The 288,358-nt window shown below is 42.0% G+C and overlaps 1 protein-coding gene across 9 annotated transcripts; it reads right to left on the reverse strand.

Moving 5' to 3' along the window:
• Positions 1–311: 311 nt before the first annotated feature.
• Positions 312–169,779, reverse strand: SH3GL3 (SH3 domain containing GRB2 like 3, endophilin A3). Of its 9 annotated transcripts, none has more exons than XM_054451688.2 (9): positions 169,499–169,747; positions 62,869–62,937; positions 57,016–57,088; positions 53,530–53,673; positions 49,490–49,623; positions 45,432–45,590; positions 35,085–35,188; positions 33,391–33,500; positions 312–976 (listed from the first exon to the last, which is right to left on the reverse strand). In XM_054451688.2, exons 1-9 carry the CDS (start codon positions 169,541–169,543, stop codon positions 771–773), a joined length of 1,044 nt encoding a protein of 347 aa, XP_054307663.1. In that variant the 5' UTR covers positions 169,544–169,747; the 3' UTR covers positions 312–770. The 9 variants fall into 9 exon arrangements, with proteins under 9 accessions (XP_054307663.1, XP_054307662.1, XP_054307666.1 ...); XM_054451687.2 differs by lacking the exon at positions 169,499–169,747 and adding an exon at positions 132,607–132,904; XM_054451691.2 differs by lacking the exon at positions 169,499–169,747 and adding an exon at positions 65,782–65,800.
• Positions 169,780–288,358: the final 118,579 nt, after the last annotated feature.

The raw sequence follows: 288,358 nt of genomic DNA on the forward strand, positions 1-288,358 counted from the left end.
CTTGATCACACTACTTCCTGAGCACCCATAACACAACTTTCTCGAAAAACCTATCCAAAATGTGGCAGCAGCAGAAGCTTGATTTGGGGTCTTTTATAAATAAACTTGAAGGTAGGTAGAAGGGCTTTCCATCCCCCAACTGGAAGGAGGATTAGTGTCATGTTTGAATCAGGTGGAAAGTGAAGGCTCCCATCAGGAGGCATCATCTAAGCATCCGCGCTGTGACACTTTGGTTGGCCATGGGGTGTGAGTTTGCAGCTGGAAGACTGTGCTTAAAAATCAACAATTCAACATTAAAAATAACCAAGGCCTTTTGCCAACACAGTATGTCATGTTTATTGGGCTATTCACAGGTAAGCTTAAAATACAATGAAGAGAAAAGACCAGACATCATCACAAATGTCGAGAAACAAAATATTTAACATTTCTTAGTTTCAAACGTTACCATTTCGTTGCAGCTGAGGAATATAGGCCATTCGTTGATATAACTGCAATGGGTGAGACTTATTTTTAGCAACAGGAAGCAAATACATTTAACCAATGACTTTTAGGACAAGAAGCAAAAAAGAAAACAATATTTTCATGTAGCAAGGACAAGAAAATCATTTATACAAATTAAAGTGATATAAAATACATTATAAAGAGAACACACATAAAAAAGTCATTAAGTTGGTCAGAGAGCAAAGGATGTCACAGAACACCACACTGAGAGCACACTGGTGTGAATTCATTTCAGTTATGAAAGTATGTCCAGAGTTTGTGTTACACATTTACTGAGGTAAAGGCACGATCACTTCAACATAATTAATGGGGAAGAATCCGGATTCCCCGTGTATCATTCCTTCATACCAGTTTTCATCTATTTGATTGGTTAATGTAATGATGTCCCCTTCTTTAAATCCTAATTCTCCTTGGTTTTCTGGCTCAAAGTCATAGAGACCACGACAGCAGGGCTGGTCCACGGGAATGTTAGAACCTGTCCACATGATATGGAGACAAAAAGTACAGGTTAACATGATCGATTATCCATGGGAAATTGGAAATGTGGAAAAGCTTAGAGAGACCCTTAACAGCAGATCCTGCTTCCTTCCCACAACAAGGCCAGCTCCACCCAGCTCACGGTGCTGTTTGTGGTCTCTGGCTGCCTCAGCTCTCCCAGCTGCCTGTGCCGACCCCATAAGCCCAGTGTCTATCTTTTCAGTACTCCCAGGCAGAGAAGTCATGCCCAGCCCATCTCCCAAAAGCAGCCAGTCAGCTCCACCTGGAGCCCTAAGAGAGGGACAGAGGAATCACAAGGCCCACCTCCTTCTCTCTGGGAGCTTACAGTTTCTTTGTGGGGACTGGAAAATACACCAGAAACTTTTAATATTTATTTATCTATTTTTGAGACAGAGTCTTGCTCTGTTGCCCAGGCTGGAGTGCAATGGTGTGATCCTGGCTTACTGTACACTGCCTCCCAGGTTCAAGCAATTCTCATGCCTCGGCCTCCCAAGCAGCTGGGACTACAGGCGTGCGCCACCACGCCCAGCTAATTTTTGTATTTTTAGTACAGGTGGGGTTTCACCATACTGGCCAGTCTGGTCTCGAACTCCTGGCCTTAAGTGATCTGCTCACCTCGACCTCCCAAAGTGTTGGGATTACAGGCATGATCCACTGTGCACAGCCAAAAATCTTTTTAAGAACAAACATGAAGTGTGTGTCACTCATGGTTCAGGAGCTCTGGGGAGAGGGCAGTAGGGAAGACCTTGGTGGTCAGCAAGATCTTCCTAGTTAATAGGCAGGACGAGGGCCGGGAGGAGAGAAACCAGGACAAGAAAGGCAAGAATATTTACAGAGCAGAATTTACAGACAAGAATATTTACTGACATCTAGTCCCAGAATAACATCAAAAACAATTTTTTTCAAAACAAAATCATGCTAATTGTAAACAAAAAATACATGTATGCAAAGTGGAGAAAGAAAAGTTAGAGCTGTAACCCATTACCCCAGAGATAATTGGGCTAGCTTTCAGATTCCAGGTGTCTTCATGTTATATTTGTGCATATATTTACATATAGTTGTTTTCACAAAAGATTCTTCTTGTACATGCTAGGGTGAATATCTTTCAATTTTACTTTTAGTTACTGACTAGCTGTCAGCTCTCACAATGTAACATTTCTTCAACTAATCTCCTATTGTTGGACATTTACGGTTCTTCTTTCTTCTCCTTCCTTCTCTTCTTTTCATCTCTTCTTTTCCTTCCTTCCTTCATTCTTTCCTTCCTTCTCCCTCCCTGTTTTTCTCTATTTCTCTTCCTTTTTCTTCATTTCTTTCTGTTGTCTCTTTTATTCCCCTTTGGCTTTTATAGACAATTCTTTGGAAAAAAAAAAAGCTTATACATAAATATCTACAGATGTGCACTATTAATTCCTGAGGATAAATTCCAAGAAAAGGATTTCATGGTCATAGAACATGAATTCTTTCTAAAATATCTGACATTTAGTGTCAATTTATTTTTCTATTAGGTTGGTGCAAAAAGCAATCACAGTGGCCGGGCGCAGTGGCTCACGCTTGTAATCCCAGCACTTTGGGAGGCTGAGGCGGGCGGATCACAAGGTCAGGAGATCGAGAACACAGTGAAACCCTGTCTCTACCAAAAATACAAAAAAAATAGCTGGGCATGGTGGCGGGCACTGTAGTCCCAGCTACTTGGAGAGGCTGAGGCAGGAGAATGGCATGAACCTGGAAGGTGGTGGTTGCAGTGAGCCAAGATGGCGCCACCGCACTCCAGCCTGGGGGACAGAGCAAGACTCCATCTCAAAAAAAAAAAAGCAATCACAGTTTTTGCCATTACTTTTAGTGGCAAAACCTGCAATTACTTTTGCACCAACCTAATATCACTATTTTTCTTAAAATGTTTAGAAGTCCCTTTATACTACACATATTTACCCTTTATCCGTCATTTCTGGTACAAACATTATTCCCAACTTATCATCTGTTCTTTTTTTTTCTCATTTTGTTTTTGAAGTTTGTGCTGGCGGTGGGGCAGGGAAAGGGGTTTCTATTTTGTTTTGGCATGAATGTGCAAATTTAAGAGTATAAGCAGTCAAACTAATCAAACTTTCTATTCATGGTTTATTCTCCACAGTCCTATATAAATACTCAATTTTATTACAGTATTTTTATTTAATTTTTTTCATGTTAGAACTTTTACTTATATAATCCATTTGGATTTTGGCAAAATGAGGTAAATATCTATTATATTTAATAATGCTTATGCACTTATAACAACATAATTAAATAATCCATATTTTCTCCAGTGATTTCAAGTATTGCCTTTATCTTTATCATATATTTAATTATCATGGGACTTAGATCTATTTTTGGATTTTCTATTTTGTCCCACTGACTCATTTTGGTAACAGTACCATATCATTTTAAATACTGTGGCTTTATAATAAATGTTAACAGGCCGGGTGTGGTGGCTTACACCTGTAATCCCAGCACTTTGGGAGGCCAAGGCGGGCAGTTCACTTGAGGCCAGGAGTTTGAGACCACTCTGGCCAACATGGTGAAACCCCATCTCTAAAAATACAAAAGTTAGCCAGGCATGGTAGCACATGTCTGTAATCCCAGCTACTCAAGAGGCTGAGGCAGGAGGATCACTTGAACCTGGGAGGCGGAGGTTGCAGTGAGCCAAGATCACACCACTACACTCCAGCCTGGGTGACAGAGTGAGACTCCATCTCAAAAATGAATAAATAAATAAAATGTTAATAACTAGTAAAACTAGTTTATAGTCATTACTCTTCTATTTCAATATTTCCTTGCTATTCTCATGAATTCATTTAACTAGGTATATTTCAGTATTAATATGACACATTTCTCTCACAAAAATCTCACTTCAATTTTGACTGGTTCATACTTTTTTTCTTTGAGTATTAATAAGATTAATCTTAGGAGTTTTTTTTTCTTAATAAGTGACTTTTGCCATCCTATTTGATGATTTCCATTTCTATTTCCTTTTTCTGTTATAAGACATTTTCCTCCCTCTAGACTTCAAGTGAGAATTGAAGCAAGTTCTGCTAGAGATTATGTTCTTTCTCCACTAAGTCTTCCAGGTCCAAGTAAAGAGAAAAGGTACATTGGGGTATTTCTGTGACTGGCCAAATGAGATGCCCCTTCGTCCTGGGGAGGGGTAGAGAAGTGACAGCATTGTGGGAGGAGGAAGAGAAGAGTTGGAGCAGTGGAGATTCCTGTTGTGAGAAGGATTATATTATATTTGTTTAGACAGCTTGCAATTCATGGAGTAGCACCTATTTCTCTAAGGAACAGGGCACTCTAAGGAGCCTTCATCAGCGAAGTTCCCCAGGTCGTACCAAGGTGGCTTCCTGTTGCCTTCCTATGGCAGTGGTTCTCAACTTGGTGGCACACTAAACAGCCCACTGCCCAGGTTGAACCCCAAACCAATGAAATCAGAAGCTCCGGCATCAGTATTTTTTGTTTCTCAGGTCCTTCCAATGTCCAGGGGAGGTTGACAACCACCAGTGAAATGATCCTCCCCTCTCCTTCTCCTAAGGAAGTGTTAAAGGTTGAAGAGACGCAGCTGGCGAGGAAAGGGAAGGGGGTAATGGTAGGGGAGCTCTTCTTCCTCTTCAGGGAGGCAGCTCCTGTCCTGGGTGGTGACTTTGAAACTCTGAACCCACCTGAAATATAACCTGTACGATCTACATGCTGTTTCTAGCCTCTGGACAGCTCCTTCCATGACAGACCCCACCCCTGCCTAAGTCTGTGTATTCCTCTTGTCATAATGATGAAAGCTAGGGGGTAGAAGGCTGTAAATATTGGGGCTTAGTTCACTATTTTGAATTTGAACAGAACAACATTCAACGATTTCAAACAAAGCATAGGGGAATAGAGGGCTTACAATACAGAACTTTTCATTTTCCTTGGGTCATGGAGTGTGTATATGGGTGGGCAGGCGGGGGCTGAGCACTGAAAACCAAGGGCAACCTGAGCCATGAATCAAAGTCTACTTTATTAATGTATAACTGTTTTAATGTGGATTATAAAAAATAATTCTTGTTCTTTTAGCATTTCTCCCACTACTAGTTTTTAACAGAGAAGGGGTCAGGTGCCAAACCACATGGTAGTCTCGGGAAGCATTTCCTTGAACACAGAATGTTAATGCTAGAATGGAATTTGGCAGTCCTCCATGAGTCCTCCCCTTTTCAAAGAGAAGCCATCAATGCCTCTGAGAGGCCATAATGGCCTGGCCCCAGGGCTACTGGCTGAGCCAGAAACAGGAGGGCTCCAGACACTAGGCCATCACCTACCATGCTCCATGTCACCTCCTACACGATCTATGACACCACTAAGGGTTGCCAAGACATTTCATACGCTGACACACTGATTACAGGGCTAACAGATAGATAGATAGATAGATAGATAGATAGATAGATAGATTTATATATTTCCCTCCCATTTACTCTATAAGCCACCTGCAATGACCAAAATGCTTAGTGGCAGGCATACACTTGTCCAAGTGTACGTACCACCTCCATGTGTAAACCAGGCCACCACCTCCATGTGTAAACCTGGGTTCTTGCTGCACACACACACAGAACAAATCATGGAAAAGCTGCATTACTCTCTTCTCATGTCATTCATTCTTGGCAAGGAACCACTGCCACATTGCCCACTTTGATATTCTGAGAGCTGGAAAGAGACCAGCACTCATATCACACTCCATCAGCACCTAAACCCAAGGCAGGGCATCTCTCCAGAGACCACTGAGTAGAAAGACCCTGTTCAAGAACTCCCTGACTCAGGCAGTGCAAGTGCACCTGGCCCTCCAGCCACCACTGGGCTGGCTACAACACTAAGAGCAATTGGCACTTGCTAAGTAGGCAGTTGGTAAATCCACCCCAACCAGAGCTCAGACTGGCTGCCCTGAATTATACATGCAGCCGGACGATATTCTGAAGTATCAACGCATTTTTCATTCTGGGTCATTTCTGTTGCCTGGGGCCCTCAACCCAAGGAGCTGGGGCTTGCCTCCTTTACTTGAAGAGGAGGGTGGAACCCAGACATGAACAAAGCAGTCAATGTTTAGCTTTTAAATTCCCAAATAATACCATTTCAGTTGTGAAACATTGTGAAAGCCAAGGCTTTTAGGCTTTCATGCTAGAGCCAGGTAGGCTTTTATAAGATTTAAGAGCGAGAGAGAGAGCGTGAGTGAGATAGAGAGAGAGAAACTCCTGGGTTCCAAGGAACTAGAGCTTGAAGAACTCGGAGCCTAGCATTTTGATCACAAGCCATGGAGAGGGAGGAGCTGTTTCTTGCCATCCAGAGAAGAGATACAAGCTCTTCCTGGAGGCAGGGAAGCAGGGAAGGGGCCTGGAGTGAGAGGAGGGTGAGCAAGAAAATTGAAATGCTCCTTGGATGCCACCCGGGGGAAGGGGGTCTTAGACTCCACTTTCCACAGAAATTCCGGGAGAAGGCAGCTGTCAAAGCTCTCTGGACTAACACGGGGGCTGGAGCCCAGTGGAACCCATGTGGTGTCACTAAGTACAGATGGGGCCTGAAGGCTGGTCGCTCCCTGTGAACTGTGAACAAATTCCCTCAAGTCCTCAGCAGGAAGTGCTGAGGGGCCACTGAGGCCAGAGGCTGCCTGGGGACGGTGACACACGGCTCCAAATACAGAGATTCAGCAATCCAGAGAGGGAGGCCTAAGCCACAGATGTCAGCAGGTCCTGGCCCAGGCGCCAGGCCTCCTGTGACGAGTCACCTCAGCTGTGGAAGCGAGCCTCCCTACCTGCCACCATGATGTTCTGTAAACCCCCCTCACATCTAGGCAACATCTTAGGACTGGGCCAGGGAGAGGAGAGAAGCTTCAAGAAAAACCAACAGCTCTGATAGGGAATTTCTACTCTGAATTGACTGTGTTTAAATGCGGAATCGCCTAAGTCATAAATGGATAGTCTATGCTTTCTATTGGAAGAGACTGAACTACCTTGAAATGGCAAGATTATGCTATTTTCCACCACTAGAAGAAATGGAAAAAAGATTTTAAAACTTTTTTTTTTTTTTGGTCAACAGCAGAAACGGAAAAAAGATTAAGTTGTTTCCGCCATTGGTCTACATAGAGCTTGCAAGCAAGTTCAGTTCAGCTAAAGAGAAATTAAGTTGCTGCCCGCCTGAGTGACAGTGTGTGAATTTTCCCTTGACACAAAAGTCACCATGGATGGAGCCCCAAAGTCCAGGCAGAATGGGCTGGATTTCCTCAATGGAGGCTTTCCAACTCTGTTAGATATAAGCCTCTCCAAGGGACCTGAATGCCTAGTTTCCCACCATCAGAAGCCAGCACCTCGGCTGAAAACGTCTCGTAAGAAAAGACTGGTCCTACCCAGCAACTCATCTCTGTTGACAACCCCCTCCCCTTGCCCCTGTGGTCCTGCAGCTGGCAGTTCCTCATCCACCTCCACCTCCTTGCTCTCTCACATTCAGTAGCTGGCACCTGGAATCGCTGGGCATAGTTGGGCAGGAGCTCCCAGCTGGCTGCTGTGGATCTGGGTGTCCTTGAACAGGCGGCTGAAACCCCTGACCCTGGGCTGTCCAGTGAGACGGCTTCAGCCAGCACTGCCCTCCCCAAGTGGCCTTGTGTTTATTTTCTCTTACTCCTGAGAGCTGGCTTCAACAAAATGTGAGAGCAGAGGTGGGAAAACACAGTCTTCCTTGTTAAAGTATTGAAACAAAGATTATTTTAACAGAGAAAAGGGAGTGTCCCTGTTAAATATTTATTATTCAAGCTCTGTTCCACACCATTAGGAAAAAGAGAAAGAGAGAGAGAGAGACCCTACCACAAGAGTTTAAGACGGCTGGTCAGTAAGTACTGTATCAGTAACACAGTAGGAAGTAGGAAAACCACATTCCCCCTGAAATAAACTGAACTTCCCTCTTGGCATTAATATGGTTCAGTCCCTCTTATTTTAACAGCAGGAAAATTATTTGCAGTGCCCCTCCCCCAACTCCACTTATTTTATATATATATAGACACACACACACATACATTTATACACACATATATACATATATATATATATTTTTTTTTGGCTGAAGTCTCTGCTGCTGCAAAGGGTTACTTGCATACGCAGAAATGCTGAGCACATTTTATTAAGGTAGAGGTGGTCCAATCCTACAATTCCTCAGCCCTACTCAGCTACAGGGACGAAATAATAACTGTCAGGTGTTAGTGTTTACCATGTGCCAGGACAATATTTTAAGTGTCTTAGAGATATTAGTGGATTTATGGATTTAATTCCCAGAGAAATCCTATGAGTAGGTACCACTATTTCCCCCAATGTGAGAGATGGAGAAATTGAGGATACAAATTTAACACAATTAAGCCACAACACTGAGACTTGACCTCGGGCCAGGTAGAGTCCACGTTCTTGATCCCTATGCAATATACCCGCTCTGAAAATTGTTAGTTTGTGGTTTTATCCCCACTCTTTTTCTTTTTCTTTCTTTTCTTTTTTCCTTTCTTTCCTTTTCCTTTTTTCTTTTTTGAGACTGTCTTGCTCTGTTCCTCGAGCTGCAGTACAGTGCCCTGCTATTGGCCTGCAGCCTTGACCTCCCAGGCTCAAGCAATCCTTCTGCCTTAGCCTCGTGAGTACCTGGGACTACAGGCACCATCATGCCCGGATAATTTTGGTATTTTCTATAGAGGTGGGGTCTCACTATGTTGCCCAGGCTGGCCTCAAACTTCAGGGCTTAAGTGATCCTCCTGCTTTGGCCTCTCAAAGTGATGGAATTACAGGCATGAGCTACCACGCCCAGCCTTCTCCCACACCATTTCTGAGCCAATCCCAGCCAATGGGGTGGCCCATCAGCTGGGCTTGGAATGAGCCTTTGGGTCCTCAGCTCAGCATACTCAGGATGCTCCCAGGCCTTGGAAGGCTCTCTAAGAGCATTCTCTACCTAAATCCTACGCAGATCCCCAGGAAGGTCTGTCCAGGTCCCACCTAGCCTTGCCTGTCGCACTTGAGGGATAACTTCCAGGCACTTAGTCTCTGTCCTGCCTTCTTCAGCCTGAGTTCCAGCTTCAAAGTGAGCAGCTCAGGCTTCAGTTAAAAACAGTGCCCACTCCAGGTGGTGGATTAGACACCAGAGTAGAGATGGCATCAGAAGGGACTGGCATGTCTGCAGCCTGGCGGTCTCATTTTCTCTCTCTCTCCCATATGCCAGGATCTGGAAGCCTGTTCTCCAGGGCTCCATCTGTAACCCTGACTTTAAGTGAGGTGAAGGTGGAAGGAGTGGTCAGTGGCGCAAGGGGCATCCTTCTCTCTGTTGCACTAAAACTCACAGCTCTTTTGTGGAACTTGGGTTCTTTTCAGACCACCGAAGGAGCCCACTGTGCTTGCTCCTTTGCTGGCCTTGACTTTGGGAACTTCATGACCTGGAAGCATTGGGTCAGAGCATCCCCACTGAAAGGCAAACTATGAGCCCACCCCCATAGTTATTTCAAGGGGCAAAGGGGATGGAGAGAGAAGTAATTTATACAACACTGTCAACGTAAGTCCCTGTTGGGGTACAAGGTATGGAGTCTCCCAGAAGCTACTGACCTGAGTAGGGCTCTTTGTCTTTTAGTAAATCCCCCAGACTGCTGTGTCTTTTGAGTGTTTTTGTTCCTGCTTTTTATAGTTTTTCTCTTGCCTCCCTTGTAGTCTGGCTGCGACCTGTCACTTTTTCCTGCCGTCAATGGCCTTCCCGAAGCAGTCCCTTGGGCCTTCCTAATCTGCTGGTTCCAGTCTGCTGTAGGCTGGGAAATCAGATAACCGATTATGTAACATTAACAGTGCTGCATTGTGGGCTCCTACTCTGTACCGAGTCCCTTGCCCAGCACCCCTAATTCACAAGATCTAATTTAATCCTTAGAATAATCCTGTGAGGTAGCAATGAGAATCCGCACTCATCAGATGACGAAATTGAGACCCAAAGGTATGAACTGAGCCAGGATTTCGGCTTCCCTCTGACTCCAAAGCCCACTTTCCAGCAAGGCAGGTAACACCCCTTTGGGCTGGGTGGGCTCATATTCCGCTCACTTCCTGACCTGAAGTCAGGAAATCCAAACGTGTTCCCTTATTACTTATACCACTTGTAGAGCAGCTGATGAACAGAGAGGAAGGTAACCATTGATGGGGGGAGTCCATGCCCCAGTCAGGAATGGGACCCCAAGTCTCCTAGAAGCTTCGATTCCAGAACCCAGGTTACCTTGAGGTTTGACTGTACCTGCACCATCAGACTAGACAGTTCATCTCCTACCACGGGCGGTGGGGGGGGGGCGGGGGTGTAGAAACCCCATTTGGAACTTTCAGGTTTATTTCTGGTTCCAATTCATTTTCAAACTCTCACCGAGTGTTTGAAAGCATGGAGCCAGGAGCATGGAGCCAGGCACCATGCTCAATCTGTGAGATACCATCTCCTCTGAGTTCAAACGAGCATATCTGGTTTAAACTCCCTTCAAAAGTTTCTTTTTTCCCATTTATAATCTCAAATTCTTATAGCAGAATTCATTTGAAGCACATACTTTCTCTCTATCTGACCCAGATACAACACTGGTGTCTAATGCTGATAGATACCACAGACACTATCTGGTTCAACATCTCTAACATATTGTTTTTGTCCATGGGTAAGAGCGCACTGGACAGAAGCTTCAGATCCCTGCATCTTTGCTATGGATTAGGTCATCTTTGGGTCCTGATTTCCTTATCTGGAAATGTTAAGTGTTGGTCTATGAGGGTTAAGTTGTGCACTACCAAGTAAAATCTAGTAAAAGTCGATGAACTGCTGTCTTTCTAGGAATAACAGCCCTGTATTTATTCACAGGAGATGTGATTTATTGAAATTCCTTGTCAGTGGAACTCAAGCTTAATCATTGAAATCTGTAAAAATAAGCATGTATGATTTATGTTAACCTTAATGCCAATCTTCCTCAATTTACTCGGGTTATATTAGATGGGTTTAACTAATAAAGTTGTGCCCTCCCCCACCTTACAAAACAATGACTTGTCTACTGAGATGACATTTGCAGATACCTCAAAACCTGTGGCCCATTTATTTATCAAAATAAACTTTCTGGCAGGTGACCCCTCTATTGCAACCAGGTCCAATGTGTGTGGGTTGTTTTTTTGTTGTTGTTGTTGTTATTGTTTGTATTATTATTATTATTTTTTTTGCCACTCTGAGTTCTGGAAAATGGAAATGCAAACAGCTGCCTTAATTAGAGTTGGCTTTCTGGCCATTGGCATAGTGATCAGCTTGCAGATGATACCTCGTCTGGCCTGCTCCTTGCTTTTTCACAATGTGGATTAGTTGCCAACATCTAAAAGTCAGGAGATGTCACATAAACATAGGCTTTCTGGCTTCTCTTGAAAAATCAGAAAGGCTAGCTATGATGGGCTCACATTCTCAGGCAAGGGGCACTTGCCATAGACTATCGGCCACCCCCTTCAGAAAGAACAAGTGTTTTCTAGTTATTGAAGACACACCTCTCTCTGTCATGATCCTGACTTGGAAGCTTAGAGTCAGCCATTTATCACCAGCCTTGCACTATTTTCTTACACTTTTCCTATGTCTCTCATTCCTAAAATCTGGCATTCAAGTTTGCACTTGCAGCCACATCCACTGGACAACTCTAGGGGCTGTCATTCATATGGACTCAGAGTCCTCTGGATGGTGCAACATCACTGTTGCCTGGTTTGTAATCCCAGGAAACAACTGACTTCTACTGTATTTTTTAAAACAAGTACATAAATTAATATTTAGATGATGGTATTTTACATTTTAGCTTACAGATCAAATGTATCATTATAGAGTATACGCTAAGATTTTAAAATATGCAGCATTTGAGATCATTTCAGCAAAGTCAAAATTCCCACAACTAAGTTAGAATTTATGTCTTACGGCTTTTCAAAACTCTTTTTACAGACTGTTTAGAATAATTACAGAAAACCATTCCCTGCAGTGAGGAAAACTTCCCTCTCTAAATCTTCCTTCAGATTGGAAAATAAGAAGAGACTCTTCCTGTTCACCACACCAATGGCTACTGATCAACAATAATAATCATGTTTCACACTTTAATTTTTAAAACATTTTTTAAAATATAGAAAATATTTAAATGTTCAACCTGTCCATGTTTCAAATTTTTAAGAATGCTAAGTACTCACAAAAGATAACTACTACAGCCACAGAACTTACAGCTAGAAAGTACCTTGGAATGTATTAAGTCCAATCACTTCCTCTAGGAACAAGTTCAAATCGGTCTAGAGGTGCTAAGAAACTCACCCCAACTCATACAACTAAGAAGTTCCAGAATCTGAACTATAAAATGGGACTCTTGTTTCTTTATTTATTTCTCTCTTGTCAATAACTCTGACTCTGAAGCACTACTTATAATATATAGAAATGGATCTGGGGGGAAGGCTATTAGTGGAGAAGGGGAATAGAAGAAAAGAGGAGGAAGGAAAGAAGGGAAATGTAAGAAACAACCTGCTGACTGAACAATCACCATTGTCACTGCTCTGTGAAATTTTAATTTCCTCTTCAGAAATGTAGGTTAAAAAAATTGCATATACTTCTATTTGCAAAGTGTTCACCTTCTTTAATTTTCAAACTTCACATTTCACTTTTGAATAAATGTTTATTTTCTAACGTAATCCTAGACATTTTGTACCAATGAGGGCAAGGACTTAGGCTCTAGAAATTATTTCCAAGCTGCCTTAGAAGTGTCAAGAAATTTATAAAAGTCTCTTTTATACCTAAAGAGAGTTAGAAGGTCTTAATACAAGCCATTTGGGAGATTTATTTCAACTCACTCTGATGTGCCTGTAGCACACATTTGGAATGCATATTTGTTAACTAATTTCAGCCTCCTATATGTTTAAAGCAGGTCCCAGTTTGAGGCATATTAACCCTTAGTTGTGATTACACAAAGTGGTACCCCTTTTAAGAGTTTCAGCAAAAAAAAAAAAAAAAAAACTTCATAAAAAATGAGTTGATAAAATACACTTTGTCCTCTAGTCTTTAAATATATAATTCAGGAGGTGACAACCTGGGACCCGATACAAATTCCCCACAGGTGGGGAAGATACTTGAGCATGGCTCATAAATTCCTACACTGTTTTCTTCAAAATCAGTGGTTTTCTGGGAGCTACACCGGCACATGTTTCAGCTCAAGGATGTTTCTTGGCCTCCTTTTTTCTTTGGGGACAGAGGGGCAGCTTACACTGATGAAACAGTATGATCCCACACTCGTGGGCTTGGACAGGCACTCATTTCTCCCAGCCAGGACCTAGAGTTGGATTTTGTCTGCAATCTGTCATTTCAAGATGTGATTCTCCCCCTTCTCCATTTTGGCTCACTTTATTCATTCTCTTAACTACCTAGCAATGATATTATCAAAGATTCCATCTCAGTCCCACGATGCATTCTGCTTAATTGACTTATGTTCTTTCATCTCTCTCTTTTTTTCTTTAGAAAGAAGAAATGATGAAGAAAATGTTCTTGGAATTCATTTCTGGCAGAGTCTCATGAGCTTTGCTTTCATTTGTTAGTGAAATGCTTGACATTTTTCCTTCACTTTATAAACATTATGTGCAAATCATTCAGAATCCTAATGGAAAGTAATTTCCCATTAATGCAGGCTATAAATGCCATTTTCTTTTGAAACTGTGCCTCAGAAACAAACAGTACAGGACCCCCTTTACACTCACAAATTCCACCCACAAATCAAGGAAGCCCAATGCTGGGTGTGTGAGATGAGGACTTGAAGCTACTGCCGAGGAAAACTTAGAAGCAGCAGCCTGGGACAGGCACAGGCAAGAGACACACAGTGGCACACAGTAGAGTTTGCTGCAGTGGAGAATATGGGACACTGAGCCTTCTTAAAAGCCAGCTTCTACACGTCTGTGATCTCTGTCTGAACATCGCCCTTCTAGGAACTTAATCTGTCTAGGGACCCAGCTACTGGCCAAGAAAGAGGCGACAAAGCACTGACATGCGCGGCCTCAATGAGGAAGCCAAAGACCTCACTGTCCTCTGTTTTTCCCTTCCAAGTCAGATGCATTTAGAGGGCTCCCTGTGCAACCACTTGCTTACCACAGCTTCCCTGTAATCATGAATCTTGGAAATAAATCATTCCCAATGCTCTTGGCCATTTCATAACATCCTCCTAGTATTCATTCTTAATGATATAACATGAAATATCTATAAGGTAAAGTACCCAGCTCTGCTACTTCCTGGCTCTGTGATCTTGAGAAGATCTCACTTAACCTCTCAGAGCCTCTACTTACTTATCTGTAAAATGGGGACTAAAAATAGTACTAGAGATGTCTACAAAGTATTTATACAATATCTAACCCATAGTAAGTAGCCAATAAGTATAGTTGCTATTGTCATTATCTTATTATTTGTTACTTTTTTTATTATCACTTCCTTGGAGTACTGTTATGAGGATGAAATGAGTTATGTCTATGTCTACAAAGCACCAAATAATAACTCCTGGCATACCGCTGGCCCTCAAAGGCTAGGTCCCTATGACCTTAAGGGATACTTTAATTCAAATACCTTCTCATTTTTATAAGGGTTAACACTCTCTACACTGCCAGTCTGTAAGCTTAAATCAAAGGAAAGTTGAGTTCTCTTTGGTGGAAAATGAGAGAATGGTGTCTTGGGAGCTTGACCTGAGGTCCTGTCTCTAAGAACTACTCAGGTGCAAGCTGGAAAGATAGAGACAGTGGGGCAAGGACTGAGCCCTGGGGTCCTGGGTTCTCGTTTCCTCAAATATAATATACTGGCATTGAAGGAGGGAGGCTGAGGTTGAACTCACTGTCAAAAGTTTTAGTTAATTTGCTTATACCTAGTTTCTTTTTTTTTTCTTTTTAGACAGAGTTTCACTCTTGTTGCCCAGCCTGGAGTGCAATGGTGCGATCTCGGCTCACCACAACCTCACCACAACCTCTGCCTCCCAAGTTTCAAGGGATTCTCCTGCCTCAGCCTCCCAAGTAGCTGGGATTACAGGCATGCACCACCATGCCCAGCTAATTTTGTATTTTTAGTAGAGATGGGGTTTCTCCATGTTGGTCAGGCTGGTCTCAAACTCCCAAACTCAGGTGATCCACCCGCCTCGGCCTCCCAAAGTGCTGGGATTACAGGCGTGAGCCACCGCACCAGGCTGAAACCCAGTGACCTGTTAGATTATGGCAAAACATTTGAAAAACTTTTTGCCTATAATAACTCTTAAAGCAGACCATATGCCAGTAGCTCTAAAGAAAGAAGGTGAATAAAGCCAGAAGGTTAGATGTTAGCTAAACCTTGGTGTGTGTAGCAAGTTACTATAAGAAAGACAAAAGTTGCCCAGTCTACAAGCAAAGATAAAAGAAAGAGCAGAGGTTGGTTCCTAATGCATTAGAAAAGCAGTTTCTGTACCCCAGAGAAAACACGATAAGCAGATTGCTCTTCCAAATCATTCTCAGAGACCTCCCTAAACTAAAGGAACTCAGCTGTGTGGCAAAGATGAAACAAAAGGTTTCACCTTCCTACTCAAATCTGCTGTTTCAGGTGGACTCAAGGTAGCCTCTGTAAGTTAACAAAGTGAAGCATGGGTGAGACAAGGAAGGAATGAAATGAAAGTCTTAAGAGCTATATCTAAGAAAGAACTTTGAATGTGTTTACAGGCACATGGAACTGCCTGGAAGTATATAGATCAGAAGCTCATTATGTTTTTTAAGAAATCAAGTTGTGGCCAGTGTGGTGACAGCAGTTTGGGAGGCTGAGGCAGGTGGATCACTCAAGGTCAGGAGTTCAAGACCAGCCTGGCCAACATGGTGAAGCCCCATCTCTACTAAAAATACAAAAATTGGCCAGGCGTGGTGGTGCATGCCTATAATCTCAGCTACTTGGGAGGCTGAGGCATAAGAATTGCTTGAACCTGGGAAGCGGAGGTTGCAGTGAGCCGAGATCCCACCACTGCACTCCAGCCTGGGCAACAGGGCAAGACTATCTCCAAAAAAAAGGAAATCAAGTTGTGATAAGAAGCGTAAGCCTAACCTGAAAACATCTGTGTCTACTAAACTGTAAGGAACCCACAAGGTCCCTGAGCAGCAATAAGTACAGATGTCAAAGAAGGTAGCCCTCCAAAGCCCACTTACAATGTGGTCTTGGAAGACACATTTCTCAGAGAGCAAATCTAGGAGCCCACAGAATAAAAGACAAAAGAGTCTCCCTGATCCAAAATCCAGAGAGCAGAACCAGGGTCTAATCAAGACACTTTCTTCACTGCCAGGGTAGGGGGTCCTTGAAATTTCTGTCCAGCAGGAGTCCATCATTGTTATGGACTGGTGAATGCAGTGTATTTCCTATTTGCTGTGGCCTGAATGTGTGTGTTCCCCCAAAACTCATCTGTTGAAACTTAATCTCCAATGCAATAGTATTAAGAGCTGGGACCTTTAGGAGGTGATTAGGTCATGAGAATTAGTGACTTGGGGGTGATTAGGTCATGAGTAGGATTAGTGCCCTTATAAAAGGGACCTGTGGGAGCTTGTTTGCCCCTTCTGCCATATGAGGACACAGCTAGAAGGTGTCATCTATGAGGAATGGGCCTCCACCAGGCACCAGTTCTGCTGGCACCTTGATTTTAGACATCTCAGCCTCCAGACTGTAAGTAAAAGCTACCCAGTCTAAGGTATTTTGTTACAGCAGCCCAAACAAACTAAGATGCCATTACAACCGGATAGCAGCTGCCTAGCTAGAGGTTGTACTTCCCAAGTTGCTTTGCTACTAGGTGTGGCTGTTTGAGCGCTCATCCCTGGAATGTGTGTTTCATTTCCACCTTGCGGATGTAAGAGGAAATATCTAGCCTAAATGTTTGTTCTTTCTCCCCTTCCTGCTGGCTGGAGTGGCAACAACTAGGAAGCCATATGATGAAGATGGCAGAGCTGCCATCAGCCTAGACCCCTGAGAGACTCTATGCATTAGAACCACCTATCTTCCTGGAATATTCTCCCTGGACTGTGGTAGGAGTGAGGAAATCCTATTTTACTGCATTTTGGTTTTATTTATTTATTTTTTTTTTGAGACACAAACTAGTGTTAGCATAATACAATACAAAAAGTCTTCAGAGAAACCCTGAACAGACCAATAACAAGCAGCAAGACTGAAATAGTAATTTAAAAATTACCAAAAAAAAAAAAAAGTCCAGGACCAGACGGATTCACAGCTGAATTCTATCAGACATTCAAAGAAGAATCGGTACCAATCCTATTGACACTATTCTACAAGATACAGAAACAGGGAATCCTCCCTAAATCATTCTATGAAGCCAGTATCACCCTAATACCAAAACCAGGAAGGGACATAGAAAAAAAAGAAAACTACAGACCAATATCCCTGATGAACACAGATGCAAAAATCCTTGACAATATACTAGCTAAATGAATCCAATAGCATATCAAAAAGATAATCCACCACAATCAAGTGGGTTTTATACCAGGGATGCAGGGATGGTTTAACATACGCAAGTCAATATATGTGATACACCACATAAACAGAATTAAAAACAAAAATTACATGATCATCTCAATAGACATAGAAAAAGCATTTGCAGAATCCAGCATCCCTTCATGATTAAAACCCTCAGCAAAATCGGCATACAAGGGACATACCCCAATGTAATAAAAACCATCTATGACAAACCCACAGCCAATGTAATACTGAATGGACAAAAGTTGAAAGCATTTCCGCTGAGAACTGGAAAAAGACAAGGATGCCCACTCTCACCACTTCTATTCAACATAGTGCTGGAAGTCCTAGCCAAAGCAATCAGACAAGAGAAAGAAATAAAGGGCATCCAAATCGGTATAGAGGAAGTCAAACTGTCACTGTTTGCTGATGATATAATTGTATACCTAGAAAACCCTAGAACCCTAAAGACTCCTCCAAAAAGCTCCTAGAACTGATAAATGAATTCAGCAAAGTTTCAGGATACAAAATTAATGTACATAAATTAGTAGTTCTGCTATATACCAACAGAGACCAAGCTGAGAATCAAATCAAGAACTCAACCCCTTTTATAATATCTGCAAAACAAAAATAAAAACTTAGAAATATACCTAACCAAAAAGGTAAAAGACCTCTACAAGGAAAACTACAAAACACTGCTGAAAGAAATCATAGATGTCACAAACAAATGGAAACACATCCCATGCTCATGGATGGGCAGAATCAATATTGCGAAGATAACCATACTGCCAATAGCAGTCTTTTGAATACGAATTGCACTGAATTTGTATTCAGTGCAATTCCCATCATCAAAATACCACCATCATTCTTCACAAAACTAGAAAAAACAATCCTAAAATTCATGAGAGACCAAAAAAGAGCCTGCATAGCCAAAGTAAGACTAACCAAAAAGAACAAATCTGGAGGCATCACATTATCTGATTTCAAACTATACTATAAGGCCACAGTCACCAAAACAGCATGGTACTGTTACAAAAATAGACACATAGACCAATGGAACAGAACAGAGAACCCAGGAATAAAGCCAAATACTTACAGCCAACTGATCTTTGACAAAGCAAACAAAAGCATAAAGTGGGGAAAGGACACCCTATTCAACAAATGGTGTTGGGATAATTGGCAAGCTATGTGTAGGAGAATGAAACTGGATCCTCATCTCTCACCTTATACAAAAATCAACTCAACATGGACCAAGGACTTAAATCTAAGACCTGAAACTATAAAAATTCTAGAAGATACCATTGGAAAAACTCTTCTAGACATTGGCTTAGGCAAAGACTTCATGACCAAGAACCCAAAAGCAAATGGAACAAAAACAAAGATAAATAGCTGGGACTCAATTAAACTAAAGAGCTTTTGCAGAGCAAAAGGAACAGTCAGAGTGTACAGACAACCCACAGAGTGGGAGAAAATCTTCACAATCTATACATCTGACAAAGGACTAATATCCAGAATCTACAAGGAACTCAAACAACTTAGCAAGAAAAAAACAAACAATCTCATCTAAAAGTGGGCTAACGACATGAATAGACAATTCTCAAAAGAAGATATACAAATGGCCAACAAACACGAAAAAAATGCTCAACATCACTAATGATCAGGGAAATGCAAATCAAAACCACAATGCGATATCAACTTACCCCTGCAAGAATGGCAATAATCAAAATATTTAAAAAAATAGATGTTGGTGTGGATGGGTGAAAAGGGAACATTTCTACACTGCTGGTAAGAATGTAAACTAGTACAACCACTATGGAAAACTGTGTGGAGATTCCTTAAAGAACTAAAAGTAGAACTACCATTGATCCTGCAATCCCACTACTGGGTATCTACCCAGAGGAAAAGAAGTCATTATACAAAAAAGATACTTGCACACGCATGTTTATAGCAGCAAAATTTGCAATTGCAAAAATATGGAACCAGCCCAAATGCCCATCAATAAGTGGATAAAAAAACTGTGGTATATATATGTGGTAGAATACTACTCAACCATAAAAAGAAATGAACCAATGGTATCTGCAGCAACCTGGGTGGAATTGGAGACTATTATTCTAAGTGAAGAAACTCAGGAATGGAAAACCAAACATCATGTGTTCTCACCCATAAGTGGGAGCTAAGCTATGAGGATGCAAAGGCATAAGAATGATACAATGGACTTTGGGGACTTGAGAGAAAGGGTGGGAAGGGGTAAGGGATAAAAAACTACAAATTGGGTTCAGTGTACACTGCTCGGCTGATGAGTGCACTGAAATCTCACAAATATCACCACTAAAGAGCTTACTCATGTAACCAAATACCACCTGTTCCTCAAAAACCTACGGAAAAAAATTAAAATATCAAAAAAATAAAGAAAGGAAAGGGTGAGTGCTTCACATGGGAAGTTGAATCTCTCCCCCAACTATTGAAATATAAAGGGTGAAAAAATAAGTAAATAAGAAGAGATAGAAAATTGTTATGGCACCAATGAATTCTACCTTGAAAATATATCTGCATTAAAATCTTAAAAAACAACAAAAAATAGTCTTCAGAGAACTGGACCTAAGTATCCTCTTGACACATTTTTTATAAAATCAATTTTATTCAAATAACTTTCACTGAAACATTACATCAAAAAATGTAAACTGAAAACTAGTACCACATGCTATAAAGAGACTGTAACCATGAAAATAATTACAATGGAAAATAGACAATTTTATTACATCCAAAAGATACATTCTCTAGTCTGTAAATGACTTTTAACCGGAGGCCTCTCCTCTCTGTTAAAATTGAACATCAAAAATACTCCAGCACAAAACTGTAGCTTATCTCCTTGAAAGTGGAATGAATAAAAGAAAATTGAAAAAAAGAATATTTTCTCATCATGTGATTCAAGATTGTTTGTCTGTATCCATTCAGCACCTAAAGCCATCCTGGGGAGGAGCAAAGATGCAACCAGGGAGATAACTGGCATTGAATGTCTTAAGGGAAATTTCCATTAATACAGCACAATGAAGTACAAGACTGCAGCCTTCCTTTCATGTACCAAATCCCTATCACTTACAAAATAGGACTTTTTAAGGTTGCAAATAATGTTGGAAAATGAGACTAAATACTGCTGGTAGACCAGAAATTATGAGGAATACAAGAATGCCTGGAAGATGGAAAGCAGCAGATGGAGGAAATGAGGCTCAACATGGCTCCCAAAGCGGAATGCCATGACAGTGAAGTCTAAGGGCGCTCAAAACTCAGTGTAAATGGATCCTAAAAGCTGGCTGGCTTTCGAAGAAAAGAGCAGCCAGGTGAGTCCACTCATCCTGGATTTGTACCAGTGCCGGGAGCCCTGGCAACTGCCTTCAGGAAGGGGTACTGAGTGAGTGTGGGCATCTGAAACAGAAAGTCAGGGCAGTGCCATGGATGATAGAAACAACCAGAAAAACAGAAACCAGTCCACTGCACTCAACAGAACATCCCTTATTCCCCCTTAACCACAGGAGGCAACCTCATAAGCACTCTCAAATAAAAAGTTGTGCACAGAGCCAAGAATCATCAACGTATGAGAAACAACTTCATAAAGTAGACTCCAGATCCCAGCAAACACTCAAGGAGATAAGAATTAAGTGGAGACTTTTTAAAAAGTATAATTAAGGGCCAGGCATGATGGCTCACGCCTATAATCCCAGCACTTTGGGAGGCCGAGGTGGGCGGATCACGAGGTCAGGAGTTCGCAACCAGCCTGGCCAACATGGTGAAACCCCGTCTCTACTAAAAATACAAAAATTAGCCAGGTTTGGTGGCGGGCACCTGTAATCCCAATTACTCGGAAGGCTGAGGCAGGAGAATCACTTGAACCTGGGAGGCGGAGGTTGCAGTGAGCCGAGATCATACCATTGCACTCCAGCCTGGGTGACAAGAGTGAAACTCCATCTCAAAATAATAATAATAATAATAAAATAAAATAAAAATAAATAAATATAAAAATTAAAAGTATAATTAATATTCTCAGAGGAATATGAAAGGTCTAGTTACTTGTAAAATTTTTTTAAGATGTAAATTTGAACACTATCATGGTAGGCAGAGCAATAGCCTCCCCCAAAGATGCCCACTTCCTAATCCCCAGAACCTATAGCTATGTTACCTTACACAGTGAAAGGGAATCTGAAGATGTGATTAAGTTACAGATTTTGAGATGGGGAGGTTACTCTGGGTTTATGTGGGTAGGCTCAGTATAATCACAAGGGTCCTTATAAGACGGAAGCAGGAGAATCTGAGTCAGAGAAGGAGATCTGACAATGGAGGCAGGGAGATCTGAAGATGTCGTGCCACCAGCTGGGAAGCTGGAGCAAGGGGCAATGAGGCAAGGACTGCAGGCAGCCTCTAGAAGGCAGGAGAGGCAAGAAAATGGATTCCACCCTGTCTGGAATGCGAACACCTTGATTTTAGGACTCCTGACCTCCAGAACTATAAAATAGATCATACATTGTGTTATTTTAGACCACAGAGTTTGTGGTAAATGAAACTAATGAAGTGGTACTAAATGAAGTGGTACTTCATTGCAGCATCAATAGAGAACTAATACAATTGGAGTAAGAAATTCAATAGATATGCTAAAAAAAAATAACTGGATCAAAGAATAAAGTAAGAAGGTGAAATGTCCTCAGAGGGCAGAATAAAAAAACAGAGGTACAGAGAGCAAGGAGGAAAAGGCGAGACAGAGGAAGGACCAAAAGTTTCAACCTCTAGTAGTTGTTTACAAGAGCAAAAAGAAAGGGAATAGAGGAGAAGGATATTTAAGAGAGTAAAAAAAAAAAAAAATCAGTGGGATGCAGTGGCTCACACCTATAATCCTAGCACTTTGGAGGCCGAGGTGGAAGGAACGTTGAGCCCAGGAGTTGGCGACCAGCCTGAGTAACATGGCAAAACCCCATATCTTAAAAAAACAAACAAACAAACAAAAAACACACTTTCCATGTTTTAAAAAATGCAAGTAATCAGACTAAAAGGGTCAATGCGAATGAGGAATAGGGAAAGGAATGTAGCCGACTTCCCATACTTCGGGATACAATTGCCAGGAGAAATAAACAAATCCATAACTATAATCAGAGATTTTAATACCCTCTGCCACAAAATTAATAGGAAAACATAGACCAAAAAATCAGTAAGAATATGGAAGACTTGAAGAACACTATTAAATAATTTGACCTAATTGACATTTATAAAACACCCTTCCCAACAAGAATAGAATACACATTCTTCTCAAGTGTACACAGATCATTTACCAAGAGGGATCATATTCTGGCCCATCAAGCAAGTCTCAAAAAATTTAAAAGGGTATGATTCATACAAAGTATGTTATTTGATAAAAAATGGAATTAAATAGAAATCTAAAACAGAAAGAGATCTGAAAAATATCCACATACGTGGAAATGATATAACACATTTCAAAAGAAACCAAGAGTTAAGGAGGTCATCAAAAGTAAAATTAGAAGCAATTTTAAAGAGGATGAAAGGGAAAACTCAACACATCAAAATGCATGAGATAGTGCTCAAGTGGTACTTAGGGGAAAATTGATAGCGCTAAACACATATATCAGAAAAGGTGAAATGACTCAATGACAACAGAGAAAACTCAATGAGACAGAGATCTGGCTCTTTAAGAAGATCAATAAAATTGATAAATCTATAACTAAAATGATTAAGAAAAGACAAAAATTATCAATTTCAAAAATGATTGAGAGAAGTAAATCACTACAAATTCTATATATCTTAAAAGGATAATAACAGAACATTATGAACAACTTCATACAATAAATTTGACAACTTAGATGAAAGGGATAAATTCCTTGAAAGACACAAACTTCTAAAGTTCACTCAGGAAGAAACAGATAACCTCAATTGCCTTCTACCTATAAAGATGTTGAATTTATAGTTTAAAGCCTTCATGCAGGAAAAAAAAACAAACAAACAAGGAGTAACTTTACAGAGAGCTGACAAATACTGCCTCAGCCAGCAGACCAAGATCAATATCAGCAGTGATTAATCTTGTTGATAGGGCATATTCCTTTTTTTTTTTTTAACTTTTAGGTTCAGGGGTACATGCACAGGTTTTTTATATGAGTAAACAGTGTATCACAGGGATTTGGTGTGCAGATTATTTCGTCACTCAGGTGATCAGCATAGTACAGGGCAGGTAGTTTTTCAATTCTCACCTTCCTCCCACCCTCCACCCTCAAGCAGGCCCCACTGGCTATTATTCCCTTCTTTGTGTCCATGTGTACTCAATGTTTAGCTCCCACTTACAAGTGAGAACATGCTGTGTTTGGTTTTCTGTTCCTGAGTTAGTTCACTTAGGATCATGGTCTCCAGCTCCATCCATGTTGCTGCAAAGGACATGATCTCATTCTTTTTTACGGCTGTGTAGTGTCCCATGGAATATATGTATGTTTTCTTTATCCAGTCTACCACTGATGGGCATTTAGTTTGTTTCCATGCCTTTGCTATGGTGAATAGTGCTGCGATGAACATACACGTGTATGTGTTTTTATGGCAGAATGATTTATATTCCTTTGGGTATATACGCAGTAACGGGAATGCTGGGTCAAATGATAGTTCTGCTTTAAGTTGTGTGAGAAATTGCCAAACTTCTTTCCACAGTGGCTGAACTGATCTACATCCCCACCAGCAGTGTATAAGCTGTCTCGTTTCTCTGCAGCCTTGCCAGCATCCATGAGTTTTTGACTTTTTAATACCAGCCATTCGGACTGGTGTGAGATGGTAGGTGATGGGATGAGAATGGCACTTTACCTCTGTGATCTTCTTCCCAGAAACTCACAACTCCAGTCTAACCATGTAAAGACATCAGACAAACCTCAATTGGGGGACATTCTGCAAAATATGTAAACAGTACTCCCCAAAACGGTCAAGTTCATTAAAAACAAAGAAAGTCTTAGAAGCTGCCACAGCAAGAGGGGCCGAGGGAGATGTGATGACTAAATACAACGTGCTATTCTGGATAGGATTCTAGAACAGAAAAAGCACAGCAGGTAAAAACTAAGGAAATGTGTATGAAGTATGGACTTTAGCTAATATAAATATATGTTCATTGTATAAAGTAAATGTGCCATACTAATAAAATGTTAATATAGAAGAGTGGAGGAGTACATGGGAATGCCCTGTGTTACCGTCACAACTTTTCTGTAAGTCTAAAACTATTCTAAAATTTAAAATTAATTTAAAAAAACTTCCCCACAAACAGTTTATCCTAGGGATGCAAGGTTGATTTAACTAACAATGTAATTCACCATATTAACAAACTAAAACTAAAAAATAAACACTCATCTCAACAGATACCAAAAAAAGGCATCTGACAAAATTCAAAGACTGTTTCTCATTAAAACTCCCTTCAAACTATTTATGACTAGAAGGGAACTCCCTCAATCTGATTTTTAAAATCTATGAAGGCCAGGCCTAGTGACTAACACCTGTAATCCCAACACTTTGGAAGGCCGAAGCAGGCGGATAGCTTGAGCTCAGAAGTTCATGACCAGCTTAGGCAACAGGGCGAATCCTCATCTCTACGAAAGATACAAAAATTAGCCAGGCTTGGTGGTGTGTGCCTATAGTCCCAGCTACACGGGAGGCTAATGTGGGAGGATCTTTTGAGCCCGGCAGCTTGAGGTTGCAACAAGCTGCGACTGCGCCACTGCACTCCAGCCTGGGCAACAGGGCAAGACCCTGTCTCAAAAAAAAAAAAAAAAATTATATGAAAAATCTACACCTAAAGTCATCCTTAATTATAAAGTACTGAATGCTTCTCCCCTAAAATCAGAGACAAAGCAAGGATGTCCACTCTAACCCTTTGTACTCAGCATGTTCTAGCAAGTGAAAAAAGGCAAGAAAAACAAAGGCATGCAGATATTGAGTAAAACTGTCTTCATTTATAGATGACATGAACGTCTATGTAGAAAAACTATGGAATCTATTAAAAAACTACTAGACCTAAGATGTAAATTTAGCAACATGGCAGGATACAAGATCAATATACAAAAATCAATGGAATATTATGAATGCTAGACACAAAAATTCAGAAATGGAAATTTTATTAAAATGCTGTTTACAATTGCATAAAGATATAAAATACTTAGAGATTGATGAAAAAAATTAAAAGACCTGTATATATTCTAAAAATAGTGAAATATTGCTGAGAGAAATTCAAGAAGACCTAAATAAATGGGAAATACAATAGATTGTGTTCAAGACTGGAACACTCAATATTGTTAAGCTATCAATTCCTCTTAAGTTGACTTATAGATTCAACCCAATCCAAATAAAAATCTGAGCAGGATTTTTTGAAACATTGAAAATTTGATCTCTAAAACTCACATGAAAATGCAAAGTAACTAGAAGAGTCAAACAACTTTTAAAATGAAGACCAAAGTTAGAGGACTAACAGGACCTGACCTCAAAACTTACAAAGCTACAGTCATCAAGACAACTACAATTGTACAAGAATAGAAATGCAATGATAGTACACTATGTGATACTGCTGTGAATATTATTTCTGTGCTCATGACATTGTAAATAACTGTTAGAGGATGTAAAAATGGAAGCTTTGGATGAGGCCCCAGAACTGTTTTGTTTTTTTTTAACTGATGTGCAGAAGACAACTTATGCAGGATTTGGAAACAAACAAAAACAGAAGAGATGAGGGAAGCCAGTTTTATAACTTTTAATCCCAGCCTACATCTATGGCATAAATAGGTCAGAAGATGGAGATTAAAAAGGATTTTTAGAAAAATGTTTGGAGAGAGTGTGGAGGAGGCAGGATGTGTTGTGATCTTTTCATTTCACACCAAATCAAGAGAGAGGGACTTTTAAAAGTCCTCAGCGAGCTTAAAATACATTCCTCAGCGAGCTTAAAATACATTCTCTGGGGACTTAAGAACAGAAGGGGTAGATGGAGAAAGAGAAAAAGCCAAATACAACCTCTTCCCTGACACCAATGTTCCCACGGCAACAGGCTAGAGCTTAGGGAGGAGTGAAAGCCAAACTTTAAATCAAGATTATAGCTTTGACCATGACATGGGTCTTAGCATTTTGACTACTGCACGAGCCTGCACTTACACATTCAAGTGACTGGAGAACTTACGTGACCCAAGAGTAGTCAGAAAAGTCATGCAGCCTGCTCACATTTTCATCCATGAATAGGCAATTTAAAATAAGAGCAGGGAAAAAAGGGGGAGGAGGGCATTTTAAGAGTCCCACATGATGGAAGTGATGTTTACACAATGAATATTTATTTAACAAAAATAGTGATTATAAGTAAATTGGAAGGGTGAAGGGAGGGAGAAGTCTATGGAAGACCAAGGGTTAGGAAGCTAAGCCATTATCTTCCATATCAGGAAATCAATACATTTATCCAAAACTGAAGAATCAGAGTAAAAAAAGAAATAGTAAAAAACAAGCACCATGAAGTTAAGTACCAAATAAATATGTAAAAGAGTTGAAAGTGTTTCCTCTGAGAGCAGAAAATAAGCACTGGGAAAGGAGTCGAAGGGGAAACTGCCATTTCTCACGAAAAAGCTTGCCCCATGTTTTTTTCAAAATGTATACACATGGCCCGGCGCGGTGGCTCACACCTGTAATCCCAGCACTTTGGCAGGCCGAGGCAGATGGATCATAAGGTCAGGAGATCGAGACCGCGGTGAAACCCCGTCTCTACTAAAAACACAAAAAATTAGCCAGGCGTGGTGGTGGGTGCCTGTAGTCCCAGCTACTCGGGAGGCTGAGGCAGGAGAATGGCGTGAACCCAGGAGGCGGAGCTTGCAGTGAGCCGAGATCGCGCCACTGCACTCCAGCCTGGGCGACAGAGCGAGACTCCATCTCAAAAAAATAAATAAATAAAAAATAAAAATAAAAAAATGTATACACATACACTCTGACAATTTCTAGTTTTAATAATGAGAGAATTCATGGGGCCTGTGCATGTTTTCACACAGAGGTAGAGGTAACTACATTTGCCTTTTTAAAACCACATACGCATATTACCATTTTCTTTTTAAACTACATACACATATTACTCTGATAATTTTTGTTTTTAAATGAAAAAAAAAAAAACCTTTAAGGATAGCAATAAGGTTGGAAGAAAATTCACACTGTGATCCTTTCAAAAAAACATCACAGTGTGAAAATTGATAGACCGCTAGCAAGATTAATAAAGAAAAAAAGAGAGAAGAATCAAACAGATGCAATAAAAAATGATAAAGGGGATATCACCACCAATCCCACAGAAATACAAACTATCATCAGAGAATACTACAAATACCTCTACGCAAATAAACTAGAAAATCTAGAAGAAATGGATAAATTCCTCAACACATACACCCTCCCAAGACTAAACCAGGAAGAAGTTGAATCTCTGAATAGACCAATAACAGGAGCTGAAATTGTGGCAATAATCAATAGCTTACCAACCAAAAAAAGTCCAGGACCAGATGGGTTCACAGCCGAATTCTACCAGAGGTACAAAGAGGAACTGGTACCATTCCTTCTGAAACTATTCCAATCAATAGAAAAAGAGGGAATCCTCCCTAACTCATTTTATGAGGCCAGCATCATCCTGATATCAAAGCCTGGCAGAGACACAACAAAAAAAGAGAATTTTAGACCAATATCCTTGATGAACATTGATGCAAAAATCCTCAATAAAATACTGGCAAACAGAATCCAGCAGCACATCAAAAAGCTTATCCACCATGATCAAGTGGGCTTCATCCCTGGGATGCAAGGCTGGTTCAATATATGCAAATCAATAAATGTAATCCAGCATATAAACAGAACCAAAGACAAAAACCACATGATTATCTCAATAGACGCAGAAAAGGCCTTTGACAAAATTCAACAACGCTTCATGCTAAAAACTCTCAATAAATTGGGTATTGATGGGACGTATCTCAAAATAATATGAGCGATCTATGACAAACCCACAGCCAATATCATACTGAATGGGCAAAAACTGGAAGCATTCCCTTTGAAAACTGGCACAAGACAGGGATGCCCTCTCTCACCACTTCTATTCAACATAGTGTTGGAAGTCCTGGCCAGGGCAATTAGGCAGGAGAAGGAAATAAACGGTATTCAATTAGGAAAAGAGGAAGTCAAATTGTCCCTGTTTGCAGATGACATGACTGTATATCTAGAAAACCCCATTATCTCAGCCCAAAATCTCTTTAAGCTGATAAGCAACTTCAGCAAAGTCTCAGGATACAAAATCAATGTACAAAAATCATAAGCATTCTTATACATCAATAACAGACAAACAGAGAGCCAAATCATGAGTGAACTCCCATTCACAATTGCTTCAAAGAGAATAAAATACCTAGGAATCCAACTTACAAGGGATGTGAAGGACCTCTTCAAGAAGAACTACAAACCACTGCTCAAGGAAATAAAAGAGGATACAAACAAATGGAAGAACATTCCATGCTCATGGGTAGGAAGAATCAATATCGTGAAAATGGCCATCCTTCCCAAGGTAATTTACAGATTCAATGCCATCCCCATCAAGCTACCAATGACTTTCTTCACAGAATTGGAAAAAACTACTTTAAAGTTCATATGGAACCAAAAAAGAGCCCGCATCGCCAAGTCAATCCTAAGCCAAAAGAACAAAGCTGGAGGCATCACACTACCTGACTTCAAACTATACTACAAGGCTACAGTAACCAAAACAGCATGGTACTGGTACCAAAACAGAGATATAGATCAATGGAACAGAACAGAGCCATCAGAAATAATGCCACATATCTACAACTATCTGATCTTTGACAAACCTGAGAAAAACAAGAAATGGGGAAAGGATTCCCTATTTAATAAATGGTGCTGGGAAAACTGGCTAGCCATATGTAGAAAGCTGAAACTGGATCCCTTCCTTACACCTTATACAAAAATCAATTCAAGATGGATTAAAGACTTAAATGTTAGACCTAAAACCATAAAAACCCTGGAAGAAAACCTATGCATTACCATTCAGGACATAGGCATGGGCAAGGACTTCATGTCTAAAACACCAAAAGCAATGGCAACAAAAGCCAAAAATGACAAATGGGATCTAATTAAACTCAAGAGCTTCTGCACAGCAAAAGAAACTACCATCAGAGTGAACAGGCAACCTACAAAATGGGAGAAAATTTTTGCAACCTACTCATCTGACAAAGGGCTAATATCCAGAATCTACAATGAACTCAAACAAATTTACAAGAAAAAAACAAACAACCCCATCAAAAAGTGGGCGAAGGACATGAACAGACACTTCTCAAAAGAAGACATTTATGCAGCCAAAAAACACATGAAAAAATGCTCACCATCACTGGCCATCAGAGAAATGCAAATCAAAACCACAATGAGATACCATCTCACACCAGTTAGAATGGCAATCATTAAAAAGTCAGGAAACAACAGGTGCTGGAGAGGATGTGGAGAAATAGGAACACTTTTACACTGTTGGTGGGACTGTAAACTAGTTCAACCCTTGTGGAAGTCAGTGTGGCGATTCCTCAGGGATCTAGAACTAGAAATTCCATTTGACCCAGCCATCCCATTACTGGGTATATACCCAAAGGACTATAAATCATGCTGCTATAAAGACACATGCACACGTATGTTTATTGCGACATTATTCACAATAGCAAAGACTTGGAACCAACCCAAATGTCCAACGATGATAGGCTGGATTAAGAAAATGTGGCACATATACACCATGGAATACTATGCAGCCATAAAAAATGATGAGTTCATGTCCTTTGTAGGGACATGGATGAAATTGGAAATCATCATTCTCAGTAAACTATCGCAAGAACAAAAAACCAAACACCGCATATTCTCACTCATAGATGGGAATTGAACAATGAGAACACATGGACACAGGAAGGGGAACATCACACTTCGGGGACTGTTGTGGGGTGGGGGGAGGGGGGAGGGATAGCATTGGGAGATATACCTAATGCTAGATGACGAGTTAGTGAGTGCAGTGCACCAGCATGGCACATGTATACATATGTAACTTACCTGCACATTGCACACATGTACCATAAAACCTAAAGTATAATAATAATAATAATAATAATAATAATAAAATAAAAATAAAATTATTAAATAACAAAAAAAAAAGAAAATTCACACTGTGCAGCTTATATGAGCAATGTGTGTTTGAAAGGGCAATTGGACATCCATAGGCAAAATAAATGACTTAAGTCTCACATTTATACAAAATTAACACAAAGTGGATCACGGACTTAAGAAAAAACATAGGAGAGGTCAGGTGTGGTAGCTCAACACCTGTAATCCCAGCACTTTGGGAGGCTGAGGCAGCCAGATCATTTGAGGTCAGGAGTTCGAGACCAGCCTGGCCAACATAGCGAAACCCCGTCTCTACTAAAACTATAAAAATCAGCCAGGCATTGTGGTGTGCACCTGTAGTCCCAGCTACTCGGGAGGCCGAGGCAGGAAAATCACTTGAACCTGGGAGGTGGAGGTTGCAGTGAGCCAAGATTGTACCACTCTACTCCAGCCTGGGCTACAGAGTGAGACTCTGTCTCAAAAAAAAAAAGAAAAGAAAAGAAAAGAAAATCTTTACTATTTAGGGCTAGGCAAAGAATTCCTAGACTTCACACAATCTATAAAACTAAAAATGAATACATTGGATTTCATAAGAATTAAAAATTTTGATCTGTGAAAGACCCTATTAAGAGGATAAAAAGATAAGCTACAGAGTGAGAGAATATATTTGCAAATCACATATATAGAAAGAACCTGTATTTAGAATAAATCAAGCATTCTCAAGACTCAACAGTAAAAATGTAAACAATCCATTTAGAAAATGGACAAAAGACATGAAGAAACTTTCACCAAAGAGGATACACAGATGGCAAATAAACACATGAAAAGATATTCAACATCATTAGTCACTAAGGAAATGCAAATTAAACCCACAGTAAGATTAACTACGCACCTATCAAAGTGGCTAAAATAAAAAATAGTGACAACACCAAATGCTGGCAGGGATGTGGAGAAACTGGATCACTAATATATTGCTGGTGGGGATGTGAAATGGTAGCACAACTCTGAAAGATAGTTTGGGAATTTCTTTTCATTTACAAAAATAAATCCTTAGGATAAAGATCTAAATATTAAGAAAAGATTATTCAAAGTAGTAGAAAACTGTAGAAGAATAACTTCAGGGATAGGAAGACTTTTCACAACAGGGCACAAAATGTAATCATGACAGGGCACAAAATGTAAAAGTCATAAGCAAAAGATAGATACATTTGACTACATCAAAATAAAAGCTTCTGTATATGCAAAGCAAAACTAAACAAAGCAAACAACAGCAAAAGCAACAAAGGGACAAGGCACTCCATAAACAAAGTTTAAAGATAAATGACAAACTAGGAAAAAAATTATTAATATCCTCACATGAAAGGAGCTCCTATAAAACAATAAGACAAAGCAAACTACCCCCAAAAAACACAAATAAATGACATAAACAGACAATTCAGACATAAGGAAATACAAATTAAAATATAGAAAAGAAAGTTCGCCCTCACTAATAATCATGAAAATGCAAATTAAGACTGGATACCATTTTTTTCTCATGAGTGCTTGGCAGAAATGGAAGTCTACTGGCATGGGTGTGGGGTAGCAGGTGTTCATGCTTTAACAGTAGTGTAGCCAGCACAGTGGATAAAGGATACTCACTGTAGCAAATAACTGGAAAAAACCTTAATGTCCACCAATAGGGAAATGGTATAATAGAAAACTATGAAGCTGTTAAAACAGTGGGATAGATCTATATGCATGATATGGAAATAACTCCAAGAAACAGTGATACATTTTAAAAAGCAAACTGCCAAACAATATGCCTAGTATAATCTTGCATTTAAAAAACAGACAAAAGGCTGGGTACAGTGGCTCATGCCTGTAATCCCAGCACTTCAGAAGGCCAAGGCAGAAGGATTGCTTGAGCCCAGGAGTTGCAGACCAGCCTGGGCAACAAAGTGAGACCTTGTCTCTACAAAAAATTAAAAAATTAGCCTGGCAGGGTCACATATGTGTGTAGTTCCAGCTACATGGGAGGCTGAGCCAGGAGGATTGCTAGAGACCAGGAGGTCAAGGCTGCACTGAGCCATGTTCGTGCCATTGAGCTACAGCCTGGGTGACAGAGCAAGACCTTGTCTCAAAAAAGAAAAAAATAAAAAACAGAAAAAAATCCAAAACGCTGTTTATGTGTATATCTATGTACCTCAATAGATATGATAAAAGTTATACCAAATTTTTAACAGTGGCTACATCTAGGAAGCGAACTGGGATGGTGGGGGTGATCACAAGAGACTATAGAATGACTTATACCATTAAATTTTTTTTTCTGTTTGATTATTTTACCAATTTTTTTCTGTTTGATTATATTACTAAAAGACACATTTACATCACTTGTTTAATAAAAAATAATGATGCAGCACTTAAGGTAGTATCTAGCATATAGCAGTTGCTCAAAAATGCTAATTTCAACTTAAAAATAAATTAAGAAGATATTTTCAAAGAGTTAAAAAAATAAAGGATGATGTAGCCATAATGGTTCTATGGCCAAGGTTCTAAATGCCACATTATATAAGTGATAGAATTCTTCCCCAGGGAACAGAAAAAAGGGGCACATTTAGGGGAAAAGGAAATTTACCAAACAACCAAAGAAAGATATCCAGGGTCTGTGTGTATTCACTGACCCAGAAACAAGCAGTAAATAAGTGTTTCTAGAAGTGCTTTACTAAAGGCACACTTAGCATATTAGAATGGTCAACTTACCTGTCGTCTTCGCTACAGAGGTGGTGGAAACTCCATTGAGCTCACTAGAACTCCTTTTCACAGGCCTTGGCTTGTATTCTCGTCTGGGGACACTGGATGCAGCTGATATTCTGTAACACACATCATAAGATGAGCCAGACATCTGATGTTGAAAGCTTTCCAAACACTCATTCTCTCTGCCTTGTTGAGCACAGGAACTTAGGTTACAGCCAGTGGTCATGAAAGGGACGATTTTTACACACTGACTCTTGAGTAGCCCGAAGTGATGGAGGTGATATCACAAATGTAGTTTTTCAACTCTCTATTTGAGCTTGTGAGTGACATTCATCTTGAAGAAGACTAATTGGGCCAGCCATGGTGGCTCATGCCTGTAATCCCAGCACTCTGGGAGGCCAAGGGGCTCACCTGAGGTCAGGAGTTCGAGACCAGCCTGGCCAACATGGTGAAACCCCATCTCTACGAAAAATACAAAAATTAGCCAGGCATGGTGGTGGGTGCCTGTAATCCCAGCTACTCGGGAGGCTTAGGCAGGAGAATCTCTTGAAACCAGAAGGCGGAGGTTGCAGTAAGCAGAGGTTACGGTGAGCCAAGATCGCACCACTGCACTCCAGCCTGGGCAACAGAGCACGACTCCACCTCAAAACAAAACAAAACAAGAGACTAATTTTCTTCATCAAGTCTCTGAGGCATCCAGCAAGTGCCTGGGACGTGGTCAGCATCCAGTGATGGGAGCTGCCTTCTCCCTCACTCTACTCTTATAGATTACAATAGAATTATGAAAATACACTCCTGTCAGTAACAGGTAAACTATCTGCCTGCAAAAGTGGATGCTTCAGGGACTGAACACATCTTTGTCTTCCCTATGTAACTATGTCATTGATTTAAGTAAAAATCCCTCCAAATTTATGCATTGCCATAATCCTGCGTAAAACAATTTTCTGTTATCAAACCTAATTAAAAAAGGGTATTTTAACCCAATATTTTAATAAATAGGGTTGCCATGCAGACTATATATAATATTACTAATTTTCAGAAAAGTATAGACTACATCTATGATTAAATTCACAAGGAATGCAGAAACCTTTCTTTGATTGTTCAGAAGATATTTTTGACTCTTTCAATACCTGTCAATATTATGAACACAGCCTGAAATTTGTCAATATTTTGACTCTTTCAATACTAGTCAATATTATGAACATATCCTGAAATTCGTACTGGTGAAGTGAAAACATTATCTTTTTTTTTTTTTTTTTTACAGATATTTACATATTTTCCATACAACATCTCACTTTTTTCCATAGCTCTGGATGTTTTCCATCCCTTTGTGAATGGGGAGCTAAACTCTCATCAAATCAGCAATGAAGCCAGGGTAGTTCTGTAGGGGCTAATGTCCCAGGTGGGAGAGCAACTTTGGTTAGTTGCCCTAAACACGGGTCACAAAAAAAAGGGATTTAATGAAAAGAAAAAGGAGAAAAGCTGCCAGGTCCCTTTTCTCAGTTCTATCCTACTGGCCAAAGTCAGTACTTATTATCTCAGTCCCATCCCACATCCAACCACGAAAGCCAGTGAAAGAAAATTCAAAACAGAATGAGGCGGGGGAAGAGGGAGATGGAGAGATGGAGAGACAGACAGATGGATTTCAATAGATGTTACCTCCGCAGCCCTTGGCTTGTAAGAAACGTGGAGGTGCTTACCGCATCTGTAGCTTGCTCTGCAGCTCCTGCAGAATCTCTGTGGACTGTTTGTGATAGTCTAATGCTGCCTCTATGAACACAGCCAACTGGCTGACTTGTTCTACCTGCAGCAGAAGTGGAAAATTATTCCATGGAGGCCAGAGCCTGTGTAATGTCCAGAGAGAGAGGAGACCAGCAACAAAAACCCAGCTTTGCAGGGAAGACCAGTGTCTGCCTCGGCTCTTGTCCATTTCATTTAATTTCATCTAGGAGCTCTGTATAATAATCATACAGGTCATGGCATGGAGCTATAAATGCTGGAAAAACATGTTCAAATTTATTTGTGATTATGAATTTGATTTAACTCAATAAAATGCCTGTTTTTCCAATTAGATGATGATTTTTCTCAGGAGATTTTCTATGCTATAAAGCTCATGGATCTGAAAACAGACAGATAAAGCTCTTCCAGTTATAAATGAAGCCAACATTTAGCAAAGGAACTGCCTACTTAGTCAAGTATCTCTACACGTACTTTCTAGCTAAGCCAAATCAAGACATTAAGTAAATTAAACAATTAAGAACTGTAAATGAAACAGATAAGAAAGGGGGCCAGGGAGCAACATGTGAACGGGGGCAAAGATTTCCCTGTCCCCTATATGCATTTTGTTGCTATCCACTCAACAGATTTTCCCTGAAACGTAGAGCTAAAGGGAATGACCTATAAAGACACTGGCATCTCTGTTTCCCACAAATCAAGACATTCATGAAATTAATGACTAACTTACAATGAATTTTTTAGAGCTGTGTCTCATAAGAAAAACCTGGATGATATGGGGCTGTATAATTTGAGGAAGAGCAATCTAAGGAAGGCCTGAGAGCTTTCCTGCTCCCCCACGTGTCTGAAGGGCTGCTACAGGAAAGAGATTAATTAAGCTTATTTCTGAAAGCCCCGGAGGCAAGCTCCAGAGGGTTGAGGTGATGGGCCTCCCCCAGCAAGAATCCAATCAACTCTAGAGCTGGACAAAGACACAAATCAAAATCAATCCTACACTTCCCAGGCTTCCCCAAAGCCTATGCATCATTTCCATACTTCATTTTCTACTCAGCTTTAGGGCAAAGTCTGCCTGCTGATTCATTTATACAATCTCACCCTGCCTAACCAACCATGGACTTGTCAGCCTTCAAAGATCCAAGCTACTTTCATTTGTAGTTGCAAATCATCCTTTAGTTGCCTGTACTTAAATTTTTCTTACTCACTTATACTATTTTAAACACGGGCTCAATATGCATGTAAGATACACATGGAATTCCATGTCTGCCAAGCTGTGATCAGCATCCGAACAATGAAATCCTGTCGGGTTTCATTTACTTTACCATGCTCTGTGGCTGGAAAAGCAACAAGCCTAGCCTTAAATTTCCAAAAACCCAATAAACAAAACAAAGACAGCCTGGCCCCTACCAAATCCTAAGGACTTCTTAAATTTCATCTCTTTGGCTTTTACACATACTTTTAAATAAGTCCAGGGCCATGGCCTAGCACAATCATAGTAGAATTTGTTACAGAAACAATTTTTCTTCCTTACAGGGCTAGAGTGGTGTGCTTGGTAAAATCTATGCCATGCCTCTCTGCCTTTAGTAAAATTTATTTGTCCTGTCTTATTACCCACTTTGAAACATACTTGCATTTTATAAGTTCTAAAGAAATAGTGAAAGATAGCTAAATGAATATTTCTTGAAACATATTTGGGGTTGGGCAATGGGAAGCGGGCAAGGGGATTACCAGCTATCCTCTCTGTTGTGGCTAAAACACAAGGTCATGTAATCTAGAGATGCATTCATAACTGCTCATTGGGTGGCTGACTTTGGGAAGGAAATGAATCCTGAAAACCCTTAAACCTTGGGAAACAATGGCAGCACTGCCCAATGCCTGCACCTAGTAGGTGCTCAGTACAAGTCCTGAAGGGCTGGCTACTAGGCTGTAAGTCTCTTGTTGACAGTGAAGACTAGGTGTGCTACGATTGATTATTTTCCTCTTGATTTCAGAAAATGGAAGCTTCCAGCTGTCCCCCAGGTCATGAGCATTGAGCTGTGTGGTGGGGACCATGGAGACCAACACAGGTACATTCAACTTCCTGAACCACGATTAGAAATAAATACCTAGACAGGCAGAACCAAGATAAAGCAACAAACTCAGGCCTAGCAAGAGCCAAAACCTGACCAAAAGGTAAAACATTTCTTCCATTGTTAGAATTTTAGCAGTCCATCTGTTGAATCAGAGAAAGTCACCTGGGATGGGAAGAAAGGCTTAATTCCACTTCCAGGTTGAGACCTGGGCTGACACTGTGCTGGTGCCATCTTGAGAGCAAAGTGTGACCTCACCCATGAAAATGTTCACGTGATATACGCCAAGGAACTGGATTTCCAGAGAATCCACTCCCTTCTCTGAAAGTGAAGCACTCCAGCTCCTACAGATGGGCTCACACTCAGCTGATGTTTGAAGTGAGAAACTCATAATGCAAGCCGACTTCCATGTAGGTTAGAGGTCAAGGAGGCACAGGCCTCGGTGGCTGACAAATGTGTGAAGTGAGGGCTGTGAAGCTACTTGGGAGACACACAGAACCATAAAACCAGAGAGGGCCTGAGGTAGACAGAATCACAGAACCTGCAAAGATGTCCAAATCTTAATTCCCCAAACCTGCAAATATGTTACTATACATAGCAAAAGGGACTTTGCGGTTATGATTGAGTTAAGGATCTTAACATGAAGAGATTATTTTGGAATGTCTGAATGGCTCAACGTAATCATGAGGTCCTTTAAGAGGGAGACAGGAGTGCCAAGGTCAGAGAAGATGTGACAATGGAAGCAGAGGTCAGAATGAGATATGTGAAGATGCTGTGCCGCTGGCTGTGAAGAGGGAGGAAGCGAAGAATGAACCAAGAAATGCGCCTGTAGAAGCTGGAAAAGGCAAAGAAGCAGCTTCTTCCTCAAGAGCCTCCAGAACAAACATGGCCCTACCCAAACCTTGATTTTAGGACTCTAGGCTGGAAGACAATAAATGTGTGTTGCTTTAAGCTACAGTTTGTGGTCATTTGTTATGGCCCCAATAGGAAACTGGTACAGAGCTGCTTTAGCCCATCCTCAAACTATGTACAAACCTAGCAATGAGATTAGTGCTGCCCAGGGTCCCCCATTCATGGTGATGGGAGTTGTTACCTGGAGACGCATAGGAACCAAGCTCAGGGGGTAATGAGCCCATCATGGCTGGGCCCAGGGACTTCATTGTCAGTTTGGCTGTATCCCAGGGCTCCTCATTCTCTTCTGAGGGATAACCCCAAAACAGGAATTAACTCAATTTATCTCCCATGGCAGACTATACACAATAAACAATCCACAAGTGACACACATGTGTCACCTGTGGATGCATTTCATTCCAAACCTCTCTTTAGCTGGAAACTAATGGATGATTAGCAACATATATGGCCGTTGGGAGTACCTTAGTCCTGGGGATGGAAACAGAGAATAGATGTCCCCAACTACAATGGACTAAGGATACTAGAAGTTTCTAGGAGTTGTGGAAACCCCGGGGACACTTGCATAAGATCTGAGCCATTAGCCTGGCCTTGTGGGCCAACTGCAAAGGGCTTAGGCTGTACCCAAAGGAAGAGCTCAAAGGACTGCATATTGTTAACAAAGGCTGTCTTAGGCCAACTCTGCAAGAGGACTATGGAAACTGGGGTGCCTAGAAGGAGCAGGGCTGGGAACCCTCCTCCTCTGACCCTTTAGCAATCCCTTACCAGGGGACTTGGTGAGCAGCCGGGTGAGTAAGCAGAGAGTAGCACACCCTGAAGCCCATGGCGAGGACAGAGAGAGAACTGTGATGTGAGTAGCTGATGCCTGTCCAGATGCCTGGGGTCTGCAAGTGTGTTTGGCATGCACAAATAAAGAAGTGTACTTCTTCAAAAGACGACAAGCCATTCTCTTTCACAACTGAAAAGGCACGTTTCCCATAGAGGTCATCTTCAATTTACAGTGTAATAATACCAGTAATTTCTTGCTCTCTCATATCAAAGACCTCTACTCTTTTTGGATTCCTCAGAGAAGCTATGGAAAATTTCTCACGAACTTTGCAGTCTGGTCATAAACAGATGCCTTTTCCAATGGGGCAAAAGCCTTTATTCAGAGTTTCTGAGAAAGTTTGAGTAAGGCAATTAAATTAATAACATGGATAATAATCCCTTACACTTTTATTCTCCACTTTGTCCTTCTAAAGAATTTCTCAAATGCAGTTGTTAATTTTCCCAATACCAGTCAGGTGAAATGATTTTCCCAGAGGCTTAGCAGAAGCAAAATCAGAAACAGAATTCAGGTATCTCACGCCTTGCTGGGTATGCTTTCTACAAGTTCAGTACTTCCTAATGCATCTTATTCCACACATTACAGTCCCTGAAACATTAGTAATAATGTAATAATGTGACGGAATTCTGTGGTCAAATAAGTTTGGTAAACTGCCAACTGTATTTTCTCTTAGGAACCGCTTAGAGATTAATCTTTCATACTATCAAAAAAGACTCTGAAAAGTCTTGTGATAAAGAAACTGTTTAGTTTTATTTAACCCAGCATTTCCCAAACTTATGTGACCACAAAGACATTATTAATGCAAAACACACTAACATCTTATGGAATGGATTTTGGAAAATGCCACTCTAGACCAATGGAAAGACTCCAGGAATCTGGAATCTAGTAATTCCACTGGTCTTGGGAACCCATGTATGGAGGGAGGATCCCGTAGCTGGGGAATGTATACCAAGAGAGCCAGTACTGCAGGTGCCTGGACTCACTGGACTGAAATAGGCATCTTCTATGGAATATCTCTGATTTCTGCTAATGTCAAAGACCTACATTTGCTACTAGTAAGCTGTGAGGAATAATGAGGAATAAACTTCTCTGCAAAGACAGAAGAGGTGACAGTGTGTTAACAAGCCTATGGGTGATATAGTGTTCCCAAGATATGGCAATGAAGGCTGGTAACCAGTCTGCTGACTTTCCCACACTTTCCTCCAAGAGGAGGGCTGCCCTGGGTACTTCTCAGGACCCTGCCAGGCCCAACTTGGCCTGGCGAGAAATTGGTCATAGGACTGCCTCTCTTGGATCCCTGGAAAGTTGGAGAACCAAAACACCTCCTGGCTTGCATCACTGCCTATAGAATAACGACGCTGCTCAGCCTCAGGCAAGATGTGAAGAGATGCTCAATGTCTCCAATCCAGCTCCCACTCACAAGACAACCAAAGGCTACAGTGTGGGGCCAAAGGAGACTCTTCTTCATTCTCCCATTCCCAGTTCTGCCAAAAATAGATGAGAAAATAGATAAAACTTCTGCTTAGGAATGTTAGAGTGAGCACGTCATGTCTCTCTACCTCTCCTTCCTTTGGTGATTCATCTAACTGGTGAGATTGTGGGAGTGGCACCCACTTGGCCCTAATAACCAGGGTATCTAGACACTGCAAGGAAAGGCAATAGGGGTCTGGCTCTGGGCTCCGGATTTCTCAAGAAAGTGGGTTTGTGAAGTGGCCACAAGATCGTGTGTCATCTGGCTTTGTGGTCTCTGCACCCGCTGTCTCTGCAGGGGCTCCAAGGTCTAGACTTCAGGCCAGGAATAGCTCATTGGATTTCTACTGTGGGCCCAGGCCCAAGCTGCCCCTTCCAACATGGCTTTCTAGACAGCCCTGCTCTCTGAGCAAGTGGCTGGCGTGTGATCTCGTGTGGCTCCCCCAGTTTGTTTCTCAGTTGGGAGAACGCAGAGGTGAGGACAGATGAACAACCACACCCTGGAAATCCCTGCAAATGGCCTGTTGGCCAGAAAACCCTAGGAAGTATTACACCTGGAGACCCAGGAAAGACCAAGTCTGTTAACTCCAGTCAGGGTTCTCCTCACATCAGTCAGAGCTTTGGCAAACAGTTTCTTTTGAGGCATTCCCCGGTGAAGCTTTTATTGTGTCTTAGCCAGGATGATGAGACATGAGGGCTGGAGAAGGCACCAGCTCTTCCCCCAGGGTGAGATTTTGGTCTTGAATTGTCAGTGCCAAACAGAGATGGAGAGGTAGCACCAGAGCACCAAGCACACCCATCTCAGAGGATTTCCCTTCATTTGCTTCTCTGCTTATTCATTTTCTCTTTGGAGAGAATGCTTCTAAGTCCTCTCGCCAGGCCCTTCTCTTCCTCCTCTTGTGGATGAGGCTGGGGGTGCTCCCTAGTTAGTAGGATGGGTTGCTCTGCCTCAGTCACTGGCTCTGCAGGGTTGGGGCCAGCAAGGCTCCCACTCACCCAGCTTCAGCATCTCAGGCTGTGTCTGGGTGGTGAGACAGGCTGGCTTCCCCCTAGAGCTGGCTGTCATCCACCAAAGGTGCAAGAAGGAGAAAGTGCCAACAGGACTTTAGGCCCAGGCCATGTCCTTCAGCACGGTTGACCAGGAGGTCTGTATTCTACAATTTTCAAGCTTTCTCATCAGTTAAAGAGATGTCCCTTGATTCCAATCCGGCTTTTTTGTCACTTCCTCCATTGGTCAGAACCCAAAGGGTGAATGGCTGTGACTGACATCCCCAAACTTCCCACCACAGTAACAGAAGCATGTCCCACTTGTGTCTGGAGGAAGTGTCAGGGCCTCCGCTGTCTGCCACCAGGCTTCCCTTGCAGCCACTCATTTGACAGTTTGTGCACCTTGTCTCCAGCAGGTACCAGATCAGGTAGAAACACCATCCAATCCATCAGGCAGCAGCACCCAAAGACCCACTGTGTTTGACATGGCGATTAGAACAGGTCCCAGCCATCTTTAGTTTCTGCCAGGAAATCCAGCCCTCCCCAGCCATCCTGAAGCACAGCTCCTCATGCAGGACTTCCCCACCAGGAAAGGAAGCAACATGACACAAGAGGTTGAGTGACCAAGGTTGGACATGCAGGTTGTGACTCACAGGGAGCAGGAAGCCAGAGTCCCATGGGCTACAGGGCCACCAGCTCTGGCCTGGTTGTTGGAGATGGGCCAAACACAGGGCCAAGGGTTCAATGTATGCCCCATCCACCATGTATTGGCATTTTGTCTTTCTCCCAACTAGTCACATTCTCTGTTTATCCCCAAGCACCAGGCAGTATCGGCATTGGCATGTCAGGTCCAAGGAGTGACCAGCAGGAGATTTTTCTCTACCTTGTCTGGTCAACAGGAGAGGACGGTCAGACCACCTGGCTATGGCACAGACACACTGACATGGAAAAGGATGAGGTGGTACCCTCTGATCTAACTGCTGTTAACCCCAAGAAGAGAGTAAGATGGGCTTCTGAAGCCTACACAATCATCTCTGAGTCTCCTCAGCTATAAACCTGGGTAGGAGAAAAGGTAAACGCACGTGCGCCATGACAGGGACCATCAACAGCACCCCCTTAGCCTCTTTATCATGGGGTGTCAGTGAATGGTAGCTCTTGTCATTGTCATCATCATTATCACCACTGTCTTTATCATTATCACTATCACCACCATTACCGCAAGAACCAGCAGCCAGAGCACACCTAGTAGCCATTGCAGCTACAGATGGCAGGAAGGAGGAAGGAGGGAGGAAGGGAAGAGCCTAGTTCCCAGGCAGCCTGGGCGGCCCATCTCCGTTTCATAACGTTGGTCTCCTCTCACCTCAATGGCAGAAGTAGAAGCCAGACAACCCCTCCTTGTGAAGGTGAAGACCCCAGGATCCAGGCTGAGGGAGCAGCCCCAACTCCCAAGAGCTGAACAGGGGAAACCTCCACTCATCTGCAGGTCAATTTCCCACAGGAAGCCTTGGAGGAAACACTGCAACCAGGCCGGAGCAAGGCCAGCACCAGGGCCCCTGCGGAGCTTGGGCTAGGAACCAGCTCTTACTTCTGCTGGGGCAGGGTGGGAGGGCTTAACCCATTTGTGACAGGCAGAATATGTGTCACTGTCAAAACATGGACAAATGATTGAGCTTTTATAATGAAGGGATCCTTTTTGACTTTTGACTGACTGAGGGGGAAAACTGAGGTCTCGGGTCAACTGCTAAAGCCGGCGTGGCTGAGACAGGCTTCCCTCACGGAGCACTTCACAAAAATCCATCATTGTGGTTCCCGCATGAAGGTAATGAATGGAACAAATGGGTCAGATTGCACATCTGACACACAAGACACAATCTCAGAGTTTAAGCCATGAATGGGCCTGGAGCCAGCAGGGCAACATTCCATATGGCCCCACAAGGAGTATCTGATACATGTCACACTTCAAATACATTTTCTAAAGACTTCAAAATAATACGGCAATCTGAAACAAAACAAAATCGCTGTTGCTTGGGGACAATTTCAAGAGGAAATTTATATATTTAAAGAAAAACAGAGATACCAAACTGTCACACCTCCTCCTATTTCCCAAAAAAAAAATGTAAAAAAAAAAAAAATTAAAAGAAGAAACACAGTAGAGTGTACTTTTCAGGTCTCAGTGATTTAACGGGCATGGGAAATTTCAAATTGGCATTTCCAGTTGGGAGAATAAATTCTCCGGGATGAATGTCTTGTCAGTATTGGACATAATTCCTCCACACATCACCATGGTAAATAAAAGGTGCTCAATGCATTTTGACTTGACTCAAAAGATATAAGACCTCAGTGTACCTTTAAATAAACTGTTATAAGTACAACATGGTCTTGAGGATAAATAAACCTCCTGACTTGTTCCCACAGGTTTAAAAACTTAACAATTAGGTCCCATACTAACGCTGGGGCTGAGACAGCTCCTTGCATCACTGAAGCCAGGCCGAGGGCAGGGGCTCAGGAGGGAGGCAGATGGCTGACACCTCTTCCACTCAGGCAGTCAAAGTGCCAATGGCCCCTTAAACCCAAGGCTGAGCAGGGAGGCCACCCCCAGCTGCGTGTTGCCTGGTCAGGAGTCACTGTCCTCCTTAATTCCATTTCATTTGACTTTACCTGGACAAATCAAATCAAAGCAAACAGCAGGAACCACAGTACAACAGAAGATTGGCACTTCTGAGGGATAAGATCCAAGACCTTCACAATTCCCGAGCCCACAAGCACCACTATGGAACAGATGAAAAATTTAGGTGATGCTTTTGTGTCCTGAATGTGGGCTATGACAGGTAAAGGTGCCAGAGAGCTGGGGGATGACAGTGGCTCTCCGTCTCCCAGCTAAGAGAGCTGCTCTCCCTTAACCATCTGCCTTGCCAAGTACTTTTCAGTCTTAGCAAAACGGCAAATTACCACATAACCTGGACTTTTCATTCTTCTGTGAAACCACAAATGCTATGGCCTCACATACAGAAGCCAGTCTACTTAGCAATCTTCAGAGAGAACCTCTGAAGCAATCCTGGGATAAACAGGACTCCTCAAGATTTAAGATATTGAGTCAGGGGCTGGGCGTGGTGGCTCACACCTGTAATCCCAGCACTTTGGGAGGCTGAGGCGGGTAGGTGGCTTGAGCCCAAGAGTTCATGACCAGCCTGGGCAACATGGTGAAATCCCCATCTCGACAAAAAATTATCCGGGTTTGGTGGCATGCCTGTGGTCCCAGCTATCCAGGAGGCTGAGGTGGGAAGATTGCTTGAGCCTGGGAGGTCGAGGCTGCAGTGAGTCACAATTGTGCCACTGCACTCCAGCCTGGGCAACAGAGTGAGACCCTGTCTCCAAAAAAATATGTGAGTCAGGGCTTGCCAGATGTCTGAAGCAATCAATCTCTGAGGCAGGAGATAGGAGAAAATTCCAGAAACTTGCATAACAACTAAGGCTTTAGAGCAAGTTTGTCCAACTTGTGGCCCACAAGCCACATGTGGCCCAGGATGGCTTTGAATGTGGCCCAACACAAATTCATAAACTTTCTTAAAACATTATGAGATTGGATGGGGGTGATGGCTCACACCTTTAATCCCAGCACTTTGAGAGGCCCAGGCGGGCAGATCACGAGGTCAGGAGATCGAGACCTTCCTGGCCAACATGGTGAAACCCTATCTCTACTAAAAATACAGAAATTAGCTGGGTGTGGTGGTGCGTGGCTGTAATCCCAGCTACTCAGAAGGCTGAGGCATGAGAATCACTTGAACCAAGGAGACGGAGGTTGTAGTGAGCCAAGATGGCACCACTGCACTCCAGCCTGTTGACAGAGCGAGACTCCGTCTCAAAAAAAAAAATATATGATTTTTTTTTTTTAAGCTCATCAGCTATTGTTAGTATTAGTGTATTTTATGTGTGGCCCAGGGAAGCCAAAAGATTGGACACTCCTGCTTTAGAGTTTTTCAACATGCCGATCATAGTCATATATTCAATGTTTCATTCATTTACATTAAAATCTCCTATTTGGTTTAAATACTTACATCATTTTCTAAAAAGTTAAACATGCTTCTTTCAGCCAACTCCTTTGACTCTTCAAATTTTTCTACCGCTTGTCTGACTTCTTCATCTGGTATCTTACCTACTCGTTTCTTTTTATAATCATAATCCAGGCGGCGGCCTTCCAGCTTTTTCAGGTGATGCTAAAAAAAGAGAATGGAGTCCCTCAGAGAGGTGCTACATTCAAAACCTGGCACAAAAAATTATTTCTATTAAAATGTCATTGCTTTTTCTCGGCCTAGATTCCAGAGGGCAGGAACCCACCTTACACTGCTGTTGGGAGCACCTCAGCACCTGATGGAGGCTCCTCTCACTTCAGGTGCTCAAGGAATATTTGTGGAATGAATGAATGAATGAATGAATGGACAGATCGGTGATAGAATAAATGAGTGTCTTTATGGAACATAAAGATGCAGTAGCCATGCTCAGATATTATTTTCCAGTGTTCTTTACACGATCCCTCACTTCAGCCTTCTTAATGTCCAGATAATTTCTAACCAGGTTAACCAAACAAAACACAGTAGGAACATTTCTTTCGGCACTATTGTCAACTACTGACTAAGTAGTAGACTATAAAATCACAAACTTCTACAATCCCTTAGAATATTAACGGATCTCCATAAAGTTCCCAAACAATCAAGAAATAAATTGCTTAAAACGCTGTTAATGAATGCAAAGGAGATTCACAGACAACCTCTGAAACAGTAAAATTTCTAAACAATATTATAACCCCTTTAACAAAATATAACAGTTAGAACTGTCCACTCATGGAACAGGCTGCCTTGCGTAGCAGTAGGTTTCCTATCACAGTTTGTGTCCAAGCAGAGAGACCCTGTGTCAGAAACAGTGTCGAGTGGGATAGCTATACAGGACAAGGGAGGGGTCCCTGGAGAGTTTATGGCTGTAATCCTCGGAAATCAGATACTGGGCATCGAAAGTGTATGTAGAAACTAATCATCCCACTGAAGCACGGGGATAGCTTGCACTATTCATTTTAGCAGGAAGCACTGCTTCTGACTTCCATGACTTGGTGAAAAGAGCACACAAGACCCAGAGAGTCAGAAGCATCTCTCTCCTATGCTCTGTGACTTTGGGCTGGTCCCTAATCCCTCTGTACCTCTACATGAACACCTGAAAGTCAGCTGTATGTCAAATGGACAGGCTTCTGACCCCTGATTTCTGAGCGACACAGAGCATAGCTGAGACTATGAAAGGCTTCCTAAACCTTGGACTCTTAACTTTCCATCATCCACATAATTTAAGTTTAGATTTACAGTTCTATATCAAACAGCAGCTGAGTAACAAGATGGCATTTAGAATACTATTTTGTTGCATAGGGAACTGCAACATTTCAGAATAAGTGTATTTTACACATTTCACCCACTTACTACTCAGGACCACATATGTGTCTGTGGTTGGCCAGGTGGAGGAGCAATGCTGACTTTTCATATGACCTTCCTCCATGATGACAGCACAAGAAGAAATAAAACTTGCTATATGTCAGCAAAGGAGGCATTTGGTTTTACAAGTGTGCATTTGGGGGAGATGTTTTGGCATCCCCAGAACCCAGACTGTCACTTCTCTAGAATCAACCATTCAAAAATAATTTGTAAAAACATCTCCTGTACCCCACTAACATATGCACCTACTACGTACCCACAAAAATTAAAATTAAAAAAATAAAATAATGTGTGAGCACAAACCACGTGGCAGGCTTGTGACTACAAGGAACAAACCACGATCCCTCACCCCGAGGAATGGACTGCCCAACATGAGCAAAAGGTAAGCAACAGTGCTCATGGCACAGGGGCACAGAAGGGGTACCCCACGGAGTCTAGTGAAAGAACAGCTTCCCAAAGGAAAGCACATCCGAGCTGAGGGGAAAGGTGACTCAGCCAGGAGAAGGAGTGAAAGGACAAAGACAGCAAATAGCAAGAAAGCACAAAGCAAAACGTCACCAGGGAGCTGGAAATAACTCAATGAGGCTGGGCGGAGTTCATGTGGGGAAGGGGTGGCAATAAGGCCACAGAGGAAAGGAGGGGCCAGGCTGTGAAGGGCTGAGGGGCTGTATCTTCCCCCCCTGCCAGTGGGCAGCCAGGAAGGTTTGCAGGTCAGGAAGGGTGCCCCGGCTGTGGGCTGCAGAATGGACAGGAGGGAGTGAGATGTGACGCCAGGGGTCAAGGGCAGCTGTGCTGATGTGCGTAAATGTTAACAGGAAGAAGCCAACAGACAGAAAGGGAAAGAATGAAGATACAGCAGAGAGGACGATGGATGTCACAATGGCCCTGAGGAGGTGAGAGGTGACAGACCTTGCAGCCCAGAGGAGGACTGGCTTGAGAGCAACAGGGACACGTTTCCCCTGAGATGGAAGAAGAGGATGGTATGAGTGACGGGGCCAAGGGGTGTGCAGGTGGGGAGTGGGATGTTTAGGGAGCTTCTGAATGAGTGCTTTCATTTCTCACTCAAACTTCCTGAATTCTCCCTCATACCCTTTTCTTTCAGCAGAAACTCTAAATACATTGCCTGGACAGGCATCCAGGGCTTTCCATGACTCTCAGCCTTTCCTCCCTCCACAGCACCCCCACCCCTACACACCCTATCCCCTGGCCATACCACACAACCGAGGTTCCCGAGCCTGCCTGTTCTCACAGCCCTGGCCCTCTGGTCAGCTTGTGCTGGATATTTTGCCCACCCCAGTCTCCCAGTCTGCATGGCCAGCTTCTCCTCCTCTGAGAAGCCTTCCCTGACCCAGCCAGGCTGAAGGAGGTGCCTCTCCTTCGTGTCCCTGGGCTCATCTCTTCAACAACTGTCAAAGTGTATGGTATCTGTTGACTTGTCTCTCTCCCCTGCACCTGTGAGCTTCACAAGGGCATGCACCAGGTCTTGTTTAGCCATATATGGCCAGTGCCCACCACCACTGTGGCAGGGCAGAGCAGGCTCTCTATACACAGTTGATGGATGAATAAATAAATCAATGAATGAACAAAGGAAGAACCAATAATCTGACATCCATCAGTTCCTTCTCTGGCCCCTGGAATATGGAGCCACCTCAAGGCCCACGGTCCAAGCAGGGAAGGCCACCCAAGCTCACACATCCCACCAGCCTCATCTCTGTCACATAGGCTAGACCAGTGGGGGTTCACACTTCCCCCTCGAGTTCTGGAAAGGATGGGCTGGAACAGTGGTTTCTGAACATTAGCGTGCATCAGAATCACCTGGAGGACTTTATAAAACACAGACTTACTGGGCTTCACCCACAAGATTTCTGATTCAGGAGATAAGGGATGGGGCCCAAGAATTTGCGTTTCTCACAAGTGATGCTGATGTTGCTGGTCCAGGGACCACACTTTGAGAATCAATAGGTCTGAAGAAGGGAAAACAGGATATGCCCAAGGCTCAAATGACCTCCAAGCTGAGATCATGCTGAAGGCACCTGGAGGAACATCTTCTGTACATATCCATAAGACGGTGCTTGTACCTCCAGAGTAGAAGTCCCTGGTGGGGTAGAAGTCTCCGGGCTGTTTTTGCACATCTACAAAAATGCCACCATGCAAGTGGCATGCAAGTACCTCCAGGTACCTGAAAACTCCCATGCATGCCATTTTTAGCAGTTTTCCAAATGAAAAATTCAATTTCTAGGTATTGATCTTCTTGAGAAGTAATGGAAAATAATGACCACCAGGGCAACGCATCAAAACATGCAACTATGGTACGATTTTGATAATAAGAAATCCACTATAAAGCTATGTAATTACTTTGTTTAGCCTGGCTTAGAGCTGGCTTCAACTAAATACAGAATTTCCAGCTGAAAGAACATGGCTTACATTCCCTCCTATTATCCTGCTTCATCTCCAGGGCAGAGAGGGCTAATGGATCCTGGCACTCTTTCCCAGTGAGCCCAGGAAAATAGAACTGAGTTATTTTTACCCTACTCACAAGCATCATAAGATGATGCTTTCAGTCTGCTGAAACGTTCTAGTGATTTTAAATATAAACATCATCTTATGTAGCAACAGGTATATTTATACCCTGGAAGACTTACCCCAATCTCTTTTAAATCTTTATCTTGTAGTAACTGAAGTGGATCAATAAAAGTTTGCTTTACATTAATATCAAGAGAGTCTTTCACCTCAGCCATTAGCTTCATGGATTCACCAACTTCTATCAATGCATTGCCTTGAATAGAAAACATAAATACAAAAGGTTCTTTGGGAACACTACTCCAGGTTAACAGTGCTATTTATTTCATTCTTTACCAAAAGTTTGTGGATGATGGTGTAGCAAGGTCCTTGCTCCGGGACCTCTGAATCCTGGATCAGAATGAAAAAGAAAAAGCAAGTCTTCCTATTTTCTGTATTTTCCTCTCTATGTTCTGCACTTTCACCACCACAGAAAATGCAACTGAGGCTAGCAGACCGAAGTACTTACCATTTGGACCACTAGATGGAGATAAAGATCCTTTCTAAAAAACTGGTAATTTGGGAAACTGGCACGGAGGGTTCCTTAGAAGCTTGAGAATAAAATCTCTTTGTAAACAATGAAAGGATTCACTCATGGGGCTAAGTGTTAACCAGTAAAAATTACAATAGAAATAAACCAACAAAACATCTCAGCTTCCAGCCATGGGATCTTCTCAAGGCTACTCCCTGTATCCTTCTAGAAGGTTCTAAGCCTCCCTGCCCTCTCTGATGTCAAAGAAAGCCTGCTGGTGTCACATGGGACATCCTGTCAGCAGGGTGAGGTGGGGGTCTGCTGGTGCATTGGAGCCCAGACCAGCCTTCCTGGCTTGGGTAGTGGCAGGTAGTTTTTCCTGGATTACAGCGTGGTATCTCAGTCCAGTTAATCGGCAGTAATTTGCCAGATTATTGCAAACCAGGTGCCCTCTAGTTCTCTGTACAATGAGGGTTGCAGGGTCTCCAGAAAACATCTCTGGGAAATGCTGCACTAGAATGAACTATTTTTCCTATATTTGGGTTTTTCCAAATTGATCTTGTAAAAAGATGGAGATTGGGTTGCTCAATTCCTAGGCTTGAAGAAGACCGTAAAGCCCAGCCTAAGTCTGACCTTTGAGTTGTTTCACCCACCAGGCAAGGGCATGGACAACTTATTCACCTGTAAAATAGAGATGGCAACATGTGCCTCACCTCCCTTAAAAAAAACAGAAAGATACTAAGGAGGACCTTGCAAAACAGAAGTAGGAACCGTTACTCTAAACTAAGGCTTCCCAGGACTCCATACGGACCCAGTGGTAGTTTCATTCCTCCTTGGAAGCTAAATTTCCTTAGCTCAACTCTCTAAAGTGTGTCTAAATAATTCCTAAATGAAGATGAAATGTCCCTTCCTAGCCTGTGGACTCCTTCCTGCCCAAATGGTGAGAAATGGTATTGCCTGACCCCCCCACACAGCCCCTCCGCCACCAGTGCCAGTGCCTCACAATGTCAGCTCATTTCGCCTTGACAGAAACATTTTCAAATGCATTGTAGACTCCAAAGATGATGCTCTGAACATGGGCCGCCACCTCCCTGGAATCAACATTCCCTCTCCTTGCCTGAGACTGGCGCTGTCGAATTCCATGGGTGTGGGGCTCAGCCTCCACCCACTGAGGTTTCTGTACTGTAGGAGGTCCCAGCATGTGGCCCCCCAAAAGAAAACATCCAACGGCACAGCCTTTTCCTTGGAACAGCAGAAATCCATCTGTTCCTGATGCCCTGCTGACATCAGCTCTCTTCCTCATCCCAAGTTTTTTTCGGTTGCTGAGCACCTGGGAAGCTACCAAATTGTCTGGCTGTTGCCAAGGCCTGATAGATGGCAGGAGTGTCCTTGGATTTCAAGGCCTGCCTGGCAGTTTCACCTGCTCCCTTCACTGATGTGCCTTCAGAGTAAGAAACAGGCCATCTTGTCCCCATTGGCCTTTAGAATAAAATAAAATTCACATTATACTGCTCTGAGGGATAATATTACCCTTCGTCACTAATTAATTCATGTTTTAATGCTTGAGTTTTAACATTTTTTTCAAAAGATATTTCCTCCAATTTCCTAGAATGATTACTGTGGCCAAATATTTGATTTCTCAACTTCCATCTCTTCCATCTCCTGCCTTGTTACCACTACATGAATGGCAAATATGCCAAATTCTTTGGGAATACTTAATATATTAAATCCAATTCATCCTCAATGTAATGTATTAATTTAAATGAATCTCAATCAAAATTTAATGACTTTTTTAAATAAAAGGGACTTAAGTTTCACCTGAAAAAATAAAACCAGTAAGTGTGTCCGTGAACTTTTTGCAATACAATACCTAAATTTTTAGTAAAATATATTAAAGTATGTTTTAAAACTTCAATACTTAAAACAATATGACACTGAATCAAAACAGGATATAGATCAAGAAACGGAAGAGAAAGACCATAAACAAACTTAACGTATAATAATTTAGCCTATAATAAAAGAATCATTTCAAATCATCAGGAGAAAGTTGGACTTTTCAATAAAGTACTGAAACAAGCTATTTATTTGTTAGAAAACAAAATTAGAACCCTATTGCACTGTAGCTCCAATAAATGCAGGAGCTTAGAAATTTAAAGGCAATAAAAGAAAACACAGGATTCAAAAACAAGTATAAATAAACATTTATATCATTTGCCAGGGAGTGGGATGAAAAAGATTTTCTAAACATGATTCCAAAAAGCTAGAAACCATATAGGAAGACTAAAGAGCTTCAGTAAATAAAAAATAAAAATCTCTCTCCATTGAAATGACCTTCATATACAAGGTCTGAAGGCAAATGCTTACCTGGGACAAAGCTTCATCAACATACAAGACAGCCAATGAGCAAATATCCTGACCATTTAAAGAGCTCATGAGACAGGAGGGGGCAAAATGGACCTCCTAATGCAAAAGCAGGCTAAGGACACAAACACACAATTCACAAAAACAATGACAAACACAAATAAAAATTCCACCTCACACGTGATCCAAAAGATGGAGTTAAAAGAGCAATGAGATATAATTTTTGTATACTACATATCAAATGATCAGTTATTTAAAAGTAAACTAAAAAGATAATCTCTAGGGTTAGGAACTGTGTAGGGAAGCATTCCCTCACTCACTCCTGGCAACAGTGTCAAATGAGTGTAACCCTTCTGAAGGGTGGGTTGGGAATATGCTTTCAAAACCTGAAAAATAAGCATACTCTTGACTCAGCAATTTTATACTAGAAATGTTATCTAAATTATGTCAAAGAATATAATTTTGGATGTCCCCAAAGATTTACCTATGAAAATGGTTATTGTAAATGCTATGTAAAATGTTTTTACATAAAGAAACATTTATTTAGTAAATGGGATTGGCTGAACAAACTATGATACATGGAATATTATGTAGCCATTAAAAACAATATCATGGAAGATTAATTATTTTATGATATGGATCATTATATAGTCAGTGTTACCAAAGAGTATATGTACTATAGCCTTATTGTAGTTTTTAAAAGTACATATGAATACATATAAGAATAAACAAGGCATAAAAGATACACAACAAGCCAAGTGCAGTGGCTCACTCCTGTAATCCCAGCAGTTTGGGAGGCCGAGGCAGGCAGATCACTTGAGGTCAGGAGTTCAAAACCAGCCTGGCCAACATGGCGAAACTCTGTCTCTATTAAAAATACAAAACATTAGCCAGGCATGGTGGCTTGAGCCTGTAATCTCAGCTACCCAGGAGGCTGAGGCATGAGAATTGTTTGAACCTGGGAGGCGGAGGTGCAGTGAGCCAAGATCGCACCACTGCCTTCTAGCCTGGGCATAGACCTTGTCTCAAAAAAAAAAAAAAAAAAAAAAAAAAAAAAAAAGATACACAACAGAGTTTAATTGCGCCTATCGGTGGATATGGGATTATGGGTGATGTTAGTATTTTTCTTTATTTTACTTACCTATGTTTCCTAAACTTCCTGCAATTAACATGTATTACTTTGGTAATATGGAAAAATAACAAAGGTTGTTAAACTGAAGGGTTTGTGCATAACCTAAAACCATACTGGAGGAGTTCTCAGCTCCCCCAGGTGATCTCTGAATAACTCACCAAAGGTGGAGTCTTCCCCGAGCTCCTTCCCGTATTTCAGCATACAGTCCCCCAGCAAGCCTTCCGTCTGCGGGTATCCTGTGGTCTTCACCTGCCCTCGGATCTTCGACACAGTGTTCAGCATTCCTAGCTTAGCTCTGTATGCTTAAAAACATTGTCATTTGTAATTCTTTAAAGTTACAAGGTGGAGTGACAGGTACATAGCATTTAATAAACACAGCTGCCAAAACTGAGGTCATCTTAAACAAAATGCCAGAGACCTGAGGCCTGAAACAATTCTGTGTGAACTATTTAATTTTCTCACGTAATTTTCTAGGTTATTTACCAAGGTGGGTGCTAAGTGCACTGTTCCACAGCCATGATGAACCATAGAAATGATGCCGCACATCAGCTGGGCGCAGTGGCTCACACCTGTAATCCCAGCACTTTGAGAGGCTGAGGCCGGTGGATCACCTGAGGTCAGGAGTTCAAGACCAGCCTGACCAACATGGAGAAACCCCGTCTCTACTAAAAATACAAAAAATTAGCCAGGCGTGGTGGCACATGCCTGTAATCCTAGCTACTCAGGAGGCTGAGGCAGGAGAATTGCGTGAACCTGGGAGGCGGAGGTTGCAGTGAGCCAAGATTGCTCCATTTGCACCCCAGCCTGGGGGACAAGAGCGAGACTTCGTCTCAAAAAAAAAAAAAAGAAAAGAAAAGAAATGATGGCGAACATTACTGACTTGAAATAATAGTGACCAGGCTTTTGTGAGCACCACCCCTCAAGTGAGACCCTTTGGAAAGCTTGCAGTTGCTGACACGTGAAGTCAGACACTGACACCTGTGTGACACTAACATGCTTTTTTTGTTTGTTTAAATGTAAACAAAAATAGAATTGCCGAGGAGGATGTTTCAAACAACCAACTGGTCATTAACACACACCACATGCGCATGCGCGCGCACGCGCGCGCGCACACACACACACACACACACACACACACACACACACACACACACACTCTGCTCCCAAGGACTGATTCAGCCTAATGATTTTCAGTATTATGGCAGGCAGGTGCTGCTGTTTAGGAGGCAGAATCATAGAAGGAGACAGACCACCCCACCCCTAGTGAACACTAGCCTTGTGTGGCTGGTCCCAAGGTGTAGCTCAGCCCCTGCTCCCTAGGGAGGTGATGCGCATCACTACATCTTACCTTCCTTTCCTTCCTCTGACTCAGGCAATGAGTATTTACTCATTGTTGCACTGGGCCCTGTGCAACAACACACTGTGCTCATTACTGGGACTCCAGAGACAGCCTTTGTCCTCAAGGAGCTCAAAGTCTAGTTACTGGGAGGCAGAATATACAGGACATAATTATGAAAATAAAGTCCAGTGTGGTGCAGGGAAAGGGAAAGGCAGCAATATGCTGAAGAAAGATGGAAGGATGCCCTAAAAAGTATAGAGAATAGTGTCAGTAACGTGTAGAAGAAGGAATACTATGGCATAATCAGTGGACAGGGAGTAGGCTGGTTTGACCTAAAAAGATATTAATACAGGACAAAGTGGGAGATAGCTACGGGAAAATGTGAGTATGAATTGAACAGCAAGCTCAGGATTTGAGATTTCATCCTGCAGGTGAGAGAGCGAATCACATACTAGTTTGTGGTATTCGAGATACTTTTAGATAGTCAAGAGATACACTTTTTTTCCTACTTTAATAATTTTGTACTTATTTTTAATGTATTTTAAATCAGTGCTTCCCAAACTTGAATGTGTATGTAAATAACCCAAGGATCTTGTTAAAATGTACAGTGATTCCATCGGTCTGGGTTGAGCCTAAGATTCTGCATTTCCAGCAGTAGACCGCACTGTGAGTAGTGACATTCCCGTGCCAGCTGTGAGTGCCACTCACATTCACCTGACATTCACAGTGCCAGCCTTTTTTGTTGTTGTTTTGAAACAACAACTGTTTCCCAGGCTGTAGTGCAGTGGTATGATCATGGCTCACTGCGGCCACAAACCCATGGGCTCAAGCGATCCTCCCACCTCAGCCTCCTGAGTAAAAATAGGACTACAGACGCGTTACCACACCTGGCTAATTTTGAAAATGTTTTGTAGACATAGAGTCTTGCTACATTGCCCAGGCTGGTCTCGAACTCTTGGCTTCAAGCAATCATCATGCCTTGGCCTCCCAAAGTGCTGGGATTACAGGCATAAGCCACTGTGCCTGGCCAGTGCCGGACTTTTGAACCTCACATTTATCCTCAAAGCATTTATCCTCCAGGTCCCCAGGCCCAAAGGCTTCACTCCCACACACACACACACACACACACACACACTTTCTCTCTTTCTTTCTCTCTCTCTCTGCCCATCTTTCCCACTGTCAGAGGGGGGTGTGGGATGCAGCAGGTATGTGGGTGAGAGCCATTAAACTGGATAAGAGGTTGCTAGGGCTGCCTCTTCTCTAGGAATAACCAGAGACCTCTAGCCAGTGGACACTTTTATTGTTGGCCAACACCTCCTTATCCCATTCAAGAGTCAGCTGGTTGAGGGTGAAGTATCTGTCTGATTTCACAGTGTATTCCAGCACCCTGAAATCCTCTAGTGCAGAGAAAGCACTTATTAAATATTTGTTGACTGATATATCAGGAAAAGAAATTTGTATGGCTGATTTCAATCACTGATGTGGCCAGGGAGAAGATACATTTTTATGGTTTTCAAAGCTATTATCATCAATACAATTGTAAAGAACTTTAGACCTGCCTGGATACATCTGATAAAATTTATATTCTTAAATTTTTACTTTCTAAATTTTCAAATGGTTAGGTTTGTGCTGATTCCTACAGTCAAGGGAATCACAGGAAGTCTACGCAAATAATAAATTCGTAAAAAGGAAAGGCGGCGTCAGAAATCCACAGAACTCAAGGCTTGGGCGCCCTCTATTGGTTCCTATAATTTACAACCTGGGAAAATTTTATCAATAAATGCTGCTTGGGGACCTAGACACCCAGACCTTCAGTGGAGAAGCTGATGTGACACTGGATTTAAGCAGTCTTTCGTATTCACCACACCTTGTTTCTCCAGCATTTAAGCCATGAAGAGAAAGCTTTTTCAAATTAACATATACCTCTATGTATATGGTACACAAGGGCAGAATTTTTTAAAAAATTATAAAGAGGAAAAATAAGGGAGTAAGAAAATATTTGCCAAATGTTTAGTGGCTTTCTGAAGCAACTCATAAAAAACCTTTGTTCAGTGCTCTCTTGTTGCTACGACCAGCACTCCATTCGGATGATGTCAACTGAAGTTCACAAAAATAGCTGTTCTGTTTCTCATCAGTAGGACTGAATGCAACTACCTTTGGTCACTAGAGACTCAGCTTTAAAAACTGAATTTCATTATTGGGACACAGACGACACTGTTTCTACATTATGTCAACTAAACACCAAGTAAACATGGGTTATTAGGGTCTGTGACAGCAAATGAACAAGAGAATATTTCAACTTTACCTGGATTTGGCTGAAGATATTCAGTGGTTTTTGAAAGAATTTCTGCAACAACTTTATTGGTAACATCTATTTTCTTAAAAGCAAAATTTAAAAAAAGTTAGTAAATGACAAACTCAATAAATTCACAAAAGAACAAATAGAGGAGTAATTTTCATTAATTTAATTCTTCTAACACCATTATGATGATTTTAATCCAAATGAACATTTTCAACATTTTTGGGAGCGGTGGTATTTTCTCACTTTCTGATTTTTGGAACATCACTTCCTTCAAGTGATGTTGGAGAACATTAATTTACTTTTCCTTTTAACATTAAAATGAATATTAAGGTAATATTTAGAAAATCTGGAAAAGTTATTATGCTCCACTAGATTATTAGATATACTTGGAAGTCTCTCAAAACTATAGATATGAAACAAACTCTCCTTATCTGCCAGGTGAACTTGAATTTCTACACTTATATAAGGATGCCACAATAATGATTCATATTAGCAGCTGCCTCAGTAATCAACACTAAAAGAATCATAATCATTAGTATTATATTATAATACAATAAACATATTCATTTGTGCTATGGTCAGAAGATGTTAACATCAAAGTTTTCCCCAAATGTTCCCTGAAAGTTAACGCTTTCTGGTTAAGACTGAATCTTTCCTTCTGCAAAACCATTCCTGGACTTTCTGGTTGTTAGTTAACCAGAGAGTTAATATGGGAATAAACAATAAGGTTAAAATGCAAGTTGCAATAGCTTTATTTATACCATCAATAGCCCAAAAGAAAAAGATCTCATTCATAAAAGCAATAAAAATGCAATAACGAAGAATAACTATTATGAGAAATTCACAACACCTATTTGAAAAACCACATTCTTAGATAGGAAAACTCAATTTTGTAAAGATATGCATTCTTCCCAAATTAACATGCAAAATTCATTCAAATCCCATCATAATTTCAATTTTTTTCTTTTTTTTGTTAAAATTTGGCAAGCTGATAGTAAAGTGAGTCTTCATACTATATACATGATTAAAAATATCAACCTAAAAAAACCAGACTATAAAACGACTAACATATAGACGACAGTATTTTGAAATACTGGAGTGGGAAGAAACTTCTAACCAGGACCTGAAACTCAAATGTCATAAATAAAAAGACCAAAATTCTGACTCCATAAAAACTTAAAAACTTAACACAAAAAGACACAGTATGTGAAGTTTGACAAAAGTGGCATAATATTCTAAACTCCCATTTAAACAAACAAGAAAGAAGGAAAAGGCTGGGCATGGTGGGACACACCTGTAATCCCAGCACTGTGGGAGGCTGAGGCAGGTGGATCACCTGAGGTCAGGAGTTCAAGACCAGGCTGGCCAACATGGTGAAATCCTATCTCTATAAAAATGCAAAAATTAGTCGGGCATGATGACGGGTGCCTATAATCCCAGCTACTCGGGAGGCTGAGGTGGGAGAATCGCTTGAACCTGGAAGGCGGAGGTTGCAGTGAGCCGAGATCACGCCACTACACTCCAGCCTGGGCAACAGAGCGAGACTCCATGTCTTAAAAAGAAAGAAGGAAAAGAGGAAAAACACAAGCCGCCTACAAAAATTTGAAAAAAAATTCAGAACTGTAAATAAAAAGGAGATGCTTTACATTCTCCAGATTGATAAAAACATTTTTAAAATCAGTTATACTCAATATCAGGTATTATATGGGTGTGGAGTAATACACAACAGGAATGCAAAATGATATGTTTTTGGAGATCAAGGGAGAAGTGCTTATTAATGGGCATATTAATAAACCAGCTATTATACTTCTAAGGATTTGTCCTTTTAGAAACACACCAGCAAATTGCAGTGAAGGAAAAACATGTTTGTTAGGCCATTTTATGTAATATTGAAAATGGAAATCAATAGGAGACTGATGGATAAATTATGAAACATCCAAGTAAAGGAATACTCTTTAATCATAAGGAAAAAAAAATAAGGAAGATCGACATTCAAAGTACATACAAAGAAAGCAAGCAAGCTGCAGCGTGATTTATAATAGAAGACAAATCATTTTTGTAATTTAGAAAACTATGATCCTGCCAGGGTCACAAGTTTGCAACCAAGCCATCTTATCCAGCCTGAAATCGTATTTGTTCCCCTTAGCTAAATACATTAATTTGGGCTAAATAAATTAATCTGGAGCCCCAGGAAAGTTTTAAAAGACAGTACAGAAATGATAAAAAAAAAAAAGGAGTCAAACCTGTATTACTGATACTTGTGTGTTGTGTGTGCAAGTGGGCATGTGAGTGTGCGTTTGGCCTAGTAACAATTTTTGTGACTTTGAGCTCTCTTTGGTATGTTCAGCTATTTGCCAAGATCGTTGAAATGTTTAAGAGAATCTGATAAACTAAATATTTATGTCTTATTAGTCACAAGAAATGTAAGGGCTTAGGAAAATGCTGTTAATAGATTTTATGTAAAGTTTGAGGAAGTCCTGTACCTTGCCTCTGTGATTATAGCTTGAAATGTCTAAGGGAATTTGCTTAATTATATAACTGGTGGTAAATATTTAAGGATCGAATCTGTTAAGCTTATGTGTTAATTAATGCAACCTCAAATGAAAATTAACTATAACGATTTTCATCGTATAGCAAAATTACTAAATTTGGAAACAAGATTCATAAGTTCAGCTAAAGCTTAAGAAAAATGAGGATTTTAGATTTATAATGTAACAAATTAGATATTAATTCAAACATAACTTAGAGTGCTCCCTTTGATATATACAACCCTTTTTGGACATGAAAAGCCACCACAAAGCTAAGAGTCACCTCTGAAAGATGATGATGAGAGGAATTAGAATAGGGATATTTTCTACTTCAGATCTTTTTTATATCTTTAGAAACAAAAAAGCCCAAGAAACAAATGACCAAAAACTTGCAAGTGCCTCATAGGCCCTGACATGCACATACTGCAGCTGCCTCCACACCCGCCCAAGCATCAAAACTGGAAATAAACCCTTTACAAATTGAAGAGTAAACATATTGGCCAATGTGGAGTCAAGATGAGCATTAAAAACAAAACAAAACAAACCAAAAAAACAACAACAAAAACTCATGTAGCTTAAAACAAACAAAATCTCCTTCCTAGAATAACTAGGGACACTACTGTGTGTGTGTGTGTGTGTGTGTGTGTGTCTGTTCAAGTCAACCAAATGCTATGCAAATATCTTGCCAAACCATGAAGAAAAATAGAGGAAAGCAGAATGGTAAAAATTATTTTTGTGAAGTCAACCTGGTCTGGCAGCATCTGGGTTAGTTAAGTCTGGAATTTCTGTTTAATGCTGGCATCCTGCCCATGAGGTGTCCCAAGGCCTGTGCCACTGACTCCCTTAGGCCCAGCCCCTGAGTGAGAGAGCTGCTAGCAGCTCTCATTTCTGATACTTATTTACGGCATTCTCTTTAAAAAATGCTATCAGTGGGCATATCCTCTTTCTTCTTCTTTATGTAATTTATTTGTGTTTTTCCTTTTTCTCCCTCTTAGCCTCACTTGGTAGAGTTTTGTTGTCTTACAACTTTTCTAATGCTCTTGGCTTCATTGTTTCGATCTTTTGTGGTCATTGTTTTCTATTTTATTAATCTCATTTTTTATCCATATTGATTTCTACCTTCTACCTAGAGTGATTTAATTTGCTGTTATTTTCCTAGCTTCTTGGATTGCATGATTTATTCATTTTCTCCCAACATTTATTTTCTTTAAATACATTTACAGTTTAGCCACATATCACAGGTTTTGACATACAGAATTGTCACTCATGCCTAAATAATGTCATTTTACTTTCCATTTCCTCTTTAAACTAAGAATTATTTTTACATTTCTAAAATTTCCAAACATCCGGAATTTAGAAGCTGTTCTATGGTATCACTTTGGGAAATTTATCAAGTTTTTTTTTCTATAACCTAGTACATAATTGATAACCGTATTTGTTCCAAAGGAATTTGAAAAATATGCACATTCTCCATTTGGGGAATGCAGATATCTATATTTATTTATAATCAAAGTTATCAATCATATTTTATGAAAATCCTCCATGAGCCTATTGATTATTGTCAGTTTAATCTATTATTTTATGAGAGAGGTATGTGAAGTCTACTTCTATTTTTATCAACTCTCTATGTATTTCTGACAGCTTCTACCTTACAAATTCAGATGCTATGTTATGTAGTGCAGAATGGTTCATAACTATTATAATTTCCTGATAGACTACATTGACTGTATCTTTTTATAATTAAAAAGCTTTTTTAATTTAGTGCTTCTCTTGTATCAAATTTTATTTTGATTTTACTATTGCTCCTCTATTTTTATATGGTTATCATTAATTATAGAATATTTTTTCCCATTACTTTCTCATTTCTGTATCATTTATTAGGTGGGTCTAATACCATCTAATGCATCTCTTCTGGAAAGTTTTTAAAACTTCTGGTCATGTATTATATGTTTCCATGCTTTTCACTGCTGTAATAAAACAGATAATAGACTTTATATTTCTTCTGTAACTCACTGGGGTTTTTGGAAGTAAAAGGAGGTAAGCAAGAAGGATCTCAATCCATCAACCGAAACTAAAACTCTGGAAAAATGCTTTTAAATTTAACATTTCAACTGAATCCTTTTGTTAGTAACAAAGCTATACATCACATATTTGTACATTAAGAGTTTTTTTAAAGTAATTTAAGGTATGTCAATGGTGTGAACATGTTTCCATGGTTTTAAGGTTCAGAAATTAAGTTTTTTTCAAAAGCAAAAACAAAATAAGCTTTTCTCCCTCAAGGCATTAACATTTCTAGACACTTAATAGTTCTCATCCAGAAAACAGAGAACTCCCTGGAAGATGAGCTGGCCAGAGCCAAGGTATCCTGAGGAGATACTCTCCCAGGCAGTGCGCAGCCTGGGGCTGGACTTCCTTCCCCAGCACCTGCTGACATCTCTGCTACCTACTGTATCTGCAGCCTTGATGTTACACCTGAGGGTGGATGCCTTGCTTCATTTCCTCCCTCTCTCCTCTGGCGGGGTCGGGGGGGAGTCTAATTATTAAAACAAGGCTATGTTTAAAGGGCCCAGACAATGAGGAAAGAAACAGTGTGTTGTTAATACTGGTGGTTCTAGTTCTGCCTCCACATGAGCAACTCCACACAGCTGACTGGGAAACATGTTAAGGGACAGAGATGATACCATTTTTCTTTGGAGCATGTTACAATCATTTCTGTCTCAAGCCCGTCATATTTTTTGTAAGTTATTTCAAATATGTTAATGTTTGCATAATTCTCACAAAATCCATGTGAGACAAGCAGGGCACACTTATCATCTCTGTATCAGTTCAAAAAGATGAATTCACTTATCCAAGTTCACACTCTGGTTCTAGTGGCAGAACCAGGATAAAAGTTATTTGCTATGCAGCTCCTGCAACACATGGGAGCAGAGCCCAAGTCTTCCACACGGTAAATAAATCATTATGCATTTGAAAAATCTTGTCCCAGAAATACATTTTGATTCTCCAAAACATATACTACCAATTACTTTGGCTTTGCAGTAACTGCCAAGATTGCCCATCTTTTGCACATTCTGACTTCTGGCCACTAGAGGGTACCAGTTAGCCACATCAATCTCATTACTCGACCTGCTCGAACTGGATGTGGCTACAGGGGGAGGATCTGATTTGGGCTGGGACGTGGGAAAGTACTGCCTTGTAGATTGCATAACCCGCACCTATATTTAAACATTCTAGATTTCCACTCGAATATCCTTTACGATAGCAGTATATCTCATATCACAATGAAAGTCAGTTTCTAATCAATTTACGTATTAAAATGCTCTCTTACCCTTGCCATGTCAAGAAATTCATCGTCTAGTTTAGTTCCTTCAGCACCACTTATTTTTTCACTAAATAGCTGCAGAAATAAACATAAATAATTGCATTGTACAATGATTTCTTGTCACAGTTTTTGACCTAAATTATTAAAAACAGAAACAAAAAAACTTGGATTCAACTTGTTGGATTTTTTGAACTAACTCCTTTAAGAAAATTGCTGGAAGGGGTAACCATATCTAAAGGCACAGGAAGACATACATTTCTCATGCAGTCAACAGATACTTATTATGCACCTACTATGTGTAAAATACATGGTAAGTGCTGTAGGACATAGACAAGAGAGATACTTGTCATCAAGGAACACACAGTTCACCCAAGGAGTCAACACACAAACATTCAACTAAAAAACAAGAAAAGAACAATAAGCACCATTAAAAAATAGTAGTACTAGAGACAAATTACTGTAAATGCACTAAGTGGTAGTCACTTCAGTGATGCACAGAATGGACTCTGAGAGCCCACGGCACTGGGAGTGGGTTCATGAAGGATCTGTTTCCTAGAAGATGTGGCATTTGAGCTGGCATTTTAAGGATAGAGAACATTTCATTGGGCAGCATTGAAGGAAAGGCCTTCTGGGATGAGGCATGGAAAAAAGAGCCAGGGGCAGGAATGGATAGGACAGGTTTTCTCAGCCTCGGCTCTATTGATATTTGTAGCAGATAATTATCTGTTGTGGGGGCTGTCCTGTGCACTGCAAGATGTTTAGCAGCAACCCTGGTCTCTACTTGCTAAAGGCCAGTACTACAAGCATGGACACACACACACACACACACACACACACACGGTTGTAACAACCAAAAATGTTGCCCAAGAGCTGAGGACAATTTGTGTATGGCCAATGTGCTCAAAAAACAGCAATAAATTGTGTTTAACTGTGAAAACTAGTGCACAAGGAAGAATGGAGGAAAATAAAATCTGAAAGTTACGCAACGCCCAGAGCACACAGATTCTCAAATGCCAAGCTAAAGGGTACGAGTGAGAGATCCCTAAAGAGTCTTCATCAAACAGAGAAACCCTTTAGAAAAGCAAGTCTGGCACCAGTAGGGTTGGATTAAAGAACGAGGAAGACAAATTGGAAAAAGAAAATACGTTCAATCATTTTCTTTAGCAAAACACATTAACATAATCTATGCCCTTAAAATAGTAATATGAAGATGCAAATCCATAGTAAGGGAGGTGCCATCAATTAAAGGTGAAAAGATGGCAGGTTGTTTTAAATACAAGTGTAGTTACCACTACTATTACACATGCGGTATTACTATTTCATAGGAATAATGTAAGTGGAGATAGTATTTTACTTAAATTCTAAGTGTGAGAAGGAATTTCTTCAAGACAACAGATACAGAAGACTACAAAATGGCCAGGATTCTCCATCCTCCTTGTCCTGCGTCTTTACAGTTCCTCCCAGCTAGAGTTGGAGTCTATCTTCCCACCTAGTGAATCTGGGCTGGGCTTGTGACTTGTTTTGACCCCACAGAAACAAGCCTAGCTAGGCAGGAAGAGATGTTGTGTGCTTCCACTCACTCTCTAGAAACACTGTTGCTACCCTGTGAACAAGCCCAGGCAAATTAACTGAATGGAGAGAAACAAGTGGCCCAGACACCCCCTCCAAGGTACAACCAGTCCATCCCCAGAATCAGAGCCACCCAGCTGACCTGCAGGTGACTGCAGTAACGTGAGAGACCGCAGCCAAGATCAGCCCCATCTGCTGAGGCATGGGAACAGGAGTCCAATGAACGGTATTGCTTTAAACCACTGAATTTTGGAGTGGTTTGCCACATAATAGAAGTTATCTGGTACACTGAACAAGAATCCTTACTTTTCAGGCTGAGCACAGAAGTCAGAGAGAATTAACCTAACGCCTTGATACAAGGCATAACTTCCAATAGAAAAAATCAAAAATTTCATTTCCACACACCAAGCAGTGTTTTAACAGATGTATCCATCAGTTAACTCTCCTAAACATTTTCATTGTTGTTGTTCCGTAGTGACATCATCCAACATATTGGTTCTCAACTTTGGAGGTAATAGCCTGAGGATCTAAGGAAAGTCACACAATCTCTCCTGAGGTGGGGAGTGGCACCTTCACGTTTTGTTGCCATGGTAGATTGCAAAAGTGGCCACAGGCTTTGCAGCTCCTCCCATTAAGAAGTCTATTTTTCCACGCTTAGACTTGCTTTGGCCAATAGAAGAGTGTAAACCACACTGTATAGCTATAAATTCCAAATCAGTACTCACAAAGAGGCTCTACAGATACTTCTGCTCACTCTGTGAGGTCCACTGTAACCGCTTCCACCTGACTAAGTCTGGGCTGCCTTGTTGGAGAATGAAAGACCACGTGGATCAGAGATCAGCCATCCCACCTGAGCAACCTCGGGCCATCAAGCCCTCAGCTCACCTGGCAGCTGACTGGCAACAGGTGAGTGAGCCCAGCAGCGATCAACCGCACCAGCACACCCACCCAACCAGTGCTCCCAGCCCAAATTGCTGACCCACAGAATCATAAACTAAATGAACTTTTTTTTGTCTTAAGTCGCTGTGTTTTGGGATGGTGTGTTATATAGCAAAAGCTGACTGATACAGTGGCCTGCCATCTCCTGTGACTATTGAAACCACAGAAGCCCACACGTAGATCCACGTTTTAAAATAACCATTTGAAAATCCCTTTGGCTTGGAGAGTTGGACCCAAAATCTCTTTAATCCGAACCAGTTCTCACTTGTTCAGGTTTTACTTGTTCTATTTCAGAAACCAAAATGTCTAATAGAAGGAGTAGTGTTTCTACTTTCAAGAACAGAAACTAGTGACATGAATATATCTTATTTGAAAAAATAACATATGGGATCATTTTCAACATGATCTTACCTGAGTCACAGGTAAGAGTCATGATCATTCGTTTCTGCTTTTCCTGAATTTCCCAGTGATGTTTAGCTGTTTTGATACATTAAGTATAAATACACATATAGCATTAGCTGTTTAGGCCACTCAATTATATTTCGGAGGTCAGTCAATGAACAAATATCGTTTGTTGAGCATCTACTATGTGCAGGGACATGACTGGTACTTGCGATAGAAAGATAAAAAAGATAGACGTGATTCCTACAGGGCACCTGGCCTCCTTCCAGGGTTACAGGGTTATTTCCTCTAGGTGCTGGAAGCTAAATATAAATACTCAAGCTTCTATTTCTGGTGAAGATGACTATTCGAAATCAACTCTGATGCACTCCCCATGCTCTGAATACAAATCAAGGTTAGATTAAATATCAAAATATGCACTCCCCTATGCCTTGAATACATAGCAAGGATAGATTAAGTATCAAGAAAAGAAAACCAGAAAGATAAGCAATGCTCAAAAACAGAATAAACATATTTGTGAACCTGAAAATGAACAGAAACACAACATGATGAACAAGGTTGAAGCCTCAGGCCTGCTGGGCTTCTTGCCTGCACACAGGCTATGACAGCCAGCAGTCTGGTTCCTGCTGAGTACAAAAGGATCTAAAAGTGCTCCATGAGACCAGAGTCTGGGTTCAAGTTCTGCTTACAGCTGGGGATTGAAAAGCAAATGAGGCTGGGAAAAAAAGTTCAGATGTAAACTCCTGTCTGATGCTACCACATGTGGCAATCTGCAGGCCCAAGCAGACTGAAGAACAAAGAATCAGTCAAGTCACATCCCCACCCCCTCCAGCTCTGTGACTGGATCCAGATAGCCCCAATATCACCACAGAACAGAAACCACAGTTTTATACTGGGGCCTTGGGAAGCTGGGTGGAAGAAGCCACAATCACTAGAGAGAAGTGAGCACAAGAGGTTGAAATTAAAATTCATCCTAGATCTAAATTCTAAGGCACATGAATAAAATATAACACCAAGAAAGAGAGCCAACAAAATCACATAACATAACATGAATTCACTTCTAGTGAAAACGATTTTATGAAACAATATAGACTTTTTAATGTGTGTTTAGGATATTATTAAAATGATAGATAAAGGAATAATTTCTATTAATGAAGAGCAAGCAATCACACAAAAGGACAGAAATTTTCAAGATAGACATAAAACATTAGAAACAAAAATATTATATAGTCATAAAAATGTAAAACCCAATAGATGGGACAAACTCCAGCCTGGGCACAATCAGGAAAGAACTGGTAAGCTGGAAAATATTAAGGAACTTACTCAAAGAACATAAAATAAACATAAGGGATGAAGAGTTTTTTTAATGAAATATCAGTTAATCGATATGAAGGATAAGTGAGAGATTCCAAGATATATCCAACAGGCACTCCAGAAAAAAACAACAGAATACAGGAGAATCAAGATTTACAAGTAAAATAGCTCTTTTATCTTCTGTAATTGAAGGAAGATAGGAGTCTACAGTTTGGAAGTACACTCAAGTACCATGAAAGATGAATATTAATTCACACCCAGACACAGCAAAATCTCAAGAACAAACAATCCTAAAACTATCGCAGGGGAAAAAAACATCCAAAGCAACAATAAGATTGACAGCAGATTTCTCTTCTGCAACAGCAGATGCCAGGGACAATGAAGGAATGGCGTCAAAGTGCTAAGAAGAAATCGGCTAGGCACGGGATTACAGATCATGCCTGTAATCCCAGCACTTTGGGAGGTTGAGGCGGGTGAATCACCTGAGGTCAGGTGTTCGAGACCAGCCAGGCCAATATGGCGAAACCCTGTTTCTACTAAAAATACAAAAATTAGCTGGGTGTGGTGGCGCAATAAAAATCTAGAATTTTCTGTCTCCCTAAACTGTTGTTTAAGAGCAAGGCCGGGTGCAGTGGCTCATGCCTGTAATCCCAACAGTTTGGGAGGCCGAAGTGGTGGATCACATGAGGTCAGGAGTTTGAGACCAGCCTGGCCAACATGTAGAAACCCCGTCTCTACTAAAAACACAAAATTAGCTGGGCGTGGTGGCGCATGCCTGTAATCCCAGCTACTCAGAAGGTTGAGGCAGTAGAATCACTTGAACCCGGGAGGTGGACGTTGCGGTGAGCCGGGATCGCACCATTGCACTCCAGTCTGGGCAATAAGAGTGAAATTCTGTCTCAAAAAAAAAAAAAAAATCAGCTGGATGTGGTGGCACGTGCCTATAATCTCAGCCACTCAGAAGGCTGAGGTGGGAGAATGGGAGAATCACTTGAACTCGGGAGGCAGAGGTTGCAATGAGCTGAGATCACACCACTGCACTCCAGCCTGAGTGACAAAGTGAGACTCTGTCTCAAAAAAAAAAAAAAAAAAAAAAAAAGAGAAAGAGAGCGAGAAGAACAAAATAAAGACATATTCAGACTTCACAGACTCAAATAACAGTGATGCTAGAGTATTACATCAAGGAAATAAAAACCAAACCAAGAGGGAAAGTATGGACCATAGGAAACAACGGTGAGAATAGAAATTGAGAAACTATGGTGGTAAATTTACCACTGAGTAAAGGCAAACAAACAAGCAAAAACCAATGTGTCTGAACACAAGGGCAAAATTAAAACCTTAAGCAATAATAACACAGAAATGGGGAAGGGTGTTGAGTGGATATTTCAAGCACACTAAGATTCATGTGTGTTCAGGAGGAGGTGAGAAATGGGTATAACTTTAGACATCATTAAAATAATGCACAGCAGGTATCTGTGTTATATAACGAATGGTAACTCCTAAAAACACAAAACTATGATATGCATATAGAACTATGCATGTTATAACATAGTATCCATACCAGCACACTGTTAGAAAACCAGTATTTTTCAATCCAAAACAAAACAAGGGAGAATAAAGGGAGAGGGAGGAAGAAGGAATGGCAAATAGAAACCACAAAATCAGATAGTAATAAGTCTAAATAAATCAGTAATTATTATCTATACAATTGGATTAAATTCAACATACTAAATAATGATAGAGTGAATTTTGACAATCTAGCTATATACATCTTCTAAGAGTCACAACTAAAACACAACACATAGAAAGACCAAAAAGACAAAACGTACATACTAGGAAAATGCTAATCAAAATAAAGCCTGTAACAGTAATATCAGACAAGAGCTACCTGTCTTTGTTTTTTGTTTTTTTTGAGACAGGGTCTCGCTTTGTTGCCCAGGCTGGAGTACAGTGGTGTGATCTCAGGAGTAGCTGAGACCACAGGTGCACAGCAGCATGCCTGGCTAATTTTTGTATTTTTTGTAGAGATGGGGTTTCTCTATGTTGCCCAGGCTGGTCTTGAGCTCCAAGGTTCAAGCGATCCTCCTGCCTCCACCTCCCAAAGTGCTGGGATTTCAGATGTGAGCCACTGTGCCCGACCTAAGAAATACCTTCCTAAGGCAAAGCACTAATAGGAATAGAGACTCAATGTAATAATAAAAGGAGCAATCCATCAAAATTTTTATAATAATGATATTGTTTCCACTAATAGTATAACCTCCAAAAAATATAAAGCAAAACTGAAATAGTGAAACTGATAAACCCACAATTATAGCAGGAGATTTAATACAACTCCATCAGAAAAATGACATATCAAACATGATAAAAAATTGAAAAAGATATTGATTATCTGAATGACCAAAATAATAACCTTGGTCAAATATTATGCACATATACATATATCTCCCCAGCCAATAAATTTAAAAAATGTATATTCCTTGCAAGTACAGATAGAACATTACAAAAACTGACCATATATTATGTTGCTGCAAAATATTATAAGTAGTGGCAAAACCCACAATTACTTTGCACCAACCTAATACTAGGTAACAAAGTCAATCAATACCATATAGAGCATGTTTATTAGGTTTTGGGGTTTTTTAACCATAATGCAATTAAGTTAGGAACCAACAATAAAAATAAGTATATCAGCACAAAATTTTACAATTCTGTCCTAAATAACAGATTAAAAAGAAAACCCCAATAGAAATTACCAAAAAAATTAACAACAATAAAAATATTATACATCAAAATCTGTGGTATGCAGCTAAAGCTGTAATCAAAAACCAATGTATAACGTTAAATACATTTCAAAGAACACCTCAATTTAGTGTTTCAAACTGACACTACGTCATTCAATCTAATTTCTAAAACATCTAATATCTTAAGTTGGAAAGTCTACCAACTGTGCCAATTTGCTAGAGATGTAAAGATCAGTCACTCTCACAGGCCCACTGGAAAGCAGAAACACAAACAGCAATCCACAATGAGATCAATACTATTCTGTAATAGAGATGCAGAACTTGCCATTAAAACCCAGATGGAGAAGGGAGGAGCGCCTCTGCCCAGCCGCCACACCGTCTGGGAAGTGAGGAGCGCCTCTGCCCGGCCGCCCAGTCTGGGAAGTGAGGAGCGCCTCTGCCCGGCCGCCCTGTCTGGGAGGTGAGGAGCGCCTCTGCCTGGCCGCCACCCCGTCTGGGAGGAAGTGAGGAGCGTCTCTGCCCGGCCGCCCCGTCTGGGAAGTGAGGAGCGCCTCTGCCCGGCCGCCCGGTCTGGGAAGTGAGGAGCGCCTCTGCCCGGCCGCCCCCTCTGGGAAGTGAGGAGCGCCTCTGCTCGGCCGCCCGTCTGGGAGGTGAGGAGCGCCTCTGCCCGGCCGCCCCGTCTGGGAGGTGAGGAGCGCCTCTGCCCGGCCGCCCCGTCTGGGAGGTGAGGAGCGCCTCTGCCCGGCCGCCGCCCCGTCTGGGAGGTGAGGAGCGTCTTTGCCCGGCCGCCACCCCGTCTGGGAGGAAGTGAGGAGGGCCTCTGCCCGGCCGCCCGGTCTGGGAAGTGAGGAGCGCCTCTGCCCGGCCGCCCCCTCTGGGAAGTGAGGAGCGCCTCTGCTCGGCCGCCCCGTCTGGGAAGTGAGGAGCGCCTCTGCCCGGGCGGCCCCGTCTGGGAAGTGAGGAGCGCCTCTGCCCGGGCGGCCCCGTCTGGGAAGCGAGGAGCGCCTCTGCCCGGCCTCCCTGTCTGGGAGGTGAGGAGCGCCTCTGCCCAGCTGCCCTGTCTGGGAGGTGTACCCAACAGCTCCGAAGAGACAGCGACCATCGGGAGCGGGCCATGAGGACGATGGCGGTTTTGTTAAAAGGAAGTGGGGGGAAGTGTGGGGAAAGGAAGGAGAGATCAGATTGTTGCTGTGTCTGTGTAGAAAGAGGTGGGCATAGGAGACTCCATTTTGTTCTGACTAGGAGAAATTCTTCTGCCTTGGGATGCTGTTGATCTATGGCCTTTCCCCCAGCCCCGTGCTCTCTGAAACATGTGCTGTGTCAACTCAGGGTTAAATGGATTAAGGGCGGTGCAAGATGTGCTTTGTTAAACAGATGCTTGAAGGCAGCATGCTCTTTAAGAGTCATCACCACTCCCTAATCTCAAGTACCCAGGGGCACAAACACTGCAGAAGGCCGCAGGGTCCTCTGCCTAGGAAAACCAGAGACCTTTGTTCATGTGTTTATCTCCTGACCTTCTCTCCACTATTATCCTATGACCCTCCCATATCCCCCTCTCCGAGAAACACCCAAGAATGATCAATAAATACTTCATAAATTTAAAAAAAAAAAAAAAAAACCCAGATGGAAAGAAGCAATTATATAAATGAGAAGATGCCAAGAAAGTTCCAGAACAAAGCCTAGTAGGATATATGGAGTTCACCAGGGAGATAAGAAGAAAAGTGGCATTTCTGTCAGAAAGAATAGTATAAGCAAAGAAATGGCTGATTAAAAAATAAAGAGTCCAAATAGATCAGTAATGATTATCTACATAATTGGATTACATTCAACATATTAAATAATACTAGAGTGGATTTTAAAAATCCAGCTATATGCAGCTTCTAAGAGATGCATACAACATAACAGGAAACAGCATAATAATTCAGCAAGAGTAATGGATATGAAGACTCAGCTTAAATGAAAAGGAGCAGATAGGCATACACGCAGGGGCCAGACCATGGGGCTAAACTTAATTCTGGGGACAATGGAGACTTTTAGAAAGGTGAGTGATAAGAACAGATCTGAGTTTCAGAAAGATTAGTCAAGTGGGCCATGAGTTAATGGACTGGAGAGGAACCAGAAGGTGGACAGGCAGATCGGTTAGGCGACGACAGGGGACACATAGTTTGAAGAGGTGGAGTGGGGAAAAATGCCAAAATTACATTCTAAAACCCTCTTAATTACCTTCTTCAGCTTCAAACACAAGCTACCCTCACTCACCTATTCAGCTTCCCCATCACAAATATCGCACCTGACCTTGGCTCACTAGACAGAAGTTGCAAATCAAAAATACAAATGGGTGGCTACTCAACGTGGCTCGTGTGTTCTTCCCCTAGTGGAAAAGAAGATTTATGCTGCAAATTAGACCTATCTCAGGTTGCCTTGGTGCTACAGTCAGAGATAAAATCCTTGTTCACCATCTACTTCTTGGCAGCTTTAATTTTGTCAATAACAGGAAAATGAAAACTATTTTCAAAGACCACAACCGAGCAGTGACAAATTATAAAAGAAATTCATTTGGGAAACGTGAAGCTTTTGCATTTGGTGTTTTGTCTAGATGTGCTGGGTTTTTAATGGTAAATGTTAACACAGCCTTGGCTGCCTTCTTGTGCAAATATCTGTTTTCAAAGAAACCTTGGCGTATCCATCTTCTTCCCTTTCGTGAAGCAAGAAATTAAACAGCAAGAAAGCCGGAACCTAGGAGAAAATGTAAAAAAGCAAAATTTGTAATTTAGGATTTTAGAAAATGCTCCAGAATAGTATTTTCCAGTATGTGTGCCACAAAACACTAGCTCCATGGGATGTACCTAAGGGCCAAGCAAAGTAAAACAAACAAACAAAAACAAAAACAGCTCTTGACTATATATATTTGGAAACACAGGGAAAACAAAATTAAGCAGATTTCTTTACTAAAACATTTTCAGAGGCTTTAAAATGGTAATGGAGGGCCGGGCACAGTGGCTTATGTCTGTAATCTCAGCACTTTGGAAGGCCACAGCGGGCAGATCACTTGAGGTCAGGAGTTTGAGACCAGCCTGGCCAACATGGTGAAACCCCATCTCTAGTAAAAATACAAAAATTAGCCATGCATGGTGGTGCACACCTGTAATCTCAGCTACTCGGGAGGCTGAGGCACGAGAATCACTTGAACCCAGGAGGCGGAGGTTGCGGTGAGTTGAAATCATACCACTGCACTCCAGCCTGGGTGACAGAGCAAGACTCCATCTCAAAAAAAATAAAAAAAAATAAAATGGTAATGGGCACTGTGGATTTCCAAAGGGGCAGATATATGTAGATGTGGCATTTCCCACAGTTATTGAGCTGTGGAAGTTGTCTAATAGGAAAATCTCCAAGGACTGGTGTTCTAAGGAACACACTTTGAGAAGCCCTGTGCCAAAAATGTCACCCTTTTGAAAGGTTCCTTTTTCTCCTTTCAACCAGTTGGTAGTCATGCTCTGTTGTTATCAGCTTGGAGAATATGGCAACACAATTTTAAGTATCAATAGTAAAGGTAATATGTAAGTTGTTAACATTAGGGAAAGACGAGTGAAGGGTATATGTGAACTCTCTGTACTAGTTTTGCAACTTCCCTTTCTGTAAGTCTAAAATTTTTTCAAATTTCCAAGTTTAAAGAGATCTCTGAGGTCATCAGAGCAACCAAGACAGCCAGGATCTGAGGGGCCAAAATCGGGAGGAAGGGAAATGTGTTGAGGGTAGTGATACATCTACAGCTGACTGTTCTCTGTGGGAAATGTTCTGTCTTGCAACATAGGACATAAAGTCTGAGCAGAAAACACCAGCCTGGAACTTGCAGCAGTCTCACTAGGTTGTGTAAGAGAAAAACTGGAATACACTGTAACCAAGGAAACCAGGATATAAGAGGCCAAATTTCTGGGAAAAAGGGAAACATAAAGAAGCAAACCTGACAAGCTATGTTCAATTTCCTCTTGAGGCTTTTGACAATTCCTAAGCTGAATACACAAGGCAGATGATAAGAAACCAGCACAAAGAGGCTGCTAGAAGGCTAAATATCTAAGCAGATATTTCTGCAGTATCACAGTGATCAAGAGACAGAAACTGGAGTTCAGGACTGCTCAATAAGGAAAAACATCCTGGGATTTTAATTCATCCCTGAATACCTAAACCCTAAGAGTAAAAGCAAGCAAGGGGACATGCCCTCACAAAGCCTGGAATGCAAACTTGAATCATTTCAATCCACCTGTAGCAAGGTTGCAAGCCTTTACCCTCATTATCTGCCAGAATAAAACTAGATAATCTCTGGAGGAAGATACATTACTCAGACCTGCTACAATTCTTCACACATGATATGTGCCATGCAAATAAAAATAATTTGGCATACCAGGATACTGAACCAACAATGGAAAACTAAGAAAAGAATAGATGATCCAACAGGTAATCCCAATATTGACATCAGAAATGATTTTTAATGTAACTATGATAAATATGTTGAATAAAATAAATGACAATGTAAAATTTTTATCAAAAATTGGAATACATAAAAAGAAAGCAAATGAAAATTACAGATGAAAATTCGATAACTAAAATTAAGGACCCAACAGAAGTGTTTAATAACAATTAAACAGCAACTGAGAGAATATGTGAACTGGAAGTTCAGTCAGTAGAAAGTATCTAAATTGAAACATAAAGGGAAAGAAGATGAAAAACACAAAAAAGAGCACTATAAACACATCAGACATGGTGAAAATACCTAACACAGGTGTATTTTAGAGTTCAAAGAAATGAGAAGAAACAATATTTGAAGAGGAGATGGACAATAATTATTCAAAATAGAAAAAAAAGACACCAAGCTACAGATTGAAACTTCTCTATGAATACCAAGCAGGATAAATATGAAGATAAACATACCTAGGCACATTATAGTCAAACTGCTGAAGACCAAAGACAAAGAGAAATTTTAAAGCAATCAAAGAGAAAGATACACATTGCATTCAAAGAAGCAACAAAAAGATTCTTAGCTGATGTTACAAGACAAATCAAGGAGCAAAAAACAATGAAATCACATCTTTAAAATGCTGGCAGAAAATATCTGCCAATCTAAGCTTCTATTCCCTGTCAATGAATATATCCCTCATAAACAGGCAAAATCAAAGAAATCTTCAGACAAAAGCATTGAGAGAATTCCTCACAACGGACAAACACCAAAAGAAACACTAAAGGGAGTTCTTTAAAAAATTATATATGTAGTGTGTGTGTGTATGTATTATATATACATACATTTATGTAATATATGTGAATTTATATATATAAATACATATAAATGGAAACACACATACATATAATTTTTTATTATATACACACACACATATATAAATGGAAACAGATGGAAATAAGAAAATAGGGAAAGAAATGAAGAGCTCCAGAAAGATAAATCTAAATGAATATTCACAGCTTAAAATAAAAGTAATGTCTTGTGAGGTTTTAAATGTATGTAGAATTTCAGAAACATAAAAATGATAGCACAAAAGCCACCACTAAGGGAGTTAAGTGAGACTCTTGTTATATGGTCTATTCTATTGCTTGGAAGTGATACAGTACTAATTTAATGAAGACACCACCACATTTAAAAAAATATGCTATAATTTCTAGTATTGCTTTTTAAATAATTATAAAATAATACATAACTAGCAAGCTACTAGAGTAGTAAAATGGAATAATTCTTTAAAGTGATTAATCCAAAAGAAGGCAAGAAAGGAGAAAGAAGCAAAGAATGAATGAGATAAATAGAAAACAAATAATAACATAGCAGATTTAAATGTAAAAATATGAATAATTACATTAAATGAAAATGGACTAAATATTCCAATTAAAAGACAAGAAGCATCAGCCAGGATTTAAAAACAAAACAAAAAAAGCTACACTATATCCTGCCAATAAGAGATGCACACTAAAGGTAATAACATGAAAGAAAAATAAACAGGTGCAAAAAGATACATCAGAAAAACACTAACATTGATTTCTGGAGGAGGAGGCAGAGAAAGATGGCTCAACAGAACCCTCCAGCAGTCGTCCACCCTGCAGGAACACCAAATAGAACAACTATCCACACAAGAAAGCACCTTCATAAGAACCAAAAATCAGGTGAGCAATCACAGCACCTGATTTTAACTTTGTATCAAAGAAAGAGGCACTGAAGAGGGTAGGAAAGAGTTTTGAATTGCTGACACTACTCCTCCATACCCCAGCAGTGCAGCATGGGATGGAGAGAGAATCTGTGCACTTGGGGGAGGAAGGGCAAAGTAATTTTGGGAATTTGCATTGGAACTCAGTGCTGCCCTGTCACAGTGCAAAGCAACACAGGCCTTTCCCAGTGTTTCCCACCGGCTTTGGCCAGTGCCCATGGAGGGAGCACTTAGACTAGCCCTAGCCAAAGGGCAATCGTACATCCCAGCAGTCGGAAACTGAGTTCTGGCTAGCCCCACCACTGTGGGATAAAGTGTTCTGGGGTCCTAAATAAACCTGAAAGGCAGTCTAGGCCACAAGGACTGCAATTCCTGGACAAATACTGGTGCTATGCTGGGCCTACAGCCAGTGGAACTGGGGTGCATGCAACCCAGGAAACTTTATTAATAGATAACTTTCCAGGGAGACACCAGCTGGAGTGGCCAACGGAGTGCTTGCATCACCCTTTCCCCAACTCCAGGCAATGCGGCTCACAGTTCTGTGAGAAGAGGGAAGTGTAAAGATGACTTTGTCTTGCAATTTGGATACCAGCTCCATCACAGTAAAATAAAGCACCAAGCAAAGTCCTAAAGCCATGGCTTCCAGACAACATTTCTAGACCCATCCTGGTCCAGAAAAGAACACACTACCCTGAAGGAAAGGACCCAGTGTCACAGAATTCACTACCTGCTGACTAACAAGCCCTTGGGCCTTGAATAAACACCCTTGGGCCTTGAATAAACACCATCTGTAGCCAGGCAACAGTCATCACAGGCCTTGGCAAGACCCAGTACTGTGCTGGTTTCATGTGTGACCCAGCACATTCTCAACTATAGCAGCCACAGGGAAAGGCTCCTTCTGCTTGAAGAAAGGAAAGGGAAGTGTAAAAAGGATTTCATCTCGTGACTTGGGTACCAGCAGGGCCACAGTAAACTAAAGCACCAAGAGGACTTCTCATTTCCTCAATTCCAGGCCTTAGCTCTTGGAGGGCATTTCTTAACCCACCCTGGGCCAGAAGGGAACCCACTGCATTGAAAGGAGAGACCCAGACCTGGCAGAACTCACCACCTGCTGAATAAAGACCCCTTGGGCCTTGAATAAACATCAGCAGTAGCCAAGCTATAGTTGCCATGGGCCTGGGGCAGTGATTGTCTGGGCAGAGACTCCTTCTGCTTGAGGAAAGGAGAGTGAAAAAGAGGTCTTTGTCTTGCAACTTGCGTAGCAGCTCAGCCACAGTAAAGTAAAGCACCAAGCAGACTCCTACAGCCCCCGATTCCAGGCCCTAGCTCCTGAACTGCATTTCTAGATCCACCCTGGGCCAGAAGGAAATCCACTGCCCTGAAGGGAAAGATCCAGTTCTGGCAGGAATCAACTTCTGCTGACTAAAGAGTCCTTGGCCCTTGAATAAACATCAGCAGAATTCAGGAAATAGTTGTAATAGAACTTGGGCAAGACCCAGTACTATTCTGGCTTCAGATGTGACACAGCACAATCTCACTTCTGATGGTCACAGAAGTGCTTGTATCACCCCTCCACTAACTCTAAGAAGCTCAGCATTGAGAGAGAGATTGCATTTGTTTGGAAGAAAGTAAGGGAAGAGAACAAGAGACTCTGCCTGGTAATCCAAGGAATTCTCCCAGATCTTACCCAAGACCACTGAGGCAGTACCTCTACAAGATTGCAAGATTCACAGAGTTACTGGGCTTAGGGCACTCCCTAATGCACATATAGCTGCAGTGACCAAAGACTTAGATCAAATGCTCAATTCCCTTTGAATACTTGGAAAGCCTTCTGAAGAAGGATAGGTATAAACAAGCCCAGATTGTGAAGATTAGAATAAATACCTAACTCTTCAATGCCCAGACATGAATCAACATCCACAAGTATCAAGACCGTCCAGAAAAACAAGACCTCACCAAATGAACTAAATAAGGTACCAGTGACCAGTTCTAGAGTGATGGGGATATGTGACCTTTCAGACAAAGAATTCAAAAGAGCTGTTTTGAAGAAGTTCAATGAAATCCAAGATAACACAGTGAAGGAATTCAGAATCCTATCAGATAAATTTAACAAAGTGATTAAAATCATTGAAAAGAACTAAGCATAAATTCTGGAGCTGAAAAATTCAACTGACAAACTGAAGAATGCATCAGTCTCTAAAGAGCAGAACTGATCAAGCAGAGGAATGAATTAGTGAGCCTATTTGAAAATACACAGAGGAGACAAAAGGAAAAAGAATAATAAAGAATAAAGCAAACCTAACAAGATCTAGAAAATAGCTTCAAAAGGGCAAATCTAAGAGTTATTGACCTTAAAGAGGAGGTAGAGAATGAGATCAGGATAGAAAGGTTATTCACAGAGGTAACAATAGAAAACTTTCCAAACCTGGAGAAAGATGTCAATATTCAAGTACAAAAAGGGTATAGAACACCAAGCAGATTTAACTCAAATAAGAGTACTTCAAGACATTTAATAATCAAATTCCCAAAGGTAAAGAATACAGAAAGGATCCTAAAAGCAGCAAGATAAAAGAAAAAAATAGCATATAAAAAATCTCCATTATGTCTGGCAGCAGATTTCTCAGTAAAAACCTTTCAGACTGGAAGAAAGTGGCATGATACATTTAAAGAGCTGAAGGAAAAAGATTTTATCCTGGAATATTATATCCTGCAAAAATATCCTTCAAACATGAAGGAGAAATAAAGACTTTCCCAGACAAACAAAAGCTGAAGTATTTCATCAACATCAGACCTATGCTAACGGGAGCTTTTCACTCCCTAATAATCACTGTGCTAATGGGAGTTTTTCAATCTGAAAGAAAAGAACATTAATGATCAATAAGAAATTATCTGAAGGAACAAAATTCACTGATAACAGTAAGTACATAGACAAATACAGACTATAATAACACTGTAATTGTGGTGTGTAAACTACTCATTAGCATTTCAATAAAGAAACATCAGACCTAATCTGCACTATAGACCAAATGGACCTCATAGATATTTACAGAACATTTCATCCAACAGCTGCAGAACACACATTCTTCTCCTCAGCAATCATTCTCAAGGATAAACCATATCAAGTATCTTCTCTGACCACAATGGAATAAAACTAAAAATAATAGAAACTCTAAAAATTATACAAACACATGAAAATTAAACAATATGCTACTTAAGGACCAGTGGGTCAATGAAGAAACGAAGAAGGAAATTTTAAAATTCCTTGAAACAAATGAAAGTGGAAATACAACATACGAAAACCTACGGGATACAGCAAAAGCAGTACTAACAGGAAAATTTATAGCAATAAGCCCCTACATCAAAAAAGTAGAAAAACTTCAAATAAATAACCTAATGATGCATCTAAAGAACTAGAAAAGCAAAAGCAAATCAAACCCAAGATTAGTAAAGAAAAAAAAATCAGGCAGAAATAAATAAAATTGAAAAAGAAAAGGCAATATAAAAGGTAAACAAAACAAAATGTTGGTTTTTTGGAAAAGATGAACAAAATTGACAAACCTTTAGCCAGACTAAGAAAAAGAGAGAAGACCCAAATAAAATCAGGGATGAAAAAGGAGACATTAAAACCAATACCACAGAAATTCAAAGGATCATTAGAGACTACTATGAGCAACAATATGTCAATAAATTGGAAAATCTAGAAGTAACAGATAAATTCCTAGACACGTACAACCTACCAATATTAAACCATGAAGAAATCCAGAGTCTGAATAGACTAATGACAAGTAACGAGATCAAACCTCTCATTTGATCTCGTTTGAAATACAAAGTCTTCTGGCAAGACAAGCCTGGGACATGATGGCTTCACTGCTGAATTCTACCAAACATTTAAAGAGGAACTAATACCAATCCTACTCAAATTATACTCAAAAATAGAGGAGGTGGGAAGACTTCCAAACTCATTCTATGAGGCCAGTATTACCCTGATACCTAAACCAGTCAAAGATACATCAAAAAACAAACAAACAAACAAAACAACAACAACAAAACTACAGGCCAATATCTCTCATGAACATCAATGCAAAAATCCCCAACAAATTACTACCAAACTGAATTTGACAACACAAGAAAAAGATTATTCATCATGACCAAGTAGGATTCGCCCCAGGAATGCAAGAATGGTTCAATATATGCAAATCAATTAGTGTGATACATCATATCAACAGAATGAAGGACAAAAATCATATGATCATTTCAATTGATGCTGAAAAATCATTTGATAAAATTTAAAGTCCCTTCATTATAAAAACCCTAAAAAAACTGGATATCGAAGGAACATACCTCCATACGATAAAAGCCATATACAATAGACCCACAGCTGGTATCATACTGAATGAGGAAAAAATGCAAGCCTGTCCTGTAAGATAAAGAACAAGACAAGGATTCCCACTTTCACCACTGTTATTCAACATAGTACTGGAGTAACCAGATGATAAAGAAAAAAAAAGCAGCTAATCAGATGATAAAGAAAAAAGCCATCTAAATTGGAAAGGAAAAAGTCAAATTATCCTTGTTTGCAAATAACATGATCTTATATTTGGAAAAATCTAAATACTCCACCAAAAAGGTATTAGAACCAATAAACAAATTCAATAAAGTTGTAGGATACAAAATCAACATTAAAAAATCAGTAGAATTTCTGTATGTCCACAGAAAACAATCTGAAAAAGAAATCAATAAACACATTTACAATTGCTACAAATTAAATAAAATACCTAAGAATTAACCCAAGAAGTTAAATATCTCTACAATGAAAATGATAAAGCATTGATGCAAAAAATTGAAGAGGACACCAGAAATAGAAAGATAGTTCATGTTCATGGATTGGAAGAATCAATATTGTTAAAATTTCATACCTACCAAAGCAACCTACAAACTCAATGCAACTTTTATCAAACGACCAATGACATTCTTCACAGAAATAGAGAAAATAATCCTAAAACTTATATGGAATCACAAAAGACCCGGAATAGCCAAAGCCATCCTGAGCAAAACGAATAAAACCAGAGTAATAACATTAACTGATTTCAAATTATACTACAGAGCTGTAGTAACCAAACAGCATGGTACTGACATAAAAAACAGACACACAGACCAATGGAACAAAACAGAGAACCCAGGGATAAATCCATACATCTACGCTGAACTCCTTTTCAACAAAGGTGCCAAGAACATATACTGGGGAAAGGACAGTCTTTTCAATAAATGATGCTGGGAAAACTGGGTATCCATATGCAGAAGAGTGAAACTAGATCCCTATCTCTTACCATATACAAAAATCAAATCAAAATGGATTAAAGACTTAAATCTAAGACCTCAAGCTGTGAAACTACTATAAGAAAACATTGGGGGAACTCTTCAGGACACTGATTTTGGCAAAGATTTCTTGAGTAGTACCCTAAAAGCACAGGCAACTAAAATAAAAATGGACAGATGGGATCACATCAAGTTAAAAAGCTTCTGCATAGCAAAGGCTTTTCAACATCAACAAAGTCAAAAGACAACCCACAGAATGGGAGAAAATATTTACGAACTATCCATCTGACAAGGGGTTAATAACCAGAATAAAAGGAGGTCAAATAACTCTACAGGAAAAAGAATCTAATAATAAAATTTAAAAATGAGCAAAAGATCTGAATAGACATTTCTCAAAAGAAGGCATACAAATGGCTAGCAGGTATATGAAAAGATGCTCAACATCACTGATGACCAGAGAAATGCAAATCAAAACTACAATGACATATCATCTTACCCCAGTTAAAATGGCTTTTATCCAAAAGATAGGCAATAACGAATGCTGGCAAGGAGAAAGGGGAACCCTCATACACCCTTGGTAAGGATGTACAACCACGATGGAGAACAGTTTGGAATTTCCTCAAAAAATAGAATTACCATATGATCCAGCAATCCCACTGCTAGGAAAGAAGACAGGAAATCAGTGTATCAAAGAGATATCTGCTGCCCATATTTACTGCAGCATTATTCACAATAGCCAAGATTTGGAATCAATCTAAGTGTCCATCAACAGATGAATGGATGGAGAAAATGTGGTACATATTCAGCCATAAAAAAGAATGAGATCCTGTCATTTGCAACAACACAGATGGAAGTGGAGGACATTATGTTAAGTGAAATAAGCCAGGCACAGAAAGACAAACATCAGATGTTCTCATTTGTGGGAAATCAAAATTTAAACAATTGAACTCATGGAGACAGAGAGTAGAAAGATGGTCACCAGAGGCTGGGAAGGGTAGTAGAGGGAATCGGGATGGTTAATGGGTACAAAAGTATAGTCAGATATAATGAATAAGATATAATATTTGATATCACAATAGAGTGGCTACAGTTAGCAATAATTTGTTGTACATTTTAGAGTAACTGAGGAAGTACAATTAGAATGTTCATAACACAAAGAAATAAGTGCTTGAGGTGAGGAATACCCCATTTACCCTGACAATCATTACACATTGTAATAATCCTTACTTATTGTATGCCTGTATCAAAATATCTGATACATGCCATAAATACTTACACCTCTATTACCCACAGAAATTTTAAATCTAAAAAAAAACCACTAACATCAACAATAAAAACCTTTAGAATCTATACTAATATCCTACAAAATAGACTTTTATACAGAAAACATTATTACTAGAATAAAGAACATTTAAACAATTGTAAAAAGTCAATTTAAAAGAGACATAACAATCCTAAATCTTTAAGCACTTAGTAACATAGCCTCACAATGTATAAAGCACAATCTTATAAAACTAAAACTAGAATTCCAAATATTTTAAATTTTTTAATACACCTTTCAGCAACTTATAAAACAAGCAGACGAAAACAATCAGTAGATTAACATGACTTGAACCATCATATGTAGAACACTATAGCAAATAACTACAAAATAAAGATTATTTTCAAGTAGACATGGAACATTTACCAAAATAGACCATATGCGGAACCACAAAGGACATTTCTAACAATTTCAAAGACCAAAATCATGCAGAGTAGGTTCTCTGACCACAAAAATTAATACAGAAATCAATATCTGAAAATTTTTCAATTATTTGGAAATTAAACAACACATGCATAAACAGCCTGAGTCAAAGATGAAGATTAGAGAATATTTTTAAATAAGGAATGCAAATGTATAGATATAACCTAAGCTTATGAGATGCAGCTAAAGCTGTTGTTTGGGAATTTTATAGCTTTTAAATCACCAGTTCTCAAATCCTCTGATTTCAGGTATCCTTTCTATTCTTAAAAATAATTTAAGACCCCTGCTTTACACCATACCTCAAAAATAATTCCTCATTGACCTTAAAATAATGTTTAAGGTAAAAATTTAAAGATTCTAGAATCTTATGATATCTACAAGATAACATAACCCTAGGATAGGAGATATCTCAACCAGACCCCAAAATACTAACTCTCAAGAAAAGGATTCATATGTTGTATTTCATTAAACCTAAGAGAAGACTGAGAGAGTGAAATATCAAGCCACAGAGTAGAAGATGTTTTCCACACATCTATCTGACAAAGAATCATATTCAAATATTAAAAAGAACTCCGATGAGTCATGAAGAAAAAGGCAAATAGATTCAATATTTTAAAAAACAGTCAAAAGAGCCTTGTATAGGCAATTTCACAAAAAGAAGATTTCTGCTATGGCTTGAATGTTTGCGTCCCCTCAAAATTCATAAATTGAAATTCTGACTGCCCAATGATACTATTAGGAGGTAGAGTCTTTGGAAGATGATAGGCCATGAAGGTATTATAGATCCCTCTGGAATGGAATTAGTGACCATATAAAAGAGACTTCAGAGAAAGCTCTCCTACTCTTCCACCATACAGGGACACAGCAAAAGATTGCCATCTATGAACCAGGAAGGCCCTTATCAGACACCAGATCTGCTAGTGCAGTGATTATGGACTTACCAGCCTCCAGAAGCATGAGAAATATTTGTTATTTAAGCCATCTAGTCTATGGTATTTTTGTTGTGGCAGCCTGTAGGGACTAAGACAATAATCCAAATGGCCAATAAGCATAAGACAATGTTTTCACCTAATTATAATCGTGGAAATACAAATTAACCACAATGAGATGCCAGTACATTACTATCAGAATGGCCAAAATTACTTTAAAATGACGACAACAACAACACAAGTGTTTCCAAGGATTAATGGTGCAACTGGAACACTCATACACTATTGGTAGGAGTATACATTGGTGCAACTATTTTATAAAACAGTTTGGCAGAATCTACTAAAGCTGAACATAAAAATAACCATACCCTATGACTCAGCAATTCTGCTGGTATCTACCCAGCAGAAATACCTACATATGTGCACCAAAATCCATGTAAAAATAGTATTACTCATAATAATCAAAAACTAGAAACAAATGCCCATATTAATTAATAATTATATTGTGGCTATTTCTACAATACAACACTATATAGTATTATAATGAAAAAGAATTAACTGCTCCTATAATATGTAACAACATGGGTAAATTTCAGACCTAACACTGAATGAAAGAAGCTCAATATATTTACGTCTAATTACATAAAGTTCAAAAAAGAGAACATACTGCATTATTCCATTCATACAATATTCAAAAACAGGAAAAGCTAATCTATGGTGATAGAAGCTGGTGTGGTAGTTACTTGTAAATTAAGGTTATAAGGGATCCTCTTGGGTGCCACTAATGTTCTATATCTTGAACTGATCACATGAATGTGTCACTTTGTTAAAATACATCATACTGTACACTTATGGTCTGTCACTTTCCTATATGTACGTTTTATTTCAATTTTTAAAATATTAAACTACCCCTTCCATAAGCCCTGCATTCAATGTATTTAATATTTACATTGATTGTATTTATCCTGATTTATTCTTCTAAAAGGAAGTTTAACAAGCACTGCTGGACCACTTCTTCCCTATCTGTCTGAATAGTAGAAATAATGTTCATGTCTGACAATCCGCATCTGGAAGTCTCTGTTCAGCAGAATCACAACAAAGCCATACAGAGTCTAATAACCTATACTCAAGAGAACAAAAATCCCAGGGGCTATTACATTGTGACTGTACTCCCTGCACGCTAAATGCTACTTCAAAATTTAATCATTATAGCAGCACAATAAAAAATTAATTAATCTCACTTCCAGGAAGTAAATAGATAAAATGCATATAATAAATATTACAGAAATTGAATCAAGATGGTGGACCAAATACACACATCTTCTCTGTGTACCACATTCCTCTCTCTATATATCTATATAGATATATCTATATAGAGAGAGGCATATCCATAACATCCATAACAGGGCTGAAAAACAAGAAAGGGTGCCAGCAACAGATCATAAATGGTGAGAAATTCCTAGAAGACAGAGAGCAGATGGGATTAGAGAGCTGAGGATAAAGCCAACCAGTATATGCATAGTAGAAAACTGCTCCCAAGATAAAAGTTAATACAGAGAAATTCCAAGTCTAAACAATGTAAAAATAAAAAGAACAGAGTGATCCTGGAGAATCATCAGGGGACTTAATAAAATAACTGTATGGTGGAAAGCAATAAGGATCAACAGAGCCCCTCCACCCCCATCCCCACACGCCATCTGTATACCCAAAGGCAAATTCTTTAGTTACAGCATCTTGATTGAAATCTCTGCTCCACTGCAACTGTGAACCTCTCTGTGCCTCCAATTCCTTATCTAAAAAATGTGGATTATAACAGTATCTGCCTTGTAAGGATTACTGTATGGAAAGTATTTAGAACAGTATCTGACACTGTTAAGTCTCATTAAATATTAGCCATTAATATTATCAACTAAGCAACAGGCAACTGGAGCGTTTGTCCCCAGGCTGAAGACTGCACCCACACTCTAAAGAGACTGGACTTTGCTGATGGCCCCAAAGTAGATGTGAAGATCTGAGAGAAGCTAGAGATCTTTCCCAACATTCCAACAGATAGAAGGGGCAACATGAAGAGGCAGCCCTGCCCAAAAGCAAAGCCCTGCATTCCAAGGTAAAATGCTTTTTTCCAGCCTTCCTGTCTGAGTCCCCCTTGGCCACTGACCCTAGTATAAAACTGATCACCACACCCACCCCTGTACTCAGTCCTTCCAGTAAGGAGGGAAGACTGTTAGGTAAACAGACAAAAACCCACTCCAGCTACCTACAGTGATGGGTCTAGTCCTTCATTCCAATACACTGACAATCAGAAACCACAGAAATTTTAGGAAAACCAGGAGCGTGACAGGAAATGTCAAAGAGGAAACTTTAGAATGGTCCAAAGGAAACAGAGATAATAAAAGTATAGAGGGGAACTTTTTAAAGTTTTCATTAATACCTAATAGGAAAATTTGAGAAGATTTCATATGCACAAAACAAGAAAAGGCTACCATGAAAAATGAAGGGAGGAAAACTCAATAAAAAAAAGTGAGTACAGAATGGACAAAACTGAAATCAGAATTGCTTATTAAAAAGGCAGAGTTGGCTGGGCGTGGTGGCTTACACCTGTAATCCCAGCACTTTGGGCGGATCACAAAGTCAGAAGTTCGAGACCAGCCTGACCAACATGGTGAAACCCCATCTCTACTAAAAATATAAAAATTAGCTGGGCATGGTGGCACATGCCTGTAATTTCAGCTACTCAGGAGGCTGAGGCAGGAGAATCACTTGAAACCAAAGGCAGAGGTTGCAGTGAGCCAAGATTGTGCCACTGCACTCCAGCCTGGGCAACAAAGTAAGACTCTGTCTCAAAAAAAAAAAAAAAAAAAAGACAGAATCAAGGAAATGTCCCAGCACAAGAACATGAGACAGGAAACAGAAAAAGGTTTGGCCCCACCCACTCTTGGCTGAGTGTGCCCAGGACCCCACACTTTCTGGATGCCCTGTCCACCATATCCAGAAAAAGTCCTGCTGTCCTCAGGCTCGGCTTTGGGCTTCCTGCAGGAGCTGATTCTAAGTGTGGACCCACTCTGGGAAAATGGGTTCCAACTAGAATAAATGTTCCCAATCCGTACAGGGGCTGACCCCTCTGAGCTCTCACACATAGAAATTAGTAGCTGCTCAGTAACAGCCTGGTCTGGTAGGATTTACTTGTATTTACTTTTTGCACATCCTATCTTTTTTTCAGAAAGGATGTCTACGATTTGGCCCATGTGGCTTTCTGCAGTTTGCATCATATTGGGCAGAACTTCTCCAAGTTGGGCAATGCCCTTCTCTAGTTTCCAGCACTGATGCCAGTTTTTATATATTTGTATTTTTTTGCCCATTTTCAATTACGGTTGATAGATGAGACTGATATCTTCCCCATAAATCTCTAAAGTTTCCTAAAAAGTTGTCAACATGTACCCAATGATCATTAATTGGAGGCCTCTATGAGTCTCACCTTTTAAAAAGTTTGATTCTAACTGGTATTTTGTTTTTGATTGATTTCATAGCAAAATGTGGTCTTTCAGAAGATTCTTTTTAGAACACCCTGAATGGTTAAGGCAGAACCTTTGAAAGTGAATTAATCATGAAGGCTGCTTTCTTTCTGGGACCCCGTGTTCCCAGATCTCAACTGTGTCTGGGGACCAGACTACAAACAGGTCCATGTAGGAACACGAAGTTTCATGGGGATTTGGGAGAGACTTAATCTTTTCCGTTCTTCCTTTAGGGAGATTTATTCTGTTATGTACCTTTATCATTGACCTAGGCCTGATAAGGACAATGTTGAGTAGCTATTTAGATGAGTTTAAAAGATCAGATTGTATAATAGAATGACTGAATGGGTTTTGAACCACATGAAATAATTTGGCTAGAAAAATTAATGTATGTCATTCTCCTCAAGCCATCCTGTCCAACCTAGGAAAGTTTAATCACCTTTAAAAGGACGTAGAAGGTTGAAGCTGATAATGTTTTATTCTTAAAGTTCACCACTAGATATAAGTCTAAAGATTGTTCTGGCACAAATAATATACCTGAGTTTTTTTTTTAATGAATATGCAAGAACAGCTTGTTTTAAATAAAAAAAAACTGTATAATTAGGCTTTGATCTACAATATTTGCTTTTTTTTTTACATAGATGGTATTTTTCAAAAACTAAAAAATACAAAATGTAAAATATTACCAAATTTTATTAAAACTTTGACTTCATTATAAGAATTAAGAGGCAAAGTTCCCTCCATTCCTGGGTTTAATCAGTCTGAGACAATTCTTTCCACCTTTTTCCTAAATTTACATATACAAACACATGTTTTTCTTTTACAAAAGTACAATGAGTTACACATACTTTTCTGCAACCATTCCCAGAGAAAAGACCTTCGCATTCTGGTATGTGTTTAACAACAACAACAACAAAATTAGTGCCTTCTATGCATCAAGCTAAGTATAGTATTTGAGGGTCATTCTATTCCTTCCTCAATACTCTGGAAATATTGCAATTTCTGCTGCTTTCTGGCATTTAATGTTGCTGAGAACAAGTCTGAGGGGAACAGAAGTAGGTAACTATTTTTCTGAATTTTTTGTTTTTAGGACCTGGAGTTAATTTTTATTTTCTTAAATTTTATTCGTTTTTCTTATAAAATATATTTTAAATTTCTTCTTTATGAAGTCAAATGTTCTTTTCCCATTAAATTTGCTTGGTCTGTAGGGAGCCCCTATGAATATCAGAATCAGGTCAATGGATCTGTGAACTTTTAAAAATACATAGACACAAAGGTTTAGAATCTTTTGGCCTAAGCCAACAAGAGGGAGGGAGACAGGGAGAGAGAGGGGAAGACAGAGACACTGCTGCACTAGAAGTAACTCCACTCCTGTTTTGACCCATTTTCTGCTGCTATAACAGGATACCAGCAATTGGGTAATTTATAGAGAAAAGATATTTATTTGGCTCACAGTTTTGGAGGCCAGTAACTCCAACAGCATGGCACCAGCATCTGGCAAGGGTAAATCCCATGGCAGAAAACAGAAGGCGGGAGGGAGCACATGAGATAGAGAGAAAATAGGGGCCAAACTCTCTCCATTCACAGGAGCAAGACCTCATGGCCTACTCACCTTCTAAAGGCCCACCTTTTAATACTGTTACAGTAGCAATTGAGTTTCCAACACAATCTGTGGGAACATATTGAAACACAGAACCCCCAACATCAAGGCAGATCAAAGGCTGGTAAACCCTGGGACCAGAAGTGGGTCCCAGGATAAGGAGATACTTCCCAAGAGGATCCTTAAAGAATTAGTGCCACCAGAAATAAAAACATACATTGCATGAGTCAAGTAAACACTAACCAGAGGGAAGACAAATTGGCCCAGCAAGGAAATGGGACACCTGCGAATAAGTCAGCTCTGAACACCTGCCAGGGACCAGAGAGATCAAAGCCATACTACAATCACCAAAGAAGTAGAAACGTCCCTGCCCCACTTTCCCCTTCTTTCATCCTACACTCCAAACCCAGAGGGCAAGAAACTCTGGGGTAGGCGACTCAAAGGGAGCACACACCCTCCCCGTGGCAATGCCCTACCCGAGGCCAACCCTAGCTGGGGAGGGGGAGAAAATTAACATCAAGTCGGCACTCAACTTGTGATTATCACATAGAACTGGAAATGCTAATGACTGAACAGAAACTGTTATATGATTAAAGCAGTAGTCTTTAAACTGGAAATACATGGACACTGAACATGGATAGTTTTAAGTGAATGTATTTCCAGATCCTAAGCCTCTGTATATGCTCTTTCCTATTAAACGATTTGTCTTCAGAAGCTCCTATATGAACCCCTTCTGCCATTTTACAAAAGAAAAGCACAGCCCTCACCCATCCCAAGTCTCTAGGTATTGTCCTGGGGTGTGAAAGCTCCTGTGCATCTTCAACCTTTCCCACTCACATCAATATTTACATGTGCTCAAGCCTTTCATATTCTAGAATGTAACCTTCCATTATTTCCCCGTATTCTACTCTGGCTACCACCTTCTCTAGTCCATACTCCTCAGAACTGCCTCTGAAGGAGTCATAGACATGGACTGTCCCCATTTTCTCACTTCCCATTCATTTCTCAACCTATATAAGTCCAACACTGTTAGCTGGCCACTCGATAAACACTCTCCTCTTCATCACTAACAGAACCCAAATTTTGCTTACAGTGTCAATGTGCCCAGCCCAGGCAATGGATCACTATGCCAGAACATTCCCTGCTTTCCCAGCATTCCTTGTAACCACAGGTAGTCATATGTCTCATTATGGCCAATGAGACCTAAGTAGTTAGCTGCAGGTGGGGATTTCTTGGAAATTACTGGTTTCCTGATTTGAAGATGCCACTCTTCCTCCCTTCTTCCTATCTGGAACATGAACATGTATGAGGCTGCATCAATCAGCTTGAGATCATAACGAATACGCTTCAAGAATTGCAAGAAGACCCTGATGATCATTAAGTTCTTGAACAAACACCAGCAGCCTCCCATCTCTGGACTTCATGCTAGATGAGAAAAATAAGCCTAGATCTGTAAGCCACTATGGTTGGGTTTTCTTTAACTTGCAGCCAAACTCATTCCTAACTGATACACTTTACATTCTGGCTCCATTAAAACTGCTCTCATCAATGACCATCCAATTCCTTCATACCCAGGATAAATTCAGGCTCCTAGCTTAGATGATCTGAGACATTCTAAATCTACTGTCCACTCCCACCTTGAAACCATCCCTTCCCTTGGCTTCTGCAGTCTAAATATCATCTCCTTCCTCCTTAGACACTTCTCAGTCAGCTTTATAATTTCTTTCTCTCAACCAGTGTTAAAACCTTGGCCTTCTATCATGCTTGCCCTAAATAATCTCCTTGGATGATTTTGTCCATTACCATGAACTCATTAATCACCTATTTTGCTACTGACTTGAAAATCCATAACTCCAACCCAAACTTCTCAAACTTCAATTTTTTCACATCCAATTGCCTTTTGGAAATTTTCTTTGGATATTCCAAAGATACCTAAAACACAATTTACAAACTCATCATTCTACTTGTTTGCCTATCTTCCCGTCTCTCAATTAGTGGAATGACCACCCACACAGTTGACAATGTCTGGAAACTAAAAGCTGTCCTAGACCTAAGAAAAATTTAATGGACTCTCAGAAATATATATAGAATTCAAATGTTTTTAAAAACAGCCAATAAGTCAGCTACTTGTACGTGCTGAAGTTTTCAGAAAAAAAGACAGATTCAATCAACACCTTCCAAATAAAAACCTTCAGCGATACAAATGCTGCATAGAGCTCCCTAACATATACGTCTTCCATCTCTCTCATCTCTCTCTCTCTCTCATTCTGTCTCTCTCTCTCAGACACACACACACCACCCCAAGTGCTATCCATTCTACACCCCAAACATCTCCTGATTCCATTTTATTTTCTCCATTCCCATGAACATATCCTCAGTCCAGGCTACTGTCATCTCATCTCTGAACTGCTCTAACAGCCTCCTAACTGACTCCTCAAATTCTTCCTCCACACCACTGACAATGAGTTATCCAAAACACCCATTGAATAATGCCATTCCCCAAAGTGATTCAGTGATTCCATCACCTTTAAAATAAAATCCATACTCAACACAGTGTACCATGCCTTCCATGATCTGCCTGCCACTTACCTCTCTCCAGCCTCATTCATTGCCCTCCTCATAAACACCTCACACTTCTCCATTCCTAAACTCTTGGTCACTCAAAATCACCCTGTTCCTTTCTGCCTTTTTATATGCTGTTCCCATTGCCTGGAAGTTTTTCCATATAGCTAACTCCTGCACAGGCTTCAAAGGTCATTAGGACTCCTCAGACCTAGTTGAGTGCCCCTTCTGCAGATCTCCTTAATACATTAAAGGCTTACACAGCACTTAACCATTCTGCACTGAAATTTATTGATGTGCTTCCCACAGTGGCCTATGAGATGCCTGGGGACAGGATCTTACTCATTATGGTCTCACTCATGAATATTACTCATTATGGTATCCTCAGCACTAGAATGGCACACACCAAGTAGTAGGCCCTCTGACCAGCTACTGCTCTAGAAAATGAACTGAAGGATCCCTGAAATAATCTGAGGGCATGTTAAGGTTTCTGTTTGAATTTCTAGTACTGACACTTTTCTCCAATAAAAGTCAAGGGAAATCGGATCTTGTAGGATAGCAAACATGATAATATTGTTTTGCTTGGGTATAGGTGTGGGTAGGGGTTTGTTACTATTTGCTGTCTTTCTTTGTGTTAGTAGGAAATAAATGTAATGTCTCTAACCATGTGATCTGGCCTAGGTGCCTTCAGTAAAGTTTAAAAGGTAAAAAAGAATTTCTCGTTATACAATTGCTAGATGGCAAATTAACAAATAATGGAAAAGATGAATCATGATGATTAACTGAAGAAAAGCCAACCTGTTGTTTTTAGTAGTTTCAACATAAGAAAAAAAGCACAAAATTAATGACTTAAAATTTTGTCTAGATTGCCTTACAAGAATTATACGGGACATAATCCCAGAAAATTAAGGGGCAAAAATCCTCTTATTAAAAAAAAAACAGTTGACCTGAAGAGGGGCCAGGGAGGTTCAAAATGACTGACTAGAGGTATCTGGCACTCGCCACCTCCCCAAAGAAGAACCAAAATAGGAAATAGATAATCACATTTCAAACAGAACATCTAAAAGGAAACACTGGAATTTAGCAGAGAAGTGACAGGAAACACCTGAGGCACAAAAAGTAAGGGAAAGCAAGGCGGCCAGTTCAGCTGGCATCAGCTAGAAGCCTGGAGAGGTTCCCGGTGCAGAGAAAGGGTAAGAGATCCCAAGAAGTCCACATTCCCACCATTGACTCCTGCAATCTTAGACATGAAAGAGCCTCTCTACTCTCTCGGGCCCTGAGACTAGCACAGGGAGCTGCCTAGAGATTGTGCAAAGGCCTTGCTCCAGAAAGGGAACTAACAGTGCTCTACACACTCCCCTGATACCTAAGCAACTACAGAACAGCACCATTCTGAATGCCTAACCTCAACCAGGGCATCCTGCCCTGGGATGCCATAGCCCCTGCATCTCGACATCCCTGAAGCACCACTAACAACCCCCTACACTGGAGGACTGCAGTAGCATGATGTTGGCTGGACCCAGCAGTGCAGCAGGGTGCCTAGCACTCTAGCCCACTCAAGAGTCCCACACCACAGGGAATGGGTGGTGCGGCACACCAGGGAAGCTGCTGCTGTGCTGCTGAAACAAGGGGAGCCAATGTGCATGTTCCCCAAAGCCTGACACCTGTTTGCCTGCGTGGCCACTGTGCACTAGTATGCACTCTGAGGACAGGCTCCCTGCCCACTGTCATCATTGCTGTTACTGCTGCTGCTAAGGACTAACGTGTACACTCCCAAGAGCCTGAAAGCTGCCCAAATGCCTAGGGTCACTCTCACTAACAGCCACCCCCACCCCCGCCCCACCCACTGAGCAGCAGGGATGCTGTGCACTTATCTGCACCTTGGGGACAAGCTCTCCCCACCCACCACCACAGATTGTCCCACCACAGCCTGCACTTGTGCATACCATCAGAAGGTTAAGGACAGGACCACCTAGCCTGGCACAACCACCCCCTGACCTGAGTGCCTGAGTACATCACCCAGGGGCCTGGGGATCACTCTACCCAGTCCACCACCACTGGTATCTTTGTACTCCTGGGGACCTGAGGAGGGGCCACCCAGCCCATCACAACCATCACTAACATCACTGACTACTTGGAAGCCTAAGGGTTGTCCTGCCACTGGTACTACTATCTCCCATGCCACACACACTGCCCAGGGGCCCCAGGACCTGCCCACTCATCCAGCCCACTGCTGACACTGCTGGAATCTGAGCAAGCCACCTGGAGGCCCAAGAATCAGCCTGCCTGGATCTGCTAACACTGGTGCCCATGTACACTGCCCAGCAGCCTAATGGCTGGCATAATTGGCCCACCACTGCCACCACTGGGCACAAAGGACTGGCCCACCTGCTGGGGCCAGCAAAGGCATCCCCAGCAAAGCATCACCACAGCCTCCACTAACAACCACAGCCAGGCCACTGAGACAATCACAGACACCATGCTGTTCACAATCAAAGAAATCATACTGAGACTACACCATTGCCTGCACCCAGAATCAAAGCTAAGGCACTATACCTAACCATCAACATAAACACATCTTCAGGAAAAAGTCTTCCCCCTCTAAAGCCAATCCAAAAAAATGGAAGAAGTGACTGTTACATCAGATGCGCAGATATCAACATAAAAACACAAGAAACATGAAAGAGCAAGGAAATATGACACCTCCAAAGGAACACAATAATTTTCTAGCAACAGATTCTAATGAAATAGAAATTTTTTAAATATCAGAAAAAAATCAAAATAATGTTATTAAGGAAGCTCAGTAAGATACAACAGCACACAGATAAACAATACAAAGATACCAGAAAAACAATTCAGAATGTGAATGAGAAATTCACTAAAGAGAGAGATATGAAAAAAAGAACAAAACAGAAATCCTGGAACTGAAGAATTCAACATATGAAATAAAAAATTCATTCAAGAGGTTCAAGAATAGACTAGATTAAGCATAAGAATTCCAGAACTTAAAGACAAATGTTTTGAAATAACCCGATGAGACAAAAAAGAAAAAGGAAAAAGGAATGAATAAGAATCAACAAAGCCTATATGACATATGGGATGCCATAAAGTGACCAAATATTCAAATTCTGGATGATCCAGAAAATGAAGAGAAAGACAAAGGCATAGAAAACGTATTTAACAAAATAACAGCTGAAAACTTCCCAAGTCTAGCAAGAGATTAAGACATCCAGATACAGGAATGTCAGAGATCCCCAAATAGATATGGATATAACCTAAAAAGGTCTTCTCTGTAGCATACTGTCAAAAGCCAAAGATAGACAGAGAATTCTAAAAACATCAAGAGAAAAGCATCTAGTCACATAAGGGAACTGCCCCCCATCAGACTAATAGCAGATTTCTCAGCAGAAAGATTACAGGCAAGGAGAGAATGAGCTTGAGGTTTATGTTCAAAGTGCTGAAAGAGAAAAAAGCTGACAGCCAAAAATACTATACCTAGCAAAGTTATCCTTCATAAAATAAGGAGAAATAAGAGTCTTTCCCAGACAAGCAAAAACCAAGGTAATTCATCACCACTAGTCCAGCTCTATAAGAAATGCTTAAGGGAGCCCTAAATCTGGAAGTGAGAGTATGATTATCTACCATCATGAAAACACACAAAAGAATAAAACTCACTGGTAGAGCAAACACCCAAATGAGGGAAAAAAAGAGATTCAAATGTTACCACTACAGAAGACCTGCAAGTGGCAATGATAAACAGTAAGAGAGAAAGAAAGGAACAAAGAACCACAAAACCAAAAGACAATTAACAAAATGATGAGAATAAGTCCTCGCATATCAATAATAACCTTGAAAGTAAACAGATTAAATTTTCCACTTAAAAAATATAGACTGGCTGAATTAAAAAACATTAGCCAACTATATGCCACCTGTAAGAAACTCATTTCACCTGTAAAGACACAAATAAACTAAAAGTAAAGGGAGGGAAAAAAGATATTCTGCACAAACAGAAACCAAAAGTGAGCAGGAATAACTATATTTATGTCAGATAAAACAGACTTTAAGTCAAAAACAGTAAAAGGAAACAAAGACCATCATTATATAATGATAAGGGGATCAATAAAGAAAATGAAATAACAAATCTAAATGTATGTGCACCAAAACCAAAGCACCCAGATATATAAAGCAAATTATTATTACATCTAAAGGGGGAGTTAGACTCCAATACAATAATAGTGGAAGACTTTATCCCACTATCAACATTAGACAGATTATCTAGGCAAAAAATTAACAAAGAAACATTGGATTTAAACTGCACTTTAGACCAAATGAACCTAATAGACATTTACAGAACATTTCATCCAATAGCCACATCCAAATTGGAAAAGAGGAAGTCAAACAGTTCCTCTTTACAGATGACAAAATCTTATATTTAGAAAAACCTAAAGACTACACCAAAAAACTCTAAGATCTGATAAATTCAGTACAGTTTCAGGCTACAAAATCAACCCGCAAAAATCAATAGCCTTTCTTTACACCTATAATAAATAGCTGAAAAAGAAATCAAGAAGGCAATCCCATTTACAATAGTTACCAAAGAAACACCGAGGAATACATTTAACCAAGGAGGAGAAAGATCTCTACAAGGAAAATTACAAAACATTGATGAAAGAAATTGAAGAGGACACAAGTAAATGGAAAGACATCCTATGATCATGAGTTGGAAGAATTAATACAGTTTGTTTTTTTTTTTTAAGTTCAGGGGTACATGTGCAGGTTTGTTATATGACAAACTCCTGTCACAGGGGTTTTTTGTACAGATTATTTCATCACCCAGGTATTAAGCCTAGTACCCATTAGTTATTTTTCCTGATCCTCTCCTTCCTTCAATGCTCCACCCTCTGGAAGGCCCAGTGTCTGTTGTTCCCCTCTAAGAGTTCATGTGTTCTCATCATTTAGCTCCAACTCATGAGTGGGAACATGCGGTTTTTGGTTTTTTGTTCCTGTGTTACTTTGTTAATGATAATGGCCTCCAGCTCCATTTATGTTCCTGCAAATGACATGATCTCACTCTTTTTTAGGGCTGCATAGTATTCCGTGGTATGTATGTACCACATTTTCTTTATTCAATCTAGCACTGATGAGCATTTAGGTTGATTCCATGTCTTTGCTATTGCAAATAGTGCTGCATTGAACATATGTGTGCATGTGTCTTTATGATAGAACAATTTATGTTTATCTGGATATACCCCAGTAATGGGACTGCTGGGCCAAATGGCAGTTCTATTTTTAGCTCTCTGAGGAATCACCACACTGCTTTCCACAATGATTGAACTAATTCCACCAACAGTATATAAGTGTTCCTTTTTCTCCTCAACCTCACCAGCATCTGTGATTTTTTGACTTTTTAATAATAGCCAGGAAGAATTAGTACTGTTAAAATGAACATATTACCTAAAGCAATCTACATATTCAGAGCAATCCCTATTAAAATACCAATGACATTTTTATAGAAATAGAAACATCAGTCATAAAATTCATATGGAACCAAAAATGCCCAAATAGCCAATGCAATCCTGAGCAAAAATAACAAAGCTAGAAGCATCACACTACCTGATGTCAAAATACATTACAAAACTATAGTAATCAAAGCATCATGGTATTAGCATATAAACAGTCACGCAGACCAACAGAACAGAATAGAGAACCCAGAAATAAATCCACATATTTACAGCCAACTGATTTTTGACACAGATGCCCAGAACATACATTGGGGAAAGGACACCCTCTTCAATAAATGATGCTCGGAAAACTGGGTATCCATATGCAGAAGAATGAAATTGGATCCCTATCTCTCATCATATCCCAAAATCAACTCAAAATAGATTTAAGACTTAAACATAAGACCCCAAACTATGAACCACCAGAAGAAAACGCAGGGGAAACACTCCAGGGCATTGTTCTAGGCAAACATTTTATGGCTAAGATCTCAGAAGCATGGGTAAGAAAAACAGAAGTAAACAAATGGAACTATATTAAAGTAAAAACTTTTTGCACATCAAAGGAAACAATCAACAGAATGAAGAGGCAACCTGTTGAATGGGAGAACATATTCACAAACTATTCATCTAACAAGAAACTAATATCCAGAATTTACAAAGAAACTCAACTCCACAGCAAAACACACACACACACACACACAAAGAATCTCATTGAAAATAGCATATTGAATAGACATTTCTCAAAAGAAGATATACAAGTGGCTAAAAGAAATATGAAAAAATGCTCACCATCACTAATCATCACGGAAATGCAATCAAAAACACAATAGAGATATCTTATCAAATTCGAATGTCTATTAACAAAAAGATAAAAAATAACAGATGCTAATAACATGTGAAAAAAAGAGAACTCTCATACACTGCTGGTGGGAATGTAAATTAATATAGCCATTATGGAAAACAGCATGGAGATTTCTCAAAAAACTAAAAATAGAACTACCATACAATCCAACAATCCCACTATTTGGTATTTATTCAAAGGAAAAGAAATCAGTATATCAAAGAGATACATGCACTCCCATGTTTACTGCAACACCATTCACAATGGCAAAGATACAGAATCATGTGTTCATCAACAAATAAATGGATAAAGAAAGTGTGGAATATATACACAATGTAATACTATTCAACCATAAAAAAGAATAAAATCCTGTTATTTGCAGCAACATGGTTGGAAGTGGAGGTCATTATGTTAAGTAAAATAAGTCAGGCACAAAGAAAAACATCATATATTCTCACTCATATGTGGGAGCTAAAACAACTGATCTCATGGAGGCAGAACAGAATGACAGTTACTAGATGCTGGGAAGGGTGTGTTGGGGGGTGAGGGGATGAAGAAAGGTTAGCTAATGAGTGCAAACATACAGTTAGTTAGAATAAGTTTTAAGGTTCGATAACAGAGTAGGGTGACTATAATTAACAACAATGTATTGTATGTTTCAAAAGAGCTGGAAGAAAATGACCTGAAATGTTCCCAACACATGGAAATGATAAATACAAAGGCAATAGATACCCTAAATACCCTGGCTTGACCATTACAGTATGCATGTAGCAAAATATTACATGTATTCCATAAACATGTACAAATGTTATGGATCAATAAAAATAATTTTAAGCAGTTGAACAGAAAGTTACATGTGAAAGGCATGGATCCATTTGATTTCACTTTGAAAATGAGAGGATGCATCCTTCATGACAACACAACTAAGAATACAGAATTTGGGTTAAAAGAAGAAAACAGCCAATAAGTCAGCAACTTGTATGTGCTGAAACTTTTAGGAGGAAAGGCTGGTTCAACCAACACCTTGCAAATAAAAACTTTCAGGGCTGCAAGGCTCCACAGAGCTCCCTGCATATAGTATCCACTGTCGCCTTCTCTCACACCAACCATATTCACTTCCCAATACTGCAAGAAAAGCCAGACTTAAGCAAAACTTCCAAACAGGTGGAGAAGAAATCATCTGTATAGTATGACCAGTTTCTACTAACTTTCTTCACTTCCTCTGGGTTTTTGCTGTTTTTTTTTTTTATAAGATTGCTGAACACCAAATATGATCTTCCCCATTCATTCTGTTGGAGGGTTTTGGTGTTTGCAGGGGCAGTTGTTGCTTTTGCCAACAACACATTGTTTCCAGGGAGGAGAATCCTCACCGATTTCACACATTCATTTGTTTTTGGAGACCAGACCACTGGGAAATGAGAGGAAGGAAAGAAAGAAAGAAGAGAGAGAAGGAGGGAGGCAGGGGGAAAGGACAACAGAGACAGGAAAAAAGGACAATAGTTTAGGCTATGTTGGATGCATAAATTAAGGTGGGATCTCCATCTAGAGATAAGGGCCAGAAATTTCCATGATTTCATAAAAGCTCCCCAACCTCAGCCTCAGGGAGCCAAAAACTGCTAATGTGAACTAATTCCTAACTCAAAAGTTAAGGTGAGAAAGCCTCACTGCCCTCTGGGATGGCTTGGGGATTTCTCCACCTCTGCCTGGAGGCCTCATATAAGAAAAGTCAGTCTTGGGAAGGTTCCTGGGAGATGGCATTCAGCACCTTCTTGGTTTCTACTCCACACACCCTTCCCGGGCAGCCCACCCCGCACCACTTCCTAGGCAAACTCTCCCACAGAACTCTGCCCTTCCAAACTCTTCTGAGGGGCAGGTGTCTCTACAGTGCTAACTTGTTTCCCCAGGGTCATTTTAGCTCAAGGTTAAAGGGCTAACATCAAATGAGATGTCATTTGCACTGCAGCAAATAGTAACAATGGAATATACTGTTGGTCTCTTTTGAGATGCTGATAAGAAAAAAGAAAAGGTAGAAATAAATGTTATTCTTTTCCTTCTTGTGAAAACTTTCATGACTTTGCTCAACACTTTACAGCTGTACTTCCTCTACAAGATATGTCCTTGAAACATCACATGTAAATCTATTTTTTATAATTGAAGACATTTTAAATTTACTTTAGAAACTGACTTACTTAAAGGCATCATGAAAGAATCCTTTGGTAAAATGAAAGGGTGTTAATGATCTATTTGTCATATATATTCAGATTTGGGTGTATCAGCTTTTCTTAAAATGCTGAACATGTCTATGATTTAGGATGAAAGGTAATTATTTAAGTGTTTTTAAAAATAGGTTTTCAACTGAACTTGCTCTAGCCTACATGGACTTTTTCCTACAGTCACACAGTTTTAATAGGATATTTGGATCAGAAAAAGACCCTTCTGTGGTCTCAGAGCATGTTTTAAAGCCTGCATATATTTTGCCTCTTCTTTGTCAAACTGAAATTATTGACTTAAGAAATTTAGTAATTTTGCTTTTCAAAAAGTAGCTATAATGACAAAGCAAGAAAAAGAAATTCTGATCAGTGGCTTAAACTCGATTCTAGAGTTAAATTAACCTAGTAACAGTATTGTGACCACGAGCATGGGAATATCCAAGAAAGAGCCAACAGATTTGCCAAAATGAGGTCAGCAAAGCCTGCCTCTTCCTTTATCAACCGTGCAGAGAAGAGAAGTGAAGAGGTACATAATCCCCACAGCAGCACTTACGGAAGATGGAGTTTGAGGGAGACTATAAACACACGATATTTTGGTATCTAGGTTTTAAACTCACATTATGGTTGTTCATTCCACTACAGTGCAAATAATACCAAAGATGAAAGTTTCAAGCAAATAATCAGCTTGAACAAAGTGCTCTCCATTAGGATGAGCTCGCCTCTGCTGGCTCCTCTAACTTTGAAAATGTTGGTGTCCTCCAAGGTTTTCAACCCTTCCCTCAACTCTTCTCCCACATTCTCTCCTGGGAAACTGCATATACTCTCAAAGGATGTGCTTACCATCAAGCACCCAAATTGTTATCTTTAGCCCCAAATCTCACCCCAGAGTTCCAGACTCACATTTCCAGCTGCCTCCTGGATGTCCCAATTCTGAACCCACTATTTCCCTCCCTTTCTCAGTGCCTGTTCCTCTCTGTGTCCTCTCCCCGACATAGCACCACTACGCCGGCGATGGGAAAAGTGGCGAGAATGAGACCTCAGATATTATGACTTCTAGCCTTGACCTCAAAAATGAATGCATATAAATCCAAAATTAATTCAACTTGATTTTGGAAATTAATCAGACACAACACATAAGCAAACACTGTCCCAGAATCTCCTTTATTTGCCATTAATTCCCATCTGACCCACGAGCCACAGTTCCTGGAAGTAGCAACAAAATGAGCATTCCAATTTTCACATTGTTGTAGGAGGAACTAATCTGAAGTTTGCTGCTTAGACTCTGTGCTGGTTATTTGCCTATTGTCTCTCAGCCCCAACCTCCGCTCAGTGATTCTACTCTGCAATCTACATTTCTCAGGCTTCCTTTCTGCTGGCTTCTGGTTATGTTGTGACAGTGGAAAGAAGGAGCTGGGAAGAAAGGACTCTGTTCCAGCTTTTAGCCTTGACGGTCATCCTTCTAGCAGTGGGTAAAGCAGGAGCGCTGTGGTATCTCCTGGGCCATTCCATTCCCAGCTCTCCCCTCCCCATCCTCAGCACCACCCAAGGTAGCTCCTCCTCTGAGCACCTAGATTTTATATTGCCACCTCTTCCCTTTTGTCACCCAGCACCTAAAGGTAGTGTCCATTTTTAATTTTTTCAAACTTCCAGACCCTGTATAGCCAGATCCCTGTATGAAATCCCTTCCATGTGAAATACTTAGCATGGTTCCTGTATCCTAACTGGACCCTGGCTAATGAAAGAAAAACTCCTTTGCTCTATGGTTTGTTTTCTTTTGTTAAAAAGTTGAGGTTTTGCTCACAAAATATCACTTTCCATTGCAGATAGATCTACATTTGGTTACCAATTATTCTGCCATGGAGACTGCTTTTCAGACTGGAAAGGGAAGAATAAATATCAGTAAGAGGAAACACACCTCAGAAAGAGGCCAGCTGGACATGCAGGAATTCCAGGTGCATGATCCACTTCAGATTCTAAATTCAAATTTATACTGAGTATTTAACAGGTTAAGAGAAATACGGGCCTCCTTATTTTTTGCTTAATTTTTATTGCATATGTTTAAGATATACAACATAATGTTTTAATATACATATAGATAGTGAAATGATTACTACACTCGAGCCAATTAACATATCTGTCATCTTACATAGTTATCTGTGTTGTGGGGGTGGGTGGGAGAGGTAAGAGCATCTAAAATCTACCATCTTAGCAAATTTCCAGTATTCAATACAGTAAAGGCCTATTTTAAATTATTGTTTTTCCTCTCTAGGGACACAATACATTTTAAGACTCAACGAAGAAGACTCTTACTCCTGACACTTGTCCTTCCTTCAGCCCCTTCCTCAACAACCCAACAGCCCATGGAGCTCTGTCATCTCTGAAGCATGTAGCTCAGTCTGTACCCACTCCTCACCTCCACTGCAGCAACCTCAGTCTAATTCACCAGCACCTATCTCTTGGAAGACAGCTTTCTCCCGCTTTTCCAAGGCATGATGCTGGGATAATTGAGTTTCAGCATAGAAAATGATGAAAATTACCTCTCACCACATGCAAATTACTAACAGGTGGATTACACCTTAGGGGAGATAGTTTTCCCTAAATCCCTCATGTTTCTGCAAGTCTTAAAGGCAGACACTCTGCTTTTTTTTTGTTCTTTGCTGTCTCTTCCAAGGATATTTGTATGGCAAACAGTCTTAGAAGATACAGTGTCTCTCCCCAAGGAAAATGACAGACTTGTTTACTGTCCAGTATATAAAGACAATTTCTCCCTCTGGGCAAAGGTCAGGCAAGCTTACAGCCCATTATAAAAGATTTGGGTTCCCTAGGCTCAGGGCTCCTCACCTCTAACACAGTTCACTGCAGGTGTACAAGTCACCTGACCCTCTACACATTTGCTCTGTGGGAATTTGGGCTCTGGGAACTGGCACAAGAAGATGCTGATACTCTGGCAAAGTCATTTGTCTCTGACCCTCTGACCTGGGAGTCTTGTGTCTTCTGCCAACATTCGTGACACTAGGGCAGGCTAACTTGTTAGCTTGCAAGTAAGGCAAAATTTCAGACACTCCACAGTTCTTGACTTACAATACTAAATGTGAAAAACAAAACCATAAAGCTTTAGAGGATGAAATAAAGAGTAGCTTCATAATCTGGAATTGAAAAAGATGTCTAGAACAGATACGTATAAATACTTACACGTATAGATACTTACCATATACGGAAAAGAAGGATAAACTTGACTACACTAAAATTAAGAACTTCCACTGACCAACAGATACCAGTAAGAGAGTGGAAGAGGAAGTCCTAGCCAGAGCAATTAGACAAGAGAAAGAAATAAAAGGAATCCAAATAGGAAAAGAAGTGAAAGTATTTCTCTTCACTGATGATATGATTCTATACCTAGAAAACCCTAGAGACTCCACCAAAAGGCTCCTAGAACTGATAAGCAACTTCAGTAAGTTTCAGAATACAAAATCAATGCACAAAAATCAGTAGCATTTCTACACTCGAATAACATTCAAGCTGAGAGCCAAATCAAGAATGCAATCCTGTTTACAACAGCCACACAAAAAATTACCTAAGAATGCATCTAACCAAGGAAGTGAAATATGTCTACGAGGAGAACTACAAAACGCTGTTGAAAGAAATCATAGATGATACAAACAAATGGAAAAACATTCCATGCTCATGGATTGGAAGAATCAATATCGTTCAAATGTCCAAACTGCCCAAAGCAATCTAAAGATTCAACACCATCCCTATCAAACTAGCAACATCACTTTTCACAGATCTAGAGAAAACTATTCTAAAATTCATATGGAACCTAAAAAGTGCCCAAATAGCCAAAGCAATCACTAGCAAAAAGAACAAAGCTGGAGGCATATTACCCGACTTCAAACAGTACTATAAGGCTACAGTAACCAAAACATCATGGTGCTGGTACAAAAACAGATATGTAGACCAATGGAACAGAACAGACAACCCAGAAATAAAGCTGCACACCTACAGGGATAGCTGGCTAGCCACATGCAGAAGAATTAAACTGGACCACGACCTTCTACCATATACAAAAATTAACTCAAGATGGATTAAAGATTTAAATATAAAACCTCAAACTATAAGAATTCTAGAAGAAAACCCAGGAAACACCATTCTGGACATCAGCCTTAGGAAAGAATTTAAGACTAAGTCCTCAAAAGCAATGGCAACAAAAACAAAAACTTGACCAGTGGGACCTAATTAAACTAAAGAGCTTCTGCACAGCAAAAGAAACTATCAACAGAGTAAACAGACACTCCACAGAATGGGAGAAAATATTTGCAAACTATGCATCCAACAAAGGTCTAATATCCAGAATTTACAAGGAACTTAAACAATTGAACAAGCAAAAAACAAATAACCCCACTGAAAAATGAGCAAAATACATGAATAAACACTTTTCAAAAGAAGACATACAAGCAACCAAAAAACATGCAAAAAAATGCTCCACATCTCTAATCATCAGAGAAATGCAAATCAAAACCACAATGAGATATCATCTCACACCAGTCAGAAAGACTATTATTAAAAAGTCAAAAAACAACAGATAATGGTGAGGCTGTGGAGAAAAGAGAACACTTATGCACTGTTAGTGGGAATGCAAATTAGTTCGACTGCTGTGGAAAGCAGTTTGGAGATTTCTCAAAGAACTTAAAATGAAACTACCATTCAACCCAGCAATCCCATTACTGGGCATATACCCAAAGGAAAATAAATCATTCTACCAAAAGGACACATGCACATGTATGTTCATCGTAGCACTATTCACAACAGCAAAGATAGGTTCACATCGACAGTGGATTGGATAAAGAAAATGTGGTACTTACACACCATGGAATACTATGCAGCAATAAAAAGAATTAAATAATGTCTTTTGCAGCAACACAGATGCAGCTAGAGGCCATTATCCTAAGCAAGTTAACACAGGAACAGAAAACCAAATACTGCATGTTCTCACTTATAAGTGGGAGCTAAACACTGGGTACTCATGGACACAAAGATGGCAACAATAGACACTGGGGACTACTAGAAGGGGGAGGGAGAATTGGTGGTGAGGGTTGAAAAACTTACTTTTGAGTAATATGCTCAGTACCTGGGTGACACGATTAACTGTACCCCAAACCTCAGCATCATGCAATATACACATATAAAAAACCTGCGCATGTACCCCCTGAATGTAAAATAAAGGTTAAAATTATTTTTAAAAGAAGAGAGATCTGCAAAATAAATAATTTTGACATAAAACCGACAAGGGCTTATATCCAGAATGAATACATATTCTACAAATCAATAAGAAGACTGAAAAAGAGAAAAATGGACAAAATATTTGGGCAGACCCTTCACAACAAGGGAAATCCAAATGACCAACAAATACATGAAAAGGTTCTCAACCTCAATCAAAATGAGGGAAACACAAATTAAAATGAAACTCATGGCCAGGCACGGTGGCTCATGCCTGTAATTCCAGCACTTTGGGAGGACGAGGCAGACGGATTACCTGAGGCCAGGAGTTCAAGACCAGCCTGGCCAACATGGTGAAATCCCATCTCTACTAAAAAATACAAAAATTAGCCAGGCATGATGGTGGGAGCCTGTAATCCCAGCCACTCGGGAGACTGAGACAGAAGAATTGCTTGAACCTGGGAGACGGAGTTTGCAGTGAGCCGAGATCACGCCACTGCACTCTAGACTGGGCGACAGAGCCAGACTCTGTCTCAAAAAAAAAAAAAAAAGAAAAGAAAAGTAAAAGAAAAAGAAAAGAAAGAAAGAAAGTCACATGGAAAACAATGTGTCATCATCTAGCAATGAACACCAGATGACCCATCAATTCTATTTTTAGATACAAGTCTTCTAGGAGACATGTATATGTTCATAGCAGCATTATTTGTAATAGCCAAAAACTGAAAAGACCCCAGAAGTCTACCAACAGGAAAATAGCTCAAAAAAGTATGGTACAGTTATACAATGGTATTCTATACTGCCATAAAAATGAACTACAGTTATACAGAACAACACGGATGTATCTTTAAAAAAAAATGTTGACTGAAAGAGTCAAACACAAAAGATACAATATGGCCCTATTTTTAGAAGTTCAAAAATATGCAAAATTCAATTCACAGTATTTAGGAATGCCTCCTGATACAGTTTGGATATTTGTCCCCACTCAAATCTCATGTTCAATTGTAATCCCCAATGCTGCAAGTGGGGCCTGGTGGGAGGTGTTTGATCATGGGGCAGACCCCTCATGGCTTGGTGCTGTCTTGGTCATAGTGAGTTTTCACGAGATCTGGTCATTTAAAAGTGTATGGCACCTTCCCCCACCCTTGTTCTGCTTTGCCATGTGATGTGCCTGCTGCCCCTTCGCCTTCCGCTGTGATTGTAATCTTCCCAAAGCCTCCCTGGAAGCCAAGCAAATGCCAGCACCATGCTTCTTGTACAGCCTGCAGAACTATGAGCCAATTAGATCTCTTTTCTTATAAATTACCCAGTCTCAGGTATTTCTTTACAGCAATGCAAGAATGGCCTAATACACCTACTTAGCTTGTAAAACTATAGATAAAAGCAATAAGTGATTGACACAAAACATACTATAGTAGTTATTTTGCTGGGAAAGAGGAGGATGTAACTATAAAAGGGTACATGGGAACTTCTGGGATGCTAGCAATGTCCTAGTTCTTGCCCTTGATGGGGTAACATTAGTGTTCACTTTATAATAATCCAACAGTCTGCACACTTATGTTTTATGTCCACAGAAAAAGACTCAAGAAATGCATGCTTATCATGAAACTGAGCCTTGCCAGCAATCCGGAAGCCCCCCATGTATCCCTTTCTAACACAACCTCCCCCCTCCTCTCACAGCCTATTACTATGCTGTAGTAATACGCTGACTTTAATCCCCTAAGTGTACATCACTAAATACTATGATTTATCTTTGTCTGTTTTTTATTTTTCCAGGAATGAAACCAACTGAATATTCGCATTAGAGTCTGAAAACTGTTCTTGATAAATCAATTTATTACTGTGATGTATATGTTTCTTTCAACATAACGATATTTTTACAGTGAATTAAACAAGTTCAGCAGAAACAAAGAAAATGTTCCATAACTTCACGAGTGTGCATGAAAACACATTGAGAACATCAATTTAAAATCAGCAAAACATTATCCATGACATTAACTCAGTGACGTTAATTTGAATTTTATTAGGTTTGTAATTTTATTTGCATTTAATTTGAAATGTTTGGAGTTTATTGTTGTCTTAAAGCTATAAGCATAAATTAACACTTAGTTTTATATTTATACATATTTAAGTAGCAATATAATAAAACTAAATTTAAGTCAACACACCAAAAAAGTCCTTATGGAAAGGGGTCCTTAATTCACACAGGTTTGAGAAACCTGCCTAGGCATCAGCTCCCATTCCCTTCCCCTCCGCCTCCCACCTGCGTGGGCTCCCTTTACCCCAGGACAAAATATCTTGCTACATAAATCCAGGCACTGTCAAGCAAAGCACTCCCCAAAGCATCCGTGACATCTCTGTGAAGGGATGTCAAGCACTCGACCTGCTAGTTCTGGAATTCATTCCGATTCCATTTGTCATACATGTGATCAAAGCTGGAGAACAAAATAAGACACAGGCAATTAAGCAAAGTGTGAACACCGCTGATTTGAGCCAGAGGACAATTCTTTGAAATGCTAATGACAATAATCCAGAACTCATGCCTTGGCCTCACTCTCACTTATGAACTGGGGCATAGAATCCACTCACCCAGTAGATTGGTTTCCTTTGGCTGCTATAAAAAAATTACCAAAAACTTAGTGGCAAAACAATACAGACTTATTTTCTTACAGCTCTAGAGGTCAGAAGTCTAAAATCAGTCTTCCAGGGCTAAAATCAAGGTGCTGGCAAGGCTAGTTCCTTCTGGAGGCTCTAGGAGAGAGGATCCGTGTCCTTGCCTTTTCTAGCTTCTAGAGGTCATGTGCATTCCTTGGACCCTGATCTCTCCTTCACATCACTCCAATCTCTTGCTTCCATCCTCGCATTGCCTTCTCATATAAGTTATCACTCACAGGTCCTAGGGATTAGGACATGGACATCTTGGCGGTGAGGGGAATTTCCCAGCCTGACACGCCCAACAAGCAGAAGTCTGACCTATGACAGCTGCGAATAAGAGGAATCCACTTCTCCTTTGCTTAAATGTCAAGGGGTCAAACGGTGCTCACAAACACCTGCCTCAAATGCAGTTGCTGTGTGAATGGATCCTAAACTGCCAAGCACTACCATTTATGCCTATATAGAGAGAAGCACAACCTTTTTTGCAATCATCTCATCCTTTTAAACTGGGTAAGAAACCAAAGAATTTGCTTTTGCTTTTGAAAAACTTATTTTGAAATAATGTCTGGTTTGCAGAGAAGTTGCAAGCATATGACAAAGAATTCGCCAGTGCTACAAAGAATGCTCCAATAGACTTTGCCAGATTCCCTCAATTTTATCTCATTTATTTTATCAATTTTCTCTGTCTCTCTTTTTCTCCCTCCAACCCACCCTTTCCACCCTCTCTCTCTCCCTCCACTAAATCATTTTGAGAACAAATTGCAGATATGATGCCCTGTTTTCCCCTATACATTTAATTGTGTATTTCCAGGGCAACTTAGCTTCTAAGCGAGTTTGGAAGTCAGAGGGCTGAACTGTCAGTGGGAAAAGTTTTCCAAGAGAGATATTCTTTGGGGGGAGGGGGGAGGGATAGCATTAGGAGATATACCTAATGTTAAATGACGAGTTAATGGGTGCAGCACACCAACATGGCACATGTATACATATGTAACAAACCTGCACGTTGTGCACATGTACCCTAAAACTTAAAGTATAATAATAAATTAATAAATAAACAAAATTAATTTTAAAAAAAGAGAGAGATATTCTTCTTTAGGTCTGGAAATCCAAAGGAGAAAAGTCCTTGTTCTGGAAAGTGGGGAGTGTCACATCTCATTATATTGCAAAAAAATTATTTTTCACATAATATTATCCCAAAATCCAGGCACTGAGATTTTGCCCTTGAGCCACTGATGAGCAAGTACTTATAATACACAATCTCTACCCATCCACTACAGGGAAGCTCAGTGAAACTGGCTACTGAACAGCACAGATGGAAGGAACTAAGCATGGAAAAAATCCTCATGGACTAATTGTTTCTCCTTATCTTTTCTATGTCCTAACCTAAAGTGAATTGAAACTCCCTCTAGGATAAGAGCTATGCCATAGCTATCAGTGTTCTGCAATTTGTGTATATCCCGTAAGCATTCATTTATGATGATTAGTCATTTATGATGATCATCCATTTACGATCCTTATTCATTTATGATTTTCTGCTTCGGTTGCTCTTAGGGTTAGATGAAAAAATTCCATTCAGCAAAGATGTGCTGAGCACCTGCCATGCCCTGGGTCGAGTGGGAAGTAGAAATGAATGGTGGGTCATGATTTAGTGGGAGAGACAGATGCATCAACCCCAAAGAGCAAAGCAGCATGAAGTACAGTCTGCGGTGGAGCATGAAGGAAGTGTTCTCAGCGGTAGAAAAGACTTCCTAAAGGTAGGAGGGCAGGGATGATGCCTTGAAGCAGCATTTGGGAAGTCTAAGAGAGGGGCAAGGGTTTTCCCAGATGAAAGAAAGAGAAGCCTGAGCCAAGGCACCACAGGATGCAGATGTCCAGCACGTGTAGGGACAGAGGGTGACACATCCGGTGTGGCTCAACAGTGGAGGGTTTGAGTGGAGTTGGGGCCTGAAAAGGAGGTGGAATAAGATCGTGAAACCTCTTGACGCCATGCCTTATCTTTCCATGGTCTTTATTCTGTAGCTACAGTTGAACTTTCAGAAAACAAATTTCCTTTTCATTGCCAAGTAATTAACATCCCACAAGTTAAATGTTCAAAACCTTGACCTCGTTCTAGCTCGATTAAACAATTTTTCAAAGACCCTTCCAACTCCACGCCTCTCAGCTCCATGCTGTGATTAATGCATCACTCGTGGAAGGTAGGGCGGGAAAGTCATTGCAAATACACACAGCAGAAAAATACAGATTCACAGCAGGAAAAGTACAACTTTTGTGCAAAGCTGACCCAGACCATCTCATTATGCAGTCGTTGAGACCTGTCTGAAAAGGAGTATGCAGATTTGTCATGAGGACCTATGTAAATATATTTCCAAAAGATTATTTTCAAATGGCTCTAAAGTTTAGAAGGAAAAAAAAGATATAACCTTTTTAAAATGTGGGAAGCAGGAGCAATATTGCTGGCAGCTTATTCATCTAGTTAATGAGTACTCTAAGGAGTCCATGCAGAAAGCACCTCAACTGGAGGAAGCTGGTAGGGAGAGGAAGGGAGGGAGGTGGCAGCCAAGCAAAGGTGGGGAAAACAGAGCGCTGACTACATTGAGAGTCTTGGAAGGGATGGAGGAGTAGGGAGGCCAGGGAGGCAGGGATGGGTAGGAAGGAAGCGAGAAGGAGGAGGGTGAAGGTTAGGGAGCGATGATGCTGCCCTACCACCACTCTGTCTGGCGCCTTTTGTTTGGCTCCCTTACGCGGGCAGGAACAAAGAGGATCTTTCCAATTCTAATGTGCAGGAAAGCCCAATCTGAGAACCAGGAGTAGCTTTTCTGACACCAGGAGCAAAGAAAGCAGCGCGCTTCCAGGCTGTGACTGCTGCACAAAAGCAAATTCTTTGGGAACACCACAGGCACTTAAGAGACTTCCCACCCTAGGAGTAGTTTCGAAATGAAAACTACCCAGACCTTGCAGCAGCCAAGAATTAAATTGATATTAAATAAACGTGGAGTTGTTAAGGGAAATGAAAAGAGTATTAAGCACTTTTTTTCTTAATTGACTTAAACATCTTACATATCAAGGAGCAAAACAGCAATGCATCTGGGTTACAGAAAAGCGATCTCACCCTCAGTGCCACCAAGACCTTGGCAATAAGAGTTCCAGAAGAATTAAAAAGTCACCCATAAATGGACAGAAGCAGGGATGGGGTCAAGTCCCCTTAAATAGCAGGTGGCATTTATCCCCCTTGAGAGGACCTGTCAAGGCCCCCCTTACCTTCTGAGGTGACCTAGGTCTGAAGACCCTTGTCAATGCGAAACTCCCACTGCAGTGAGTTTACAGTGCTGACATGGTGCAAAAACTCATGGAGAGTGACTGTCCATCGAAGGCCTGGCTCCTTTTAGGTGCAGTATTGTTCCAAGTATCAAACTCCCCTCTTACCCTGTATCCTGAAAGTTTGTGCAACACTAAGGCCTGATACCATACTAGCCCTGTCCAGGGTGGGGATGGTAGCAGGAAATGCCCAGGAAGCATGGTAGACGTCAAGGGTGTGGCTTCTTGGGAGCCAAGGTGTGCTGGGAGCGGGAACCAGCAGGTGTGCAGTACACTGGGAGAGAGAAAACTGGAAACGTGATCCTGAAGATGAAGCAGCTGACTGAGATGCTCTAGAGCACAAGAGAAATAGGAGTTTCTAGACTTTTAGATTTCATAAGCAGTAAATACCCGTAGTAGTAGTAATAGTGATTATTATTATTACTGTATACAAAGTGTTTTCAACTTTTTTCATTTTCCCAGGAAAGGACACAACCTTTTCAACTATTGCTGCTGTTTTCATTTTAAAAAGGAACTTTTAATACGAAAATTATAGGAAGAACATAATATCTGCCATCACATAAATTCAGATTTGAAGGAAATTTACTTTTTTTCCTCATTTGTTCTTATTTTTTCTCATTTTGTTAAGAACCAGCGAACACGTTGAAGAAAGCCAAAAGTTTACATCTGGAGCTGGAGGGTTCTGTGACTGCACACCAGGCACTCTGCCAGCCCTATTTCTGCCTGTAGTCCTGCAGGTCACTTGACAGAGGGAAAAGCCTAAGGCACCGTCATGGGGGTCCCAGGATCTACAGCATTCCTTTATTTAATCCGTTCTTCTGATTGGCCAACTTTCTTTTTTTTATTATTATTCTACTTTAAGTTCTAGGGTACATGTGCACAACGTGCAGCTTTGTTACATATGTATACATGTGCCATGTTGGTGTACTGCACCCATTAACTTGTCATTTACATTAGGTATATCTCCTAATGCTAGCCCTCCTCCATCCCCCCACCCCACGACAGGCCCTGGTGTATGATGTTCCCCACCCTGTGTCCAAGTGTTCTCATTGTTCAATTCCCACCTATGAGTGAGAACATCTGAGTGGCCAGCTTTCTTTTGGGAAAGCCCGAATGCCATACCCCTGCTTGTTGGTGGATATGCTCTAAGTAGTCCTTTGCAAACCCAGAGAAAGGATTAACTGATTGCCTTCCTTTTTTCACTTTGGCTGCCAGGAAGCTCAACATCAAATCTGAGGATCCACATAGCAACTTCATGGACCCTTTTAAATGTATATTGACACATAAATACACTCGCACATGCCTCTACAAGCTTTGACTTTTCCATAAAGTATTCATATTTTCCCTGATCATGATTTACGACTCTTATTTACATTGTATTTTTAACTTTTTGCAAGCTGCTTCAAATCTTATGTGGGACAAGGGAATAAATAACAACTGTTTAAAATTAGGACTATAAAATTTTGCTAAAGCAATTCACTGATAGGCAATGGCTGTGGCAAACACAACGTCTTTACATAATAACCAAACTGCAAAGCAAAAATTATTTAGGCCACTAGGATAGACATTAGATTCCAAACTTATATAAGCAAAGCTAATTTCTCCCCCGAAATATGTAATATAGTGGGCCATCAGCTTAATTTAAAATTCACACAGCTTCCAAACAATAAGAGGCACTTTTCTCTTCCATGAACAAAGACGTTTTATTCATACATGAATAAAGCAAAGATTCTTTCTATTCTATCTACATGAAGCAATCCTGCATTTCTATACAAAATGAGGTATTTTGCACCAGGCAGAGCTATATTACAGAGTTGCTGTGCATTCTGGATGAAGTTGTCTGATGATGGCACAAGTATTGAATAACAAAAAGTACTTTGTATCAGAAAAAAAAAAAAAAAAGAATCCTTAAGCCTTCCACGACACTCTCTTCTGTTTCTCCCTCAGCACAAGGCATTGATGGGTGAACACATACATTAATATATTCACTTCAAATCTAGCACTGGGCATGCTCCCTAAAGGACGGCAAAAGTGTGTGGGCCCAAAGCGAAAGGACCAAATCAAAGAAATTAACTCCACACCAAACATATTCGCGCAGTGTTTTGGTTTAATTTTTCCAAGGGTATAACTTAAAATAGGCTTTGGGAAACTGGTGGGGGTGAGGGGAGGATTCTCTTCAAGGTGATTGTAAACTCTTTCAAGACAGTAACTGGGTAATTTATACTTATTCTACAGTTAAATCCCTGAACTATTCATATTTCTGAATAATTAGGGAGGCATCATAAAAATAGCATACTCTTTAAAGATCTTTGCCCTCTTCCTCTCTCCAGAAGATTAAATCATCTTCTTAAAAGGGTAAATACCGTTCTTATATCAGGAACCAGCACTGACCAACCTGGTAAATTTAACAGAAACCAGCGTTTATCTCACCAATAAAACTGGATTTGACATATGAAGTCTTAACTTGAAAACGAAGTTCTTCCTTTCTCCCATTATTGAGCAATAAATTACCAAGAAGTTCTGGTCTACTAAATAGTTAGGAAGAAGTGAAGTCGCAGAAAATATAAACCAGTTTAAAGCCAGAAAGCCACAGCAATCATTTAGAAGCAAAACATGAACTTACGAGCTTCCTTCATCATAATAGTCCTTGTCTATCCCCAGCCTCCAGTCCTCTCCAAAGTTGGTGGGACATCTAAGAATGTGCTCCCCGGATTCCGCCCTCACTCCGTGAGATGAGGCAGGGCATGCCTGCCCATTCCTCCCCTCCACGGCAGGTCAGCCTTCATTCCCCATCTTCTTTATCCAGGACAAGGCTTGACCAAAATGGCCTGTTCCAAAGGCAGTTCCCCTGCTCTAACTTTTCTGTCCCATCACTTTCTCAAGAAAAATATGTATTTTTTAAATGTGTAGTTTCTTAATGCATGCTAAAATGGCCGATGTACGTAAAAACATTCATTCCATAAGCCTTACCAATTGCTCAATGCACAGTAAGATCCTAGGTGAGGAGCCTTACAATCGCCTCTAATCAGTCTCCCTGCTTCTACCTTGGCCCCTCTAAAATCTATTCTCAAAGAAGCAACCAGAATGATCTTTTAAAAATGTAAGCCCAGTGGTGGCTCACGCCTGTAATCTGAGCACTTTGGGAGGCTGAAGCAAGCGGATCACAAGGTCAGGATATCAAGACCATCCTGGCCAACATGGTGAAACCCCATCTCTACTAAAAATACAAATATTAGGTGGGTGTGGTGGCACATGCCTGTAATCCCAGCTACTTGGGAGGCTGAGGCACGAGAATCGCTTGAACCCAGGAGGCAGAGGTTGCAGTGAGCCGAGATCATGCCACTGCACTCCAGCCTGGCAACAGAGTGAGACTCCGTCTCAAAAAAAATAAAAAGTAAGCCCATCTTGTCCCTACAATATTCCAGAACCCTGCAATGGCTCCTCTCTTCAGTCAGTGTCAACGTCTTTACACTAAGGCTCCACACAAACATCTATCCCATACTCTATCCCTCCCTAACCAACCTTGACTCCCTCACTCACTGTGCTCCAGCCACACCCCTCCCTGATCCTTGAACACCTCCAGCGCGTTCCTAAGGCCTTTGCACAGGCTTTCCCCTCTGCCAAGCATGCTTTTCCAGCAGATATCTACATAGCCGGCGTCCTTACCTCCAAGTCTTTGTTTAAATGTCCCCCTCTCAATGAGACCTATGGTGACCACCGTATTTAAAATTGTGCCTGGGCTGGGTGCAGTGGCTCAAGCCTGTAATCCCAGCACTTTGGGAGGCTGAGGCAAGCGGATCACGAGGTCAGGAGATCAAGACCATCCTGGCCAACATGGTGAAACCCCGTCTCCACTAGAAATACAAAAATTAGCTGGGCGTGGTGGTGCGTGCCTGTAATCCTAGCTACTCGGGAGGCTGAGGCAGGAGAATTGCTTGAACCCGGGAGGTGGAGGTTGCAGTGAGCCAAGATCACGCCACTGCACTCCAGCCTGGTGACAGAGCAAGACTCCGTCTCAATCAATCAATCAATAAAATAAAGTAAAATAAAATAAAATAAAATTCTGCCTGGACCCCATATCCCACCTCTGGCACCCTTGATCCATTTTCTTTTTCTCCAAAGTACTTACCATTTAATATACTCATTTTGAGCTTACCATATGATATACATGGGTTTTGCTCATAGATATATTCGAAGCACCTAGAAATGTGTCTGGTACACAGTGGGTGGGCACTGAATAAATATTTTTTCAATAGATAAATGAATGAGGCCGGGCGCGGTGGCTCACTCCTGTAATCCCAGCACTTTGGGAAGCCAGGGCAGGCATATCACCTGAGGTCAGGAGTTCGAGACCAGCCTTGCCAACATGGCAAAACCCCATCTCTCCTAAAACTACAAAAATTAGCCAGGCGTGGTGACATGCACCTGTAATCCCAGCTACTCGGGAGGCTGAGGCAGGAGAATCACTTGAACCCAGGAGGCAGGGTTGCAGTGAGCTGAGATCACGCCACTTCACTCTAGCCTGGGCGACAGAGCGAGACTCTCTCTCAAAAAAATAAAATAAAATAATAATAAAGGAATGAATACCTGGAAGATCCAAGATTAATCACTAAAAAAGTAATTAAAACCAACAAAAGATATCAGTAAAGGTCATTCATTAAAAATAGGTGTACTCAGGCCGGGCGCGGTGGCTCACGCCTGTAATCCCAACACTTTGGGAGGCTGAGGTGGGCAGATCATGAGGTCAGGAGATCGAGACCATCCTGGCTAACACGGTGAAACCCTGTCTCTACTAAAAAAGTACAAAAAAATTAGCCAGACATGGTGGTGGGCGCCTGTAGTCCCAGCTACTTGGGAGGCTGAGGCAGGAGAATGGCATGAACCTGGGAGGCAGAGCTTGCAGTGAGCAGAGATTGCGCCACTGCACTCCAGCCTGGGTGACAGAGCAAGACTCCATCTCAAAAAAAAAAAAGTGTACACAAAAACAGGGTTTCAAACCTCAGTAACAACCAATCAGGAAAATTTGTTTTCTTTTTTTAGCAAAAGAGAATGATTTCTATAAACAAAACCTGTTATGGTAAAGAGATAGGGGCAGAGCTGCGATGCTCCCCAGCCTTCAGCCACTACTTGGGAGCCTTTATAGCTGAAGGAGTGGAGGTTTGAAAACCTATGCATCAGAAAACGCATAGGAGAAAAGAGCCAATTCACACCAGAAACAAAAAATTTTAAAAACTTAGAATAAGAATTTGCCAGACCTCTGTTGAAATGAAACCTACAAAATTTTTCTGAGGGACATAAAAAGATTCAAAAGTAAATGGCAAGACATGCCACATTCCTAAGTGGGAAGACTAATTTCTAACAAGTCACAGACAAATCTACAACACAGCCAAAAATAATTATGTTAATATTAAAGGGATCCTAAAGCTCATCTACAAAACAAAAATGTAAAAAATGTCAGGAAAATGCCGAAAAACAAGAGTAACGTGCAGGAGCAGGCCCTATTAGATGTGTCCTGCAGAGCACAGTAACTACAAGTAGGTGGCAGAAAGTGCCAGAATCAACAGAAAGAGCAATTAACAAAAGAAAAAGCTCAGAAATACAGCCAATATATAGGATCCCACTTCGTAATACAGGTAGCATTTACAATAGGATGAGGTCAGATTATTCCATAAATTTGCTAACTGTATTCATCACATTCAGGGAAAAAAAAATGTCATAACAAAGCTTTAAAAAAATTTCAGATGAATGGTTTAAATATTTTTAAATGAAAACATAAAAATAAAACCACCACATGTAGGTGAATATTTGTGTAATCTCAGAGTAGAGATGCCTTTCTAAACAGGATTTCAAAAGTCAGGAACTATAATGGCAAAGACTAATAAAATCAACTACAAAAAAAAAACCTACATGTTAAAAAACAAATATGGGAAAAGATTAATAAACCCTATTACAGTAAAATAATTTCTTTTTATCAAAAGACATCATTAGGCTTTAGAGAGTGAAAAGATAAACTACAGAGTAAGAGAAGATATTTGTACAACATATAACAACAAAGGGCTAGTTTCCAGAATAGGTAAACAACTGCTACAAATAAATAAGACAAAGACAACTAATTTTTTAAAAATTGATAAAATACTTGAACAAGCATGTCACTAAAAAGGAAATTCAGGCCAGACGCAGTGGCTCATGCCTGTAATCCCAGCACTTTGGGAGGCCAAGGCGGGCAGATCACCTGAGGTCAGGAGTTCGTGACCAGCCTGGCCAACATTGAGTGAAACCATGTCTCTATTCAATAATACAAAAATTAGCTAAGTGTGGTGGCACACACCTGTAATCCCAGCTACTTGGGAAGCTGAGGCAGGAGACTCACTTGAACTTAGGAGGCAGAGGTTGCAGTGAGCCAAGATTGCGTCACTGCACCCCAGCCTGGGCTAGAGAGTGAGACGCCATCTCTCAAAAAAAAAAAAAAAAGGAAATTCAAGTGGCCAATAAATAAATGAAAGAGTCCACAACCTCTTGACTCCCAGGGAATGCAAAATTAAAATCCCAATGAGATATCACTTACATACTCAACAGATGGGCAAAAATCAGAAAGACCAATAATACTACATATTGGCAAGGATGTAAAATAATAGGAACTCTCACATCCTGATTGGAGTATAATCCGGCATTATTTGATGAGGTTTGGCCATTATCTAGTAAAGTTAAAGAAAAAGTGAAGACGCCGATGTCCTTTAGCTAGCAAGTGCACTACAAGGTCAACTTAGAGAAGCCTGTGGAATGTGCACCAGGAAACACACCCATAATATTCGCTGCAGCATTTTTCGTAATAGTCTCAAACCCAGGACAGCACCGATGACCATGAACAGGAGAATAGATACATACGTAAGTGGTGTATTTATACAATGAATCTCTAGACTGCAAATAAAATGAGCTCTGGCTATATGCAACTATATGGATATGCCTAATATCGAGATAAGACCCAACTTTAAAATACAGTATGATCCCACGTATAAAATGGATAAAAATATGCAAAACTAAACTATCTTGTGTAGAGATGCATACATATTGGTGGTAAAATTGTAATTATAAAGAAGGAAATTACTATTATAAAAGTCAGAATACTTATGTTAGTTGTCTATTACTCTGCTAAAAAATTACCCCCAAACTCGGCAGCTTAAAACAGCTCACACGGCTGTCATCTCACACAGTTTCTGAGAGTCAGGAATCCAGGAGAAGCTTAGGTGGGTGATTCTGGCCCAAGATTTCTCATGAGCCTGCAGTTAAGCTGTGGGCCAGGGCTGCAGTCATCTGAAAGGCAGAGGATCTGCCTCCCAGCTCACCCACATGGTTGTTGGCAGGCCTCAGTTCTCCAAGGGCTTTTGGAAGGAGGGCCTCAGTTCCTGGATACCGGGGCCTCTCCACAGGGCTGCCTGAGTGTCGTCAAGACACGGCAACTGGCTTCTCCCAGAGTGATTCACCCACGAGAGAGTGAGCGAGCCCAAGATGGGAGCCACAGTCTTTTATAACCCAATCTGGAATGCAACATCCCACGGTTTCTGTCATATTCTATTGGTCACACTGGCCCACCTTGGAACAATCCTGGGTGGGTATGAAGACCAGGAGGAGAGAATCACTGGGGGCCATCTGTGAAGCTGGCTACCACAATTATGGCTTCTTCTGGAGAGCTGGGCATAGATTGTATCAGGAAGGAACACACAGGGAACTTCTGGGAAACTGGCAAGATTCCATTGCTTGAACTGGTGGTTGTACAGTTGTTAACTTCATAATCATTTGATAAGCTGTAACATTTATATTCTACGCACTGTTCCAAATGCATGTCAAATTCCACAATAAAAATGTAAAAAGAAAAACCTATTTAAATTTCAAATGACTAACAGGAAAATTATTTGCAGCAATTCGACAATCATATGTAAAATGTATAAAGAGTTCTTAGAAACCAGTAAAAGACAAACACCACAATAGAAATAAACAGTGATTCATAAAAGAACTAAAAAGGTGGATAAGAATATAATATTTTATCTCACAATTAAAGAAATGACAATTAAAATAGTGATTTTAAAATACTATATTCAGCCTAGTGTTAATAAAGACATGGGGAAATGCGCCTTTTCTTACACTATTTGAGGGGGAAATTTTCTGGAACACAACTTGGCGATGCATAACAAAAGACCTTAAAATATCCAATGTTGACTCAGCAACTTTATTTCAGGATTACTTTTTTTCCCTAGGAAATTGCCAAAGACAGTAGCACGGAATCACTAATTATACATTGTTCTAGTTGGGAACACAAATGTGAAATCAAGTTTCCAGGACTGGAATCCCAGCTACAATACTTATTTTTCACTTTAGGTATATTATTTTGTGCCTCAGTTCCCTCATCCGTAAAACTGGGGGAGAACAAAATACCTACCCTGTAAGGTTGTTGAGGCTTAGGTGAAATAATGCATATAAACATCTTAAACTCATAATCTGAGACGGCAAACACTCAATAAATTTTACTTATTGTTATTATTGAAAATTGGTAACAACTTAAACATCCAACAATTAGAAAATTTTAAATAAATTGTAGTTTTTCCATATTATACAGCTTCTATGATGTGGATCTATATTCTCATAGAAATATCATCACAATACATTAAGTGAGAAAAGCAGGTTAGAAGCCAGTACTTTTCATTTTTGCATTTTTATGAACATATGTAAATGTAATAATATTGGGTATATATCCAATATTAAGAGTAACAATATAGGGTAATGAGATGTGGATAACGGTTTTGCTGGGGGTTTTTTGTATTTTATAATTTTTTTCTTTTTTTTGTATTTTATAATGTTTCGTCAGTGAACATAAGTGATGTATGAAATACATGATTAATTTAAAAACAATCCAAAATAATGAACAGAAAAATCAAGAGGTGTGAAATAAATACAGTGGACTTTCAGTATTAAAAGTAATTATGTTCTATTAAGCCGCTACAAACACTCAATTAATGAATACTGAACCATTGCTCCTAAAGGAAACAGAAGTTAGGTTCTTTCAAGCCTCTGGTCACATAAGCCTCTGGTATATATATTGGGAGCTCATCCAAATTCATAAGAAAAATACTAATACTCCAAAGGATGGCTAGGCCAAGGGTGTGAACAAGTCATAATAGGAGAAATACAACTAGCAAATAAACCCATGAGAAAACCTTGAGCCCCCAGCCTGGGTAACATAGTGAAACCTCCTCTCAACAAAATACATGTATTTTTTAATTAGCCAGGCAAAGTCGAGCATGCCTGTACTCCTAGCTACTCGGGAGGCTGAGGGAGGAGGATCCCTTGAGCCCCAGAAGGTCGAGGCTACAGTGAGCCATGATGGCACACTGCACTCCAACCCGGGTGATAGACTGAGACTTGCCTCAAAACAAAACAAAAACCTCAGGCCCATTCATTTATTCACATCCATCCATTTATTCATTCACACAGGCATATATAAGGTACCTCCAAATGTGCACAGCCTGGTGCTCCAAAAGTCACAGGCATAAGGCATTAAGTCCTATTCCTGGGTAATTTGGGAGACACATGCTGAATCCAGGAAGTATGCACACGTGGGTGTGGAGGCCTCGGCCTCTCCTGTCTCCTACTGTGTGTGGGATACCTCCACTCACCATTACACCATACATGGCAGTGGTTACTCACTTGCCGTGGGGCACCCAAGGAAGGTGCTGCTGATGGTGATCACCAACTCGGCAAACCCTGAGGCTCTGGGATGCTGATCTGCTGTCCATTTCCACACACTGATGAGGGGAATGCATCCCACCCAGGTGAAGGTCATTCCTAAAAAGTCAGTAGACCCTTGGGAAAAGGCTATAATTTAGACACATAGTTGTCACTTGATCTAAAGACATATCACTTCTTCCAACAACTTGAAACTATTCTTCAGATTAAAAGTTTATATTATTCCTAGAGTGAAGCTTAGTCTTGGTTATACCTGTCTGAATGTGAAATAGCTGCAATTAACATTATTTATAAAACACCTATTTTTCTAATGGGTTATTAGGTTTCCTTCCTTTCCGGCAAACTGTGTCTAAAAAGAAGCCAGTAAGTCTTTTTATTCTTTTCTTTTTCTTTTTTGAGACGGAGTCTCACTCTGTCACCCAGGCTGGAGTGCGGTGGCATGATGTCAGCTCACTGCAACCTCAGCTGCCCAGGTTCAAGCGATTCTCCTGCCACAGCCTCCAAGTAGCTGGGATTACAGGTGTGGGCCTCTACACCTGGCTAATTTTTGTATTTTTAGTAGAAACGGGGTTTCACCATGTTGGCCAGGCTGGTCACGAACTCCTGACCTCAGATGATCTGCCTGCCTAGGCCTCCCAAAGTGCTGGGATTACAGACGTGAGCCACTGCACCCAGCCAGAAGCCAGTAAATCTTAAAGGCAAGAAGGGTTTTCTCATGTGTAGGATGAGTAACTGAGATCTTGCATCCAAATATGAAATTGAATAAATTGACCTTTCAGTGTCTGTTCCTCTTGCGATGCCAATAATCTCACTCCGAATTCTACCTCTAATCTTCCCAAGAATATTAAACAGGATCATGATTAGCAAAGTGAATTTATTTTAAATATATAAGTCAGGAAGAGAAAAAAATATTAGCACAGAAAGTACTTTTATGATGTACTAATACTTCATGAATCTAAAATTAAAGTTCAGCTTATGTATGAAATATAGCATAACTTGAGTCGCTTAAGTTTCATAAAATGTAAAAATACAGTTTTTCCAGACAATAATTACAAATTTAATCCATTTACTTTCACAAATGTCATAAAGTTGTTAATTATGCTATAAACAGTGTAAGAAGCTGTTGGCCTTCAAAGAATTGCAAAGTTCTTGCTTATTTCTGATAAGCATACAACTTTGGAACACTAAAAACGTCAGGTGAAAACAATTTAAAAATATAATATTTTCTGGTCTAAAGGTCATTAACAGCATAAGCCAATTCCAAAAAGTACTAAGTTTCAGGGATACACAGAGGACAAGAAAAAATATTCCAAAAACCATGATTATAACTCTTTTCAAAGGGCCTTCTTAGCCCCTGTCTTCTAGAAAGCAGAACCCGAGACAAGGATTAAAGTGATGGCAATTTATTGTGCGAGTTACTAGCCCAGGACGGTAAGAGTGAGGAAAGAGAGAGCAAGGCCAAGAAAGAGTCCAAGGATTGTGGGATAAAGGGTGTAACTGCACCAGCCACCTACAAAACACGCCAGGCCACTAGGCAAGTATGTCCATCAGCACACCGGACTTTCTCAGAAAGAGCTGCAAGAAGAAACTGCACCTCTGAGTAGTCCCCAGAAGGGAGAAAGGAAGGGAAATTGATCTGCCCAGTGCCATCCTATCCTCTCCCATTGGTTGAGGTTCACCATAGGAGCTAAAGACCCAACACTTCCGGGTTTCACCCTCCAGCCCTTGGACAGCCACTCAAGAAGCCAGGTTCTAGGACCCCAATGCAGCATTTCACCCAAGACCAATAGTGGAGAGAAATGTGGCACTTGACAGGGCTCAGCTTGTGGGGCCTGAAGGCCACGTTGGTCCAGGGCTTCATCGATGAACTCCAGCCTGCTCTGTGAACTCCAGCAAAAGTGTGGTCCGGGAAGAGGGGCTCAAAAGGAGGCAGCAACAAAACACACACCTAAAAATGCCTGCAAAGCTTATTACTATCAATATATCTTATTACTATCATTATATCCAATATAGAAGCATTGACACCAGGGATTTATTTCCTTATCTCAAATTTCCAAGTAGCTTGCCCAATCAAGGACAGCACAATGACCACCCCAGGCCAGCTGTGGTTACCCTATAAAATATTGGGAACCACAATAAAGTCAAGCTCCATGTTACTGACTGGAGATTAGGGCCTGGACTCAGAATGTGAGTGCACCTTCCAGAATGATTCCATCTGAGCTGGCATTTGTTCAGCCCCTCATTATCATCAAGTAGCTGCCACATCAGCAGTCAACAGGACTTCCCGACCCTCTCCCTTTCAGATGATCTTCTCCAGTGTCACGTGTCCATTTTTCAGCAGACGGGTACCTTTTCCTGAAATAATGCAGCTTTTAAATGTCAGGGAGTTGCGAGGCTCTTGGGTTCTAGTGTCATCTTCCAGGATTTTATTCAGATCTCCTCATTCTGTGGCCAGGCCCTACTGTGTAATTGTTGTGTATTTGTTTGTTCTAAGGTCCTGTGTACTGATAGGATTTTATATACTTTACTCAGGTTGCAGTGACACTAGTTAAAACACTAATAATAATTTACTCAGGTTTACAGTTGGCACAATTCTCAGTATTTACCATTCAGTGGTCATTTCATTGACTATTAATCACTGAGTCTCCAAGCCTGGAGCAGTTACCACACATGCTAGGCACTCAGTAAACATTTATTTAGTGAATGACATTTGTTTCTTCGACCAGATTTGGATCTCTGTGAGAACTGGATGACTAATTCAACATATGATTACACGTATGACTACACTTTAAAATGTTTAAGGGAAATTAACAGAATTTATAAATAGTATTAATCGAGGGATTTAATTGGTTAAATTTATAAATTAAACACTGTTCAAAGATAAGTGCCTTTGATTTTTTTTTTTTTTTTTTTTGAGACGGAGTCTCTGTCGCCCAGGCTGGAGTGCCTTTCATTTTAACATAAATATCAGATTTACGAATGAATTTCTAAGATTCTTAAGTCATTTTTTAAAGTTTAATGTAGAATCAGTTTTACATTTATGACTTTAATGAGTTAAGTATTTAACAAAATACTGCTAACTGTAAACCTCCTTTTCTGGGCCTTAGACATTAAAAAACCTAGGGGTAAGAAAGTGAGAGTCCCTGATCATGAGAGGCAAGATATGTATAAAATGCTGTAAGAACACAGAGAACAAAGCAACCCATTCCCCACCTCAGCAGTGGGGGAAGAGGAAGGAAACGGGGGTAAAAATTCCTAAAATTTTTACAGCAGCAGGTAATGCTTCAACAGAATCTTAAAGAAAGAGAAAGCAAAACACCAGGAGGACAATAGAAGGAGGTGGAGGAGAAGCTTATTTCAGCAGAAGGAAGAACATGGACCTGGTCCAAAGGGATAACCCAACAGGGCATAGTGTGGAAACTTCCAAGTAGCTCCAGATGGCTAGAGCTAGGCCAGCAGACACAAGGGCTTGACAACATGGGAAGCAGTACAAGTTTATACTGAAGGGCCACTGAAGGATTTTCAGTAGGGGGTGACCATTCCTGTTTTAGGAAGATCCCTTTGGCCACAGTGAGGAAGATGGCCTGGAGCGGGAAAGAAAATAGGTGGGAGAGGTGGCAACGTAGATAATAAGTAATATGGCCCCACCCTGAGGAGTGATGGTGGTGCAGAGAGATTGACAGATCTTAGAGCACTTAAGAGGTAAAAATCTACAGAATGTAGAGAGATAAGGGTGTGGAGTGAGTCCCTAGCACAATGCCAAGTGAATCACTGAGGATACTCAGAAGTGTTGAATGAATGATGAATAGAATAATGGCAACAATAACAAAACACAGCATTTGGTGGAAGTTACTACATATTGAGCCCTTTGCCAAGAGCTTTGCCTTTATTATCTAATTTTATCTTCATGTCCATCCTTTAAGGAAGATATGCTTAATTTCCAGAAACTAAGACACATGGAAGGTGGATTACTTGCCCAAGCTCACCCAGCTAATCAAGAGAGGAGTCAGGATTGAAGCAGAGGTAATCAGCTCCAGAGTGCTATGCCCAAAGATGAAGGTTGGTTTTATAGTTTCTAGTAAATTGGAGTGATGAAAATGTTTGGATGGATTTAAAGTATATATTTTTTGAAAACTAATTTGAGGTGTATAGGGGTGTCCAAGTAGAGCTGTCCAGATAGGCTGCCTAAAGCTCAAGAGAACTGTCAGGACAGGAATTATGAACAGGTGATCACATGGGTTATCATGAGAGTCATGGTATCATACACGAAACATGAACTGAGTGAAAAGACTAGATGACCAAGAGCAAACTCCTCATGATCACTGATTTTAAAAAGTTGGACAGAGAAAGAGAGGCTGGAAAATAAAACATAGTGAACAGAGAGTTAAAAGTTTAACCAGCAGTGGTGTGGTAGGAATCATAGTAGAAGATGTTTCCAGAAGGAGATGGTCAAAAGGCACAACAGAGCAGAGTTGTCAAAAATAAAGACACAAATACCTGCTGGATTCATCTTTTAGGAAGATGTTGGTAACTTAACTGAAGTAGATCCATTGTGTGACGGAGGGGACAGTAGATTACATTGGTTGACAGTGATACGTGATCAGGAAGTGAAAGCAGTGGGTAGAGATATGCTTTCTAAAAGTCCAGCAATGAAGAAAAGAGTGAGACAGGGGAGGCCTAAGGGGAGACAGAGTCAAGGGGAGGATTTAAACAAGAGGCCAGCTTGCTTAATTGTAACCTGCACGGACCTTAGAGGACTGAACAAAGGAGGATGAATGTGGGAATAAAGATAAGAGACAAAAAAATATGGAAGAAGGGGTCAGGGGGCACCTTGCCTCTAGTGAACAAGGGCCCTGAGCTTTACACAGCCCTCCATATTTATTGGTAAAAGAGATAGCAAGAAGCGGGGCATGGAAGAAGAGGTCAGCTGCTCGGGTCCAGAGTAGGCTTGCAAGACTACATTCCTCGAACAATAGGCTCTAGATGTCCCAGCAGATAACCTCAAGGTAAGTGTCAGTAAAGGAGAGCACGAAGACAAGGGACAAGAAGGTAGGACTAATACCATGGGGTCTTGGGGCTGTAATGGGTCTTCAAGAGCCATGACAAAGAGTGGAAGAGGAAGCCATTCAAGAACATAATAAAGGATTAGTGACTTATCTTGAAGCTGAAGCCATAAATATGTAACACCAGAACAATTATAAGATTTTCTCCAGCAGTTCCTGGCAGCCCCTGGATAGCAGAGAAGACAGATGTTAGAGGGCTCCAGGGCTTGAGGTTGGCAGAAGACATAGGAAAGATAGTGGAGGGAGGGGTTTGCAGGGGTCTGTGAGAAAGGGAGCTGCCCTGCATGGGATCTGGGCAGGCAGGAAAGGAAAAGAAGTCCTAAGATATCCAGCTTGGGGAGAAGAGCTTCAGGAAAAGAGCCAGACCTGTCAACACTGCTGAACTAGATGAGAAATAGCAAGTTGAGTGGAACTTTCCTCCTGACCTGGAATCACGGCTAAGGTCCAAAGCTAATGACTGAAAGCTCACAATAGTCCACAGTCAGAGTCACCAACAAGTTTCTAGCCATGATGCCAGCTACTACAGCACAACTTTCCAAGAGGTGTCAAAACTGGTCCCCTGCCCTTACCACTCGCCTGCCTCCCATTCAGTCAATATAAGAGAGGAAATCAATATAAAGAGAGGAAAAGAAGGACCCTTCAGCGTGACAAGAGTGACATGGAACACCTAAGCCACAAAGACAAGGTTCAAGTCCTGGATCTGCCAACTTATAAACTGTGTGATGTAGGGCTATATATATCCACTCTAGTCCATAAAATGAGGCTAATGTCTACCCCAAATGGTTATCACAAGGATTAAATCAATTGAAATATTTAACATTCCTAGAACTGCACTATGTAAGTATTAGCTATTTTTCTTGTTTTTTTCTTTTTTTTTTTTTTTTTGAGACATAATCTCACTCTGTTGCCCAGGCTGGAGTGCAGTGGCACAATCTCAGCTCATTGCAACCTCCACTTCCTGGGTTCAAGCAATTCTCCCACCTCAGCCTCCCGAGTAGCTGAGACTACAGGCACATGCACCACCACGCCTGGCTAATTTTTGTATTTTTAGTAGAGAGGGGGTTTTGCAATGTTGGCCAGGCTGGTCTCCAACTCCTGGCCTCAAGTGATCCTCCCACCCTGGCCTCCCAAAGTTCTGGGATTATAGGCACGAGCTACTGCACCTGGCCAATGGGTTTTTTAATGACATTAAATTCAATTCAAGACAAATGGAAGACACAAATCCATATCCGTGTTTCTTTGCCTCCTTTCTCCTCCCTGCTCCTTTTTTTTTTTTTTACAAGGCTTTTCTCTAATGACTATGTATCATGGGAGCAATTAAAACTGTACTACACATACACACACACAAACACACACACATATAAAAATTTGTACTTAGAACTGTTCAGATCCTTTGATGTACAAATTTCACATCTCAGAGTGGAGTCTATCATAAGGAAAGTCCATTCCTAAATACAGACAGACAACCTTAACGTGGAAAAAGATGTTTAGCGCAACATTTTTTTTTCTTTTGAGACCAAGTCTCAGTCTGTCACCCAGGCTGGAGTGCAGTGGCGCAATCTTGGCTCACTGCAACCTCCACCTCCTGGGTTCAAGCGATTCTCCTGCCTCAGCCTCCCAAGTAGCTAGGACTTCAGGTGTGCACCACTACGCCTAGCTAATTTCTTTGTATTTTTAGTAGAGACAGGGTTTTACCATTTTGGCCAGCCTGGTCTTGAACTCCTGACCTCAAGTGATTCGCCTGCCTCGGCCTCCCAAAATGCTGAGATTACAGGCATGAGCCACCACATCTGGCCTATTAGCTACTTTTCTTATTCCCTCACATTCTCATGGGAAACTGATGAGGATGCTTTCCCTTTCTCAAAGCTAATTCCGAGGGACTCCAAGAAAACCACTTGCAAAGACTAGAGTTGCCTTCAGTGAAGGAATACCATTCCCTATGGCCCTCACGGGGTATGAAAGAAGACTCCAGTGGTTGCCCTGAGTCAACAAGAAGGTGCAGGTTGGGAGAGCAGCAGGAGAGGAGCCATGGCCTGTCCAGGCAGCTTCAAGGGTAAGGGAAACAGCACCAGGAAAAGAGGGTGGGATTATATACCACAGATGAGACCACAGGAAGACACAGGTGCCACACCAGCTTCAGACAGAACCGGGGGGGACCACGGCAAGACCAGGAACCCCCATACACCCTCTGCAAGTGGAAGACACATAGAACTAAGCCTCTCCAGCTGTCCTTCCTGTGCCCAGCACCAAGGGAAGGAGCATCTGGAAGAGGGAGAGGGAGGAGGTGCACAGAGCCTGACCACAGCACCCTCTTCTGCTACCAGCAGCCAGGATCTCATCTCTGCCCATGCTGTTGAGGACAAACTGTCAATCAGGTTGGAAACTGATGTTTTAACAACAAAAAGGGGCCAGGTGCGGTGGGTCACACCTGTAATCCCAGCGCGCTGGGGAGGCCGAGGCAGGCGAATCACTTGAGGCCAGGAGTTCGAGACCAGCCTGGCAACATGGCGAAACCCCATGTCTACTAAAAGTACAAAAATTAGCTGGACATGGTGGCACACGCCTGTTGTCCCAGCTACTCAGGAGACTGAGGCAGGAGAATCACTTGAACCCGGGAGGCAGAGGTTGCAGTGAGCCAAGATGGCGCCATTGCACTCCAGCCTGGGTGACAGAGCAAGACTCACCTCAAAAAAAAAAAAAAAAGGGACTAAGTCATACAGAAATAAAAAGGTTTTAAAACTTAAGCATGGCAGGAAATATATGGCCCTGGTCAAAGCATCCTCAAGAGTCCTACTCCACAGAAGGAGAGAAGAACTTGCTTCAGCACAGTGGAAAGCAGTGATTAGCAAAAATAAAACCAATTCCTATGTATGTGCAGAGCTGAGACCTCTCAATAAATAAGCCAAATATAAAAGATCTTCGGCCTGCAGGTTCTCCATGGCCACCCTCACCCAACCTGTTCCAGTGACCGAGCCCATCAGAAACCAGCCCCGTGGGCACAGGCTCATTCCCTCCAGTGGCTGAGCTCTGCCATTCCTCCTGCCACCCAAAGCCTGGCATACCTGTGGCAAGCCTTGGGCAGGAGACCCACGTGAACCTGGCCCATGCATCCAGTATGCAGAATTAGGCTCCTGCCCTAGTTTCCTGATTATATCCCAGCTTCCCTCTGGAAAAGTCCCGGCCATTTGGCTAATGCCCTAACAATGACTCAAGCTTTCTCCAACCCTCTCTCCCTGAGAACTGCACTCTTCCCCTATTGGATCCCTCCCAATTGAAGTTTCTATTCTTCCTCTTAGAACCATGGTGGCACTTCCTCTCCCAGTGGCTGCCCCCTCCCCCGCCCCCCGCCAATTATAACACCCCTGGGGTATTTTGCCAAGGCCAAAGTCACAACATCCTCTTGGATATCCCACTAGAACTGCTGAAGACTCTTTACAGGAGAAGCCCCACAACCTGGCCTGACCTCTGTCTCCAGGCTCACCCTCCCTCCCGCCCAGCAGTTCTGGTACTTAACAGTCAAGACCACGTGGGTTATGATTGCATGGGAGGTTACAGATTGGAAAGTTGCTGCAACAGAACCAGAGGAATCGCTCAAGGCAGGAGCTCACAGGATGGAATTTAAGAACTCAGGTTAAAGCAGGTCTGGATGATGCCAAAGGCTCCAGTCTGGCTACGGGATGGGTGGATGCAATGGAGGAAGTGAAGGCCACCAGCATGGAGGAGGGCCATGAACTGAGACACTAAGGACTCACTTGCTGAGCCACTGATCTCCCAAGACAGAGCCGATGTGTCACGGTGAGATGGCTGGGAAGAGGATCATTTAATTTTGCCTCAGAGGAGGGAGACCAGAAAGGTGTACATGTGCTTTTTTTGTTTTCTTTAACATTTTACTATGAAAGATTTTAAATACACCACAAAACCTGTGTAATGAACTGCCATGTCCCCATCACCCAGCTTCAACAGTTATTAAAGTTTTGCCCACCTTATAGTCCCTGGATGCCCTCCCTGGTGCCCCTCCACCACCACCACCACCACCACCACTGGATTATTTTAAAGCAAATCACAGACATCGTATCATTTCATTTGTAAATACTGCAACATGGATCTCTAGCAGATAAGCACTCTTTTTAAAAAAAAAAACCAAGAAACAATAATCAAACCTAAAGAAATTAAAGAACAATTATTTAAAATCATCTAATATCCCATCTATGATCATGTTTCCACATTAAACTCATAAATGCCTTTTGACAGATGGGTGTTTGAATCCAGATGGAAATAAGCTTCACTTATTGCACTGGATTGATTTGTCCCTGTCCTACTTTGGTTTCCCCCAGAAACAGACCCTGGGGCAATGATTTCAGTGCAAATGGTTTATTTGGGAGGTGACCCCAGTGAAACTGGTAGGGGAGCCGGAAAGTGAGACAGTGGGAGGACCACCAAAAAAGGATGCGTTACTGCTGGGGGCAAATGAAGCTCGGTCTCTCTGGGCAACTCTGGAAAACAGTGTGGGGCACCACTGAGAGTTTCCCCAACTCTGGGGGATAGAGGGAAGGAAGCTGGGGTATTTGTCCACCAGCTCTCCACCCATCTTTGGCTGAGCACTGCTTCCAGAGACATTAACTCTCTAGGCCATTAATTCTCGGGCACTCTGCTCCGCTTACCATGTGTAATCTTGGGGCCAGAATAAATGCCCCTGGGGAAAGGGTCACAGGTGTTCCTGGCACACAGCCTCCAGCAAGCTATAAAGGTAGAAGTGGAGTGAAGGTAGGCAGAACATCAATTGCATCTGCCACAGTCCCTTCAAAGTTTCTTTCATTAATACCACTTCCCCCCGTCTTTTTTTTTTTTTTTCATGTATTTACTGAAGAAATGTGGTGTGGCATCTTTTAGAATTTCCACATTCTAAATCTGATGGATTTCATTCCCATAGTGTTGTTTGATATGAACCCCTATCTTCCATACTTTCTTTTTTTTTCTTTTTTTTTTTTTTTTTTTTTTTTTTTGAGAGGGAGTCTTGCTCTGTCACCAGGCTGGAGTACAGTGGCGATCTTGGCTCACTGCAACCTCTGATTCCCAGGTTCAAGCAATTCTCCTGCGTCAGCCTCCCGAGTAGCTTGGATTACAGGTGCGTGCCACCACACCCAGCTAATTTTTGTATTTTTAGTAGAGACAGGGTTTCACCGTGTTGGCCAGGATGGTCTTGATCTCCTGACCTCGTGATCTGCCAGCCTAGGCCTCCCAAAGTGCTGGGGTTACAGGCATGAGCCACCACGCCTGGCCCATACTTTCTATAAATAGTTGGACGACTTATCAGATCGCAATTCTATTTTTTGGCAAGAAACCTACAGGTAAGTCTGTGTCCTTCCTATACCACCACATAGGAAGTATAGGCTTCTAACAACTAAAGGTTTGCCCGGCTTGAAAGAAGCTTGAGCCCCCTCTCGTTGGTTGGTTATGTTGCTTCATTCAGCATATTCCCAAGCCGACCAACTTCTTCCACATGCCATGGAAGCTGGACAAACATGAAGTGAACAAGTCAGGCTCTGTGTGACTCAAAGGCCTTGCCAGCAGATTTCAAGCAGGGTTTGCTTGTGACTTGGAACAAACATCTAAAGACGGCATTGATTCTTCCACTCCTTACAGCACCTTTCAAACACCAAGCCCCTTCTGAAACCAACTTGCACACCAGAACAGTGCAAGACCACGTGAATTTATGACTTTGAATGTCAGATGTGTGAATCTATTTACACTTTAGCTACCACAAATTCCAAAGCAGAGAGGTGTTCAGATCCTCTAAATCTTATCTATACTACTTCACAAGAAAAGTCTGCCTCACTGCACTGTAATGCAGACAGTGCAGGCAAAAAAGAAAGCCAAGACTCTTGAAAGAATGCTAACATCAAATTCAGAGGACAATTCGGTCCAATGAAGTGTTTCATACAAAACTGACAAGATGAAGTTCTTTAGCCACTGGTATTTAGGAAGCAGCTTCATTGTATTTTGGTTAATTTTCCAAGGTCCTTTCCACCTGCCTCCAATCAAGCTTTTTGCAGAATGGAGTCCACACTGTCCAATTCACTCATTCAAGAGACACTTACTGACCAGGTGAGCTTAGGGACTCTGTCTCCAAAACATACATAAGGACTTCTAATGTCTTACTTTTCTCTGTACCCACAGGATTCTTGGACTCTCCCCAGCACACATTAGACATTAGACCTTAGGTCTTTGTCAATCATCACTCCTTGCTAATACAAGGCTTCCCACTTTTCACCATGAAGATCTGTACCTTCTTTCAGTGCTTCTGTGCTGATAAGAATGGCTTTTCCAAGTTCATTGATCTTCCCCAACTACTCCCCCTTAACATTTTCCCATTTATTACCTGTTGGGAGGTCCAGGTAAGGCACATATTAGCTTGTTTGCATATTATCCCAGCAAAGATTCCATCCATTCATTCATCTTCTGATTTAAGAGAGTCCTCAATGTTTATGACACTGCTCATTGGGCAAATGGTCTTATTCACTTAAAAGCTCCTGTAATTAAAAGTGAACAAGTTCCAAAGGATGATATTGCCCTTGTGAGAGCTTGGTCTGTTTTCCCTGATGTGCAGGTGCTATCCTGCCCAGATAGAAAGCCAGTGACCACCGTCATATACTGTGCCAGGCTGAACTAGGTTGTAGGGGGCCAACTGTGACATCACATAGGCAACGCATCACTTCAGGGCCAAGAAAATGAGCACTCAATTCCTGTTTGTCTTCAGGGCACCCTCTGACCTTGGTGGATATTTCAGACTCACAGATAACATTTCCTACCCATGACATTTACCAGAAAAAACAAATTGTAATCTGGCCACCTTGGCTTCCTCTCTGAGAGGAGGCTGAGCCCTCCTGATGAGCCCTCAGTGTCCCTCTGGCATTTACCCACCAGTGACTGGCATATAAGAAGTCACTGGGACAATGCAGTGTGTAAGAGCAAAACCTCTGCTAATGAGGGTCAGTGGAAAAAAAGAAAAAAAAATGCAAAATCACTAAAGCGGCAGTGTTAACACAATCCCACAGCAGAAAGAAGCCAGCTTAGACCCACAGAGAAGGGGAGTCCAAACGCCAAGAGTGGAGACCCCTAAGGGGCCCCAACCTCATCCATCCCCCTGAGGTTGGTTCCCACACAAGGTCAACAACCTTCTCCCAATCTCTTAGCTGACCTCTGTGGGCCATACAACTCTGTCACCAACGATGCAATTCCCCCTGCCTGGCAAAAATGCCCAGGCCACAGACACAGTATTTGGTTCCCTTTTATCTATCTATCGATCTATCAATCATCAATTTATAATCTATCATCTATCTGTCATCTATCTATCATCTATCAATCATCTATCTATCTATCTATCTATCTATCTATCTATCTATCGGCTTCTGATAATTCCTATTAAACTGCACCAACAATAGGCACAAACCTGTCCCACAGGCTGTTCTCTATTCCCTAAATAGGTCTAACTTCCCCACTTGCTTTCACCTGGAAAGGGCATTTTGGTTCAGCCTCTTCCTTTTAAATAGAGATAGAGGCCCAGAGGGGTTAGTGACTTTCCCAAGATCACAAAGCAGAAGCAGGCTGAAATCCAAAAGCATTGTGCCCTAGGGACACTGGACTATTTAACACAAAAGGATCTTAACATTTTTAGTTATAGAAGAATAATGTCATTTGCAAATACATATACCTGCCCTTGGGCTATCAAATGCTGGCTATGGATGGGGTAACAGTTCCCGCAGGAGGTGGGGTGGTTAGGGAGAGTCCTCACCCCCATCAAAGGAAGCAGTAAAGACCCTGGAAAAGTAAACTGGATGAGGGTGGAAACAGGAAATGGGACCAGGATGGGGAAGTGGAGGTTCACAGCAGTTTTTCCTGTATCATGGAAATTTGAGGTGGTTTTTACCTTCTTCCTTTAGCTTTACTGTGCAGCTTGAGTTGTCTTCACATGTAGGTATTCACTGATATGATGAGGAAAAGCAGATCAATGAGCATGACTCCCAGAGTCAAACCCAAGAACCAGCTTCATGACCTTGGAGTCACAAAAGATGTAACACCTGCCTGTCAGAATGCCATCAGAAGAAATGAAGCCTTCCATAAACTGAAAAGCAGATGGCTATCTATTACAAGGCACCCATTCTGCTACACAAGCTGAGCTGCTATGAGCTGCTAGCACAAGCAATGCTGGACTCTCAGGACCCCCATTCAACCCTGGTGCACAGCATCATAGCTTCAGAACTATCCAGGATCTTTGTCCAAAAGCCAACATGGTCTTCCGGGTCAGGGAGGCAGATCAGCAACAGTGCCTGGATGCTCACTTAAGTCCCCATGAAAACTAATAAAAATGGAGGGAAGGGGTAGCAACAGTTATGAAAAATAAAAAGTTGACCATATGCCCAAATCAGAAGGATCTTCTACTGAAAGGAAGAAATTCAGATGTATAGTCAGTGGCTAGTGAACATCAGCCACAAAACCCAAAGTGGCTGCAGAGGCAGCTGGGCAGGGGGTGACAACTGTGCCACATGGAAGGGAGCACACCCTCCTGAAGCAGATTTGTGTACTTATCACACAATTTTCCAGCAGGCGGCTGTCAAATCACCAGCTCTAACCAACTCAGGATAGGAGAGTTTTCCCCCGCATGAAAGTAAAGTGTGTTGAGGAAGAGGCATATTTTTCTAACTCATACAAAGAGCACCATATGGGCTAACAGTGACCCACAGACACCCTGACTCCATGGACTGCTCCTCCACAAAAACCTCAAGGAATCCCATCCAAACCACATAAGCACTCCCAGGTCAAGTCTCTTGGTCTCCTCAATAACCTTAGTTCTGCATTCATCACAAATCAGCTCCTAGGCAGGAACTCAGCCTGGTGCGCAGATGCCCAGGCTAACTGCATTCTGAGGCATGCAACCTCCTCACCTGGGAGCAGCGCCTGCAGGCAGGTGTATGCATCTATGAAAGACTGGTCAGAGCCGGCCTCAGGTTCTGCAGGACCCACATCCATTTTTTTCATTTGTCAGAAATGGATAGTGAGAGAAGAGGCTGGGCACAGTGGCTCACACCTGTAATCCCAGCACTCTGGGAGGCCGAGGCAGGCGGATCACAAGGTCAGGAGATCGAGACCATCTTGGCCAACATGGTGAAACCCCATCTCTACTAAAATACAAAAAAAAAATTAGCCAGGCTTGGTGGCATGTGCCTGTAATCCCAGCTACTCGGGAGGCTGAGGCAGGGGAATTGCTTGAACCCAGGAGGCGAAGGTTGCAGTGAGCTGAGATCGCGCCACTGCACTCCAGCCTGGTGACAGAGCAAGACTCCGTCTCAGAAAAAAAAAAAAAGAAAAGAAAAGAAAAGGAAATTTAAAAAAAGAAAGAAAAAAAAGAAATGGATAGTGAGAGAAGAGAAAAACTTTATCAGCCAAAAAGAGTTTCCTGGGATGGGCCACAGACCAGGAATGTCCCATTGGTGGTGCCAACAGCTCAGCCCCTGCCTCAGATATGAGAGACATTGTGCCAGGGTCAGTGGTACACTGCAAATGGCCAGTGTTTCACATCCGCGTGCCAACACTATGTCTATTCATGGATAAGGAAGGAGAAACACAACAGTCTGATGCCTATGACCAGAATTTGAAGCATAAGAGGACAGAAACAGTTCCTCAAAAAAAAAAAGAGCAAAAACATTCCTGCACATAGATTTATTGCGGGAAAGTATAGAAACTTCTTTGGGTTCCCAATAGAAAATAAGGGCACATTCCCCCAAAATAGTCCACATACCAAACAGAAGAGGCAAATATATCAAACAGTAAACTGAGGGAAAAAAGAGACTGCAGAGAAAATAAAAACATGGTACCCAAATTATAAGACATGCAAGGCACAGAGGAACATACTGAAGAACAAGAGGAAACAATCACGCCAAGCCAAAAGATGGGACGACTGAACTAGTCACGTTATCAAATTGATGTCATTGCAGGAAAAGAACAAGAAGGAACACGAAAGAAAAAAAAAAAAACAGGTAAACTGGTTAAAAATTCTTCAAGATTAAAACATTTAAGAATAACCCAGCAACTTCACTCAGGGTATGTAATCCAAATAATTGAAAACAGGATGCAAATACTTGTACATGAGTATTGTATGGACTGAATGTTTATGTCCTCCCAAATTCATTTGTTGAAGCTCTAACTTCTAATATGGTTGTATTTGGAAGCAGGGCTTTGGGGAGGTTATCAGGTTTAGAAGAGGGACAAGGGTAGGGACCCCATGATGGGACTGGTGTGCTTACAAAGAAGAGAAAGAGAGGCCAGAGTGCTCTCTCTCTCTCTGCCATGTGAAGACACAGGGAGAAGGTAGCCATCTGCAAGCCAGGAAGCGGGCCCTTTCCAAGAGCCAAATTTTCCAGTGCCTTGATCTTCCCAGCCTCCATAACTGAAAAATAAACATCTGTTATTTAAGCCACCCAGTTTCCAGTATTTTGTTATAGCAGTCTGAGCTGACTAGGGTAAGTATTCATTGCAACACTATTCCCAATAACCAAAAGGGAGAAAAACCCAAATGTCCACAATGGATAAATGAATAGACAAATTATGGTATATTTATACAATGGAATATTATTCAGCCATGAAAAGGAATAAAGTACTGATACACGCTACAATATGGATGAATATCAAAAACATTGTGCTAAGTAAAAGAAGCAAAACACAAAAGGTCACATATTGTACAATTCCATTCATATAAAATATCCAGAATAAGTAAATCCACAGAGGCAGAGGATAGATTAGTGATTTCCAGGAGCTGGGTGGAGTGGGAAATGAGGAGTAACTGCTTAAAGGGTATGAAGTTTTACTTTGGGGTGACGAAAATGTTTTGGAACTAGATAGAGATGATCATTGTACAACACTGTGACTATACTAAATGCCACTGAATTATTCATCTTAAAATGGCTAACTTTATGTTATATAAATTTTAATTTTAAAAAAGCAGTATAAGAGACATAACTATCAAATGCAATGTATGGTCTTCGGTTAGATCCAAGTTCATACAGGCTGGCCATAAAAGACATTTGGAGAATATTAGAGAAATTTGAATATAGGCTGGGCATTGGAGGACATAAAAAATCATTGTTAGGTGTGATAGTGGTAGCATGGTTAGAGAAAGGCCTAAGAGAAAGGCCCTTATTTTTCAGATGTGCATACTGAAGTATTGGGAATGAAATGTTATGTGGTCTGTTAAAATGCTTCAGGAATAAAACAAGATAAAGCAAAGACGGCAAAATGTTAATACCTGTTAATCTATGTGATGGGGTAGAGGTATTCATAGTATTTTTCTCTTTAGTTTTCTGTATGTATAAAATGTCTCATAATAGAAATTTAAAAAAACAAATCCACATGATAGGCAGTAAAAAGTAAACTTCTGGCCGGGCATGGTGGCTCATGCCTGTAATCTCTGCACTTTGAGAGGCCAAGGCGGGAGGATGGCTTGAGCCCAGGAGTTCAAGACCAGCCTGGACAACATAGGCAGACCCTGACTCTATTAAAAAAAAATGCCAAAAAAAAAAAAACTAGCTAGGTGTGGTGGCATATGCCTGTAGTTCCAGCAACTTGGGAGGCTGAGGCAGGAGGATTGCTTGAGCCTGGAAGGTGAAGGCTGCAGGGAGCCATGATCATGCCACTGTACTCTAGCCTGGGCAACAGAGCAAGACCCCACCTCAAAAAAATAAATGAATAAATAAACTTCACACACTTTACAGTGCTAAAAAATGCAATCAATGGAAAAAGAGGAGAAATACTTCAAAAATGGAGCAAAAAATTACCTAAAAACAAAAATCATCACGAAGAACACAACACTTTTTCATTATTCTTCCCCAGATTTGTTGAGGCACCTACATTAACAGATGAAGGAACACAGAAGAAACATCCAACCCATGTATAACTATTTCCTCCCAAAATAAAACCCACACAAATAGTATCCAAACAATAAATAAGCACTTACCAGAAAAAACCACTTTCCTCAGTTGAAAACAGATTTCAGTTTGCATGGTTCATCATATATTAAGCAAAATGAATGGAAAGAGATTCACTGATAGACATGTTCTGATGACATTTTTTAGTCTCAAGGACATATAAGGAGTCATCAGAATTCAAAGGTGAGAAAATAGGAGAGAGAGAGATGATCTGCAATGGAATACAAATCAGGATGGCCTCAATATTTACCCCCAACAGGAGGTTTTGGAAGATAATGCATCAATATCTACATTTTAATATGTAAACACTTGTGACTTTAAAACTACTATATTAAGACACATTGTTGTTCACAACAGAAGGCAACCAAAAAAAACTGTTTTAAATATGCAAAGTCTCAGAAAACATATGGTGTATGCTTCTTGAAGAATGTACTTGAAAATGTGCTTCATGTCAGAGAGAGTTGGAAAATCTAAGAACTCAAAATGGCAAATTGAGCATCAACTAAGTTTAATATAAATGCATGCATAATTTATAACAGGATTATGAAGAGAAACACAAAAGAAAATCACTGAGGTTATTTGTGAAATGCTGACTTGAATAGTTCTAGATTAGATTGCCAAAAGTCTCAGGAAATAGAAGAAAAGAAAAGAGATACAAAAAAACAACCAAAACAAAGAAATGTGGGATTGTCTATCAGGGAGAGTGAAAAAAAAAAAACTATTTTTACTGACTTCAGCAATTTCATAAATATAGATTTAATATGGATTTTTAAAAAACTTAATAGGATCCACTACTAGAATTAGAAATGGCATAACTATGATCCAAACAAAAGTACAAGATAAAAGTAAATGTAATGATAATGTAAAGACAGGACTGAAAGCAAAAAACAAGGAAAACGAAATGGCAGATGACCAGACATACCACTGTGTCAATAGTACATATGGTTTAGATTTCCTCATTAAATAATAGGCAAAGACAATCAAAATTGGTTCAAACATAAATTACCTGCTCCTTAAAAACCCTTTAAAAGTAACACCATAGTATTACATTGAAAGATGAGGGCAAATGTGAGGAAAAAATTAAATTAGGGGGTAATATTTGTATAATTCTGAGTATAAGAAGAAGGCAGAAAATGGGATTAAAGAAGGTCATTTGAGATTGCTGAAAGATACAATCAGTAGTGGAGCCTTGTAAACACTGAAGCTTTTGCATCAAGATATAGTAAGCCATTAAAACACAAAAAGATGACAATAGGCTCTTGATTCAAAACACAGATCTCAGTTCTTTTCTCTCTAGCACCAACATTCTCCCTGGAATGGCCACAGGACTATAAAACTGGGGTTATCTAGATCAGCTTTACAAACTAGGACAACTCCCAACTTCCTGGCAGCAGCTTTGAGAAATTTCTGAAAGGCAGAAAGGCAGGAATTCCTAAGGCAAGGATGGATTGATCTCACTGGTCAGACTGGCACACACAGTAGGACATAAAAAGGGCCATGGGGATGGGAATCCTACAGATGCCCCTACCAACAGCACTTGTGGTAGTGACTGATGAGGGTAATGTGACTTTTCTAACTTTGGGCAGACCCACAGAAAGAAAAGGAACTCTTGGCACAGCAAGGAAAGAAGCCCTACCAGAGATTTCCCCTTGCTGCAGCCATTAATTTCTATGAATATTGAGTGTCTACTGTGTGAAAAGTACTGGGGCTGGGAACACAACAGTAAACAAATCACACAGGAATCCTGTCCTCACGATGACCATGCTATCTAATACATAGCCACTGGCCACATGTGGTCGTTTAAATTTATGTTTTAATTAATTAAAAGTAAATAAAAGTTTAGAAATCCATCTCACTTGCACTAGCCACATTTCAAATGCTCAGTAGTCATGCGTGGTGAGTGGCTATCATACCAGGCAGCTCAGATCCAAGAACATTTCCATCAGCACAGAAAGTTTGCACTGGGCCGCACTGGTCTAGAGCAAAGCCCTCCATTTGCAACCTTCCTTTGAGAAAGCTAAACTATCAATCTGAAGCTCTCCCTTCTCACCCTGTCTGGGCTGACAACAGACTATATCTCACCTGCTTAAACTAGACACACTAAAGCCACTTTCTTTGAAGAGCATAGGAGAAAATAATCCAACATATGAAGAAACTCAGTCATTTAAAATAAGAGAACCAATTGGAGAAATCAAAGTAAGTATGACCATAAGAAACAAACTCACAGAAGGCAAGGGAAGGAAAAGTCAAAACAGTGCACTGATTCCGATTTCCAGGTTGGATTCTTGATGACATTGCCCTCTGGAAGAAGGACAAATTGAGATCAAGATTTCTATTCCTAGAACGGAACTGTTCACATTAAAAATGGTATAGCATAGAAAAACTAGCTTGCATATCAAAGGAAACCAAATCAGAGACTTAGAAAACAAACTTGAGAAAATTCTCTCAAAACTTAAGAAGGCTCGGCCAAGCGCGGTGCCTCATGCCTGTAATTCCAGCACTCTGGGAAGCTGAGGCAGGCGGATCACCTGAGGTCAGGAGTTCAAGACCACCCTGGCCATGATGAAACCTCGCCTCTACTAAAAATACAAAAAGTTAGCCGGGTGTGGTGATGCGCGCCTGTAATCCCAGCTACTCAGGAGGCTGAGGCAGGAGAATCGCTTGAATCCGGGAGGTGGAGGCTGCAGTGAGCCAAGATTGCGCCATTGCACTCCAGCCAGGGCAACAAGAGCGAAACTTTGAATCAAAAAAAAAAAACTTAAGAAGGCTCAACAGATTAATATGTTTGTAGAAAGAAAAGAGATTTGGAAAACAAACCCTGGAGGAGGCAGTATGCATTAATAACAAGATTTCCACCAGTATAGAAAAGAACAGAATATATAAAAAGTAAAGCCTACTTTATATACCAAAAAATGGATTTAATTTGTGACGAAAACTGCAAACTGTAAAACAATACACAAAAAAGCTTGCAACAACCACAAAGGATCAGCTAAATAAGCCATTACAAGATATATGATGATGGATTAATATATTTCATATATAAAGGTAAATTTAAAAATGACAATGTAAAAATGGAAAATATCAAAAGGCAATTCACAAAAAAAATGCAAATGATCAGCACATATATAAAATCAATATATACAAATTTTTTAATAGATCACAAGAGCAAACATTTCAAAAGAATGGCAAAACCCAGTGTTGGCAAGGAAATGGCAAACAGGTAATCTGACAGAAACACTATTGCTGAGAGGACAAATTGCTCATCTTTCTGTTAAGTAATAAATTGGAAATGACTCCCCCCTCTTTAGTGCCATCTTCTTTTAATAAGAAAATTTAAAATGACTCCTTCCCACAACAGATTTCAATGCCTCTCTAGTGGTTTTTTGTAATATTTGCCTTTCAAGTAGAACTGTCTCCAGTAGAAAATATTAAATCCAAGAGCACAGCCTCTTGAAGAGAGAAATAGCAAGAGTAGCTTTCTTTCAATGCAACCCAAATTATATATTTCTCTGCACATGTCAAAAGAGGTGTTTTGTCAAGGAAAAAAAGCGATCAATCCTTTAGTCTCTAAAAACCTTTGTACAGGGTTAGGGAATGAAGTTCTGCCATCATAATGCACCACTGTGCTCTTTCAGATATATGATTAAAGATTGCATTGTTTCCTTTTGCCAACCTGAAATTTCAGCTCTTAAGAAATATTTTTGCCTGCTTTAATGTAACTCAAGTCAAGTACAAATAAAGTAAGCCATTTCTGAGGAGAACTAAACCAAACCAGCAGGGAGAAGTAGCAATTTAAATGCAGCTCCACCTCAATAAAACAAAGCTGACAAATTACTAGAAATCCATTGCCCACCTAATGTCCTAGTGTCAAATCTCCTGATTCCTAAAGTCATCTGTTGGAAAACAATTTCAGCAAATAATTATTTCAGCATGTTTCCACTCCCTGTGATAGGAATTATTTCTCTTTTTTTTTTTTTTTTTTTGGAGACAGAACGTCTCTCTATCCCCCAGGCTGGAGTGCAGTGGCACGATCTCGGCTCACAGAAACCTCCGCCTCCTGGGTTCAAGCGATTCTCCTGCTTCAGCCTTCTGACTAGCTGGGATTACAGGTGGCTGCCATCACACCCACTAATTTTTGTATTTTCAGTAGGGAGGGAGTTTCGCCACGTTGGCCAGCCTGGTCTCAAACTCCTAACCTCAGGTGATCCGCCCGCCTCGGCCTCCCAAAGTGCTGGGATTACAGGTGTAAGCCACCGTGCCCAGCCAGGAATTACTTCTCTTAATCCAAAAAGAACAAACAGGCACCAGGCAAGAAGGCACGCACCAATAAATGTACAGCTACCCCTGGGTATCCATGGGGGATTGGTTCCAGGACTCCCACGGGATACACAAATCCTTGAATGGTCAAGCCTCTGATGTAAAATGGAGTCATATTTGCATATAATCTATGCACATTTTTGCATGTACAGCACTTTAAATTGTCTCCAGATTACTTATAATAACTAATATAATGTAAATGCTATATAAATAGTTGCTATTCTGTATTGTTTAGGGAATGATAACAAGAAAAAGTCTGTACATGTTCAATCCAGATGTTTTGGTGTTTTTCTCAAATTTTTCTGACCTTCTTTTGGTTGACTCTACAAATGTGGAACCCATGGATACTAAGGGCTGGCTGAACTTCCAAGCTGTATTCCACCTCAGCCACCATGAGAAACACAGAGCAGAGGGGAGGCCCAAGCCTTGCAATCCTCCCAGGCTCACGCTGGCCCCACAAGGTAACAACTGTGTGATTTGAAAAGAGTTGCATAATGTCTGCGCGCCTCAGTTTTCTCATCTATAAAACTGGGATGGCAGCATCTTCTTCATAAACTGTGAGAACTTTATAAAACCTGTAAAGTATGCTGGGTACAGGGTTGCTATTTTATTTTTAGAACAAACAGTGGTAAAAATTGAGTTTTGCCATTATTTATTATAACAGTGTAGAAATATGAATTTATATCAACAGACTCCAAAGGAACAAAAAAATACAAGTAATAATTGAAGGGTGACAGAATTAAAGAGGATTTTTTTAACCCTAAAATAGATTGCATTTTTGTTGTAACAGTTTTCAAATAAATAAAAATTGGTGAAATAATTTGATGCCCAAAGAAACAACTAATTAGTTTCCATCCAAAGAATCTTCATCTTATATCACAATAAACACGGTGAATTTTATTACACTGAAAAAGAACCTGAAGAAACTCAATGAATAATCACAAAATAATAAAAGTTAGCATTTATTTAGCAATTACGACATGGCAAGCATTCTACCAAGTGCCCTACACAGATCAGTTCAATTCATTCCCATCACAAGTCTGGGAAGGAGGTATTATTATTATCTTCATTTACAGATGAGGAAACTCGGCATAATAAGTAGTGTGGCCAAGATCACAAAGCTGGTAGGTGGCAGAGACAGCCTTCCACCTTAGACAGGAGAGCAGATGCTGTCAGTGCCCCACTGATGGCCCCCAGGACTCAATTCTACAAGATGAAGTCTGTTACTACAAATACGTGCAACTTTCAGTCTGGAGGCCTTTTTACTCCCAACCAAAGGAACAACATTAGCCCATGTGCCAGGCAAATTGGAAGTGCCAGAGAGTTAACGTCCCAGAAACAGTCCTCAGCCAATGATGGGCAGGGCAGTTGGTGGATAAATCCCCCAGCTTCCTGCCTTTGCTGGGATAACTCTCAGGTGGCTTCTATGCTGTCTGTGAGAGTTCCCTAGGAAGAATGAGCTCCAGTTACCATCCACGGTAACTAACTTGATTAATAGTGCACCTTGATTGGCTTCCGTCTCCTCCCCGTCACTCTCCCTACTCCCCTGCTAGTTTTCCTGGGATCACTGCAAGAACAACAACATCAACACCACACACACACACACACACACACACACACACTCTACCTCTACATAAATCGAGGTCTGCTTACAGTGCAGTGCAAACCAAGAAAACAAGCTACGCAGCCCAGTTATACTAACCCACACTCTAACCATCAGGCTATACCTACTGTATGAACGAAACAACACGGGATTCCCCCTTCAGAGTCAATCCCAAATATACTCAGCCTTTGAAGGGTCCTGAAAATATGTACCTGGCCCTTACATCATAAATTAAGTGCAGACCTTAGTACATGCTGTACGACAGAAATGTGTGATATCATGGAGGGGTAGAGAGGATTTGAGAGACATAAGTTATCACCCAAGCAGGCATTCTGCTCCCTAGGGACCCAGAGAAGAGTAGAAAGAGGACATTTCTAAAGGCAGTTGGTTTATAAGGATGAAGCTTGTAACATTTGGTTTTAAGAAGCAGAATTTCATCTTCTGTTCAAGGCAGGAGGTCAGTGGAGAAAGTTATCAGCTAGCATTTATTATACATTTATTATGGGCCAAGCCCTGTGCTGAGCACCTCATGTGCATTAGCTCATTTAATCCCCAAAGTTGAGTCCACCATGTTGGAGCTGTTCTTTACCCTAGTATACGGAAGAGGAGAGTGAGGCTTACATAGGATATGTGACTCGTTGATCATCACACAGCTACCAAAATGGCTGAGCTGGGACTCCAGCCAGGTCTCTCCGATTCTGAACTCAAACTCTTAACCAGTATGCTAAATGATTACTATACTAAAGCTCCCATTAATTAAACCATATATCATGTATAAAGCACTTGAGATACATAATTTCTAAGCTTCAGCACAACATTACAAGTTAGAATTGAGCCAAATACTTTGTAAGCGGCACAAACCCATCAGCCCTTTGAGGTATTAACTCCAATTTGCAGGTAAGAAAACTGAGGCACTGAAAGACATTTCCCCAAAGTCCCCAGCAAGTGCCAGTGCAGACAGCCAACCAGACTCAGCTCTCCCAACCTGGCTGGGGCTTCCAGTTCCACTGTGCTCTTCATATTACTTGCAGAAAGACACTATCTCCTCCTCTGCAATCCTGGCTGAATCCCAAATCTCTGTGCTTAGATGTAACTATGACTCATGTACACCTTCTCCCTGCTCAGAGGAAATCTAACAGTTGCCCTCCCGTAGATTCAGCCCCTGCCATGATCTGCAAGTTACCCTAAAGTCCGGTCTTCTCAGAATGACTAGACCCTGTCCCTTCAGCTTTCGGTTTAATGAACTGGCCCTCACTGTCTGTTCATTCCCTGGGACCCATGCCATCTCCCTCACCCACCTCACATCCACATACTCTCACTGCTGAAAGTGTCCCCAAAGAGGCCTAAGTGAGCGAATCCATGGCCCTATCAAAATAAAAGCATCTCATGGATTATATCCTCTTTTACCTAAGTCTATGGGGCTTTTCATTCTCAGAGAAGTAAATCAAATAAATCCAGTAATATTTGTTCCCGCAAATTCTATGCTGGTCTTCTGATAGTACACTCCTTATTTTGATGACAAACTCCAAAGAATTTTTCAATTAGGACAATTTTGGCTGATTTACATTCCCAAAGAACCCCTTCTAAGTCTCCTAAGGAGAATAAATGCCCCATATTTCTTTAAGTATGCATGTCTGGCAAATCAAAAGGGTACCATCTGGTTCACATAATTTCTGCACAGAATTTCTGAAAAGCCTATAGAACATATATGGTCCGTGCCTGCTCCAATAGATGCCAAAACATTCCATTGCTATTGTACAAACTGACTGAAGTTAACCGAGGCTAAAACTGGCCACGGTCCTTTTAAGAGAATATGATGATGATCAATTAATTCCCTCAGAACACTGCTCACAAATTATAATCTACATATTTATTTGATTAAGTCATGCGAGAGAAGAAAGATAAACATGAAAATGACATCACCCCCAAGAATAATTTTTGAGCTCTGGGAAAAGTAAGTAGAGAATTGGCAAGAAAAGCAAATTGGGACTCTTTCAAAATGAAGCGAAGGAGAAGGCAAGATGAAGTTGGAATTATTAAAACAAGAAAGGAAAGATGATAGAAATGAAGTAAACCCAGCCAGGAGAGCAAGCAGTGTTTCCCTGGTGAGAAATCACAATGAAATGCACAGCAAAATGCCAGACAACCTGCAACCCAAAAATGCTTCTTGAGTTTCTCCCTCCAAGTAAATGAGAGACCCCATCCAAGCAAACATATCACGGTCATTCTTCCCCCGTACTGTAATATCTGGATAGAAGAGTTTGGTGTGTGACGGCCAAGTGAGGCATTAGCAGAGGTGACTTTTTGGTACTTGTAGCTCCTGAACTACAAAGTAAGAATGTATTCCAGAGTGAGGCCCTCCCCAGGTCACCAGGGTGAAAAAGAACTGTTGAGCATTGGGGATCCTCCAAAAATGCACAACCAAACGGCATATTCAGACAAAACGCTTCTAGTGTTCTATCCAGGGCTTCAGCAACATGCATACTGCCATACTTCAATTGCCCAGACTTATAGTCCAGAAAAACTGTTGGCCAAACTTTTTCTGTAAAGGACCACATAGTAGTATTTCAGGCTTTGCACTCCATGCAGTCTCTTGTTACAGCTACTCAACTCTGCCCTTGTAATACAAAAGCAGCCACAGAAAACAGGTAGGTAAATGAGCATGGCTGTGTTCCAACAAAACTTTATGTATGAACACTGAAATCTGAATTTCATGTAATTATCATGTGTTTTAAATATTTTTATTCTTTTGATTTTTTTCAACCATTAGAAGAAATTATAAAAACCATTCTTAGCTCACAAGCTGTACAATAAAACAGGCAGTGGGCCATATCTGGCCCACAGGCCAAATGTTTGCCAACCCCTGTTTTAGAATATTCTACGTAATACAGAGTGTAAACAGGTGATATCTGTCTCCAATGAATGAGGAAAGCACCTCAAATTTATATAAGGATTCAGAATCATGGAGAAGAAGTTAGAGAATTAGCAACAGATTTATTTCATGCAATGGTGACAAATACAAACACAAATATTTATCTCCTGCGATGGTAACAAATACTGTACTGTACTTGCCTTGGAATCATACAAGCCTGCTCTTGAGTCCTGGAAAGACCACTTTCCAACTGTATAAACTTGAGCAAATTTTACTTGACCTTGCCAAGTCTCAAGTCCCTCCTTCGTAGAAGGAGGATAAAAATAATACTATTTTTATCTATTTTTTGATAGTTATACTATTTGATTTTTTATACTATTTTTTTGATAGTTATGAGGATTAAATGACACCTTTCCACTAAAACACTTTGTATAGCATCCACCACATCTGCAAAATAAATCTAATTAGTATTATGATCAATACTCACGTAATGGTTGGTTAACTGACTGCAAAACATTCTTCCTGGATATGAAGATAAAATGTTTAGAAATCCTGACTCCTAACTGTTTATTTACAAAAGACAAAGCTCCAAACAAAGTAGATGCCAGAGTTAAATACAAAAACTAATACAATAAAGAAAATTTTAATTTTGGTGCAACATCCCAACTCTTCAGCAACCAGGAGTCTACAGACTTCAGATTTCTGTGCGCTGTGAGTGCGAAGTCATGAGAAAAGAATGCAAGCATTCATTCACTCAGCAAGCATTCCTCAAGACTTGTATAAGCAGTATCTGGTAGACAGGCACAGGAAGTAACCAAAATAATTTCAATACAACAGGTGACAATTTGTTTTAGGCAATGACTGTCTTTTCTTGGAAAATGCACTTGGTGACACCAATGTGAATAGCAGAGATCCAGGATGGGTAAAATTCAAGAATGCTAGTTAACTTTTTATTTTTTATTTTATTTTATTTATTTATTTATTTTTTGAGGCAGAAGCTCGCTCTGTCGCCCAGGCTGGAGTACAGTGGCGTGATCTTGGCTCACTGAAATCTCTGTCTCCCAGGTTCAAGCGATTCTCCTGCCTCAGCCACCCAAGTAGCTGGGATTACAGGCACGCAACACCACACTCAGTTAATTTTTTATATTTTTAGTAGAGACAGGGTTTCACCATGTTGGCGAGGCTGGTCTCGAACTCCTGGCCACATGTGATCTGCCTGCCTTGGCCTCCCAAAGTGCTTGGATTACAGGCATGAGCCACTGTGCCCAGCCTAGTTAACTTTTTTAAAACAAATTTTTATATAAAATTATAGTTTTACATATATAGTTATATTTATATAAAATTTATTAAAATAGGTTTTAAGATGCATCACTTTTACATTGAGCTAAGGTTCAATGAGATCACCAAGAAGGGCATTATATCTGCCTTATAACATTCTAGAGAATACCTATTCTTGCATCCTGTTCTCAAAAGATTCCTAAATAGGTCACTACAAGCAAAGCACTCCCTCCACCTCATTTCTTGCCAGCCTTTGCTCAGCCCACTTGTGAGGCTGCCCACCCATTTCAAAGCCTGCCTTCTGCTGCTCTGCCCACCCAGCATCGTCAAATCTGTATCATGACTTGACAGCTCTCTGTCCTTATCCCCGATCATGCCACAGCTCTCACATTCTGCCAGCCAAGCTCCTTCAAGGGATTAACACAACAGCACATGGGCAAGCACTCAGTTCATTACTAGCCAATCTGCCTCCCAATAAGGTTTACAGGAACATCCTCAGACAAAAAGCCAGGAGTTATCTCTACAGAGACCACATGCAGCTCCTGAGCAAATACTGGCCACATTATGGGTGAGCAGGTAACATCCTTCCACTATTCAAAAACTGAGAAAAAGGCAACCTGCAGATGAACTATCCAAGCAATACACGCTTACCTAAGACTCTGAAAAAAAAAAAGTGCCAGCCATTTGGCAGTGGATCATAACAATTAATCACACATGTTTCTGTGGCCTGCACAGCTTTTTAAAAATTTAAATTAATTGCCAATATTTCAAAAGTAGGACATTTCATATAAAATCTGGATTTTTAGCATCCCCCCCTCCAAAAAAATCAAGAGGATCTAGGCAAAGAACAGACTGAAGGTAAACAGAAGCAGGACATTCAGGCCCCAATTCACCATCATCGCTACCTGCTGATGTTCATTCGACATTTAGCTTATAATTACTGCACAACTACTATGTGCCAGGCAGTGTTTGAGGGACTTGGGATACCATAGGGATAAATAGGACAAGAGGTTATCAGACAGTAATATCTGCTAAGAAGGGATTTAAAATTGGGTAGCACAGAGGACTTCTGCTTCAGGGATGATGGAGTAGATATACTTTTCTCTATTCCTCACACTAACTACAATTTAAAACCCCGGGCATTATATAGAACACAAACATAAGAAGACTCTGAAAGGTGGAAAGAAGAAGGCACACCAGCCTGGGACCCTGGGACCCAAGAAAGGACGTGGTCATGGGTTCTCTCAGTTTTCTTTTTCCCTCACGTGTCCAAGATTTGGAGCTGAAGAAGCCAGCAACATGGAAATGCACATGGACATAAAAAAAAAAAAGCCCCAACAGGCCGGGCGCGGTGGCTCACGCCTGTAATCCCAGCACTTTGGGAGGCCAAGGCGGGCAGATCACGAGGGCAGGAGATCGAGACCATCCTGGCTAACACGGTGAAACCCCGTCTGGACTAAAAATACAAAAAATTAGCTGGGCCTGGTGGCGGGCGCCTGTAGTCCCAGCTACTCGGGAGGCTGAGGCAGGAGAACGGCGTGAACTCCGGAGGCGGAGCTTGCGGTGAGCAGAGATCGCACCACTGCACTCCAGCCTGGGCCACAGAGAGAGACTCTGTCTCAGAAAAAAAAAAAAAAAAAAAAAGCCCCAACAAAGGTCTTCTCTCTCTAGCCAAGGGACCAAGCAAGGGGCAGCCAAGGAAGAAAGAAAACATTTAGACAATAACTGCTCTACTCCAGCCACACACCAGATAGAAAACAAAATGTGGCCGTACCCCTATCCACACCAGCAAAGGATGAATGGGGGCCTAGACTTCTACCCTTGCCAGGCTGAAATGAGGTAACCAACAGCCCTCTCCCCTCCTCACCCCTGGGGCAGTGTCAGAGAAGGCCAAGTAGACCCATAAGGCAGTAACAACACCCACCCCCGCCCCAACTTTGGTGGTAGTGGAGAGCATGTGGGGAGCCTGAACTTTCTCCTCCATCAGCAGAAATGAGGTGTCCTTCCTCCTCCCGACTGGGGTGATGTCAGAGGATGCCTAGTGGAGAGTCAGAACTACCTGGTGGTAATGAGGCTGCCCCTGCCATGGTGTCAGTTGAGGCCAAGTGCAGAGCAGTAACAAGGCACTCCTACCCCTCCCAACCAGAGAGGGGTAGGAGTGCCTTGTTATCAGTGGAGGCCTAATGGCCGCAACTCTCGCTCCCCCTCAGCAATAACGAGACCCCACCTTGAGTGTCAGTGGAGTCTGAGAGGAGACTTCCCCCACCTGGAAGTAACAAGGCAGTGCCCCCGATGTCCCCTACCAGAGCAACGTCAAAGAAAACAAGCAAAACCAGACAATTTAATTAAGATCCAGAGTCTCATAATATCATAGCCCCAAATGCCCAGATTGTAATAAAACAATAATCATGCCAAGACCCAGGAAGATTTCTAGTTGAATGAGAAAAGACAATCAGTAGATGCCAACACCAAGATCACAGAACCATTAAAATTATCTGACAAAGATTCTAAAGAAGCCAACAAGCCACTGTGAAGATGCTAGAAGCAGTGAAAAATAGAAAGTCTTAGCAAAGAAATGGAACATATGAAGAAGAGCTAAATGGAAATTTTAGAACTGAAAAATATAATAACTGAAATAAAAAATTAGCCTATATCTCACCCACAGAATGCAGACACAGAGAAAAAAAAAAGTGAACTGGAAGATAGAATAAAAATTACCCAATCTGAACAACAGAGAGAAAATAAACTGCGGGAAAAAAAATAAGACAAAGAACAGAGCTGCAGGGACAGGAGGGACCATAACAAAAGACCTAATATTCATGTCATTAGCATTCCAAAAAGAGAAGGGAAAAAAAGGCAGGACTGGTAAAGCACTCAAAGAAACAGTGGTTGAAAACTTTCCAAATTTGGCAAAAGACAGCCTACAGATTCAAGAAGCTAAGTAAATCCCAAACAGGATAAAGCAAAAGAAATCCAGCCAGGCACAGTGGCTCATGCCTGTAATTCCAGCACTTTGGGAGGCCGAGGCAGGCAGATCACCTGAGGTCAGGAGTTCGAGACGAGCCTGGCCAACATGGCGAAACCCCGTCTCTACTAAAAGTACAAAAATTAGCCAGGTGTGGTGGCGGGCACCTGTAATCCCAGCTACTCAGGAGGCTGAGGCAGGAGAATCGCTTGAACATGAGAGGCAGAGGTTGCAGTGAGCCGAGATTGCACCACTGCACTCCAGCCTGAGTGACAAGAGCGAGACTCTGTCTCAAAAAAAAAAAAGAAAAGAGAAAAGAAATCCATGCCAAGACACATCATAGTCAAACTTCTAAAATCTAAAGACAAAGAAAAAATATCTTGAAACCAGTGAGAGAAATGACACCTAACCTATAGAGAAAAACAATTTGAATTATAGCAGACTTCTCACCAGAAATCACTGTTAAATGAAACACTGTAGACAAATTTAATCAAGTTTATTTGAGCAAAGGGCAATTCATGAATCAGGCAGCACTCAGAACCAGAAGAGGTTCAGAGACCTCTACCCGGTAGTGTAAGTAGTGAACTTTTATAGGCCAGACACAGAAGCAAAGTCATGAAATCACTGGATTGGCTACAGCTAGGCATCTGCTTTATTAGATCCCGGTGTGATGAGGTATTTGCCTTATTTGAACATAGTCTGATCAGCTAGCTGCCTGTGATTGGCTGAAACTTGGCTGTTTGTTATAGTTCTAAGTTAGCTTTTAATTTGTTTACATACTATTTGGTTGTGGTTCATTAGGTAGAAACTCGAAGAATGAAAACAGCCTCAAGGTAATAACCTCCTGCTTATTTAATTTAACCTTACAAAAGCCAAGAGAAAGTGGCAGAATATTTTTCAATTGCTTGAAGAAAAGAACCATCAACCCAAAATCTTATATCCAAAGTAAATATCCTCAGAAATGAAGGAGAAATCAAGATATCCTCAGATGAAGGAAAACTAAGAGAATTTGTTACCAGCAGACCTACCCTAAAAGAATGGCTAAAGAAGGTTCTCTAAACTAAAAGAAACAATAAAAAATAGAATCGTGGAACATCAGAAAAAGGTACATGATAAGCAAAAGATGGGTAAACATAATAGACTCCTTCCATAAGTATTCTAAACTATATTTGATGGTTAAAGCCCAATTATAATGCTGTCTAATGTGTTTCTAAATGTATATAGAAGAAATATTTAATGAAATTATATTATAAATAGAGAAGGTCAATGGAAGACAAAGGGAGGTTAGTTTTCTACACTTCACTTGAAATGGTAAAATGATGACATCAGTAGACTTTGATAACGTGTGTGTGTGTGTGTATACACACACACGTGAACAGCCATGACAACTGCAGTACAAAGAGGTGTACTCAAAAACACTGTATAAACCAAAATGGAATACGAAAAATTTCACCTAACACACAGGAATACAGGAAAGAAAAGAAAATAAAAACAGAGTAACAAACAAATACCCCCAAAATAAAATGGCAGCCTTTAGCACTAACATATAAGTAATTACATTTAATGTCAGTGGTCTACATACACCAGTTAAAAGGAAGACAGGCAGAGTAGGTTAAAAAGCATAACCTAACTATATGCTGTCTATAAAAAACAAACTTCAGGCCAGGCTCACTGGCTCATGCCTGTAATCCCAGCACTTTGAGAGGCCAAGGTGGGCAGATAACTTGAGGTCAGGAGTTGGAGACCAACCCCTGGCCAACATGGCAAAACCCTATCTCTACTAAAAATACAAAAATTAGCCAGATGTGGTGGCGCATGCCTGTAATCCCAGCTACTTGGGAGGCTGAGGCAGAAGAATCACTTGAACCCAGGGGGCAGAGGTTGCAATGAGCTGAGACCACACCATTGCACTCCAGCCTGGGTGACAGAGTGAGACTCCATCTCAAAAAAAACAAATAAACAAAAAACTTCAAATATAGCAATATAGGCAGGTTGAAAGTCGAAAAATGTATATATTATGCAAGCATTAATCCAAAGAAAATAGGAGAAAAGAAAAAGAAAGTAGAATTGGCTATATTAATATCAGATAAAGTAGACTTCAGAGGAAAGAAAATTATCAGAGACAGAGAGGAACATTATATGATAATAAAAGAGTGAGTGCACCAAGTAGACATAGCAATCCTAAATGTGTAGGCACCAAACAGCAGAGCTGCAAATTATGTAAAGCAAAACCGGTAGCAATGAAAGAAGAAAGAGACAAATCCATAATTATAGTTGGAGACTTATCTCAACAATTAATAGAACTAGACAAAAAATCAGTAAGGATATAGAAGAACTCAGCAACACTATCAACCAAAAAGAGCTAATCAATATTTAGATGATTTATTTGGAACACTCCACTCAACAACAGCAGATACACATTGTTTTAATGTACCCATAGAACACATACCAAGATAGACCATATCCTGAGCCATAAGATAAACCTCAACAAATTTAAAAGAACTGAAATCATACAAAATGTGTTCTATAATGACAACAAAATCAAAGTAGAAATCAATAACAAGAAAAATCCCAAACACTTGGAAACTAAAAAAACAAGCTTCTAAATAATCCATGGATCAAAGAAAAAGTCTGAAGGGAAGTCAAAAATACATTGAATTGAATGAAAATTAAAATACAACATATCACAATTAGTGAGGCACAACTGAAGTGAGATAAAAGGAAAGAATGTAGCACTAACTTTGTACGTTAGAAGACAGAAAAGGTTTCAAATCAATCATTTCATTTCCCTCAAGAACCTGGTGTGGAAGGAAAATATGCAAATAAACTAAGGAAGCAGAAGGAAGAAAATAATATGGATAAGGGCAGAAATCAATGAAATTGAAAAGAACAAAACAATGGAGAAAATAAAACAAAGGGCTAGTTCTTTGAAAAGATTAATAAAACTGACAAACCTTTACCAGGACTGAAAAAGAAAAAGAGAAGACAAAAATTACCATTATCAGGAATGAAAGATGAGATATTACTATAGCCCTGCAGACAACAAAACAATAATAAGGGAATACCATAAATAACTCTCATGCCTAAATCTGATCACTTAATTGAAATGAACCAATTCCTTGAAAAACACAAACTAATAAAACTCCCTCAATAAAATATAGATAATTTGAATAACACTATATCACTATTAAGGACATTAAATGTGTAATTTGAAATTTCCCAAATGAGAAATCACCAGGCCTAGATGGTTTCACTGGAAAATTCTCTGAATTGTCTAAAGAATTAATACCAATTCTACACAATCTCCTTCAGAAAACAGAACAGGAAAGAACATTTCTCAGTTAATTTTATTAAGGTACCAAAACTAGACAAATTACAAAAAAAAAAAAAACACTACTAAAGACCAATATCCCTCATGGATATAGACACCAAAAAAATACAACAAAACATTAGCAAACAGAATTGATCAGTATCTTTAAAAAATTATACATCATGACCAAGTAGGTTTTGCTGGTTCAATTTTTGAAAATCAATTAATGCTATCTGCCACATTGACAGCCTAAAGAAGAAAAATTACATGATCATATCAATTGATGCACATTTGACAAAACTCAATACTCATTCATGATAAAAATTCAGAAAAGTAGAAATAGAGGGAAATTTCCTCACCGTGATTAAGAGCATCTACAAAAATCCTACAGTGAACACTACACTTAATAGTGAAAGAATGAATAATTTCCTCCTAAGATGGGGAACAAGGCAAGGATGTCAACTGTCACTACTCTTATTCAAATAATGCTGGAAGTTCTAGACAATGCAATAAGGCAAGAAAATGAAATAAATAGCCTACAGGTTGGAAAGGAAGAAATAAAACTGTCCCTATTCACAGCTGACATAATTGTTTACATAGAAAATCCCAAGGAATCTAAAAAACAAAAACAAAAACTCCTAGAACTAATAAATAAGTTCTGCAAGGTCACAGGATACAAGATAAACGTACAAAAACAATTATATCTTCACACACTAGCAATAAATGCATGGACACATTGAAAATAGAATACCTGGCAGGGCAGGGTGGTTCACGCCTGTAATCCCAGCACTTTGGGAGGCCAAGGCGGGCAGATCACGAAGTCAGGAGATCAAGACCATCCTGGCTAACACGGTGAAACCCTGTCTCTACTAAAAATATACAAAAAAATTAGCCAGGCACGGTGGCGGGCACCTGTAGTCCCAGCTACTCAGGAGGCTGAGGCAGGAGAATGGGGTCAACCCAGGAGACGGAGCTTGCAGTGAGCCGAGATCGCATCACTGCACTCCAGCCAGGGCGACAGAGCAAGACTCCGTCTTGAAAAAAAAAAAAGAAAAGAAAATACCTTTTACAATCACTAAAAAAAAAAGCATGAATACTTAGTTACAAATTTAATAAACCATGCACACGATCTATGTGCTGACAACTACAAAATGTTGATGAGAGAAATCAAAGAGCAAAATACACATAGAGATATACCATATCCATTGATTAGAAGACTTACAACAGGAAACATATCAATGCTCATCAACACTTTCCAAATGGATATACAGGTTTAACACAATTCCTATCAAAACTCCAGCAAGATTTTTTTGTATACACAAGAGTATTCTAAAATTTATACATAAAGACAAAATAACTAGAATAGCTAAAACAATTCTGAAAAAGAATAATGTGGGACAAGTTAGTCTACCTGATACAAGACTTAGAATATAGCTACAGTCATCAAGACTGGATAGTACTGGCCATGGGACAGATATGTAGGTCAATGGAACAGAATAGGGAAGGCATGAATAGACCCACACAAATATGCCCAGTTGATTTTGACAAAGATGCAAAAGCAATTCAACGGAGGAGGGATAGCCTTTGCAACACGTGGTACTGGAGTAAGTAGACATCCACAGGCAAAGAAATGTTTTCTCACACTTTATTAAAAAAATTAATTCAAAATGGATTACAGACTAAAATGTAAAACATAAAACTATATAACTTTCAGAAACAGACATAGGAGAAAATCTTCATGATCTCTGACTAAGCAAGAGTTCTTAGACTCCAAAAGTATGATCCACACATGGAGAAATTCTTAAATTGGACTTCATCAAAATGTAAAACTTTTGCTCTATAAAAGATCTGATTCAAGAGGATGAAAAGACAAGCTACAAACTGGTAGAAAACATTTGCAAGCACATATCCAACAGAGGACTAATAGCTACAATATATAAAGAATTCACAACTCAACAGTTTTTTAAAAACCCAATTAGAAAACAGGCTAAAGATATGAAAACAGACATTTTCCATAAGAGGAGATACTCAAAGTCAATAAGCATATGCAAAGCTATTCAACATCACAAGCAATTAGGGAAACGCAAATTAAAACCACAATGACATATCCCTACACATCTACCAGAAAGGCTAAAATTAAAAAGAATGACAATAAATGGTGGAGAGGATGTGGAGAAATTGAAACTGTCACACATAACTCGTGGGAATGTAATATGGTACAGCCACTCTGGAAAAGAGGTTGATAGTTTCCTAAAAACCTAAACAGATTCAGCCTAGAATGCTTTTCCCCTTGATACTTGCAAAATAGTTCCTTTCCTCTGGGATAAATGTCCGGGAGTGCAATGTTAGATTTTATATACATATATCTCCAGTTGGGTGGGTGTTTCCATCTTGGAGCCTTCGTGTTTGCTGTTCCCTCAGCCTAGCATGCCTTTCCATATATATATATATATATTTTTTTTTTTTTCTAACAATTGCACTCCTGGACATTTATGCCAGAGAAACACACACATTCACAGGAAAATCTGTGCATAAATATTTATAGCAACTTTATTCATAATAACCCCAAACTGGAAGCAATCCCAAAGTCCTTCCACAGGTTAATGGTCAAACAAACTGTGATACATCCATACCAGGGAGTACTACTCAGCAATAAAAAGGAACAAACTATTGATATACACAACAACCTGGGTGACTATAGTATTACGCTGACACTTTAAGCCATTCAGAAAAGGTCACAGACTGTATGATTCCATTTATATAATATTCCTGCAATGACAACATTATAGAAATGAAGAAAAAAATAGTAGTTGCCAGGGGTTAAGGAGGGAGTGGAGGCAGGAGGGAAGTGGGTATGGCTATAAAGGGTGACACAAGGGATCTTTGTGGTTAGTGGACCTGTTCTATATCCTGACTGTATCAATATAAACATCCTAGTTGTGATATGAACAATAGTTTTTCATAGTGTTACCACTGGAGGAAACTGAATAAAGGATACAAGAGATTGGTATTATTTCTTATAATTGCATGTGAATCTGCAATTACTTTGAAATAAAATGTTTAACTAAAAGCACATAGAATAAGGGAACCCAATTATATTGAAAAACAATTATCAAAATATCGAAAATATTAAAATATTTGTGATAGGAAAAAAAATCCACCCAACTAGATAACAGAGGAGAAAGGGTAAATGTCTATTTGAATTGAATAGCCAGGGAAGACCTCTCTTAAGAGGAGACTTTAATCTGTGCTGTGATGTGAATGACAAGAAGGAACTACTTTGCAAGGATCAAGGGGAAAGGCATGCTAGGCTAAGGGAACAGCTACCACAAAGGCCGCAAGATAGAATGACCTTACTTAGAATACCACGGGAGCAAAAAGGGGCTGAACATCATCAGGAGAGGAATGTGAGAGGCCAAGTCAAGTGAGGTTTCACAGGCCCGAAGAGGAAGCTTAGGTTTTATTTTAAATTCAACTGGAAGTCACTGAAGACATGCAAGCAGAAGAATGACATGGTCTGAGATATGTGTTTTTATTTTTTACCTTTTTATTTATTTATTTATTTATTTTTGAGACAGAGTCTTGCTCTGTCACCCAAGCTGGAGTGCAGTGGTGCAATCTTGGCTCACTGCAACCTCTGCCTCCCAGGTTCAAGAGATTCTCCTACCTTAGCCTCTGGAGTAGCTGGTATTACAGGCACACACCACCATGCCTGGATAATTTTTGTATGTTTAGTAGAGACGGGGTTTCGCCATGTTGGCCAGGCTGGTCTCCAACTCCTGACCTCAGGTGATTCGCCCTCCTTGGCCTCCTAAAGTTCTAAAGGATTACAGGTGTGAGCCACCGCACTGGCCCGAGATACATTTTTTAAAACAGTATCCTGGCCACTGTGAGCAAATGAATTGTAGCTGGTCTGGAAATTGATTAGGAGGCTGCTACAATCATGGGGGCAAGAAATGATGGCCAGGACCAAGGTGACAGTAGCAGAGATGGAGAAAAGCAAATGGTTGTATTTTGAAAGTAGAACCAAGAGGAAAGCCTTGATGATGAATTGGGAATAAGGGAAAGAAAAGTCAAGGATGAGTCCTGGTGTTTGTTTTGTTTTGCTTAAGAGATCACAAGTAGAAAAACAGTTTGGGGTAGAGATAATATAGAGTTCACATTTGAACATCTTAAATTTGAGATTTTTTAAACATCCAAGGAGAGAGGTGATGCAGGCACTTAGATTTATGAGTCTGTATCCAGGAGAAGCATCTGGGCTAGAAATATAATTTAGAGAGAAATCAATGTATAGATTGTGTGTAAATCTGCAGCCGAGGAAGCTACCTTGGGAGCATGCAAAGATAGAAAAGAGAAAGTACCCAAGCCAGGGCCTGGGGTATTCCAGGATTTACAGTCAAGGACATGACATGAGAAGGACCCATTAAAAGACACCTGAAGGAACAGCCAGTGAGTCCAGAGGAAATCTGAGCAAGTACATAAACTGTTGTAAGCAGAGAATAGTCCACTGGGTCAAATGCTGTTGACAGCTCAGATGGAGAAGTGACCATGAGATTTGACAATGTGGAGGTCACTCAAGACGTAGGCAAGCATGGTCTCAGAGCACAAGAAAAGAAAGCCAATTTGAATAGGTTGAGACGACAATAGATAAGAAAGCAGAGGGCCTGGCACGGTGGCTCAGGCCTGTAATCCCAGCACTTTGGGAGGCCAAGGTGGGCGGATCACCTGAGGTCAGGAGTTTGAGACCAGCCTGGCCAACATGGTGAAACCCCATCTCTACTAAAAATACAAAATTAGCCAGTGGCGCACACCTGTAGTCTCAACTACTAGGGAGGCTGAGGCTGGAGAATCGCTTGAACCTGGGTGGCGGAGGTTGCAGTGAGCCGATATCGCGCCACTGCACTCCAGCCTGGGTGACAGAGCAAGACTCCGTCTCAAAAAAAAAAAAAAAGAAAGAAAGAAAGAAAGCAGACATGGGACAACAAATAACTTTCTCAAATATTTAAATAGGACAGGGGTGAAGAGGGACCTAAGATCAAAGGAGGTTTTCCTCCTTTCCTTTTTCAAGACAGGAGATACTAGAGAGGATGTCTGCATGCTTATGGCATCAAGCTAAAAAAGACATCAGAGAAAATTATCTCCTAATTTAATATATTTTTCCAGGAGTAAGTAAAAAGAACTATAATCTGGGCACAAATTATACTATATTATAATCTGCCCAGACTATAATATAACCTTACTATAATGTAATCTTACCATAGCACTGCTATAGTAAAGCCACAGATACACCCAAACAGGAGATGGTAAGGGGAAGCTTTTATTGACAAACAGGATAAGCTCATGTAAGCTGCTTGGAAAGAGTTCATTTTTTCCAGAAGCTCAAAGCCAGAGTCAGCATCAGTTCATTGGTGGAGACATTACTAGGCAAGGGTTCTTTCAAGAGTATCTTATCTGAATTGCTACAGTTCTAAAGAATGTCTAATGATAAACCTGGTCATAGAAATGTATGCATATGTGCAGAACGTTAAGTCATGAAAAGAGTGAGATATGTGAAAGCTGTGAAGGAATTTCTTGTGGAGTTATTTTAGAAAGTCCTTGAGATAGCCTTATCTCGGATATGCAATTCCCCTTCATGCTTCCCTGACTCAAATTTGAGTCTGACAGAACTGACTTTATCCTCATATCTGCAACTTTCACATTTCCCCCTTTTAATCAAGACCTTTCTTTGGAGAAAGATTGATCAGCCTATAGTCAGGTTTTGAATGCCCCTGGGTGCTAGGATGGACCTGTCCTGGATAGATATTCTTATACAACATCAGGGGCAGGTGATTATCAGCTGGAAGTCAGTATCAAGCCATTTTAGCCACATTTGAGCAACAAGAAGGCCATAAAGAGAAGCTCTCAGGCTTTGTCTGTCTGGATGTCATCAAGTTTGATTTTTGTCTGTTCCATAGATGTTGGCTATCATTTTAAGACACTGGACAAACATTACTCTATTAGAAGTTGCATTTCTGCAGAAATCTGACAGACATTAGGAACATATTTTTAAAAGGAAAATACAAAGTAAAAACAACAGGAGTATGACAAATCTAGTTTATGCAATGGTTCTGCCAAGCCTAAGGGCAATCAACTAAACAAATCAAAAGACCATGGAGAAACTGGGTAAGACTTGGCATAGCCATTGGGTAGTATTCCACGACTGGGTTAAATTAAAGCAGACAGTGCTAACTCTGTAAAAGGGCCCACTAGTACAATATGAACAAAAAGTTGTTAGGGATATTGCCAAAGCTACTCAGTAAGTGGACTAAGGGATTTCTTAGATCAGCTTTTGTTAAGTTACTCATAATTGTTACTGATTGTGAAATTTTAATTACGGCATTATCCTGTCAAGTGAAGAAGGGAGGCATTACAAGGGGTAAGAATCTCATTATGATGTCTTGTTCCAACGGCCTTGGGAAACACTGTCCACAGTGTGAAGTCAGCAGTTTTGCACTCTGAATTCCTCTGGCTATGGCATCAGGCGGTTTGGTGAGCTTTCTGTGTGGCCCACATAACAGGCACAAGGCTTGTCCCTTGTAATTTACATTAAGTTGTTTAGTTTTAGCTTACAGCACTTTAGCAAAGAATGGTTTCCATTGTTAGTAATTCTATTTAAAAATTCCATAGGAGAAAATTGGATTAGAGGAACCTAGAAGAATTTAAGATCCAGTCCCTTCTACAAGTATATAATAAAACCTGAAAACAACTCACAAGACTACAATCTAATAAAGGGTATATCATTGTCATCCTAATTTTACCAAAGTACTCAGAACAAGACTAATTTGTATGTAAAATAAGTTAGTTTTATCAGATTTGTCCTGAGTATTTACATAAGCACAGTGAGAATAGTGATTGAATCTCAGATTGAACTTTTTTTTTTAACTTCTGAAGCAAGAAGGCCAAATCAAGGTGGGCTTCAGATTTTATCCAAAGTACCTACAAGAATTTTTAAATGTGATGTCTAAGTCAAACCTTGCTAATATAATTAACATTTTAAATTGTATCTTGTTATTTAAAAAATAAATTTTTATCAAAATTATGTAAATACATTGTCATAAAATAAAAAATACTCATGAATAGTTTTTTTTTATTTTAGAGAGATAAGATAGAAAGAAAAAGCAAACATTTTAATATTATTCACAAGACTATACATAACCAAATTGCTATAGGTACCTTAAGAAAAAAGTTTCCTTAAATCTGGAAAATAAAATATTAAAGAATTAGCAATATTTTAAATAAAAGTCATAAAAATTATAATCCATTATCAGTTTAGTCCCATGTAATTAATTGTTGCTCTGTTTGATCTTGGTTAGCAGTTTCATGAATATGTCAGTTATTTTAATTAGAGTTTTGGAAATTTGTACTTAATCCATTTTTTTTAAGTTATCAGAAACATGTATTCAAGGCTACTTATTAGAGTCTTTTCCATGAATCTGACTGCAGATGACTTTATGAGAAAAATCAAAACTGTGGATGACAAAAATTTAGAATAGCCATGGTTAAAAATTTGATGAGAATTCATTGTAACTAACAATTAACAAGGAAATTTAGTTACTTCTATTTTGTACGGTATTTTTTTTTTTTTTTTTTTTTTTGAGATGGAGTCTCGCTCTGTCGTCGCCCGGGCTGAAGTGCAGTGGCGCAATCTCGGCTCACTACAAGCTCCGCCTCCCGGGTTCACGCCATTCTCCTGCCTCAGCCTCCAGAGTAGCTGGGACTACAGGTGCCCACCACCAAGCCCAGCTAAGTTTTTGTATTTTTAGTAGAGACGGGGTTTCACCATGTTGGTCTGGCTGGTCTCGATCTCCTGACCTCGGGATCTGCCCGCCACAGCCTCCCAAAGTGCTGGGATTACAGGCGTGAGCCACCGCGCCCGGCCTGTGTACGGTATTTTAAGGTAGCAACCAGAATCATGATTCACAGCATCATACCAAGACCATCAGACTCTTATACAGTTTACGTAGTTTTTAGAATATTCATATCAACACATCCACACACATATAATTTCTTAAAGATGAACATCACTTATTAAAGATGATGCAGTTTTTCCAAATAATCAAAAAGCTAATAAAGACAGCACAGAGCACAATAAACTCTTAATAAAACATGAAAGTTCTGTTTCCCAGGCCGTTTACTGAAAAGGCAAAGAAAAACCTCCTGTGGTATGAGTACTTCTTCCTTTGGGAATCTCATTTAGATAAACTGGAAGTCGAACCTCATGAAACGGTATTTGAATTCAATTAGACACTGGAAAAGTACGTGTCGAAGGTCATGAGTATATACCACATTATAGAAGAATAATGTAAACAAGGAAACCAGTACCTTGAGCAGTGGAATGCATGGCTTTTAGAAAAATTAAAGGCACATGAAATTGCCTGGTTATATGGAACAATTTAGACACATCAAGAAAAGCCAAAGCCAGGTGTGGTGGCATCCGTCTTTAGTCTCAGCTACTTAGGACACTAAAGAGAGAGGATCCTTTGAGCCCAGGAGGTCAAGGCTGCAGTGAGCTATGAACACATGACTGCACTTCAGCCTGGGCAACACAGCAAGACCCTGTCAAAGAAGGAAGGAAGGAAGGAGGAAGGAAGGAAGGAAGGGAGGGAGGAAGAGAGGGAGGGAGAGGAGGGGAGGGTAGGGGAGGGGAGGGGAGAGGGAAAGGGAAAGGGAAAGGGGAAAGGGAAGACCACAATAACAGAATGAGAACTGGGGGTGGGGGGGAAACAGCCACAGGAACTGATGAAGAAGTTGAGAGTGAGAGTCACCACTCCAGTTAAACAAGAAGATGTACCTTTTCAAGGAGAGAAGGAAGAAGAGCAGAAGGCAATGATGCATAACCTGCAAATTTTATGTCATGAGACGTGGCAAAAAGCTGAACTCTTGAGATATGACTCTGGAAAGCTTTAAGAGCAAAACTCTATCTCAAGAAATGAAATTATCATTTTAAATGAAGAAGGCAGCACTTTCAATTTGAAATTAGGCAGAAACTGTAAAACATGAAAAAGCTGTAGTTCAGAAGAAGGTTGAAAGTATAAAGAAATCGATTTCAGAATTAAAATCAAATCCTCTTGCAAGTTTTTACTAGGCGTAGATCAACATTCTGAGAAAATCTTGTTGCTCTGGTCCTGCATCAGTGTATCCCCGAAACCAGGACTAAATTCTGAAATTCCCTTCCGGAATCCCAGCCAACCCAATTATACACAAAACTCCCTTTACAAGACCCATCTTTTATAAACCCTCCATGACTCACTTAGACCTGCCATCATTTTCTTAAACCCTAGTGTGATGGCTAACGTTGAGTGTCAACTTGATTGGATTGAAGAATGTAAAGTATTGTTTCTGGGTGTGTCTGTAAGGGTGTTGCTAAAGCAGATTCAGTGGACTGGGAGAGGCAGACCCACCCTCAATCTGGGTGGACACCATCTAATCAGCTGCTGGCGCAGCTAGAATAAACCAGGCAGAAGAATGTGGAAAGACTAGACTGGCCGAGTCTTCTGGCCTTCATCTTTCTCCCGTGCTGGATGCTTCCTGCCCTCGAACATTGGACTCCAAGTTCCTCAGCTTTTGGACTCTTGGACTTAAACCAGTGGTTTTCCAGGGGCTCTCGGGCCTTCGGCCCAGACTGAAGGCTGCACTGTCTGTCGGCTTCCCTACTTTTGAGGTTTGGGGACTCAGTCTGGCTTCCTTGCTCCTCAGCTTATAGATGACCTATTGTGGGACTTCACCTTGTGATCGTGTGAGTCAATACTCCTTAATAAACTCCCTTTCATATATACATCTAACCTATTAGTCCTGTCCCTCTAGAGAACCCTGACTAATACACCCTTCTTTGTCCTACAGTGAAATTTATCCAGGAGAGAAGAAACAATAGTGCAGAGAAGAGATGGCAACAAGAGCAAAGTCCCTGAGAAAACGAGAGGGGATGGGATTGGAAGCACAGTGGTGTGACTAGCCAGGTGTGTCTTCCACTGTTGCACTGGAGAAGCACTGAAGCACTACATATCAGCTCACAAGACCCTCCAGAGTTTTGATTTGTGGCCCAGAAGGAAGAAAGGTGGACAAGGATGAGAAGATTTCACTCAGATATCAGATTCACTAGGGAGGACTCAAGTCATCCAGCCTGAAATAGCAGCAGCCTCTACCACGGATGGATGATTTGAATAGGCAAAGTACTTAGTAGCATTACTGTTTGAGGAAGATGTAGCCAGGGACGGGGAAAAGACACCATTATCCATTGGATTTGGAAGTCAGAAGGAACAACACCTGGCTCAGGAAGGCCACTGGCTGCTGGTGCTGTGTATGGTAAAAACATTGGGATGACCCTGGAAATTGGGAAGGAATTCCCATTGGGAAAGCATTTCAAAGAACTGGAATAGTTAGAACTGGAAACAATGCCTCCCTGATCTCATCAATAGTACTTCTCTCAGACTCTCCCCTCAGCTCAACACTTTCCCAGGTTTCTATTGAAAAGCAAAATCCACATTTTGCTGATAAAGATTCTCCAGAATATGTTCACTATTTAGCCGAACAGTATGTCAGTTGTTTACTGACAGTTCTATTTTCTGGGTAAAGCATGCCAATAATAGCTTCCCCAAATACACATGAGATACCCACACACACACTTAACTTTGGGAAATTAATTTACATTCCGTTTGTTTAAAAAGCTGAAAAATTAAACTAAAGAAATAGGAAAAAAAAATCCCTGCTTTCAAATGCATTTTTAAATCAAATTCCAAGTGATACCGTGAGTTACATTTACTTTATAGAACAAAAAGTCCCCAGTGGTAAGAAATATTTGGATTATATTATAACCTTAAGATATTTTTAAAAATCAAAATCAATCCATTTTAAACATCTATCTTCACACCCTGACTCTAAAAAAAAAAGATTTATCAATTAATTTATCAAGCAATCTATGTGAAAAGGAGCAAGAATGTTTTAGCTTTAATATATTTTCTGATGCGTCTAAGAGAAAAAAATAAATCATTATGGATTTTGCACAGTGCATTTTATCTTTCTCTCTAATGAGATAGTGAAACAAGAGACATTCATTGCCTCCCTAGGGAATCTCATGATTTACAAAGAATATCCTTCTCTGAAGCATTTACCCCTAAATGACCAGCCTGTACAGTCAGTGATTACAGGGAATATGTCCAGGCCCCGCATGACCCCTTATCATTTTTCTGGCTAATGCATTAAAAGAGAAAGGGGGAAAAGTTGTAAAAAAGCACGGTGTTAGAGGCTCCCCTTCTTTCTGCCCTACAAGCAGTGTCCTTTAACCTCTGGCATGTGTTGCTGAGTCACATGACAGAAATTAAAAGGCATAAAGAAGTAAATTTAACATGGAGCCCACAAGTGTCATCAGTAGATGGTTAGTCTTGGGAGAGAAGGAGAGAAGGAGAAGAGATGAAACTGGTCCCTGGACTTTTATGGGATGCGGAACAAGGGCCCTGGAAGACAAGAAGGTCCAGAAATGGAAAGAATATGGCTATTAGTACTTTCCAGGTCAGAGCACACACAGGTGTGCCCTGAACTTCCTTCTTCAACAATAAATGCTGTCAAGAAAAATTACTATGAAATAAGCATACAAATACAAATCAGTGAGTGGTAACACAAATGTAATTATTGTAAGCTATATTTTTATTGGTAAGGTACCACGTTTAACAAGAAACCACAATGCCATATCTATGCTATTTGTATTTATTGATAATAGCTCAAGCTACATCTCTACCGGAAGAGTAAACAGCTCTATCAAAAAAATCTTGTCAAGAGAAAAAATATTTAACTATGCACTTGAAAAATTTGGGTTCTAGTCTCAAACGTTGAAACTTAGAATTAATTAAATTTTTTTGTTAACTCAACTTATATTCTTCTCATTTTAGCATATTTTTTCCTCTTTCCTGTTGGTCTCCAAGTGCTGCCAAAATGATGCACAATCCCCAGGGTTTACGAGTCTTCATTCTCGGTAAAGTAGGGGTTTTTTCCCAGAGATAGGGTTTTTTTCCCAGAGATAGGGAAGGTATCAGGAAAAAAGGAACAGTTAACCGGGTTATAGCTAATTTTACCTCGCTTATCTTTCAGAAAACTAATCTCAGTTTGCCATGGTCCTGGATCCCTTCTCTGTAAAAGGTCCACTTTATCATCTTTGTCTTACTGTGAAATGCTTAAATTACTTAAGAATTTCAGCACTGAGATGTATACATACACACACACCCAGAGACACAGAGACATATGCGTATCACTTTATTGAGATATATTTCACATACCATACAATTCTCTTAAAGTGTACAATCCAATGGTTTTTAGCATATTCACAGAGTTGTGAAACCATTGCCACAATCATTTTTATAACAGAAACATAGCTTCTAAATTCCCTGAGTCATCATACAGATAGAAACCAAGGTCCAGATGGGTTAAGTTATGTTCCCAAGGTTACAGAGCTGGTCAGTGGCTGAGCCAGACCTAGATCCCTGGAAATTATTTTAGCCATTGACATCATCTGGGGCTCCTTTCCCCTGCCCTGGGTAAGTTCTGTATGAATTAAAACCTGCTGTTAAAATGTTGTCTGAGAAAAACATCTGGCATTTTTTATTATTGAGCTCCTTCATATTATATTAAACCGGTCTGATTTCTCCACCAAATTGTTGCATTGCAAGATTTTTTAGAAAGACTTCTAGAACATATTAAAACATATCTACTGAGTACTTTTAATCACAAAACATGGCTAGGAAGCCCAGAGAGAATCTGTGATGCCTCTCCTTTCAGGTAAAGTCATAAATTATTTCGGCTCATGCAAAAAAAAAAAAAAAAGAGACTAAATAAGACGTTCTGTTCATTTCATTTTTAATGTACTGATTACAGGTAGTTAAACCAAACTACCCATGACTAGCAAAATATTTCTCCAATGCCAATAACTTCCAAGGATTTCAACCATTCATTCTGGTTACTGGTCAGAAACCAACTTAAATCACCCAAGGGCTTACACTATCTCTGAGATTTGCTTATCTTTGAGATTTGCCCCTGTGAAGTCCATACCCAATAAAGGAAAAGTTTTCAAAAGAGGAGGTTCATTTCCTGCCAATGCTAAGGAAGCCAATGTAACAAGCACAGCCAGCGATTACTCTGGCACTGCTCTGCTCACAGCAGCATTCGGCCTTCTGGCTGTACCAGCTGAGGGCACTCCACAATACCTAGCTCACTGAAGCACTTGTTGATTGCTCCTGCCTTTAAATGCCCCCCTTCCATGATGATCTTCTCTCTCCTGTAATCTACGAGTTCTTTCTTTCCTGTGTTGTGCCACCCCAAAATTTCATCTATTCAATAAATATTTATTGAGTCGTCACTGCTCAACAAGTACTGGGCTAAACATTGTCCCTAAATGCGGGTGCTCTCTAGAGTCTGCCTTTAACTCGCTGTGCCTTTTCTCACTTTTGTCTACACATACATTTTTAAATCTCTGCTTAGGCTGGAAATCACCAAAAATCTGTAGCTCCAGTACCAGCCTCAACCCCTGAGCTGCAGGTCAGGATATGCACCCCAACCCAGGCCAGTGACATCTGAATGTCCCAAAGACCCCTCAAAGTCCCTGGGTTCAGCGGTGAATCCATCATTTCCACCCTCACCTGAATAGCCTCTCCTCCAGGGCTCCTCAACACCTTGAATAGCACCACTGTCCACCCAGTGCTCCCAGCCAGAAACAGCATCACCCAGTTTCCATATGGAAAGAGTGTGAGTGAGGGGACAGCAGTGCCTTTCAGCCTGGAACTGGGGCTAGAAGAAGAGAATCTTCTAATTGCAGTTGTTTCTATGGGCCAATTTGTGGGAGAAGCAGGATGAGACCTCACCACAAATGTGGACGTTGAATGAAATCTGTCTACCCTGGCTCTAGCAAAATGGGGGCTGGGGTTGGGGAGAGAGGTGGTGAGAAGCAGCAGACGCAGCGGTGCTGGTGGGGAACAGGTTTTACAACGTGAGCTCTGCCATAGCTGGAAGAGCCTGCAATGTTGATGTTGAAAAACAAATTTGCTTGTCATCAACACACACACACACACATACATCAATTTCATGTCTCCCCTCCTGTTTTCCTGTTTCCTCTGCTCAGAACAGCTTTCCTCCTATCCTCCCACACCCTCAACCATAATTCTTCCTCATACTTAATTCTCGAATGACATGTCTCCTCCTCCGGGAAGCTCTCCCTGACGCCCCCACTGTGTTATTTGTCATCCTCTGTGCGTGGAGGTGTGTCTAGCACTGTTTGTTTACGTGTCTGTCTCCGTGTCTCCCCTGCAGGCTGTCAGCTCCGTAAGAGCAGAAGCATGATGCCCAGCCCCGGGCCGACACCAGGAAGAGGGTGGGGAGGGGAAGGACCGCGGTGGAGAGCCCCTGCCGGGGAGCCGGGCACAGTCCAGCCGGGGCCATTTCGAGGCGCGCGCGGGGAGCTCAGCGGGACCCAGCCAAGCGCCAAATACACAGCATCTCTGGAGGCGCCGGTGGCCGGTGGAGGATGGGCCCCCCACGAGGCGCTCCCAACCAAACGGCTGGAGATTCGGGGGAGGCCCTGCCGGCATCGTACTCCCTGTGGTCGTCCTCCCCTCGCGCGGGTAGGGGCCCCCCCACGCCCACTCCGTCTCCGCCGCCCGAGTCCCCGCGGCCGCCACCTCTGCCCTCTGCTCCGCAGAATCTCTCCGATTTACAACGGCCCAGGGCAGAGCCGGGGGCCTGGGAATGGGAAGGAGAAGGCGCCAAGACGCAGAGGAGAGAGCAGGCGGCCCCTCACCCCACCCTCGCGCCTTCCTAGGCGGGAAGAAATTGAGGCCCTTCAGGGAACAGGAGTCCCAAAGGCCCGGGAGCCTCGGGGGGCCGCAGCCTCCGCGTCTCCCTCCCTCCTTCCCTCCTCTACGCCTCCCTACCTGGCTGGCTTTGTGGAACTGCTTCTTCAGCCCGGCCACCGACATCGCGACTGCGACCGGCAGGGGCGGGGTGGTCTCAAGGTTCGGCCGGGCCACGCGGCCGCGACGCGCTCGGGGAGCGGGAGCCCGGGCCGGTCCCCCCGCGGCTGGGCTCCGCCGGGCCCGCCTCCCACGGCCACGGCCACAGCCACAGCCGCTGTCACACTCGCACACACGCGTGCACGCCGATGGCAACACTGCGTTCCAAAGCCCCTGCGCAGCCCATTGGCCAAGCCGCCGCGATATGCAAATGAAGCCGCTGGGGCCGCCCACGCTTCATTGTTGCGTGGAGACCTGGGCTACTTGAGTCGCGCAGAAGACCGGCCTGGGAAGCTGGGCGTGGGGATGTCCTGGGAGTCGGGGGAGTACAGCCGCACAGTGCTTCTTGCTGGGCGCGGGACGATATAGATCTAGCTCTGAGATTGTCATGAGTACCGGGAGATAGATCAGTTCTCTCTGCTTCTGTGTCTTGGTGCGGAACCGGCTTTGGCTCACAGGCAACATCGCCTCCCTCCGGCCCATTTTCGCTAGGTGTATGTTTAAGAAAGGAAGGCTCAGAAATGCGCCTAGGGAGGGACAACAAATGCAACTGGATGGGGGACCTGCGGTAGGAGGAAGCGGTCTGTGGGTGGCGGGCTTTCTTCTCTCTCCACGCGGTGCTCTGGGTGCAATCTGCTCAAATGATTTTGGTCTCCTGGGAGCCCTAGAGTTATGGAGTAATTTACTAATAAATATGGTGCTAGCTCACTTGGTGCTCTGAGCCCGCTGTCAACTGCACTAAAAGCAACCATCTCCAAGGTGCCATCAACAGCTCGTTGCATATCCGGCGGAGTCCACCAGACCAGGGACCCAGCTCCCTCGGTAACCCCTACCAGCTGTGTCAGTTACAGAGTGTCCATTTGCACAAGGTCCAGAGGTCGACGCACTCACAGCTAAGCCCAGCCAGGGACATGGAGCATTGCGTTAACCTCGTGTCAGAGTTATCCCCAATAGGTACAGCATCTTCGCTGAATTTGGCTTCCAAAGGTCCCGAGGATTCCCAAACCTAGAACATACGTTTGGCAACGCTTCACACTGAAAAACAAAAACATTTCCCACCTTCAGTCTCTTTTTGGGCCCTTAGCAGGTCCCATCTGGGGTGACCAGCAGTCCCTGTCTGCCCTGGACACTTCGGGTATATACCTGTGCCCTGGTGTCCACCTGCCATAACATTTCTCCAGGACAAAAGTCATGCAGTTCCTCCCCTAGCCGTTAGCTCCCAGCACCCAGTCGGGGCTAGTCCTAACCCTGACTTCATCCTAGTGAGGACTGGGCAAGTAAGTACACACCTCTCTGGGCCTTGGTTTCCTCACTTCCACTTGAAGCATGTAGACTGGAATAAACAGTGTTCCTCCTCTGATACTGGGGAAAAAAATGCTTGAACTTAGTGGAGATCGCGGGATAAAGGCAGCCAGTCAGAGGGTTAATGAGCATGACTTGGGTGAGTGCTGTGGGCTTACCTGCTTGACACCAGCCACTGATAGATAACTAAAAAGTGTGAGGGTGGTGACAGCTGGGTCAGAATGGCATAGCAAGATGACCTGTCCACACAACAGTCCAAACGCCTCTCAACAGTGGGCTCCACCGCAGGCCAACCACTACATAAGGCAGAGAGCCAGCTGCAGCTGGAGTCCAGGACTGGCAGGTCTCTCTTGTCCTGGGCTATTCAGGGCTGCTCAGCTTCCTCTTTCTCCATGCTCCAGAGAGGTTTAAATAACACCGGTTCTATGGTACCTCCCCCTAGACCAATCTGGCTCTGTGCCCTTTGGGAGGAGGGGGGTGTTTTTTGTTTTTTTTTTTAACAGTTATTGGCATTTCCTCCACCATCATTAGTACATTCAATTTCTCACTTCAGTTGATTTTGGTAATTTATCTCCATTAATCAAGTACAGAGTTGAAGATCATACTTTTTAAACTTCAGAATCTTTCATATACATTTTCTCCTTTGTAAAAGTTTTTGTGATTTGTCTTAATTTTTTCAGTGAATAGATTTATTGGAGGTTTGCTGATTTTATTGGTCTTTCAAAATATTTTTGAATGTACTCATCATTGCTATAGATTTTTCTCTCTCATTGATTTTTCTTTCATTATTCTTACACATTCCTTCCTTCAGTTTTGTTCAGAAGACTAGTGAGAGTTTGAGGGTTTTAACAATAGAAACTGACTCTAGCTAACATAAGCTGGAAAATATTTACTGGAGAAGGATGTCAGGCAGCCCAGAGGGAACAAGGTGGAGGGGATGAACAGGAATTAGGAATCTGAGCACTGAGATCCACAGGGTGTCCAGGAACAGCTTGATTGGGATGTGCTGGCTCTGCCACTGAGCACTGGCCATGGCTACCAGAATGAAGGCTGCCCTTTCAGGCAGTCACTCCAGCTGCAAAGTAGCAAGGGCAGCATCTGATTGGTGGATTCACTCCATGGCAGATTTCCCTACTATAGGAAGAAGCTTCAGAGGTTAGGCAGCCAAATTTTATATATATATTATATTATACATTATATATATAATATATACATTCTTTAATATATATCATGTTAGAGAATATATAATATATATTAGAGAATATATATAAAAATAATATATATGAGCAACAATAAATGCCCATTAAAGTGTATTTGGGTATCCTTAATCTCTTATGTCTTTTATTTATTTTTATAAAACTATAAATTTTCCTCCTGAGTATGGCTTTGGTTTCATACCTTGTTTTCACGAATAATATGGATCTCCTATTTTCTAAATAAAACTTGTCATTACAGTTTTGAGTTCCTCTTTGATCCAAATGTTACTCAGGACAATTTTTTAAAAAGCTTTTCTAGGCCGGGCATGGTGGCTCACACCTATAATCCCAGCACTTTGGGAAGCCGAGGCAGGCAGATCACGAGGTCAGGAGATCGAGACCATCCTGGCTAACACGGTGAAACCCTATCTCTACTAAAAAGTACAAAAAATTAGCCAGGCGTGGTGGCAGGCGCCTGTAATCCCAGCTACTTGGGAGGCTGAGGCAGGAGAATGGCGTGAACTTGTGAGGCACAGCTTGCAGTGAGCCGAGATCGCACCACTGCACTCCAGCCTGGGCGACAGAGTGAGACTCAGTCTCAAAAAAAAAAAAAAAAAAAAAAAAAATTAGCTGGTCACGGTGGTGCACGCCTGTAGTCCCAGCTACTCTGGAGGCAGAGGCAGGAGAATCACTTGAACCCAGGAGGTGGTGGTTGCAGTGAGCGGAGATGGTGCCACTGCACTCTAGCCTGGGCGACAGAGTGAGACTCTGTCTAAAAAAAAAAAACAAACAACAACAACAACAAAAACCTTTTCTAGGTGGTTTGATTTTTAAAAATTGATTCTATGTTAAATTCTAGACTTGTGATACTATCGTCAAATAACATGTCTTGAAAGGTTTTTTTTAAACATAGCCTGTTATGTTTCATTGTAAACACATATCATAGAGGTTGGAAATACTGTTCATTTTGTTTCTAATGTACAGTTTTTTAGTTCATCTGTAACAAGAGTGTGTATTCTACACAGCTTCTAGCTCAGAGGAAGATTTCCAAGTCATGCTAGCTAGAGTCCCCTTGGCCAGCTCAAGGCTCTCCCCTTCACATCACCATCACCCTTCAATCACTAAGGGCCCCACAGCTTCTCTGTTTAGGGAAGGGGGGTACAAGTGTATACAAGTGTCCTGGACTGTTTGACAGATTTGTCTACATATGGAATGAAATTGATGGGGACTGGGAAGTGTCCTGAGGCACTGGCACACATCCCTCTGAACTGAAGGATTTTTGGGCATTTGGTGGTCTTCACAAGTCAACGACAAGAGGGACACTGTGGTTGTCTCTGGCACTCTGCCAGATAGCCCATATTCTGGCAGAGGTTTGAGTGTTCTCTTATGCTCTTTTTCTTTTTTTCTTTTCTTTTTTTTGGAGATGGAGTCGCGCTCTGTCGTCCAGGCTGGAGTGAGGTGGCGCAAACTTGGCTCACTGCAACCTCCACCTCCTGGGTTCAGGTGATTCTCCTGCCTCAGCCTCCCAAGTAGCTGAGACTACAGGCGTGCACCACCATGCTTGGCTAATTTTTTTTTTATTTTAGTAGAGACGGGGTTTTCCTGAGCTGAGGCAATCAACCCACCTCAGCCTCCCAAAGCGCTGGGATTACAGGCGTGAACCACTGCTCCTGGCCCGTGCTCTTTTTCTTGTGGCCCTTGACCCACCTCCAGGCAGCTTTTGAGTCTAATGAGTATTTGCATTCCTTGTATCTGGTTCTGTAGCAAGTGACTCGTATCTATCTGGGGGGCAGTGTCGGGGGCGGGGGCAGAAGAATTCTGGGTAGGGGTTAGAAGGGGAGGGAAGCATGTTTATTAATGTTCAAAATATCCCATCATATATCTCATAAATCAGGTCTGAGCATGTTCAAATGCTCTGTGTTCCAATATTTTTCTTTTCTTTTTTTTTTTTTTTAAGATGGAGTCTCGCTCTTTCGCCCAGGACGGAGTGCAGTGGCGCTATCTCGGTTCACTGCAAGCTCCGCCTCCTGAGTTCACGCCATTCTCCTGCCTCAGCCTCCCGAGTAGCTGGGACTACAGGCGCCCGCCGCCGCGCCAGGGTAATTTTTTGTATTTTTAGTAGAGATGGGGTTTCACCATATTAGCCAGGATGGTCTCTATCTCCTGACCTCGTGATCCGCCTGCCTCGGCCTCCCAAAGTGCTGGGATTACATATTTTTCTACTTTATTCGTCAAAGATAGAGAGGTACTATATTCTACTCTACAATCTCTTGCTACAATTGTGATTATGTCTGTTGCATCTTATATTTGGGACTTTTGCTCTAAACATTTCAGTGCTATGGTATTCTGTTTATAGGTATTTGTTATTGTCATATCTTCCTTGTCGATTTTTTCTTTTATCTGTAGAAAAAAACATATTTTGTCCTACTTACGGCTTTTTGCCTTCTATTTTACTTTGCCACATACCCATATTTGTATCCTTACTTTTTGTGTATATGTGCTTCTTATGTCTTAATTGGTGCTTTACTTTTGGCCTTTCATTTTGTTGTAGACATGTGCTGCTACAAACGGAATAAAATTTAATTTTGTTTCTGGACCAAAATATGTCTTTGCCATTTCCTAGAGAGAGTTAAGCATTTATATTTATTACAAAAAGAAAAATTGTCATTGTGTGATATGTTATTATTTTTCTTCTACATAGTTCTTTTTTGGGTTTTTTTTGGTTTTTGTTGTTGTTGTTTTGAGACAGGGTCTTGCTCTGTTACCCAGGCTCTGGAGTGCAATAGCACAATCATGGCTCACTGAAGTCACAACCTGGGCTCACGTGATCCTCCCACCACTCCCTCCCGGGTAGCTGGGACTACAGGCACATGCCACCACACCAAGCTGATTTTTTTATTTTTTGTACAATGGGGTCTTACTATGTTGCCCAGGCTGGTCTCAAACTCTGGGCCCAAGTTATTCTCCTGCCTTGGCCTCCCAAAATGTTGGGATTATAGGCATAAGCCATCATGCCCAGCCATAGTTCTTTCTTCTATCATTATTATCTATCTATTACTCAGATTTTCTTTGCTTTTTCTTCCTCTTTGCTTTTGGAAATTATTCATCTAATTTTTACTCAATGAGTGATTACCACTGACCTAAAATATATTTGAATTTATATTCTCTATCAGCATCAATACTTAAACACTTTATGGAAGCCACGGCATGACCAGAATGAGCCATGGTCAGAGCACATCCTCTAGGGCCACCGCATCACCTCCTTCTGCTCAGACCGCCTCCTGCTCCATATGAGAACCCTCAGGCAGAGACCAGAATGGGCCCAGTAACTTTTGTCTGAAACATAAAATGAACCAGGGGGAGACTAGGGTGCAGAGTGTTGGTTTTAAGACACAGGGCAAAGATGGAGTGAAGACAATTTAAAAAGAAGTTTTGAGATAAAAGAATTGTGAAATTGTTTTAAATTCAAAATATTTTCAGAAGTATATATTTTCTATTATACAATAACATTTAGAGGAAATTTGGAAATCATCAAAAAATAAAAGGATGGAAAAACTACCTTTGGAATCATATTTGAAACAATCACTCTTAATATTTTGGTATATTTTTCTTATAGAGTATTTTTCCTGTAAAATTTAAGCATAACAGTGACATGACTATGCATACTGTATTTTCTTTGTTCTCTTAGTTAACTGAGCATTTCTTATATTGTCTAGTCTTCACACACAACATTTTAATGACAACTTAAACCATTGTAGATATATCTAATTATATTTGATTATTTTCCATTAATACACATTTAAAGGTTCCCACCCCCCATATTTTTCCTGATTTAAATAATGCCACATTAAACATCTTTTTCCATATTAAAGTTTTCTTTCTATATTTAGGAATAGATTTTCCTTAGGATGGACTCCACTCTGAGATGTAAAATTAGTGCATCAAAGAATTTGAACAATTCTAAATACTATATATATATATATAATGCAGTTTTCATTGCTCCCATGATACACAGTCATTAGAGAAGCATCTCGTAAAAAAAAAAAAAAAAAAAAAAAAAAAAAAGGGCGGGAGGAGGAGAAAGGAGGCAAAGAAACATGGATATGGGATTTGTGTCTTCCACTTGCCTTGAATTGAATTTAATGTCATTAAAAAATTCACTGGCCAGGCGCAATGGCTCACACCTGTAATCCCAGCGCAGTTTGGGAAGCCAATGTGGGTGGATCACTTGAGGCCACAAGTTGGAGACTAGCCTGGGCAACATGGCAAAACCCCGTCTCTGCCAAAAATACAAAAAATTAGCCAGGCGTGGTGGTGCACACCTGTAGTCCCAGCTACTCAGAGGCTGAGGTGAGAGAATCACTTGAACCTGGGAGGCGGAGGTTGCAGTGAGCTAAGATTGCGCTACTGCACTCCAGCCTGGGCGACAGAGTGAGACCTGTCTCAAAAAAAACAAAAAACAAAAAACAAAAACAAAAACAACAACTCATCAACCTGTAGCCTAATACAAGCTCCAGATTGCAGTGCCTGGCAGACCTCGGAGAGCCAAGTTCAAATACTGATGCCTTCTATGAACCTTAAAATGTTAGCTTAACCATGACCTCTCTACTTCTAGCTTTCTCTCTCTCTTTTCTTCCTGGGAAAAAAAAAAAAAAAATCTCTTACCCAAACTTTCTTCTCAGGAGGCCTCTTGGGTTACTTGTGCATGAAAAGGTGGGGCTTTGGCCCACTAACTGCATAGCAGTTGTGCAGTGTGCCAAGTATTTAGATAAACCAGATCTAGAAGCATTATTTCTCTCAGTTGAATTCCCTCAGGTACCTTGCTGCAGCAGAAAGCTGAAAGCACAGATACTGTTTTTGCTTTCCTTGTAACTTCATAGGTGGTTTGTTTTCTTTTTCCACATCTGGGAAAGATGTGTGCCCACCGATGAGGTAACAGCAGACATGATGAATCCCAGATGTTGAACATGGCAATTTGCCTTGAACTCACAAGATCACAACTGGGAACAAACGTATAGATTTTCTTTGCTTATTGTTTTACATCAAGCTGAGGGAAAATCAATTGACAGTTAAGAAAAGGCCAGAAAGACTTTTCATTTTAAAATGTAGAGGAAAATTCTGAAGTATTTTTATTTGTTTAAAAATGAGGATGGGGCCGGGCGTAGCAGCTCCCGCCTGTAGTCCCAACACTTTGTGAGGCCGAGGCAGGCCAATCACTTGAGGCCAGGAGTTCGAGACCACCCTGGCCAAATAGCGAAACGCTGTCTCTACTAAAAAATACAATTAGTTGGATGAGGCCAGGCGCGGTTGCTTCACGCCTGTAATCCCAGCACTTTGGGAGGCCAAGGCAGGCGAATCACGAGGTCAGGAGATTGAGACCATTCTGGCTAACAAGGTGAAACTCCGTCTCCACTAAAAATACAAAAATTAGCCAGGAGTGTTGGCGAATGCCTGTAGTCCTAGCTACTTGGGAGGCTGAGGCGTGAACCCTCAGCCTTGAGGAGAATGGCGTGAACCCGGGAGGCGGAGCTTGCAGTGAGCCGAGATCGCGCCACTGCACTCCAGCCTGGGCGACAGAGCGAGACTCCGTCTCAAAAAAAAAAAAAAAAAAAAAATACAATTAGTTGGGTGTGTGTGTGTGGTGCCACTTGCCTGTAAACCTAGCTTCTTGGGAGGCTGAGGCACGAGAATCACTGGAACCCGGGGCAGAGGTTGTAGTGAGCCGAGATGGCACCACTGCACTCCAGCCTGGGTGACAGAGAGAGACTCTGTCTCAAAAAAAAAAAAAAAAAAAAAAAAAAAAAAAAAAAAAAAAAAGGATGGGGTAAAGAGCACACTGCACAACTGCTATGCATCTCAATAGTAAAGGCAAAAGGGAATTAATGCATGTCATAGTTATCTACAATGCTTGACTCTGCTTTTCCGGAACCTATCAACAAACATTCAGTTAGAATTCTGGGCCATGCTGTAATTCCAATTAGCCTTTGTTAATTACATAGGTGCCATTTTACATTTCCATATTTTACCCCAGAGGATTTATTTTTCACTGCTACTAAAGAGATGCATAAAAGTTTGTGTTGGGGATGAGGAATTAGCCGAGCGACGCAGATGGCTTTCATAAACCCCTGCTGCCACCTTGTGGTGTTGCTGAGAAGCGACAGAGGTAAGCCTTTCTGAACTATGAGTCTGTAGTGGTTAGTTTCATGTCGTTTACTTCTAACTTTCAAAAAAGCACACTAGTATCTTGAGTCTTGACACAACAGCTCATTTTAATGGTGTGGCATGCAAAAATGTTGCCACAGATATCTTCAGTTCTTACTGGAAGAATCTCAAGAAGAGCTGTCCCATCCCTATGGCATCAGCCGTATAGGTAGAACACAGAAAATGGTGTCATGCTACCAGAGGAGGAATTCTGAGAAAAAGAAAGTGACCACTAGAGTCAATGGTTACAATAGCAGCCCCTGGCCGGGCGAAGTGGCTCACACCTGTAATCCCAGCACTTTGGGAGGCCAAGGCAGGAGGATCACTTGAGCCCAGGAGGTCAAGGCAGGAGTGAGCTATGATCGCACTCCAGCCTGGGCAATGGAGAGAGGCTCTGTCTCTAAAAATCAACAAAAACAACAAAAAGCACACAATGCCATCATTTTCTATCTATTCCCTCTACTCACTTTATTCCCTTCCATAGCACTTTATCTACCTGATATTTTAGTATATATGTATATATATACACACACATATATGTTTTAGATTGTCATTTATCTCCAACTACCAGAGTGAGTGAAAGCACTATTAAGCAGCGCTGCCCAATAGAACTTTCTATGATGATGGACATGTTCTCTATCTGTGCTGTCCAATACTGGCACCACTACCCAACTGTGGCTATCAATCACTGAAAAGTTGACAATGGAGGCTTTTCATTTTGAATTTAATTTTAATTAATTAAAATTTAAATAGCTACACGTGGCTAGTGCTACTGTGTTGGAAAACACAGCTTTAGAAGGGCAAGAGAATTAATCTGCTTTATTTACTGCAGCCTCCCAATACCAGAGAATAGCTGGAGTCCTAGAGCTGCTCAATAAACATAAATATTCAGTTAATGAATAAATAAATAACCATGAATAGAACAGACGAGCACCCAAAGTAATGTATCAGATTTAACATGAAGTTGGGGGTGATGATTAAAGAGGAGTGGTGGTAAAAGTAGGTGGTGTTGAAGGGCCAAGAAAATGTGAGAGGTGATTGTCATGTGCATTCAGGGAGATGTGAGCAGTGGTCCTGCTAGTACTGACCTCCGTGGGACGGTGTGTTTGCTCTGCAGCCAGAGGTTGCACTAACAGCTGGGAATCCTGCCGTGATGGTCAGCAGTGGAGGGAGCACAGGAAATAGGGTCTTCTCGTGGGGACATCTGGCCAGGTGTCCACAGCAGCTGTCACAAAAGACAGGAAGTTCCCATCTAATGTGGCCTTGTCCCTGATCTTGTGGGAGCCCTGGCCTCTTGAGAGCACTATGAGATTGATAAAAATGTCCTCACAGGTGTTGTAGGACCTAAGGAAGCTCGGTTAAATGCACGAGACATTCAATTAGTAGCATTATTACCTATGACTTGATCCTTTCCGGGTCACTGGTCAGGGTTACATAGAAATCTGTGGCCTTCATTGGCCACGGGAGAATGTTGCCCTAGATCCCTTCGGTCCAAGCTTGCTTAAACTCCTCTACCTGTCTACTCCAGGCACCAACTGGGACTAATGTTTTAACTGTGCCCATTGTCCCCATTCCCCTTTGAGAAAAAATGTCAAATTCTTTTTATAAAATATGCTAAATGAATGCATTGAAGACACCAGTCATCAAGACTCAGAGGCAATAGTTACGGAATTGTATTTTACTAAATTATTCTAAGAAAATCCAGAAAGAATGACACATTTAATTCTAAGGCCAAAATGCTTGCTGGGCCACTAAAAAGTGTGCTTTTTCCACCCATTTTTCTATGAGTCATAGAAAAAAAAATCCCCAGGTTGACTTTATATTTATCTTTTCAATTGTCCTTGTGAAAAGAAATTGTGGTTCCCTTTTAGTGTAAGATGCTGCTGCATTTGCAAATGTAGTAGCAATGTACTTAGCATCTGGTATTTCAAGAATCTCCCCCGTGTGTTATGTGTGCCTCTAATCATACAAGAAAAGTTTAGACAGTGTCTATCCCTGAGTTGATTTGTGTTTTAGTTAGTCTATTGCTGTTAGGATTACGGTCTATAGGGGGCAGTGAGGGACCTGAAAGTAAAACAGCGGAGCTTTAAAATGCACACTGTTCAGGGTGATTCCATCGCTCTCTAAAGCAGTGCTTTACAATCTTTAATGTGCACGTGGATCCCCTGGGGCACTGGTTAGAATGCAGGTTCTGATTCCCTGGGTGCACGAGGGCCCAAGGCCTGAGCCTCTGCATTTCTACCAAGCTCCAAGGTGATGACAGTGCTGCTGGTCCGGGACCACAGTTAGTAGCAAGGCTGTACGTGACAAGTCCCCATCAGTCTCACAGAGACCCAGGATGCAGTTTTTCTACTTAACACACCTTCGTTACATGAATAGTGAACATGCACAGCCAACAGCTCCTAAGTTCGATAAATCGACTGGATGGAAAATAGCTTAGTACCAGATATGTCTTTCCCTTGGCCACGGGGATGGCATTTTTTCTCTTCTGGGTTAGCATCTCTGCTGGTAAACTTTAGAGGCTGATATCATCATCACTCTGGCCCTGGTGAGTATAAAATTCTGAGCCTGATTTTGCCAGATTTTGTCCAAGGAATAGAATATGCCCCAACCCATGAAGCACAGAACTAGTGGCCTGCAGCCACCTTCCATAGCCCAGGCCATAGGAGGCCCCTGGATATGCGAGGGGAAAGAATTCACAGTGTGCACAGAACATGCCAGGCCCACGGTGCGCTCTCATGGCCACTCTTTGAGATATGTGTGACCAAGTCAGGGATGAGGAGACAGAGCTTGGAAAGATGAAGTGTTACGCAACCAAATGTGATTGACCTGCCTCACAGGCTGTGGCTACAGAAGCCCGCACATGGGCTTGGAGAGAACCACGACCTGGGTGCACTTGGCTATGCCTTGCTCTAAAGCACACTAGGTTTCATTCATTGGTTCATTTATTTGACACACATTTACTAAGCACCTAAGAGTGTCTGGCCTTGTGCTAGGAGCCAAGTCAGCAGAGATGAAGGTTTTTATTCTACAGAAGCTCACATTTGAAACACATGGGCAGGTTTCCATAAAGTGTCCCATGTGGTCTCGAGAAGTGGCTGGAGTCTAGTGAGTCCCTGCCTCTGACTCCTTCAAGCGCTTTTCCCTGACCAGAGAAATGCAAGACTATTCATTTGGTATTACATGGTGTATATTTGGAGACTGGACTACTTTGTGCCTTAATGTGATCTTTATTTCACTGTAGCGATGGATGGCTTTATTCTCCTCCCTACCAGACCCTGAGCTGGAAAATTTGGCTTAGTAAGACTGTGTTAGACCCACTGGCACTGTTCCATCCTTGTGGCTTTGCCTGACTCCTGACCGTTTCCTGCCCACTGCCTCTGGGGAAGGAGAGCCAGTGCAGCTGAAGTGATGGAGGACTTTCAGGGTGCCGACGCACGCTCTCCGCACCCAGCCTCCTCGTGCTCTGCCAGCTCACTTTGGTCAAGCTTCTGGAAGACAAAGTTTACCTTGCCCGCTTCTGTACACACACCCCCCCCCCGACCCCCCGCAAGCTAGTACAGAACCTGACAAACTGCCCACACACAAAACAATTTTTGAGAAGCCACTGAATGACTTAAAGATCTTACCCATGGGTTTGCAGAGCAGGAAGGGACTGACTTTAAAGTTCATTTCGTTTTGGGCAAAACTGATGTAAGCTGTTAGAAATCAGGATACTGTTTACCCTTAGGAGAGGCAGTCCTGACAGGAACGGGTCACGATGAAGCCGTGGGTGCCGCTAATATTTGAGTTCTCAGTCTGTGTGCACACGAGGGTTAATTCTGTGAGTCCATTGAGTCCTAGTCTTAAAATATGTGCACTTTTCTATATGCATGAAGAAACTACATTAAGTTCATAGCTTTTGACTACATCTAGCAGAAAGTTTTAAAAGAGGAATTAAATAATAATGCTTAAATCAATAACAATGCACAAATGCCCTGAATTTTTTCCTTTGCAGGTCCATCACTTCTGTTTAAAAACAAAACAAATCACCAGTCACCTAATCCTGGCCACCCCCGTGCAATACATTTAAGGCTCAAAACTTCAAAAACAACCCGTCCTCTCCTGTTTTCCATTCTGCTTTTGCCCTTCCCCCAACTGACACTTGTTGGATGACCTCACCTGATTTCTACATAGAAAATTGCGTCCAGCTGGTGTTAGTTCCCTCCAGCCCCCTCGTCTCCACTTGAATGTGATCCTGGGAACCTGCGTTTTCCTCTCATACTTCCTTCTGATTGTGGGGAAAAGGACCCCCATCTCCTCTTCTCTCTGCAGCTCACTTCCAGGAAAGTTTGGCCCTCACACATCCCCCTAGGAGGGGAGCATGCCCGCCCTAAGGCAGCAAATACTGGATGTTCCAGACCTGGCCCCAACTCATTTTCCAAGTTCTTCAGTTTCAGGAAAATAATTTGAGACTCTTCTCTACCTTTGAAGGACATTGGTAGGGTTGTCTCCTGGGATCTGTGAGTTTATCTTTTATACAATCTTGACCCTTTGATTTTTGTCTTACATTTTCTTGATTTCCCAATGTGGGGTCTAATTTTAAGTGGTTCTGGAAGTTTGGATGTTCAGGCTCTTGAAAATAATTTGATTGAATGGACTGAAACACTCGAGTTTCCCTGAACACCTGAAACTTCTTAAGTCTCTAAACTGGGTACTTTGGTTATGTAGTCTCAGAGTCCAAGGTCCAGCTCTTGTTTTTCTGTTCTTCACAAGACCCAGATAAAGTGTGTAGCAGAGAAGTACCGATCTGGGTCCCGACTTGCTGGAGGGCCCTGGAGAAGCTGTTTGCGTAAAAGTCAAAGCATCCGTTCCCTTAATGACACATTTTTCTAAAATTTACAGTTGTATGATCTATTCTAGTTCACATATGACATGAGATTCCCACAGGCATTTAATCTAGGGAGTGAAGTGTAAGTGTGCTTCCTTGAGTAGGCACCTTGTTCAGTGCACAACCCACGCTTTTGGAGATTTGGGGTAACTTTTGGTGTCTTTCTGATTCCTCTACTTTTGATCATATCAATAACTATTTTTTAGCCAATCCTTCTAAGGGTACTTCAACTTTATTTTCATGTCTCTAGTACATATTTAACAAATTCCTAGAATTTATATCCAATATATCAGATGTATCCCTGAAGTGTCTTATTTCCACTTTGCTACGTAAAAATTGATTTTATAGAACTTGGTACACCATAGGAAGCTATTAAGCAAATCGTGGCATACAGAGGGTTTATACCAAATTAATGAGGCTGCCCAGATAGAATGAAAAAAGGCAAGAGCTATAACATAAGTTCATCCAGCTCCTTTGCACTTTTATTTATTTATTTGTGTACCTTTAAAAACAAAGAATTAGGGATCATAAAATTCTAATTGATACATCCAACATTATTTGCTTAAATGTAAAAAATATTTTTGTAATTTTTTTCCCTCCTCCATTTTCTTCCTAGAGCCCACCCCCTCCAGGCTAAGATAATTGAACAAGATGCTCATAATATTACCCAAGTCTTAGAAGAAGACAGACACTCTTCAGGATAATAAAACACAGGAGATATGCCAACAGCACAAGATATCTGATATATTTTAGGTAATCCACCTGGAGACCAGATGACTATAATGGCCTTTTTCCATCACACCAGCAGGATCTGAGGCTCCCTTTACCCTGTCTCCAGCAACGGATCTGGACAAAACAGGAAAACCCACTCCAAAGGGCTAGTCCACAGATTGACAATGCATAGCCAGGGCCAGGGCCCAGGGAAAAGATGAGGGGTAAAAGGGCTGAGAGCAAGAGATGGGACGGAAGAGATCCAAGGGCATCTCTTTCTGCTTCTGCACTGACAGAGTCATTATGGACTGCGGGATCATGTGGGACAGATACTGAGAAGACAGAGAAATATGATTGACTATAAAGGGTGCCCCCAAATTTGGAATAAGTCCTACTACTCAGAAATGGTACATGGGGTTGAGCTGAGTAGACTATTCCTTAACCACTCCTTTTATTCCAAATACAATCATGACAAAACAGCATTTCGGTTAATAACGGACCACATATGCAATGGTGGTCCCATAAGATTTTAATACTGTTTTTGTTTCTTTGCTGCTTGTTTGTTTTTAGAGACAAGATCTCACTCTGTTACTCAGGCTGGAATGCAGTGATGCGATCATAGCTCGCTGCAGCCTCCAACTCCTGGGCTGCAGCGATCTGCCCACCTTACCTCTCAATAAGTAGCTAGGATTACAGGTGCAAGCCACCACACTCAGCTAATTTTTAAAAATATTTTTGCAGAGATGGGGTTTCGCTATGTTGCCCAGGCTGGTCTCAAACTCCTGACCTCAAATGATCCTCCTGCCTTGCCTCCCAAAGCACTGGGATTATAGGTATAAGTCACTGCACCAAGGCCTAATACTGTATTTTTAGTGTACCTTATTTATGTTTAGATACATGAATACTTACCATTGTGTTATAATTGCCTACAATATTCAATACAGTAACATGCTGTACAGCTCTGTAGCCTAGGAACAATAGGCCACACTATATAGGCTAGGTGTATAGTAGACTAGACCATTTAGGTTTGTGCACGTATACCCTATGAAGTTTGCATGATGATGAAATCACCTCATGATGCATTTCTCAGAACCTATCCCCATTGTTAATTAAGCATGACTTTAGACCGATTCTATCACTTGAACAATGAAGTTAAGAATTGATTGAAGGAGGTTTTTCACTTAACCAAGGCAGATGGAACACACATGTTTACCTCCACCTCTTCCCAAAACCTTATAGAAGGACACTAAAGGAATAAGAAGGAGAATGACAGAAATGACAGACTACAGATGTCAATCAAATTTGGGAATATGTAAAGCAGTTGTATGAATGGTACCGACTTAGCTGTGAAAGCAGAAATCTGACTGCCTGCAGGGGAAGAGAAACTGATAAAAAGAAACTGACTCCCAGCCCAGAAGCCTGGGAAGTTTCAGGAATTGAGACACAAGCACTTGCAAAGGGAGAGGACAGGACAGGTTAAGCAGTGCGAGTGAGTCCCTAAAAGCAGAACTCACTCCAGGAGGGCTGTCTGTAAGGGAAAACCAGGAAACTCGGATGTTACTTGAGTGTGTGTGACAGCATCAGAAATGTGTAAGAGTTATTTCAGAATGTTTGGGGCTGAATCAGTGATAATTAATGTCTATAAAACTCAGTAAATAAAAAGTAAGACAATTCTTTAAAATGGTATAAGTTAAATAAAATCATAATACATGCTCTAGCTATGAACAGTATTTTCATAATCACAATGACAATACAAAATCTTCACTTGACAAAAAAATGTGATATAGGCTGGGAGCAGTAGCTCATGCCTGTAATCCCAGTACTTTGAGAGGCCAAGGTGGGCAGATCACCTGAGGTCAGAAGTTCCAGACCAGCCTGGCCAACATGGTGAAACCCTGTCTCTACTAAAAACACAAAAAGTGAGCCAGGCGTGGTGGCAGGCACCTGTAGTCCCAGCTACTCGGGAGGTTGAGGCAGGAGAATCACTTGAACTCAGGAGGTGTAGGTTGCAGTGAGCCGAGATAGCACCACTGCATTCCAGCATGGGCGACAGAGTGAGACTCCATCTCAAAAAAAAAAAGTGATATAACTACACTGGGAGGACGGGGAGAGGGAATGTATGGTGGTTTAGAAAGCATAATAGAATTTCAATCGTAAAGTCAATAGATGATTTCTAAAATTTCAAAAATCATAAGCAGTAGTATAAACGTGTAGAAATATCAAGATTTTAAAAAGAGAGACAGAAGAAAAACTTAGAAGAGTTTAAAGCATTTCTTCTGAGTGGTGAAGATGGGAAGCAGAAACTGAGGTTCCAGGAGACTACAGTAGAGGACTGCCTACTTTCCTATAAGTCACTCAGTATCATTTGTCTTTTAAAATTATGCACATATATTGCTTTGGTCAGAATTAAATTACTTTTTAAAAGGGAATTTGTTAGGCTTTTTTTTTTTAATTAAGTGTGTACGCACATGCGTGTGTGCTTTTGGTTGAGAAAGAATTAGACCACCACTTTGCTGCTCCTAATCACCAGCAGATGTGTGGAGTTCATCATGGTATAAGAGGGGGATTGGAAGAGACCACAACATGTGACCAGCCTAGCAGCGGACCAGTAAGACTGATTTGGTCTGCTGGCTACTCCTTCCTTTCCTCTAACTTAAAGTGCATAGCTGCCTAGAATTAGAGAGCTGTGACGCAGGGTCTAGCTATATTTGTTTGAATTCCATTGAACTGAGCCAAGAGGCACCTGCTTTGGAAGCTAAACAGATTGGTTCTCAGGGATGAAAATAGCCCCAAGACATGTTGCACGGAGGGAGAAAAGATTATTTAGAGATAGCAGTGGTATCTGTGCTAGAGCTACTGAAAGGGCACCTGGTTTGAGAATAGATGTGTCAATTGAGGACTGGGATCACACCTTATTTTGCAATAAGCATGGAAGATGCTTCCCACACAGGCCTCCCAGAACACATGCAAGAGGAAGTAGCCCATAGAAACTAGTGGGTACAACTTCATTGTAGGGTGCAATTCTTTTTTAAAAGTTGAGTCAACTTTTAGAGGGATTGCAAATCTATAAACAAAATTGAGCTGGCCTTCCACATTTGCTGGTGTAGTGACTAAGTGGGCTTCTTGGGTGCTTAATTAGTGTTTACACAGTATTTTGTTCATCCTTAATTTTAACCCATATATATCTTTGTTTTAAAGTGAGTTTCTTATAGATAACATATAATTGGTTCTTCCTTTTTAAAATTCAATCTGACAATATCTTTTAGTTGGAGCGCTTAGACCATTTACATTTAATGTAATCATTAATAAGGTTGGGTTTAAATCTACCATCTTTCTATTTGTTTTCTATTTTTCCCATTTGTTCTTCATTCCCTTTTTCCTCTTTTTCCATCTTCATTTGTGTTAATTATTACTTTTTAGGATTCCATTTCATTTCAACAATTGGCTTATCAACTGTAGCTTTTTGTTGTGTTTTGTAGCTGCTTTAGGTTTATAATATTCATCTTTAACAACATCACAGTCTACCTACAAATAATATTCTACCACTTCACATATTATGTATGAAACTTACAACAGTGAACTTCTATTTTTCCCTCCCATCCTTTGTGTTCTTCTTTTCTTATTTTTTATGTCTATATATATCATAAACTCCATAATATACTTTATTTTATTTGTTTTAAACAGTCAATTACATTCAAAATAAATTTTTTAATGAAAAAGTGTATCTTTTTTTTTTTTTTTGAGATGGAGTCTTGCTCTGTCACCCAGGCTGAGTGCAGTAGCACGATCTCAGCTCACTGCAAGCTCCGCCTCCCAGATTCACGCCATTCTCCTGCCTCAGCCTCCCGAGTAGCTGGGATTACAGGAGTGTGCCAACACACTTGACTAATTTTTTTGTATTTTTAGTAGAGACAGGGTTTCACCATGTTGGCCAAGGTGGTCTCGAACTCCTGAGCTAAGGTAATCTGCCCACTTTGGTCTCCCAAAGCGCTGGGAGTGCAGATATGAGCCACTGTACCCGGCCTTTTCAAAATATTTTAATGAGAAGCCAGTAGAGACTGCATTGGGAATTGCTGACCAGACATTAATTTTGAACCAGAAGTTACCATCTTGCAGCCAGGCACAGTGGCTCACGCTTATAATCCCAGCACTTTGGGAGGCCAGGGCAGGCAGGTTATTTGAGGTCAGGAGTTTGAGACCAGCCTGGCCAACATGGCGAAACCCCATCTCTACCAAACAATAGAAAAATTAGCTGGGCATGGTGGCACACGCCTGTAGTCCCAGCTACTCCTAGGCTGAGGCAGAAGAACTGGTTAAATCTGAGAGGCGGAGGTTGCAGTGAGCCGAGATTGTGCCACTGCACTCCAGCCTGGGTGACAGAATGAGACTCCTTCTCAAAAAAAAGTTACTATCTGCATTTTTTATTATTTTTAAAATTTCTATCTTCTGTCCAACAATTCTTTAATGCATGGACTTCTATAATTTACTTCTTAATTGCAATTACACCATTTACTTATGTAAAAATATGTTCTTTGTTCCATTACAATTTTTTTTTTTTTTTTTGAGACGGAGTCTCGCTCTGTCACCCAGGCTGGAGTGCAGTGGTGCAATCTAGGCTCACTGCAACCTCCACCTCCTGGGTTCATGCCATTCTCCTGCCTCAGCCTCCCGAGTAGCTGGGACTACAGGCGTGTGCCACCACACCCAGCTAATTTTTTGTATTTTTAGTAGAGACGAGGTTTCACTGTGTTAGCCAGGATGGTCTCAATCTCCTGACCTCATGATTTGCCCACCTCAGCCTCCCAAAGTGCTGGGATTACAGGCGTGAGCCACCACACCCAGACTAATTTTATCATCTTGTTCTCTGCTTTTTACCTGCTAAGCTTCTTTATTGTTTCTTGAAATGCTCATTTCCCTCGAGTTCCATGTTTTTCTTCCTTCTCTGCTTGCTCCTTCTTAGTCTCATTCACAAGCTCCTCTTTATCCATTCCTAAAATATTGGGATTTCTCAGGATGCTTCCTTGGCTCTTTTCACTCTATATTCTTATTATTTGGAAACATCTCATCTATTTCTTGGACCCTAATTATTATTTATATACTGTTCACTCCAAAATCTATATGTCTGGTTGTGATAATAGGCAAGTTACTTAAATCTCTTGTTCTCTGTTTCTTTGTCTGTAAACTGGAAGTACTATCTCATGGGGACATAGTAAGAATTAAGAGAATTAACAAAATATTCAAATTCATACCTAGCTCTTAATAAGTACTACATGAGCGTTAGGCATGATTAATATTGTTGTTGTTGTCATAGCTCTGAGCGATCTCCTGAGCTATAATTTACATGTGCGAGAGTGCTGTATATCACTAATTGGATGTTTCATAAGCATCTCAAACCCAACATGTCTGTTAATGACCTCATCATCTTCTCTCCCAAACTTGATTCTACTTCAGTAAATGTCACTGTCTGGCTGCCCAAACCAGAAACCTGGTTTTCGCCATGACTGCCACAAATAAAAAGCCATAACTACAGTGAGTCTGCCCTACTTTGTACACTTTCCTGTGTGCGCACACACGTACATATGCACACATATGTGTAAATGTGTATGAACAGTAGGCAGCTTTTCATACATATAAATTGAGTGAGGGGCCTTAGATGGTGGAAATTACATTAGAAAGTTGGAAAGAGGCATGTTCAGGAAATGGGAAGTTGTTTGGAGGGAGAGAGCTGAGTAGAAAGTTCAGGATCAGGTTGAGGGGGTTATAATTCAGGTAGGAGGAGGGGACTGTGATCCTTTAACCTGGTCCAATCTTGGTCCATTGTTATGCTAATGTAGTTGCATCTACTGTAGCCTCATTTGGGTGAGTCTGGCAGTGCCAGCTGTTTAGTAGGTACTGCTTGGAGACAGGATTTGATCCATGGAAAAGCAATCAATAAAGTAAAACAAAAACAAAAACAACAAAAAAAGTGGGATTAAGCACCTAAGTGAGGAGACAAACATCCAGATGACCTTCAGAATACTGTTGGAAGAAGCTCTCTGACTAAAATCTGCAAGGCTGGACCAGCCACCTATGTGATAGGTTGTGTGGACTGTGTCTCTAGACTGAGAGCTCGCAGTGCTGTGAGCAGATGACTATGGGAGAGGATACTGACCCTCATGCCTCTGAGGGTCCAAGACTGTGATGTCCCATATGAAGAGTGAATGAAGGCCAGACACTGGTTTAATGCTCCCATTCAGATATGAAACTGTTCTCAGAAGACTCAGAGAAAATGGTAAGGACACTAAAATTTCAGAATGGAATAGAAAAATCTGGCACCTAGAAACATTAATTTTCTGAGTTGGTGCTGTTCTTTCCCTACACTACGTCCATTTATTTCTTGTCTCAGTAATTTGTCAAGACCTGCTTGCCCCATTCCGACTGATTTCTGTCATCCCCCTAAGAGTTTAGTCATATAGGACTGCATTTGGGCAACGGCACAGTCAATTGCTTTTCTATTGAGGATGTGAGCATCCTTACTTACACGTGCACACACGAACATGCCAAAAATACCAAACTCATTAAGCCCAATTAGCACGATCCCTAAGGCGCACACACATGGTCACCTTACAGGTTTGGGTGGATCATCCATTTCCTCCCGTGAGTTTTCCTGCCTCCCTGTTCTACCTCTCATAACAGTCGCTGTGGCCTGTTCATTTCCCGGTGTGCCTTACAGGAAACTTTGACCTGCACAGTCTTAGAAAATTTTGTTGCCCATAGTGTGCTGCCTCTTCCTGAAGAAGGCAGCAATGTCCCAGCACAAACTCAAGTCCTCAAAGAGGGAAACATTCACAAGGATTTTATTAGATAAAACTTTGCCCAATATGAAGTCTCCTCCCAATTTTGTACATGTCCCACATCCCTTAACAATGAACCAAATCCCATGAGCCAAACAAAGAACCAGGAGTGTTTAATTCACCTAATTTTCTTCCTTAACATTCCATGGCAGATGTACCTATCAGGCTTCCTGCAATGTTTTGCTCTACCTGCAACCCTACAACCTGATACAGGCCTTATTAATTCAGCTGGGATGAGGACAATTCAGATCAACCCGATTATCTGGGCAGAGAAAAACCACTCTGTGAACAACCACCATTGGCTTTCAGAGGGAATACCAGACCTCTCCCAAGAAAGGGGGCCTACTTCAAATATTTACTGTCTCGTTGTGGAGCCCGATAGGATTTGCTTCAATTCTGAGTAATCCTCCTTTAAGATCCCCTGCACCAGGTGGATGATGGTGTCTTAGTTTTGTCTCCATGGTTCACACATCCATGGAAAGCAGATTAGATGAGTGAGAAATACTCATTTTTCCCATCAAGTATGCTTGCCCCTGCGTCCCAGTAGAGCTAAGAAATGATCTGAAAGATGGAGATTGGAAAGCATTGCAGGCAGAAGTAGAGCATGTGCAAAGGCCCCGTGGCAGAAAAGGCCACAGAGCTGAAGGAAAATCAGCGTCCTGGGCCGCAAAATCAGAGGAAGCATGGTGTGAAATGAGGCTGGAGCAGTAGACGGAGCCAGACAGTGTGGGTCCTGTTAAAGACCTGGGTCTGAACGCAAAATATAAAGGGAAATCATTGAAAAATTGTAAAGCAGTAAGCAGAGGAGTGGCCTGATCCTATTGGCAGCTTCTGTGGAGGAACTCTGGGATGGAGAACAGATTGGAGGGGCGCTGGTGTGAAGGCAACGTTTCAGACATTAGGGTGGGTGAGTTGAGCCAGGGCAGTCTGGGAGGTAGAGAGAAGTGGACGGATTCCAGAGACAGTCTCAGGTAGAAGTGACAGAATTTGGTGATGGATTGAACGAAGGAAAGGGGGTGTCAGCCATGATTCCTCACCCCTGAGGCTGCCAAGAGCTTAGCTCAGCTTTTCTCCTTCTCAGCTGTCTTTTCTGGAACAGGCAGATCCTCCAAAGGGAAAAGTCGCCCCAGATGCTAAGCTCATATTTCAGGTGTTCCTTTGCCTCCAAGATTTCGGCTCTGTCATTTTTCACTGCTTTTTGGGGGGTCTCCGATGCCTCAAGAAAACTTTAGTCCAGTTTTTCTAGTTGTCTGTGGGAGAGGTTTGGCCTAAGTTGCCTGGCCTGTCCTTACCTGAAATGGATGATGCAGCCTGTGTAGTTTGTGCCCAGCTCAGAGACTTCCCTCTCTCCCTCTCTTTCTGCTCCCTCACAGAAATGACTGAGCTCTGAGAGTCAGGAGACACAAATCCTTGCCCAGACCCTACCACTCACCTTCCCCAACCTTCCCCATGATCCTGGGCATGTGTGTCCCCTCCCCACTGTGAGCCTGTTTGCCCACGTGGTGTCTTCTTCCAATGCCTCATGGTGTGAGGTGGGATGCAAGTACACTGTGATGTTTGTTTGGGGTGATGTGACCAACAATCTGTCAGACCCCTGTGTGAGCCACTTTCTGTAGTCTCTGCCACCAGCTCTGACTCCAGAGACTAAAAGCCAGTCAGGCTGTATGGAAACTTTGAGGCAGCCACTCCACACAGTCTGATGTTCCCGGAGTCCCTTCCAGCCTCACAGTGGCAGATCCAGGTTTCATGGACCTGAAGCTTATATAACTTGAGAAAGTTATATCTCTTACATCTCTTTAAGAAAAAGAATACTACAGGACAAATACAAAGTCAGGTATAAAAGTGAATAGTTGGAAAAGGAAATGTCAACAATTCAAATTTAAGAGCTCATACATATCTGGATTAATCTAGGTTCAGACAGAAGGCACAATTCACAAAGGGATTTGGACAGGGAAAATTTAATATGAAGAATGATTAACTACTAAGGGGTAAAGAGAACACTAAAGAACACAGGGATCATGGTTAAAGGGCACAGCCATGACCTCCAGAGCTGAGAGTACTCATGGAAAAAACAAATTTGGAAGAACCCCTCCAGGCCTGAAATTCAGACCTCAATAGAGAGTGCTGTGGGTGTGGCCCACTGACTGGTGTTGAAGTTTGCTGAGGTGTCACAGGCCTAGTCAGGCAAACAGTAAAACCACCTGCTAAAGTGTGGACTAGACTTGCTGGGAAGCCACCCACAGTGGGTACTGGGAGGTTGCCTATCAGGGTACCAGGGTACCCTGGTACCACCCTCACAGACACACTCAGGAACAATACCTTGCATCCTTCAGTCCAATCAAGATGACTCAGTATTAACCAGCACAAGTCTACCCCTTGTCTACCCAGTCAGAATTCACTGGAAGCTACCCACTGGGATGTCCCTGAAACTTGCTGGGGTAAGCACCATGGGGTATGGCCAAAAGCCCCAGAAATAAGAAAATAAGAAAATGCACCAGAAACAGGAAGAGGAGCTCCTTTGTCCTCCAGTGTCCCTCCAGCTTCCTTCTCTGGCAAAACTCCACATTATGCCAGCTGGTAAGGGAGCCACGTTAACAGGGTCCGGTTCCAGGATCATAAGGCAGAACAAAGAAGGGTGGGTGAGAGCTGAGAGGAAATAAACTGACAACTGAAACAAATCCAAACCAAAACCACAGTGAGATAACCTCACGCCTGGTGGGATGGCTACTATCAAAAAATCGAAAAATAAAGATAGCAAGTGGTTGGTGAGGATGTGGAGACAATGGAACGCTCACACACTGTTGGTGGGAATGTAAATTAGTATAGCCATTATGGAAAACAGTATTGAGGGTCCTCCAAAAATTAAAAATAGAACTACCATGTGACCCAGCAATCCCACTTTTAGGTATAAATCCAAAGGAAATACAATCACGATCTCAAAAGATACCTGCACTTCCGTGTCCATTGCAGCATTATGCACAATACCCAAGATGTGGAATCAAGCTATGTGTCCCTCAGTGGATGAACAGATAAAGAAATTGGGAGGCCGAGGTGGGCGGATCACTTGAGGTCAGGAGTTTAAGACCACCCTTGCCAACATGGTAAAACCCCGTCTCTACCAAAAATACAAAAATTAGCCAGGCATTGTGGCGGGCGCCTGTAGTCCCAGCTACTTGGGAGGCTGAGGCTGGAGAACCACTTGAACCCGGGAGGTGGAGGTTTCAGTGAGATGAGATCATGCCACTGCACTCCATCCTGGGCAGAAGAGCGAGATTCTGTCTCAAAAAAAAAAAAAAAAAAGATAAAGAGAAGATGATGTGTACCTACAACGAAATATTGGCCAGGCGTGGTGGCTCACACCTGTAATCCCAGCACTTTGCAGATCGCCTGAGCTCAGGAGTTCAAGACCAGCCGGGGCATCATGGTGAAACCCCGCCTCTACTAAAATACCAAAAAAAAAAAATTAGCCAGGCGTGGTGGCCCACGCCTGTAATCCCAGCTACTCAGGAGGCTGAGGCAAAAGAATTGCTTGAACCCAGGAGAAGGAGGGTGCAGTGAGCCAAGATGGCGCCACTGCACTCCAGCCTGGGCAACAGAGTGAGACTCTGTCTCAAAAAAAAAAAAAAAGAAGAAGAAGAAATATTATTTACCCTTAAAAAAGAAGGAAATCAGCCAGGCGCTGTAGCTCATGCCTGTAGTCCCAGCACTTTGGGAGGCCGAGGCAGGCGGATCACAACGTCAGGAGTTTGAGACCAGCCTGACCAACATGGTGAAACCCCGTCTCTACTAAAAATACAAAAATTAGCTGGACATGGTGGCACGTGCCTGTAGTCCCAGCTACTCGGGAGGCTGAGGCAGGAGAATCACTTGAACCCAGGAGGCAGAGGTTGCAGTGAGCCAAGATTGCCTCATTGCACTCCAGCCTGGGCGATGAAGCAAGACTCTGTCTCAAAAAAAAAAAAAGAAATTTGCTAAGAGGGTAATCTCAAGTGTTGTCACCACATGCTCAAAAAGGTAACTATGTGAGGTACTTGATATGTTAATTAGCTAGACTGTGTTAATCATTTCACAATAATATATGTATATCAAAACATCACCATTTTGTTTTTTGGGTTTTTTTGTTTTTTGTTTTTTTTTTTTTTGAGACGGAGTCTTGCTCTGTCGCCAGGCTGGAGTGCAGTGGCATGATCTTGGCTCACTACAACCTCTGCCTCCTGGGTTCAAGCGATTCTCCTGCCTCAGCCTCCCAAGTAGCTGGTATTACAGGTGCCTGGCACCACACCCAGCTGATTTTTGTATTTTTAGTAGAGACGAGGTTTCACCATGTTGGCCAGGATGGTCTCGATCTCTTAACCTCGTGATCCGCCCGCCTTGGACTCCCAAAGTGCTAGGATTACAGGTGTGAGCCACCGTGCCCAGCCGATAATGAGCTTTTTTTTCATATGTTTGTTGGCTGCATAAATGTCTTCTTTTGAGGATTGTCTGTTCCAATTTTTGCCCACTTTTTGATGGAGTTGTTTGTTTTTTTCTTGTAAATTTATTTAAATTCCTTGTAGATTCTGGATATTAGACCTTTGTCAGATGGGTAGATTGCAAAAATTGTCTCCCAATCTATAAGTTGCCTGAAAGACATGCACATAAGAAACAGTACAAAGTCATCAGGTGATAGGCTCCCAATTTCTTTTAAAAAGATCCAAAAATGAATTTGTACAGAATAGGGGCTTTTCACTCACTTTGGGCTTTTATACCTTTCAGAAAGAATAATGTGAGAAGTAGGATAGTCTCTTACTTAAAAGTAAAAGATGACTATTTTTGGTTGTCTGAGATTCGGAGACATTTTTCCTTGTTCAGGCAAATCCCTCTCACCATTCCTCCTTATGAGGGCACCAGCACCATCCCTGACTAAGTACTTTAGTGGTCTCTGAGCATCATTTGTTTGTGCAAGTACAGGAGCCAAGATACTGGAAAATGACTTTAAAAACTCTTCTGTGGTACCAAGAAACTCACACAAACTCACAGATTGTATTGAAGAGTGTGTGTCTTGGAGCAGGGTTGGGTGAGGGTGTAGAATGAGAAGAGAAAGGGGCCTGCAGTGGGCGTGGAGAGGTGGTAACAAGGTTGATAATACTTGGTGACATGTTAACCAAAACAGCATGGTACTGGTACCAAAACAGACATATAAACCAAAGGAAGATAACAGAAACCTCAGAAATAACTCCACACATTTACAACCATCTCATCTTCAACACCCCTGACAAAAACAAGCAATGGGGAAACGATTCCCTATTTAATAAATGGTTCTGGGAAAACAGGTTAACCGTATGTCAAAAACTGAAACCAGACCCCTTCCTTATACCTTTTACAAAAATTAACTCAAGATGGATTAAAGAGTTAAATGTAAACCTCAAAACCATAAAAACCCTAGAAGAAAATCAGGCAATACCATTCAGGACATAGGCATGGGCAAAGACTTCATGACTAAAACACCAAAAGCAATTGCAACAAGAGCTAAAATTGACAAATGGGATCTAATTAAACTAAAGAGCTTCTGCACAGCAAAAGAAACTAACATCAGAGAGAACACATTACTTTTAAGGAGCAGTTTGAGAAGTGAGGCGGCCTGTTGGGATAAACATCTAGACCCCTCCCAAGGGGTTATTTGAGAGGCAATAGCAGTCACCGGAACTCCAGCTGGTTATTTATTTTTAAGGACACGGTTTCACGAACACAAAGTCATATCACATAGAGATATTTTTATCTTCTTTCATCAACCATATCACTTCTTTCAAACATAAAATAACTTTTGAAACAGGGACGACTGTCAAATAATCAATATTTCTCCCTGAGCTGAGCCTACTTCAGAGAACAGTGCATATTGGCAGGTTCTGCTCATATCTGACAATGCCAGACAGCAAGCAGGACGGCAACGAATGATTTTTCCAGGCTCGGTTCCCACCCTCACCCCAACCCATCCCCCATTACAGGATCTGCATTCTGGGCCACTCTCACTTGGATGGAAAACTGGAAAAGTTTGGCATGTTGTTAACTATGTTGTTATTCATGGTCCATCCTCCACCCACCCATGCCTGCCAGCTTTCCTATAGGTTCCTGGGTATAAAACAGCATTTATGGGCACTGAAAGTTTAGGGCTTTTTAAAAAAGTTACTCTTAGTGTGGGCTTGGGGACAGGGAATGGGGGGAGCATCCATCACGTGGGAAGGGAAACAAGGCCCACAGAAGTTTATTTGCTTCAGCCAAGTCTCTGCCAGCCACCTGGTATTCTCAGGTCCAGCTATGCCAATCTCCCTACATTCTCTGACATCTTACTTATATTTATATTTTTTCCTCTATCACAGGAGAGAACTCAACTATCACTCAAAATCCAGACCCAATTTTAAAAATAGTTAATTATAATTTTACAATTACTTTTTTAAATTGTATGTTTTTTAAAAAAAAAAAAAAAAAAAGACAAACTGGGCTAGGCGCAGTGGCTCACACCTGTAATCCCAGCACTTTGGGAGGCCGAGGTGGGCAGATCACGAGGTCAGGAGATCGAGACCATCCTGGCTAACATGGTGAAACCCCGTCTCTACTAAAAAATACAAAAAAAATAGCCGGGCGTGGTGGCGGGCACCTGCAGTCCCAGCTACTTGGGAGGCTGAGGCAGCAGAATGGTGTGAACCCGGGAGGCGGAGCTTGCAGCGAGCTGAGATCGCACCACTGCACTCCAGCCTGGGCGACAGAGCAAGACTCTGTCTCAAAACAAAAGACAAACTGGAAAAATATTTGCAATTTTTATTACAGACAATGGGTTTCTATGCCTAATATATCAAGAGCCTAAAAATTCTACATACCAACAATATCTAAGTAGTAATATACTAAGAAAAAAAAAATACCACTTGCAGCAGCCACTGATGCCTTGGAGCGCCAGAGAAAGGCTGGGGAACAGGTGGAGATGGGAGAATCCGTGCGCTATGCTTTACCTCTGGGCCTTTGTCCTGGGCTGAACTGTGCCCACCTTCCCCCCAAATTCATATGTTGAAGTCCTAACCTCCAGTACCTCAGAATATGACTGTGTTTGGGACAGTGTCCTTAAGGAGTTAACTAAGTTTAAATGAGGTTACTAGGATGTGTCCTAATCCAATATGACTGATGTCCTCCTGAGAAGAAGAAACTTGGATATCCACATGTACAGAGGGAAGACTGTGTGAAGACTCAGGGATAAGGCAGCCCTCTGCAAGTCACGGAGACAGGCCTCAGGAGAAACCAGCCCTACCAACACCTGCTGCTCAGACTTCATTCAGCTTGGAGGACTCTGAGAAAATAAATTTCCGTTGTTTTAGGCCACCCGCACCGTGGTACTTTGTGATGGCAGTCCAGGTAAACAAATAGAGCCCTGAAGCAGCCCGGTTTGACCTAAAGAATCACACAAGAGGCTGGGCACGGTGGCTCACAACTGTAATGTCAGCACTTTGGGAGGCCCAGGCGGGTGTATCACCTGAGGTGGGGAGTTCGAGACCAGCCTGACCACCATGAAGAAACCCCATCTCTACTAAAAATACAAAAAATTAGCCGGGTGTGGTGGTGCATGCCTGTAATCCCAGCTACTCAGGAAGCTGGGGTGGGAGAATAGCTTGAACCCAGGAGGCGGAGGTTGCAGTGAGCCAAGATCACACCACTGCACTCCAGTCTGGGAAACAAGAGCAAAACTCTGTCTCAAAACAACAACAACAACAACAACAAAAAACACATCACACAAGACTCTCTCTCACCTTCTATCTTCGTGTCTCCTGCTTGTTGGCTTTCCTGGAAACATGGCCACTGGCAGATTTTGTGTCCCAAAAAAGGGTTCTGGTAGGTCCAACATAGGTCAAATCTCCGTTGATTGACCAATCACTTGAAGGGTGTTGTTGAATGATTGACTCAGGTTGGGTAAAATGCCCACTCTCTACCAATCAAAGGTGCTACCTGCCACTGACACTCAACTTGCTACTTTAAAGCAAGCCAGAGGCTGGACTTTGGGAGGCCGAGGTGGGCGGATCACAAGGTCAGGAGATCAAGACCATCCTGGCTAACACGGTGAAACCCCATCTCTACTAAAAATACAAAAAAAAAATTAGCTGGGCATGGTGGCGGGTGCCTGTGGTCCCAGCTACTCAGGAGGCTGAGGCAGGAGAATGGCATCAACCCAGGAGGCGGAGCTTGCAGTGAGCTGAGATCGTGCTACTGCACTCCAGCCTGGGTGACAGAGCGAGACTCCTTCTCAAAAAAAAACAAGCCAGAGTTCCCACCTGACATTTGCTACTCTCTGACCTTCCAAAGTGCCATCCTGAGCAGAGCCACTTACGTGAACAGGTGAGACAGTCAATGACCAGTGGACTCTGGAAATTCAGAAAGACATATGAGGTCCCAAAATGTCCCCCTTGACCACAACCATTCACTATGTCTCAAATATACTCTTGGCATGTTGCTTTTTAGAGCATCTCCTGCTATGCACCTTCTTTTAAAATACACACACTCCTGGTAGTGGTCGCAGGTGGAACTTATTTTTACTATGTTATTAATTTCTTGGTTGCCTTCTTTTTTCTTTGTAGGAGAATCAGAGAGTCCTAGAGACTGTGGGGAAATTCCAAGCAAAAGGGAAATGAGGTGCAAGAGTTTCACAAACTTAAAACTTTCATTGGACTACCTCTGCCTTTGAGCAGGAAAAGTTCCAGGAAAGGACTTTTTCTTGTAAAATACAGAGTCATCATCAATATGTGGACTTCTCATTTGAAATGGCACCTTAATCTAGGGGTGCTGATGTATTCCTAGATTTATAAAAAGCAAAATTCACAAGTTCTTTATAATTGTGCCTCTCTTGGTACTGTAATTTAACTATGGTCCCCAAAAGAAAAAGCCAAAGAAATATCACAATATACAGCTTCTATCTCCTACCACCAATTTAAAGTTGGGTACAAAAGCCCTATCTTTCCCAGATCACCAGCTTTTAGAAGTTTCTCGATTTCAAGGTTTTATTTGTAACAAGTGGCAGCCAACTTCATGTGGCCTGGTCATCCACTAGGATGAAGCTGTGGAAAGCAGGCTGAGAATGGACCTAAACCTGAATGGTGGTCAAGTCCCAGGAGAGCAACTTGGGCAAATGATGGCAAAGAGGGTGATGGGAGTGGGCAAGGGGTGGGGTCAAAGGAACCAGGGCTAAGAATTTGAGAAAATGAGGCCGGTATGGCAGGGACTCCCTTCTGCACCTGGCCCTGGCTAAAGTTGTGTGCTGATGGGATTTGGCAGTGCTTCTAAAAATGTCTCCATGGATTCCCCTGGTGACTTCTCATTCTCCTGGTTGACTTATTTAAAATATAGATTCCTGAGCTACCCCTCATCCAGAGCCACCTTCCCCAACCAGACTCACTGAATCCAAATCTGTAGGGTCAGGTTTCAAGTAAAAGCATTGTCGCAGCACCCCCACAATGATCTTTATGTATGCAAATTTTTAGAACTTTTCTGAAATAGAGGTTTGCACTGTCAGAGAAAGTAAGTAGATGCACCTAGGTAGGGGGGTAGTCTTGATATCAAAACAGCAATCAAGAGAAATACTTTTCCAACTTAGCAGAGCTGGAAAATCTTGCCCATGAACCCCTGTTTCATGCCCAAAACTTAGCCTTTCCAAGCTCCCCATTCCTGGTCTCCTGGTATTCCTACCCAAGGCTCAGCTTGACTCCTGCATTCTAGACATGAGGTGGGAACTCCTCAGATTCTCCTCCCACAACTACATAGGGACTTACAGCAAGGTCACTCCTCCTGGAAGACCAGCCTAGGATGAGGTATTCCCATGCCAACCCTGGGCTGTTTGCTCAAGCTTGTTGAGTGGATTATTTGGTTATTTTGACTCCCATTCTGCGTGTATTTCTGCTGGTGCAGGGAAACTGACTCCCTGGACTCGATTGCTGCCTTTTGGAATTCTTTTCACCTGAACCATGTCAGGAGACTATTCTTTGCCTGGCTGGATATTTGCTTGAGACTCCATCCAACCAGTCTCATCCTAAGTGCCTATCAAGTGTGAAACCTAGTACTTAGTAGTTGCTCAATCAAAATGTGTGGGAAGGATGGGTGCAGGAATGGGTAGATGCATGGATAGATGGATGAATTGATGGATGGGTTGATGGGATGAACTGATAGATGTGTTGCTCCTTCCCTTCTAACTAGCCCCTTTGCCCACGAGGTGGGGAGATGGCACTGATCTAAGGTGAAGTCACAAGACCACAGCTCTGTATTGGTAATGCTGTCATTCTTGGGCAGCCTCTGGTAAACCACTTCCATTAGGGCAACAAGAACAGCTATGTAACTTTAGACCACCAGCCTGTGACTCCAGATGATGGAGATAATGGCTGTCAACCCCCAGATCCAGGCTATTCCTTTGGGTGGCTTACAGGGCCCATATTCAATAACAAATTGATCCCCTCTATGCTTCACTTTGATACCTTGAAACATGGCCTCATTCTGAGGCTCATTATGTAGCCAAATTGAAACTTCAGATCTTTCCACACGAAAAAAAATCACTGCAGTTACAAACATTAAGCATTTGAAGGAAACCAACCACACACTTACTCAAAAGAGTTATGTCTCATCTTCTCCATCTGTAAAACTAGGCCCAGTCCCCAGATCCCTCAGGATGAACCAGCAGCTCCCAATGCCAGGAAAATGCTTCAACAACATCAGGTGAGCTGTACAAATGAGAGGTAATTTGACAAGTCAGCCAGCACAGAGCAGTCAGTCAAGTCAATGCAGAGTGCGCTAATGCACTTAAAAGCCCAGAAGCAAGCCCAGGCTGAGTAATAATGGCCTAAACACCCCCAGGGATTTCCCAAGTCTAATTTCCAGCCCTGATGGCATGGTGTTCCATCTCCATTGGGCTAATTAGGGCCGGTGGAGACAGAATCTGACAGAGAGGCTCACCCTGGCCTTGGTCTAGATTTATGGGGAAGAGAAGTTGCCAAGAAGGTAAATTAGACATCAATGGGGCTTCCCCCAGGATGACAAGGTCTCGGGGGCATTAAGACTGTGAGATTGGAAGTGACTATAGATCAATGCTATGCAGAGAGACTGGGAGGTGTGGGGGTTAGTGTAAGGGCTTTCCCATTTGCTAACCATGTGGTCCTGGTCCACGTCGCCATTCAAATCCTTACTTCCTTCATCTGTAACATATAGCTGATGTTACCTAACTCAAAAGATTGTTGTGAAAAATGAAATATATGTAAAATGGTAGTATTGGGTCTGGCACAGAATGACTACCCAATCAATGGTGGTTATTTTTAGATTATGTTGTTGTTGATATGTTCTACTGCAGTGAAATATTCACACAATTGACCAGCCCTGAGAAGTGAAGATCTGTTTATCATTCAGACTCAAAGACTCAGCCTAGTCCTGAATGGAACATATGCTATTCTGGGGAAGACATATTTACACGGGATGTATCTGTCTATGATGGTCACTTTTCTCATCAGCTTCCTGAAATAACCAGCCTCTTCTGCCAGAATTTAGGCCATTCATGTCTCCTCCAAGAATTCCATAATATCAGCTCTGGATGCTTCTCCCCATTTCTAACCATGAGCCATATTGGACCAACAGCTAGGAGAGCCAGGTCCTATGCTGCCTCCAAGTACAGAGGAGCCCATGCCTCTCTCCTCATCATCCTTATTGCCAACTTTTCCCAGAATCAGCGTATATACATAATACCCCTGTTTCTTATCCTCTGCTCTTACCCAACTGCTGGAGGTTGGAGTTATAACTTTCTTTTTTTTTTCTTTTATTATCATTATTATTATTATTATTATACTTTAGGTTTTATGGTACATGTGCGCAATGTGCAGGTAAGTTACATATGTATACATGTGCCATGCTGGTGCGCTGCACCCACTAACTCATCATCTAGCATTAGGTATATCTCCCAATGCTATCCCTCCCCCCTTCCCCCACCCCACAACAGTCCCGAAGTGTGATGTTCCCCTTCCTGTGTCCATGTGTTCTCACTGTTCAATTCTCACCTATGAGTGAGAATATGCGGTGTTTGGTTTTTTGTTCTTGCGATAGTTTACTGAGAATGATGATTTCCAATTTCATCCATGTCCCTACAAAGGACATGAACTCATTATTTTTTATGGCTGCATAGTATTCCATGGTGTATATGTGCCACATTTTCTTAATCCAGTCTATCATTGTTGGACATTTGGGTTGGTTCCAAGTCTTTGCTATTGTGAATAATGCTGCAATAAACATACGTGTGCATGTGTCTTTATAGCAGCATGATTTATAGTCCTTTGGGTATATACCCAGTAATGGGATGGCTGGGTAGAATGGAATTTCTAGTTCTAGATCCCTGAGGAATCGCCACACTGACTTCCACAAGGGTTGAACTAGTTTACAGTCCCACCAACAGTGTAAAAGTGTTCCTATTTCTCCACATCCTCTCCAGCACCTGTTGTTTCCTGACTTTTTAATGATTGCCATTCTAACTGGTGTGAGATGGTATCTCATTGTGGTTTTGATTTGCATTTCTCTGATGGCCAGTGATGATGAGCACTTTTTCATAGAGTTATAACTTTCAGCTCAACGGAAGTAGAGCAAAGAACTTTCTACTGACTACAACTGTCTACTGACTACAGCTGTCCAACATACATAGACATACATATACATACATACATGCATGCATATATGCATTGCAAGAGAGAAAGCCAAAGGGTCAAAGTCTGTAAGCTTGATGTAACTCAAGCTTACATCAAGTTCATACATTATAAGACATTATTATTAAGATTTTAGTTCCTCCCCAAATTAATCTATAGGTTAATATCAATCCAAATCCCAAAGGACATTTTTGTGGAAACAGATGGGCTAATAATAAAATATACGCGGAAATGCAAGGACCTAGAGTAGTTAAACCAACCTTGAAAAAGAAGAACAAAGGTTTGAACCCAGAAGACAAGAGGTTGCAGTGAGCCAAGATTGCGCCACTGCCCTCCAGCCTGGGCAACACGAGACTCTGTCTCAAAAAAAGAACAAAGCTTTAGGACACACACTACCTGATTTCAAATTTTACTGTAAAGCTACAGGAGTCAAGATAATGTGGTAGTCGTGCAATAACGGAAAAATAGGTTAATGGAAGAGAACAGAGTCCATAAATAGGCCCACAAATATAAAGACAATTGATTTTCAACCAAGGCACCAAGGTAATTCAATGGAGACAAAGAAAGTCTTTCAATAAATGGAGCTGAAACAATGGGATAAACGTACAGAAAAACATATGAGCTTTGACCCCTATTGTATACCACACATAAAATTAAACTGAGATTGATTATAGCTCTAAATATAAAAGCTGAAGCTACCAAGCTTTTAGGATTAAAAAAAAAATAGGTAAATATTTCCTAGAAAGGACACAGAAAGCACTAAACATAAAAGGAAATTTTGATAAACTGGACAGCATTGAAATCAAACTAATCTTATCAAAAGACACCATTGATCAAGACCAGCCTGGCCAACATGGCAAAACCCCTTCTCTACAAAAATACAAAAATTAACCGGGCATGGTGGCGGGCACTTGTAATCCCAGCTACTTGGGAGGCTGAGGCAGGAGCATTGCTTGAACTCAGGAGGCGGAAGTTGCAGTGAGCTGAGATTGCACTACTCTACTCCAGCCTGGGTGACAGAGTGAGGCTCTGCCTCAAAAAAAGAAAAAAGAAAAGAAAAGACACCATTGAGAAAATGAAATGAAAAGGAGAATATATGTATTGTAATTATTTTTCTCCACTGTATTGTAACTATTTTTCCGAGAAATGGTTATGATGCATATATTTGACAAAAGACTTATATTCAGAATATATAAAGAAATCCTACAAATCTGTAGTGAAAAGGCAAACAACCCAATTAAAAATGGCAAAAGATTGAACAGATAGGCTGGGTGCGGTGGCTCACACCTGTAATCCCAGCACTTTGGGAAGCCGAGATGTGCAGATCATGAGGTCAAGAGATCAAGACCACCCTGGCCAACGTGGTGAAACCCCATCTCTACTAAAAAAAAATACATAAATTAACTGGGCATGGTGGTGCGCGCCTGTAGTCTCAGCTACTCAGGAGTCTGAGGCACGAGAATTGCTTGAACCCGGGAGGCAGAGGTTGCAGTGAGCTGAGATTGCACCACTGCACTCCAGGCTGGTGACAGAGTGAGACTCTATCTCAAAAAAAAAAAAAAAGAAAAAAGAAAAAAAAAAGATTGAACAGACATTTCATAAAAGAAGATATGCAAATGACAACTAAGCACGTGAAAAGATGCTCAGCATCATTTGTCATCAGAGAAATGCAGTGACAGTTGTCATGAGATAACATCGCACACCCACCAGAATGGCTACAGTGAAAACGATTTACAACTGCCGAATTTTGGCAAGAATGTGGAGCAACTGGAACTCTCATCCACTGTGGGTAGGAAGATACAAGGAAACAACTACTTTAAAACTGGTTTGGCAGTTTCTTATCATGTTAAACATACAACCATTCTATGACGTGCTAGGTATTTACTCAAGAAAAGCAAAAACATTTTTCCTTAAAGAGATTTGTATGTGAATGTTTATAGCAACTTTATTTCAATAGCCAAAACAATCAAATGTCCATCAATAGGAGAATGGATAAGCCGAATTGTAATATATTCACATAATGGACTACGTCTTGGTAATAAAAATGAATGTAACAACTGATACATGCCACAACATGGCTGAATCTCAAAAATATTATTTTGCATAAACAAAGACAGATGCAAAAGAGCACATACAATATTTTCCATTTATATGAAGTTCAAGAACAGGCATAAATAGGTGGGGTGCAGTGGCTCATGCCTGTAATCCCAGCACTTTGGTAGGCCAAAGTGGGAGGATTGCTGGAGGCCAGGAGTTCAAAACCAGCCTAGCCAACATAGCAAGATCCTGTCTCTACAAAAAATTTTAAAATCAGCTGAGCACGGTGGTGTGTTCCTATAGTCCCAGCTACTCGGGAGGCTGAGATGGGAGGATCACTTGGGCCCAGAAATTCGAGCTTACAGTACAGTCTCTACAAAAATAGAAGAGACATAATTAATCTGTGGTGATAGAATTCAGAACAGTAATTACCCTTGGGGCACAGAAATTTACTAAAAGGAGGCATGAGGGAACTTTATGGGCCGATGGAAATATTTCATTTATGTCTTGATTGTACGATAGTTACGTGGGTATAGACATTGATCAAATCTCATCAATTTTGCTGTATGTAAATTTTACCTAGCAAAGAAAAAGACCCTAAACACATACTTAATTCTAATTAGTTGGTTGGCTTTTTCACAATAGGATATGTTAGCAATTCAGAAGCTACTTTCTGAATTCTAGGCTGGAGAAAATTAGTAAATTTATTGAGGAAAATGGAAGCCAGATTTCTCACTGCTGAAGAGAGTTACAAATATGGAAAGGGAAATCCCAGAATAAATCTTGTAGTGTTGGATTGGAATAGAGGTATCAGTATGAATGATCTATACTATATGCCTTTTAATTTATAGATATAAACATAGAGCTAGAGATAGGTAGGTAGGTAGGTAGGTAGGTAGGTAGGTAGGTAGATAGGAGAGGGGGAGAGAGAGAGAGAAAATAAATAATGGCTCCTTGGAGAAAGGGCTAATTTCAGGGATGGGGTGGGGAAAGTGCAATATGGACCTGAAACATCTTGTTTCAACAGAAAAGACTGATGTGTTCTAAATATGACGGGAACATGTCTAAAGGACACAGGAGCCTACCTGAAGAGGCTCCCACTGGCCAAATCTTAAACAATTTGGGAATCAAACTAAATAATTATGAGGAAACAATTTGAGCATCAAATTGGATGAATTATTGCCCACTGAATAAAATAAGAACCCACAAGTCCACTCTGATTTAAATATATACACACAGACAGTGTTTGCTTACACATAGAGGAAATAATAAACATGGAAGGAAAGACAGAGTTTTAAAATTATCAATGGATGCTGGAATTATTGGGTAGGAGTTTGATAAGTAACAGGATATTTACATAATCTCAAAATATCTCCCCTAAATTACTTACTAATCACAAAAGGAAAATAATAACTTTACAGGAAAAAAAAAGTTGGTAGACACCTTCTTAACAAAGTGGTCAAAGTTAACATCATGAATACTGGGACAAACTGACATCATGTTGTGATACACAGACAGTAACACAGCATCATACTGTGGCGTGTCTGCAAATGAAAAACCTAGATCCAGTCACAAGGAAACAGCAAACAAACTTCAATGGAGGAACATTCTGCAAAATAACTGACCTCTAGCTTTCAAAAATGTCAAGGTCACAAAAAGCAGAAAAGACAGAGGAACTGTTATAGATTACAGAAACTAAAGATTCATGACAACTAAGTGCAAAGAATGATTCTGAATTAGATTCAGGACCAGAAAAGAATAGCTACAAAGGACATAGTTGGGACAATTGACAAAAGTGAAGGCAGACTGTGGATTGATAATTTTGTATCACTGTTAAACTTCTCTATGGTTATCTCTATATTATGATCATATAAGAAAATGTCCTGGTTCTTAGGAAATACACACTGAAGCATTTAGGAATAAAGAAGCCAGTGTGTCTGCTACTTACTCTCAAATGGTTAAAATAATAATAGTAATAAGCACATATATGATACATATATGAGAGACAGTGATTAAGCAAATGGGTGCAATGTACAAACTTCGTGAATCTAAAGCATATACAGAAGTTATTTGTACTACGTTTGCAACTTTTCTGAAAATTTGAAATTATATAAAAATAAAAAGTTTTTAAAATTAGTTCTTTTGACTCTGGGTTCTTCGTACATATAGCAAGAATGAAATATTTTTTTTTACTCCATTCCCATACCTCCAAACTCATGGGGGAAAAAATAAAGAAAAGAGGTGATCTTTGATGAGTCCAAGCTGTCCAAGTCTATGAATCTAGATAGAGACAAGAGATCCTGCAGAAAGCCACCATGTATCTCAACACACGAGAATCTCCAGCTGGGTCTCCCGGGAAGCAGAATCTGAGACAGCGTTGAAAATACAGGACCTTGGCAGGGTGCGGTGGCTCACACCTGTAATCCCAGCACTTTGGGAGGCCAGGGCAGGCAGATCATGAGGTCAGGAGATCGAGACCATCCTGGCTAACACGGTGAAACCACGTCTCTAGTAAAAATACAAAAAAAATTAGCCAGGCCTGGTGGCGGGCACCTGTAGTCCCACCTAGTCGGGAGGCTGAGGCAGGAGAATGGCGTGAACCCGGGAGACAGAGCTTGTGATGAGCAGAGATCACACCACTGCGCTCCAGCCTGGGCGAGAGACCGAGACTCTGTCTCAAAAAAAAAAAAAAAAAGAAAAGGAAAGAAAATACAGGACCTTTATTGGGGAGTGTTTTACAGGAATCATCATCTGGAGAAGAGGAGAGAAGGGAGCAGGACAGGGCAGAGAAGGGAATTGAACTGTAATGCTGTCTTGACAAAGGCGTCATTTCTACCCACAGGGATCTCTGGAGTTGGGATGGCCCTTCAGAGATGTCCTGAGTTCAGGCAAGAGGGCTGGACTTTCTATTTGTTTATTTATTAAAGAGACCAAGTCTTGTTCTGTTGCCCAGGCTGGAGTGCAGTGGTGATCATAGCTCACTGCAGCCTCAAATTCCTGGGCTCCAGGGATCCTCCCACCTCAGCCTCCCCAGCAGCTGAGACTACAGGTGAGTGCCACCACACTTGACTAATTTGTTTTTGTTGTTGTTGTTTTGTTTTGTTTTGTTTTTGTGTTTGTTTTGAGATGGAGTCTCTCAATGTCACCCAGGCTGGAGTGCAGTGGCGTGAACTCAGCTCACTGCAAGCTCCACCTCCCAGGTTCACGCCATTCTCCTGCCTCAGCCTCCTAAGTAGCTGGGACTACAGGCGCCCGACACCACGCCTGGCTAATTTTTTGTATTTTTAGTAGAGAGGGGATTTCACCATGTTAGCCAGGGTGGTCTTGATCTCCTAACCTCATGATCCACCCGCCTCAGCCTCCCAAAGTGCTAGGATTACAGGCATGAGCCACCACGCCTGGCCATTTTTTTTTAAGTTATTATTATTTTTTGTAAAGCTGGGGGTTAGGGGGTGCCTACTGTATTGCTGAAACTGATCTTGAACTCCTAGCCTCAAGTGATCCTCCTGTCACGGCCTCCCAAAGTGCTGGGATTACAGGTATAAGCCATTGGGCCCAGCTGGGGCTGGACTTCTATATCCCTGCATCAACCACCCATTGGATACAAGCTTCCCTAGGAAGAAGGCATGACCCTGGGCATCACAACTCTCTCCAGACAAGGCAATTCCAAAGAAAGCTGACGGCTGAGGGCTGCTTGCCAGCAGCACTCCTAGCCACTGGACAAATAAGTCCTTTAGTCCTGATCAGGGATCTGGATGTCCATTATAATGTGTTTTTTAGAACCTCTGAATGAGCAGAGTATATATTCTCCCAAAAGTAAGTGTCGTCATTGTGAAAAGGTCCTTTGGGATGCAGGTGGAGGTCCAGAGGGTTCTAGTTCAATGCCATGGGCCATTTCTATATCCTAAGTTGATGACGTGGCCAACAGGAAGAGGAAGGTAATAGAGGAAAGCAGGATGAAGGGAGATGGGGGACAGTGATGGTCAGATCACAACAGAGGGAGACTAGGACTTAACGGACTGTCCATTAACAACCACAGACTCCTGAATGCTGATAGCTGGGGGGAGAATTGCCCCAAGGGCAAAAAAAAAATTAAATGAGAGAAAATTGGAGACCCTAAAACTTTCTACTTTATTTTGGTAGTTAGATAACCACATTCAAAGAAAAAGATGAAACATAAACAGGATCTTTGCATAAAAAATGCAAAGTAAATCACAATAGAAATTATCCAAAGACATAGGGGAAGAGTTTCTACAAACAGTCTTCCATTATCTCAATAAAATTATGGAACAACATGATTTCTCCAAAAAGAAAGAAACTGAAGAGAAGAGCTGCAACAGACAGAAGAATTCAAGGTGGAGATGACAAGACAACAAAGAAAGATGAAAAATGAGCTGCAGACCTTGCGAAAGAAATGAAAAAAAAATTACAGGGCCATGTAATTTTGGCTGAAATGTGGTAGAGTTCATGTGGATACATTTAAGGAAATCATCCAAAATGAAACAGAAAAAATAAAGATATTTAAAATTATTGCAGAAATATAGATATGGAAAGCAAAAGAAATCAAACATGTAACTAATTTGGTGTTCCTAAAAAAGAGAACAGAACAAAATCAAGATATCAAAGAAACTTTTTACCTGCATTGAATACATAAATCTTCAGATGCAAAGACTCCTCCCAAGGGAAGAAAATGATACAGAATGACTAATACCAAGACACACGCTGGTGAAGAGAATAAACTTGAATTGTAAAGAAAGAATCTTGGCCGGGCGCGGTGGCTCACACCTGTAATCCCAGCACTTTGGGAGGCCGAGGCAGGCGGATCACGAGGTCAGGAGATCGAGACCATCCTGGCTAACACGGTGAAACCGCATCTCTACTAAAAATACAAAAAATTAGCCGGGCCTGGTGGCACATGCCTGTAGTCCCAGCTACTTGGGAGGCTGAGGCAGGACAATTGCTTGAACCCGGGAGTCAGAGGTTGCAGTGAGACGAGATTGCGCCACTGCACTCCAGCCTGGGTGACAGAGAGAGACTCCATCTCAAAAAAAAAAAAAAAAAAAAGAATCTTATGGGCATCCAGATGGCAAAAGCCTATCATAAACATGGATGGATACAGGAAGTCAGACTGTCCCAGTATTGATGATATTAACTTATGATCACTTTGTTAAGAAGGTGTCTACCAACTTTTTTTCCTGTAAAGTTATTATTTTCCCTAGAAACACTTTTTGAGAAATGTCTACAAAACTGTAGAGAAAATAAAAGGTTAGTAACGAAGTTTATAACCAGCCAGAATGTCCTCTAAATAAAAAAGTAACAGAGCAACATTCTCAAGTATGCAAGCAAAAACTTAGGACTTATAATACCCAGGAGATGAGTCAAAAGAAGCAACCCAGGGATAGAAAAATATGTTGAGAGGATTGATGTTGAGCATCGAAATCATTTAAATAATAGTAACTAGTTAACATTTATTGACCACTTATGTGCTAAGCATTGTTTTGAGCTTTTTAGGTACTAAATCATTTAATCTTTACATTAACTCGATAAGGTAGATACAATAACACCATCTTGCACAATTCCAGTGGATACCATTGATCCAAACAGAGGGAGTTGTTTGTCATGTTTGGTTTTAGGGTTGGGGTTTCAGGTTTGTTGGTAAATAGAAAGGAACAAGCCAAGGCAGGAGAAGGAACAAGAGAAGTTACAGAAAACAGAATCGTTAGAACAAATCCTCAAGAGAGACCCAATTCAGAAGCAGGTGTGAGAACAGACTTAGGAAGATGCAGATACATTTCCAAGCTAAGCAGGAAAGTGAAGATAAAGCACTTTTAAATAGAAGGCAAGGAAATCATACAGTGGATTCACGGACATCTAAAAGCTTAAAAATATGTTTGAGTTGAGACAAAATTATCTGCCGTTCCAAATCGTAGTTCATTTTGTGACTTGTGAACATAGGTGAGTTTCTTTCACAGAAAGAACTCTGTTTCTGGTACAGAAGACAGTAAGGAGCTAGACATGCCAGAGGTGGTGTGGGGTGAGGCCCTGACACTTGTTGGCGAAGAGTGGGCTTGTCACAAGTCCTGGCTGGGCTCCAAATCCCACGCAGAGCAGTGAGCCTTTCCAACATCACAACCCAGCGAGCAACTTGTCTTGGAATCAGGACAATGTAGTAGCTCAGCTCTTGTCACTTTCCAGTCTGCCTTTGAACCTGAATCTGAGGGATTGGCAGCAGCCCATGTGGACTGACAACAACATTCTTCATGTTTTACTAATACACTTTTCTCTATTACTTTCTTGTATATTCAAGATTCTCAAAACTAATTGATTTTATCAGAGCCAGCTAGCAACAAAAAGTGGGGCTGAGGGGAACAACATAATTCAGTCACAGTGACTGCCTGAGGTTCCAGGCTTTTCTTCACACTTGGTCCCAGCAAGTCTTACGGCAGGAAGACAGCTTCCCCCCCTCTTCCTTAACAGGGCCCTCCTTCATGCTGTGGGGTACACATCCTATTTCAAGGGGTTGTGGATTTCAGTCCCTTTTAAAATCTTTCATACCGTTTTCTTCTTATGCCAGGGCTTATTAACCCTGGCACTAATGACATCTTGGGCTGAATAATCTTTTTTTTTTTTTTTTTTTTTTGAGGCGGAGTCTCGCTCTGTCGCCCAGGCTGGAGTGCAGGCTGGAGTACAGTGGCCCAATCTCAACTCACTGCAAGCTCCGCCTCCCGGGTTCACGCCATTCTCCTGCCTCAGCCTCCCAAGTAGCTGGGACTACAGGGGCCCGACACCACGCCCGGATAATTTTTTTGTATTCTTAGTAGAGACGGAGTTTCACCATGTTAGCCAGGATGGTCTCGATCTCCTGACCTGGTGATCCGCCATCTCAGCCTCCCAAAGTGCTGGGATTACAGGTGTGACCCACAGCGCCCAGCCTGGGCTGGATAATCGTTCGTTGTGGCTGAGAGTGGAAGAGGTTCTGTCCATTATAGGATGTTTAGCACCATCCCTGGCTTCTACTCACTAGATACAAGAAGCACCTCAAATCCCACCAGTTATGACAACCAAAAATGTCTCTAGATAATGCCAGATATCCCCTCGGGGCAAAGTTGCCTCTGGTTGAGAACCACCATCTTAAACTGAAATCTTATAAAACATTTTAAACATTTTGTAACTGTTACACACTCTATAGCCAGGCTATTTTCTCCCAAGTCAAAGCTTTTGTAAAAACCTGGGGATGAGGTGTAATCCCAATGTTCAACTGTCTCCCTAGGCATCTGCCCATCTCTCTGTATTTGCAAATTACAATGCTCATTGATCCTTCCTTTCATAGATTCCATTATCCATTCATATTTTGACTCTAAGAGATGTTTGCTCGAGTTGTGTCTGCTGTGTCTAATGGTCTCAGTAATTTAAAAGCTTCCTGCCAGCAGGCATTTTCCACTATTGACCGTGGTGTTCTGGAAAATGTATGTTGCTTTTGCGAGAGTATAGTTGGGTCCCCCACTCCATTCCAAAGCTTCAGGTGTCATCTTTTCTACAAACAAAGTAATTGGGCATTGAGGGTTCGTATGCACTTTTTGGAATTTTAGTCTCATGGAGATGCTGAGCAGACAATTCCTCATGCTGCAGCTCCAGGATAGAAACAGCAGCAGCAAGGGGATTTCTGGATTGAAAGTAACAGAAAAAGATTATTACCCTTTCTCTGCCTTCTCCTTCCATTCCAAATGGGTTTCTTTTCTTTTCTTTTCTTTTCTTTTTGGAGATGGAGTCTCACTCTGTCACCTAGGCTGGACTGCAGTGGTGCAATCTTGGCTCACTGCAATCTCCGCTCCTGGGTTCAAGAGATTCTCCTGCCTCAGCCTCCTGAGTAGCTGGGATTACAGGCTCGCACCACCACACTTGGCTAATTTTTGTATTTTTAGTAGATATGGGGTTTCACCATGTTGGTCAGACTGGTCTTGAACTCCTGACCTCGTGATCTGCCTGCCTCGGCCTCCCAAAGTGCTGGGATTACAGGCGTGAGCTACTGTGCCCAGCCTGGTTTTCTTTTTTAAGTTGTTAGGATGTGTTTTAATTTCAAATAGATTTTGTGATTCTAGGAGTGTTTGGAAATCTACATTGATTTTACTATATTAGCAGAAACCATTTTTTGTTTTCTTGAAATAACTTTTGTAATCTGTAAATGCTTCCATATAGTAGAAGTGAGTCCCCTCGGTTTTTCTTAGAAAGGAAAAAAGAATATATGCTTGCAGCTGATTTGCCTACTACACTAAGTGGATTTTGCAAAAGCTTCCCGTCTGAACCAACTACTTCTCTGTCCATTTTTCCTGCCATAACTCGGTGACACATACTGTGTGTTCCGGTCTTAACAACCAGGTCATAGCTGTGAGCATTATCCCTCTGTCTCTGGGAAATTTTTCAGCTCCTATGTCATTTTCTCTGTCATTCATTCAAGTAGATTAATCCAGTCTCCAACACAGGAGCAAAGTGTGCCTTTCAAAATACAAACCGACATCCACCACACTGCCTACTTGAACATCCTTCGGGACTTTCGGTTGCTCCTTGGGGAAAGGTGAAGCTCTCTCCCAAAACCTGTGAAGCCTGGCAGTCTCCCCTTGCCCTCCTCTCCAGCCTCGTCTTGCAGCAAGCGATCCCTCCTCTCCCGGCTCTCTCTGCCCCTCTCCTAGTCCCCCGTGCCCAGTGTGCTCTTCACTGCCTGGTGCTCCTAACCAGAATGGGCACCCCTTCCCGCCTAAGCTAACTGCTTAATGAGCTGCTACTCATTCTTAGGTTTCAGCTCAAGCACGACCTGGCATTCTCTGACAGTCTTCACTAGGATCTCTCTTCCAGCTGAAGGCCATGATTGGACCAGATGCCAGGTACCATGGCAAGACCTTCATAACACTTGTTCCTGTTGCAACTTTACCTTTATTTGTGTGATCATTTTGTTAATCTCTGTCCCCCAAAGAGGATGACAACATCTGTAACGGCAGAGACTGTGTCAGTTTTTACTCATCTCTGTATCCCAAGTGCCTCACTCAGTATGGGAAGAGTCTATCTTCTTAGCACTCAAATAGATCCACTTCCTTACACCACTGTCACCGCTTTAGCTCAGACCAGAATCTTCTCTCACTTGTGCCAAAGAAGCCAAGCTTTGGCTCGTTTGGATTATAATCAACTGGAGGCAGAAGGCAATGGCTATGGAGAAGTTGGAGGATCTGGGATGGTATTTTGGAAATGGAACAACAGGACTTGAAAAGGAAGTGAATGAGGCAGGACGGAGAAGGGGAGGAATCAAGACCTTTCACTTCCCCCTCCAGGTCCTTCAGTCCAAACTCCTTATGTGAAACCTTGCATGGGCCTTCAACCTCTGGCTCTTGATTGCCTAGAAAACCTTGTTTCTCACCTTTTCCCTTGCTCTCTTTCCACATGCACTCCCCTAATGCAAGCTGTAGCCACAATGAACACTGTGCTGGTCCCTGGACTCCGCATGCTCTCTCTGTTTGCTGCACCTCACCCTTCATCCACTTAATGCTTACTGGTCCTTCATCCTCACCAGAAGCTGCCTTCTCAGGGAAGATGAGGCTGGACAGGTGCCCCTCCTTTGTGCTGTCTTCTGTCCTATATTGACTCTGTTGTTACCTACACCCTGCATTGGTATTTTCTGTTTATTTACATCTCCCCCACTAGATTATAAGTTCCTTGGGGGCAGGGATGACATCTTATTCATTGTCACATCCTTCAAACCAGCACAGTGCTTGACATGCAGTGAAAGTTCAATACACATCGCATAGATGTGTAAAGAATGGGGCTAACTAAGAGGCTCGGAGAAACTGCCTGACCTGCTCCAAGTCACTGGACAGAAAGTGGCAGAGCTAGAATTGAAATCTATATAAAGAAAGATAGTCTTTCTATTTTCTTCTCTTTTTGTTTTTTGTTTGTTTGTTTGTTTGTTTTGAGATGGAGTCTCACTCTGTTCCCCAGGCTGGAGTGCAATCTCGGCTCACTGCAACCTCCACCTTCTGAGTTCAAGGGATTATCCTGCCTCAGCCTCCCGAGTAGCTGGGATTACAGGCACGCGCCACCACACCCGGCGAATTTTTTATATCTTTAGTAGAGATGGGGTTTCACCATGTTGGCCAGTCTGGTCTCGAACTCCTGACCTCGTGATCTGCCCGCCTTGGCCTCCCAAAGTGCTGGGACTACAGGCGTGAGCCACCGCACCCGGCCTAGTCTTTCTATTTTCTTACCCCGTCTCCTAGCAGTGAAAATAATGGAAATAAGGCGCCTATTTGTAGATAAAGGAGAGAAATTCTGGGAGAGCAGTTTAATCAAGTCTCTTCATTCCCAGAACTGGTACTGACAGCCAAAAGGGAAGAACTGGGAGGAAGCAGTTGTTGTTTTCCAGGAACGGTGGTCTGGGTGAAGAGCCAGTACAGGGCAGGATGGGGGTCTACTGGCACAGTCTTGGCAGGCAGCACCTGGGATCCAGAGCAGACAGGTTGTGCGGGAGGGCAGTGGACCCAGGGAACCACATCCAGCATGGCCCTTCCTCAGCCACATGCAGCACCTTGAGCTGGAGTGGAGGAGACAGGTGGATGTGTCAGATGCAGACTCTCAGACATCTCAGGCTTACAAGGTCTGTCCTAAATAGTTAGTCCAACCTCTGGCTCAACACCTGTATCTTATCCCAGCACTTATTGAGCATGTCCATCATTACAGGCCCTTTGTTGAGCACGTTTTCTCCCTTGGAAAGAAAACAGCCCTGCCGAATTGTGAAAAATAAAACACACACAGAGAAGACTTATTTTTATTCTGCTGCGAATGTACACCCAGCAATATGATTTTTAAAAATGATTATGTGTAGACAAGTAGTATACTGCCTTTATTCAAAGGCTGCTTTAAAACCCAGAGATCAGTGAGGTCACTCACGCCTGTAATCCCAGGACTTTGGGAGACCAAGGCGGGCAGATCAGGAGGTCAGGAGTTTGAGACCAGCCTGGCCAATATGGTGAAATGCTGACTCTACTAAAGATACAAAAATTAGCTGGGTATGGTGACACACGCCTGTAATCCCAGCTACTCGGGTGACTGAGGCAGAAGAATCACTTGAACCCGGGAGGCGAAGGTTGCAGTGAGCTGAGATAGGGCCTCTGTACTCTAGCCTGGGTGACAGAGCGAGACTCCATCTCAAAAAAAAAAAAAAAAAAAACCCAGAGATCTATATCCCCTTTGGTTTTTGAATGTGGAAGTGTTTTCTTTCTTCTGTAGACATCTAAAAAGGTAAGACTCTCTGGCCCAAAAATTTCCACACATAATGCTATACTTCTAAATGGATTTATGAAAAGCCTTAAAACGTTTGCTTTCTCACTGCTGCTAAAAGCTGCTGGCTATGATGTCTCTGCCCCGCAAAAAATGTGGGGTTTTATTTTAAAATTAGATCCTCTGGTTAATTTAAAGATTATGCCAAGTGTATGTTCCAAATCCCCTCATTCCATCTGACCTGCAGGAACACATCTGCTCTGTGTTCGCCCCACCCTAACTTCTGACGGTGGCATATGTCTGATTCCTTTGATTAAAGAGAAGGGTTTGTTAGGATGTCATGTACAGTATATCAAAGGAGATCAGGCACCCGTCTGCAAGTCAGATGACAAAAGGAGTGATCAGGACGGGTATTCTAAGCAGACGCTGTGAAGAGCCAGCTCAGGGGAATGAGTCATAATTTGGAAAAGTGTTTGTTAGCGATGGTTTTGGTAATAATCACGCACAAGTCCCAGGGTCTGCTATGTTCAGTAGAGTAAAGTAATTTCCCAAACATCCATCTGTCCCAGGTACAGAACTCCAACCAAATTGTAGAACAAGCATGGCAAGGGAGATTCCACAACATTTGGCAATAATTTTCCAAACTGAGGTTTGTCCAGCTGTTCAGTGGATGGATCTAGATTAAGAAAGTGCCTTACCTTTAATCAAAGCATGATGAAAAGCTTTGTTTCTGAACAGCAAGGCTGCCTGAGAACATCATTTCCTTTGTATTCTAAAGAAAATATACATTTTCTATATTTTTTTTAATTTCTATAGTAATTGGCTTCCACACTGGCCTATCACTCCGACTTTCTGTATCTCATGGGATGTGTGCTGTCCACCTTGGTGCTGAGAGATGAGAACAGAAATAATGCTTCCTGGCCGGGCATGGTGGCTCACACCTGTAATCCCATCAATTTGGGAGGCCCAGGTGGGCGGATCACCTGAGGTCAGGAGTTCGAGACCAGCATGGCCAACATGTGAAACCTCGTCTCTACTAAAAATACAAAAATTAGCCAGGTGTGGTGGTGGGTGCCTGTAATCCCAGCTACTCGGGAGGCTGAGGCAGGAGAATCTCTTGAACCCGGGAGGCGGAGGTTGCAGTGAGCTGAGATCACACCATTGCACTCCAGCCTGGGCAACAAGAACAAAACTCTATCTAAAAAAAAAAGAAATAATGCTTCCTGCACAGAGCTACTTTTGGGACTGCTAAATCCTCTCTACTCAAAGTGTGAGGTTCTAAGTTTCCTGTGGAAACTTGTTAGAAATGCAGAATCTTGGGCCTCACCCCAGATCAACCGAATAAAAACCCCACAATTTTTTTTTTTTTTTTTTTTGAGACGGAGTCTCGCTCTGTCGCCCAGGCTGGAGTGCAGTGGTGCGATCTCGGCTCACTGCAAGCTCCGCCTCCCAGGTTCAAGCCATTCTCCTGCCTCAGCCTCCCGAGTAGCTGGGACTACAGGCGCCTGCCACCACGCCCAGCTAATTTTTTGTAGTTTTAGTAGAGACAAGGTTTCGCCATGTTAGCCAGGATGGTCTTGAGCTCCTGACCTCATGACCCGCCCGCCTCGGCCTCCCAAAGTGCTGGGATTACAGGCGTGAGCCACCGGCGCCCAGCCGAAAACCCGCGTTTTAACAAAAGGTCAGCTTTGTAGGTCCCAAGATTGGACCTTTTCAGACATTCTTTACTTTTCGTGGCCTGATCTTTTTTATTAGAGGAAATGATTTTCTGCAATTTATTAAAAATACAAATCAAGTACTTTGTGAACTGTTTTTGTGTGCCACTCTTTTCTCAAAACATGTTTAGTAAGTGACAAATGACCAGGTGCAGTGACTCCCATCTGTAATCCCAGCACTTTGGGAGGTGGAGGCAGAAGGATCACTTGAGGCCAGGAGTTTAAGACCAGCCTGGGCAACATATCAAGACCATATCTCAAAAAAAATAAAAAAATAGCTGGTGTGGTGGCATGCACCTGTAATTCTAGCTACTCAGAAGGCCAAAGTGGGAGGATCTCTTGAGCCCAGGAGGTCAAGGCTGCAGTAAGCCATGATCACACTATTGCACCCAAACCTGGGTAATAGAGTGAGACTCTGTCTCCAAAAAACACAAAATAAATATAAAGCAGGTATTTTGTGAACTGTTTTTGTGTGGCACTCTTTTTTCAAAACATATTTAGAAAATGACTAGTATGTGTTGAACCCAATACTAGAGGTAGGGGTGAAACAATGACAGTAAAAGAATTTGCCCCTGGGAACTTCAATTCTACTACAATTGATGTATTTTAGAGAAAGCCTTTTTTTTTTCTCTCTGCGACTTTAGGGTCACATATCTCTTCTAATGCTTCTGTGTCCTCTCTGTTTCCTGGTGGGCCATCTTTTAACAAATAGTGTCGCAGAGTGGAGAGTGGCTGGGGTTCATGGCTGTCTGTCCTTGGTCCCTTGGGAGAGCTCCTTCGTGCCCCATGGGTGCTGGCTGCAGCTGCTCCCTTTCACATCTGAGGCTGGGGGCAAGTTTCCTGTTCTTCATTCTCTGCAGGCCCCCATCCCAATTCTCTAGGCAACTCGAAGATCCTCATCCCAGCACGGCTAGGGAGAAATTCTCCCTTGCACGTATGAATATTGTTTTCAGAATATCAGGGAGAAAAAGCAGAATGCTCTTCTGGGGCTTAAGTCCTGCCTGTGCATAAAGCAGCAAGGAAGCTCTAAGGGTAGATTTTAGGTGTCTCCTTTATCTTAGCCCTGGCATCCTCTACTGAAGAGAACAGTCTGACCCTCCCACCTCCCCTTTCTTTGGCAGGGGCAGCCATTTACATGCTGCGGGAGAGCCAGAGGCAAGGCGCCGCTAGGAGGGAAATGGTTAGTCCTGCTGGCAAAGCAGTGAGCTAGGGGCCGTTGGTTGGAGACCAGCCAAGGCTGTTTCTCACTTAGGGTTGTTTTACACTAAAAGGCACAGAGGAATTCGCTGTTAATCCAGCCCCACTGGAGTTGTATTCAGTACCAACTCCTCCCAGGTTCTGACACATGCTTAATTCTTATCCCGAGTTCCTGAAGCTGATGGAGATTTTGTTCTATTTATAAATCTTCATGGATATTTAATAGAAATATGGGAGAGAGAGCCCAGGTATTTTTACTTTACTCCATCCGTTTTTACAAAATCAAGGGACTGCCTTTAAAGAAAATAAACAAATAAATATTGATTAAAAGCACTTATTTAACACTTTAAAGAGTGTCTGCTTTAAAACAAAAGCCAAAATTACGTTAAATGGCAAAAAGCTAGGAGTAGTCCCTCTAGGCAAAGGAACAAAACAGAGATCCTCTATTTCCTTCCTTCATTCTTTTCTTCCTCTTCAACAGTTATTGAGCATCTACTGGCTCCCAGATGCTAAGTGCTGGGATACAAAGTCATAAAAAAATCATGCCTGCTCCCAAGGAGTTTACTATCTACCAGTTACCATTGTCATCCATTTAGGAAATTTCTTCTGATGCAATAAGCATTAAACCTGGGAGACCAGATTTAAGACAAAGCTTTCAGAGAGGGTGGAGTCAGAGTGTAAGGATAGCAAGAAACACCGTTCTTCATTTCTTTACGAAGCCACTGGATCAAACCAGCCCTGAAGCCCACCATACTACTGCTGGTCTTCAAAAGTCAAATAATCCCTTTACTGTTTGGGCTACTTTCATTTGGGTTTTTTGTTTCTTGACCTTGAACAAAACTTATACACAGGGGATTCCTTCCCTGGAAAAGAGACAAGGCTAATTGACCTCTGAGGACACCTCCTACCTCCAAACATTTCACAGGCAAGTTAAACATCTCCATCAAAGATCACACCTGAGCAAACAAATTACATATTTTACTCTAAATTTAAGAAGCTGAAATGGATACTCAGACCCTGTGGGCTTTCGGAGTGCTTTCTCCTCAAATAAATATGTGTTGCTTAAAGGACTAAATACAGTCTGGGGAGCAGATAGAAGGAAGAAGAGGCTTGGCTAAGGCCTCTGAGATTCGATAGTTAACAATACCCTTAATTTGCCCAGTGTTTGACACTGTCATATCAATGCCCCATTTGCTTATAAATTTCGTCTTGTTTGGCAGCAGCAGCCCTGCTGTTTCTCAGACACGTCAGTATCCTGGCCATAAATGATTAAGGTCTCAGAAAACCTAGGGTCTACCTTTCCCTTAAATCCCTTAAGGTGACTTCCCAGTGTTGTAGGCAGCCTCCCCATCATGTGCATTTTGCACACAGGGTTCATGCCAGAGCCCTACAGTGGACTAAAAGAATGTTAAGTTCTGGGACCCAAGATAACAGGGTTTTTTGTTCGTTTGTTTGTTTTTGAGACAGAGTCTCACTCTGTTGCCCAGGTTGCAGTGCAGTGGCGCGATCTCAGCTCACTGCAATCTCCACCTCCCGGGTTCAAGTGATTCTCCTGCCTCAACCTCCCAAGTGGCTGGGACTACAAGCGCCCGCCACCACGCCCAGCTAATTTTTTGCATTTTAGTAGAGACAAGGTTTCACCATGTTGGCCAGGATGGTCTCAATCTCCTGACCTCGTGATCCACTCACCTCGGCCTCCCAAAGTGCTGGGACTACAGGCGTGAGCCACCGTGCCCGGCCTATTTTTAAAATAAATAAAAATCAGTGAAAACGTGATTGCCCACATGAATATTTTCCCTCCATCTTGGTTCTTTTATCTTCTCTGGCTGAGAGAGTGAACTGAATCCTGAACCTGAATTTCCACCTAAGTACGCTCATTACAGTTCCCAAAATGTCAATGCCAGGTCCTATTTCTTCCAGAGCATGGAGGTGGAGGGGAATTTTTCTCCCCCAGCCCACCTCCTTCCTTCCTTCCTTCCTCCCTTCCTTCCTTCCATCCTTCCTCCCTTCCTTCCTTCCTTCCTCCCTCCCTCCCTTCTTTCTCTCCTTCCTTCCTTCCTTCCTTCCATCCTTTCTCTCTCTCTCTCTTTCTTTCTTTCTTTCCTTTTTCTTTTTGAGACAGGGTCTTGCTCTGTTCCCCAGGCTGGAGTACAGTGGTGCAATCATGGCTCACTGTAGGCTTCACCTCCTGGGCTCAAGCAATCCTCCCTCCTCAGGCTCCCGAGTAGCTAGGACCACAGCCATGCACCACCACGCCTAGCTTTTTTTTTTTTTTTTTTTTTTTTTTTGAGAGAGAGAGAGTGAGATGAGTTCTCACTATATTATCCAGGTTGTTATGAACTCCTGGCATCGAGTGATCCTCCTGCCTCAGCCTCCCAAAATGCTAGGATTATAGGCATGAGCCACCAGACCTGGCCGAACTTTTTCTCACCAGAAGGAATTCAGGGGGTCCTGTGGGGATCCTGGGATTAAGAGAAAGCTTCCACAGAAACAGTAGGGAAGGTGTCAACACAACTTCAGCAAACTGCATACTTCCTAAATCCATACTTGCACACTGGGACCTGAGGAGGGGGTCCTTGGAGCCTCCAGAAGGTTCCTCTGAGATGGGAGTGCTTCTGTAGCAAGCTAAAAAACAGCTGACAAGCCGGTATTAGACCACAGCCTGTGGGCCCCTTGGTTCTTTCTGGGAAGATGAAAGATGGAGGAGAAGCTCAGATCATCAAGAATTGTGGAGCAGGCCAGGTGCGGTGGCTCACGCCTGTAATCCCAGCACTTTGGGAGGCCAAAGCAGGCGGATCATGAGGTCAGGAGTTCGAGACCAGCCTGACCAACAAGGTGAAACCCTGTCTCTACTGAAAATACAAAAATTAGGCAGGCGTGGTGGCGTGCACCTGTAATCCTAGCTACTCAGGAAGCTGAGGCAGGAGAATCGCTTGAATCCAGGAGGCAGAGGTTGCAGTGAGCCAAGATCGTGCCATTGCACTCCAGCGTGGGCAACAGAGCGAGACTCCATCTCAAAAAAAAAAAAAAAAAAGAATGGTGGAGCACAGGGCTGGCAGGCTTCAGGAGGAGCCATTTACGGTCCCCTGTGTGGCTCCCATCACACATCCCTGCCTGACAACCCCAAGACCCCCTTTCTTCATACAGCCTCAAACTGGTGGGCATCTGAATATAGTTACAGAGTGGTGACAGGCTGCTCCTAGGCAAAGGCTGGGATCATTCCTCCTGAAAGCATGTTTCAGACAAGCCTCAGCCTCATCCCCATCTTCCTCCCTTGTTCTACAACCAAAGCTATCTGGAATCTAATGGCTTCGCATGATGCTTAGCACACTTTGAAGGGCTCAGAAATGCCAGCCACTGTTGCTGTTGTGTATATGTCCTTGCCAGCTCTACCATCACAAAGTGTTAAGGGTCACCAAGGATCTACTTGCACATGGATGGTTTTTCCCAAGCATGCAGCCTTGACATCTGTCAGTCGTCTTCAACTCCCTTCACACTCCCATAGACAACAAATCACCAAAATGCAGATTTGCAAAAGGACCCAAAGATAACAATGTGAGCAAGCCCTTTCCAAGGTCTCTGTGCTATTCCCACCCCTGGTCAGCAGGTACCCCTGCCTTGACCTGGTGACTCTGATGGAAGGGAACTGCAGTTTGTCCCTGCAGAGCCCGGGGTCCCATGTCTATTCCCTTCTCAGAAGACTATTCAGAGACCATATCTTGTTCCCCTCCCTGGCAGCTGCTGTGCCAGGGGAGTGGCTGCCTCTAGTGCCAGCCATCACTCTGCTGCTGTAGGAACTTGGGCTCTGCTGCCAAATGCTAAGGCGGGACTGGGTGGGAATCTGCCTGCGGCCAGGGAAGAACTATTCTACACCTTCAGTCCCTCCAGAGAGCCACCATCTAATGCCTGTGGTCCACCGGGCAGGGAGACACACTGTAGAGCAGAGGCTGCATCCTCAGCCAAAACGAGTTTGGGCCCTAGGAGACCGATATGAATACTGAAGCATCTGCCTCAGGTATTGACTCCCTTGTACCTGCACTGAGGGAGGGCTGCAGAGGCACAGTTGATCCAAAATTGTGGCTAAAGGATAGAACTTCTGTGTGGTGATAATGTATGTTTGCCCTATGCTGAAGTTGTATATGCCCTGGAAATTCGCTTCAGATATAATGTTGGAGCATGGAACCAAGGTCTCCACGTTTTCTATCCAGCCTCCCATTGCCTTCCAAGCAAAGGGATAGAGAAAGAGGGTGCACATTGATTCCTGTGTTCTAAGATGTCTCCACCTGCACTTGAGTTAGAGAAGTTGATTTAGCACCCAAAACTTTAAGTGCATGTCCTACAGGTTTTAGGGGATCCATAAATGATAGTCTCTTTTTCTCTCACAAGTACAGAACCAGCTGATAAATATGAGACAGGTGAAACAGGTGGATAGAGATTTAACCCATCAGCTTTATGATTGAAAAACGAATTGGAGAATGTGTCTTTAGATTCATGGCTGGAAGGGCTTAACAGCACTCCCCATATATACCCATCCATGTGGCCCCTGGCCAGACTTTGGGACCACCCATGCAGGGAACATTCAGGTCAGGAACAGACACCTCATCCAGGATGACAACTGGATGAGGTGTCTTAGTACCTGTCTTAGGTGAGAAGGAAGGAGACAGGCAGAGCTTTTGATAGATTAGTTCCTTCCCATTGAGAAATGTGGACCAATGTATGTCAGCCTCCAATCAGATAACTCACTGCACCCTCAAGGACAAAGTAGGGGGTCGGGCTAGAGGCTGAGAGTGTCCCTCCAAGGCAAGTCCCTGAAAACATGAGGGAGGTGAAAGGGGGGCCCTCACCAAACACACATGAAAGCCAGGTTTGCCTTATAAGCTGATGGAGAATCATAATGATTCTTCCAATAAGAGCTGTTAACATTTAGAAAGTCAGAGGAGTCTGTGGTCAAATGCTGTTATTCTGCTGTCAGATATGGGCAGAGCAGGTCACGGGGCAGAAGAGCTGAGTTACCCCTGGCACTACCAGATAGAGAGTTCATCTTTTTCCTTTGCACACCATTCAGCTCCAAGGTCATTACCCACAGCCAGGGCAGCTATGGCTGAGCCTAGGTGGGGAGCACAGAAAGATCTTATCTCTATGAGCACCTGTCTAGCCACCCTCCCAACTCTTCACTAAGTATGCATGGAGCCCTTTGGCAAGCACTGCCTTTGCCTGATAAACTCATCCTCATCCTTCAGTCTCAGCTCATTAGCTCATTGGTTACTTTCTCAGGGAGGCTGCCTCCTGACACCCTTACCCGGCATCCTCAAGCCTTTGCTATTCACTGCCATAGAACTGTGTTCCTTTCCTTTAGAACATTTATTTGGGATGTGGTTTTGTGTTTGCTGGTGTGATTCTTTGGTCAGTTTCTCTCAGCCCCAGTAGGCTATCAGCTTTGGGAGGATAGGGACCATGCTTGGTTTTGCATTCTGTTTTAGCCCTATCAGAGTTCTTGGCGCATACAATAGGCTCAAATAGTTGTGGAACAGTTGAATAAGTGAAGAAGTGAATGATTTTACTACCATGCCAGAGAATGGAGATTAAAACCAGTCTGTTGAAACACAGCAAGACTGGAAAGAATGACACAGAGGAATGGTCAAGAGCATGGGCTCTCAAGGCACTACCGGGATTCGAATCTCAGTTTTCAGCCAAGATTAGTAGTGGAAGCTTAGGCAAATTCCAAAACATGGCCTCAGTTTCCTTTCCTGGTATCTGAGGAAAATCACAGGGCCCGCTTTATAGGGTTGTGATGAGGGTGAACCACACATAAAGTGGTTAAAACAGTGCCCAGCACAGAGTAAACAGTAAACACTGGTGATTATTGTTCTTCAAGGAGGGAAGCATGATAGTGGGCAGGTGGAAGTTGAGAAATTTCCAATAGAACTTCTTTTTTTTTTTCCTCAAGAAGAAGGTGAGGTTATCTGTGGGTAATGGGGGAGATGAAAGAGATGGAGAAGGAGAATTGCAATGACTATAAGGAGATTGGGAGATGGAGCTTGAGGGCCAAGTTGAAGGCCCATGGGAGGCTGAAGACCATGAATTTGGAGCAGGACCAACCAGTGGAAATGAATTTCCCCAGCAGCTCTCAGAACCAGAGAGGAGAAGCAGAAAAAGGGAGGGCTGAATTGGTCCAGGACTGGGGTTTCATGGGGTAGAAATCTCAGAATTAAAAACAGGGCAGAGACAGGATATTGGCAAGAAGCAGGATCTGGTACACGTAAGAATTTAGTGTATGATAAAAGTGACATTTCAAATAAGAAAGTAAAAGATTATTCAATAAATAATAGTGAAGCCATTGGGTAACCCTTTTAAGAAAAGGTAAAAGTAGATTTTTGCCTAATATAGCATACCAAAATAAATTATGGATAAATTAGAGTTGAAAATGGAAGGAAAGAAGGAAGAAAACGAAACAAACTGTAGATGACAATTTATATGACCTTGGAATGGGGAAGGCCTTCCCAAGCACAACAGCCAATTCAGAAACCATAAATTAATACATTAATATGACTAAAGAAAATCAAAAGCCTCTGTATGCCAAAAAGCTATGAAAATTAATTCTTAGAGGACAAACCGGGAAAAACATTTGAACGTGAATGAGCAAAACTGGATTTGTAGCGTCAATATATAAAGTTTCCTTTCTAATCAATAAGAGATGAAAGCACAAATGGAAAAATAGACAAAGGACATGCATAGGCATACATTAAGGAGGAAATGAAAATGGTTAATAAACATAAAAAATCAAGGAAATATTAATCAAAACAATCATATCTTAAATCTTTGGAAAAAGGATTGAGTGCTCAACAAATAATGTTGAAAAACTCGGCCAAACTTTTAAAAAGCATTAAATTAAGTCCTTATCTATGTCAGACATCAAAATAAATATGAGAAAAATTAAAAGTTTAGGCCAGGCACAGTGGCTCATGCCTGTAATCCCAGCACTTTGGGAGGCCGAAGCAGGCGGATTACTTGAACCCAGGAGTTCAAGATCAGCCTGGCCAACATGGCGAAACCCCATCTCTACCAAAAATACAAAAAACTGCTGGGGCATGGTGGTGTGTGCCTGTAATCCCAGCTACTCAGTAGGCTGAGGCATGAGAATCACTTGAACCTGGGAGGCAAAGGTTGCAGTGAGCCGAGATTGCACCACTGCACTCCAGCCTGGGCGACAGAGCAAGACTCAGGCTCAAAAAAAAAAAGAAAGAGAAAAAATAAAAGTTTAAATGTAAATGAAAAAATTATAAAAATGAAAGGGGGAATTGAACCTTGAGGACATTATGCTAAGTGAAATAAGCCAGTCACAAAATATAGGATTCCACTTCTGAGAGGTACATAGAGTAGTCAAAATCATAGAGACAAAAAGTAGAACAATAGTTGCCAATAGCTAGAGTCAGAGAGGAATGGGGAATTACTGTTTAATGGGTGTAGAGTTTTGGTTCTACAAGATGAAAAGGGTTATAAAGATGGTTGCACAACATTATGAATGAACCTAATATCACAGACTGTACACTTAAAAATAGGTAAGATGGGCTGGGAGCTGTGGCTAACATCTGTAATCCCAGCACTTTGGAAGGCCGAGGCGGGTGATCACGAGGTCAGGAGTTCGAGACCAGACTAACCAATGTGGTGAAACCCTGTCTCAACTAAAAATACAAAAATTAGCCGGACGTGGTGGTGCACGCCTATAGTCCCAGCTACTCAGGAGGCTGAGGCAGGAGTATCACTTATACCTGGGAGGCAGAGGTTGCAGTGAGCTGAGATTGTGCCACTGCACTCCAGCCTGGGCAACAGAGTGAGACTCCATCTCAAAAAAAAAAAAAAAAAGGTTAAGATGGTAGACTTTACACTACATGCATTTTACCACAATAAAAAACATTTGGGAAAATAAATGGAGGTGGAATGGAAAGTTGTGTTCTTATATTCTTGATATAGAGGAAACCTTTCTTGAAGTAAGTTGATGTAAGGTTGATCATCTTGACTACATAAAAATGTAAAGCTTTTATAAGGCAAAAGAGTGTTTAAAGTTAAAAGACAAACAGGGATAAAGTCTTCATGACATGACAAGCAAGGGGATGATATTATTATATAAAGAGCTCCTAAAAATTAATAAGAAAAAAACTGAACACACCTAGTAGTAAATGCCCAATGTCTGGTCAGCATAATAAACAATGATAGCAACAGTTAATTTACAGACTAAGAAATGAAAATAGTGAAAAGATGTTTTTCTTACCCTTACTAATAATCAAATAAATGGGAATTTAAACAATTAAAGATTATCATTTTCTACTTTCAAATTGACAGAAAGTTAAAAAGATGGAGAATAGCAAATTTGGGTGAGGGTGTGGAGAAATAGGCATTCTCATGCTTTGTAGGTGAGGGTAGAGATTAAAACAATCTTCCTGGAGGGCAATTTGCCAACATATTTTAAAAACCTTAAAAATGAGCATACCATTTGACCTGTGACCAGGAATTATCTTCCTAGGAACTTATCCTAAGAAATTCATCATGTATGCGTGTGTACATTTGTTTATGGATAACAGTTGTAAGCAAGCTTAATGTCCAATAGCAGGATTGGTTAAATGATTTTTGGCAGACTTACAGGAAGGAATACTAAACTACCATTAAAAAATAATGTAAAAGAAAATTTACTGCCATGTGAAAAGATTCATGATATATTCTTACATGGATAAAGTAAATTACAAAACAATATGTGTAACATTTAATGCAAAAGAGTGGTTACCTCTGGGGAGCCAGTTGTTTTTACTTTCTTTTTGCATTTTCTTTACATTGTCCATTTTTTTAATAAATACTGATTTGTAATCAAAAGATACATGGTAAATGGCTTTTGTTTGTTTGTTGTTTGGTTTTTGAGATGGAGTCTCGCTCTGTCACCCAGGCTAGAGTGCAGTGGTGTGATCTTGGCTCACTGCAACCTCCTCCTTCCCAGGTTCAAGCGATTCTCCTGCCTCAGCTTCCTGAGTAGCTGGGATTACAGGTGCCGCCACCACACCCAGCTAATTTTTGTATTTTTAGTAGAGACAGGGTTTCACCATATTGGTCAGGCTGGTCTTGAACTCCTGACCTCAGATGATCTGCCTGCCTCGGCTTCCCAAAGTGCTGGGGTTACAGGCGTGAGCCACCGTGCCTGGCCGCTATTTTAAAAATTACTATTGTTTGGAGATATCAAACATTTGACAAATAAAATGTCATATTCTTAAATATTCCAGTTCTCTAAGATCTCTCCAACCTGTGGATATAAATAGAGACACATAATGAGTCATCATTCCTGTTTCAATGTCTCTGGACCCGTTTGCTGAGCTATTCTTCCTGGTTCCCTCAAAACCTCCTCATCTGGGAGGATGAGGGGTACTTCTGGGAGGAGAGTTGGGGTATCACAGGGACTCGCCTTCTTGCGCTCCATCCCCGTCCAGGTCTGCTGCTGTGAAGCCACTTGAGGGCGCCTCCCCACTGTGACTGTGACACTGTGACCAAAGGGACCTGCCCAGACAGGATGCACGCCTGGGGACACTCTCTCTCTGAGCTCCAAATAGAAAGCCAAGGCACCTGGTGTCCTCACCTGCTGAGCCCCTGCCAGAAGTGAGGAGATGTCCCCCTGTCCCACTCTGGTCACACTTTGACACTTGGACCCCATTATCCCCCAGAATCCTACCACCGCCCCAAGTCTTCAGCCCTTCTCTTGATCAACCTCACACAAGGGTGCTGAAGTCCAGCCCCATCAGAGCCTCCTGTTTTTGAGACCTTCTTATCCTCCCTCTTGCCCCGACCCCTACCTCCCATACTGGCTTAAGACCCCTCTGTCCTGTAGCCAGAAAAGACAAGGCACAAGCACTAGGAAAAATCATATGATTAGTCTCTCCCAGTTTGACAGTAGACAAAGGTTTATTGCACTCCTACTGTGTGCAAAGGATGTTGGACATGGGGATGAGCACATCCCCAGGAACTTCCACCCAGCTCACAACCCAGCAGGGAGGGGTTTGTGTCACATTCATCATCTGACTAGGGAGAGACAGAGTTTGTGGTGAATACCCACATTCTTAGCCTAAGATTCACCTGCTAATTGCATCTTCTAATGTTGTCCAAGTTTTGCTAGGTGACACCTCCTCACTCCAAGGAAGCTGTGCCTTCCTTAGGGTAGCCCCCAAGGCATCTTGTTGCCAACAGGCCTCAGTTTCCCTAGAGATCTCGGTTCCTACACTAACTGCCAAGCACTGGAAGGGTAGAACCAAGATGGGGCACAGTGGGGCCAGTGCTCAGGAAAGCAGGCTCCTCTGGGGCAGAGAATGCCCGCCAGAGAACATGCCCGCCGACCTGGGCTCCCTTTCGGCCATTGATGAGGAAACCTGTCCCACGTCTGCGGCAGCGATGAGGCCTGGAGGGCAGGGCCTGGCGCTGCCTGGCAATGAGAGTCCCAGGTATTTGGTGAGTCCGGGAGCCCGAGGACTGGGCATAGGGTGGGGCCCGTCTCCAGTCAGTGTTGAAGGGACAGGAAATTCCTATTGGCAGGATGACCTCATGCTGACAGTGCTAGGGCGCGCCCGACAGGGGTTAATCTCAGAGACGCAGTGCCTTGTCCCAGGACAGGGCCCAGGCCACCGCCCGCGGATTCCTCAGAGGAGGGTGCGGGGAGCGTCTTTGGAGGCTCGGAAGCTTAAATTACTTGCAGACTCCAGGGCACGGATCCCTTTCATTCGGCCCACCGCTCATCCAACCCCTTCTTCCATGCCCTCGTGTTAGGTTTTGGGGCTCTCCTGCAGGTGCCTAGGGAAACTCGGATCCCGCACCCCACAGGGATGTAAAACCAGCTCCTTCCCGTGCAGCCCAAGTTCCGCAGGACTTGGAGGCAGGGTGGGTTCCCTCTGCTGGTGCACTCCCTGTCCTCGCCTTGGACCAGGCGGTTCCCCGTAACTCAGGAGTCCGCGATCAGGACTTGCTCAGCGCGGGAACGTCCCCTGCAAGACTGGGGACTGCGGCCGGGACACTTGGGCCAGGGCCAAGGGCGGGGTTGCGCGGTCTCCAAGCTTGGCTTGGCCTGGGCCGCGCACTCGGTGGTGTTGCCAGGTACTCCTGGAATCGCCTCGCGAGTGGTAGGCGAGGGGGTGCGGGTGGGGACGAGACGTGGTAGGGGAGCCTTCTGGAAAAGGCGGTCGCGTCTCAAGCCCCGCCCCCTCCCCCCACCACTCCCAGGGGCAGGTGGTGTGTGCGCCTCAGTGCACACCGGCGCAGGCCTGTCAGGGCAAGCATCTCCCTCCTCCTCACCCCTACCCCGTTCCCCAATCCTCCTTGGTCCCTCCCCTTCCCAGTGAGATGAGAGAAGCCACTGGGCACTAAGCATCGGGGGTGAATTGGGGGCAGGGCGCAAAACAAGAGCCTTCCTTTCTCAAGTTGGGCTTAGAGAGCGCTACAGTTGGTGTGGGCTTCCATTCCATGTTTGTGATCTCTACTGGTATGCGGCATGAATGCAACAATAGACAGATGGGCCGAAGGATGGACGGATAGACTGATGCCCTGACTGTCCTCCCTGCTGCCAGTCCAGGTCTGGAGAGGTTGGGAAGCAGCCTCCCCATCTCTTCCAGTCCTGGAAGGGAAGAGGAGCCAGGAGCAAATTCCCTGACTCCCCCCAGAGCATGTACGAGGGGCGGAGGTGGAGTCAAAGGTGAACGCAGCTCAGAACTTCCAGTCACAGAAAAATGGGAAATGGAGCATGGAGTGTCTCAGACTAGAGAAGGAACCCTGGGGAGGTTGATGCTTGGGCAGAGGTGTTAGGGGGAGGTGACTTTTAAGCCTTCAGACTTTGTCCGTTTAGTACTTGCTTTTATTTATGGTTCCTTAGATGCTTAACCTGAGTGATGTGTGTAAAAGATGTAACTCTTCTAAGCAATGAGGAAAAATAGGGAAGGAAACAGTGACTGAGATCTGAGCAAAGCGCCTGGAGAAAGCAAATAGGCCCAGCACTTGCCTGCAGTTTCCTGAGGCTTTGTTCACCACTGTGTCTTCAGCAACTAGAATAGTGCCTGGCACATAAAAGACCCCCAGTAGCTATTTGTTGAATGAATGAATGAATGAGAAGGGAGGAGAACCTCCAGACCCACCTGTTTCCATCTCTCAGCAGAGTCACCGTCTTGCTGTGAGCCAGTCCCTGACTCAGTCCGGCTCTCTGCCAGGTGTCACTCCTTCTCATCCCCTCGGCCATTAATAGGAGGTTGCAGTGAACGCCACTGCACTCCAGCCTGGGCGACAGAGTGAGACTCCGTCTCAAAAATAAATAAATAAATAAATGAATGAATAAAACTCCACCGATGGCTGCCATGCAGCAGGAATGGCAGGTGGTGGGGCAGATACTGTGAGTCAGACAAAATCTCTGCCCTTTGGGCATTCTCAGTCCAGTGGGGAAAATGGACAAGAGACAGATGTCATCAGTGGGGTGAATTGTGTGGGGAGAGGATGTGCATGCCTGCACAGGGGGACATAAGTGACAGGGGCTGTGTGAGCCCAAGGAGACCTCACCCAGTGCTTAAGAGCAGGACTTTGTGAGTTCTGGGCAGATCTGGGCTTGAATGCCAGCTCCACCCTGGTATAACATTGGGCAAGTTACTTAAGCTACACTTCATTTCTTGTCTACCAAATGGACATGATGCCCTCTTCATAATCTGGTGTGAGATGAAATTGATATAATACATGCTAAATGCTCAGCCAGGGCCAGATACTGAATGTTAGTGATTCTTGTTAAGGGAGCATTCTTGTTAAGGTATTAAAGAGAAGGTGACATGGCTTAAAGGAGGACAAGGAGCAAAAAAGAGAGTAACTTGGTGACTCTAAGTGAAGTTATGGTAACTAAGCATGCCTGTAGCAGGAGAAAAGCTAAGAGAAAGGAGGGAAAGAGAAAATTCCCTCCGAGGGAAAGAGAAAAAGAAAGAGAAAGAGAAAATGTCTGATGAGAAGAGTAGGCTTAGGTTTCATGGGATGAGATGGAGAGGAACCTACCAGGAAAAGAATAAGAATTAATGGGATCTGGCCGGGAACGGTGGCTCACTCCTGTAATCCCAGCACTTTGGGAGGCCAAGGTGGGCGGATCACGAGGTCAGGAGATCGAGACCATCCTGGCTAACACAGTGAAAGCCCGTCTCTACTAAAAATACAAAAAATTAGCCAGGTGAGGTGGCGGGTGCCTGTAGTCCCAGCTACATGGGAGGCTGAGGCAGGAGAATGGCGTGAACCTGGGAGGCGGAGCTTGCAGTGAGCCAAGATCACGCCACTGCACTCCAACCTGGGCGACAGCGAGACTCTGTCTCAAAAAAAAAAAAAAAAAAAAAAAAAGAATTAATGGGATCTGTCCAGAGCTCAGTTGTTAGGCTGAAAATCTAATATTTTAATGAGCCACTCAACAGTGTTCTAGTTAGGAGTGAGAGCTAAGAAGGCAAATAATGGGGCTAGTCTGAAAGTGGAGCTGATCGGGAGGTGTGGAGGAGACAGGCCTAAGAGAGAATCCTCAGTGTGTTGTTAAAGAGATTGACCACAAATTCAAGGACTTGGCACAGAGCCTGGCATGTAGTAGTGATCCCATAAATATTTACTGATGCATGCATAAAGGAATACATGAGATAAACCTATTCTCTAGAAAACCATTGAAGACAGATGTAGGGGACCCTGATCATTGTCTACTAAACCTGTTTGCTAATAGAAGGACCCCAGTGCCTCGACCTCAGGACAAGCATCATGGTTGGCATAAAACATTTAGAGTAATGCTGTTCTCCTTTGTTTTGGTCAATGAGACATAAAGGAATTCTGGAGCCCAGCCCTCAGTCAAAAGACATGGGTTTTTTTGTGTCTACTCTCTCCTTCCACCTTGGGCCATTAGTGTCAAAATATGATATCTGAAGCTGCAGCAGCCTTGTTGCAACCGCAGGGAGACAAGCAATGGACAAAAATCCAACATGCTGGGAATGGGACAGTATAGAAACAGAAAGACCAAGGGTCCTCGACCGCATGGATGAGCTGCACCAGTCCTGGCACCACCTAGCTTTAGACTTCTTGTTAAGTAAATGATAAATGTCATTTTTGATTAAGCCATTGGTGAGTTAACTGTTACTTCCAGCTGAACACATCCTAACTGATACAATGGGCAGGGCCGCTGTGTTATATAATTCCTGTGGTAGTCCATGTGGAAGTACCCCAAGAGTTGTGTAGAATGGCTTCTTGCCAACTGTTGATGGCTGATAGCCTGGGAATAGGACCTTAAGGTTTTGAGGACTTTGAAAAGTGGGTTTATAAGAACGCAGAAGACAACACTTCAAGCTCTGAGGTTCCCAGGATTTTCTCTCCTGGGGATTTTCACCACCTCTATTCCCGGGCCCTCCCTCGCCCACTCGCCGCCTACAGTTTCTACAGTTCAGTCAAAGAATTAGGAAGTCAATCATCTTCCTTTGCCTTGAACCTGCAGTCTTCACTAATGACTCTCTAGAGTCTCCATAACTAACTTTGGGGAGGTACCCCTCCCCTTCCACATGGAGAAAGGCAGGCACAGCCCATGCAGACCATACTCCCCTTTTGGCCAGCAACCTTCTCATGGCTCCTTCTGCTGAGGGGTGGAGGAGGAGGTAGTCTCCGGGAGCAGGATTGGTCCTTGTATGTCCCAAGATTAGTGGCCACCCTTGCTAGCAGCTCCCTGGATTCACTCAAGATTGAGCTGCTTATTAACTGCAACTCCAAGACAACAGGAAAATCCCTGTCTCTCATCCTCTTACTGCCTTGATTAGTTATCTTTTGTACCTGTGGGTACATATTCAGAGTCACACTGCCTGCATGTTCGGCTTTCTCTCCCTACCAGATTAGAAAACTTGCAAGTTGGAGGTGCAACTATACAATATTTAATGACTATTTTAGTACTTGGGGTCAGATTTCTCTTCTGTATATATGCACCATGGGTCTCCTAACCCCACTTTAGAAAATTACTGTCCTACTGATCATTTTAGTCTAACTTTGGAATGGCTGTGGACTCTATGTTTATGTGTGTGCGGTGGGAAAGTACTTTTGTATTGTCTTAATTTTGTGAAGGACTAAAGTCTCCAGGGACCCTAGACCAGCCCAGATGAATAATGTAGTTCCAGTAGGAAGAACTGAAATCCTAACCACAAAGTAATTCTCCTGGACCTCCTAGTCCTCACTTGTTCCTTTCCTGTAGCATGTAGAAAGCTACCTTGTGGGCCTGGCACGGTGGTTCATGCCTGTAATCCCAGAACTTTGGGAGGCTGAGGCAGGAAGATCACTTGAGGTCAGGAGTTCAAGACCAGCCTGGCCAACATAGTGAAACCCCATCTCTACTAAAAATACAAAAAAATTAGCCAGGCGTGGTGGTGCATTCCTATAGTCCCAGCTACTCGGGAGGCTGAGGCAGGCGGATCACTTGAACTTGGGAGGTGGAGGTTGCAGTAAGCTGAGATCGCACCACTGCACTCCAGCCTGGGCAACACAGTAACAGACTCTGTCTAAAAAAAACAAAAAACAAAAAACAAAAAAAACAGAAAGCTACCTTGTTGGCACAGGCCAAACCATCATTGCATCATCAGGACCCAGCACAGTGATAGGCACCCAATAGGTCCTCAATAAATATTTAAGGAACATATCAATGTTGACATCAAGCTCATTCAGCAGTGTCAGAATCTGTGGTTAAAATCCCTTGCTTTTCCTACAGAGTATATTAATGATAGCTAATAATGTCATAGATAGAACATCCTTTGCCTAAGATACATAGAGATTAATTATTTAAGTCCATATAAAGAACTACAATCAAGCAGGGCAGGAGTTGAAAGGCATCATTAGGATATTTCAGATGGAAGTCACTGTTGATCTGGGAGAGGGGCAGTTTCAGGAGGACTATTGAGAGAGGAGATCAGATCTCTGTGGGTTGGGAGACAAATGGGGAACCAGAAGCTTAGAGAATCCAGGATAGACAAGTCTTTGAAGATGCTTCATTGTGAAGGGAGAAAGGAAGCAGGATTTCTCAGGGCATCTGGCATTTTTCTAATGCCCTTCTCTTCCATTCCTTCCCCTACCTGGCATCTGAAACAACAGAAGTCAAGTCAGCTTAACAAAATGCACCCAGAAATATCACCCTGGGCTGGCCTCCTCACCCCATCTGACCCCCAATAGAAGGAAGACAGTGTAGCAAAACTTCATGCTTTGTATGAAGATTCAAGTCTTCTGAAAGTTTCCTCTTTCCTCCCTTCAAAAAGTCCTACCTGGTCATTGCCTCAGCAACACAAGGGCAAGTAGTATTTGACCTTTTGGTCCAAGAACCCCTTGAGAACCTGACGGTAGTTATGGAAGGGGAACTGCCTATGATATGCATATGCACAGAATATTACATCTATCAAACGGGGCTCAGACAAATCCCTGACCTCAGAGCTAGGAATCATGACTCTCAAACTACTGCAAGAAAGAGGGTGCCTTAAATACATATTGTCTGGAAGATTCCTAAGAAACCTCCTTCATTGCTCAAAGAAAGCCCATGGAAGGAAGCTTTATCAAATTCACAAATTTACTCTGCTTCCCTTGTTAAATCCATAAGGACTCCCTAGCAGAGGGAAAAGTTTAGGAACTGGTTCTCAATCAGGCACAGGTGTGACTAGGCTCAGCTCCACCCCATCTCCTGAAACGTGGGTAGAGATGATGGAGGATTTCGTCGGGCCCCCCAGCGCTGAACCCTGTCTGCTCCACTGGCTGAAAGGAGGCTGCCAGTCTGGCAGGGAAGCCAGGAACGGGGGCTCTGGCTCTGGGGCAGACGCATGCCTGCCAGGTGGAGAGTCAGCATTATGCAGGGGTCCTGGGACTAAGTATACTGGCACCCCCCAGGAGAAAGGGATATGACCACACCTTCATCCCTCTAAGCTACACCTTCACTGAGTCTTTGTACCTGCAAAGGCTGTGAGCCATGCAGTTCTGCTCTAATTCTAGCATGAGGCAGGCTGAGGGTAGCCCAGGAACTCAGCTTTGTTGACCTGAAGATTATTTTTTCCCCTCCAGTAGTTTTACTTCTGTCTCCTCTTCAAGCTAAATTTTTCGGGTTCTTGGGTAGCTTTTTGGAGGCTTCTGTACAAATGTTTTTGGCAGTGAAAGCTACCCGTAACATCTCGAATTAGAAATGTGTATTTTTAAATCCCTAATTGGTTCAATACCAATATGGAGAGACACACAGAGACACTCTGCTAAGTGGGACCTTTACTACTGGAATGTGGAATTTAATACGTTCATCATTTAAATCATTAAATTCTCACCAAAACATGTAAAGAAGCAATAGATTCTGTTAACCAGTCACTTTTCCTGATCCTGGAACAGCCCGGCTCTGAGCCTGAAAAGGTCCGCTGCTGTGACTTTACCCTCGTTCAGGGAGATGGTGTCATAAGGTGGTCTTAAAATGCAGGTTGACCTTTGCTGAGCCCAAGCTCCAACACCCCCAAGTAGGAGTCCCTGGAAATCACTTCCCCTCTCTGAAGCACAGTGTGATGGAAAGGACAGCATCCAGCTTGCAATACTGGATGAATTAAATCAGACACAATCTACCACACACCCACCACAGTGCCTAGCATTTCAATAAGGGTGCTAAGTAGATGTGATTTCTCTCTAAGCTAGAAGGGGTTCTGTAGGAGTGCTGGACCACACACGAGGCTGGCTCAGGCATGCTTTTGCATTTGTGAGGCAGAGACAGCAGATGGCACAGCGCAGGGCAAGGCAGGGCAGACACGTGGTTCTAGTGGGTTAGCAGCAGGCAGCTCCCCTTGCTGAATCTCGGATCTCTATGTGGTTTGTGAAGGGACTGAGGCAGGAGGGGGAGGCTAGGGCAGAATTGTAAGAGCTTTGCCTTCAGCAACTAAAGAAACGACACCTCAATTAGAAAGAACTGTCTGGAATGTAGAAAGGTCAGGAACTTTGGGGGAAAGTAGTCTAGTCATTTTGGAATTTATAGTTGAAGCAAGTGCAGCCTGGGTTGGGTAGGGGAGGTTTCTGAGTGAAGCATAACTAGGCTTGAATCCCAGCTTGACCAGTTAGCTGAGGGAGGGTAAGGGTCGGTTGCCTCATTGGAGGAGTGAGAATAATAACACCCACCCTGGGGACTGTGATAAGATTGTGCAGACAAGGCACCTTGCAGGATGCCAAACACTTTGAAGAAAACACGGGCTTAACCATGGCTTTACCTAAGGGAAAATATTTCTTGGAAAAGGAAATCCTGGAGGTAACATTTTGAATGATGCAAGTTAGTGCCAAGTTAGGAAAGCCATATGGGAAGTTCTCTCATTAGCTCAGGTATTAAAAGCCCATGTCCCACAGATGGAAGGAGGTCACATTTCTTCTTCTTTGCCACTTTCCCATCTTCCAACTTGCCCTCTACTCGCCTCCCCATTCAACTACCATCCCACCTCTCCCCTTACCTTGTTCAGTGACGTTTATTCAGTGTCTACACTATCTACACGCACCTGCCACTTAATCCCGCCTCAACCAATCCGCCCACTCCCCCACCCCTCTAAGGCTGCCCTTGCCAAGGTCACACAGGGACCCACAGCCTCTCCATACATACTTCTTACCTTCTCTGGCCTAGGCAGCATTTCTGTTCAGTTCAGAAAACATTTATTATATACCTGCCCTGTTCAGGGCACAGGAAATCCTCAAGTGACTGTCTTCCTCTTTCCTTTGTTTTGTTTTGTTTTTTGTTTTTTTTTTGAGACGGAGTCTTGCTCTGTCGCCCAGGCTGGAGTGCAGTGGCGTGATCTCGACTCATTGCAACCTCCGCCTCCTGGGGTTCAAGCGATTCTCCTGCCTCAGCCTCCTGAGTAGCTGGGATTACAAGCACCCGCCATCATGCGCAGCTAATTTTTGTATTTTTCTGTAGAGATGGGGTTTCACCATGTCAGCTAGGCTGGTCTTGAACTCCTGACCTCAGGTGATCCGCCCGCCTCAGCCTCCCAAAGTGCTGGGATTATAGGCGTGAGCCACCGCGCCCGGCCCACTTCCTTTTTCTTAAAATTCCCTTGGCTCTTGACTTTTACAACACTTTCCTTTCTTCCTCCCGTCTCTTCTGCGGGTTCATCTTGCCCAGTCACTCTTTAAGTGGACTTCCATCTTGACTCCCTTCTAATCCCAATTAACAGACTCTTTCCAAGAAAGTTCACCATCAAATCCAGCCCAGATCTCTCTCCTCAGCTGTTGACCCTCATTTCCTGCTTCCAAGGGACATTTTCAACTGAGATCCAGGGCACCTCAGATTCCATTTGTCTGATTTCACAGGCCCGCTGGTCTCACCACACTCTCTCATAGGTTTGGTGGGTTTTAGAGCTGTTTTCCTAAGGCCTGGGAGACCCAGGGCAATCTCCTGCTCTCTGCTCCCCGATCCCCAGCCTCCCAGCCCCCTTGCCTGCTGCCCCTGCTGTCTGGAACAGGCTTCCTCCCTCTTAAACTGGCTCCTATTTTCCATCCTCTCGGGCCTCCTCATGGAAGGCCCCTCAAAATTAGCTGGTTGTCTTGTTAGAAATGAAGGTTTCTTAGGACCCACCTTGAACATCTTTTCAAATTTTGAGAGGGAAGGCCCTGTTTGTACATTTTTACGAAGCTCCCCAGGTAATGACAATGCCCTCTCAAGCTGAGAACAAGAGAAAAAAGAGAGGATACATTCTAGATGAATTACAAGCACCAGTGGGTAGGATTTAACAATTGTCTGGATACAGAATGTGAGGGAGAGGGAAGAAAGAGAAGCCCTCCAGAATTTGAGGCTGGGAGAATGACATAGCAGTGAGTGAACTATAGGAGCCCTAAAATGATTTTTTGTGGGTGAAGACATTAAATTCGGTTGTTTTACCTTCAGTTTGCCACGCTAAGGAGACTTGAGTAGAAAATGAATGAAAAACATTGCCAAGGTCCTTTCTGAAATTACTTGTGTAAATTCAAAACTATCTTTTATTGTTTTCCTTTGCCTAATGTTAAAACCCAAGTTGTAAACCCAAATGAAGGGATAATACAAATGATCTTAAAGTGGACAGATCTGTGTAAGTGTTGACTAGCAAAAGGGGAGAATACCTGGAATTGAATTAAAGCAGGAGCTGTAAAAGAAGCTGCTTAATTAGAGCTCAAACTTATCAGCACATCTTTCTCTAAGTATTTTCTAAAACAATTATCCTAATTTATGTTTTTGAATTGCAAAAGGAATAGGTACCCCTGAACTCTCACCTGCCACTTGCCAAAAAAAATTAAGTCTTCTTGGAGAGTCTCTTGAAAATGGTGTCTTGTATTGGCACAGATGTTTATTTGTATTTTAAAATAAGACAACACAATGTATTGATAAAGTCTACCTCTACAGAATCAATGCCATGGTCATTGAAATGCAAGATTAAAGAAAAAGTGTGTTTCCTAATTGTTTATACTATAAAGTTAATCCATTGAAATCTGAACCCTAAAATTATAGTTCAGTCTTAACACGATCTAGCAATATAGAAAATTATAACTGAATACAAGGTTTAAAGTTACAAAAGAGAATTAGAAATATAGCAACTGAACCACTGATGATTAAAGAAAACTCTATTGTAAAGATCCAACACTGAGTGTTTTATGTTAACATTTGTTATTTCAAGACTTGTGCTTTTATAGATATGAAAGTATTTAAATTTGCTGTTATATTCTTTATGGCCTTAAATCAGCAAAGCCCAAGCTTCTCCATGACCAGAACCAAATGTTATTTTCTAAAGAAAAGAGCTGCAGGATCAGGGAAGTGTCAAGCAATTCATCAGAAGGAGGAGGACAAGAAGCCAAGACAAACCTTGACTCTTTAGGGCATAGTGGGTACTTAACCCTTTATCATAAAATATAAACACTTTTTTTTAATGGAAAGAACATTTCTGAATTCATGTTTTCTTCTCATTTTAAAGAGAATTTGAAGTCCTAAATTCAAGTTTAATAACCAGAGATAGAACAGATCATTAGACCTAGCAATCAATTGCAGGGTCCTCCTTTACAGATGAGAGTGTGGGATGGGGCAACAGTGAGCCCAGGTCAGTGGCAGAGCTAGGGGCACCTCCCTGGGGTCCCAGCGCCCTCCTGCATGTGAGCTCCCCCATGTGAGGCCATCATCTGCAGCCTTCTACTTCCACGCATACTTTTTTTTTTTTTTTTTTTTTTGAGACAGAGTCTCTCTCCTTTGCCCAGGCTGGAGTGCAGTGGCACGATCTCGGCTCACTGCAACCTTCGCCTCCAGGATTCAAGTGATTCTTCTACCTCAGCCTCCCGAGTAGCTGGGATTACAGGCATGTACCACCACGCCCAGCTAATTTTTGTATTTTTAGTAGAGATGGGGTTTCACCATGTTGGTCAGGCTGGTCTTGAACTCCTGAACTCAGGCAATCTGCCTGCCTTGGCCTCCTAAAGTGCTAGGATTACAGGAATGAGCCACCACACCCAGCCTCCACGCATACTTTTAAACTGAACAAAAGCAGTGCTTCTCATTCTTAAGGTCTCCAATGGACACCATCAGAATTAACTTTAACATGTGTCCAAATCCTGGAAACAAAATATAGATGGTAAATTTTATAATGCTCAATCAAAATTTTAATTTTTTAAAGCTAGAACATTCATCTCATGACTGAACAATTTTCATTTTGAAAAGTTCAGTTGTGTATGTGTGAGTTCATGATGTCATCATGGAGATTGGGTTCAATTCAATAAAGAGATATGAAAGACCTATGTATTGGCCCCATTCTAGAGACGGTGGAGGGCAGAGAGACATGACATGGAACTAACCTTAAGGAATGCACCATCTAGCCAGGAGACAGACATACAGCCAAATATGTAAGACAGTGGGATAACTCTAGCGGAACAGTGTGTGCTGGAACCAGCTAGCCGGAGCCCATCTCTGTAGTGAGTGTGCATCTCTTCCCAAGTCTGCTTTCAGCATCTTCACATTCACGGCTTGAAGGTGGCCACGGTGGGAGTATTTCCAGCACAGAAATCAGCCAGTGCTATGCATCAGGGCTCTAGGAAGGCCAGTTATGAAACACCAGCGTACGACTGGATAGAAGGCGTCAGAGAAAAGGTGAGTTTTGCAGAATGGAAATCTCAGTTTGGCGAGAGCTTTGGATGGAGGAGTAGGCAGTAAGACGAAGGGATGCTAGCTAGAAGGAATACATATATAGAGGCATAGCATGCTTAGGGAAAAAAAAGTAGATCAGTGGTTCTCAAACTTTTAAATGTCCATCAACATCACCTGCAGGGCTTGTTAAACCACAAATTGCTGGGCCATGCCCGCCCCCAGAGTTTCTGGTTTAATAAATCTGGGGTAGGGCCTGAGGATTTGCATTTCTAACAAGTTCTCAGGTGATACTAATGCTGCTGGTTTGGGGGCCCCACTTTAAGAACCAACAGAAGTAGATGGAATACTCCATGCCATGCCACAAAAAAAAAAAAAAAAAAAAAAAAAAAAAGAACCTGGGATTTCCTCTAGCTCCTCACCTTTTAAAATGTGTTCCAAGGGCCAGCAGCATCAGCATTTCCGGGAGCTTATTATAAAAGCAGACTCTTAGGCCCCCACCTCAGACCTGTTGACTCAGAATCTACAGTTTAACAAGATCTCCAGGTGATCATATGTGTGTAAAAGTTTGAGAAGCACTGCTCTATGTGGCCTACTGGTTCCCAGCCCAGGCCTGCACATTAGAGTCCCCTGGAGGGGCTTTTCAAACGTACTTGTGCCCGGGTCCCACTGTAATGCACTTGATTTAGGATTGAGCCAGGGCATGGGTATGGTTTCAGAGCTCCCCAGGTGACTGTAATCTGCAACCAGGGCTGAGAACCACCGCTATAGGTATCACCCTCAGTTAGGAGAAGAGCTCCCCATCAGGGCACTGTTTTGAACATTCTGTGATGGAAGTTTGAAAGAGCAGCCAAAAGCTGCAAAGCCATCACTGCCTGCTGAGAACAGAACTGGAGCAGGGGCAGGCAGGTGACTCTCTTTCATGCTTCTCCCCTCTCACCTCACAAATCTCTCTTCCTTTTGCTTGCCTTCGACCTCCTATTCTTTTAGTTTCTCTTTCGCTCTCCCTTAATGATATATAATATTAGTTAATTTAAAAATTGGTTATAATTATATAACTATGTAGCTAATTATATAACTGTATATTAATTATATAGTAGTTAATATAAAAACACTTTCCACATGAGCATATCATTTTAGTATGTAAAACACTGAAATGTATATAGTCGATCCTTGAACAATGTGTCCACTTATAGGCAGATTTTCTTCTGCCTCTGCCACCCCTGAGACAGCAAGGCCAACCCCTTCTCTTCCTCCTCCTCCTCAGCCTACTCAGCATGAAGATGACAAGGATGAAGGCCTGCCTTTATGATGATCCACTTCCCCTTAATGAACAGTAAATATATTTTCTCTTCCTTATGATTTTCTTAATAACATTTCATTTTCTCTAGCTTACTTTATTGTAAAAATATGGTATATAATACATATAACACACATCATATGTGTTAATCAACTGTTTCTGTTATCAGGCTTCAGGTCAACAGTAGTTAAGTTTTGGGAGAGTCAAAGATTAAACCTGAATTTTCAACTGCATAGGAGTATGTGTCCCTAACCGACAAGTTGCTCAAGGGTCAACTGTATTTAGTTTTAACATATGGAATGTTATTAGATAATATGAAAAGGAGATAGCTTAAAAGCCCTTGTATTCTGAAAGCTACGTGGCTTTCATGTGCCATTTTAATAACAAGTAAATTGAATGTTTTGGATTTCTGTCTCTAAAACAAAACCAATGCAACTACTAATTGAGATGCTTTGTATTTGCATATGGCCCTTGACAGACCTGCCACCCCCCCCATCCCCAGACACACACCTCAGAATGTGACCCTAATTTAGGGCACGTGTCTATGCAGTGTGTACTATGAGAGCACACTTAGTGCAGTTAGATTATGTAGTCTTCTGGGACAGTTTGGCCATTCTAAGGGGCTTTGCCATATAATAAAAGCCATTAGCACTGAACTTCAAAGACATTAAGCTAAGTGAAAGAAGCCAGACACAAAAGACTGCCTATTGTATGATTCCATTTGTATAAAATGCCCAGAAAAGGCATATCTATACAGACAGAAGGTAAATTAGCAGTTACCTGGGGTAGGAGAGAGAAATAACTGCAAATGGACACTGCGGGTTTTTGGTGGGGGGAGGGGATAGAAATGTTCTAAAATTAGATTATTCCTATTGTGGCACAATTCTATAGATATATTCAAAAACTATCTAATTGTACTGGTAAAATAGATGCATTCATCAATATGTAAATTATACCTCAATAAAGCTACTTAAAAATAGCAAATAACTAAAAAATTAGCACTAAATATTTCTCCACCTTAAAATAAGTTCTTTCACCCTCGTCCTTTTCTGGTAATATCCGGTGAAGAGGAAGGAGCAAAATGGTTTTAAGGCAGACTCACTTATTTAAGAGAAGTATATATTCCCATTGCCGGTGGTCTGATACCATTTTTATTTGCTTTCAAGTACTCTGAGGTCTGGCAAGGCAAGGAAAGGAGGGAGAAGGGGGAAAAAGGAGGAAAGTTTGAAAAGAAATAAAAACTACAGAACTTTTTTTTTTTTTTTTTTTTGAGATGGAGTTTCGCTCTTGAACCTGGGAGGCGGACGTTTTTAAAAACAGCTGCCTGGGGAAGCGGCCGGACGCAGGGGAAGGCTGCGCTGCCGGAAAGGGTTAACCCCGCGGGCGCCGACATCTGGCAGGAGCGAGGGCGTTGGCAGAGCCCGGTCCGCCCGTACCAGTCTGTACAGGGGAGCTGTCCCGCCTGCTGATTTATCATTCCCTAATGTCACGGGGATGGGATGTTGAAATTGTGGCTAGAATGTGAAATACGAAAAACACGAAGATTATGATTTAGCGTCTGGGGAAGATCAGCGTTAGCCTGCAGAACAGCTTGTAAACGGGAGGCATCCTTGGCCCTCGCCTGTGGTTTTTGACTCCAACACTCAAGCTGGGGATCTGGGCGGGCAGAGCGTTCTTGGGTTAGAGCAGACAGAGGCAAAAGTGGAATTAATAAGAGCAAAACCACTTCTGTGCTGCTATGGGGATAGTGCGGGCGAGCGCCAGGAGGACCAAAGTAAATTTTAATTAAACAGAGACCTGATGATGTTGAAGGATAAATAAAACAACGTGGGGTGTAAACAGCTTAAATCAGGGATTCAAATGACACCTGCGGGTGTCTAGACATGAGGTGCATCCTGATAATTTATAGTCTCGGAGAAGATGCAGATGAGTAGGATAATATCTGCAAATTTTGCTCCTTAAAAGAAGTAATAGCTTGAATTTTAAGGAGGTACTAAGTAAGAGAACTAAATGGGAGAATGATTTTAACAGTTATCCGTGGAGGAAAAGGGGTTAGCAAAGAAACACAAAACTACATGTGTGTAAATCTTGCATTAAAAAAAGTAAAAGATCAATGCTTTGTGTGATTTCTTTCTTCCCTCCTAGGATTTACATAGTGTGTTGAAGTTTTTCTTTTCTTTTTTTTTTTTTTTTTTTTTTTTTTTGCATTTCCACCTTTCAGCATGCCCCTATTTACAGGGAAAAATGCAGTTTCCACATTGTTTGTTGGTTATCAAAATAAGCATTGACAACCGTTCCCTCAATGCTTACAGTTTGTTTTAATTACTTCCTGTCATACCAAATGCATCTACCATATGGATTTTAAGAATTGGCCTCAAGACATGGGCGTGCTGCATTGAAAGTTGAATAGGACAGCTTGACTACTGAATCTTGAGGTTCATTCATTTGTTCATTTATTTATTCATCCAGAAAAACTACTGCCCCAGGCACTGTACAGAAATGAACAAGTCTGCCTGCCTTCACAAAGCACGCTATCTGCTCAATGGGATGATATGAAAAGTGTGTGTCTGTGTGTCTGTGTGTGTGTGTAGCTGGTAGCCAGCTAGAGTACTGAGTCCATTTTGCAACAATAGGCGGAAATATATATATAAAGGAGTTATTTTTCTGTCCAGAAATATCGGGCAGTGGAACTTTGCCAGAAGTCAGTACTTCAGATAACTGAGGATAATCATTCTCAAGAACCAATTAAAAATTGTAAAAGAATATTTACTGGGAATCACTCTAAAATATAGCACTTACTCCTCTGCCTTCCTTTCATTTGGTCATGACGACCCTTGACTACAGTTGCTTTGATACAGGGAGTCAGGGGCCTGGGAGGTTTTTGTTTACTTGTGTGTTTGTTGTATGTCACAGTTTCATCCTTATTGTTGTGTGATTTGGGGCCATTAACCTCGCTAATTGTGCTTCTTCATCTGTAAAAGGAGGGGGTGGACTTCACTGGAAGTTCTTTAAAGGCCTGTTCTAGTTTTGATGTTTGTTGCTTACCTTGTGCCATCAGTAAAGTCCTGGTGCCTTTACACCGTGGAAGGTATCGCACCCCTTTGGAAAATGCCCCTAGTATGTGATGACATGGGACCCTTGTTAGGATCAAGGCTGTGCTTGTTAGAATTGTGTCCAAGGTACCTGTAAACATGTTCTGAGAGAGGCTGTGTGAAGCTCTCGGAGGTTTCCAGGTCATGAACTTGACAGCTGTTGTGAACTTGTAAGGATGCTCACAGGCTTCTTTTTTGTTTGTTTGTTTCTCTCTCGCTCCTATTTATTTATTTGGCTTATTTTTGCTTTCAGTCATAGTCTGGAAAATTGAGGTCACTTTAAAACTTATCCTTAGATAAATGGGGTATAACTACCCATATACACCTTCCAATTGTGCTATTACGAGGCAGAGGGAAATTTTTCCTACTGTGCATCTCTAAATTTCCAGAACAATGGCACAAAATACATTCCACTTTTCTGTGCGTCAATTTAAGTTAGCTTCTTCTCTAAAACTGCTATCAAGGAATTCAGCAAACATTTACTAAGTAGGCACCTTCTCTACTCCAGCCCTGGGAGAGTTGCTGAAAATAGAGAGATGAAAAGCCTAGTGCCTAACAGGGTGAAGTTCTCTGGTATATGCAGCTCCCTGGCATAATGTCATGACACAGCTCTGCATGGCTCGCTGGTCCCACCACACTCTCTCATGGGTTTGTAATTCAGATGCATTTGTATGTTTTGCCCCAGATAAAGACCTAAAAAGTGCAAGTGAAATCCCACTGTTCTGTTAAAATAGAAAACACGTTTGATGTTGCCTATATTTATGCTTTCTCCAGATATTTTATAATTAAAGGGTTATTGTTATTTGCTATCATAATATGATGTAATACATGATTATTGTGGAAATCTTAGAAAATACAGAAAACTTGAAAAAAGGGAATAAAAATCTGCATGAGTTGCCCCACCTAGAGGCAACTACTTGGCAACATTCTGGCCTATTTCCTTCAGGTCTATATTCTTACTTACTGAGGCACTGTGCTAGTGACACTGCAATGAATGACTGCATCCTCCTCTCAGAGCTCACAGCTTAGAGACCTTGTGTTAAGTGTGATGACCTGGAAGTACAAAAAGTAAATAGGAGGGACTTGACCTCGGGGCACTTCCATGGACTCTGGGTTTAGGAAAGGGTTTCCAGAGGGAGAGACATTTGAGACCTCAGGGCACTTCCATGGACTCTGGGTTTAGGGGAGGGTTTTAAATTGAGGGAGGGACATTTAAATTGATACCTAAAGAATCAAGGGAAGTTGTCCAGGAGATGGGAAGGGTGGCAATGGGGGGAAGGTGTGAGTGAAACGTGGCTTTGGGGTGACTGGAGGGCAGAAGGCAGGGGCCTCCAGGAGGAGGAGTGATAAGAGATGGTGCTGCGGAGGTAAGCCAGGCCCCAAGCAGGGAGCTTATCAACCCAGTTATTAATATTCTATAGCAACAACTTTGGGTCCTGAGTCTTGCTAGTTTTATTTCATTTCAGATTCTGTACTTCATACCATAGCATAAGCTTGTTTCATAATAATATAAATTATTTTAATGGATATATAATATTCCCCCAATGGATGAGGCATCATTGACTTAACTGTGCCCCATTTGTTGAAGATGAATCTACCAAGAATTTAAAACAAAAAAAAGAGTCTTTTTTTTTTTTTTTTTTGCTTCACATTCCACTCCCCTTGTAGTTCTCCATGGTCTCCAGGTAATGGTAAAACTGGAACATTCTAAGCAAGATAGATATGTTCATGCCCTTTTACCCCAAATCAGAATTTCGACCATCAACCAGAATCCACTACCTCATGACTCCTGGCAGCAGCTGTTAAATTCCTTTCCAGAAGTAGAATCAACACAGCTTTCATTTCTTCCTCTAAGCAGCCCACTCCTGCATCCAAAGAAAGATAAATGCACAAAACCAGTTTCTACGTAGTAGCAAGTCCCCTCTTCTTTCCTCCACTGGTCTCCCCCTCCTCCCCTTACTCTAAAAAACAAAACAAAACTAGGATCAGAATCAGTTGACAAAATATCAACCTTCTATTAAATAAAACACTTTAGAAGAAAGAATCATTGCAGACAAAAATTGTTATGACGAAACACACTCTTTCATCCCTCTTAACCCAGGAAAGTTATGAGCACTCATTCATACCTTCATTCATTCGTTTATTCAACAAGTACTTATTTGGTGTTAGGTCACCCTCTGAGTATAGAGTAAGGGCCAAAACCAACCTGGCTGCTGCCTTGCAGACCCTACAGCTGAGAAGAGTCTGACATTCCACAAATAAACATATCGGCAAGCATTTTATGACCTACGGTTGTAGGGGGTGCTATGAAGGTAAACAGATGTGAAGGAAAAAGCATAGCAAATCTAAGGAATTGGAAGGAGGCTATGGCTGTGCACAGTGAGAGAGTGGGAGAATGTTGTCAAATGAGCAAAAGAAGTTTTCTCATTTTTTTTCCTCTTTCTCCTTAACACAGCCATAGAACGTCTTGTGGGAGATGGAGTATTTCTGCCCATTTGGAACCTAAAATGTTCATCTTCAGATTGGGTGGGCTTGGCAGTGGGGCAGGGGAACACTTCATGTCACCTTCAATTTCTTCAGCCTCCTATTTCCTTTGGTCTTTAAGGCCCTGAGGGTCAGTAGCCTGGTTATGAAGGCAGCTCTCAGAAAATTAAAATACTAAAAGCACACATGAATGAAGAAGTTATGTTTATGTAGGTGCCATTTATGTACAGCTCATTGATTTCCCTTCTGTTGGTTGTTCTTAAAAAGTATATTGTGAAGATAGAATGTTATTGTGAGCACAGTTGTTAATATTAATGTTATATTTGTATTAGTTTGTTCTCACGCTGCTATAAGGACAGGCCCGAGATAAACCCCGGTAATTTATAAAGAAAAGAGGTTTAATTGACTCACAGTTCTGCATGGCTGGGGAGGCCTCAGGAAACTTTCAGTCATGGCAGAATGCACCTCTTCATAGGGCAGCGGGAGAGGGAAGAAGGCACCTCTTCACAGGACAGCAGTAGAGAGAATGAGAGCAGAGTGAAGGGGGAAGCCCCTTATAAAACCATTGGATCTCATGAAAACTCAGTTACTATCATGAGAACAGCATCAGGGAAACTGCCCCGATGATTCAATTACCTCTTACCGGGTCCCTCCCATGACATGTGGGGGATTATGGGATTACAATTCAAGATGAGATTTGGATGGGGACACAAAGCTGAATCATATCAATATCCAACACCTGCAGATTCTCAGAGAAGTAAGATTACCTTTAGACTGTATTATTGATGTACTCTGCCTAACCAAAGCAGTTGGAACTCTTTTGGTTACAAGTGACAGAAAACCCAACTCAAGTTGGATTAAGCAAAGAGGGAATTTGCTGGCTCATGTGACTGGATAGTCCTGGGCTAGGGTTAAGTGACAAGCGCAACTTAATGTGGGGGTCAAACGATATTATTAGTACTCAGCACAGCTCTGTTCTTCCCATGTGTTGACTGTTCTCAGACAGTATCTCCCCTCGGGGTCAGAAGGCAGCTGCTGCCTGCTGCAGCTCAGCTTTAAATCCCGTAGTGAAAAGGGAGCTGAAGACAACCAATGCCCACCCCGGGAGCTGGGAGGTGAGGGGTGGAAGGAAATCCACCCAGTGCGTATAGCTGAGGGTGACGGAGGCAAGGGCCCTGCAGAAAATGCAAGGTATTGAACTTTTTTTTTTTTGAGACAGAGTCTTGCTCTGTCGCCCAGGCTGGAGTGCAGTGGCCCGCGACTCACTGCAAGCTCCGCCTCCCGTATTCACGCCATTCTCCTGCCTCAGCCTCCCGAGTAGCTGGGACTACAGGCGCCTGCCACCACGCCCAGCTAATTTTTTGTATTTTTTTAGTAGAGACGGGGTTTCACTGTGTTAGCCAGGATGGTCTCGATCTCCTGACCTCGTGATCCGCCCGCCTTGGCCTCCCAAAGTGCTGGGATTACAGGCGTGAGCCACCGCGCCCGGCTTGAATTTTTCTTTTTAAGAAGAAAGGTAAATCCGTCTAAGAGTCCTCCTGCCCCCTAAAAAAAAAATCACTATACCTCAAACCTAACGTTTCATAGGACCCATTTATGTTACTTGATGGAAGAGAAACTCAAGAGAATGGGCCTTTGTTACTTTCTCAGGAAGCTGAGTTACAAGTTGAATGTGGGGATCCTCCTTTCATTTTGTACCATTTATTTTCAACCTAACAGAATTTCCTTGAAATGTTCTGATATTTGCTGGGCACCCTTACCCAGCTACCAGTACCAATCCAGACTTACCCTATTTTTATGTATCTCCTATCATTTCATTTAGACTGGGAAGGAAGGGCCATGTCACCCTAAAAACTGAGTCTACCGTTTTTCGCTCATTCAACTTTGAAACACAGCTTGTCTTCCTGTTTGCAGTTGTGAGGGAGCAAGAAATGTAACATTTTTTGCAAAACGTTTCAAATACTGGAGACTCAGTAACATCCCATTTCTGGCAACACCTAGGGGAAAGGAGGAAGCAGTAATGAGCAAAACTCTCCTGGGGAAAAGAGCACAGGAGATGAAGTGTGAGTCGTTACTCCTCAGTGATGCAGGGTCCAAGCAAGTCAGGGCTTCTGAGGGAGGCTGCTGCCAAGGGTTCTGACTTGCCTGCCCCGTGGGCCAAGGCTTGCCTTAGCCACAATAGTTTACTATGCCCAGACAAAAAAGGAAATTCATGAGCAGAGAGCAGGTCAAGTGTATGGCCACTGCCAAGAAAGAGAGCCAGAATCTCCCGGTCGGGCTTCTCCTTGGCCTTTCCGCTTTCACGAGGGTGGAGCCGGGCCAGGTGAACCAACCTGAGCACCTCTGGTACAAGCCTGCGGCTTGCTTGGGAAAGTGAGTGCTTGCAAGGGCTGCTTATGGCTCCTCAGCCTGAATGAGGATGCCCATTGTCACAGAGCTGTGTGTATGCTGTGAGTCTGCCCATCCAGGTTTGCGGGCAGAAGACACGTATGCCTTCCTTGGAGGGTGTGGAGGCTGGACGTGGCTTTCTCCAAACTGTTTTACCTTATTTTTTCCTGTGATGCCCGTCTGCATAGCATCTGCCCTTTCAGGTCAAGAGGCTTGCTGGAGAAGATACTAAGAGGCCACATAACGAGGGTGGAGCCACACAGTGTCACTTAGAGCTTAAGGACAGTCAGCACCTCTGGGCTTAGACTAGATAGAACTCATTTATGTGATATGACAGAAGAGAAACTCATGGTATAGAAGGTCTTTGCTACTTTCTCAGGAAGTTGAGCATCTTCCTTTCCTTTCGTGCCAAATTCAACTGAAATTGATGAATTTGGCTGAGCCTGACCCCTTACCGTACCTTGCCCACTTTCAGGCAGACCATGCACCAACATGGGGAGGCAGGCACTGGAATCCAGAAATGTTTGCTGAGGCCGTTTGATGTGCAGGAACATCCAAAGGATAAGCTTGGGGCCCTGATTCCTTTGCTAACTAGGTGGGTGGCATTGGGTGACTTTCTTTCCCTCTATGGGCCACATTCTCTTCAATAGTAAAATACGTAATGGTCAAAATGATTTTCATGGCCTGTATAATTCTGACATGCTAAGATAGGACAGTGCATAAAAACTCACAGTTACCTAAATCACCGTTCTAAGAGGCAATGGGAAAATGTGGCACCATTGGAAGTTCTCTTTCTCCCCCCAGGGCCATTGCACAATGCTAGAAGTGATGTCTGTCTCCCATGATAGAGTGAGCACCTCTCTGATGGGGCTGGGCATGGCATGGGGCTGCACCTCAGCATGGAGGCCTGGGCTCCCTTTGTACTGGCAAAACACCCAAGGTTTGCTTGGATTCAGGGACATCCCTAACCTGTCACCATGTGGGAGGTACCACATGGAAGACACGGAGATATAGAAAATACAGTCTCCACCCTCAGGATTTCTAGCTAATCTGAGCTTCTTCTAGGTATTCAATGCTTCTCCTTTTCCTTGTTTACTTCTAAGCTTTGCACGTGCTGTGGTCTCAGCCTGAAATGCTCTCTTTGTTGCCCTGTTACTAGGACTGCTATGTACAGCTGTGCAAGTTTCATGCTGCATAATTCTAGATCTATTTACAGAAATGTATATGGTGCCCTCAGAGATGTGCAGTGTACAACTTATACAACTGCACGGCATGGCTCTAACTGCTACCTCCACCCCATTTCCCCTATCTGGGTGTAGCTCATATTCATCTGTTTTCAGCTTAGTTACTACCTTTTATTTCCTTCTGACCATCTTCTTTTCTTCCTTCTCTGCCTCTCTTTCTTCCTGTCTCTCACATTTATTGACCACCTACTTTGTGTCAGGACCTGTGCTAGGAGCTGGGTATACAACTGTAACAAAAGAGAATCCCTGCTCTTGTGAAACATTTATATTGTTCTTCTTCCAGGAAGCCTTCCCTGACTGCACCATAATTGTATCAGGTGCCTGCTGACTGACCAGTGAACAGCTCTCACCTGTGGACCTTGTGCCCTAGAATATAGGGCCTCTGGTCTGAAGGAAATCTGAGGGTAGGAGGGGCTGGGGGAGACTGAGCTGGAGCTCCATTCCTTCCAGTTTCCTGTCCTTAGGAGTTCCCTGGGGCATTTATGAAGCTCATTAGTGAAGTATCAATTAATGTGGGGCCCAGAATGTGGCTTCTTCCTGCCAGGGAGGCCACAAAGCTCCAGAACATCCCAGGGAGGAATGGGGCACCACCCAGGCCTGCCTGCTGGGGCTGCAAAACAATCCCTAATGAGTCCTCTCCAGGGGAGGGTGAAGTCACCTGCAAGGAGGCAGCTGAGCCAAAGGTGTTCTCCAGGAGGCTTAAAATAGCCGGGCTCCCTCCACAAATGCCTTCCCAACACTGTTTAGGATGGCGAATGCCAGGAAACTAATGAATCTGAGCTTAGTGAATTAATTGTTGATGAAATAATGTGAATAGTGTGCTTCCTGTTCACCAGTCTCTACAGAAATTAATTAGCCCCACTTGGCAGCAAACAGGATCGAATTTTCAACTTAATTTATGAATTTGGCCAAACTTTCTATGGGAAGTCTTGCCTGGAGGACCTTCCATGGCTGCTTCATGTCCCAACAGGCCTTGCCTTTCATAGAAGACATGATTGCTTTAAGAGAGTCCCAACCAGAGAAGAGGACGGTGGAGGAGGGAAGAGGGGAAGGTACCACTGAACAGAAGCTTTGATTGTGAGGCTCCAGCCAGACCCACGCTTCCTCCTGCCTTGCTGCCTCAACCCTCCCCGGTGGACCCCTCACCAGATGAAGGTCTGTCAGCTGAGCTGGGGGATGATGACTCAGAGCAACGGGGCTGACTTTCAGGCAAGGCCTGAGTTTGGTTTTAATTATGCTGTGCTGTGTGCATGAAGTAAAATTGTGGGATGATGTGAAAGAAAAATAAATCTAATGAGAAGTGTATTTTTTGGACTATTTTTAAATTGAGTTTGGGGGCGGGGGGGCATCTTCTTGGGTCTGGAGAGACTAATGTGAGGAATCGGCTCCTATGGGGCATGAATTAGGGCCTTGATCCTATATGCCCCTGAGTGGAACCCAGAAGAGCTGCTGGCTCTCGTGAGTGAGCAGTCAGCCTTTGTCACCATGCAGGTCAGGCTCTCTGACTGCAGCTAGTGTGTTCAGGAATCCCAATCAGACATCTCTGCTGGGCAGTCGAGAATCCTATGTAGGCCGGGCGTGGTGGCTCACACCTGTAATCCCAGCACTTTGGGAGGCCGAGGTGGGTGGATCACCCGAGATCAGGGGTTCGAGACCAGCCTGGCCAATGTGGTAAAACCCCATCTCTACTAAAAATACAAAAATTAGCTGGGTGTGGTGGCAGGTGCCTGTAATCCCAGCTACTCAGGGGGGCCGAGGCAGGAGAATCGCTGGAACCAGGGAGGCGGAGGCTGCAGTGAGCCGAGATCACAGCATCGCACTCCAGCCTGGGGGATAAGAGCGAGACTTCGACTCAAAAAAAAAAAAAAAAAAAAAAAAATCCTATGTAAACCACCACTAAGCAGTGACTCCAACCTCTCCAGTCTTGGAAACACTTATATGACAGAGTGTGTGAATGCCTGTCTGTGTGGTGTACATGCTTTTTCTTTTCGTTTTTTCTTTCTTTTTTTTTTTTTTTTACACGGGATCTCACCCTGTCCCCGAGGCTGGAATGCAGTGGCATAATTACGGCTCATTACAGCCTCAACCTCCCAGGCTGAAGCAATCCTCTCACCTCAGCCTCCTGAAAAACTGGAACCATAGGGACGTGCCACCATGCCCTGCTAATTTTCAAATTTTTTGTAGAGACAAGGTCTTGCTACGTTGCCCAAGCTGGTCTTGAACTCCTGAGCTTAAGCAATTCTCCCACCTTGGCCTCCCAGTATGCTGAGGTTACAGGCATGAGCCACTCCACCCAGCCGGCACATGCTTTGTTTATGTTCCAAAAACATTAGTTTTATCATTGAAAGCCTGTGAACCACTGAGTAAAAATAGGAGGGAAAGGAATGATGGAATGTGTTCTAATCTAACCAAAAAGTTCTCACCAGCCTCAAGATTCAGGATGTGTTCCTACTACTTAGAATCATTTCCACTACTTAGAATTATTCAGTAATTCTGCCTGGTGTGGTGGCTCACACCTTAATCCCAGCACTTTGGGAGGCCGAGACAGGCAGATCACAAGGTCAGGAGATCGAGACCATCCTGGCTAACACAGTGAAACCCCGTCTGTACTAAAAATACAAAAACATTAGCCGGGTGTGGTGGCGGGCGCCTGTAGTCCCAGCTACTCGGGAGGCTGAGGCAGGAGAATGGCGTGAACCCAGGAGGCAGAGCTTGCAGTGAGCCAAGATCACACCACTGCACTCCAGTCTCGGCAACAGAGTGAGACTCTGTCTCAAAAAAAAAAAAAAAAGAATTATTCAGTAATTCAACCATTCATTAAGCCTTGAGGATACAGCAGAGAATGTGCCCATGAAGCTTAGAGTTATTATGAACACAGACATAAGCTTTCAGTTCTGGTTTCCTATTCTATTAAAACTTAGGCACACGTACCCCTGATTCTAAAATTTTTTTAAAGGTAACACTCCCACAAAACCAATAAAAACTAGATAATGGGCTATATTGGAAAGAGAACGGGCTGTAGGGATAGGCTGGCTCTTCCCCCTACTAGCTATGTGACCTTGGACAATTTATTTACCCTGTTCTTTGGCAAAATGTTATTTCTTTTTTTTTTTTTTTTTAACAGAGTCTCGCTCTGTCACCCAGGCTGGAGTACAGTAGTGCAATCTTCGCTCACTGCAAGCTCCGCCTCCCTGGTTCACACCATTCTCCTGCCTCAGCCTCCCGAGTAGCTGGGACTACAGGCGCCCGCCACCACGCCCGGCTAATTTTTTTTGTGTTTTTAGTAGAGACGGGGGTTCACCATGTTAGCCAGGATGATCTCGATCTCCTGACCTCGTGATCCGCCTGCCTCGGCCTCCCAAAGTACTGGGATTACAGGCGTGAGCCACTGCACCAGGCTTACAAAATGTTCTTAATGCCACTTAACTGTAAAGTCACGAGGATTAAACAGGATCCTAACCGAAACTGACTGTTTTCTTAGACCAAGGTTACCATAGTTTTCTTGCAGAGGGCCACAGAGTAAATATGTTATACTTGGTAGTCCTGTTGCAACTATTCAACTTCACTGTTACAGCATAAAAGCAGCCGTAATACATATACACCGTGGAATACTATGCAGCCATTAAAAAGAACGAGATCATGTCCTTTGCAGGGACATGGATGGAGCTGGAGGTCATTATCCTTAGCAAACTAACGCAGGAACAGAAAACCATGTGGTAGCATGTTCTCACTTATAAGTGAGAGCCAAATGATAAGAACACAAGAACACAACAGGGGGAACAAGACACACTGGGGCCTATCAGAGGGCGGAGGGTGGGAGGAGGGAGAGGATCAGGAAAAATAACTAATGGGAACTAGGTGTAATACCTGGGTGATGAAATAACTGTATAACAAACCCCCGTGATGCAAGTTTACCTATGTAACAAACCTGCACATGTACCCCTGAACTTAAAAGTTAAAAAAAATTATAAAAATAAAAGCAGCCATAGAAAATACATAAATGAATAAGTATGGCTGTGTTCTAATAAAACTTTATTTATGGATGCTGAAAAAAAACTTACTTTATCATGGGCTGCATTAATGAACTCTAAGTTCTATATTAGTTTCTGGGGTGGTTTTTTTGGTTTTTGTTTTGAGATGAAGTCTCACTCTGTCACCCAGGCTGGAGCGCAGTGGAACGATCTTGGCTCACTGCAACCTCCGCTTTCTAGGTTCCAGCGATTCTTCTGCCTCAGCCTCCCGAGTAGCCGGGACTACAGGCTCGCGCCACCACACCCGGCTAATTTTTGTATTTTTTTAGTAGAGACGAGGTTTCGCCATATTGGCCAGGCTGGTCTTGAACTCCTGACATCGTGATCCACCCGCCTCAGCCTCCCAAAGTGCTGGGATTACAGGCGTGAGCCACTGGCCCAGCCTAGTTTCTCTTTTTTAATGAAATGCACACTGCCTGACATACATGTACATCATGATTATCTCTCTCACATGCATGGCTATTTAAATTAAATCTGTACAGATGCCCTCAATTTAATCCAAAAAGGTTATCTACTAAAGGGAGACAGAATTAGCAACTGTTTCATGACAGATAAGGAACAGGAGGAAGCCTATTTGCTCATGACTTTGACGATTTGTAGGTGCCCTTGGGTCCCTGAGAGGAATCTCCTTGCAGGAAATTTGATTCTTACTGAGAACTCAAACCTAGATGCAAGGAAGGACTCACCTGGGTACCCAGATCTGCTGCCATGGTCAGAAAAAGCATATTAAATGGAGCGTGCTGGAACCGGAGTAGGTGCCTACCTCCTTCCTGTAGGCGTTTGCAGCTGCAACCAGACTACCCTTCCCTTTAGGAATTTGTGATGTTATTACCAGCTCACTCTATGACCTCAGGCTGTGTCTGCCCTTTGTTTACCTTTGTTCTCAAACTGCCAGGTATATAATTCCATGGTTCCCTCAGGTAGCTTCTTGGGAGAAAGTAGATTGCATAAACAAAGGTGTGTATAGCGACAACGGGAATTGGAGCGGCTAGGCAAAGCATTTGATGTGCTAAAGGAACCAAAGCATGGTCTTCCTTCAGCCCAGCTTCCCAGCTAAATTGACAAGTCACTGTTCTGCAACAAATGTCCTTTACTTTCTTTCCCCACCCTCACCCCCATTCCCATGCCTTTACCCACTCAGGGCCTGTTGCCTGAACCTCCATTCCCTGCCTTCTCAGATGAAATGCCTCTCAGGCCCAGCTCACATGCTACCTCAACTCCATGAAGGCTGCCTCTATGGTATTCTCTCGAGGTAATTTCTTTCTCCTTTCTGGCACTACATCACTCTTGAAATGCAGCCATTTGCATACTGTCTCACCTACGAATTGCAAAGTCCTCACGAGAAAGACTGCATTCTTAATCTTCTTTGTCCTCTATTGTCTTAACACTGAAGAAGGACTCTGTCTTATTTGTTCTGTCTATATCACCCTGGGAATATTTGAGGACAAATTATTGTTTATAGAATATGATGAAATTTAATGAAAGAGGTCTTAAAGTTAAGTCTGATTGTGCTGAATATCTAAACATTTTTCTTGACTGAAAGCAAACAAGCAGAGTGATTCTCTTTAGTGCCCTATTGCTCAGAAATGTGACTTAGTAATGTTTCTCTGTCTTCCCTCCCTTCTTCCTCATTCTTTCTGCTATTTACATACTACTCCAGCATAGAAAATGGAGACCAGGAGTTGACAATAAGAGCCCAGAGACCAGGGTTCAAATCCCAGCTATGCCTCTTACTAGCTGAGTGATCCTGCACAAGCCATTTAATTTGCCTGGGCTTCAGTTTTTGAACTGTAAATAATGCCATCTGTCTTGCCTATCTCCAGAATGGCTGTGAAAGTTAAGTGAGATGGTGTACATGCAAGTACTTTAAAATGGTGCAGTGTTTTCACCGTGTAAAAATCATTGAGCTGTATAGTAAAAACATGGATGTATATTACATTTTAGTGAAAAGTTCTTTTTTTTTTTTTTTTTGAGACGGAGTCTCACTCTGTCGCCCAGGCTGCAGGCTGGAGTGCAGTGGCACAATATCGGCTCAATGCAAGAGCCGCTTCCTGGGTTCACACCATTCTCCTGCCTCAGCCTCCCGAGTAGCTGGGACTACAGGCGCCCGGCTAATTTTTTGTATATTTTTTAGTAGAGATGGGGTTTCACCGTGTTAGCCAGGATGATCTCGATATCCTGACCTCGTGATCCGCCCGCCTCGGCCTCCCAAAGTGCTGGGATTACAGACGTGAACCACCGTGCCCGGCCAGTGAACGGTTCTTTATAGCACTTTGTTCAGACATTTTCAATTGCGTGGCTATTAAACTGATTACTGAAGAAAAAGGTGAAAGAATGATTTAAAGTTAGCTTTAAGTCATTAATACAGTCTTGAATAGATATTGAGTTTATATGGGAACTAGCCATTTCACTGTACTGAGACAACTCCACATTTTGTTAATTATTACTTCATAAATAAATCTCAGTGTTTTAATTTTACCCTATTCAAATACAACAGAACTACCTTTTGGTAATCTGGGAACTTGTATTTGAAGTCAAATTTAGGAGCTCTTTGTGGAAAAGTATATGATAGAGTAAAGGATGATTTATTATGTTACTCATAAATTTTGTCTTTAAAATAATGCCTGGGATAGACGAGCTATTATAATTGTTTGGTTTTTGTTTGTTTACTGGTATATACTCAGTGCTTTGTACAGTGCCGGAAAAACTGTCCCCATTTATTTAAGAACTAAAGGGTACCCAGAACCCGGGACTTTCAGTGTTAAAGCTGGAAAAGTCCTGGGCAAACTAAGATGATTGGCACATGGAAGATGCTGATATATTCGTGAAAGGAAAGGAGGGAGGAAGGAAGGCAGGCAAGAAATTGGTGAATAAATTTTGGTACTATAGAACCCTCCTTTCCTTGAAATTTTCTAGAACTATATGTCATGTGTGCATATTTTAAATGTTTTAGTATACATATTTAAAAGCCACTATGCTGCACTTTAAACACCATTACCTGGTAAAATGCCCTCAACAAAGTGGTTACTGTTTGGCAAATATTCCACGGCTAGGACCACAGGCAGATGTAAAGATGTGGAAGCTACACACTTTAGACCCAATTGTCCCAATTCTTTTCTCCTGACTTAAGGATTTAATTACTTAAAAAAAAATTATAAACCAGAGAGAAGATACCCATGGAGACTTTACTGTATCCATGGACAATTACATTCTAAATGCAGAGTTTTGAGTTTCATGTTGTTCTCCTGGTTAAAGGCATGTAGGGCTGGAAGAGACCTCAGAAACCCCTCCAGCCCCTTCTACTACCAAAGGGTAAAGTGAGTCCAGGGTGGGCCAGTGCTGGCCCAGGTCCCCTTGGCAAGTTGGTGGCAAGGCTGGGCTAGGATGATCCTCTGCTTTTCTCTGTAGGGTGCATACCACATCCCCATATTGCCTCTTCCTTTGATTTTCACTGCACTTGTTCTCCTTGCCTTCAGCCTATGGCACTTTGGATCAAATTATGAAATCACTTGTCAGATTTGAGGATTTCCTGTGCTTCCAGGGCATGCACACCTACTTCTATTTCAAAACTAGTTGCTCTTACCTAACCCAGCCTCCTAAAAACTCTCCAAAAAATTGGGTACTGTACAGGTCTAATGAGGGTGCCTGAGAATAAGCAATCTAAAAGTATTTTATCCATTAATCTCCAATGACCAGATGTGGGTTTCTACTCCTAATTTGGGGGTAAACACTGATGAATGGGGTCCTACAAATGGGCTACCCTCTGAACCTGTGATTTTGATATGACTGTGAAGAGGAACAAATGAAAGTGGAGTGAATATACAGAACAGAGGTGAGAACCAAGCACAATAGAAGAAAGATTAACATAGCAAAACCAACAAGTCTCAAGACAAAAAAATAATGAGCTCAAAATTACAACACAAGTAATGAAATAGTGGACACCACTGTTATGGACTGAAAGTACGTGTCCCCCTAAAATGTATTATGTTGGAGCCCTAACCACCAATGTGTATTTGGAGATGGGGCTTTGGGGGAGGTAATTAGGTTTAGATGAGGTCATGAGGGTAGGACCCCAAAGATGGAATTAGTGTCCTCAGAAGAAAATGAAGGGTGGCCAGAGCACTCTCTTTCTCTGCCATTTGAGAACACAGTGAGAAGTGTCTGGCTGCAAGCTAGGAAAACAGCCAGACTTTGATCTTGGACTTTCTAGCTTTCAACACTGTGAGAAAATACAATTTTGTTGTTGAAGCCAATCCACCTGTGGTATTTTCTTACGGCAGCGCAAGCAGACTGATGCAACCATGTACACAATTCTCCTAGCACCCTGGCCTCTTAGCTCCTTGACTTCTTATTCCCTGTGACCCTGTGTTCTACCTAATCACCCACTGCTACCTCAATCACCTGGACTAGGGACTCTCCACCTTGACTGCACATCAGACTCACCTAGAAAGTCTAAAACTCAACACCTGGACATCACCATAGCCCATTGGAATCAGAGTACTTCACAGGGTGGGGCCTGTTATTTAAAAGTTCCCTGGGTGATTCTAGTGTGTGGCCATGATTGAAAACCACTGCAAACACACTCAAGCAAGTTCAAATCAATAAAATGACAACCTTATATAAAATTAGACAAAGAAGCTGGCGTGGTGACTCACACCTGTAACCCCAGCACTTTGGGAGGCTGAGGCAAGAGGATTGCTTGAGCCCAGAAGTTCAAGACCACCCTGGGAAACATAGTGGATCCCCATCTCTACAAAAAAATACAAAAATTAGCCAGATGTGGTGGTGTGCGCCTGTAGTCCCAGCTGACTACACTCAGCCAAGTGAGGTTGAGGTGAGAGGATCACCTGAGCCTGGGAGGACGAGGCTGCAGTGAGCTCTGATCTCACCACTGCACTCCAGTCTGGGCAACAGAGCAAGACCCTGCCTCAAAAAATAAAAATAAATTAAAAATTAAAAATAAGCAAAGAATATAAACAAGGAATTTATAGAAGAAATGGAAATGGTTAACAAATGTGTGGGGAAATGTTCATGTTTAACCTCAATAGTGATCAGGGAAATGTAACATTAAATATATATAGATTTTATATTTCATGTATAAATATATACATTTTATAAATATATTTAATATATTGTGCCATTTTAATAATGCAAAAGCCTAGTAATTGTAGAAAGTTCAATAATTGTGGTACATCCACATAATGAAAAATTATTCAGCTACTGATAGAAGGGAGTATAATTGTATGTATTGCCATGGAAAGATACAATATATATCTATACACACATATCATATGAGGAATAAAGCAAATCACAGAATAATGTCTCGTATAATCTTACTTTTTTTTTTTTTTTTAGAGATGGGGGTCTCACTATGTTGCCCAGGCTAAACTCGAACTCTTGGGCTCAAGCAATCCTCCTGCCTCAGGCTCCTGAGTAGCTGGGACTACAGGCACATGCTACCAAGCCCAGCTAATCCCATTCTTGGTTAACAAATGCTCTCATTACATGTGGAGAGACACATAGACTTATATAAGCATAGAAGACTGTCTTAAAAATCCTTTAATAGTAATTACCTTTAGGGAGTTGGAAAGGAAAGTGGGGACTTTCACATTTTGCTTTGTATTTTGTGACTGTTTTTACAATAAACAAGCATACGCTATTTTTGTAGTGTAAATAGTCTGCTGTGAACTCAAACAGAAGCTTTACAAAGAAAAGCTTTCTGTGCCAGAAGGTTGGGGCCATTTCAAGACCATCGTTTTACCATCATTTACCCTTAAAAAAAAAATCTTTCAGGAAATCTCACAAATAAGAAAATTTTTGGAAAGGTGTTGTTTCTCCAGATTCCTTTTTAGAATTCTCCTCATTTGGAAAATACTGCTGTACAGGTGATTTGTTCCTGGTATAGGAATTCCCAACCTGGATATTTTGCCATTGATGTTTCTGTTATGGGGATGTGAGGAGAGTCCTCCATTGCTAAAGATTGAGGAGGAAAATAAGACTGTAAATGTGTCATGAACTGGGAAGAAATGTATGAATGCCACAGAGCTAGAGACTTATGTTCAAAGCATAAGGTTTCTGTCAGAAAAAATAAGGAGGCTGGGCGCGGTGGCTCACACCTGTAATCCCAGCACTTTGGGAGGCCCAGGCAGGCGGATCATGAGGCCAGGAGATCGAGACCATCCTGGCCAACATGGTGAAACCCCGGCAACAAAGTGAGACTCTGTCTCAAAAAAACAAAAAAAAGGAGAATGTAGAAATGATGCTGGGGAAGTAAATAGCTTTCATCTCACAAACACATACAATCCGTGAATTGTGATGCCTGGGACTCAGGTTGGGAAGACTTTAAGGCCACATTGTGGCTCAACTGTAAAGCCCTCAAGATCAACTGGTAATTTCTGCCATGGACACAGGAAGGGACAATGGGGATGACACATGTAGTATAGTACTCATGGGAAAAAAAGCAAGAATTAAGAATGATGAAAGTTTACCTTTAGGGTGAAAGATGCAGTGCTGATTCTTTTTATTTATTTTTATTTTCTATTTTTTTGAGACGGGGTCTCACTCTGTTGCCCAGGCTAGAGTGCAATGGCACAATCTTGGCTCACTGAAGCTTCTGCCTCCCAGGTTCAAGCCATTCTCCTGCCTCAGCCTGCCAAGTAGCTGGGGTTACTGGTGTGCACCACCACACCCGGCTAATTTTTATATTTTTACTAGAGACAAGGTTTTACCATGTTAGCCAGGCTAGTCTCAAACTCCTGACCTCAGGTAATCTGCTTGCCTCCGCCTCCCAAAGTGCTGGGATTACAGGCGTGAGCCACCACGCCCAGCCTGATTCCTTTTAAATTTTGCTCAATAAAGAACAAATAAATGATACTCTACTATCATAACTCAACAGTTCAGAACAGTAATTGACAGTAATCAAATGACTTCTGTGTGCTCCACATCTAGCATAATGGTGTAATGCTGAGATTTGAGTTCTTGAAACAGCCATATGCAACTTGAGAATGCTGATCTGAGTTCATATTTAATTTCAGTTCTCTTAATAAAGAGGTATTCAGAAGTTCTCATTAACCAGCTGATGAAAATGTTCATGGTTCTCTGTGCCAATTTAAGCAATAAATATTTATTTTTACTGAGTCCAAATTGCAAAAGAAAGGAAAGGATAAGAATGGAACCCCAGAGAGGAGGAGCTGATGGTCTGGAATAGGTACAGAAGTTCCCTACTTAAAAAAGATTTTCCATATGCTCTACACCAGTTAGATTAATCCAGTTGAAAATTCAAAAGCCCTCAGAGAGAGTCAAACCTCATTCCAGGCAGTTGTTTGCTAATGTCAGCACTAGGAGAAGAGGAATTTTGATTGGGCAAAGAAGTAAGAAAGACTTCAACCTCACTTGGCCACCTTTGCCGCCACTGTTCTCCATTCCTCTCCATTCCCCTACATGCTAAGCATGCCTTGCTTCCTTGACACTTGATGCTCTCACAAGCTTCCACATTGTGACACGTGCATTTCCCTCTGCCTAGAACGATCTTCTCTACTAACAATTTCTATTCACTTAACTTCTCAGCAAAGTCTTGCCTGATTCCCCCAAATGTGAAGGACAGTTAAGAAGGAGAATACTTACTTTGTTTTCCCCTAAAGTCTTTTCGCACTGTTTCCCAGGTCCTTTTGGAATAACACAAGTAGCTTATGTACAAGGAACACTTAGCACTCCCTTGAGGACGCAAGCCATTCAAGAGCAAGAGCATATTCTCATCCTCATTTCCTCACGATGCTTGGTGTGGTTTAGTGCAATAATCATAGACTCTCTTGCTGTGTGGGCACTCTAAAATATATTCTCAGCAAATGCAAAGAGCCAGCTATGGTTTGGTTTTTCTGCAATATAAGAATTCACAAGGGGCAAAAGAGTGACAAATTTAACTGTATGGGGAAAAAGCTTTGAGAAATAAAATAGCATAGATTTAAAAGGAAAGCCTATTTTTTTTTTTTTTTTTTTTTTTTGAGACGGAGCCTTGCTCTGTCGCCCAGGCTGGAGTGCAGTGACGTGACCTCAGCTCACTGCAAGCTCCGCTCCCAGGTTCATGCCATTCTCCTGCCTCAGCCTCCCGAGTAGCTGGGATTACAGGCGCCTGCCACCATGCCTGGCTAATTTTTTGTATTTTTAGTAGAGACGGGGTTTCACCTGCTAGCCAGGATGATCTTGATCTCCTGACCTCGTGATCCACCTGCCTCGGCCTCCCAAAGTGCTGGGATTACAGGCAAGAGCCACCGCGCCCCGCCTAAGGAAAGCCATTTTTAAGTATTTATGAAAGACTCAATTTTAAAAATAAAGACTGGTCAAATAGGTAGATATGCAGGCAAGTTACTGAATAAATAGAAGTTTCAAGACAAGTATATAAGACAATTTAGGCTGTGTGATATAGCTATTAAAATTAGGATTACATAGACTAATAGAATGTTACATATATATAATTTTTTTATTTTTGAGACGAAGTCTCTCTCTGTCACCAGGCAGGAGTGCAGTGGCGCAATCTCAGCTCATTGCAACCTCCACCTCCCAGGTTCAAGCAATTCTCCTACCTCAGGCTCCCAAGTAGCTGGAAGTACAGGCGTGTGGCACCATGCCCAGCTAATTTTTGTATTTTTTATAGAGACAGGGTTTCACCATGTTGGCCAGGATGTTCTCAAACTCCCGACCTCAAGTGATCTGCCCACCTCCGCCTCCCAAATTGCTGGGATTACAGGCGTGAGCCACCGTGCCTGGCCTGATAGAATATTTTTATGAAGTGATGTTAAGGGAAATAATACATCAATTATGGCACCATAGATAGAATTGATGCATGAACAAAGGGCATATTATAAAAGTACATACCCCAAAATAAAAATAAAAACAGAGGTGTGTTTTTATTTAGAAGAATGAGATCATGGGTTATTAACTGCTTCTTTATTACTGTTGTTGGTATAATAAATAAAATTGGGGAGGAGGAACACAAAGTGAAAAATTTCACTAAACGAATTAACAGTTAATCATATCTGTGGTGTGGGCTCTTAGTTGAACCTTGTAAAGAAGGTATTTCTTTCCACTTGGGGTCAACTTACTCTTAATTTTTTGAATTTTAAATTCTTACATATTTTTTAAAGAGATAAAAATTCTCTGAAAAAGGATTTTCACTTCCAGCAAGGGGAGACCTGCTTAAAACTGGATAATAGTAAGGAAAATAAAACCTGTTTGAAGTTGTGCAAGAGCCATGCAGGCAGTGAACCTGAGAGGTCAAGATCCCAGAGAGGAGGGAGACACAGACTAGCAAGCCTGGTTGAGGCACCACTCTTGCTCTTGTCAACTCTAAGGCAACAGCTGAGACTGGGCACTCGGCACTGCACAGAAAGCTGTGAAGGAACAACTGAGAAGCTGGGTAGAGCTTACTGCAGTCTCATATGCTGAGGAGTAAATATTCAGGACCACCAGGAAGAAACGGCCATGCATGGTAAACACTCAGGATTTCATTTGAAGCCCCTGAAGAACTGAGACTCTAGGAATAAAGGAGACTTGGAAGTAGGCTAGTACTCACCAAGACAAGAGCCCAGCCTTGCCTCATGGTAAAAGATACTAACACGCTTCTTGTAGTAGTAACTGATAGAATAAGTAGACAAAACATAAGTAACAATATGGGAAGATTTTAACAAACTTGATCTGATTACACACTTTATCTAATAAATGCAGAATGCACATTCTTTTTTAAATTTTCATTTTAGATTCAGGGGGTACATGTGCAGGTGTCTTACAAGGGTATATACTTATGCTGTACTGATCTCATCACCCATATAGTGAACCTAGTACCTGATAGAAAGTTCTTCAGCCTTTGCACCACTTCCCTACCTCCCCTCTTTTGGAGTCTCCAGTGTCTGTTGTTCCCATCTTTATGTTCGTGTGTACCCAATGTGTAGCTCCCACTTATAAGTGAGAGCATATGATATTTGGTCTTCTGTTTCTATGTTAATTTGCTTAGGATAATGACCTCTAGCTGCATCCATGCTGCTGCAAAGCACATAATCTCATTCTTTTGTATGGCTGTTTAGTATTCCATGGTGTATATCCACCACATTCTCTTTATCCAATCCACTGTTGATGAGCACCTAGGTTGATTTCATGTCTTTGCTATTGTCTATAGCAAATCCACATTCTTTTCAAGTGTACATGGGAACACCTCTCCAAAATTGACCATATAATGTTGGTTCAAAAAAAAATTTATTTTTGAGACGGAGTCTCACTCTGTTGCCCAGGCTGGAGTGCAGTGGTGCAATATTGGCTCACTGCAGCCTCTGCCTCCTGAGTTCCAGTGATTCTCATGCCTCAGCCTCCCAAGTAGCTGGGATTACAGGCACGCGTCACCATGCCTGGCTAATTTTTATATTTTTAGTAGAGACAGAGTTTCACCATGTTGGCCAGGCTGGTCTCAAACTCCTGACCTCAAGTGATCTGACCGCCAAGGCCTCCCAAAGTGCTGGGATTACAGGCGTGAGCCACCGCACCCGGCAGGTTCAAAAATTAAGTCTCAACAAATTCCAGCATTTTGGGGTGTGTTTTTTGTTTTTTGTTTTTGTTTTTTGTTTTGAGATAGGGTCTTACTCTGTCACCCAGGCTGGAGTGCAGTGGTACAGTCATGGCTCACTGCAGCCTCAACCTCCCAGGTTCAAGCGACCTTCCCACCTCAGCCTCCTGAGTAGTTGGGACTACAAGTGCGTGCCACTACACCCAGCTAATTTGTTTTTATTTTTTGTAGAGACGGGGGTCTCCCTATGTTGCCTAGGCTGGTCTTGAACTCCTGGGCTCAAGTGATCCTCCCACCTCGGCCTCCCAAAGTGATGGGATTACAGGCATAAGCCACCACACCCTACCCAGAGTGTTGAAATTATACAGGACATGTTCTAAGATCACAGTAAAAATTACCTATAATAGATTTGTATCAAAAACATAACTTTTTAAAATTCCCAAATGTTTGGACATTAAGTAATATACGTCTAAATAACCTATAGGTCAAAGAAGAACCACAGTGGAAACTGTAAAATAATTTGAATTAAATGATAATAAGTATATGACATCACAATGTGTGGGATGCAGCTAAAGCTAGGCTTAGAAGGAAATTTATGACTTTAAATGAATATATTAGAAAAACAGAGGTCCGGCCAGGCACGGTGGCTCACGCCTGTAATCCCAGCACTTTGGGAGGCCGAGACCGAGCGGATCACGAGGTCAGGAGATCGAGACCATCCTGGCTAACACGTTGAAACCCCGTCTCTACTAAAAATATAAAAAAATTAGCCGGGTGTAGTGGTGGGCGCCTGTAGTCGGGAGACTGAGGCAGGAGAATGGTGTGAACTCAGGAGGCGTAGCTTGCAGTGAGCTGAGATAGCGCCACTGCACTCCAGCCTGGGCGACAGAGCAAGACTCCATCTCAAAAAAAAAAAGTAGAAGGAAGGAAATGATGAAAATAAGAGCAGAAATTAATGAAGTAAAGAAACAAAGAACAGTTGAGAGATCAAAGAATCAAAAGTTAAGTCTATACAAAGAACAATAAAATTGATAAATCTGTGGCAAGATTAATCAAGAAGAAAGAAGGCATAAATAAATCAATATCTGGAATGAAAAAGGATACATCACTATAGTTGTCACAGGCATGAAAATTCTCAACAAGGGAATCTCTCAATCTAATGATATAAAATAATGATGCTAAATTTGAAAACATTTTAAATAGAAATAAAAATGGTAGAATTACTTGAAGACCTCATCAGCTTTTTTTTCTATTTTAAGATGGGAGCCTAGATATATAAATTTTACTTCATTAACCCTGGCTTAATAAGGTACTCAATATACTTCTCACGGCATATAATATCTGCTAAACTAGGGACATCAGCAGTTAGATTTCAGAAAAGATTAAAAATTCAAAAAATTATACAGTATATAAGCCCAAAAAGCTCGAGAGCCTCTTATCTGGACCTCACCTTTAAGGTTGACTATACCTGAAAATATTAAAGAAGAGACTGTAGCACCCCAAATTTCCTCAATCACCAATTAAACTGCCAGTATAGCCTTGTAATTTTTTGTACATATTTCTTGTGACAGCTTAAATAGCATTAAATCTTTGCTGTGCTATGTGACTAATTTTGAACACCTCTGCAATTAAAACACAAAATGGAGCAGGATGTTTTGATTTATAACATTGTGAGAGTACTTGTCACTGATTATCGTTCAAATTTTTGTTAACCACCTCATGACATTAGGAATTACAGTTTACAATCACACTGTTCATCAAAATGTTTAACTTGATGGGACAGTAAAGCCCTTCAGATCAGTAACCATCCCTTGAATATTTTAAAAACTCACCTTTTGAGTACAAAAAGCTAAATCAATTCCCTTTTAGCTCTGTGCTTTTCAGCATAGGGGTCCTCTTCTGAATAAAACAATAAATAAAAAATAGCTGAGCACTATGGTGTGTTCATGCTCGGTGCACTAGAGTAAGAACCTGACAATCAATTTTAGTTCTCATATGTAATTACCGTAGTTCTAAATGTAACTGAGCAAACTTGGGTAGGTCCCTTCCCCTGCTGGGCCTCAGTTTCCTCATCTGAGAGACCTGACAGGAATGTTCCAGGTGATCTCTGAGGGAGGGGTCTACCTAAGCTCAACATCAGGGGCACATCCCCTCTTAGTGGAGAAAGCAGTGGAGACTCACTCCCTAAGGCTGGCCCCCAGGAAAATGGGCTCCCATAGGCATCTTGCTAGCCCTAGAGTTAGGTGGGCAGACTGGGGCATGTGAAAACAAAGGCCCCTCTTCCTTGTATTTAAATACCCTGATGTGCAGCAGTGTCATCAGGTGACTCTAAAGCCTCCTCACCCCTACTCCATTTATCTACTTCAGAGTATGAGGAGTCAGCTTGTCCCATTGTCTTAGGGGCCCTTATATTAGGGTTCTCCAGAGAAATGGGACATACAAAATGTGTAGAGAGTCTGAGAGATTTATTTATTTTTATTTTATTATTATTATTTTTTGAGACGGAGTTTCACTCTTGTTGCCCAGGCTGGAGTGCAGTGGCACAATCTTGGCTCACTGCAACCCCTGCCTCCCAGTTTCAAGTGATTCTTGTGCCTCAGCCTCCTGAGTAGCTGGGATGACAAGCACGCACCACCACCCCTGGCTGATTTTTGTATTTTTAGTAGAGACGGGGTTTCACCTTGTTGGCCAGGCTGGTCTTGAACTCCTGACCTCAGGTGATCTGCTCGGCTTGGCCTCCCAAAGTGCTGGGATTACAGGCATGAGCCACCATGCCCGGCTGAGAGATTTATTTTAAGGAAAAATAAATTTCATGGATTATGGAAGATGGTAAGTCCAAAATCTGCAGGATAGACCAGCAGGCTAGAGACTGAGGGAGGAGCTGATGTTGGAGTTCAAGTCAGAATTCCATCTGCCGACAGAATTCCTTCTTGCTTGTGGGAGGTCAGTCTTTGTTCTGCTGAGGCCTTCAACTGATTGGATGAGGCCCACCCATATTATGGAGGGTAGCCTGCTTTACTCAAAGTCCATTAATTTAAATGTTAATCTCATCCCACAAAAAAATACCCTCACAGAAACATCCACAATAATGTTTGACCAAATACCTGGGCACCATGGCCCAACCAAATTGACATAAAACTAACCATCACAAGTCTAACTCTTGTCAACTTGGCACCCATACACATTTCCTTAAACCATACTTAATCTCCAAATAAAGAGAGTAAAAGGTCATACTTCTCCCTAACATGATACAACTATCCTGCATGCAATCAAGGAGGCACCAACCCTTTCCCCAGAAGAGGATGCAAACTCCTCGAGTGATGTTTACTCTTCTGTTTGATATCCTATAACTTAAATACCATGATGGAAAGCTAACAATACTTAAATTCTATGATATAAAGTCAATACATCTTATGTTACATGATGAAAGAATAAGAGGAAGAAAGATATTTGTACACACACATAAACATATAACAAAATAAGGAGGAATTGCTTATAACAATTACAGTCCTCCGTTCTGTAACTGATCACATGGTCACAGCTGGTATTTACAACAACCTTCTTCCACTACTCATTCCATATTCCCTTTACCCTCAGCAAGCACCTCAGCTGGTCATGGTTCTTTACCTGCTGATGGTGACTTAAACTTTCATTCCTCAAAGGTCTGAGCCATGAGTAGTTCTGCCTGGATTGGGTTTTTGTACGAATGTTCCTGGCTTTATAATGGGGCTCAATTTACAATGGGCTTATCTGCATATAGTCCCGTGGTAAGTTAAGGAAAGCACTGAATACCTATTGCTTTGCATGGTAAAGTCAAAAAGTCATAAGTTGAACCATCATAAGTCAGAGACTAACTGTAATTTTCTATTGACTTTAATCACAGAGCATGCTAATACTAAGACATGCTGTAAGGAATCTTATGTATTCCAGACATACTCTTCCTTACCTCCATTATGGAGTAGCAGTCCAATCTCTCCTTTGTCATCAGGGTCAATCACCTCCACAAGTACAGTAACTTTCTTTGCCTGTTAATTCAGAGGTCTGAGAAGCCCAAAGTGGCCAGGTGGCAGTCTTAACTTCTCACTGAATGGGATCATTGCTGTCTCCTGGTGGAAGCATTCCTCCACTTAGACCTAAGACATTTAGGCTAGCAGAGCAAAAGGTCACAGGGACAAAGGAAAAATTTTGTTAGTAGGTCACTAGGGGTGATAGTAACTGGTGCCACTCTCATTTCCACCTCTTGATTTCTGGACCTGCGATTCCTGGCTATGGGAGAAAGAGTACTAATATTGGACACTGATTCTGAGCATATACAGCTTCCTGGAGAACCTTGCCCCAGCCCAACAATGTAATGTCACTTACCTGGCACTGTGACTGAGTCTTCTAAAGGCCATTCCACCATCCTATCAATCCAGGTGCTTCAGGATGGTGGGGAACATGGTAAAACCAGTGAATTCCACAAGCATGGGGCTCACTACCGCACTTCATTCAAGTGAAGCAAGTTCCTCAATCTCACAGCTGTGCTGTGTGTAATACTGTGATGTTGGATAAAGCATCCTATAAGTTCACGGATGGTATTTTGGCAGAAGTATTGCATGCAATGGAAGGCAAATCCATATTCAGAGTAAGAGTCTTTTCCACTAAGGACGAAATGTTGGCCTTTCCATGATGGAAGGGGTCCAGTATAATCAACCAGCTGCCAGGTAGCTGGCTGGTCACCCCAGAGAATGGTGCCATATCAAGGAGTCGGTGTTGGTTTATTCTGCTGGCAGCTTGGGCACTCAGTGGTGGCTCTAGGCAGGTTGGCCTTGCTGAATGAAAGTCATCGTTGCTGAGCCCATGCATAACCTTCACCCCTGTCACCATGGCCACTTCATTCAGGAGCCACTGGGCAATGACAGAAGGGGCTAAGGAAAGAGGCTGACTGATAGCCACAGACAAGTCATCTTAGCCACTTGATGATCAAAATCCTCTGCTGAGGCCACCCTTCGATAGGCATTAATATAGAATACAAACATCTTCACATTTTTTGCTCATTCATAGTGGTCTATCCACATACCTCTTCCCCAAATTTTCTTGTCACCAGTTTTCTAATCATGTTCCTTCCAAGTTCCTGACTATCGAGCCAAACCATGGCCACAGCCATGAATCAGTATAGAATCACATGTCCGACCATTCCTCCTTTCAACCACAGTGAACAACCAGGCACATCACTCAAAGTTATGCCCACTGGGAGGACTTCCCTTCACCACTGTCCTTCAGGGATGATCCAGAAAGGGACAGGCACACAAGGCCCACCCTATTCCAGCCCCTGATTACTTCTCCAGCATCACCTGTTATCATTGGCCCTTGAAATTCCCTGCTGGAGTCCCCAGAGACACTTCCTCTTTCCAGACTTTGCCATGTTCTTTAGTAACCCTAGGCCTTCATCTATTCATTTATTCATTGATTCATTTGTTCATGTGTTCAGTTAGTATGCATCATTGGTGGGAGGACAACTTGGTCTTCACAGAAAAAATGTGTTAAATAAGTCAGTACATCAACAAACAATGACTGGTGAAATAGGGAATGTGCTGGGACAGGGGAACAAATACCTAATCTATGGGGTCAAAAAAGACCTCCCTGAAGAGGAAACATTTAAACTGAGATCTGAAGAACATGTAGGCATCAGCCAGGTGAAAAGAATCAGAAGGATGTTTTGCCAGAGGAGGCAGGATGTGTGAAATCCTGGGAGTCAGAGCCACTGTGATGAAGCTCCAAAAACCAAAATGAGTGCAGCAAAACTTGAGTAGAAAATGCCAGGGAAGAACAATAACAACTGTGGCTTAAGAGGTGGGTGGGGCCAGGCCCTACAGCCTTGTAAGCCATCCTGAGCAGTCTCAGAAGCTATTGAAGAGCATTCAGTGGAGGGGATTGACATAGATTTGCATTTTAGAAAGATCATTCAGACGTGTAGCAGGGAATATGCATTGGAGGAGGAGAAAGAAGAGGAGGACAAACTATGGAATAGGGAGACATAAGACATCTGGAAGCTGATATGATATTCTAGCCAATCCAGGCGCGGTGGCTCACACCTGTAATCCCAGCACTTTGGGAGGCCTAGGCGGGCAGATCACGAGGTCAGGAGTTAGAGAGAAGCCTGGCCAACATGGCGAAACCCTGTTTCTACTAAAAATACAAAAATTAGCTTGGTGCGGTGGCACACGCCTGAAGTCCCAGCTACTCCGGAGGCTGAAGCAATAGAATCACTTGAACCCGGGAGGCAGAGGTTGCAGTGAGCCGAGACCGCGCCATTGCACTCCAGCCTGGGCAACAAAGCGAGACTCCGTCTAAAAAAAAAATTCTAGCCAAGAGATAATAGAAGCCTGGGAGATATGGATAAATTTTAGAGATATTTAGTAGGAGACATAAAAAAACTCAATGAATGATTAGATGTGGAGGCTTGGGGTCGTGCAGGAGTATTTCTAGATTTCTGGTTTAGGCAACTGGCTGAAGAGTGAGTCTCTTGCTACTGAGGTGTTCACTGTTTATTCCCAGAGCCTGGGAAATATTTATTAAATGAATCGATGAATGAATGGAAGAATACGGACAATCATTTTCAAAGGAGAGGAAATGATGTGTTCAGTTTTGGACGTGGTGGGCTTAAGGACTCTGTGGGATATCTGAGTGGAGAAATGTCCATGAGACCATTGTATCTGCAGGTCTGAGCTCCAGAGAGAAGCTTTGGGCACAGCCTTTGCAGTGCTATGCCCTGTGTAGAGTGGGAATAACAGTCCCTCCTCTGCTTCAGATCCCCATGAGAATCAAATAAGGGAAGATGACAGTGGTGCTCTGAAAATAGCCATATGTTGGAGGAAAGGTTTAGGCTTAGAACCAGCCAAACCTGATTTTAATCTGCACTTATCTCTTTATGAGCTGTGCATCCTTGGGTAAGTCAATTAACATCTCTGAGCCTTGGGTTTTCATCCACAAAATGGAGTAGATAACACCTCTCTCCTAAAGTTACCATGAAGCTTAGGTTAACTAAGCTTTCTTTGAATTGAGTGCTATGTAAAGGCTCAAAATGGTGTCATCACCATTACTGTTTTGCAATGTGTAGTAATGTCCTTAGTCCTGTCGTTTTAAATTATTTTGAGGAGTTATAACTTTGAGTCTATCTATCCTCCACCCACTCAAAATGTCATATGCACCTGTGTTTCAACAATCTTTTTACCTTTCTCCCTTATATCATAGCTCTACACTGTGTCTTCTTCCATAGGCCAACTAGACCAAAAACGGTAACATGTATGTGAGCTTCGTATTGACATCCTCCATGAGGAAGAGATTCAAAGCTTAGGTTCTAAAGTCAAAAGAACTTGCTTCAAACACCCAACTTCACCACTTGTAGGTGGGTGACCTTGGGCACATCATTTAAACTCTCTAAAACTCGGTTTCCTTGTCTGTAAAATGAAAATAATAACAGTGCTTACCTCACAGCTCATAGGAAGAAACAGAGAAGGCTAAGAAAATGTGGCACATATACACCATGGAATACTATGCAGCCATAAAAAAGGATGAGTTCATGTCCTTTATAGGGACATGGATGAAGCTGGAAACCATCATTCTGAGGAAACTATCACAAGGACAGAAAACCAAACACCACATGTTCTCACTCATAGGTGGGAACTGAACAATGGGAACACTTGGACACAGGAAGGGGAACATCACACACCAGGGGCTGTCGTGGGGTGGGGGGATGGGGGAGGGATAGCATTAGGAGATATACCTAATGTAAATGACGAGTTAATGGGTGCAGCACACCAACATGGCACCTGGATACATATGTAACAAACCTGCAGGTTGTGCACATGTACCCTAGAACTTAAAGTATAATTAATATTAATAATAATAATAATAATAATAAAAGAAAAGAAAGTGGCTCACCAAGGAGCCTTAACTCATTGAAGGTGAATATTGTTTTATCTGTATTAGCCTGTACTCACACTGCTAATAAAGACATACCTGAGACTAGGTAATTTATAAAGGAAAGAGGTTTAATTGACTCACAGTTCCACGTGGCTGGCGAGGTCTCACAATCATGATGGAAGGCAGAGGAGCAAAGTCATGTCTTGAATGGCAGCAGGCAAGCAAGAGAGAGTATGTGCAGGGGAACTCCCCTTTATAAAGCCATCAGATCTCATGAGACTTATACAGTATCACGGGAATAGCAGGGAAAGACCCACCCTCATGATTCAATTACCTCCCACCAAGTCTCTCCCATGACACGTGGGAATTATGGGAGCTACAGTTCGATATTTGGGTGGGGACACAGCCAAAGCACATATCAGTATCTGAAACCTGCCACTAATTATGTTCCATCAAACCCCTTTCCTGTTAGATAGTAGCACCCTTAATGATATTTCATTCTGGTTCTATAACTTCTCGGCCATTTTTTGTTTTCTCATTTTTATTGTTGTTGTTGTTTTAAGTAGCCTTATTTCAATCCTTTGGATTAATTCTTATTCAGTGAAAACCTACAGATTCTGAAAGCTGGCTGCCTGGATTGGAATGCTAGCTCTGTCACTTACTAGCTGAGAGCTTTGGGCATGTTACTTAACCTCTGTGCCCCAGTTTCCTCATCCGTAAAATGGGGATAATGATAGTAGCTACCTCATAGGAACACTGCCAGGGTTAAAGGGTCAATATGATTAAGGTGCTTAGAAGAATGCCAGGCACAGGAAGTAAGTGCTATGAAAGTTTTGCTATTAATATACCAAACTAGAAGTCCTCGTCCTCTTCCCCAGGCAAGATTAGACCTGGGCTTTGTCTACTTACAGTTCTGGTGTTCGCTTCCATCATCCTTTCTTCCCCCTCAATATTACCAGAATAAGGCCAGTATTGGGGCCTGGAGGAAGAAGTAAAAGACAGTTGTTGTCCCATTTGACCCAGCAAGGAGATATTCTCTCCTATCCAGCAGTAATGCACTATGCATGGGCTTGATGCTGACCAGTGGTGCTTCCAATAGGCCCTCTAATGAGAGCCCCCTCCTGTGTACCTCCCATAGCCATTGATGGTCCTTTTAGACTCTTGGTTTGTATCTTCCCCCGCCAGCTCATGGCATCCTGCTACATGCCTCAGATGTTCCACTCAGTAGTGGTCACAGGCTCCCAAACTCACCTATCCCTGGTAGCAAACTATTATGCCCATTGGCATATGCAGAATCAATTTTATGTCCCAGCTGGGACTGAAACTCCAGGCCAGGGTACAGGAAGATGGGTCTTGCCCTCTCTCTACCCACAGCCCTCACCAAAAAATAGCTCACCCCAGGGCTGTTCACCCACACCCTGGACACTACGGCATCAGACTGAATTAAAGGCTCACTGGTTCTTAAACAAGCCAGGAGTGTATAGAACTCATGTCCTGCCAACTCCACAAGGGTTTCCCAGAGGGCTGCCTCCCTTGGCCTAAAAAAGGGAAGCAGCTCCCTTGGCTCCCCCAATAGGCCAGAGCTGTCTTCCTCCAGGCCTTTCCTTACAGCCAGAATTGTGGGGTTGGGGCTGGTGGAGTGATGCCCACACATTCTAAAAAAGCGGTTCCCCCAGTAACCCCATGCCACAGTTCCCTGACACTAGAAAGTAGGGTCCTTGGCCAGGTGTGGTTGCTCACGCCTGTAATCCCAGCACTTTGGGAGGCCAAGGCAGGTGGATCACCTGAGGTCAGGAATTCCAGACCAGCCTGGCCAACATGGTGAAACCCCATCTCTACTAATAATACAAAAATTAGCTGCGTGTGGTGGCGCATGCCTGTAATCCCAGCTACTCGGGAGGCTGAGACAGGAGAATTGCTTGAACCCAGAAGGCAGAGGTTGCAGTGAGCCGAGATTGCGCCATTGCACTCCAGCCTGCGCAACAAGAGTGAAACTCCATCTCAAAAAAAGAAAGAAAGAAGGAAGGAAGGAAGGAAGGAAGGAAGGAAGAAAGAAAAAGAAAGTAAGAAAGAAAGAAAGAAAGTAGGGTCCTTGATCCCTTTCTTAGCCGCAGGCTTTGGTTACCAATTTAGGTACATGACATACAACACCATCCTGTGACATAAAATTTTTTTTAAAAAAGAATTTGCACATTGTTTTCAAAGCATATTTGAATGAGTAAATGAATGAAAACCAGTCATATTATAAACCCAGATTATAAATATAATAATAATGTCATAAATTGACAAAAATAATAAACTATTATAAATATGATCATTGTATAAATAATATTTAAAGGCCGGGCACGGTGGCTCACGCCTGTAATCCCAGCACTTTGGGAGGCCAAAGTGGGCAGATCACAAGGTCAAGAGATGGAGACCATCCTGGCCAATATGGTGAAACCCTGTCTCTACTAAAAATACAAAAATTACCTGGGCGTGGTGGCACGCACCTGTAGTCTCAGCTACTCGGAGGCTGAGGCAAGAGAATCACTTGAACCCGGGAGGCAGAGGTTGCAATGAGCCGAGATCGTGCCACTGAACTCCAGTCTGGTGACAGAGTGAGACTCCATCTCAAAAAAAAAAAAAAAAAAAAAAAAGAACTTATTCATGTAGCCAAACACCACCTGTTCCCAAAAAACCTATTGGAATAAAAAATAAATTAAAGAAAAAAAGATATCAGCGTCTCTGCAATAGCTAGTTTTTAAACATTTTTGAGATCTTCCTATGGTCAGGTAATTGATGAATTTATAAATGTCACATGACTGAAAAGAATATAAAACCTCTGATAAAGTCAAAATGTTTCTTTTATATAATTATTAGTCCAAATTTTTTATTTGTATTAATTTAAATCCTCTTCAGTGCTGTCCAATAAAGCCACATGTTATTTTAAATTTTCTAGTAGGTACTTTAAGAAATGTAAAAATAAACTGGTAAGATTAATTTTAATAGATTTAACTCATATCTAAAGTATGATATTTTCAACATGTAATCAATATTTTAAAATATTAATGAGATATTTTACTTCATTTTTTCATACCAAGTCTTCGAAATCCAATGTATGTTTTACAACTTAGGGCACATTTCAATTCAGATTAGCCATATCTGAATGGTCAATAACCTAGTGACTATGTGGCTAGTGACTACTATATTGGACAGTGCACCTCTAAATCCTTGGTTGTTTTTTTTCTACTTGTGCTTTCTTTATATATTTTGAAGCTGTGTACAAAGCTTCAAAATATGGCTTTGAATTCATTTTCATCTCATATTAATATTGGCACAACTGTTTCTTGGTGCTAGCACTTCCCGAGTTAATATATACTTTTTCTTTTCCTTTTTTCTTTCCTTTTTTTTTTTTAGATAGAGTCTTACTCTGTTGCCCAGGCTGGAGTGCAGTGGTGTGATCTGGGCTCACTACAACCTCCACCTCCCAGGTTCAAGCGATTCTCCTGCCTCAGCCTCCCGAGTAGCTGGGATTACAGGCACCCCACCACAACGCCCAGCTAATTTTTGTACTTTTAGTAGAGACGGGGTTTCACCATGTTGGCCAGGCTATTCTCGAACTCCTGACCTCAGCTGATCCACCTGCCAAAGTGCTGGGATTACAGGCATGAGGCACCACACCCAGCCAATACATACATTTTCCACTCCTTTATTCTGCAACTTTCTGTCACTTTTTAAAAATGTGTGTCCCTTTTAAACAACATACAACTGCATTTTGTTTTGTTACCCAGAGACTTGCTATCTTTTAATGGAAATATTAACCAAATTATATTGATTCTAAATAGTGGTGTATTTGGACTTGTTTTGTTCATACACTTGTACTTTTTATTTACTGTGCTTTCTTATTATTTCTTTTCTTTTTTTCCATTCCTTACTTTTGTTGGATAAATCAAGGGTTTAGGTGTTCTGATTTTTTTTTTCTCTTTTGGCAGTTTAACAATGACATATCCTATTTCTATTCTTCTGGTAGTTACTGTCACGCGTGTCCGTGTGAAGAGAGTCCACCAAACAGGCTTTGTGTGAGCAACAAGGCTGTTTATTTCACCTGGGTGCAGGCGGGCTAAGTCCAAAAAAGGAGTCAGCAAAGGGTGGTGGGATTATCATTAGTTCTTATAGGTTTGGGATAGGCGTACAAAGTACATTCTCAAGGGCGGGGAGAATATTACAAAGTACCTTCTTAAGGGTGGGGGAGAATATTACAAAGTACCTTCTTAAGGGCTGGGGAGAATATATCATATCAGCTAGGGTGGGGCAGGAACAAATCACAGTGGTGGCATGTCATCAGTTAAGGCTATTTTCACTTCTTTTGTGGATCTTCAGTTGCTTCAGGCCATCTGGATGTATACGGGCAGGTCACAGGGGATATGATGGCTTAGCTTGGGCTCAGAGGCCTGACAGTTACCTTTTTTTCAGCAAAGAAAGCAAATAGTTTTATGTCCAATTATATGTGACTGTCAGTTGATATGATATGTGACTGTCAGTTGATAACTACTTATTTTGTCCTCTTTTGTTATTGTTATCTTTAATTTTAACTAATTTTAAGTTACACATATATTTTCTCCCTGTGAAAAAAAAATAAAACATTACAGATTTAGTCAAATTCCTCTTTGACTACATCCCCAATACAAGTCCCTTCTCAAGAAGTAATGACTATATGTAAGCTTAAAATACATTTTATGACTATATATGTACATGTACACATGTATGTATGAGTGTATGTGTGAATGTATGTATATACACACATATACATACATGTGTGTGTGTATATCCATCCACCAAATGAAACATTTTCTGTAACTTCATTTCCAGGAATTTATCATGAAGAAATAGTTGAATAAGTTGGCAAATATAGATAAAAAAGAACGTTTCATAACCACATTGTAAAATATTTTTATACCCTAAATATTCACTAATAGGGGAATGGTTAAATAAATTGTGGTATATTCAAATATTACATCAAAAATGATATAATATATTCTTAAATCCATTGACATAAAAAGATGACTAGAATATATTCTCAAATTTTAAAAATTCAAGTTACAAACACGCACACTCCTGTGCACACCATCAAAAGGATATTCACCAAAATATAGTAATACAGTGATTACTTCTGACAGCTAAGATTCCAAGTGAGTTTTTACTTTCATATTCTTTTTTTTTTTTTCCGAGACTGAGTCTCGCTCTATCGCCCAAGCTGGAGTGCAGTGGCATGATCTCGGCTCACTGCAACCTCCACCTCCTGGGTTCAAGCAATTCTCCTGCCTCAGCCTCCCGAGTATCTGGGATTACAGGCACCCACCACCACACTCAGCTAATTTTTGTATTTTTGGTAGAGAGGGGGTTTCACCATGTTGGCCAGGCTGGTCTCGAACTCCTGACCTCAAGTGATCCGCCCACCTCAGCCTCCTAGAGTGGTGGGATTACAGGTGTGAGCCATCGGCGCCCGGCCTACTTTCTTCTTTAATATTTTATACTGATCAAACTGTCTAAAATGAGCATATATACATGTTATACTTAAAAAAATTTGTAAAAACCTCATTCCCTTCCTTCCAAAAAAATCTTAAATAAAATATAGAAAGAAGAAAGAAAGAAAGGAAGAAAGAGAAAGAAGGAAAGAAAGAAAGAGAAAGAAAAAGAAAGAAAGAAAGAAAAAGAAAGAAAGAAAGAAAGAAAGAAAGAAAGAGGAAGGGAGGGAGGGAAACTCCCCAAGGCCACACAGCTGTAAGTGCCACAGCGTGAGTGCAAACCCAGGAAGGCTGGCTTCACAGATCATGCCCTTAACGACTGCACTACTATTCAGAAGCAGTGATCCAGTAAACATTTAGCTTCCTATGTAGGGCTTTGCCATTTTTATTCCAAATTCAGGGGCAGATTATGAAGCCAAACCCTGGAGGACAGAGACTCTGAGCTCAGCAGCAAACAATGCCCTCAGGCAAAAGAAATAAGGCACAGTTCTCCCTGGATGAACATACTGAAGCAGACATGGCATCACTTCCTCTAAGAACATCTTTTCTGCCCATCTCCTCCTCGTCAGTTCTTCCATCAGGAAAATGGGCACATATTAATACAATGTGCACCCATGGCAATAGATGCAAGAACTAATTAGTGCCTGAAATGTGTGTCAAGATTCTCTGCTAGAGGTGCTATAATAAGGGCAAAGTATTCTCATATAAATTCCAGTTTTGCATCCTGTGGCCTGTTCCTCTCTGGGCAGGAGGTGGTGCCCTGTCTTGTTGAGATCTGATCTCTAAATGCAACCATGTGTTTTCTTTCATCCAAATGACTGTGCTCATCTCAGGAGCAGCCTTTAATTTTCTTCTTGGAACCGACGACCATCCTTACTTACAGCAACAAAAGGTCCCCAGGACGGTGAGGTAAGATTTGAATTAAGATACCTTGGCATATTCCACTCCACAGCAATTAACAGGCAACAGGTTTTTAGCAGCACCCACTCTCCTCAGAGCAGCTACCTTTTGTCTTGAGAATCCCTGTCTATCATGTTATCAAGTTGTCCTGATTAAGCAGCCTCCAGTGGCTGGCTCTCTGCAAGGTGGTAAACCAAGTAAATGTCACAGATGGGACCTCTTCCTCCAAGGGCCTACCCTTATGGGGTAGCCATGGGGTTATCAGCCTGGCTCCACATTGGTGACTTCAAGTACAGCCATGGCCACATGATTCGGAGGGGATGGCTATCCAGTTGGCCCATGATCAAGTTTCTTCCTTACTCTCACCTGCCACTTGGCCACTGTTGTTCGTTAGCATCTCTCCCAGGAGTAGAGGAGAAAAAGGAAAGGAGAGCCAACATTTGCTTGTCCATCTGGCTCCCCATCAGCAACTCTGGTAAGTGTGTAATCTGATGGAACCATGGTCCAAGGTAGAATTTGGACTCTTTCCCTCACCCTGCCCCTTGTCAGGCATGTGAACTCCTGTTATGGCTTCAAGTTCCAGCCTTCTCTCAGGCCCCCAGGCAGTCAGAAGTTAGTCACTCCCTCCCTGGCTCCTGGAGACCCTCTCCAGGACTTGAGAACACTCATCACATTGTGTAGTAATTATCAGGGCCCTTGTCTGTCTGCCATTGGATGGGAGCTCTGTGAGGTTGGAGCTGCATTCTTTCATCAGCTTAAGTCCCAGAGATTCTGGGCCCAGTGCTTGGCCATGACTGGAGTGTAAGAAATGTATGTTGAATGCACAAATAAACCCAAATGGCCCTTCTTTACCATTTTCTCAGAAAATCAAGAGTTAATACTCCAAGGGATTTTATTTTATTTTTTATTTTTCTTTTTGCTTGTTTGCCTGTTGCTTTTAAGAAAACAACACCTCAGGATTTCTGGAGACAGGCAGGGTGTTTTAACAAAATAATTCATCTTATTTGTTAAGTGAACATTTTTTGACTTTGTGTGATGTACTGGGCACTATCTTTGGTGCTGGGGAAGCAAAACAGACAAAAACCTGCTCTTGGGGTACTAACATACTAGTGGTGATATTTTTTCTCAGGTACTGGCATTCCTCCATAGTTTCCTACCTTATATTTACCTCTCTAGCCCTTTTCCCTGAAGACAACAAACCATCTAACTGGTTTCCACCAAATAAAATAACCAGGGTACGACTATAAAATAAATACATATGTAAAATAGTAGGCTCCCCTTTTGGAGCTTTTAGTGCCCCCCCCAAAATCCATGCTGTTAACTAAGGAGCTTTTTAGGAGACAAGGTGTCAGAGGAAGGCAGCAACCTCGAAGTGCAGGGAGAGCAGACAGTAGGACAGTGAGTGAGACCTTCCCCGAGCTCTGATCACCTCATTAGACACAATGGCAGCCAAAGATGGTTTGGGTCACCCAAGGAAAGACAGGGCACTGCCCTCATCCCATGCCCTTCAGGGTTCAGGCTTCCAGAGCCTGGACATCTCCATTTGTACTCCCTGGAATGTGGAGACAGGGGCCTCCCTCACTGCAGTCCAGATGGAAGCTGATCTCTGAGAGGCCACTCATGGTGAGTGAGTGAGGCCCAACAGCCAGGCGGTGAGGTTGAGCTGAAAGAAGAAAGTTTCCTAAAAGTAAAACCCAGACCTTCGCCAGGCATGGTGGCTCATGCCTGTAATCCCAGCACTTTGGGAGGCCGAGGGGGGCGGATCATCTGAGGTTGGGAGTTCGAGACCACTCTGACCAACATGGAGAAACCCCCGTCTCTACTAAAAATACAAAATTAGCCAGGCGTGGTGGCGCATGCCTGTAATCCCAGCTACTCGGGAGGCTGAAGCAGGAGAATCGCTTGAACCCAGGAGGCGGAGGTTGTGGTGAGCCGAGATGGCGCCATTGCACTCCAGCCTGGGCAACAAGAGCAAAACTCCATCTCAAAAAAAAAAAAAACCAAAAAAAAAAAAACCCCAGACCTTTTTGAAGATTACTCTGAGATCTTAAAATGCATATGCATACAGAGAGGGGCAAGAGGGGCTGTGTATATTGTCTAGGGAGGACAACAAAAAGAAGACCTGGCAGTGGAGATGGAGGAAATAGACAAGTTGAGGAAATAGGAATGGGAACTGTGTTCTAATAGTCAGGTTTCTCCAGAGAAACAGAACCAATAGTGTATTGGGAGTGTGTGGGTACATTAAGAGATTTAAGGAATCGTCTCACGTGATTGTGGGGGCTGGTAAGTCTGAAATCTGTAGGGCAGGCTGGCAGGCTGGCAACTACAGTAAGATTTCTGTGTTACAGTGTTGAGGCAGAACTCCTTCATCTCTGGGAAATCTGTCTTTACTCTTAAGGCTTTCAACTGATTGAATGAGGGTACCCAGATTATTGAAGGCAATCTCCTCTACTTAAAGTCAACTAATTGTAGATGTGAAGCATATCTACGCTAGTGTTTGACCAAACAAGTGGGCACCATAGCCTAGCCATGTTCATACATAAAATTTAACCATCACATGTGAAAATTAAGTGAAGTCCTAGGGGTATTAACAGCATGAAAAGGAGTCTTGGGATGATGACAGTGAGGAAACAGAAACTTATAGATAGGGACCCATGGGACGGGGGTGGGGAGCATGAGAAAAGGTTAACTATAAGCTCCTCACTTTGCAGATTAGCTGAAACTCTAAAAGGATTTATTCAGTCCATTGCACCTAGGTGATCAGGGAAGCTCCTCCTAGGCTGGCATCTTGCCTCTAGCTCCAACGTGTCTGAATCCAGCGTGCAGAGCCTGGTTTTGAGTGGGGAGGCAGAACAGGAGACTAAACCACCTTTGGTTCTGCCTGAGTCAGGTCTTTAAAGGGAAGATCATTTAGTTTATCTAAAGAGCTGTGAATTCCCACAGCCTTAGGCAGACTCATATTCCAGTGTAAGCACAAAAACAAATTCTAAAGCCAAGTAAATGACTGGTGATGAGCCACAGGTATGTATTATCATGACCATTGCTTTACCCTGTGAATTTTCTCTGTGAAGGGAGGGGAATCCACCCCAAAAATATGAGGTTTAGACAACTTTTTGGTGACTGTTTTTAGTGCTTGGTACTGAAATGGTGACTGGCAGACAGGTCAATGCACACAGTGTACTGCTGATGACCTAAAGGAAAGCGATACGTTATGCATGACAGTTTCTCTGGTGCTTACAGTTCTAAGGATCAGCTTTTAAGCAACCAGAGCTGTGATTATATAAAGGAAGATCTTTGGGTAGACAGGAAGGCCATAGTTTTTGATGAGGTGAAGTGATGACTGAAGTCGATTTGACTTTCCCAGCGTCTAGGTAGGAGGATAACATGTGTGTGTGTCTTTGCCAAAAATGGCAGCTTAACAAGTCTATCGAGGGCATCCTCACGCTGTATCAGTGAATTCTGAAGAGGGTGGGAGGTCTGCAGATGAAAGCACTGTGGAGTAGAGCCCTCCATGGCCTGGTTCTCGAGCAATTGGTGTGAACAAATGCTAAGAAATGTTTCCACATCTGCCCAACCATATTTGCCCATGAAAACTACGTACCATGACTTCTGCCTCAGTACAATATTTGCTGCTATTGGCCAACCAAGGGGTTGTGTGTATGTACAGGCTGCCCTGGGGTGTCTCTGTCCTTGTCTCTTCATCCATGTGTCTTTCTCTGAACGACATTATGTGTGGTTGCCTGCTTCCTCTCAAACACACAGAAGTGTGTGTGTGTGCACATGCACTTGTGAGCAAGTAGGCATACACATTTCCTTCTCTTTAATCAGAGCAGGTAGGATTTTTGCAAAGTCTGTCTCAGTCAGTTTAGAACATTGGGACAAATTCTACACTCAGATCTTTCTATAAAGGGGAGGGGCAGGTGGAGGCCTTGGAGGCTTACCAAGGGGCACAGAGGGGTATCCCTGCAGGCAGCATGGGCTCCTGGAAAGCCATACCAGGACACAAAACTCAGTCACTAAACAGTTTTTCCCAAACAGCCTGCCATGCAGTTGCATTTGAGATTATTCAAAATAACACGGAGCAAAAATGCACTGCACCCATGTTCCCTGGCAGCTTATTGAGGTCTCTTGACACACTGCTGGGTACAGGAAGGGGCATTTCTGCCACTCCACATAGTTTAAGCACAGATGTTCCAGGCAGCCTCCGAATCAAGCTGACACATCCCACACCATGACAACTGTGGCGCGAGGTTCTCAGGAAGGGCTGAGTGTGAGCATTAGGTCACTGAGCTCTGTTACTGTTTAACCAGCCTCAGCCTGCGTCGTGGTGACACACATCTGCTGACTGGATGCATCAGTGCATCGCGCTGTAGGCTGACTGGTGGGCCATGCTTGAAAGACTCCTGGCATGTGCCCCTGCCTGCATTCTTCACTCTTGACTGAAAGCATATGCTCTACACAATTGGGACAGTGTTAGCATGTGGGTCCGAGGCAGCTTCCTACACATCTGGCTTAGGCTGGTTGAATCGCTTCCCCTGGGAGGGTGGCTTCCAGCTCTGTGACATCTGGCCAGTGGCAGGAAGTGTCTGGATTCATCCCAGAGTGAATTTTATCTCCACATGCTTTTCCAATTTCATCAGGGCCTCCATGCTACATTCTGAATGACATGTCCACATTTGCCATGGACAAGAATGACAGATGGAGAAAAATCATCTTTGACCCTTAAAAGTCGGTCACGTTTTATAAGATAAGAGCTTGGGCACAAAAGGTATTATAGGAGAGAACCCCAGAGATGGCTTGAAATATCACATAAGTTATACATGATTTAGCTTTTGGAAATAAAAGCACCTACCCAAACTGCTGGCATAGCAAAGCAATGAAAACAGCATTTAAAATTTTTATTTTTCTTTTTTTATTGAGGCATAACTTACATAGAGTAAAATGCACAAATCTCAAGTGTGCCCCTTGATGACTTTTTAATTTTTACACATGCACATACCCAAGAAGCCACCACCCAGACCAAGGTTTAGGACATTCCCAGCACTCCAGAGACTCCCTTATTCCCCTCCCTTCACGGTGGACAGCCCACCCGCAAAGGTTCTCCCTGTTCTGGTCTCTATCACCATAGAGGCATTTTTGTTTTGGGGTCTTACTGGTTTAACAGATATCTCATCATAACACTCTATAAACTTCCATGCACTTGCATGAAAAGTCAAGTTTCCGATGAAAAGGTTTTGTAACACTCTATGCTCCAGCATGTGGCGATCTTCTCTTTCTATATCCAATGTTTCACAATTGAAGAAGAACCTATTCCCGGAGGAAAACTTTTTTTGTCTTTAGCTATGAGGGAGAATTCTGGATTTGTTCTTGTTTCTGAAGCCCATCAGTATCTTGCAGCTGTGTTCATGCATTTGTAAATGTATAGCCACATGCCTTTAGGTCTCCCCTCTTTGAAGGACACCCAGGCCCCAGGCGAAGAACCCCAGCTCTCAGCCTTGCTCTGCCTCTTCCCAGGTCTTGCACCCAACCAGGAATGAGGCCCTCGTTGCAGCTTGCTCCTCTCCAGTAAAAAAAAAAAAAAAAAAAAACCGCTTAGTCAGACCCAAAGCTAGTTGCTGCAGGCCCCATTCGGTCCTCAGGAAATACCAAGAGAAAAGGCTGCAGGAGAGAGGATTAAACCCTTCTAAGTGTTCGGATACCGTATATCTAACTTCAGCAGCTGTTTCATTAGATTCAGTGGGCACAGCTCCCCACTTTGCCTGACCAGCTGCTCTTTCTCAGAAATCCCCATTGTTGCAAGGAACTGACTTGAGGTATACTCATCTTAGCAACACGGACACACCTTTTCTGGAGGATTAGCCTCTTTGCCACTCTTCTTTTATTTTTAGATGTGAAAGCAACCACTGGGAAGGATTTGGGTTGAGTTTTGGGGGGCAGGGGAAGGGGGCCTTACCCACAGGAAGGAGGCAGTGCTGATGGAAGAGACCTGAAGAAGGAATCTCCACGGAACCAGGGCTGCTTCTGCCCAAGTACAGCACTGACGCTCAGTGGGACCCTGGACAGGCCACAGTTTCTCCACCCCCAGTTCTCCATCTGTAAAATGCGGTGCTTAAGTGAGACCAGGCTATTGTATAAAAAGACTAAATGCAGAGCTCTTTGGCTTAGAGTAGGGAGTGTGGGTTTTTGTACTTCCACTGTGTGTTTAGCACTTCCAGGAGGACTTAGGCAACATGGGACTCCATAGATAACCAAAAATTCCTACAAATAGGAGGGAGAGGGCATGCTTTGCCATGTGTGAAAAGGGTAGACTTTTCCTTCTTGGTGGTCACTGTCCACACATGCCAACTGCCAGCAGAATGATTTTCCAGAGCCTTGTAGTATTTCAGGGCTAGTCTTTTGGTAAGACAAGAACATCCCAGAGAGAGAACATTAGGGGATGCTCCTTGTTGCTGTATCATGGGATCTTTACTCTCACACCAGGGCCTTGCCAGCATGCCAGTCTACATAACGGGCTCTGGTCACTGAGCAGAGGCTATCTTGTTTAGAAATCTACTGAGACAGAACTTTGTCAGAATTTTAAAGGCAGCAGAAAGAATTACTCCATTTGGTCTTTTTATCTATCAGGCTGCTATTATCCAAGCACTTCATATTACTAAGAATTAAATTCATCTTGTAAAATGTGCCCCATGCAGCTTCCAGAATGATTAATCCTATTTATATATATATGTGCTGTAATGCAAATGCTCTACAACACAGTGGGTTCTGATGTTCACATCCACTTTTGCCCCCACTGAGGCTCTCAGCTCTATGTGGAAGGAGAATTCTCTCACAGGCTGGTTGCATCTTGTTCTGTCATTGTCTTGAGTTTGTATCATCCCCATGTCCTCTTCTGGCCCTATGACATGCCACACTCCACATGGATAATATGAGAAAGTACCCCTCCTGGTTGTTCACTGCTTTCACATCAATAGCAAGGGGCTCTATCTCTCTATCCATAATTGCTCAGAGTTTACACTCTAAGCACATCTTCCTCAACACCATTCATACAGCTCTGGGTAGACCTATACCTAATGGCTACTGTGCACATGCCACGAGTTCTGGTATGCACAATGCAAAATGTCCACTACATGGCTCCATCAGTGCTCTGTCTTTGTGCCATTCACTTCTTGCCCATAAACACTTGCTTCATTCAGCAGTCTACATCTCTGATCACCACTGTGACCATAAGGGAGGTTTTACAGCATCTGTTTTTTTGGTGAAG

This window comes from Pongo pygmaeus, chromosome 16 (assembly GCF_028885625.2).
Source record: "Pongo pygmaeus isolate AG05252 chromosome 16, NHGRI_mPonPyg2-v2.0_pri, whole genome shotgun sequence".
In the NCBI taxonomy this organism is placed as follows: domain Eukaryota; kingdom Metazoa; phylum Chordata; class Mammalia; order Primates; family Hominidae; genus Pongo; species Pongo pygmaeus.

What these genes read in the sequence shown, in the direction of transcription:
- SH3GL3 (XM_054451687.2), bottom strand. Translation starts at nt 132,675, where the DNA reads ATGGATGGAATCTTTGCTGGGATAATATGCAAACAAGCTAATATGTGC. An exon ending in TTAACTTTTTAGAAAATGAT is followed by an intron (nt 35,189 to 45,431) that starts GTAAGTATTTAA and finishes CTTCTGCTGCAG; the next exon opens with GTAGAACAAGTCAGCCAGTT. An exon ending in CTCTGTAGCGAAGACGACAG is followed by an intron (nt 977 to 33,390) that starts GTAAGTTGACCA and finishes TCATGTGGACAG; the next exon opens with GTTCTAACATTCCCGTGGAC.